The 288,358-nt window shown below is 37.3% G+C and overlaps 1 protein-coding gene and 1 long non-coding RNA gene across 6 annotated transcripts; one reads left to right on the top strand and one right to left on the bottom strand.

The window, feature by feature from the left end:
* Positions 1–102,019: 102,019 nt before the first annotated feature.
* On the bottom strand, positions 102,020–236,314 carry ANOS1 (anosmin 1). 5 transcript variants are annotated; one of them, XM_061366477.1, is made up of 14 exons: positions 235,915–236,313; positions 209,939–209,986; positions 159,984–160,046; positions 156,722–156,944; positions 151,332–151,516; positions 142,958–143,087; positions 132,937–133,139; positions 131,038–131,185; positions 127,699–127,851; positions 110,278–110,372; positions 107,768–107,939; positions 106,317–106,537; positions 103,516–103,657; positions 102,020–102,858 (listed from the first exon to the last, which is right to left on the bottom strand). In XM_061366477.1, exons 1-14 carry the CDS (start codon positions 236,254–236,256, stop codon positions 102,800–102,802), a joined length of 2,184 nt encoding a protein of 727 aa, XP_061222461.1. In that variant the 5' UTR covers positions 236,257–236,313; the 3' UTR covers positions 102,020–102,799. The 5 variants fall into 5 exon arrangements, with proteins under 5 accessions (XP_061222461.1, XP_061222465.1, XP_061222464.1 ...); XM_061366481.1 differs by lacking the exon at positions 235,915–236,313 and adding an exon at positions 230,096–230,152; XM_061366480.1 differs by lacking the exon at positions 235,915–236,313 and adding an exon at positions 230,069–230,128.
* A 2,714-nt stretch (positions 236,315–239,028) lies between these two features.
* Positions 239,029–243,958, top strand: LOC133219319 (uncharacterized). Its single transcript, XR_009727394.1, has 2 exons — positions 239,029–239,231; positions 243,413–243,958. It is a non-coding gene; the product is annotated as an uncharacterized LOC133219319 (long non-coding RNA).
* Positions 243,959–288,358: the final 44,400 nt, after the last annotated feature.

The following is a 288,358-nucleotide window of genomic DNA, read 5'->3' as shown; positions in this document are numbered from 1 at the left end:
CCTTTCTCCTATGATTGTTGTGTAGGCTGCAGTGAAAAAAACAAGATGCTCCCTCTCCTGACAACAGGAGCAAGCACAGTGTTTGACTTTAATTATTACTGTCATCTGAAACTGGTTTCTGGCTAAATGATGAAATGCACTGCACTTTGCTCAGTAGTACTGCAGAAGGCAGAACTGGAAGAAAGAAGTGGGGAGAGCAAAAAGAGGAAAAGAATAATGAAGACAGGTGTAGAAAGGAGAAAAATGTAGATCTGCTGCCTGGAGAGATGAAACTGGAGAAAAAAATTAGAAGAGAAGGAAAAGACTTTCCTAAAATGTGCAGTGCACATTCCCATATAATGAGAATATTCACTTGCTTAGGACATCATGGCTTTCTAGTGAAAAGTGATTCAAAAAGCATAAATTCTTATATAGTTTCTTACCTCACAAAAGCTTCCAGTGAGCAATAATCATAAAGCTAGAGTAAAAAGTGCAATAATAGTTTCATCAACAAGAGAGAACATCAATGTAAGAGAAAGACAAGCCTAAGAGATGTATCACTACCGGTAATAGCTGGAGAGAAAAGTAATCTGCAAGAAAGAAATGTCAGGAAAGAAATAAAAAAAATATTGCCATAATGTGAAAAAAAGAGGTAAGCACAAGTCATTCTGTCTGTCTGAATTATGAGTGATAGAAATAGAAAAGACCCAGTGTATTTGGCCCAAGTGGCATGGCCCTATCATATAGCTCAAATATTTCAGTTCTTTTCCTTTAATTTTCCAGCAACAATTTTAGGAAGTGTCTTTGGAGGCAAACACACAGACTTACTAGTATTAGGTAAGAAGATTTCCTTCATATGGAAATTCTTTTTATATACCTTACAGAATATTTTCTGACTCTTTATTTTCCTTCATTATGTTTACTTAGTCCCTCTTTCTACCAGTCAGTCTCATTCTGATCAATCATTATTACTAGTAAAATTGTTTAGGTATCTTCATATATAAGTCCCTTCTTCCCTTGATTCTTCAGTTGCAGACAAAGTCAGCTCAAGGAAGCTTATCATTAGATGTCTGGTATGAACTGTTCCCATCTTATCTCAGACTTTCTGAACAGGTCTGAGCCTGACAGGTCTAGAAAGGGGCATCTCATTTCATGGTATGGGCTGTCTTGGTGCTACTTTGGGAAGTAGAGCGGTCACAAGAAAAGTCTTCAGGACACTATTTTTTTCTAGGGTTTTCTTGAGTAGTAGTGGATTGTGAGGATCTGCCTCACACTCTGTGGCACTGGTACTTAAATTTCTCAGCATTAGGTAAAAAGGACACCCAATTGCGTGGCATGCATTTTCAGGCTTGATCCTATAAATACAAGACTCAAATAAAAATAAAGGTGTCATCCTGCTTATGATGTCTGCTCTCCTATTTTCAACCTGAGGCAGCTGAAAAGCTGTCATTATGTAGCACCATGCCCGCCATAACTTTAAAATAGGAGTGATGGATGCTGCAAGTAATATATCGAGTACAGATCTCACAGTGCTTCCAAACCTCACTAAAAAACTAGGTAAGGGATCTGACAGCAAATCTTCACAGAACCTCAAGCCGTCCCAGCAAGCTGACATGGCTCTACTTTATCACAGCCTATCCTATGTGTTGTAAGGTGCTGCTCCTCCCCCACTTGATTCCTGCTTCATCAGAGTACTTCTCTTGCTCCAGTCAAGCACATGAGAGTTACAGGTTGTGGGAAACTCATGTCTCAGAAGTGGAAAATTCAAGTGGCTCTCAAGCACACTCAGATATCAAAAGCAGACATTAAAGTACAGATCAGAACAACTAATGAATTTCCACTGAGCCATGGAAATTTATAATCGCATTTAATACAGGGGTTCTATGTTATGACAGCATATCAGCTTTGTCCACATCTCCTTTTTTCTTTTCCTAAGCTAGATGTTAGAAGGAGGCAAAGCACAAAGAAACACCAAAAAAAAAAAAAGTATTTATGTCTGAAATGCAGACAGTTTTGAGTCGAATCTCTGTTTTCATGTGCTTTGCATTCATCGGCTTTCTTTACCTTCAGTGTCCTGAAAGCATAATTTTCTAAAGGATTTGTTTCTCTTTACAGGTCAGATAAGTGGGTGGTCATCAGACAAAGAACATTTGCAGAATAAGCTTTCACATTAATACACTCAAACAACCTGTACATGTGCAGTCAGTTTGTTTTCACATGCAAGGTCAAAGTAAAGTAAGACTACATGAGAAAAGAGAAAGATTTTACATAATTTACATTTAAATATTGCCATTAAAAGCAGAAATTGAGAACAAGATGATTTTGAATGACCACTCTAGAATCTGTTAGTAAATTTAGAAAGTGTAAGAAAGAGGGCAAGGGGACTATATATTCCATGATTGATTTCTCACAACACTAGCAGTGATGAGCATTAGAGTGGACAGAGCTAGAACAGACTGATCTGCAGGAGAAGAGGCAGTTACCAAGATGTAGAGTTACCAAGTTATAAACTAGAAACAAGCTAGCCAGCCTTGAGAGAAATTTTTTGACTAAAGAAAGAACTAAGGAGAGATAAAGATGATACATGTGAGTGAAGTGTAAAGTTTTATATCTGAACATATGAACTGTTCATACACACTTTTACTTGGTAGCTTTCCATCTTAATCAAAATGGTCTTTAAAAGACTGGACCAAGAGGTTTAGAAAAGCATATAAAAACAGCAGAAGCAACAAGAATAATAGAACTTCCACTATCTCTTGGAAATATGTGCATAGGGATTTCTCTTGCACCTCTCTAATAAACTAGTCTAGAAAAACAAAGCAGTAAGGTTTTTTTACATGAAGATGATTATTAGCTTTGAAAACAATCAGAAATAAAGCTGATAGCAAGGTATTGTGCATTCTTAGGAGGATGCATAATAAAAAGGAGAAAGATGAAAAAATTATGAAAAAAAATGTGGGTTTTACCCTGCTTCAGGGAAATCTTTTCCTACATCACAATAACAACCTAATTCACAGAAAGAACATTGCTTCCAATATGCTTTATTAGAGAATATTCTCATTTCATGCAAAAAGAATAATGTAAAATAAAACCAGGAGTATTCCCCTTGGTTTTTTAAACCGATTACATTTTTTTTTTACCTTTTGAAAGCATAAAGACCGTTAGTCTGTACAACTGCACCTCCTACCAAAACTGGGGGGTGGGGGCGGGGTGGAGGGGGGGGGGGTTCTATACCCATAGTGCAGAGTTCTGTGTAAATTAAATCCTTTCTGGCACCATCAAAAACATTTTATGCTTTGTACATTTCCAGTCCTGCTGAAAAACAGTAGGTCCTGACTTTGAGCCAAATCTGAATTTTTTTTACAGCTGGATACCCTTGTGACTAACCACTCAGGAGCGATACTATTGTGGTCAGGGCCAAACTCCTACAACATGCAGATAGACGTGGTTTTTATTTCCTTCACTTTCTGCTAAACTGACATGCATTCCACTCTCCTGACGGAGGCCTTTTCAAGTGGTAATTTCTTTAAAGGCAAAGAAAAATCAATTCAAATTAAGTTAGGAGTGTGAGATCAAAATTTCTCATCATTTATTGCAAGCAGTAAGTCATTAAGAAGTTAATAACCACAAATGTCATGGTATTTTGGTGATCACTGCTGTAGCATTAAATTTTAAAATGTGATTATATAATCTGTAGTCATAGGTTAAACATTCATGTTCTGTCTCCTCCTACTCAGCCTAACTCTGAAACCAGCTGAGATGGCTCCAGCACCAGCTGCCTGCCTCTGTGTCTTCCTGGGCATTGGACAGACCTCACTGGTGAGGTAGGCTTAATCCAGAGCTACATAAAATCTTCAAATTTCCTTTATGTCCAGAATACAGATTGCACAGATACAGGACACGAAGTCTGTCACATAAGCCAACTGTCCTGTTATTTTATGAGCATTTCAGCTATTCTAAAACATAAAGTAAAAGGAGAAATGGATACCAAGTGACAACATCAAATGAAACACAGTGCTAAATGTAAGTTTTAAATTAATCCCCACAGAAATTAAATTCAGAGGACATGAAGTCCACAGATTTTAAATAACCATTCTGTGATATACAAGTAAGTGTTGTGTTCACTGGCCATAGGTCAGGAAGGGTCTGCAAGGGCAGCTGTCAGACATAAACACCAAGAGCCTCTAAACTAACATAGAAAGGACATAGCAAAAGGCCAGCAAGGACTGGCCCTCTAATCTTTCTGGGGGAGTTTCCAGTGTCTGTTTGAGGTGGAAGAATTAGCATTAGCCAAGGCAAAAAAGGCAAGCCATACAACATATAATCAGTTCCAACAACGTAATGTTTCTGATACAAAGTCCCATGTGCCATGCACCTGGTGATTTCTCCAAAACAAATCAAGCAGTGTGTTTATGTAGGTTTCTTTTCCACATGGTAAAACAATAATAAATCTTTCGCTTTAGAAAAAAAATCTGAATAAAGAATTAATGTACAGTGGTGATCAGTAAGGAAAGAAGGCCTTCTCCATTTATCAAATGTATAAATATGACTATAAAGAGCAACTCAGCTGTTGTGGTGGGTTGCGAACAGATGGACACCAAGTCCCCACCAAAGCCACTTCAACACTCACCTTCTTCAACTGGCCAGGGGAAAGAAAATATCAGGAAAAGCTTCTTGGTCAAGATAAGGACTGCCCAATTACCATCTCAGGAAAAACAAACTCAACTTGGGGAAATTATTTTCATTTATTACCAATCAAATCAGAGTAGGATAATGAGAAATAAAACCAAAGCTTAAAACACCTTCCTCTGCCCTGTTTTCTCTACCTCCTCCCATCCATGGGCAGGGGGATGGGGAATGGGAATTGTGGTCAGTTCATCATACTTTGCCTCTGCCACTCCTTCTTTCTTAGACGAGGACACCTCATGCTCTTCTGCTCCAGTGTGGGGTTCCTTTTGCAGGAGACAGCCCTCCACAGAGTTCTCAACATAAGTCCTTCCCACAGGCTGCAGTTTTACTTGAACTGCTCCAGTGTGGGTCCCTTTTGTGGAATGCAGCCCCTTCAGGAACATACTGCTCCACCATGTGTCTCTGCAGGGCCACAGGTTCTGCCAGCAAACCTGTTTCAATGAGGGCTCCTCTTTACACAGGACATAGAACCTGCCAGGAGCCTGCTCCAGCGTAGACTTCCCATGGGATCACAGCCTCCTTCAGGCAACCCCCTGCTCCAGTGTGGGGTCCTCCCTGTGCTGCAGGTGGATATCTGCTCCAGCATGGGCCTCCATGGCCTGCAGGGGCACAGCCTGCCTCATCAAGGTCTGTACCACAGACTGCACAGGGAATCTCTGCTCTGGAGCCTGAAGCACCTTCTTGCCTCCATTGGCATTGACCTGGGTGTCTGCAGGGCTGTTTCTCTCTTGTCTTCTCAGCTGCAGTTGCACAGTCTTTTTTCATCCCCTTCTTCAGAGGCATTACCACCATCACTGATGGACTTCTATCTTGGAGCCGGCTGGTGTTGGCCCTGTCAGACATGGGAGAAGCTTCTGGCAGCTCCTCACAGAAACCACCCCTGTAGCACGCCAGTTACTAAAACCTTGCCACACAAACCCCATACATCTTTATATATAAAATACTAGCTATAATGTACTCTGGTCATGTAATTTCATTTATATAAACCTATGTACAAAAGAAGGCATACCCAAAAAAACTTGGTTGTATAATTCACAACTAAAATAATTTTGGATAATTTTGTTGTTATTACTATTAATAATGATGTAGATTTTTTTATTAATGGATAGATGAAGCACAGGAGAATGATTCAGCTATTAGAAGTCTTCACATCATGCCTTCACAGGTCAAGCTCCAGTATTTAAACCTCTCTAATTGCTGTGGTTTAACTCCAGCCAATAACTCGGCATCATGCAGCCACTCGGTCACTCCCCTCCTCCTCCCCTCCCAGGGGAGGGAGGAGAATTGGAAGAATGTAAAAGCCACAGGTTAAGAGCTTAATAGCTAAAATGTAATGCTGCTGCTACTACTACTACTAATGGAAATAAAACTTAGAGATATATAAATAAAAAAAAAAAAAAAAACCACAACAATAAACACAAGTGATGCCCAATGCAATTGGTCACTACCCACTGACCAGTACCCAGCCTGACCCAAGCAGCAATCAGTCCCTTCTGGGTGATTCCCCTCAGTTCATATATTGAGCATGATGCGTTATGGTCTGGAATACCCCTTTGGTTAGTTTGGGTCATGTGTCCTGTCTCTGCTTCCTCCCAGCTTCCTGTGCCCCTCTTCACTGGCAAAGTGTAAGAAACTGAAAAGTTCTTGATCAGGGTAAGTGCCACTTAGCAATAACTAAAACATCGGTGTGTTAACAGCATTATTCTCAGACTAAAGCCAAAACACATCCCTTCCTCTTCCTTTTCCCCTTTCTGTTGCCCTTCCCCTTCCCTTTCCTTATCCTTTTCCCTTTCCCATTTCTGTTACCTCTTCCATTTGTCTCTCTCCTCACAGACCCATAACAATGAAATATTCTTAGTGCCATACAAGGACCGTATTTCATGTTTTCTGTCATTCCTTTGCTAGAGCTCATTTCAGTTTCTCATCAATAACAGAGCAAAGAACCATCAAAAATCCCTAATTTTAGGCAATGTCCAGGCTAACTATATACACACATTCTGTACAAGCCATTTTCCTTCTCCCATATGCTGCTGCAGGTTTTCTCTGAAGGAGAGTTAACACTCTGAAATTAATCTTCTCATTTTATGCTGTGGTCAACCTCAGAAAGAGTGGTTATTCTAAATGTTTAATTCACAAACATTCTCCATAACTATCAATAACAATATTCAGCTGAGGTTTGGAGCCTGCACACATATATACCCATACTATACATCTCACTTCCACAGGTGATAGCCACATGATATACTTAAAAGAAAAATAATTCTGATAACCCCTTCTCTATAGTATGACTCCATGCTCTGAACTTTCACCTGAGTCCATAATGTTGGAAGCCGCCAATATTTAAAAAAACAATGTTTGTATTTTATCCTAAAATCATTACATATAAATGGAACAACTACTTTTTTTTAATAAAATGTTTAATGGCTTGTTTGGGGTTTTTTTTCCTCAGAAATACAAAATCACTATTAAACTGTATCATTACTAAGAATGATTAATATATTATCAAACTTATTGGCATACTGATTCATGTTTTTGAAGGGGAAAAAAATAAAGATTTTCACAAAATTAGATAGGGACATGGATCCACTAAGCATCTCATAGTAGGCAACCCTCAAGCATGTAGAATTGGTGGGACATAGGTGGAGTTCATTGACTGGTCTGAAGGGAAGTTATTGATGAAAGTATTGCTTTCTAGGAAGTTCAAAAGCTTTCAAGGCCATGTTTGCCACTGTCTATTAATTTAAAATCTCTGAGGCTTTAAGGTAAGATTTATTCTGCTGAGAAATTAAGAAACTTCTAATCTGAAGATAATACATTTCATAGTCTCTTCAAAATGACTATAGGTATTTGGAGTGACCCAAAATTTTGCACATTAGGATAATATTTGGGGGTAAAATTAGTAAATATCATGCAAGAGAAATGCTCAAGGCATACATGGGCTGCAGATTAAGCAATTGTGCTGATTATCACCTGAATGTAAAAAATAGGCATAAGTAATGGGATATCACAGCCATTCAGCTATGTAGTAATTGGGAGATATTCAAGAAACTGGAAAGGTTAGTTTATTTTGCTATGAAACATTTCACCAAAGAGACATATGATCCAAACGCTGCGTGTTTGGCTTCCTTTAACCCGTATGCATTTACACTAACTGAAGATCTGATTCATCAAATTTTACTTCCTGTGGATTCTGGATTTTGGTTTTAATTTAATTGTTCAACCATTGCAATAAAGTAGATGATTTATAGTAAGCCTGTAGACTGTGTAGTTTAAATTTTATTTCATCTAAATAGCGGAAATCTCATATAATGAATTCTCGCTTACCTCCAATAACAACTAAAATCCATTAACTTCATTGAAACTAGTCATGTGCAGGACATTAACCATGTGTATATGATTTTTGCAGAATGGATCCAATTTTATTCTCATTAAGCTATAGCAGTAGGGTTTGGGGTTTTTTTTCTGAGAAAAGTAGGGGAAATTGGGGTAAGTTTTTAAAACATTGTTTATTGTACTTCATCCTAGTAAGCCAGAACAAGCAAGACCTAAGAATGATGACTTTTCCTTTCAAGATTATACAGTTATCTGTCTAGAAGTAGAAGTAGAAAATACAGTAATAAATGATAAAATGTGTTCTATTATTCAATATATTATACTAAGGATAGTATTTTTTAAATATTCCAGGATGTATATATACTTTGCATTACAGAATCTTCACCTTGTTTGGGGCATGCATTTTCTTAGTTTTCTATGCTGAAATAGTAAGACACATTTTTCAATTACCTGAAAATTTTAAAATGTAAAAATAATTAAGATGAAATAAATATTTTTTTTCTTTAGGGTTTTTATGTTGGGTTTTTTTTCTACTACAGAGTTCAGACCTAGCTCCATATCACAAACCCTAAAGTGCTACAGGAATACTCATAAAAAGGGGTTTTGGCTGGGCAGATACAGTGTGAAACCAAGTATTTTGCTATTGAATATATTGGGGCTGGCTTCCATTATCTGCCTGGGAGATTTAATTTTCCATATTATTTCACTTATTTGCTTTCCATATCTCCAGAATCCTAGCAGGGTGTACATAGGCCAGCTCATTTAACAGCGTTCATTAAACATTGTTGAGATCTTGAGCAATATTACACATGAATGTGCTGTTGCACATGAAACTATTCAAGATGTGGCAGCCAAGAAGTGCTCTCTGTGGAGTCATAATCTAGGTGATGAAGTGAAGATATGAGATACAGCTAGCCTGAAAGGAGCCTCAGCTGGGAAAGTGAAAAATTTTTAAAACAAGAGGCACTGGGTTGAAAAAAAAAAAAAAATCAGTTTTCAAGTTAGCAGAAGAAATAACAAATAATTGCTAACCTCTCCACATGTATCAATGCTAAATAAGAAAACATCTTATTCTGTTCAAAGTACTCAAAATGAAATTTGTTGTTCAGAGCGATGCCTAAGGAAGGATGAGGCTCTCTTCGACTCCACCCCATACTGCAGAGCAGCTGGGAAGCACCTTCATTGCCTTGGTGTGCATATCCTGGAAATTACTTCAGCAAGGTAGCTCTATGCTGCTTAATTTAAACTGATCAGGGCACACACTTCAAAAATGCAGCTAGAGTAAGAGTTGATGTTGCAGACAAAGGTTCTTCCTACCACTCATGGGAAAATACAGGGATGCACTAAATTCCCTGCTTATGTTGATTCAAGCTTTTACCTGTTCTGATGCTAGCAGAATGGCATCTCAAGAAAGTTTTCAAGCCTGTAATGTTGTGCAGAGACAACTGAAAGATTCATTGGGTGGATAGAAAAGAAGGTAAAAGCATGTGCAGACTAATGCACGTAGCTATCCAACTTACAAAGCAGTTGTCTTTTTTTATTTCAAAGTATCTGAACTGTGCTGGTAGCTAGGATTAGGACTCAAGGCTACCCTAAATGGATTGCATCAACCACTGCACTGTGAAGTCTGTTGCACTGTGCAAGACCAAAGCACCTGCACTATTTTAACATACAGTGTGTTAAAATTTTAATATATAGCATGTTTAGTATATCTTGCACTTAGTAAACAGGATAGGTGCCTGTGGGTGCCTCAACCAGAAGTCCTCTTGAAATAACAAAAAGGAAACCACAGAATACATCTAAATTAGATGTGAATTCTGAGATGCACTGCTGAGCTGTAGCAGGACTGCTGGTGTGGGCAAAAAGTGTTAAAAAAAAAAAAAGAAGAAAAAATATTCTGTGACTTGGTCCAAATTTGTTGCCAGTGTTTTGGGTGTGAATATTGCTTAGAAAAGACTTAATCTCTCTTGGAAATTACAAAATTTTCAAGTATTTTCCTGACTCTTTGCCCATTGAAACAAAATGCATTCAGAACCAGCTTTAAATTACAGAAATACTACATTTGCTGCAACAAAAATGTACAGTAGCACAGAAAAGAGGAGGGAGGATTTTTTTCCAGTTGCTGATTTGTGCATCACACAAAGGTATGAATAGATTTAAGTTCTGTGTAAAATACCTGTAAAATGTATGTATTTTACAGTTCACATTTGCTACTAAATGGAGGGAGTTAAAATGTCCTTTTATCTGAAATGATATCAGATTGTGTATGAAAATCTAGCCTAGAGGTCAGATAATGCTGAATGATCTTCCCCTGCAACCTCAGTACCGAAAGGTAGCTAGCCTTGATCTTCCATTATTTACTCAAACTGAGAAGGCTTTTTTAGCTCCTTGAAGACAGAGCAGATTTCAGTTAAATTCATGTCAGGGGCCAAAGCTGAGCTTTAACCCCATCTGGGGATTGAACTCCACAACCTTCCAGTGCAAGGATACATTTGACTCCAGGTCACTTGCTCAAGCACTATGTCATGTACAAAGCTGCATGCTGTTATTGCAGCAGACTAGATTTACTTACTCATCTAGTTTAACCATGCTCCTGATTCAATCCCATAGGAACTATAAGGTCCAACCCACTTGGATCTGTCTTCACTTTTACAAGACACTTTCTTGCTCAACAGGATACTGATGTTCTATTTTTAAGAAGTATTTTTTCATAAAAGTTGCCTGTTTTATTTGACAGTGCCCATCATCAGCTGCTCTTCATAAGAGTATCATACTCCATTTGGTTTTAATAATTTAAAAAACAGAGTCCATTTAATTTCCCATTCGCCTTCTGAACTTTTTTCCTCTATAGACCATCTTAAAATTTAGTTACACCAACTCCCACCTTGCTCAAGTCTTGATTCTCCTTGTACAGTCTACAGTCCAGTTGCCATTTCCAATACAGGTCTTTCTGCATCCCAAATATCTCATTCTGTGCTGGTTTTGCCTCCCGTTCCTCTAACAACATAACTCCTGGACTATACAGACTCTGCAGTTGTGCCTGGTCATGGAGAGCTAAACTTTGGACTTTGAGAGGTCAGAACACAGGTTTGAGCACTTAAAACTGCTTAGACCCTGGTTAGTCCCTTCTGAATTCACAGAAACCATTTGGCACACCCTGATACTGCTCTGAGTATTTTTTGACCTAGTGCCAGTTATTCATATTTGTTTTACCCTTTTATTTTCTCACTACCTGCATCTAGGGTATGATAAGTGAGACAGTTTGCTTAGGACATCCTCTTCTGAAAGACCAGAGGCCTTCATTTCACTATACTGCAGCATCTATTAACATACGTATACTTGCAATTTCTGCTTCTGCATTTTACCCCCAAAGCCCTAACATAGAATTATAGAATATCTCAAGTTGGAAAGGACCTATAAGGATCATCTACTCTAAGTCTCTGCTTAAACAAAGTTTAAATTAAACAGAACTTAAATGCAAATCCAATCATAATTTGCCGAGCTGAGAGAAGTTATCCTCATGATTCTCAGTTTAAGTCAGATTCAGAAGAAATAGTTCCAGAAAGGCATTGCTTCTTTCTTTACCACTTGCTCCACTTAGGTATTATCTCCACTTCTATCCTCCTCCTTTACTGAAATTTGACCCCTTTTGGCCTCATTCCTCAATATTCATGCTTCATGGAAACTTCTCCATGAAATCCTGCTGTGTTGCTAAACAATGCCAGTGTCGGTGAATGAAATCTCAGATTTACCAGGATCCACAAGAAGAAAGTTTTGCCCATCAGGATATCGCAACAAGATCCAGAGGAGTTCACGCTGTCACAAGAAGGGATATGGAGCTCAGCCCATCAGCCGTGTACATAGCTGAAAACCACACACACACAAAAAGAGAGAGGGTGGGTATAATTTAGATCATTAGGATTTGGGTTTATAAATCATATCTCTAAGTTGCATTTCAGGGAGCAACTTCAAATGGTTATCACTTAGTGATTAATATTTTTTTATAGAAAACTGTTGAAAAGCTTTAATTTAGATGTTCATAACTTACAGGCTACATTCTGCTAACTACTTATTTGATTCCTGTAATGTAAATTAAGGTTTTACATGATGACAGGACACACTAAAGCTTTAACTTTCCCTTCAGCAAATTGTGCTTGTAAGGAAGAAAAAATAGGAATAGGATAAATCCTTTGATCAGTGTTCATATGCTCTGAAACATCATTAAGTTACAGTGTGAGATCTTGTTTTCATGTGGGAGATATGAATACAAAAAAAAAATTGCACTGATCTTTTTTATTAAAGGGAACTATTCATCCAAGCACTGTGTTGCACAGTGTCTGAGGGCTGCAAAGAGTAACATTCTTCCCTGTTCAACTGCAACTCATAAGCAATGAGAAAAACCTCCAAAGATACACAAAAGATGTTGGTCAGACTGAGTAGGATCATTATACCAGCTCTTACTTGGTTCAACTGGCAAAACAGAATACCAGCCAAGTCCCACAGATGCCAAGAACTGAGAAAGGCGGCTTTTGATGCACAGTCTACTCTTATGATTTTAATTTGTATTTATTTAGGAAGCGTATTACAGACAGCTATATAGAACACTTTCACAATACTGTATTTCATTAGAGCTATGTTCTGAAGCTGATGCAATCTGGGCATGAGCTAAAGAGACCATGAAAAAAAATAATTTAATCAGTACAGCAAAAGGCAAAATGTGCTTATTCAGTGGTTTCTTAAAAGTACAAGCAAACCATATTTTGGTTGGAAGCAGTGTGCAAATTTCACTTATTAAAAGATTTTCCTTTTTTTTTTTTTGTTTTTTTAATCTTAAAAAACGTGGAATGGAATACACTTGTAGTTCCATACATATAGGAAAATACAAATTCATATTTACAGCAGGTGACTCACAGCATGTTGCAGGAAACGCATTGCACATTTTCACACACTTGGAATAGATATTTGCAAATTTTAATATCAAAATAGCTGAGCAATATTTAAGATACTTAAATGTAGCTGTCAGCCACAAAAATGAGACAGCAAGATTTTGTTTGTACATTTTGTAGGAATGGCAAAGTACTCATTGGCACATGATGGAAAACCTACTCTGCATTTCAAACTCCAAATGGCAGCTATATGTCACTCTGTATCAGCACCATATTTTCTGCATCATTCTAAAGCACTCCGGGGCATCCTATAGTGCTCTGAGAAAATAACAAACCCATCACAGAAAGGCAGACCTCTACACTTCAAAATTTCAGGCAAAAATAAATGGTATCTGATAAACATCCCTATGGAAAGTTATGTGAATATGCTGTTTTCCCCTGAAAGGGCAGTGCTGATGATACTCTTTGAATCACCTGAGCTAGTCCTTTCAGAACTTCTTCGCAATGGATGGTGAGAAAAAAAAAAAAAGTTTCAGGACATGATCTGAGACCATGACCCTCTAAAATAACTAATAAAAACCCTCAAAGCTTCAAGAAAACACCAAGGTCAGTTGAATTGTCTCCTGAGACCTTGTCCCTGCTGAAGGTTTCTGCAATGACTCATTCAAATTAGTCTTAGCTTTAGGTGAGATAAATGCCACCTTATGTGGCCCAAAACATCAGGTGCAAGGTCAATGATCAAGAATTATGGTTTTCAAATATGCTTATTCTTCTGCGGAAATTTTCTGAGAAGGATAAAACAAACTTTCACTGAATCAGAACTGATCACAAAGATGCAAATCATCTGGGTCTTCAGCTGCTGTGAAAAACTGGCCTTTACAATACCATCCCACTCTGTTTCTGAGAGTCTAAAGTAACTTTTTCTTTGAGGCCTATTTTTATTCCAATTATTCTTAGTCTGGGACATTTTCAGATAGTTTTCAACTTTCCCAGTCATCTGAAACTCTCACTGGCAGTGCTTGAAGCAGTGCTGTGAACAGAGAGCATAAAGCTCTTACAAATTTTTCTTTGCTATTTTGAACACAAGTAAGAAAATCACACACAGAGGCATTTGTATTATTCTGATGAGTTGGCATTATGTCTTCCTGCTGGAAGGACAGGAGTGGCAGAAATATTTCTTGGTGATCTCTTCTAAAGTGAGCAACTGCAGCTGCATGGCCCATGTGATCTTCACCTCTCTTCCTAAAAAGATACATTAAGCAATAGTTTCTTTGTATGCCGGCTATGCAAAACTGTAAGGGAGCTTTCTTCCTTCTTGGAAGGCTGGTGAGATGGAGGCATTGATGGTTATGGTTACCTCTTTAAATTTCACAGGCGGGGACATATTAAAATGCTTACATAGCGAAAGATCTACTTCTGCAGAAGAATCTGAAGACCACAACCTTGGTCAGAGTCCAAGTTCACTTAAAATGCTGTCCTTGAAAAACAATAAAGTCATAGTCCAGTCAAGGCAGATGTCTTAAGGGAAGTGGTTTACCATAACAACTTGATAGCAGTGTCAAATCAGAAATATTTGGAAAATGTCATTGTGAGATGTCAAAATTGGTTTGTCTAAGGGTGATTCAAACATCACAGTTAGAACAAGAAAGAAGTTAACAAGACTGCTGTCCCATATGTACAGTTTTTACCCATATCCTAAGCTTGATCTGAGTCCATTGGAATCAGAGGCAATATTGCTGTTATTTTCACAGAGGTATCCTTGAGGATTAGAGGCAGGATCTATAGATCCATGTATCTGGGAAAAGTTCCCCCTCTCAATTACCTGTATACCATCCCTTGAAGGGCTGGTTGTCATGGCCAGTATCACTCACCTAGACTCTCTTCACATGGAAGACACTCCACTGCCAATGCTGTGGGATCTTCCTCCGGATCGCATAATTTTTGTTGATCAAAAAACTTCTCTTGAAGAAATTCAATCTTTCATTTTCCTAGGATTTAAGAAGGAAACTGGAAAAATCCTCCCAAAAGTTGTCTACATTTCTGCGAGTTCAGCTCTATTCAATTAGTTTACTCAAAGTCAAGACTGTAGGTATAAGCAGAACATTTATATACCTCACTAAAACATTAAAAAATCTTTAAAATATAGTTTTTAACCTATAAGCTACCAGAAACTTCAAAACAACTTTCAAACCAGAAACATCCCTTATATTCCAGGCACAACATTACCTCAGAAAATGGCTGCAAATGCCAATGTGAGTTTCCTCAAAACATCTCAAGATGGTACACCATTTCATAGGCACTTCTGACAGTTAACTCTACCCCCAAAACTTTTTCATTCAGTTCTTAATCTTCTGAGAGCTTTTCCTGCTTAGTTCTTAATAGCTGGTAATTGAGCTAACTGTGAAAATGCTGATACAACATCAGTGCTGGAGTGCGGTTAAAATGAGAAAGACCCTGACGGCGCGGTGCCACTTGTGTGTATGAATTCTGTCCCTGAGGAACTATATGGTAGCACACAACTGTATATTATATTTAAGGACCCAGAATAGAAATCTCACTTGAGAAACATGGAAAATTCATGTAATAATAAAAATAGGTAAATAAAGTGAACAGTGACTATTATTAGTAGAGAGAAATTCCTTCTTCTCATTGAAAGTAATTTTTTAAATATTAGAGTTAGGAGGAAACAATAACAAAACTGTGTTATTTGCTATCAAAATTCAAAAGAATTCCCATGGTTTGGTATATATTGATCCATCTAGCAATTTTTTTTCAGGGGCATACATATGCATGCAATAATGATTTTGCAGGATAAAGACTAGTACTGATTTATCACCAGAGGTCAGAGAGCACTGGTGTTAATGGAAACGTTTACAAGAATGAGGGTCACAGGCTTTGGTGTTGTGCCAAGAGCAGGAGTCTCTTCCTCAGCAGACTTGCAGCTTTTTATGGTAACATTGCATTGAACTCAGCAGGCCAGATTGTTACCTGTTGTGTGCCTTTGATCTTCCTTCCAGTCAAGTTAGCAGATACATGTGGAAAGGGAGATAGAGCACCAGCTTCTGTCCCTCATGTAACCACTAACCATGGAAATAATGCAGGATCTATGAACAGCCTCATCTCTCTTGGCTCTGCTGTGGCTCTCTTTGTTAGCTGTGTGGAGGGTGAGCTTCAGTCCTTAGCATCACCTAAATTTACCCTGTAAAGTTCACACTACCCGACCTTAAGTCTGAGCCAGTACCATCTTCTTAGAGAGTTTCATTGCCTGGAAAATTAATGATCCAGTGGGAAATGTGGGAAATCAAGAAGTTTAGGCTTAAGCAAGGGGCTATAAAGCTTTGGGACAACATGGCCATGAATTGTTTTGCAATTTGAAGACGAAAGAGCAGATGGGAGAATCTGCGTTAATCTCTTCAACTCTTATAACTGGTAATAAGCATTGAAAACTGTCTTCAGACAGCAGTAAAAGTCTCAGTGGTTTTTCAAATTACTTTCTCAGAGACAGGAAATTCTGCAGCTTAGCCAAGTTCCCTTCCTTCCCTTCCCAGAAGTGACTAGAAAGATCAGACAGCTAAGTTTCTGATAATTAAGGTCAGAAATTTCATCTAGACCTAGAAATTCTGTGTAATAAGCATTAAGTACAAGAATAATATATATAGTCTTATCATTATAAGACAACTTGTGAAAAAGAGAATCAGTAAAAGAAATATGAATGTCTCTATTCTAGCACAACTAATATTACAGTATTTTCAGAAACTGCTACTATTAGAAGTAAATTAAATTCTATAATTAAAAGTAACCAGATAATGACAAATACTTGGTTCTGATGTTTACAGCACTTGAAAGAAAAGTACACAAAAATAAGTCTGCAGTTTATAAAAAATTAGAAAAATGTGATACTGTGGTCACTATATATAATGGCATATTGGTTTGATACACTTTTTTTAATGGCATTTTACTTTCTATCTTTATTTACAGTACAGTGGCTTATTATTTTCTGCTCCTATCTCAAGTCCTTGATATGGTATAGTCTTCTTACTTAATATAAATGGACACCTGGGGAAAAAAGCACACATTATAAGTTATCAAATTGCTTCATTAATTTTATGACCCACACCATCAAACACAGGGTATGATTCCTTTCTGGCATAGAGTAGCCCAGAACTTTAACCATGATTCTCCTACTTCTTCACAACACTGAGTTTTCTAAGAGCATATTTACTGGACATTCAAATATGATGTTTAAACATGTGAAAGGAACAAGGCACATACTTTCATTAAAACACATATTTTTGGTATTGCATGTAATGTACAAGTTATCCTGTTAGTTGCAACATATTAAAAAATATGTTGTGCTCTTCAAAGTACTACAGCAATGTAAACCCACTCTCAGCAGTAAGTTTTAATTAAATTAAACACTTAATAATGTTCAAATGAAGTGTTTTATGACACATGCTCTTCAAACCTTGAAGTTACAAAAAACTCCTTCGGATAAGTCTAAAGAAAATGTCTACGCTATTATATTTGTCAAAAGAGAATAAGTCACAGCTGAAAAGATGGCAATCAGAGTGTCAAAGTATTAAAAAAAATAATTTCAGAGTGAAGGAACGGAAAGAAAATAATATCTTCTATTTTTACAAAGTTAATTTGAAATATGAACATGTCTGAAATATAGACAAAATACTATTCACATTTTCTGAGGTTGAAAATATATTTGTTTAACATTTTTCTCTGTTTACTTTTACTTTTCCTTAAGAATGTTTGTTGAGAAAAATAATACAATCAGTGATATTTGTGTGAATGTGTATTTAGGCACACTGCTTTCATAGATAACTCCTTAGTATCCCAAAAATAAAGCCAAACAATTTTCTGAAATTATCATCCCTCTTTCTCTTACCCAGGTTAGGATAATCTGAATGCACATAATCCATCCTGTGGCAGTCACACTGCTGACAACCTGGGAGTCACATTACAATTTCAGAATTCATATAATCAGACACTGACCAGTGTGTCACTGACACTGTCACAAAAAGTCTTCAAGGCCATCCTCATTAAAAACCTCACTTCACTAACATTCAAGAATAAGCTTCAGGAAAGACTGAGAATATAAAATATTGACACTATTTTTTGTAATGAATAGTTTTCAAATAGCCCATGGTTTGAAAGGTATTTGCAAAAAAAAACATTTGGATTAATGCATTTGTAATTATTTAAGTCTGTTCTTAGTGTGAGAAAATACAGGTTAGTAAATGCATTGCTTTTGTATTCATAGTTCGCTATAAGGCTGGCAAGATTTATGCTTTCATCTTTCTAAAAAATATATGTCTCAGATCTCATTTTCATGAAAAGCAAGCTGGCTGTTGCCTCAAATCTGGTTTTGTTAGATATATTTTCTTAATGGAATTGTATGATATAAAAAATTGGTGTTCATAAAGAATCTAAGAGTTTTATCTCTTCAGGATGCCTTGATGAAAAAAATCTAAGACACAGAAATATTCAAAGATGGACAAATGCAGGTCATTTTTTTAAAGATGAGTGACAGAAAAGGGTAACTATATCTTCCTCCTATATGTTAAAACAACACTATACTAAATATACAAAATATCACAGTATTCACATTGTTGATAGCATTGTCATATATTGGGACACGTGTAACATCCCCATCCCAATGACCTTAAAAATCAATAGCAACTTTGACAAGTGTTTCAACTGATGTCCTGATGTTACTTTAATGTTGAAAAGAATATTTTGTTTAGGTTCAAAACTAGTTTTCTGTAGTTGAAAAAAAATAACAGAAATTGAAATTAAACTACTCATAGAGTTCTTCATTAAAACATACTGAAATGAGGTTATTATCATGGAAGTTACATATATGGAAACAAAACCATGGAAATTTGTCCTAAAATATATCCTTCTACATTGCAGTTAAAATGTGGATGCAAATTTTTACTGGATGATTATTAAACATAAATGACATCAATAAAAAAAGTAGTTATGAAATTTAGCAAGTTCCAATTCAGAAAAACCTCTGAAAAATATGAAGTTTTGTAGTAAAATTAGAAATAATAGACACAAAAATATAATTTCTTTGGGAATCATGAACACAGTCTCATACACTTATGACAGTTCAACTTCAAAAATATATTGTCATTCTTCAATGAGGTCAACATTTGATAAGGAAAAATCAGTTTATATAGCTTACTTGGGTGTCCAAAAGTCATTTTTCAGGCCTTTATTAAGGGTAATTATGTAAACTGAGCATTTAACAAATGAGAATCAAATTTATGCATTGATTCATAGGAGGTGACAGTGGGGTTCTTTATGCATCTTTTCAGTGATACCCGCTACTCTGCTTGTAGTGGATAGGAAGTATAAGTGTGCCAAAAACTGTCTGAGAAAAAGCTTGGTCATAACCATAATAAGGAATAAGCATATAAACACAGAGTACGCATAGCAATACGTACCTTCTCTGAATAGGTTCAAGAAGGGGAAAATGGATGACCCAGGGAATTACAGACCAGTCAGTCTCACCTCTGTGCCTGGCAAAATCTTGGAGCAGATTCTCCTGGAAAGCATGCTAAGGCACATGAAAAAAACCAAGGTGTTTGGTGACAGCCAGCATGGCTTCACTAAGGTGAAATCCTGCCTGACCAATTTGGTGGCCTTTTATAATGGGGCTAAAGAACTGATGGACAGCGGTAAAGCAGTTGATGTCATCTACCTGGACTTGTGTAAAGAGTTCAACACTGTCCCACATGACATCCTTGTCTCTAAATTGGAGAGACATCAATTTGATAGGTGGACCACTCGGTGGATAAAGAACTGGCTGGATGGCCGCACACAAACAGTTGTGGTCAATGGCTCAATGTCCAGCTGGAGACCAGTGAGGAGTGGTGTCCCTCAGGGATCGGTGTTGGGACCAGTCTTGTTCAACATCTTTGTCGCTGACATGGACAGTGGGATTGAGTGCGCCCTCAGCAAGTTTGCCGATGACACCAAGCTGTATGGTTCGGTTGATGCGCTGGAGGGAAGGAATGCCATCCAGAGGGACCTTGACACGCTTGTGAGGTGGGCTGATGCCAACCTCATGAAGTTTACCCATGCCAGGTGCAAGGTCCTACACCTCAGTCGGAGCAATTCCAGGCACAGCTACAGGTTGGGCAGAGAAGAGATTCAGAGCAGCCCTGCGGAGAAGGACTTGGGGGTGCTGGTCAATGAGAAAATGAACATGAGCCGGCTTCTGTGTGCACTCGCAGCCCAGAAAGCCAACTGTATCCTGGGCTGCATCAAAAGGAGTGTGACCAGCAGGTTGAAGGAGGTGATCCTGCCCCTTTATTCTGCTCTCGTGAGACCTGACTTTGAGTATTGTTTGCAGTTCTGGTGTCCTCAACAGAAAAAGGAACAAGTCCAGAGGAGGGCCATGAGACTGATCAGGGGACTGGAGCACCTCCTGTATGAAGACAGGCTGAGAAAGTTGGAGCTGTTCAGTCTGGAGAAGAAAAGGCTGCGTGGAGACCTCATAGAGCCTTCCAGTATCTGAAGGGGGCCTATAGGGATGCTGGGGAGGGACTCTTCATTAGGGACTGTAGTGATAGAACAAGGGGTAACAGGTTAAAACTTAAACAGGAAGTTTAGATTGGATATAAGGAGGAAATTCTTTCCTGTTAGGGTGGTGAGGCACTGGAATGGGTTGCCCAGGGAGGTTGTGAATGCTCCATCCCTAGCAGTGTTCAAGGCTAGGTTGGACGAGGCCTTGGGTGATATGGTTTAGAGCGAGGTGTCCCTGCCCATGGCAGGGGGTTTGGAACTTGATGATCTTAAGGTCCTTTCCACCCCTAACTATTCTATGATTCTATACACATAACACATCATTTTTAACTTTTCATCAGATGGGCTTTTAAACTGCCATTGCTTTTCACAACATTTAACTTGAAACTTATGCAAATAAACCAGGATTACACATCACATAGCTGAAGGAATGAATTTATAGAGATCTTCTTTAAGATGCACAGTTACTATGCTGCTGAGGGACTGGGCATTGATGCTAACAATTCCTTCTGCTAACGTGCTGCAATTGTGTTCAGTTTTATTGTTACCTTCTATGTGCTTTTTTTACTTATTTTTGTATCACACTTCACTTCTAAGTGACCTATTGATTTCACTTGTATTCTTGTCACTAAATATTCCTGCCTGTTCTACAGAGGTTCAATTTTTTTTTTTTCTGTATGTCTTTGACTGAAAAAATAACCCAACTCACAGATTAAGAAGTGTTTTTATTGTAGACACACGTGCCAGAAAGCTCTAATTGACTCCAATGTGCATTGCTTTCTCAATCTCCCGACAACCTGGAAGGCCTAGTAGTGCCGTAGGTGCAAAATGAGAATAGCAGAGCTAATAAAAAGAGCCATTATAATTTTCTGTAGCTGTCCAGTATTAAGGTCACAGTTTCAAGGATATCAGCAGTGGAGAAAAATCTATAGATTCATCTGCAGTCTTCATTTCTGAGTTTTACTTAAGCTTCATATGAAAATACAATACAAATAAGGCTTAACAAAGAATACCAGTAATCCAAATGGGTCTGGAAAAATAGTAAGTGAAAGCAACATATTAATCTTACAGAAGGGATAAAAAAGAGTTTTTGTGAAGTTGAACCACTTGCCCTGACAGTTTGGTTTGATGATAAATAATTTTAGTATTATTGTTTGATTGGACTTTTGGACCTTGTCCTTTTTTTTTTTTTTTTCTGCCTAAACTTATAATCTAAAATAAAGATTTAACTTTACAGACCTCTTGAAGTTGTCATTGTGCCTACAGATATGATTTATATACTGGCACCAACTGACTTTTTGTTTAGATTTCTGTGCTGAAATTCTTACTTCTATTCGGTGTTTTAGTATATGTAGCAAAAGCTGAGTTTTCAAGACAAAAAATGTGATACTTCAGAGGAAATGATTTGGAAACTTTTCTTTTCTTGTTTATTATTCTCCTATTATTCTAGGTCTTTTAACCACTGGAGTTAAACTGCATAAGCTTCTAAGCAGCTTCTTGTTTATTTGGGGAAAACAATATGCCTAGGTTCTCAGATAGACCCCAACACACTCAGTAGCCATCTCATAGTTGACTTCCAGGTCCATAAATTCCACATAAGATTGCTTTTCCTTTGGGATACCTTGGACAGAAATTATTTCTTACAAACCTGATGGACTACAATGTCCTGAACATTTCTTGACACCAAACTGATTTTCCTCTTTATTTGTTCTGCCAAGTTGGATACCATGCTACCGCTCTGGGAAGTGGTTTGCCAAGTGATCTTTTCTTCAGTGGGACAAAATCAGTGTTCTGTCTGCATTTGATGCTCCCTGGTATTCCTATCCAGAGCATTCATAGGCTGTGTTTCTGCCACTCATCTTGAAATGTGCTACATTAGTGCCTATGATATTGATCTTGCTTCCTGCCTTCAGCAGAAGCAGCACACTGAACTGGCAGTACTGCTGACAGCAGAAGTTATGCTGCAGCATCTGAAGGAATTAATCACTTGAATCCTCAGTCAAGTCAATTAGATTCTTATCTGGCAAGTTAATCTTATTAATAAAAATTAATATAAGATTGCTCATATGTTTAAATTTTGATCCTTAACTGAGGTTTCTTACCTGTAATTGGGCCTTAACACCTATTTCATGTGCCACTCAGCATTTTTAAATTCTTACATTTTTAAATACTGACATTCTCAAGAATTAGATCATCATTTACCTAAATTGAGTGAAAATGAGACAGAATTACACAATTCTGATACACTTTTCTCAAATTACCCTACCAGGTTGTTACTATGGCAAAGTGAAGATATCCTCCAACTAGTTCATTTGAAATTTCAAATTAGGAAGCAGTCAAATGGTGCTCAGCCTTAAGTGAAAAATCCACTTCATCAGGGTGAATTATTCACCTTCGAGCAATGTTCTGCTGTGAAAGCTGCAGCTCAGAATCAAGGAGACATGGTGGCATCTCTATGCTTCTTTAATCCCAGGCCTTCCTGCAAGCCTCCAAGATTCAAGAGGTGCCAAGGCGATGTGAGAAACAGAGACCCAAGACAGTCAGATTCTTCTCAATTATGTAGCATGCAGGTTTCCTGCCCTGTTCCTGGTACCGCAGTATGTGCTTTTTCACATATCTGGAATAGGACAAACTGCTGCACATATATTCCAGAGGAGTGTAGAGAAATGCTTGTGAGGGTTTTGCATTTGAAATCATGCTGCAACTCTTGCTGTGCCTGGTCCTTACTCTCTGCATGTAGGCAGGCTATAAACTTTGAAAGTTAGCCGTACAGTACAAGGTTTCCCTATCCTACAGATTAGCAAAACCTTACAGGTATGTATTGCACACATTTGTAATTTTCTTCCATTTCCAGTTTACCAGTAGCTTGTACTCTGCCTTTTCCAGTCTTTGCATATGAGATGGATGAGAATTGCTTTGCTGGACTAATAAAATGTCCTGACGCTCCCCCTTCACTGTGCTGGGTTGCTGCCTGAGCATAGTACTGTACATAGGGTCACAGTAGCATCCTAGAGCACTACAGACACTTGATGTGATACCTCCTCTTGAAGCAATTGCTCTGGACAGGAAGAACTTCTGCTCTGGACTTTTGACACACCTTCCCAACTAGACCCCTGCCTATTGTTGGGACATTTACTGAGCAACATTCACAGCAGTTCCTAAAGTGGACACCTGCCCCACTTTTTCAAAGCTTGCTTCTCTGATGCTCCCTCAATCTGTAAGTCAAACATTTATGTTTTTTTCTGTCTTGTCTTTGATCCTGCAGTAGCAAATGTTTATTTCCTTCTAACATACATAATTGAATTATGTGTCAAGAAGAGAGGAAAAAAAATGCATAGGAGTTTTCATTTCCCTTGCAAATCACACCAAGAGAAACCTTCTCTATATTAAAGTTTTGGGGGACTTTGTGACACCATCTGGGAGCTGATCTGGAACTGCAAAGTATTCTATGTGCTTTTGAACTTAAAAAGTTAATCTGACCTGGGGTTTTTGCTTCAACATTAGATGAGTTTCTCCCATAGCAATGCTTCTAGGAAGTAAATTTGAAGTTCTCCTACTAACTCCTGATGATTTGTAATGTTATACTGGCTGCAAGCATTTGCACAAATATGCTACAGATTACATCAAATGACTTGTTGATCACTGTACTCAAAGCATCTTTTCAGTGCAGTTCCTCCAAGAGAATTTTAGACTCCAAAAAGAGATCTAACTTACACATTTCATAGACACAGCTGCAATTGAACACATTTTTACCTTGTGTGAGTGTGCCAAATAATACTAACATTAAACTTTGCATTTAACTGATAAATGGAATAGACTATAACTATAATGGAATAGAACCTATGCTAATTCTGCCCCAGCTAAAATGTTAATTATGCCTTAGCTTGGTGTAGCATAGAATAGTTTTAAAAATACTATAATACTCTTTTCTATATTTCTTGAATTTTCAAGGAGGTCCTTGAGAAATTTGTGCAAGACCTTGGAATATGTAGCAAGAATGTTGATATAATGTCTTCTATCACTTTTGAGGTCAGGACCATCTCTTGTTATATGCTTGCATATTGCTTCATACAAACAAGCCTTGATTTTAATTACGGTTGCTAGGCACTACTCTAATTACTCATAATGGAATCAGGTAAAACATACACTTTATGAAGTTTCTGTAGGTTTAGTTAATGGTATATATTAAATATTTATATAGCTCCTTTCCATAGCCACATAGGTAACAGGACTATAAATGAATACCATATGACTCACCAAGTCTTTTCAGTAATTACTGTAATATAATACTGCAAACGCTGTCTGTGTTTCCAGGTGAATCTTTGTGCTGAAATACATATGTCACTTTTAAGAATGGAGCACTTGAAGGCTTGGGTGTCTCTGATGGGGAACAGCAATCCCTTCTACTGAACTGGTTGCATATATCTTTAATAGCTTTTAATAGGAACTGGGATCTTCAGTCTTTAGCCCCCAGAAGTATTTAAGGATTTAGTGGAAATTAATCAAAAGTAGTTTAGCTCCTAGCCACATGTGAGAATTCTTTCCATATGAATGAATTGTGAGTGTTCAAGTTATTCCTGAGGACAAGCATTTAAAGCATTTTAAAAAACAAATGAACGTGCTTACTATTGTCTCCTTCACATAAAACGCAGCTTTGGAGAAACATTTACAGAACCATAGAATCATAGAATACTTAGAGTTGGAAAGGGCTGCGCACAGCCTATCGTGCTCTGAAAGACTGTTACGAGAGATGGAGCCTGACATCATGGACCAGATGCACTCAACAGCTTTATAGGGACTGGTCCATGCACTAAGATAGAAGTGCACTGAGATCAGAGTGATGGTATATTGAAAATGTATATTGAAAATGAGCATGATGTGAATGGTATGGAATAAGGGGTGGATAATGTCCTGGGTTCAGCAGTAGCAGTCATGTTTCTCTTTCTTGGTAGCTGGTGCAGTGCTGTGTTTTGACTTTCGGGCTGGGAACAGAGCTGAAAAACAATGATGTTTTGGTTTGGCCAAGGACTTTGTGGGCCTCATGCTCTGCCAGGGAGGAGGGGAGCTGGGAGGAAGCAGAGACAGGACACCTGACCCAAACTGACCAAAGAGGTATTCCATACCACAGCACGTCATGCCCAGGAGGTAACTGGGAGTTAGCCGGAAGGGCAGGTGGACGGCAGGGTTGGAGGAGGTATGGGTCGGTGCTTGGTCGGGCTGGGGGGGCAAGTAATCGGTCGCCTGGTGATGAGGTGTTGTATTCTCTTCCCTTGTTATTTCCTTTATCATTACTATTATTGGTGGTAGCAGCAGTGATTTGTGTTATACCTTAGTTACTAAACTGTTCTTATCTCAACCCGTGGGAGTTGCATTCTTTCTGATTCTCCTCTCCGTCCCTCCGAGAGTAGGGGGAGGGCAAGAAAGGGGGGGGAGTGGGTAATAAGCTGTCTGGTTGGGGTGAAACCACGACAAATAGGAACTGGGATCTTCAGTCTTTAGCCCCCAGAAGTATTTAAGGATTTAGTGGAAATTAATCAAAAGTAGTTTAGCTCCTAGCCACATGTGAGAATTCTTTCCATATGAATGAATTGTGAGTGTTCAAGTTATTCCTGAGGACAAGCATTTAAAGCATTTTAAAAAACAAATGAACGTGCTTACTATTGTCTCCTTCACATAAAACGCAGCTTTGGAGAAACATTTACAGAACCATAGAATCATAGAATACTTAGAGTTGGAAAGGGCCTTAAGATCATCTAGTTATAATCCCTTTATCTGGGCGGGGACACCTCACTCTAGATCATGTCACTCAAGGTTCTGTCCAACCTTGCATGAACACTGCCAGGGATGGAGCATTTACCACTTCTTTGGGCAACCTGTTCCAGTGCCTTGCCACCCTCACAGTAAAGAACTTCTTCCTTATATCTAACCAGATAGATAAAATTTGGGTTTAGGTCCTGTTTCAACCTAAGGATATTCAGATCTCCCACCTCACAGTTCTCTGTTTTTTTTTTCTGAATTAGACATTGTATTAATCAAAAATAACCAACCAACCAACTGAACAACACCACACTGAAAAAAAACAACAACAACAAACCTTCCCCAGCCTTGGCAGCAGGAACTGGACTCAAGAACTCTTGTACCTGAGCTGAACACTAGTTGAGAGAAAACAATTGTACAATGAGGATGGTAAAATACTGGCACCGGTTGCCCAGAGAGGTGGTAGGTGTGCCATCCCTGGAGATATTCAAGGCCAGGCTGGAAGTGGCTCTGAGCAATCTGATTTAGTTGAAGACATACCTGTTCATTACAGGGATTAGATGACCTTTGAAGATCCCTTCCAAACCAAACTATTCTATGATTCTATACAAAGTCATCGATGCTAGATGACCCAGCTCTGTTAAGAGTGCTGTAATTGGTTCAGGCATCATATCCCGTCTTGCATGCTGATCCTCTAACAGCAGCTCATTAGCTTTGTTAATTTATTAGTATTAGCTATGCAATGAAATATATTCCCCTCTATTTCGTAATTTGCCAAGAAGAATTCTTACTTCTGTGAGCTTTCAGTTGCAGGGCATAATGTCACAGATACTGATGGTGTTTCTCAAGTAGACAGACTGACTTTAGGTTACCAGTTTCATTTTAAGTCTAGCCAGATTTAGGTGAATGGTCTGGGGGCCAGGCAGCTCTGATAATGTGTATAGAGTTGAGTTGCAGGTTCAGGGGCATTTCAGTTGAAAGAGGGCTTCCTTCATCAGAGACTTACTTACTCAGAAAGTTTCTTTAGATAATGTTTTTTAATAAAAACCCCTAACACTGTTTTGAATTTGATCATAAGTCTCTAAAATATTATTACCACAGTTATTGTATCAGACTCAGAGGTGCTTTCTGAAGGAAAAAATAATTCTTTTATTTCTCGTCTGGAATGCACATATGATTGCCTTTATTCAGTCTGCTGTCTTCATGCTAGCACAGCATCTTTTTTCTTTCCTATTTACTCCCATATGTTTTGTTAACTAACTTTTCTTCAGAACTTATGAAAAATGTTTTCTATATTTGCTGAGTCTTTTGCTAGCAATGTTCTCTCTTCCTTTGCCAAAGTATACATATCTTAACAAGTCTGAAATAACCAGTTCTTCATGTTAGCATGTGGTGACATATTTGATATGCTTAGTACACAATGTAAAAAGCAATAAAAAAATCAGTTTGAAAGCTGACAGAGATAAATAGATTGTTTCACTAGAAGTCTTCAGCCTTGAGATAAACCTGCTTAATCTGCTTAAGACACTAAGTCATCAAAAGGTAACTTTGTATCTCATTTACATGAACATTTGCTAGAAAGTATTTTTAAAGTCAGATGTAACATAAATATAGTTAAAAGTCTCATTAAAGTGGTACTAAGCCACTTGATCTTTTAGTGTGAACAACTTTGATGTTCTGGATTTTGAAGCCTGTCGGACTTTTAGATGCATCATTTGAACGGAAGCATATACTAATTTACATGTGTTTATCACTGACATTTTACATCCAAAGTTGATAAAGTGTTATGCCCCTTTTGGTCATCTGTTGCAAACAGTCCTATACCGAGAGCATTCTGACATAGAACTGAAAACCTCTTCTCACAAAAGGCGTCTATTTTTCGCAATAAATCTACTGCTATCAAAGAATCACGAACAGAACTTTACTTTTTTTTTTTTTTTTCTACTGGGGCTTTGTACTTCTTTCTTATGTCTTTTTGTCATTTATACCTGGGTGAAATGAATACCAAATGACACTGAATACAAGTGGAAACCTTTCACATTTATTCTGAAGTGGCTACAAAGGGGTACAGACTGAGATTAAGCTTCTGTTTAGCTTGCTTTATAAATTAAAATGAGGTATAACTTTTTGAATTGAGAGAGAAAAAGACATTAAAATAGACTTCAAAAGAAGGAAGGAGTGAAGAAAAGTTAGCTCTCAATTGGAATTTCCGCTATTATAATAGAGCTTTCTTGCAATGAATCACACCGTTAGCATATGTTGCTTAGAATAACCCTGCTGATAGCAATGGAGCTGTAATATTTACACCAGTTTAGGATGTTACCCAGTATTTAAGTGTAGTATATGCTTGCAATTAGCCATGAATTACTTTACATAAACAAAAGCAAACACATATCATTTTAGTTTCCTCCATCAAGCTCTTTCTGCTTGCCTATTAACAGATGCCATGTATTTCCTCTGCCAAAATTGGTGTTATTTTACCAACAGAGCAGTGAATCACACATTCAAATTTTCTTTCACTACTTTAATTAACTCTTGGCCACTCCCATCGGCAAAATGCTACACAAGATGGATCTCAAGCCCTACATTTTTAAATACTTCTCTTTATTTTTCATAATTCACATTTACTGAGGACTGTTGACAATTAATTATTTTTGCAGCACAAAATTACAATTTGTCCAGTATAGCTGCTATTCAGCTAAAAGTCTTTTTACTCTCTTCTAGCTTTCAATGGACACCAGAATAAAACTTAAAGAACACAGTTCCGTGGAAAGAGATCAAACACTCAATACATTCAAAAGGGGAATAAAAAAGAGGATACGCAGTTCTATTCACTTCCAAGATCAAGTAACAAACACCTGGTTATGACACAGAAAAAGAATGTCTCCTGTGATTTTTTTCCTTTACACCAGAAAAACGCTGAGGCCTGTCTCAGGCACACTCTGACACCAGCCAATCTGGCTATTAGCGCAACTGTTAAAGTGAAATCATAAGTCTCTTGTGTTTCCTTCTTTTCCAACCATAAAAAAGGTGAGGCTTGGCTCAAACTTATATCAAATATTACATTTAAATATTGTAGTTTACTTTCTCTTCAGGGAAATCACCCACCAGGATCACCAGGCTAATCACAGTTCACTTTAAATCATTGGAAACAGGGAGAAAGTAGGAGTGAGAGAGGAAAAACAGGCCAATATATTGTTACTGACATTTCCCAGGTTTGTAACTTATTTTCCTCTGAGAGCTCTGTGTGCTTCTTAGAAGCTTAGAAAAGATGATTCGCTGTACCCTGAGCTCCCATCTCCAAATAATTCTGAGACAGAGACTTTCTGAAGATGTTTCACAAATTCTTTTTTCCTTTTTCCCTGTAGATCATTTATTCTGCCTTCCTTTTCTTTCGTTTATTTCAATATGTCTGATTCATAAAAGCCTCCCCTCCTACCTTTTAGAAGTGGGAGCATAACAACTGAGGGAAACTTTATCAATTACCAGTCTGGCTACTAGAGAGATCTTGCTTCTTTCTTCCCAGCTAGCAGGAGTAGGAGTATACCCAAAGAAATTACATCTGACTTGCACTTTGAAGGAGATACGGCAAGATACAAAACTAAGCTAAATAAAATAAAAGCACTGATCAACTGAGACATCATTCCCTTCCAGCATCAGCTATTTATACTGATCCCAGGTATTAAAACAGCCTTGCTCCAAGCTGTTCTGAATTGCTAAGTGGCCTGGTGTCGTGGTTTAACCCACAGCCAGACAGCTTGTTACCCACTCCCCCCCCTTCTTGCCCTCCCCCTACTCCTGGAGGGACGGAGAGGAGAATCAGAAAGAATGCAACTCCCACGGGTTGAGATAAGAACAGTTTAGTAACTAAGGTATAACACAAATCACTACTGCTACCACCAATAATAGTAATGATAAATGAAATAACAAGGGAAGAGAATACAACACCCCATCACCAGACGACCGATAACTTGCTCCCCCAAGCCCGACCAAGCACCGACCGATACCTCCTCCAACCCTGCAGTCCACCCTGTCCTTCCGGCCAACTCCCAGTTACATCCTGGGCATGACGTGCTGTGGTATGGAATACCTCTTTGGTCAGTTTGGGTCAGGTGTCCTGTCTCTGCTTCCTCCCGGCTCCCCTCCTCCCTGGCAGAGCATGAGACTCACAAAGTCCTTGGCCAAACCAAAACATCATTTTTATCAGCTTTGTTCCCAGCTGAAAGTCAAAACACAGCCCTGCACCAGCTACCAAGAAAGAGAAAAATGACTGCCACTGCTAAACCCAGGACACCTGGATAAGAATAAGCTTTCTAAATACACATTTGGTATTTCCATTGTAACCATTGCAATTGCAGTTTTGACTTGTAGAAATGCAAATGTCTCTTAAGTTCAAACTTTTCCAGTCTTGCAAACAATTATCGACCCGATGCTATACCACAGTCCTCGTCCCAGGTCCCACCCAGTCAATATCATTCTGCTGCTGGGAGAACTAGCCAACAACTACTCCTCCTTAGTAGGGTACAACATCACAGTGTCTTGAGGGTGTGAATCAACATCTCATTGTCAAAAAAGACACAACAGCAGTCCACAAACCAAAGCAGAAGATTAATGCTGTTATTTTGAATCATGAGCTTCTCAATAACTGCAGTTGGTTCTAAATACACAATCCATTAAATACACATTCTTTAGCCTAAAGTGCCCTTTGATGTTTAACTGGAAGGGATTTTTATGAATGAGTTGCGACATAAAGCATAAGGGTAAGCTACAAAAATGAAAAATGGCATAAATTTAACAAAGAAAAGAATGTAGGAAATCTGAACCCACTGCAAGTCTGGATTCACTTTTTTTTGCCACTATGCTGTATTTGCAGGATCAGGCTAAGATAAAAACAAAGTCAAAGGAATAAATCATGTAAGAGAGAGCTTTTTCTGAAGAGTAAATCTCTACAGAATCAATCTGTACACAAGTTTAAATTCTTGAAGTCAGACAGCAACAAACTTAATAAATCAGATTACTCTAGAAGAATTCTAAGATGCTACCTACTATCCTGCCTTAGGGTTAGCTTTCTGGTACATTTCTAGCCTTCTGATAACTAACCACATTCCAGACAATGCCTGCACATTTAGGGTTTGTTCTGGATAGCCAACTTAAATGTTTCATGTTTTGTGAGAGATTTTAGATTGCCGGACAAGGACTCTTCATCAGGGACTGTAGCGACAGGACAAGGGGTAATGGGTTTAAACTTCAACAGGGGGGAGTTTAAGTTAGATGTAAGGAAGAAGTTCTTTATTGTAAGAGTGGTGAGGCATCAGAACAGGTTGCCCAAAGAAGTGGTAAATATCCCATCCCTGGCAGTGTTCAAGGCCAGGTTGGACAGAGCTTTGGGTGATGTGGTCTACTGTGAGATGTCCCTACCCGTGGTAGGGAATTTGGAACTAGATGATCCTAAGGTCCTCTCCAAATCTAACCATTCTATGATTTTATGATTCTACATACACACACATGCACACACATGCAAAATCTCAGTATATAATATTCCTCATAAATCTTTCACACCCAGCCTTTTGTCAAGCCTCAACCTTTCAGTAGTGCTTATGATCTCTTGAAAAGTTAGCATTTTATTCAGAATTACAGCTAAATCTCATTAGAGTGATTATGTCTGCTGAAAGCAAAATACTAGAAATAAGAGAACTAGTATAAAGCATATCTTGCCATATTGCATCCTTTACCATGATAGTTTTAGGTAAGATTTACATATACTATCTGTTCTTTTTTTGTTTTGTTTTGTTTTGTTATAGTTTACCCTTATGCATTCTGTATGACCTTTGGCATATACAAGATCAAATAATATTGATCCTTAGCCTGTATCATGAAAAAATCCAACTTTCTTCTACTACTGTTCTAAGCAAAATATAAGCAGCACTTGGTTACTGAAGAATAGCTTCCCAATCATATACATTTTGGTTTAGCATCATGCATCATATTTATCCTTAAGTTAATCTTTGAAAACACTTATTTATTATTTCTTATATTATTCTCTTTATTTCCTTGAGCCCAGGTGGAAAAAAAAACTTCATATAATCAGCTTACTCTAGAAGAATTCTACCACACTACATTTTGCACTGTCTTCAGATTACACAGTATCACACAGTATCACAGTATGCTAGAGATTGGAAGGGACCTCAAAAGATCATCTAGTCCAATCCCCCTGCCGGAGCAGGAACACCTAGATAAGGTTACACAGGAACGTGTCCAGGCAGGTTTTGAATGTCTCCAGAGAAGGAGACTCCACAACCTCCCTGGGCAGCCTGTTCCAGTGTTCTGTCACCCTCACTGAGAAGAAGTTTCTTCTCAAGTTTAAGTGGAACCTCTTGTGTTCCAGTTTGTACCCATTGCCCCTTGTCCTATCATTGTTTGCCACTGAGAAGAGCCTGGCTCCATCCTCGTGACACTCCCCCTTTATATATTTATATACACTAATAAGGTCACCCCTCAATCTCCTCTTCTCCAAACTATAGAGACCCAGCTCTCTCAGTCTTTCCTCATAAGGGAGATGCTCCACTCCCTTAATCATCTTAGTTGCCCTGCGCTGGACTCTCTCCATCAGGTCCCTGTCCTTCTTGAACTGAGGGGCCCAGAACTGGACACAATATTCCAGATGAGGTCTCACCAGGGCTGAGTAGAGAGGAAGGAGGACCTCTCTCAACCTACTAACCACCCCCCTTCTAATACACCCCAGGATGCCATTGGCCTTCTTGGCCACAAGGGCACAGTGTTGGCTCATGGTCACCCTGTCGTCCACCAGGACCCCCAGGTCCCTCTCCCCTACACTGCTCTCTAACAGGTCGTTCCCCAACCTATACTGGAACCTGGGGTTGTTCCTGCCCAGATGCAGGACTCTACACTTTCCCTTGTTATATTTCATCAAGTTATTCCCCGCCCAACTCTCCAGCCTGTCCAGGTCTCGCTGGATGGCAGCACAGCCTTCTGGCGTGTCGGCCACCCCTCCCAGCTTAGTGTCATCAGCAAACTTGCTGATAGTACACTCAATTCCCTCATCTAAGTCACTGATGAATATATTAAATAATACTGGTCCCAGTACTGACCCTTGAGGCACTCTACTAGATACAGGCCTCCAACTAAACTCCGCCCCATAGACTACAACTCTCTGGCTTCTCTCCTTCAGCCAGTTCACAGTCCACCTCACTACCTGATCATCCAGACCACACTTCCTCAATTTAGCTGCAAGGATGCTGTGGGAGACCGTGTCAAACGCTTTGCTGAAGTCAAGGTAGACCACATCCACCGCTCTGCCATCATCCATCCACCATGTTATTTCCTCATAAAAGGCTACGAGATTGGTCAAGCATGACTTCCCCTCAGTGAAGCCATGTTGACTGCCCGTCATAACCCTCTTATCCTTGATATGCCTTAAGATGGCACCAAGGATAAGGTGTTCCATCACTTTCCCAGGGATGGAGGTGAGGCTGACTGGTCTATAGTTACCCAGGTCCTCCTTCTTGCCCTTTTTGAAGACTGGAGTGACATTTGCTTTCCTCCAGTCCTCAGGCACCTCTCCCATTTCCCAAGACTTGGTAAAGATGATGGAGAGTGGTCTAGCAATGACTTTCACCAGTTCCCTCAGCACCCGCGGGTGCATCCCATCTAGACCCATGGATTTATGGATGTCCAGATTGCTCAACTGGTCTCTAACCCATTCCACATAGACTAAGGCAAACCGCTCTGTTGACCTGACTTCATCTGAGGTTACTAATTAACAGTTATCTGTATAAATAAAAAAATGAGTAAAGCTTTTTTTATCCTTATTTTTTTTTTAAAGGTTAGCCTAGCATGACTCACAGTCATGGTTTTCTCTTTTTAAATGTTATTTTGCATCTCTCAGCCTTCTGCGTATGGCTGTCCTTAATACTAATACTTGCTACCTTTGGTAAGTTAGTGAAAACCAAAAAATGTCCTTCTATAGATAATGCTAAGACTGCTGTATGCATAAGGGACAAATTCAAAGGTAATATTTGCATCATTTCTTTTAGATAGACTACATTAACCTGAAAACACTTTCAAATTTTATTTTTTTTAATGGGTAAAGTCTCTTCTTCATAAAGTTTTCTCAAAATCATTTCCTCTTTACAAGTACTCTATAAATGCAAACTGTGTTTTCTGTGATGAACTGAGCAGAGACAACTTTATTGAAATGAATGAAAAGACATTTCACTGGCTCAGTATTCATTCCAGATTTTTGTTGAATTCTGTCCAGGTTTTCCAAGAAAACTTCTATTCCTATTTGTCTACAAAAGTGTATCACATAGCTTCAAATGAGAAAGTAGTACTGAGCTTTTATAGGAATCCGTATTTTTTTCCCAGTTATTTAGCCATGTCTCTGAATCCATCTTGCGAGATCTTTTTCAGTGGCTTGTAATTCACAAGGAAGGCCAGACCTAACGACCTTCTCAGAGCTTTACTCCTGACCTGGATATAGGTTGATGATCCTTCACCAAAAATCCATCAAAAGATTTCAGAGATAGCTACATGGTAAATAGATTGGGCATGTTACTGTGTTACAGAGCTCTGCAGCCAGGAATCAGAAAATTGACTGCATCTGTCAAAATCAGAAGACGAATCACAATATAAATTACTGTTCGTAGTGCTTCTACTAGCATAATTCAGTTTCTCACTTGAAATAATCATAGAATTATAGAATCTAGAACAGTTTGGGTTTGGAGGGACATTTAAAGGTAATTCCTCCACACACACCCCCCTGCAGTGAGTAGATACATCTTTGAATATATTAGGTTTCTCAGAGCATTGCCCAACCTGACATTAAAAGTTTTCAGGCATGGGCATCTACCACCTCTCTGAGGAACCCGTTCCAATGCCTCACCAGATTCATAAAAAATTTTGTCCTTATATATAGTCTGAATGGTTTCTTGGAACCTTTCATAGTGTTCTGTCTCAATACTGATAAATATAAAACAATTCTCTTTAGCGTTTGAGTTCTGCTGAGAAATGAGTAGATAAAGAAAATGCACATAGATCCCTTCAGAGACCAAAAATTTGATTTCTTTTAGTATCTTTGCAAACTCTAAGAACCAGGGGTGTCAGCCCCTTCTTGATAAGAAACACATCTTTTTAAGAATAGTTCCAGCAGCTCATCCAGCAACTGCAAACTGATTAGTAGATGTCCAGGTGATTTGGCTTATTAATAATGACATCTTAGAGTACTGCTGAGACAATATGTCACTTCAGCTCCAGAGAATTCTTGGAATGTTATTTTATTCATGTGAATTTCCCCATATCCTTCCCTAGCTCTGTCATATACAGTCCCAACAATTACTTCCAATTGGTTGACCTCAGAAAGCGAGACCATTTCAGAGGAATGTCATGCACAATTTACTGCTCTATTTTGTCTTTGCACTCATTTTTCCACACATCTGTGGTTGTTTCCCAAGTTGTCCAAGGCCAGCTGGATATACACTTGTTAAATTATATTCATCATTCTATAAGTACTAACAATCACCAAGATCCCAAGACAAAGCAGTATTTCTTCTGCATTGGCCAAATTCAGTTTACAATGGCAAGGATCCAAACTGTAAGGAATGAGATGAGCAGGTAGGAATTACAGAAATCTTTACTTTTGAGTCCTGATTTCAGAATTATAGAGTGCAACAACAGGTGAACATCAGCAAAACAGAAAACAAGGCACAATCAAACAAGCACACATACACATATCCCATGCTTAAATCTAAGACACATTACCCAGTGGGTGTCCAAGTGCAAGTAAGTGTGCACTTGTTTAGAAAGCCTTTCCTTTGTGGAAAGGGTTATTTGCATCACCAATCTTTAGGAAACTGACTGATGGTCTAAACCAGGAGGTCAGTCTTACCAGTATCCATACACAGACACTGAAAAAAGGTATACTATTCCAAATACGTTCCTCCCCTGTATCATTGTATCTGGAGGAAAGCAAGGGAAAGCCAAAGTTAAGTATGCAAAATTAAGCTGTGAGGATTCCTCACAGCAATCAAAAGGAATTTAGACTGAATATGAAAAACAAATGTTGACATTTCTCTTTTTAGAAAAATGAGATGGGGTGAAACTGAAAAAACAAACCCCGTAATCTTGAATAATTTTATGGTTAAAGGTAAGCTTTTGCTCTTCTTAAAATTTGCTGCTGTACCAGATTTCTGGTGAGAAACATAACATCAAACCTTCAAGCCCTCAATCTGTCATGTCTACATTTTCTGTATATTTTGCCATTTGAAAGTAAACTGACAAGTGTTAATACAAAATATGGGAAAAGGCAGAGGAGTGTTAACTACCTACAGAAGAATAGAATTTCTAATAACTGTTTCTTAAACGTTCCCTAGCTCTCCTTTGAGTCTCCTTAGTGAAATAATAAATGTATTTTCATAGGTGTGCAACAACACAAATTATAGAAATTAAAATATTGTCTAAAATGCCATGTCTTGTTCATGAAGAGACCCTTGGTGAAGAAAATCTGTGGATTACGGGAAGCGAAGGGTTGAGAGTCAATAGGGGTTACCTGGAACTTTTTTGTACACTTCCCCTTTTAGATTCCTTTTTGCAGGGGGGAAGATATCAACATTTAATTTATCTTTACACCTGTGTTAATTTCTCTCTCTGCTGATAGTATTTTTAGAGCAGTTTTGGAAACACTGTTGTATCTGAGGTACTTTACCAGCATAAAGCCTGGAGACAGCCAAAGCTCTCTGACATAATGGATAGTAGGAAAAAAGTAAAAAGTGAAATGATTCATTATTATTCCTCACAATAAAAGAAAAATACATCTCTAAATGAAATGACAGGTTTCAAATGGAGCATAATTTAGTTACTAAATTCACTGACCAAGGATACTATGTGGCCTATGTTGTAAATGCTGTCAAAAAGTAAAATCCAAATATAAGCTTCATCACTGGAATCCAAATGGAGTGAGCAGAATGACACTTCTGCTCCAAAAGTTGTAAACTTCTGATAGCCAGAAGATTGGTTGAATGTTTCATTGTGCAGAATCAGCAATTTGGGGTACTGAATTAATGGAGCTTCAGTCTGAACCAAGTAGACAAACTTTATCTTCTTACCTTTCATGCTGTAAAGTAAGCAAGTAGTGTATTCTTCACTTAGCAGAGTCACTGGGCCTAGTACTGATCTCTGGCTAAACAGGTCTGCTTTTACCCCCAAGGATGCTTAATGCCACTATCAAGGAATGTGCAGTGCAGAAGTGCAGCTTGTCACTGGCACTGATTACCTGTATCAGTGTAGTGCTATCAGCTAGCTCACAGTTCCGGACTGCCTTCAGTCTCTCCTGTTGGCAAACTGTGAATACCTTTTACTTTACACAGCCATTAGAAACCAACAGATTTGTCTGTAGGCATCTGTGTCTATTTAGAGCAATTTAGATTTCCTCAGGGTTTTTTGGGTTGTTTTTTTGTTTGGGTTTTTTTTTTTTTTTTTTTGAAACCTCACCTTGTTTCTACATTTATTGCAAAATATCTCTTCTGTAGCTGATTTAAGTTAATGAATCCTCTTCATCTCCCAGTTATATCTTCACTGATTTCTAGGAAGTTTTTCATGCTCTGCTCTGTCACACATTAGTAAGTAAGCATATGTTGTTCTGAGTAGGACATAAAATGCTTCTGCAGTATGATCTCTCCTGTCAATCCACAGCTATAGTAAAAACAATCTCTTATTTTCTAATCTAAAAATCAAGGATCCCTTTTTTTGTTCACAGTATAGCAAGAGAAAAAAAGGGGAAAAAAGAAATAAAAAAGAGGAATATATTTCAAGTGTTTCACTGAATAAGCCATTACCCTGAATAAGGCTTTTGTCATGCCAATGCGCTGTGACTTATGTAATTCAGATGTGAAGCTAATATGCTGTTTGAAAATGTACCTGCTGCTGAGACGATTCCTAAACAGGGAGGCAAAGAAGTGATTATTACATGGGACAAAACATGAGCTGAATTACTGAAATGCACAATAACAGATCTCAGCCTCTACAATTTGCCTGTCAAAAATGAAGCTTTTAATCAATTTAATCAGTGAAACAACATATTAGCTCAGCAGCCTGCAATCTCAGCATGTAATTTTAACTATAAAGAACATTCTACAAACACTATAAAGGCCTAAAGTGCTCTTTAAAAAAATTTCTAAAACATAAACAAGATTTTAATAGTCTGTGTCAGCAGGACTAGAACAAATCAGAAGAATTTAATGAAGAAGCTTTTTCTTTCTTGCTAGATAATCTGACTACACTCCTCATTATTCTGTGAAGGCAAAATTTAACCTTGATTTGTCATCTTCTCTCCAAAATCTCACTATTTTTCATGCCTCATGGAACTATTTATGCTAACCTTCAGTAGTTCTCTCAGGGTGCAAAAATCATCCATTCTTAATTTCAACAATGTTGTGGCATACACACTAAACCACAAAGGAATATCATAAAACAGTATTAAGAACATTAAAAAATTTCACTTTCAAACTGCACTACTAGAATAAATTTTTCACAATATTACTGTGTATTGTCAATAAGTTGAAAGAAAGTGAAATCATCATTTATATTATTTTGTCGCTTTAAAACATTTCGATGAAGGTATTAATGTATCTTTGCCTCATGTTTTCCGTTACAGAATTACTCATTGTGAAAATTGCCTTCCTGAGCCTCCCACATGGACACAAGTCACCACATACTTGAAAATGAAGAAAGCTAAAGGATCAGGCACATATACAAGAGTGTTTGACAAAAAAAAATAGTCATATTTAAACACATTTTTCTGTTTATATATGAATGCTTGTAGCAGTAGTTTAATGCCATATGTTCTGCAAAATGAACTTCAAGGTCACATAATAAATACACAGTTCTCTATGTGCAGGTGACTATATAAACTGTTTTCTGTTCTTCTACCCTTCAATGCACATGGCCTACCCCACAGTTATGGGGAAGGATGGTTGTGGCTTTGACCTGTGGTGCCTTCCTTCTTTGGGAAATTAAGTTAGGGAGCAGTGACTAAACACTGCAGAGGGCTGCAAAAGTGTTCTGCGAATTGCCTTTGCATTTAGCCGAGTGTGATGAAAAGCCTGATGCAAACTAGCCCCTAAAGAAAACAATTGGCATCTTTGTTCTGTAAAAGGCAAAAATTAATTTTTGTCCTCTAGGAAGGAGACAGTATGTGCAAAAGGCCAACAGCTGCACCATCACATCTGAATCTTAAAATTTTATCCAACTGGAGAAACAGATGTGAATTTGGAATAAATTTAAGGACATTTCTCCCTCGGTACACCAGTAAGAGGGACACAGGAGGCAACAGATTAAATCCCAGGATTGACATTTATGCCTAGGTGAAGCATATATGTAAACTACCACATTCAAGAAAACACATTTTACATCCCTGTGAACCAGCCTAATCAGTAATGGGTTTCCCATAAATCAATAGTTTGAAGATTTAATAGAAATGCTCACAATACATGTCCGTTGAGGTAAAGCACGTAGGATCATGTATCAGATTTAATGCATGGGCCACTTTGAAAAAGTGATCTGCATATCTACATGTAGCAACCTGTAAACCTCAGTGGGATCCTGGCATGTTTATTACTACGTATTTGTTGTGCAGGCTGATAAGTTGCTTGAGAGAAATCTCTGATCTTGTGATCCATTTTGAAAAATGGGATTTTCTGGTGTACAGTGAATCCCTGCAGTTTGCTGCTCATTTCAGCTATTAAGGAGCAATCTGGGTTTTATTTTTTAGTTCTTTCTGATGCAGCTTTTATCATATGAGTACATATGAGAGTGTCAACATTGTTGAAAACAGCCAGAGTCAATTTACTTCCATGGTACTTATAAGCCTTTTTTAAATTTTATGTGACTAACAATGCAAATACAGACATGGATATATGTGTATAAAAGAGTGTGCATGTGTTGTCAACAGTATTTTTGAGAATACTAGTGAAATATTTGTATTTATAGCACAGTAACTGCATCAAGTGTTGTAGCTTCACTGGCAACAATCACCTTGCACTCATTTTGATTTCTCTCTTCATTTTAAACATTTTCGTTATTGTCGTGGGTTCAGCAGTAGCAGTCATTTTTTCTTATTCTTAGTACCTGGTGCATTGTTGCATTTTTGACTTTCAGCCTGCGAACAGCACTGATAGCACCAGTGTTTTTAATTGGTGCTCAGTAATGTTTACTCTCACCAAGGACTTTGTGAGTCTCATGTTCTGCCAGGGAGGAGGGGAAGCTGGGAGGAAGCAAAGACAGGACACCTGACCCAAAATAACCAAAGAGGTATTCCATACCACAGCACATCATGCCCAGTATATAAACTGGCGACAGTAACTTGGAAGGGCTTTATAGCTGTGCGGGTCAGGCTGGGTATCAGTCAGTGGGTGGTGAGCAGATGTATTCTTTTCCCTTGTTATTTCCCTTATCTTTATCATTATTGGTGGCAGCAGTAGTGGTTTGTGTTATACTTTAGTTACTGGACTGTTCTTATCTCAACCCATGGGAGTTACATTCTTTCGATTCTCCTTCCCATCCCTCCAGGAGCCGTGGGGGAAGAAGAAAGAGGAGGGAGTGAGCAAGCGTTTGCATGGTTCTGGGTTGCCAGATGAGCTTAAACCATGACAGGTATCCAGTGGGGGAGGAATAATTATTACAAAGTATTCTTTTCTGTTGAAAATAGTTCACTGTTTCTGTTGGAAATTGTTACTGCGTGTTTTAAAGTATATTCATAGCTAAAAGAGCCAATCTTATCATGAACAAATATATAATTGCATGTGGATATTTCATAAATTTTAACGAGGTTAAACATACTGAATAAATCATTCACTTCAAGGAGTCTGCATGGTCTACTCTTGTTTAAGAGCTTTGCATTGCAAAATAATAAATACACAAAGTTCTGCTAGTAGCCATTGTTATACAACTAAAATGAGTAATCAAACCCCGCAAGATATTTCCTATTTACATGTTTTATTAATTTGATTGACCATAAACAATGTGTTAGCCTAGTCAAAATAGACCTCATAGCATCAGACCCACATCTGGTGGGGAATTCTAATATTCTAGGGACTATAACTCTTGTAAAATAATCCTTCTACATCTATCAACAGCTAATTATTTTAAACAGCTAATCAATTCAATTATTAGCCAAATATTTCAAATCCTTGGCTTAGTAAATCTTCATTTACTGTAAAAAAGGGTGCAGTTACACAATATATTCTCTCTGCTGGAAAAGTTAGCTAAAGATGTCCATTCACCCCTCCCTATTTCAATGTTCATTCTTGTGCTAATGCTTCATTTGTCATTCTTAAAGGAATTGCTTATGAAGCCACACTGTAAAACAGGTCACTTAGATTGTTTTAATTTCAATAATAAGCACCATAAAAGCATTTCTGTATTCTTGCTTACAGTGCAGAACAAGAGCGAATCAGACGATTGTGATGGAAGATGGAAAAGTGTTCAGAAAAAAAACACATCTAGATCCTAAACTGCAAGCAGTCTAGAAATATTGAAATACACAGGCTTATTTCCCAGGAGAATGCATGCAAGTAACTGTAAGGAGTCAGATGTCAACCTGGTAAACCACCAGCCAAGGACACAGGACTGGGAGAGGATAGCTGGCACTGACAGATCATCTGTCTGGTAGGACTTTGTGTCCTAAATTTACACAGAATTTTCCACTTTTTTATTCCAGCCACAAAATATAAACAAAACCAAACTTGGCAACAGAGGACTTAAAACACAAGTCTCCTTGTTTAACCCAGTGTCTAATCAAGAAAGTGAAAGAGTTGGGTTTGCATTTGTTTGATCTTTTCTTTCTTCTAGTGCCTCAAAAGTGGCCAAAACAGCAAACATGTCTTTTGATTAATATTCTCTGTCAACAGTAATAGCTCCCTACTCATTAGAGGCTTTTTATACACTATCTGTCTAAGAACTAAATTCTCTTTTCTTTATACGTGGTGATAATGTGTTTTTCAGGAGTAAATTTCTTTACGTTGCTTTGCTAGGATCAGGTGTGTAGCTTTTAGATTCTTTCCTTTTCAAACATTAAAGTTTCTCCTTGGATGTTGCTCAAAGTTCATGCTATACTTTGAAAAGCTTAAGTAGAATGAGTTCTGGAAATCAACAGTATGCCAGACTGACAGTCCTGCAATTCCCTCAATCCTCCTTCTGGCCATTCCTGTAGATGGGCATCACATTTTCTAACCTACAGACAACCGGGACCTTCCCAGTTATCCAGGACTGGTGATTAATGATGGATGGTGGCTTAGTGAGCACTTCCGCCAGCTCCCTCCAGACATCGGGTAGGTACCATCTGGCCCCATAGACTTGTGTGTGTCTAAATATACCACTTTACTCCTCTTTAGCAACTGTGGAGAGATTATAGACAACAAGCTCAAATGCAGAGGTAAACTACATTTTTACCTGGTCAGATGAAACCTACTGTAATACACATAGCTCCTATGCTTTTGTACATTCCTTGTTTTCTTATAATTTCCAACTACTTTTCAACAAGTTAGAATATTTTAGTTCATGACTATTAATTTTTTTAAATTTATGCGGTACAAGCAAATAGAAGAAAGACAATAAATCTATTTTCACCTTCCACTTGACTGGATTCTGCTCTGATCTCCTAATGAGCTTAAATATACCCTATGAGGCCAATTTTAGATCATTACCATATATATATATCTAACAAACTATATGTATATAGACAAATGAGATATGTATTTATATCATATATCCTTAAAATATTAATTTTTGAAATGCAAAAAAAAAAATCCTACATATGAAAAATTATTATTTTTAAGAACATTCAAAATACACTACAGAATTACATTTAGCAGAAAATAACCTGTATTAGGCTGATTTGCTGGCTTGCTTTCAAACAAAACCCAATATCTCATATAGATGCAGGAAAGATTGTTAATCGATATTCTTTTGTCATTCAGCACATCAACATTTATATATTCTAAATATCTTTCTAGCTTTTTTTTCCTGTGTGTATTTGTGGGAAAACTAGTACAAAAAAATCATAAGGCTAAATAGAAGTCTGGTAATTAATTTGCAAATGCTAGACTGAACGGACTTTAATTCTCTAGAAATGACAGCTACAGACAAATATGATGTGACTCACATGTCAGGAGCATCGTGATACAAAGACAAATCTTCAAGTTTCTTGACAGTAATATTCTAAAATCCTGAGACCATTAGTTTTTCCTAGGTACGTATTAATTCCTTTAGAATAGAACTAGAGGCTTTGCTTTCAATCCCCTATATACAAAGCAATCAGATTCTTAGGAAAGTTAAAATTCAGAAGAAAAACCTGGTAATTAGCATGTCTTCTGTAGCCCTGCGTTAAATGCTCTGAGTCTGACTTCTTAAAATCTCATTACAAGACCCATTTATTTCACCTACCATTCTGTTGTGGCATTTGAGCAAAGAGACTGCTCCTCCTTAGAGCAGAGACTGCTGTAAGACAGGACTGAATACCTCACAGGTTTTTTTAAGTGAAACACGCACACCTCTAAAACCAAGGCCAGGCAGCAGCTGATCATGGTATTTCAGTCTGCATGATAAGAATAATGCTCACAGTAAAAGTTTACCACCTAGCCCTTACTTTCAATACAATGATCTGAGTCTGTGCCAAAATGTTAAGTATTTGTTCAAAATCACCAAAGTTCCCTAAATCTCATCACTTTGAAAATAACTTTAAGGATTAAATTAATGGTTTTGATGCAGTGACTAAGCAAGCAGTTTGTACAGTAAAGAATTCAGGTGTTCACAGCAATCTTTAAATCATAGTAAACTCAAAATAAAATGCCTAAAAGACCATCACAGCTCCTTTATATATTCTTGTAGCACATCTATTCCAGTTCAGTTTTTGCTAAAATACCTCTATATTCTTGGTACCCACCTATACAATAAATGACACAATATTTCATCAATAATGATGGCTTTGCTATACATAGTAAATCTTAAACATAAAGAATATATTTTCTTTCTGACACGTATTGTCAAAATTATTTGGCTTTAAATTAAATCAGTAATATAGATATTACTGAACTTTTGAAATCACACACTAAACTTTGTTGAATAATTAAGTTATACTTGCTAGAACAAATAGTGCATTATCCTTTAGAGCCAATATCATTTTATATGAGAAAAATAATAAAACACCCTTTTTTTGTCTTGTCTTTGTATCTCTCACACATGACTGAGGTCTTTAATATTGAAGCAATGATTAAGGTTATATTTGTCCATCCATGTGGTCGAATTTTTAAGTTCCTCTTTCTAACAACCCTAATATTATGGCTTCTTATGTCAGTTATATAAGCCTAACACACAGATTTTGTACAAATAAATCTTTCTATAGACATGCACATGTACACATATACATGCACACTGATGAACCATGTCTCTAAATATAAATATATGTGTATACACACACGTATAAAAAAAAGCATGCACACTGGTGGATGGAATATTTTGTTTCAGGCGTCTTGATGACCAGCTGCTTGGAATCCATCTGAGGAAGCTAAACAGCTGAGGATCAAATGTGTTTTTAAGAAAATAAAACCTACAGGTCAAATAGGCACACTTGAGCACAAAGAAAGTTAAGGGCAAGAACACAGATGAAGAACTGCTTGTGTTCAGTCATATGTCTGTTCACATTAAAACTCCAAAGCTTACCAATCACTGCAGAGTGTGGATATTGGAAGTTATATTTTTATATGTAGATATTGTTCTATCTACCTATGTATTACGCACAAATAGCATATACAGATATAAGTTTCATTAGGGACTAAAGTTACTATCAATTGGCACACTGAATTATATTTGCCAGACATCAAGTAAGACAGAACACTCTAGAAGAGGAAATGACATTCTAAGCATATTCACTGAATATATTGCAGCAATTTTTACTATTAAATCACCAGTTATAACATCAAAACACGTGCCATAATGTTGGTTGAAAGAAATACCATTTTAACAAAATGGTTATTAAGTTTCAAGGGTTTATACATGATCTGACTGTACAGCACTTAGGTATGAAAAATTTGCTTTTATACAGGCTTTTATTTTTATACAGGTTCCTTTAATAGAGGCTCTGGATCAGTTCTAGATCCAGAACACATATATCCTACGGACAAAACTGAAACATGGAACTGAATCTAATTCCTTGGAAAAGCTGAAGTAAAGAGCCCTTGAGCTCTACTCTTTGGAATGATCCCCAAGTATACAGATTTTATACTTTAGAGAGACAATACAGTAGTTGAATATGGATCATGCATAAGATAGACCACAGAACTTACCTTTTAATTTCTTCATTGCACCATTAAAGTTTAGCTATGCTACACTTTCTAGAAAGGAAAAAAAATAGTGCCCTTGCAGTCGATACAAGTTTGTTATAAAAATGGCAGAGGCATATATTAAACTTTTCAGAACTTCTAAAAGTTGAAAATGACAAATGATTTCAAGACACGTATTAATATGATTTTCATAATGTATTCTTTTCTGGGAAAAAAAAAAAAAAAGCCTCCAGTAGTAACTAGAGGTATTTTAAGCGTAGACCATTTCTGAATATTTTGGGAACTTGGGCACCTTTCCAAATTCATCATGTTACAAACTCTGCGTGAACTAAATAAAAATATACAAAATAAATATTGAATAGTATGCCTTTTGATTGTGTGAAACAGCAGTGTAATTTGGAGCACCTACACTCAAAAGAGTATTAGACTGATGTTATATTTCATCAAATTAAAAGCAACATGACATACATTACCAGAAGACAGTTGCTCATATTATAACATAAATATTAAACTATTTATGGCAATAACTTCATCTCTATGATGACTTTTAGAATCAAAGAAAAAACTTTCTAGGTCTTGTGTTTATGTTTTCACATGGATAAGATGATGATTTTTAAGAATGACAAGACACAGTTAAATAATACTGGGTTTGCCATGATAAAAATCAAGCCCTGAATGAACTTCAGAGCTGTATTAAGGCAATTTTACTGATTGCCACTGCGGGAATCGGCTTGACATGCTGGAAGTCCAGGAAATATTTTTAGATTATTTTTTTTCTCTACAAAATCTGGTTTGAGCACAGAAATTCTTCTACCTAACTTAAACTGTTTAAGAGGTAATTCTGTAACCCAGCCCACTTTGGACTATTCAGATAGGTGTTTACTGTAGAACATTGAAATCACCTACTAATGGAGCCTGAAGGGCAAATTAGTGGAAGAAGAAATCTAAAAATCTGTCTTTCAGATAGGCGGAATTGAGATGAGTCAAAATAGGACCTCCAGTTCAAGTCTGTCTCCCATAAAACTGCTAATGAAAGCACTAGTTGGAAACAGGTAATTTCCATCAGTTAATTTCTGGAACAAGTCATTGAAAAGCTACAGATTGTAATGACTTTTAACTACCTATTCATTTAGTTGAGATCTGAATGACTAGTCCTCCATGAAATGAAAATTGCAACATATAAGTTAACCACTTATTTATCACGATGACTTCTCTGATTTTAAAACCAGGGTACAGCTAAAAGTGGTGTATTTCCCACTAAGCAAAAATATGTTGCATCAGTCTGGCCAATTTCTGAAAAAGAAAAATTCATGTCTGGTTGATTGCCCAACTCCCAGCTACTAGTTTGGCAATATTGAAAGAGCTACATTTAATAGAAATATTTTGATAAGTACTATGAGGCAGTCCATGAAATTTCTCCCAAGTTCCTTATCTGGTGCTCACATCTGATCATGAAGAGAGCATTGCATGGAGATAGTTTTGTAAACTCTATTCATCTACATGTAACAGTGTCTGACAGAGGTATAGGTAAAGTTGTGCAGTCACTAAAAACACAGCCCAATTGCAGCAACTGTCTCTGTGAAACTTGTCTCTGTGAAAAAATTTGATCACAGTACAGGGGTAAGTCAGCAGCAGCTTAGAAGGAGGAGCCTGAAAGAGCAGATATTTGATTGCAGCCCAGAAAGCCAATCGTATCCTGGGCCGTATGAAGTGTGGTCAGCAGATTTTGAGAGGTTATTCTGCTTCTCTACTCCATTCTTGTGACACTCCACCTGCAGTGCTGCATCCAACTCTGGGGTCCTCAGCATGGGAAAGACATGGACCTGTTAACAGAGGGTCCAGAGACTTACCCACTCCAAAACCAATCAGAAGGCCGGAGCACCTCTCATCTGAGGAAAGGCTGAAGGAAATGGGATTGTTCAGCCTGGAGAACAGAAGGCTCCAGAGAGACCTTACTGCAACTTTTCAGTACTTGAAGGGGGCTTATATACACCTATCAGTAGATGCAGAACCCTGTATTGGTTACATACTACAATCTCTTATTATAGAATTATAGGTCCTGTCCATATTATTAAATTAAATGGATCTATGAAAAAGCAACTTAAATTATTTCCTTCCCAAACCATTCCCAGGATAAGACAAGAGTTGACATGGGTTAGCACCCGTTCACAACAAGGTCTGGATTCAACCTCCTACTTCTGCTGGACAAGATTGTTTAATGTTGCTAATGTGGTCTGCTCCACATCAGCTGTCCTCAGCACTATAGAAGAGTCCCCAACACATTTAATGTACAAGATACAGACAAATTTTGCAGCAGATACATCTTGCAGCAGAAGATTATGAAAGATTATGATTATAAAAGGAAAACTTCTTTTTATCATGACAATGCTCAAACATCTGCACAGGTTACTCAGAGAAGCTTTGGGGGTCTTCCTCACAGAGGTCATCAAGATTTGATGCAGCTCTGAGCAACCTCATGTGTTTCAAGAGTGTGATAGGATTAAATGACACCCAGAGGTCCCTTCCAACATTGTTCTGTGATTCTGGGATTCACAAATCCGCACAAAGATATGCACACAGATAAGGATAATTTCATCTGTCAAAGCCTATTATTTCTTATATTGGCACCAGGTATCAGATGGAAGTGTTTTCCATTTATTTTATGAGGCTAATTTACATAATTTAAATCCCAAAGAAGACCATTACAGAAAGATGACATAAGCATCATGTTCTGTAAGGTAAACAATAAAACTTTGTGTATTCAGTTAACAGACACATCCAATTAAGATAAGAATCACATCTTCCGAAAGTGTGAGAAAAGACATGAGAAAAACTCAACCAAACCCATTAATTTCAGTAAGCAACATTTCTGAATGCTGAAGAGGATCTGAACAGCCCTCCATAATGGCCAATTCACAACATCTTTGCTACTAGAAAATAAGTGTGCATAGCCAGGGTTTGGGTCATGCATAAAATTTGGTATGTACACTTAATTACTCTTTTGAATTGTGACTTAAATTAGATTGGTGTGGTGTAGTCCTCATTTTCCTGAGTAGTTTTCAAAAGTCCTCAGTTAAATATGACCCATTTTAAAAAGTAACTAACTCATTTAAGAAGTATTTCCCACTAGAATTGAAAATGTCCAATATTTTATGCATTGTCTGTAAAACAACTGTATGTGTGTGTCTCTGTGTATTTTCATACTACCAGATTCATCACAACAAATTTGTACAAAAAGATTTAATATAAATTCCCTTTGATGGTAACGATAATGATTTAGATTGTAAAGATATAAAAACGAACAACCTTTTCAGATTCTTGCAAGATTTGAAGAAATATCATGAAAAGAAGCACAGATGCTTAATATTTCCTGTATTGTATGTCTTGAGTTTTACTTTATGCAGATTTTAATATCTTTTTATGGCATGACATTAAGAGAACCACAGAAACATTTAACTGAAATATTTATATTTTTTAAATTTATTACCACAATTTTCTAGATTCTGATAAAAAATACATCATAAATTGTCTTTACAATGGACAATTGCAATGTAAATGGACCATTTAAAAAGTGTACAAAAGTTATTAAGGATCATATCACTTTGTGCCTACAAAGACCTTACTCACATGGATCGCTAGCAAAATAAACTACGGCAGGAACCATGTCAATGTGTCAACTCCTTAATTTGCAACTCTGCAAATGAACCAACTCTGCAAACTGAAGGCAAGCACAATGTTTTTCAGTACTGGAACTGTCAATGGCTAAGCAAAAAAGTTAATTAATATTGTAGAGAATTGACCTCAATGATTTCCCCTCTAATATAAGGACATTTGAATGTCTTTATAATTCACACATAGGCAATTCAAAAGCTGCATGGCTGAAGAATTATTTCCTGCCCAGTTTGATCTAGGAGCACACAATCAGATAAAGCAGAGACAAAGTACGTAGTCTGGTAGGGGCTGCTCCACTGTGCTGAGGCATTTCAGTCAGTTCTCCCTCATGTCTCTTCTAAGAGTACCTTTAGTATTTCTTCACTTAAGCAGTCCCTTTCTGACCTATTCCGTTCCCCTACTACTTTCTTCATTAATTTGTATACCTTTCTTCTCCTTTCACCTTATTTAAAGACTTAACTAATAATGTCCTACAATTTCCCTTCCTGAAATTATATATATACATATATGTTGTCTGTCACAATAGTAATCTTTCAGTCTGTTTTCTTCTGTTCTTTTTGATCTTTCTTTTCTTGTTTATTTGGACTGCAATGAAGTTAGAGAAGGTATTTTATAGCACCTAATGCATTGTGTCCCAATCCCTGATTGATCACAAGCCATCAGGAATTAATGAGAAAATCTGTGACCCTTAATAAAAATTTACCAAAAGTGTTGTTTTTAAGACTGAGAAATAAAAATCTCCTTTTGAAAGTTCTAGTTTTGTAATATATGCCTACAATCAACTTGCCATAGATAGCACTAGAAAACACAGCCCTTGAGTTGTTGTGTCAGGAGGAAAATGCTGGTAAAAGAAGGTGTTTTGCGGACAAATAAAAAGCCACAGGAAAAAAAAAAAAGAAAATTACTCAATCACCAAATGAAAGTCTTCAATAAATAGTGTCTTTTCTTATATGTAAGACTATGTGCAAAAAAATGCATCTGCTAAATTATGTATGAAACACGTACAGGTCCAAGTTCATGTCTGTATGTTAAACATGCTCATTTTCTTCCCCATCCTTTGATTGTATGTCTTTAGGAAAGTATTATGCTGCCAAAGAGGATTAATATGGGTTTGAGACCCATGACAGTCCTATTATTTCAAGCATTTAAGAGCAGCCTTTTGGTTTTGTTCAGTTTTAGGCAAACTGACAGCCTTCAACTTATCCTTCCTGCTGCAGTACACTGTGTAATGACTGTAGTCTACTTACCTGGGGCTGATGTTGGTTTTTGAAGTTACAAAGACTATGAAAGCTTATGTAAAAAATAGCTTACTCTATCTAGCAATGTTCATCTTGGCCCCAATCCAGCAAAGCCCTTAATGTTTCTTAATATTCCCATTGCAATCAAGAGAAGAACTGAAAATCAAACATATACCTAAGCACAGAGTCAGCTCAAGTCTTTCAACATTATCTGTTTTATAACAGTGAAAACAATATGACCACAGAAAAACATTTTAAATCAAGAAGGGCATAAGAAACATTTCTGAGATTAGGTTAAAATCAAAACAACACACAAATTTCATTTTTATTCTAATTAATGTAATTCGTTAGACCCAGACTTTCAAACAAGAGCTAGTTATATATATGCTGAAAATATTTTTCTTTCATCTGGAGAGTTAGATGGCTCACAGGGGATAAAGACAGGCTAAAGATCTCTCTGGATACCTGTGTACTGTATTACAAAAGGGCCAGAGACTGAGGTCAGTACAGAACCATAGCATACTTACTCCCTAATTGTTAACAGCACTTCCTGGTTCTTTTTTTGGGGATACTGAAGCTTGCTTTCTCCAAGACAAATTTCTTACAGAGGTAGTTAGCCCTAAACACTGTGGACCACAGCCAGCTGGCTGTGGACCACAGCCAGCTCTGCCTTTCAGCAAGACCAATCCCTGGACTCTTATTTAGCAATATAGATGAAACTTCAGCTTCCATGGTTGGGAAATAGCTCAGAAAACTAGGCTCCCCTTGCAAGGTACCTACTAAAGATCACATGCCTCCTTCCTTTACTTTTTCTCTTCATTATCTGTCTTCTATTGAAAAGGTTGTGAAATATTTTCAACTCTATATATGGATTTCTCAGCCTCTGTGTCTTTCTATAGCTAAGAAAATCTATCAGTCCTCTTCCTCTGGTTTGATAAAGCTCATGTAAAATTCGCAGAAAAAAGAACTAGAAAGGACCATTTCAGGTTTTAACTAGTCTTTTTTTTTATTACAGGGAGTTATGTAACCAAAACCTGAATTCAGAAGTTTTATAGTATCAAGTTCAGACGTTGGTTTTATTCTTCCTGTTCTTTTCTTGACTGTCTCCCAAAGTCCTAAATCAGATCATGGCACAGGCAAATGTTTCAGTTCTTTGAATAGTGTGTATGTTGCACTTTATAACCCCAGATTAGTTTTAGCACATGGATAATGACCAACTGAAAGTCGGAATAAGTGTTCGTACTCTCATAGTGATTTGAAACACTTAAAATATAAGTAAACAGGGAGAAGGAAAAGAATTCCAAAATAAGTAGATCAACTTCCTCTGGATGTCCAAATGATATGCAACATGATTTCCTTCTAGGTATTTCCAATAATCATGTATTAGTTATCTCAGTCTGTTAGAAATCCTCAGATGCCTTCTTTTTTTGTGCCTGGCACTGAAAATAAAGCCACTGTCTGTATTTGTGCAGTTATGAAATTTGCGAATAGATTCTGCTGTAATTTTTAATTGAAATCATTTTTGGCCTTGCACAAATAAAAAACATCCTCTTGGTCTGATTATATTTGGAAAGGTAGTTTAAAGATTGATTGAAAAACTGTGAGTATACCAAGGGATACTGATATTCCAAAGAAACAAACAAAACCCAACCAACCAACCAAAACCCAAAAAAAAAGAAAGAAAAAAACACAACAAAAAACACCCTCCACAAAAAAACCATAACAAAAAACCAAACAAACAAAACCTAAACATTGTTTCTCCTCCTCAAAAAAAAAAAACAAACCAAACAAACAAAAAAACAACCCTTGAGCTACTGCTCTCAGAAAAGCAAAAAGGAAGACATGAGAGCAAGGACTTTTCGTGCATGCACTAAATAATATGTATCACTTTGCTAAAAAAGGACTTGAACGCAAGATGGTGCCTTAAAAAACTTGAAAATATCTTAGTAAATGGAGAAGTCAGCTAGAACTTCATTTAACTGATTGGTTTGTAGGCAGAATAACACATTTGTGATACCTTGAAGTGAGTGAAAGAAGACTGAGATAAATTTTTGCCATTCAAAATGACATAAGTGGCTCTGAAAAATGACTAGAGATTATTCTTGAGCAATTGCTGGAGAGAGATACATGTAATTATAGCAGAACAAATAACACAGTTTTCTCTAACACAGAGTGTGGGTTTATGGCTATGATATGTAGGTGATGACATTAATTTTCCTTAGTTCATTGACTTGTATAAAATAACTTGTACATTGGAAGAAATATACCAGTCATAAAACATATAATATTGACTTTAAATAGGTCTATTTAAAATTGTCAAAGACACAATTATTTAATTCAGCTAATCGTAATGATCTTGGTAGTGAAGTGTTACCAAAAAATTGCAGCTAAACAAATCAAGAACTAACTATTCTCTTTGCTATGGATTTTGTATGCCAAGAATCTATTGAAAATAACATTGTATATATATATACTTCAGAAATCGTTCCAATTGTACAACTGTATCCAAAGGAAAGTTTATATCAAGCCAAAGCATTAATCATATCACTGAATGTGTGTTTTTCTTGCCTAAATGATGGACAAGCTGCATCACTGATTTCAGTTTCTGAGAATATGTGGCATTTGGTAAAACTTGGTAGGCTGCTAATAATCCTAGAATATTATATGCAATGTTATTGACAGTAACCTTATCAGAAATGTTTTATTTTTTTCCAAGGCACTAAATCAAAAAGACATGAATATGGCTTATCCACCTTACTGTCTCAAACTGCAAAGGCACAGCATTTTGCTTCAGTCCAGCTGATCAGATGGAAACTATAATTCCTTCTAGAAGGAAGATGATCAGAAAAGTTTAAGGTCAGATATAGTGAGAAAGATAAACTTTCAAAAGAAAACAACAGTTCCCAAGAAATGTAAAGAGATAAAGATGAATCAAGCTGTCTAAATTCAGCACACAAAAAGTAATCATACATATGCTACCTCAAAGTAATGGATACTGAAATGTCTGGTATTTGGTCAAGATCAAACCAGAAAACATATGCAATTGTTAGTAGTCTTGGAACTGTACCAAAGCAGCAAAGGTAAAAAACAAGCTAAAAATGTTCCTTAGGTGAAAGTTTCTATTCTCTATCAAGACAGAATATCGTCTCCATTTCAGCTCAGCATGACAAACTTAACTTTACAGAAAGATCACCTAGGTTTGTTCAGGAGTATCTCTGTTTAGCCAAATAGAGTATCATTGGTTTTTAAAAGCAATCAAGATGACAAAGATTCTGGCAATAGCAGGAAGTGAGGCTGTAGCTCAGTGAGTGGTTGGTCTCAGTCCTTCTGCAGTATGCTCTAACAGTCAAAACCACACATACGCACATTGCATGAGGCCAGTGACATGCAGCTTCTATGTATAAGAAAACGTGACATGTCCAGAAATCCAGAGCTCTCTTTGCTAGAACTCTTTCCAGTTTGTAGATTCTTATTTTACTTGTGGATTTTTAAGAAATCTTTTTAAGCCATAGTGGCACACAACCACTTTAATAAAAGTAAGCTGAACAAGTTTTTCTTTTCCTCTTATATATCATAATGATTCCTGTTGGGGGCAGGGGTGAGGAAGTGGAGGAGATCACAGCTCCCCTATCCATCTCCCTCCAGCTGTCTTTTGCTTTGCTGATCAAATGGTCAGACCACCACAAAACAAGAAAAAAATGAGGCTGAGGGAAGAATGAGAATAGAGCAGAGGAAAATGTATTACTTTTTGAAGAATAAGTTACTAACCTAGGTAAACAGGTTATGATTTCCTGAGCTCATTTTAGCAAAGCAGCTATATCATATAACTGGTGATGCATCTAAATGTTAATGCATTTGCCATATGTATGGATTTTCAGTTGCTGCAGTTTCATATTTTATTCTTGAAGTTACTCTTGACCTGAAATATCAAAATCAGTATATGCAGATCACAGACTGAAACTTCCTGTGGCTGTAAGCATTGAAAAAAAACTTCTTTATCCCATTTCTAGAAAGCCTTTTTTTCTTTTGTGCATTTGACTTTTAACCTAAAGCTTGCTGCAGGAAGACCCCATCACACCCTTTTTGACTTATGAAGCAAACACAAGAAAGATTTCCTTCTTAAGATTCTGCTATACCTCATTCATCTTATCGTTTTCAGTCTGCAGAGATATGTTAAGCTTTTTCCAAGCCCCCAAGGCAGCACAACGGTATTACAATAACATTTGCTGAAAGCTCTCAGAAAGACCCCCTACACTGCAATTCCTAGTTGGCTGGCACACCCATGTCTCAGTTCATTTAAATCATGTGTCTCAGCAGGTTTTACACACATACTCATTCATAACGTATAAGCTTGTTGGGTTTGAGGGCTCACTTTCTTTTATCACAGGTTGACATATTGTTTAAATTAATCATAGGTTACTTTCCCTAATGGCTGCTGCTGGGAAGTTGGGCATGTTGGAAATCCTGTTGTGATTTGGGATAAAATATGAATGTCAGTAACAGCTGCTTTGTGTTATAATGTTTTGTAGAGTTAAATAGCAAGGTAGTTAGTTATACGAGAAGGCTATAGTGGCAAATTGCCATGACATTTGTTATATTGTGATACCTGATGTGGATGAGCCATAACTATTACATCATTTATATTCAAATGCAGGTCTTATTTCCATATAAAGGACTATGGGGTGTTTTTTTTTTACAAGGAACTATCTATGTGTCAATGTTTCTTAAAGTGCCAATGTCCATCAGTATCACCTTTACAGAACTTTATTACAGTAAATCAAACCCAGGCTGTTCTGAACTGCATTCAGATCAAGAACATTTACACTTCATGCTAGATCACTGGACTACTGTGTGAACTAAACTAACAGTTTCCAGTGCATCAAACCTGAATTCTGTCCTTCAGATGCAGAAACCAAACAACTTAGAGGTTCAAGCAGAATTCACCTGGTGGTGATTGTGTTCCTTTATTTCAGTCCAGGTGACTTGCTTAGTTGGTGCTGAAGGCTATCCAATTTTAAAAGAACTTTAAAAGAGGTGATTGGAAGTAAACATAAAATTGTTGTGTCTTTAGGATATTGCTCTCATCAATAGCCTCCTTATGCTATCATTGATTTGAATGAAAATAGATCATGCTGTGAAAGAATTAGGGAATAATTTGTTGCCTGGAAGCTAGGCTAGGAATGGTGGTCAGGCAATATGCGGGAAAAATAAGTAAAACTTTGGCCTGTGGTCCCTGCTTCATATTTGTTTCATGATTTTGCCTTAAAAATTCAGCTGACTGGCTCTGGTAACCCAGTCATCACCTGCAGCTGATCTCAGCTGCTAACAGTTCCTATCAGGTTGTGCCACATAGCTGATCCCTGAGTCCTTCAGGTGTCTGTGGTTTCCTTTTTTCTAAGTTATTATTAAAGTTTTCTTTTGAACCACAACCTTATACCCAGCATCTACAAACCGTAGCAGCTGTTATCAAATCTGACTTCTGCCCATGTAAAAGTATTTCAATTCTTCCCTTAAATCCAGTGAGAAGGCAAATGTGTACTGTTATTAAGCTGGCAGTATGAATCATTTCCCATCTGGGTACTCCTCATAACTCCTCCCACTCTTTGCAGCCTGAAAAGTAAATTCTGGGCCTAGCTGCATGAGAAGATATCTCCACTAAAATTATTCATTCCTTTGGCTGAGTGTGAATTCTGCACCAACACGTAAGTAACTTCATGTGGGCTGGAAATCTATTGTCTATGATAGCAGGATGGAGATTGCCATTTTGTTTCAGGTTATACTTTACAGCTTCATGAGAAGCAGTATGTCTGAGCAGCACAGCTTTGATTAGCTTTGCATGTGCAGTTAGCCAAAAGTCGACCAGTAAATGAAACTTTCTTGTGATATTTTAGAGATAGAAATAACAGGGGCTACCACAGTATATGGGTATTCCCTGGGCATTAAGCAAAGAACTCTGAACTATGCCTGTAAAAAATATTAGAAATTACACATTGATCATAGCATTAGTTCTAGTGATGGTCTAGGATCTGCTTAGCTAGAGAACTTCCAGAGGTAGGAGATGGGGATCTTTAGTGTTCTGCAACCCAGACACAAGAGACTACCTCCTTCTCTCCCACTGTTTGCAGGAGATGCTATATTGCTGAAAACCTGAATCTTATGAGTTATAATGAGTGACATGTGCATGAGAACTTCATTGGCCAGCAGAGAAAGATGGAAAAGACACCAGTCTGTGGCTGCTTTGGCAAAGGTAGCTGGCTGTGACAAATGAAGAGCCTTTGACGCTGACGTCCTAAGCTAGTCAGGACCTGAGCATTAATAAAGACTGGGGTGAGAGTTGGAGCTACAAGTGGAAAGAATTGTACACAGAACTTTGGCCAATGCTCTGCTAAGTAGAATTTTGTCTCACTGGGGAAACTTATCCATATAGACACTTCTTATGTCTGTGCATTTTATTCTTGAACTTAACTTCCAATCTAGCAAAAAAATTTAATAAATATATGAAATCTAGGTGGCAGGCATCTGAGACATAAGCCTTTCTTGTAGACTGTGTCACTGAATAACAGAGATGAGAATGTGGGAATTTTGCATGCAGTTTCAGAGCTGAAGGATCTGCCTGATGAGAGTCTCTAACCCTGACTCTACCCCATCATGGGGGGTTGTTCCATCCACTGGCCAGATACACTTCTCTTGCTACTAGTGGAGTCTGGTACTCACAGTTTAGCATGTCTAGGTTCCTGCTGACCAGCAGTAGATCACGGCAAAGAATGAATAATCTGTCTGTTCAAATGCAATGTCTGGGAAGGTGACTGTAGTTTGTTACATGCCATGGCCTTGACCAGAAAATCTAAGCTGTGACTAGACTTTTATCAGCACCTGACAGGTATTATTCTCTAGTCTCCCTTGCTCAGAGATGACATTATTTCGGGGTGCCAGGAAAAGAAGCAAAAACAGAAGGCCTACATCCAAAGCTTTTTTGTTAAAGAACTGATAACAAATATGATGAGCAAATGAGGCACAAGGTGAGGAACTGTATTGGCACAACACAGGTTCATCCTCCAGGCCTGAGAATGCCCAGATATCAAGAGAACTTTAAAAAGTCACTACTTGTTCAAGATTACTGCCAGAATTAAAGGAGAGATTGTTGACTGGCTGTCCTGGGCATCTTCTGTAATATCTTAAAAGGAAGCGCACACAAATGGGTCTCTCCACATATAGAAATTAATTGTTGGAATGGGATGATCTATATCCGCCTTGCTGTTATTTGCAACATTGAGGAAGAACACTCAGATTTTCATAGCTCTCAGGCAATTTATAGAGAAGCAATTGTGCTCTGAGAAAGAAAACTGAAAATTATCAATCACATTGTCATTCTCAGGACAGCTGAAGACCTGATTCAGCAGAATATGTGACAAAAATCACCTATACTGTATTTTCTGAAAGAGATTATAGTTCAGATTTTTTCTCTGCTCATCGAAAATATCTTTTTTAGTTAAAAAGAATACATTTTCTTTTTTACTTTTCATTTATTTAGCAGGGGAAAAAAAAAAAAAAAAAAGCTCTACTTTAACACCAAATCTTGCCCAGAGGGAAATCTCCCATCCTGTTTAGGAATGTAAATTACTCAAAGACATCTGCAGAAGTTGTGACTAAAACAATACAATAACATTAGGAATATTTTTTATTGTTTCATTGTACAACTGCATTTTCTTCAAAAGCAGGAAGAAATAGCATAGCATAAATGTAATATACTAAACCCCCTGAATGATACTTCTGTATATTAGATAATTAGAAAACCAGAAAGTTTCTTGACGCTTGAAATGCTATGTAGCTCAATTCAAAATAAAATTGCTGAGACATAAAAAATCTTTAAAACATTCAGATTCATACCATCAGTGGTGACAGATTTGTATTAGGATTTCTGTATGTGTGTCCTAAAATGAGACTCAAATTATTGAGCAGCCTGAGCAAAACACACAAGATGGGCAACAGAAAGGGTGTTCCTTAAGACAGATTGTATATGAGGCACAGTAAAACATAAAATGAACATAAGCATCATAGTAACAATAATAAGCAGAGTCTAGCAAGCTTATTAAAAAATTTGTGCTTGCAAATGTGTCCCACGTGTCTAATTTTTAAATTGTGAACACAATTTTAGTGCTTTGCCTTTTAACAAGGATGAGTTAATACCCTAGTTTTTAATACAACTAGTGCAAATCTGTTCTAAGTGTGCATTAGCTGTCTCGCCTTAGTGGCAGAACATTCAGCTGTGTCTCTGTTTTGTCCTGTGTCCTGGGTTCAGCAGTGGCAGTTGTATTTTTCCTTCTTAGTAGTTGGTGCAGCACTGTAAAAGGTCTTGGAGGGGGGGGCTGGGAGAAAGGAGGGGAGTGACTGAAGAGTGGATTAATCAATATGCTTGACTGCTGAACATGTATGAGAAAAGAACATGAGTGTACTTCCTGTACCTTGAAGGGCATTATTAAACATGGAAGCATGCTGCCAACTGTATTCATTCCCCATTCCATAGCCTGTAGTCATGGGTGTCTAGTACAAGTGGGTAGCTTAAGTAATTCGGGAAGAAAAATTTATTTCCTGCTGGAGAGTGAGCTCTTCCTATTACTGACATGAATTTAATTCTCATTTTGGGAAAACAGGGCATGGGATTTCATGTCCATTATTACTGTTTTCAGATTGTAAACCTAAAAAAAATGTTTTTATTCTCTGCTCAGATTCCATATCAGACCGATACGTAACAGAGGATTTAGGGAAACAGGTGGCTGTAATTCCTGGGTTTGGTGGCTGATTTGTCAAAACTGAAACTTGGTACATGCACCACTGTTAATGCAGTGGAGAGAGACATTCACTAGAGGAAGAGTAGAGGAGTGACCAAAACCACTATGACACATGGTCTTTGAAATTACTCAGATAAAGCATCTTGTTTTAAAACCTAACTCAAATTAGGATAATGGTGAAAAGCATGGGTGAGAATCTTTTCAGGCAGAAAAGTTAATAGAATTAGGTTTCCCAAATCTTGGATGAGCGCTACAAACATAGATGCAGTAAAAAACCCAAACTCTTCTTTTTTATTCTTGACAGAAATTTTTAAAACTGCTTTTTGCAAATCACCAAATATTGGTTAATTTCTAAAAACCATCTCAGTCTGGAGAAGGTTTATTGCTAGAAATTCAAAGCAGAAGTTACAGAAAGACATAGGGTTAGCAAACATCCAATTCTTAAGGTTTGCTGTTGGTTTGGTTTAGGTGGCTGCTCACTCAGCATGTCAGTTCATAATCCAATTTTGCACTAATTGCCTTAATATTCTATTTAGAGACAATATTTGTGCAGGATTTTATCCTCCATCAAAGACTTTGTAGATGACATAAAGCAGTGTAAGGGTACTTGTTGCCTCAAAGTAAATATGAGTATAAATTTGACTATAGAAGTCTTGATAACTTTCAACAGTACATTGTATGATATAATGTATAAATGTTTTATCAAAAAACCCTGGATGAAACACTATTCAGTGTTTTTTCTCTATCAAGGCTTAGGGATTGGAAGCAAGTCATAACTTCTGTGAGCAGGATGCAGTTGAAGTGAAGTGAATATTAAGTGTTCTGAAAAGCATAATTCAAATTATATGATGTTTGCTCAATATGATGCTTGTTCAACAAATCTTTTGCTTTTGTTCAAGGTTTTCCAGTCTGTGACACAGGCCTTATTCAGCTCCAATTGAAAATAGCTATCTTGCAACCAGTACTTAACATAAATTTTTGGATGTGACTATGGAGATTAACTATTCATTAAAAAAACAAACAAACAAAAAACAAAACCTGAAAATAGACAAAAATGCTACATCTCTGAAATGAACAGGAAAATTCTTATGCAGTTAGAAGTTTAGAAATATTTCTAATTATGAAATTACATGTTCTGTATCACATTTGTGCTCTCTTAAACCATGAAAAAGATGAATGTTAGGGAACTAAATATAGCTGTTTGTGATACACACAGATTTTTCATAATTAAAAATGATATTTATTTTCCCTCCATATATATTTGATACCTTTATACTGTACATGGTTTACACAACTGTATATAGTGTATAAGGCATATGTAATGCAACGGCATAATAAACTTCTTGTTGTGTCATAACCTGTATCATTATATCACACAAAATTTTCATGAACACTCTGAACATCACACAGGACTGAATGTTCATGTTTCCTACATGGTAGTAGAAATTAATCTATAAGAACAAGTGGTATGAAAACCTTGTCCTCAGAGATTCAAGTAAGTGATGCTATTCTGTATTTGGCCTAATTTTTTATGAACTTTCAGCAGCTATTACTGTTACAGCCCCAACAGTCATTGCTGAAAGCAGCACCATGGCCACATATGTCAGTAGAATTTAAGAAACACAAAGATATATCCATGCCCTTCCACAAGTATATAATTTATAACTGACTAATGTAACATGAACTGACAAAAACTTTGTATTTGCTGGAGGTTATTTCTAGCAGGTTTTTATCCTGTAAACTTATAGTGGTCTTTTCAGTGAGGAAGAGCCTCCAATAAGGGTGGTCTACTTTATACAATTTCCTGCATCTAGAATAATCTATTTTTGATCTTTCAATTTGGGAAGTAACAAAGCTAAAATACAGGTGGCCAGGAAAGACTGGACTAACCTTTTCCAATTATGAACTAGCTGGGTCATTGGGAATGCTTGCTGACGTACATTATATTATATGGGGCAACTGTTTGCTGGGAATACAACACTACTCAAAGTCACTTTTTAAATACATATGGATTTATACAAATCCCTGTGTATGACAAAACCATTCACGTTGTACCAGGACTGTATACTATTGAATCATGAATCCTTCAGGCATCTCTGGTCTTATACTGATCATCTGGAGTCCCTGCATATTCTCAACAGGAACTAAAGAGTAGCATTTTATGTTTCTTCCAACAGCCGCCATGTGTTTTCAATAAGAGCAGCAGTCTGCAGGTGCAGTTATCTTTTGCAGTACATAAATTTTAAGGAGACTGAATTCTTTTTCTCCCCTAACAAAGACCTCTGAGACTTGCCATGCAGTTGAGACCTTGCCATTGAAGTGTAACCTCTGACCTCCAGTGCAGCATGCAGCAGAAGAAAGCAAACTCCCTGGTCTGTACTGAGCACCTGCCTCAAACATCTGCAAGCAGCAGAGTTGGCAATTTAATAAACTGGCCAGCTCACAGCCCTGTGATTACAATAGCTCTACAAAGATTCTTAAGGAGACCAGGACTAAAAGTGTTCAGGATAGTGTAATACTACTAAAATACAGACCTTTTACAGACTTAGTAAGATCAAGCCTCATACTTCAGATATAGCTTGCTAAAAAAACCATCCCTCTTGCTTGTTGCATGTTAATGCTTTATGTGTTAATGGTTTTATTTTCCTTTTTTGGACTTGCACCCACTTGGAATATACAGTGGAGGGAAACCCCACTGTAAAAGCTTGTAAAGAAAACCTTTGTTTTCCTATTTCTCTATTTGTAACAGTAATATTTATATCTGCTTACACAATGATTTCATATCCTTGAATAAAAACATTTTTATCTTGGAGTTTGCACAATCCAGGCCACTATAAGGATGTCATATATAAGGGAGGGGGTGGTTCTTCAAAGGAAAACAGTATCTAATTCCACCCTTTTTGGTTGTTTCAGAAGCATAGTCTGAATGGGAAAGTTTTTCTGCTGTGGGAGCACACAAAGCTCCTTTGACACCCTTGTGGGTCACTTCTCCCTACCTGCCAGGGTCTCTTGGTGTGCATATAATGAAATAAATTGCACTTGTTCTCTTAGCTGTACACCACCTGGGTATGCTTTGTGACAACCTAGTCAGATATGAACCCTTCTTAATTGTATATTAAATAAGCTTAATAAATACGGCAACCATGCCATATTCTGAGCAGTACATCTCCTATTGCAGTTAATAATTGTCACTTTCTAAGGACCTGAAGTCATACTGAAATCACAGAAATATACTGGTAAGCAAAAAAGACTATCCAGGATAAGGGCCAACATGCCCCTGCTATAAACACAGTATAACTCTCCTTCCAGTGCAAAACTTGCAAAAGAATTTTCTGCTGAGCCTTTTCCAAATACAAATCTTAGTTATCTAGAGCATCCTAATTGAATCATTAGATCTTTCCACTTATCTTTGCTAAGCTTATCTTTCCTAATTGGTCACAACTTTTTCTTTGCTTCTTTCTACTGCAAAAAGTGCACAGCATAGTCCAGCACTTTCACTGCAATAAGACTGATAAACCTCTATGGTCCCTAGATTTCTAATGAGGAGATCTTGCCCTTCATTAAACTGGGTGTTTGGAAGCTGGGCTCCTAAATGCCTTTATGTACTGCAAATTGCAACACAACATCAGTTGAGGGCCCATCCTTATTTCCTCAGATAAATTATTTTCTTAAATCTCTTAAAAACTGCAATTTATCCAGTGGTTCTCTATAGCAACACCTGTAATGTTGGTACCCTGGCCATTCCAGGCAAGGGGATCTGCTGAATATACTGAAATTTCCTCTTTCTTTTAGCTCCTAAATCTCATTCTAATTAATCTAATGCACAAGGGTGAGTAGCACAGGTAGGAGACTCAAGAGACAGTTTCATTTGAACATGTTACACGGCCATGGTGTGAGAAAAGATCACTAGGTCTAAGAATTACTTACAGGTGCTCAAGATACCATGTTCAATATAATTTGCAAGTTAAATAAGTTTGTTCCAAGAACTGAACAACTCTTTAATAACATAGAAGGAGAACAATCTGTTGATTTTCTTTAGTTATAGAATCTTCTATGAAAGTTGCTCTCCAGCTCAGTTTTAAATGTCACTATTTTTTTCTTCCTATGCTGTGAGAACAATTTTAACCCAATTAGGAAACTAAGTAGTGCCCACTGACAGGACAAGAGCACAAACATGAATTTGTATCTGAATATCAAGAAACACTTTTTTGCTGTGAGGGTGACTCAGCACTGGAACAGGAGTCTCCATCCCCGGAGATATTCAAAACCTGACTGGACATTGCCCTAAGACCCTGCTTGAACAGGGAAGGTGGACTAGGGAACCCCCAGAGACCAGACAAGCTAACCTCATCTGTTCTGTGTAATTCTGAGTAATCCATCTTTTTTATGTTAAAATTGTATGTCAGTTCTGGGATCCATCTTACAGGTTACATGGGACAGATGGCCAAGGTAGCTCAGTACTGAAAGAATTGACTCTACAGTATTAACAATGTAATTTCTGTCTGTGCATAAACTGGCTACATGAAGCATAGCAGGTCAGATGGAGTCATCTTCTGTGACAAGTTACCACTTTATCCACTCTGCTTCAGAGTGGACTCTGGAGAAATGGGAAAACCAGCATCTATCCTTTAGTTAGTCAAGGGCTTGTATAGGACCCAGAAAAAGTTCTTAGTTCTTTAACCTAATAATTTCAAAAATTGGATAAATGTAGGCTAGCTTCTAGGACACTAACATATGACAAGAGACATAGAACTTTCTGAGTAAACATGATAACATAGCAAAGCTCTTCTTCCTCTCCAAGCAGCTGGGAAGCTAATTGTTTCCTTGAACATAAAACAAGGTGGAATAACTATGTTGGATGTCCAAGATGGTTCTTGCAGTACATGTAAATTTCATATCAGCTACTTGATCCTCAGTCATCAACAAAGTAACCTTTCTTGCATGACAACTGCTTCCTTTTGACTTTATTTTAAAAAGAGAAGTTGTTTTTAAAACTTGAACATATGTTTTAATTATATTTTTTTGTATCCTTTAGAAAATACGCAAGTTAAAAGAGTCACTTTCTGGTGGAAAAAGCTATTTTTCATGAACAGTTACTGTTGTGATAAAACAGTTAAATTCTTTCATAGACTGAATTTCAACAATTTTACCTTTCTCAGCTTGAAGTTTTTCATTTTTTTTTTAATTATAACACATAAGCAGACAGAAATAGTCATTGAAAACTAAAATGATAGGATTTTACTGTAAAAAAAAAAATAAAAATAGAAGACCATACTGTGAAAAGTGCATGAAATAATTAGCACGTTGAGCTGTTCTGAAAGGTGCTGGGACTGCTTAGAGATTAAGTCAGCCTTTGGCACTGCTGTTCATTATTATTTCAGTGTTGTACTTTTCAAGGGGAATTTTAATAAAAGGCTATTGGATTAGTAGTATATAAAAAAAAAAAGGTTTACATTATGAAGCAGATTTATAACAAAAGTCCATGTTGGTGGAAAGGGCAACAAAAGGAATATACCTCTGCTAATGCAAATTGCTAGATATGCTTTATGCTGAGCTTTTACTTGAAAGTACAACTTTGAAAAACATATTTTGATATTGGGAAACAACTGAATCTTTTCATTTACGAAAGAAAGGACAAACCTAAAATGGGTTTAAAATGTAGCTTTGAGAAATTTGGCAATTTTCTTTTAAAAGGGAGTTTCAAAAGAGTGTGTTGATTCCTGGAGTTGTGTCTCAACAGGTTTCCCAGTTTTCCCAGATTTTCTCTTTGTAGCTTGAATAACTGTTGACTTTCTCCTCTCCTGATTGAAACCAGAATTTTTAATTTTGCCACTTGTTAGCTTATATATACATAAAATATTTAGTAATCAGCAAGTTTCTCAAAGCATAAGGTCTGAGTTACCAGGTTTGGGTTTTATCAGAGCAATAACCATTAATATTTATGAAAAAGTTTATGAGGGCAATGTAAGTCAATCACACTCAAAACCAACAACTTTTTGCTTCTGTTTTCTAGGAGTTGTTTTTTTTGTTAACATTTTATGCAGCTGTCTAAGCACAAATAAATATTGAAAAAACAGGTATTGAAATTGAATTCAGCTTGCATAAAGCAGTTTCTGAGTTTAGATGGAATACATTAATTTATGGGAGATATATTGTTGTATACTCACTTCAGATCTAGGGAATACTAGGGAATCCCTACCTTAAGGATAATAAACAATACTAGATCACAAGCAACTAGTGACTAAGCATTAGAAAAGGATGTTTATAATTTCCTCATTCCATCTGGTCAGATTGAAGCAAAAGGTTTTTGAGTATTCGTATTTCCTTTTACAGGAAGTAATACTGCTTCTTATAAGCACAAATGATGACACAACTTAGATTTCAAAAAATGCATTTCTATTTGGACATAGTTAAATGCTGCTCAGCTTCTGCTGTGATCTTCACTGTCATTGACCTATACAGGATTTAAGCAGATCTGAACATAGTGACCTGAATGAAAATGATCTCCAGAGCTTCACTTGCAGAGAAGCTTGTACCTCAGTTTAAGACAAGGTGATACTCTTATTTCAGTATCCACAAATGAAAGCCTACAAAGCCTAAGAGCCATTCAAAATATTTGCAATAACTTCTCTGCTTTTCTTTTTACGCAAGACAGAATGCTTTGGAACAATTTTAGCAATCCTTTCCTTTGAAAACACTTACTGCTATTTAAATATTGTTATCAGAGATACTACTACAAGGGAAGACGATGAGAAGATAAGATAGTTCAACAAGGCAGAAATACATGTTTTTTCTTTCTTGAACGTTTATAGAGATGTTAAAATCATTGAGAATTGTATTGTTTCCAGAATTTTAGAAACCTGTTCTGCTCAAGCACAAAGTAAGTCATGCTTCTCAAAGAAATATTTCTTCAGTTTATTCTTCAGATTCCAATAGAGACCATTTTAATTGTCAGAAATAATGATAGATCTCAATCTCATCTGATCAGATATTGCAAAGGCAATGAAAAACAGTTTCCTTTGGGACAAGAACGTATCTTACGAAGAAATTATTTCCTGGATACAAAATGAAAGATGAAAACAAGTGCTATGTTTTTCCTTAATTTGTTGTGTTGCCCTAGGCAATCTTGGGAACCTTGATAATTTTGTAATATTTCTAAATTACTTTGTTCTTATTCCTTTTATAAGCTGGTGGAAAGTAAAGTAATTTTGATTAATCAGTCATCTTTTATTATCTACTTTATACCATCAGCTCAAAATTAAATCAAAAAGTTAACATTCCTTAGAGAATTTTACTTTTTACTAGGATGAAACTAAGTCTGAAATTTACCATTTTACCAAAAAAAACTGTTTTGTGTTAGAGTAAGTCATCTGTTTTATCTGTGAACATTACATGATAGTAATTTTTAAATGCAAGTAAATGTAAAGAAACACTCCATACATATTTAATCCATAAAAAAATTCATGATAATGTATGAACTTTTCATTAATATGCTAATGTCTTATTAAGTATACATGTTGTACTTTGCAAAAAAAAGTAAAGATCAAACAAAATTAAATGACTCTGTCAAAACCTCGGTCTTTTATAGATACTTTCCGGGTGACTAGTATGCCTGACTCTTAAACAAAGCAGATATGGACCATTTGGAACTACTTGGAAATCCTTTCATCGTTTGCTTAAAAGAAATGTGTCCCAAATAATTCAGCACATCATTCTCTGGAAACCATTTAACTAATTTATAAAAACAAGACCACTGTTGAGAGTGTGGCCTGCATCTACCAGACATAATGATGCTGCCTGATGTTTTGTTCATTCTGGAAACAATCTGTCACACACATGCCAGGCATAATAGTTATTACATGTTCAGAAAGTACCAAAACACCAGAGACATACATATCTCATTGACTAAGTGGGAATATAAATCTAGACCAACAGGCATAATATTCTGATATCCATAAGATATTTTATTTCAGCTGTTGACTGTTTCAGATCACTTTTATATCTGACGCATCATAATTCAAAAATGCCATGGAGACTGTGACTGAGAAAAAGAGAGGCTTTTGGAAACCTTGAAAGTGAAAGCTGCAGAAAAAAGACACAAAGAAGACAATGGAATAGTTTTCTGTGACAAATTTTCAGAACAGTTGTAGATATCAAGCAGACATCAGTGACAAAATATTCCATTTCTACGAATGTATGTACATACAATGAGGTATGCAGTTATTATAAAATAAATTTCACACAGCTCATTAATATCTGTTAGAAATTTAAAGCAGGATGTGTGAGAAGCACAATCTACTTTCCTGGGACTACTCATAGGATTAAATATTCTACAGTTTCAGGAAACTCAAAAGAATCAATTCTATAACAATTATTTTCATAAATAAGTATTGTTGGCAGGAACTTGCTTCCCTAAAACTCCCTAAAAATAATTTCAGGAAACCAGCCACCTATTCCACATTCTTCTAAATCTTTTCCATCCCATTTGTATACATTGCCCTATACAAAGAAAAAAAGAATACTGCAAGCTGTATCAATTGTATCTCATTAGAAAGTTTTCATTAATACCTTGCAATAGTTTACATGTTCCTGTGATTATAAGGTTCCTTTTGTTCTTAAGTTCATTCAGCCTATGAAGAATCTCAGCCCTTGTTGAAACTGGAAGATATTTTGCCTTCATGGGTGATGGACAGCCAAAACACACTAACATTTTTGACAACAGGCTCTTGTCTCTTGTCAAGCTCAGAATGTACTTATGGGGATGTACCCTCTAGTGATGGGACTGGCAGCACAGTCTTCCCTTTATCATTTTGATGGGAGAAAGGATGTCCCTTTGGTTACATAATTTACTTAAATGTAAAATATATGCTCTGAATATGTATGTTCTGTTATTCATATATATATGTTCATATATGTATATATATGTTCACATATATGTATTATGTTCATATGTAAAATGTATGTTCTGAATAAATACTTATGGGCCAGTAGGCTGAAACAGATGTAAATCAGTATGTATGAGTTAGATTTAATAAGTGAGCTAACCAGTAAAATGTACTTTTATACCGAGGCAAGAAACAGAAACAACTGACCTACAATGGGCAACTGACCTGAGATGACCTACTACTGTATAGAAGCCCATGGTTTGCCTTAGCATAAAACCACTGAGGGTTCAGATCTGATCTCACAGGATGAAAGGATTAGTGCATTTGAGAAATGTAAAAGAAAACAAGATTACAAATCATGTGATGCATATAGAACTGAGGGTTAACTATGCACAGGGTCTCTGCTGGGTCAGTTTGCTGGATCCGCTCCTTTTCTCTGAAGGCAGAGTAACTTACTAACAAATCTTCACTGGGAATTCATTATTAACTCTGCTTGCATTATGGTTCCTCTTCAAAGCATTATACATTTCATATTGAGAGCTGCATCTTTAAAGTGTGATTCATACAGAAATAAAGGTAGGTAAACTAATGGAGGACAATACAATGTCACATAGCGTGGGAGTGACTGATCATTTGGGACAATCCTACCACCTGTTTGTGGGACTGGAAGGCAACACCAGACTCCAGGCCTCCCTTCACCCTGCCCAGCGCTCAGGATCTCCTGTCAGCTCCCCAAGGTAACCGCCTCACAACCACACTGTTGAGGGACTGTTATGACACTTCTCCCTGCTTCCTGCGTCATTATTACTACCATGTGGTTTTTGCACTAAACTGGAATGAAGATTGTGCTGTAGTCCTCTTGAGTGGTTTTACTGTAAAATGAAACTGGGGAAAAAGTGACATTGCCTGAGCTGATTCACAAAGGGGCACTAGGATGATCATGGAGGGGGACCTAAATAGTGTGGTTTAAAGGACTACCCTGGTTCTATCCTTTCCACACTGCCTCTGGAGAATAGTACCAAGAGAAACTTACCCAAACTCTGGGCTTTGCCCTGGGCCTCAGTAGTTAGAACAGTCCTATCTATCAAAACCAGAAAACAAACAACAATTAAACAATGTGGCTGGTTAGGCATTTGTACTGGATCTCATGGATGCAACATATGTGCCTTAATTACACAAAGCAACTGAGCATATCCTGCCTTAGTATTTATGATGCTTTACCAGCATCACAGGATGGCTGAGGTTGGAAGGGACCTCTGTAGGTCATCTGGTGCAAACTCACTTCTCAAGTCGGACCTTCTAGACCTGATTGCCCAGACCATGTCCAAACAGTTTTTAAATATCTCCCAAGGATGGAGACTCTATAATCTCCCTGGGCAACCTGTGCCAGTGTTTACTCAACCTAACAGTAAAAAAGTGTTTCCTGAGTTCAGAGGGAACTTCCTGTGTTTTAGTTTGTATTCATTACATCTGGTCCCATTACTGGGCACCACTGAAAGCCTGTCTCTGCGTTCTTTATGCCCACCCTTCAGGTATTTGAATATGCTTATACCTCCCTACCTACCTTTTGGCTTAGGAAAGAAGCAGAGGCAGTGATCTCCTCTGTGATAATTAATTAAAGACATAGTGTGGGGTTCAGGACAAAAACGCTGACTTCTTGTAACTCTAGGAGTAACTTAAACTCTGCTGTTTCCTGATTTTCAAGTACACAACTTCTCAACTTAAATATCATTTAATAGTTTGGAGGATGTAATAGAATACACATTTGTATAACACAGCAAAATGTTTAAAAAGTATCTCAGTTTCTGCACTCACCTAATTTATATACATCAGTCTATAAGTCACATGTTTGTGTAATTAATCATTACCATTACATTAAAAAGGACTTATTTTAATATATATTATAATTTTAAAACCTTGTGTCAGCTAAATCCTGTTTTGAAAAGCACTTGTGATAACATAAGTAACAATAACTTTGCTTTAGTCTCATCTGGAAAATCACACTTCTGTATCATGTTTAAGCTGCAAACTGAAAAGTAATACAGTCTTCACTCTGAAATTTACATAGTTCCTATTTTACTTCAAAAGAAAAATGATGAAAATCAGTGGCACAAATATTTTAATTTCTATTATTTAGTTATTATTCTGCATATGTATACACAACCTTATGATATGCATGCATACACAGAGCTATATATACAAATGCTGTTTCTAGATACAATGAGGTCTTGTTGATAAGTAAAAGTTGTCAGGAAAAACCTCTGACCTGGGTCAAGCTGACGAGGCAAAACTGATAGGTCATGCAGGTCAAGACCTCTTTTAATTAACCCCACACCATGTGAATGGCATTAGGTAATTACTGTTTTAGATGTGCCAAAGAGGATTAATTGTCTGCCTATTAGCATTTAGACATTGAAGTAGTTATGAGTGGAACTTACAGTATACCTCTACAGTCTATTGTCTGTAAGTTGGTAAATACTGATAGTTAAAAATAAGTTTAAATGCAAATTTCAGATTCTAAGAAATAAATTAGCACGCTGGACAATATACTATTGTTAGCCAGACAAACTTCCCTTCAATCTTCAGAATGTGGGGTAAACATGCTACCATTTCATTAAAGGAATAGCTACCGACTCTAATGTAAAGAGCATTGAAGTCAATGAATTACAAGAACGGTAGCTGACGAGAAAGATAAGGGTCATTTCAAAATCATTAACAGACAATAAACTTATAAAAAATACATATTGCTGATATATGGATTTATTCAATCTGGTGCCATAACCAATTTTTATGGATAATCTAACTTTTCACTGCTTATTTTCATCATCTTGATTTTCCTTAAAAGAGTGTATGAATGTTCATAATTCCAAGATTTTAAAATATTTCTGAGCAATCAGACCACAAGGGGGTTTTCACTGAATTAAGGCTCGGAAGATTTATTTTATTCCTTTCTCTACTAGTACCCATTGGTTAGGAAAAAATCATATCTCTCCTATGTAAAAAGGGGAAAACAAACAAGAGACATTAGAGCTGGAAAGGTGGGAATGTTTGGTAAGTGCCCTGGGTTCAGCAGTAGCAGTCATTTTTCTCCTTCTTAGTAGCTGGTGCAGTGCTGTGGTTTTGACTCTCAGCCTGGGAAAAGCGCAGATAACACCAACGGTTTTAGTTGCTGCTCAGTAATGTTTGCTTCAAACAAGGTCTTTCTGAGTCTCATGCTCTGCCAGGGAGGAGGGGAATCTGGGAGGAAGCAGAGACAGGACACCTGACTCAAACTGACCAAAGAGGTATTCCATACCACAGCACGTCATGCCCAGAATGTAAACTGGGGGCAGTTACCCGGAAGGGCTAGATCACTGCTCGGGTTGGGCTGGGTATCGGTCAGCAGATGGTGAGTGGTTGTATTCTCTTCCCTTGTTATTTCCCTTATCTTTATTACTACTAGTGGCAGCAGTAGTGATTTGTTATACCTTAGTTACTGAACTGTTCTTATTTCAACTAGTAGGAGTTACATTCTTTTGATTCTCCTCCCCATCCCTCCGGGAGTAAGGCTGGGGAGGAAGAGGGGGGATTGAGAGAGCGGCTGAGTGGCTGGGCTTAAACCACAACAGAAAGATGTGCTGTTTCTCAAATATCATGTTCTACTTAGGGTAACAGTCTTAGACTGTTAAATTGGCTCTTCATACGGTATTTTCAGACTTCAGGCAAAATGCAGCTGGGCAGACATAGATGTGCAGCTGCCAAGCATTCAAGGGCACAACTTTCATTTCTGACCTAGCTTGATCAGAAAATTACACCCTCTATTAGCACCTACAGTTTAGGCCACAAGGTTATTTGTGTTATCCTGGCTTCAATATTAAGTTATGAAATACCAAAGCTACATAAAAACTGCTACAAAACTCATTAATCTAGATGTTTAGATGAACAGATTGCTACAAGTAATTCACCTTTGTACACTGCTTTCTCTCTGTGTCAAGACGTTATAATCCTTGAACAGCAGTCTCTAATCTCTACAGCTGTCCTTTCCTCTGCTCAGGACCAAGGCAATCTGGAGATCATCTTTCCCAGTGAGTGGGATCCTGGTGTAGGACCTGGCTGCTGGAAACAAGACCAGCTGTGATATGAGACACCACTAAGAAACATGCTTCCTTCTTTGACTGAAGAAAATCCATGAAGAGCCCTGGTTACAAGAAAAAGTACTCTACTGATGGTTGTGTGCTTCAGTAACAGCGAATGTCTTACAGCCTAAGGCCAGGAAAACTAGAAGCGAGAACATTCAGAGCAGGTGAATAGATGGTGCCTCATGTGTTCTGGTGTCCTCAACATAAAAAGGACATGGAATTGTTCGAACAAGTCCAGAGGAGGGCCACGAGAATGATCAGGGGACTGGAGCACCTCCCATATGAAGACTGGCTGAGAAAGTTGGGGCTGTTCAGCCTGGAGAAGAGAAGGCTGCGTGGAGACCTCTTTGCAGCCTTCCAGTATCTGAAGGGGGGCTATAGGGATGCTGGGGAGGGACTCTTCATTAGGGACTGTAGTGACAGGACAAAGGGTAATGGGTTAAAACTTAAAAGAGGAAGTTTAGATTGGATATAATCAAGAAGTTCTTTCCTGTTAGGATGGTGAGGCACTGGAATGAGTTGCGCATGGAAGCTATGAATGCTACACCCCTGGCAGTGTTCAAGGCCAGATTGGATGAAGCGTTGGGTGGCATGGTTTAGTGTGAGGTGTCCCTGACCATGGCAGGGGGGTTAGAAATGGATGGTCTTAAGGTCCTTTCCAACCCTAACTATTCTATGATTCTATGATGTGCAAGAGGAGTAGCTGTGCGGCACCTGGAAGAAATCAGAAATTGAAAGCTCTGGAGCAGTTCTGGCACCAGCCACACTAAAGATTCACAAGATAAAATATTGCTTCTTTGAAAAAAAGAATCTAGTTCTTTATCAGTTTAGTAAAGTGACTGATGTCCATGACATTAACATCGCTTAACAGCTGAGTCCACAAGAAAGAGTATAGCAATGTTTGTAAGAGGGACAGACTATACTTCAACTGAGTCATCCTTTAGGCCTTGAATTTTTATAATACCACAAATTAGATTGATTCATTTTTTTCATAATACAACAAAAATTTTGTGCTTGTCTTAGCTCTCATTCAGTTTCTCATCTATATGCAAACATCTAGCACACAAACAAAACTAAAGCAGAACCATGGAATTCCTGACAAACATCTCCATATCCACCCCATTCTTGATTTTTCTTTTCCTTTCTTCTGTACGTCAGCAAGCCACTCTCTGTGGAAATTTAGATAATGTATTTTAACTAAAAAAGGGCACATTTCCTAACACTTCTTCACCTGAAAATACCAGTTAATCTAAACTAAATTCTTTGCATTAAAAGCTTTGAATATGTACGTATATAGAATAAAAAAGTTTATCAAAATCAGATTACAATTGCTAGTAAGAGGAGGAATAACACAAAGGACTATTTCACAAAGCAGACTTGAAGGTGAGTCTTCACCATTGCAAGGAGATATTTGAACAATAAAATTTTACTTTTTATGGGCTGAATGTCTGATTTTCCATGGTCAGGTTTATTCCCATGCAGAACAAAATATGGATGTTCTCTGAACAATCCTTGCTTTTTTTACACAGAAGATTTGATAAAGAAAGAGACAGGCCTTATGCTCCCTACATATCTTCAGTTTGGATTGCACTTTACTAGCTACACTGAGGTAAAAAATAATCTCCTTCCCAAAGCATCAGGAGAGAGACAAAGTGGCTTGTAGCAGTCCTTGCCGATGTTTTATTGCAAAGACTAATGGAGAAGGATTATTGACCCCTTTTGACCTTCTGACCTTGGTTAACTACATCTTTAAAATATATCATTTGCTCCATGCATTTTTCCCCATGATGGGAGTAATTTTTAACCTTGTGGTATTTGTTCTAAACATAGATGGTGGCATTATGAATTCTGAGATTTATCATTATAAAAGAAGTTTACAGACAGCATTTCCTTTATTTTTTTAACTTTTTTTTTACTTTTTTTTTAACTCTGTTGTTATGAGAAAAAACGTGTTATTTCTCCCTTGAAATCTTCGTGAATTACACACAAATTGCAATATCATTAAATTATGTGAAGAGCTGCCTATATTTTTTCGTTAAACATTTAAAATGAAAACAGTACATATGTCATCATAGGTTGTAGATCTTTAGAAACACTATCTCTTTTGTCATTTGGTGCCCCAGCTTCTTCTTGTAGGTGCTGGTTTCTGTGGTGGAAAGAACAAATATGATGATGGAATGAAAGGCTGAAAGCACTTAATTAATTTTCTTCCTTAAAAAGATTCATATTTCTCTTTGCACATAATGTGTGTGCTTACATTTTAATTGAGACAGAATCAGCACTTCCATGTACTTCTAAACATTAGAACTACTTTGCGAAGACATAATAATCTCAGTTCAAAGCTTCTCCTTTTTCTGTGAGGAGAAGAAAAAGGAAAAGCTGTTTACAAACACTGACTTTATCAGCATTCAATCAGTTATTTTTGCCCCTTTTTTAAAGCCAGAGGAACAGTACTGTACTCCTTCAGTTGTGCTGGTCCTTAAAAAAATTATTTTGTATATCATCATGGTATGATATCCCATTCCTCTTGATCTTAATTTTTCGTATGTAAATATGTTGCTTTTACAGTCTCAGAGCCAGAATTTTGCAAAAGCCAGAATTGATAGAATATGGGCTGAGTTAGTAGAAACATCTCCATTCCAGTCCCATTGATTCGCCGAGTCCTGACTTGGTGAATTATAAGAGATAGTAAGTCTACCAGCTACTAGGTTAATTGCAAGATATTAAGGACATAATCACAAAGATGTTTTGTTCTAAGAGTAGTATTGACACAAGCCTCAGTTGCAATTGTTAATTTCAAGGATGTCAGAAACCATATATTTTCTGCTTTTCTTACAGTGCTGATAAGATCAGAGTTACCACAGTCTGTGAAGTATAATATAGTTAGTATTTAAAGCTCTCTCATCTGTAGGAAATGATGTGCATGGCACTAATGAAGCTTACTGTTTTATGAATGTGCAATAAAAATCCATCAAATATTTTAGTGTGAAATAGACAGTCTCAGGTGTTTCTGAGATTTTATGTCAATTTACCCATTTCTGGATGAAAAGTAAATGCTAGTTACTCCCAAATGGCACTTGTGAGCTAAATATCTATTTAACTGGGGGAAAGAAGTGAAGCAAGGATAATAATGCCACCTTTTCAAGTTTTTCAGGCCAAAAAAAAAAGTAAAATATCTCTTTCATATGTAAAGTAAGATAAAAAATATTGTATATTATACCACTGTAATAACTGATGGACCAAAACATTCTTCAAATCAAATATGCATCTATCTGATAAGAAGGAGACAATTTTGGAAAAGTACTCAGCTCTTCTTTAGACCAAGCTGTTTGTGCTATCTTGGATTAATATTAATTAAATCACTCAATATCTCTTTAATCTTGATTGCTTTTCCAAAAAAGGAAATAAATCACTGTTTTCCATCAACTATAATGCAATATAATTTGGCTAATGTTAACGGATTGCTCTATATTACTATTAATCTATTTTCTTCCAGAAGTATTCCGAAGCACTGTATGTCCAGCCATTGGATTAATAAATAAATATGTAGGAAAAAAGAGGTTTCACTGAAACACCAACAACCAAAGGGTGCAACCTTAATAATTACAAAGTACAATGCAGTAATTACTCTGTGGTGATTAATTCTAATGTACTAGTGTGCTGCTGTTTGAATCCAGAGGTCATGACCTGCAGTGAAGTCCAGCAGATCTCTTTACTACTAATGTCTTTCTTTTGATAGAAATACATAGAAATAAAATTTACAGGATATTTTTTGAAGTTGTATTGTCACATGAACTTTGTTGCTGAGTGTATCACATAGATATCATAATATGACAACTTGGGGGGGTATTGATTTTTTTGTATTTTGGTGCACAGTCCCATTGCCTTATTTTATTAGTCTAAAGTTGGATACTTCCTTTTGCTACTATGAAAAACAACAAACACACTCCTCAAAATAGAACTGAAGCATCAGCAATATCCTTGTTTATTTGTTTCGAGATTAAGTGATCTTGGAGTTAAAAGACCCCTGGAGCCTTTTCAAAGCTCCTTATTATCCTATATCTGATGGAACTGTATTTGGCAATGTGGTCCTTGTAGTGCACAGGGGACTTCATGTATGCCAGAAAGGTTTAGCTTTCACTTCAGGTATGAATTCAAATCCATAAAAATCTTCTGCTAACCCCCTCTTCTATAAGCTGTGTCTTTGTGCTCTTCATACTTGGCCATCCACCTTTAGTGTGATAAAATTTTCATTGGTCTTAGTCATAAATTTAGGATGTTTTCACTAGATATTTAAGACAAGAAACAGGAAGAATGGAGCTAAGCCTAAATCTTTAGAATAAAACAATTTATCTTATCACTTATTTTTTAATTTATTTTTCTAAGTTATGTTAACTAGTGCAGAAATACCAACATTTTATTAGAATTTGCAAGCTCCTTCAGCACCACTCAGAGCATTAAATCCTAACCTCTGTATGGCCCTAGTTTACCACTTTGTGAACTGGAACTAGAAAACTTCATTAGTCTCTCAGCTGAAAATACAAAACTTGAGTGTTCTCAGGTGTGTGAGCCAGGCCTCCAAGTGAAGAGGACTCTTTATGAGTAACCTGGAAACATTCAGGGAGAAAATGTGCCTTGCTCCCAAGTCTTTCAAAAAAATTTCCCTTGCATGATAAAATCCCTGGATTCCACCTAAGGCTGATGCATTTTAGCAGCTGATTCAAGGAATCAGGGGTGAACCATGATTGATTAGTGCTTTCTTGGTTTGTATTCCTTTGTCCCTGTCTTGGGTTATGCAAAACAAGTTGTAGCAGAAACTGGATTAAACTATTCTGGAAATTATCCAGCACATGAAGCATAATAGCTCTGAAGTATCATCATACAGATACACACCCAGAAATAGTTATGTTACATATTTCTTCTGACCTAGTAGTAGCAATTTTCATAAATGTTTCATTATATGAGTGTTATATTGATCCATTATGGAGTGAAAGTCACTGCTCATCTTTAAGTAGTATCCTGTAAAGAGGTTATAAAGTATAGTAATAACATTTAGACATGCTTAATTAATTGTTATCTAGGAACACACTGAAATGCTACTACACCTAATACTATGTCATTCTTAAATGATTTTTTGCTGTTACAGTACTGTTTTGTGAGCAGCGGTAGTGATACTGCTCAAAGACAGCATCCCCAGTTCTGCAAACATCTGTGTGAATTTTTGCAACAATCTGAATACGATTTTTATAATAGCAAGACTGACTTCCAGTCTCCTTAGTTTGACCTAGTCAGTGAGCATTCTTTTGGCATTTTGCACACACCTTTTTCTTAGCTTTTGATGGCTGTACACTTAACAATACAATTTTAACTGCAAAGGGCGGTTTCTCACTTCTACAGTTAATTTCCCCCCTGAAGGCAAGTTTCCTATTAGTTGTGAGGAACACAGCATTTATATTTAGTGACATGTATTTTAAGTAAATTCTGTCATTATTTAGTCCACCAAAATCATTCAGTATGCATGCTTAGAATGTTTTAAGGGAAAGAGGGGTAGTTTCATGTGCCTGGAAGCTTCAGGAGTACTTCAAGGCGCTTACATCAAAGCCCCATTTTTTTTTTTTTTTTCATTACAGACTGCGGAGGTAAGTTTGTCAGATGCAAAGACTTGCATTCAAAGCCAGATGCAAATGTATGTATCTCTAGGCTTGTTCTGCTCATGTTTTCATTAACTGCAAAGAATGTACTGCTTTAGGCTTACTTTATACTGTAGATAACAGAATCACTTCAGCAGATGGAATAATTTTTTTTAAATCACCCACAGAATTAGATACATGCATTGAAGAATTCTGAATACTTCAAATTTCACTTTACCTATCTTTTACAAGAAGAGTCATGCCCTCACGAGTAGAAGAAAGTTTACTTTCATGCTTGGCAACACTAATGGTACTAACTCTCCAAATAGTTCTGAGATGGGTGAAAGAGTTATGGGAAATGGGAGGAGAATGGAGTGAGGATCAAATAATTTATTAAAAAAAGAAGAAAGATATTTTAGCAGTTCTATGCCTTAAGACTACAAGTGACTTTGTCACTACAGTGACTTTGTGGTTAATTTGGTAGGAGGCTTGCCAGGCTGGTCAAGAAAGCTTTAAACTAGATGTGTTGGGGGAGGGGGTCATCATTCCATCCCCACACACCCAGCCAGTTGCCAGCACCTATAATAAATGCTTGGAGCAATGTAGAGATCTTCCAGCCACTCCAGCCAATGAGCCGACTTCATTTGGAGCTTGGCTCAGATGCCTCTGTACAAACAACAGTAGTATGGGGAGCAAACGAGGAATTAGAAATGTGTGCATGTCTGTGGGGGTATGATATAATAGACATCACAGAAACACGGTGGGCCAGATTGGATGAAGCCTTGGGTGACCTCTAGTGTGAGGTGCCCCTGCCCATGGCAGGGGGTTGGAACTAGATGATCTTAAGGTCCCTTCCAACCCTAACTATTCTATGGCTCTATGATTCTAATTCTAAAACTTATGTTTTTGGCCATGACATACCTGCAGCTCCCATCAATAGTAGCAGGCAATCATTGTCTCTATTGGCCCCTCAGCTATGTGTGAGAAAGGACCATAGGAAGAAGGACATTTTAGTTGATGGACTTTGCTGTCTGTAGTAGTGACAAATATAAAATAGCTGAGGAAGTAATCCAGAAAAACAATGAAAAATAAACTATATATACACAGGTAGTAGAACCTGCATGGTAAAAAATAATCTTAATTCCTTTAGAAAGAAAAAATAATGGATTCAGACAGACTTATTTTCATATGCTTCTTATACACCATTTCCAGTCACAGATAGTAAACATCCTAAACATGTGGAACTGTGGTTCTGTTGGGGAGGTAACGCTTGAAAACCAAGAGGTAAGGAATAAGGCAACACTTGTCAAGGTCATCTTGGGTAAGAAGACCTTTGTGTTTGGGGTCCCAGAAGGTCTAGGGTTCAGCTATGGGGAGTCAAGTATCATGAAACGACCTTCCAGAAGAAATTCTTTGAGAGCCCTAGTAGAGAATGGGAAGCTCCTTATCCAACATGTAAGCAGAGTTTATGTGCAATATATGGGATAACAATCCCTCCAGCTGGAATAATATCTAGATGCAGTCACCTTGATATGCCTGGAATACTAAGGTGTTAATTAATATTAATGTAAATACTGATGCGACAATTTTCAATTAAAGTCTGAGGTACACTGAGTCATCTGTGGTTGCAGAAGTTTTGCTCACTCCGTTTTCACAGATTGGTGTGTCTGTAACAATCAATTTAAACATTGTAATAAGCTATATCCCTGCAAAAGGTAGACACTCAGATAGATGCTTTCCTTTCAGCTAGAATGAAAAGATCAGAATGGAGCCAAATTATTTGGCCTTTCCATAAGCTTTGAATTATCACTGGAGTTTCTGAAACTCCAAGACCCCGTTTCCCCTTACTAAAGATTGCTCTATTTCACACATAGAAGCAAAGAACTCTCAAAGGATGAAAGCTCTGCCTGTGCTTGGGGCAGAAAGGATTTTTTTTTTTTTATTTTGTGATGAGTAAAAGCTTAGGTCTGAGTTTTTAAGTACAAAGAATCAAGCTCTCAGTATCACAGTCAACCGCAGAAGGTTACGAGAGGAAAGAAGATGTAACTCAGTAGGATAATGTAAACACATGCTGGGGAAGTAAGGATTCCATTTAAGAAATCAAGGAGTTTATGTTTTGGATTAATGATAATTTTTCTGGAAATTCTTGGGAGGTCTAACTGCCCTGGGAGCTCTTCCATTACTCAGAATTGTAAAACTTCTGAATTCTGCTTCAGACACACACACACTAAACACCTGCCAGTGCTATGCACTATGTAGTTGTGATAGGAAGTGAAGCCCTTTGTAGGAGAAGCTCACCATTTTCTCTGCATTCCAGTGTAGCCAGTGTTGGAACACCACTAAAATCCTGGCATCTGCTTTTTCAGTCTGTGGTTGAATAGAAAAATTTGAGAGGTTCTACCCAAAAGACAGCAGTAGAAACGCAGGGATTATGACTGTCAAAATTGTTCATTTGCTTCACCCATGCGTGCGTGCATACTAACAGTTTAATTTGATTATGTTTTAAGAAGGTGTGCTCATTGCTTCTTTTGTTTAATAATCAAGGATTTAAAAAGCAGAGTTTTTGTACAGTAGGGATTAAATTATCTGCCTTTATGATTGTGTTTCTTTCTGTGCTCTTCCATCTCAATGTCCTATCTACTCCCTGCCGTTTGAAGCCCCCACCTCCCTAGCTCTGCTTTTGGTGATGTTTTGCTCCCATCTTTCACCACATTTTGTTTGTAACATTAAGTGAAAAGCAGTCTTTTCCTTTCACATTACTGCTGTTTTGAACAAGCAAGGTTTCAATTTCTTTGAAGATAAGAGAATGAAAAAATCTATTCTTTGGACACATCTTTGCTATTTTGCTCTATAATGACAATATTGACTCTTGTCTTCATGCTATTAGATCATTTACCTTGAGACCAGGCCAATAAATATGCTTAATTTGTCTGCCACCTAACCTCGGCTTCCATTTTAAAATTACATACATTGTGTGTTATGGGAGAAGACAGTCTCATATATAAAGCATATGCACCATATCCATCTCCATTTCAGATTATCTAAAATGTCTTTGCTTGTGCTACCTATACCCTCTCTTTTCAGAAAGTTATTCCAGAGTTGCTTCCTCTAGTTAATTCCTAACCTGTGGAAGTTTATGTTTTTTGCTTTTAGTTTTGTTTGCTCAGCATTACCTTGATTTGTGTCTTGAACACACCCCATCATCATCCGCCTCAAACTGTTTGCACTGTTAACAGTGCCAGCTCTCTATTTATTGCCCTTTTGCAGCTCTTTTTTCCAACTGTTGCCAAGTGTTTGCTGTTGCCATCTGCTTGCTGCATATTTACATCTCACTTTAAAACCTATGTTTATGCAGGTGGCAGATGGAGAGCTCTTTTTTGGTGTGTTCATAAGTCAATTTACTATCAAAGGAAAAGGAAAAATTATATGAAATGATTAGTTCCTCCCAGCCTTCATTTTGCAGGGTGGGCAATGTAATTTAGTTTCATGTAGAAATGTAAAATCAAGTATGTTGTTGGTGTTAAACAATGTTTGCATATATAGTTAGTAACTGATATGGAAATATATATAGGAGCAATAGCTATAAGATGTTCTCAGATTCTCTTACTTTGCTTTGAATTAGACTTTCATGTTATCAGCTGCAGTATCTGCAACAAAAATTAATGTGTTGCAGCTTTGGGGTAAATGTATAATGCTAAGATTACAGGGAATGCTATTACTATTTGCATACCCCTCAAATCAATTAAATAAATGAAGCCAATAAAACTACAAGCCAATTAAAGCATTATCATCACAGCAGATTTTATTTATTATTATGTACATAGAACTCTGAAATAACACCGTTTAGACTCTGATTTCATCTAATTGCCTTTGAATTTACTCAAAAACTCAAGCTGGAAATTCATTAATTCTCTTTGCAAAGAGACTTCTATAATATATTGACAAATATGTGTGTGGTTTATAATAATTTTATGAATGGAAATGATTTCTACTGCATATTTGTAGATGCCTCAGAATATTAGACAACTTAGAATATATCTTCAACAGCACATATTAGAATTATTAGATTATTAAGTTATACGGAGTATCCAACACTAAGAGTAATTTCTGTAATTACTGATATATTGTAATGTTACATGTATACAACTTTAATATGAAAAATTTGAGCTCTATATAATCATACTTTCACAATAGTATGTTATAAATTAATATACATCTTCAAGTCCAATATTGGGAGTTTTACCTTAATTTGACCTTTCCTGAAATGTTGGTTTGGGTGTTTTTGGCCTTTTTAAGATGAAAATTCAAGTGTTACCTGTTTGAGTCCTACCCAGAGAACCCAGAGAACAATCAGGCTTTGCCAAGAATCTGTAATGTGGAAATAATTCAAACATCTGCAGAAAAATATGTAGAAAAAGTTAATTCCTCTGCACCATATCTACATTGACTATAAGGAAAAACATGGAAATTCTGAATTATTCTTTTTATTCTAATCATTTGTCAGCAATTTCTACTTCTTTTTTTTTTTTTTTTTTTCTTTGACTTACTATGGTGTCTGTATGCTCTAATGAAACTGATCTGCCCTGGGACACTGAGAGAGCTGAATTGAAAGAACAGGAGGTAATAAAAGGTTTTTGTTTAATGAACCTTTATTAACCTCCTTCACATTCCTTCTCATTATGTTGATTTCAGTCTTAGAAAAAAATTCAAAAAGTATATTCAGAGAAACTGCCTTCTGTGGAAAAGATTGGTTTGTGAGGAACGTGGTGGTATGCCAGGTCCTTCAGCATGGAAAGAGAAAAACTAAGAATGCTCATCAGTTAAGGAAATGTAATTCAGCAAGCCAGACCCAACTGCAAAATCGCCCTGCTAAGACTGAAATGATATTACTGCAGCATAACAATGCAATCCTAGTAAGGATCTGAAAGAATGAGTTCCTATCAGACAAGCTTACAATAAAACTAATTTGCAGCTGAAGACCTTCACCAAAGAAAGTAACATCCGGAAACAAAGAACTGCCTCACTTTTTATGGTGTGATTAGATAGCTGTTCTGGGTTCAGCAGTAGCAGTCATTTTTCTCCTTAGTAGCTGGTGCAGTGCTGTGGTTTTGACTCTCAGCCTGGGAACAGCACTGATAACACCAACATTTTTAGTTGCTGCTCAGTAATGTTTAGTCTGACCAAGGACTTTCTGAGTCTCATGCTCTGCCACGGAGGAGGGGAAGCTGGGAGGAAGCAGAGACAGGACACCTGACCCAAACTAGCCAAAGAGGTATTCCATACCACAGCACGTCATGCCCAGAATGTAAACTGGGGGCAGTTACCCGGAAGGGCTAGATCGCTGCTTGGGTTGGGTTGGGTATCGGTCAGCAGATGGTGAGCAGTTGTATTCTCTTCCCTTGTTATTTCCCTTATCTTTATTATTATTGGTGGCAGCAGTAGTGATTTGTGTTATACCTTACTTACTGGACTGTTCTCATCTCAACCCATGGGAGTTGCATTCTTTCAGTTCTCCTCCCCATCCCTCTGGGAGTGAGGGGAGGTAGGTGGGAAGTGAGCGAACTGCTACGTGGGACTAAGTGTATGGCTGGGCTTAAACCACAACAATAGCATAGAATCATAGAATGGTTAGGGTTGGAAAGGACCTTAAGATCATCTAGTTCCAACCCCCCTGCCATGGGCAGGGACACCTCTCACTAAACCATGCCAGCCAAGGCTCTGTCCAACGTGGAGTAAACCAGTAGAGACTAAATAAACCATTATTAAAGTCACTATTGAGCAAGGAGAAAACAGTGTCTTGCAAAAAAAACCACTTTAATTGGTAGCACCTGAAAGTCAAAATAGCTATGTTGAGTAGCTGAGAATTTAGCCTTTTATCTTCAAATAACTCTAATTCAAGGAGCTTTGTATCATATATGACCGAAGTAATATTATTTCCTTCAAGACATTTTCTCAGTATGGGAATGAAGCTACAGGGTGAATTTATTGATTGCATCTTTGATGCTACTGACCAAAAGGAAAACGCACTGTACTTACTCAGATTACAAGCTCAAGTATTTCAACTTCAGTGCTCCTGCCTTGCAGATTGAAAGAGAAACTTGTTAATTTGCTCTTGACCTTAAGAGATAACTGTCATGAAAGACATTGTTCCCCTTAAGATTAATACTTTTCTCACCTTTCTTATTTTTAACAAGAGCACAAACTCTCACTTAACCAGGTCTTGAGAAGAAGGATGTGCCCTTTTCTACCTTTAGCAGTCAGTCTAGCTATAGTTTTATATATTTAGCTCAGGTATACTTGCATTCATCTTTGGTTGAACAGAAACAACCCAGTTGCATGCAAATCCTATATAAAATATAATTCTATTTTTCTAACATTAACATTACTGTAGATGAAAGTAAACACTGAGCATTATAAAAAGAAGGACTTAGTCTATACAAACTCTGAGGCACTGTAGTAGCTGTGAGGAGATAAATAATATTGTCAGCATCCAAGGCTTTGGACTTCTACATGGAACAGCAGAACAGAGTTGCAAATATCTGTGCCATTATGCAAAACTTAGACCAGGTCTCAGGTCAACATTTTGCAGACTAGCCAAATGTCTATTAAAGATCTGAATGAAATATTGCTCTCACTTTTACTTTCTTATTATGCTACATAAAAAGCTAGTTAATCCATCGTCTTCAAACATGCCATGTTCTCTCTATATTGATTTTCTACCTGTTACCTGTTCAGTTCTTCAGCATCTTAGAATTACACTTTTACTCCATGTATTTAAAATTTTCCTACTTCTTTCTCCTCCTGAAGGTATGTAACTAGATAGGAGCATCTGCTGGAGGACACCAGCTGTACTGTATCCATAACAGCAGTATTGGTGAAGGGAAGTTGTAAACGGAGGCAGCAAGAAGAGAGAGAATGGAAGACCAGAATGGAATACTCTATCCTGCTTGTCCTAGCAGAAGATGTTATTTACCTTAATCAAGTAACTAAATTTGTTGTTTTGGTTTGGTTTAGTTTTTTTTATTATTATTTTTATTTTAAATAGCCAACAAAATCAGGAATTCTGGAGTAGAGTATTTTACTTTTGAAATTTCCTGTCTTTACTTATTTTCTACCAAAGAAAAACCTAGAAGTTTGAAGATGTATTTATCTATGCATTATACGATGTTAGATAAAAAATCTCTATTCATAAGAATTTATTAACTAAGTAGATAACCAAGAAATTGCTGTTAGCTATATCTCCCTTGGGCAAAAAATCAGGAAACAGCAAAATTCTGTGATTTGCCAAAGGTTACACAGCAAACTGTGATGCTTTGAATTCAGCCCAATTCTTCTTTCTAGTAGTCCTGAGAAAGAGCCTGGCCTTCCCTGTTGACAGGGTGGGTGTCTGGCACCTTTTCTATTGAGACCTCTGCAATAAGATTGTATTGGACTATGTCAGGACTCAGGCTCCTTTGACTGTATCCTCTTCCATCATTTTACCCTGAAAGGCAATAAAACACACAGCCACTTGGTCATTCCTTTTTCCACACATAGTAAATAGCATTAAGGCAAATGTCATATGCAGAGCTGACAGAAATAAATTCCATGGAAGTGATGAAGCATGGAGAATTGTTTAGTAACAGCGGAAACTTCTAGTCAATACTGACCTTTACGTTCAAGTTGCAATATTTCTAGGTGATGAATAATTGCAGACATACACACAGTGCATATATACCTTTCTGAATCTTTGACTTTTCATGTTTTTTTTTGTCTATCTAGCCAATATTTATTCTTCCTCTACTGTATTTATCTATTAAAAGATATCAAAATGAAAGCAATACTTTTTTTCCCCAAGATTTACTTATTTTATTAGAAATTTCAAGACTTTTTTTACCTAGAGCAAATGTTAATTTATGACCTTCTGCAATGGCAGTTTTACACCCTGAGGTGACAAACAGATTTTAACATCCACCTGGTACCCTTTATCTCTCAGTCGTAAGAGTGCTTCAAAACCAGTGAGAATATACTATGACAAGCTTTGATGACATTCCCGGAAAAGTATGGTATAAGTCAGAGCTGACTAAGGGCAGAAGCTCAGAACTGGCATTTAACCATTTTCTAATTACACAAAAGTTTATTGACAATTTTGGCCACAAGACCAAGTAAATCACATTACATGTTTGAACCAGCTGCATGTGTTTAATGCTGCAGTTTTTATCTCACAAACTAAAAATATTCCCCAAAGTACTGTTGAACTCATGCAGAACTTTGTTGCAGTAAGATGTATAATTGTGTTAAATTAACAGAGAATGCATTGTGTTTACAATCTACGTTTTTGTTCGAATTGAATATTTTCTATAGAAATAGCTAGTTATTTTTCTTGCATTCTACAATGAAATTAGGTAGAAAAGCAGTATTTGTTGTCTTACTCTATGAGCATACCAGTAGGTTGCGCATGAATGGAAAAAAGTGCTTGTGCTGAGGCTGTAGGAGGGGCTACATCCTTGTTTTGTTGGTCCTGCCCTCCAGAATAGAGTCTGAGAACATTTTAACAGCTCTCTGTAGTTCCCCTCTGCTCTGCAGGTCCAGGCTGTTTTCTGTAACCCAAGGCTGTACAGGCAGGAGGAATGACCACAGGTATCTTTAGACTCCAGCCTAAAAGAGCAGTCAAAAAAAAATCCATCAATTTAGACATAAACAAGATGCAATTAGTAGCATGTTTGAAATAATATGAAATTAATCTATTTTGTTGATTTCATTTTTCTTCCCCCTCCACAATACAGATATATACCCTGGAGCAAGAAATCCTATATCGCTAAAATATAAGAAAAATATATATCTTTTTTTTTTCACTTTCAGATGACAATTAACACATCTCTTTTCAACAAGATATAATTGGTTTAACTCCTGAAAGAAGAGCAAATTCTGCAGTTATATTGCTCCAGTTTAGAAATATATATGAGTTATACTTTTTCCAGTGCCAGTTCCAAAGCATTTGGTATTCATCTTAAAAATGGCAATTTTGAGACATTATCTTACACTGTGGTCCAGTTCTGCCCATGTTAAATTCACTATAAAGTTATCATGTTATCACTGTTTTACATTAAATGATTGTTATTACACCAAATTTGAAAAATTGTACATTCCATCCTGCCATTTCCCTATCAGGTCATTTGGGAGCCAATGAGAATAACACCAGTTTCTTGAAGGAAGCACTGTAACATTGCAGAAAAGATATACAAGCATTGATAAGAAGAACTAGGAATCTCCTTTCAAGGCAGGGTGTTAAGCTGTTTTGACTTTCTCTTCTAGGTGAAGTAGATATGTCGATTAAAAAAAGTAACTTGATAAATTTAAAAGGTTGCCACAGAAAAGTAAAAAATTCCAAAAATCTAATAAACATCTGAAAAAATCTAGATTTTTTTTTTTTTTTAAGCTTTGCGCATAGTAACATTACAGGACATTGTACATCAGATAGGAGACTGTCCACATCCCTGATCTTTGCATGAATTCTACCATCACCACTTCAGCAACAAGGTGGGAGGAGGAGACCTTTCTATGGAATCTTGTTCTTCTGCCAGGATAACCGGTGGCAACAAGCACACTTGAGCTCAAAATACCTTGTGGCACTGCTTGGGTATTTTTTCACTGTCCACGCCACTTGTGCCACACCTACTCAGATATCCAGCTTCCCTGAACACAAGTCTTTCTTGTTCAGGATTGAAGAGCCTGGTTCTCACACATTCAAAGCTGGCTGACACCTTTAAGCATCTATGTGCCTGAAAACAAAATGAACTGTGCTTAGGACAGAAGTTTATTTCAATGGTGTTTAAGACCTGGAAACCACATAAAATTTCTTCAGACAATGTTGTCACTAATACAAAGTATTTTCCAAATATTTACATTTGAATCCATTCATCACTCTTCATCCTGATTCTCACAGCAGCACATTTCTACTTAGTTGGAAGTAAGTAACATTTCTTTGCTCTTTCTATTCTCTATGTTACCATATTCTAGAAGTCCTTTATTATTTTACCATGAACCATGTTTTCTGAACTCTAATTATTCTCTTTGCTTTGTAATTTTTCTACATACTTCCTTAAAGTGAGCTTCGTTCTCAGAATAATACTCCCACAGAAGCTGTAGTAATGCCAAATAGAATGATAATTATTTTTTTTTCTAATTTCCAGTGTCACATTTCTGTTTAAATAATTCAGTACAGTTTACCTTATTTTCTTTTGCAACAGTACAGTGTTGTTGGCTTATGGACAAGTTTTCTTTAACCCATGAATTCTTGTCTATAATATGACTACTCAGCTAACTGTTCTCCAACCTGCAGTATCCAGCAGATTATTTTAGCTCCAGCAAAGTACTTTTTGTTTACCCCTATTATAGCTAATGTTTTTAAATAGAGCATACCATAAACTTGGGGTGTCTAATCTTTCTTTGAGATGTACTTCCTTTATCAAGTCTTCAAATTTAATGAGAACTCCCTATTTCATCCTCTAAAATATTGATGAAGACAGTACATAATCCTGGACAGAGCAAGACTTCCCATAGTAGACTGCATTCTTCAAAATCGACACGTGCCATTAGTAATTACTCTTTAAATATTTTTGGAAACAAAATTTGCATATACTGTAACACTTTCATCTGAATAACATTTTTCAAGTTTGATCTTAAGAGTAGAAGACAAAGCCAAAAGCTCTGCTAAAATAAGATATGCAGAAATGCTCTTCTCTTCTACCTTGAAGGCTTGTTATGTTATATGAACAACTATTGCTACTGGTACAGTTTGATCTGTAAAAATACATATTGGTGATTATTTTGTTGCCTAGATATTCTTTTCAGCTTGGGCTGTGGGTTTTTTTGTTGTTTTTTTTTTTTTTAATCCTTTTGTAGGTGAACTTCCTTTATACTTCTGCTTATGTACTTTTTTCCCATTTGCATCTTTATTGAACTGCCAACAGGCAGTATGCTTTCTGATATACGGCATCAATACCATGCAAGTTAGTTAAGTTGCAAGTACAGCTTGGTATTGATTCCCTAACAGTTTCTCTATAACATCCAGTTTCTTTATGACATCCCTCTCTGCAGGATTTTGCCTCCTGGGTCTATTAAGTGTTAACACCACCATGTTCCAGAAACATGTTGGACTGCCTGGAAGGGATTTCTATCATCCTACTTTAGGTGTCATCTGAATAGACATCCATACCTTAGGTTTTCTTTGCAAGCTCTTTTCAAAAGTATAAAAATATAAAGAAGAAGTTTTTAATGCACAGTTACTCAGATCTCAGCATCTTTTAAGTGACAGTATTGACTAGAGAGTAACCCGCACAGATACAGATTTGTGTAGAAGATACAGGAACCAGTACAGATGCAGAGTCCACTCTCTAGAAGTCTACCCTTAGTCAGATGAATTTCTACTTCCATGTCTTGCTGCATTCCTTCCATAGATTATGACTGAGTAGTGACCAGTGACTACACAGTAATTTCAATATTGCTACCAAGTCTTATGCTTGAACTATTCTGATTTGTGTCTTCAGGACTATCACCACAATAGTGTACACCTTATTTCTCCTTTAATTCCAAGCAGTATGAAGAGGGCTCTGAGCACTTGCAGGAAATGTATACTTCTCTGTAATCTGGATCTCAAAGCAGGTGAAATCACCTTTCACATTTAAGAATATTTTCTTGCCTTCTTCATTAGTGGCCAAGAAGGCCAATGGCATCCTGGGGTGTATTAGAAGGGGGGTGGTTAGTAGGTCGAGAGAGGTTCTCCTTCCCCTCTACTCAGCCCTGGTGAGACCTCATCTGGAATATTGTGTCCAGTTCTGGGCCCCTCAGTTTAAGAAGGACAGGGACCTGCTGGAGAGAGTCCAGCGCAGGGCAACTAAGATGATTAAGGGAGTGGAGCATCTCCCTTATGAGGAGAGGCTGAGGGAGCTGGGTCTCTATAGTTTGGAGAAGAGGAGATTGAGGGGTGACCTTATTAGTGTATATAAATATATAAAGGGGGAGTGTCACGAGGATGGAGCCAGGCTCTTCTCAGTGGCAAACAATGAAAGGACAAGGGGAAATGGGTATAAATTGGAACACAAGAGGTTCCACTTAAACCTGAGAAGAAACTTCTTCTCAGTGAGGGTGACGGAACACTGGAACAGGCTGCCCAGGGAGGTTGTGGAATCTCCTTCTTTGGAGACATTCAAAACCCACCTGGACACGTTCCTGTGTAACCTTATCTAGGTGTTCCTGCTCCGGCAGGGGGATTGGACTAGATGATCTTTTGAGGTCCCTTCCAATCTCTAACATACTGTGATACTGTGATACTGTGATTAGTCTCCTGATTGCCTTTTCTGAACAAGCTATATGCTTCAATATAAATGCTGTGATACATGCTGCATCAGGGGAGGTTTTATTAGGAAAAATGTCTTCATTGAAAGGGTGTTGGAACAGGCTTCCCAGGGAAGTGGTAAAATCATCTTCCCTGGAAGTGTCAAAATAAACATGTAGATGAGGCCCTTAGTAACATGGTTTAGTGGTGGACTTGGTATCCTGGGATAGTTTGTACTAGATAATCTTGAAGGTCTTTTCCAACCTAGCTTGCTCTATGATTCTAGGATTCCATGTCATGAATCATCTGACAAGTTTTTAACCAACCAAATGTCATTTACAGCAGAATGTTGGCCATGTAATAAAGCATCCAGTTCCTCCTACTTAATCACTACATTATCTAATATGTTTGGTGGACCAACCCACCATTCTTTTTGTCTCTCCTCTAACCTTATGGCAAATATTTCTTTTCTTGACAATATTTAGTGTTTTGCTAAGGGTAGAATAATTCATACTGATCTGGTGGGTTTTATGAACCTGTCTCAATACATCAGTAAATTGGTGTGGGAGAGGTGTGGTTCTTCCTTGTGCCATAAGGTTTATGGAACACTGCTCCACGGTCAAGGCAGCTGACATTATGCTGGCAGCACCATCTGCTCACTCACATATTTATCTCCATGTTACATCTGTCGCTAAGCTTTGACCTTTGATCAGCAGAATTGACAAAAAAGCCACCTGAGCTCCTGACCCCTTCACCTTCCCATTCCCAGAGCCTTACAGTAGCTTTTAATCTGTGTAAACTTACTCCCAGTAGTGTTAGTAACACCCATGTGGAACACAAGCCTGAGGTGGTGTTCAGAGGGTTGGAAGAGCCTCACCAATGTTTCTGTAACACCAAGGATTTAGGTTCCTCAGTGGCAGCATGTCAAGTCTTGTCAACAGATGGGTCCCACTGTCACCCCCATCACCACTATAATTGCCAAATCTTCTAATCTTGTCAAAAAAAGTGGGGTTACTTGGTTTTTCATTCAACCTAACCTTCATTCAACCTAACCCTTTAAATTCTTCAGGAGAGTTTCACATTCTTCTTTTCCAATTTCTCCTCTTTCGTTATTGTTACTCTTGTAAAATTACAACTTTCATATTTACAGAGAAAAGCTCAAAAATATAAGTCCTGACTGACAAGAAAACAGAATGTAAATTAAAATAAAACCAAATCACATATTTTTTCTCTTTAGAGAAGCCTATGTTTTTTCAAGCATATATGAGTTTTGCAACTCTGGGGGTTATTTTGTCAGCCACAATTAAAAGCACAATAGAACAAAAGAATAGAAAATAATCTGTCCTTAAGGGTAAATGGTTGAAGAGAAGATTAACGTCTTTAGTAAAAACTCTCGCCTTAGCCAAATGTCTTGCATTATTGAAATACTTCCTGAAATATACTTTTGTAAACGGTGCATGTTTACAGTGGAATTTATACTTACAGAATGCAGTGCTGTGGACAGTCATACTTCTGAAACATTTTAAGAGTTACCTAATATAATATAAAATAAATTTTTTAGTGACATAATTATTAGTTGTTGTGAGGATACATCCTTCCCTTTCTTTAAATTTATAACAAGGAAGGAGGCAAGGAAGGATAGGAGAATTTTAGGGAAAATCTCTGAAATGAAGCCAAAAGTGTAAACATTTTATGGTGCAAATAGCACAGGGTGGGAAAAATTCTTATCATTATAAACATTTACTTTTTTCCTCTCATTTTAGATCCTTTATGGCAGAAATAGAATTATTTTGAAAAAGACTAATAAGAAAGCTGAGAAGCTGTAATCTAGGTTTCTAAGGTTTTTTCAGTCATTGAATCACCTGAAAGTACAAGGCATAAAATATTGGGAAAAGGAGACCTCACACAAATCTGTGAAGCACAAGTTTCTCATAACGTATGCAATGAGAAATGCAGAGATGACCTCTGTAAAAAGTGGTGGTGATGATGTTCTTTAAAAAAGTAAGCACATTAAAATGTATATTGTACTCAAATAGGCAAGTCTTTTGCCACAAAATAATGATTAGGATAAGATAAAAACTTTGTGAAGTTGACATATAAACAAGAAGCTTCAGTTTTGAAGGTGAAGAATACATTACAGAGTGGTTAACAATTGGAATTTAAAATAATAAACCCCCCATTTTGCAGTTAATAATTGAATAATAATTGCAGTTAATAATTTCCTCTTAAATCAGTGATGGAGAAGCATCACAGTCCAACTCAGGCAAAATTCAAGATATCAAATGAAAAAGCAGGGGGCTGGTGGTCAAGAAAAAGCAAAGGCAAATTCCCTAGAGAAACAAGGAATTCCACAGAAATGCTTTTTAGAAGAGTATATTTCCTGTGGCAGCATTATGGCTGTTAGGGACAATGGAGAAGACAACAGAAAGGAGAGAGGCTCAGACAACAGAACTATATCAAAGATGTGTAAAGGAAGAGTCAGAAGGATTGTCTGTTAAAAAGAAAGAACTAGAAAAATTACCTGATGAAGTGTAAGTGCTTCATGTAACCTAGGATCTGTTTTCAAAGTCAAACATGATGAGCAGGTTAGGTTTGTTAATCTCAAAACCAGCAGTCCTGCTATTAAATTTGACATGGATTTAGGGGCAGAGGTGACTAATTCGTAAAGTGACTTTACAAGAGATGATCCCTGGAACCAGATGGAGCAGTTGCAGATAGTGCTCGATAACCCTGAGGACATATAAATTGCCTTGTTTAGTGCAAAGTCTACTTTAGCAACACAGAGAAAGCATGCACGTGAGACGAACTCGATATTAATGGGATTCCAAACACTAAAATGCTTAACTAAATCACAGTAACTGAGAAGATTAAAAGCAATTGGAAAAAGCTTGGCCTAAATTTGGCAATAATGGCCTAAAATCAGTGTAGAGTTTACTGAAATAAAAGACCTTATTTCATGCCTTTTGTTTATGCATTTTTGCTGTTCTTGTTGCTCATACAGCTAAAGAACATGGCATAAAAACAAAGTAGCAGTCATTAATAAACCGACAGTGTGGTGTGTCCTTATAGTGCTGAATCTAGTCATTACTTAGCTAAGACATACATATTTTTTTCTAATATCATTAACATGTTTTAAGAGTAATATGATGTTAATAACTAAATAAAGCATTCCAAGATGTCCAGCGTCACTGAAATGTTGCAGCTAAAGGCTTCCCAACACTGGCTTTTTTTTTATTCCTATGATAGATTAGAAGCACATTACACATATTGATGCTGTAGATTTTACAGAAATGCTCTCTTTAGCAGTTTCTGATTTAGTAATATCATTTCTTATATTGTTCTATTTCTAAGAAAAATATTTAAGAGAAAAACAAAGATTTTGAATCATATTTATTAATATTGTTTCATTCTTCACCTCATTAAAATCTTTTTTCTTCTCCTTTATTTTTTTAAATGGTTTTCTTGCCACAGTGTCTTATCAAATTATCTGTTTTTCAAGTCATGGATCTTTTCATTTAAGGGAAAGCAAAGTATTTTCCTACCATGGGAAAGTTTACTAGAATAACGATAGTAGTGTGCCAGAGACCAGAAGATTTTTCTGTTGTTCTTTACAGCATGCTGGTTCCACAGCTATTGAATTTGCTGGCTGACTCACTATACCTGACACTGCTGAGCAGCCAAGATGCACAGCAAAGAGATATTCAGGGAGATCAGTACTCGCATCTGGCCTCCTTTTATTTTGTCACCAAACCTCTGGTGGGCTATACTTGAGATCTTTAGTCTCTCCTTCACAAGTTCCTAAGAAATTCCATAAGTTTTATTTTCTTATTAGCGCCTGTGGGTTTATTTAAAGGGTGACATTTTTACCGAGTCATTATGAACTATCTGAAGAGGAAGAGAAACATTTACTTCATGTATAAGTACTTATTTGATCTATAAGTATTTCAATATTTCTACGTTCAAATTTATTTTAACACATGCTTCACAGTTCCTGGGAATGACTTTCTTTCAGTTGTAATGCAGTAAGTCATGCATTTAGACTTTTGGATATAAAGAAAACTTATTGTTTTCAGAAGTCTAAGCTTCCAAATATTTCGCAGTCATTGTTGCTAAAGCCAGAGCAGTAAGTACGCCTTTCCTTCATCAGAAACCAAATGGTTCAATAGTCAAAACTGGAAACTGATTATGCAGACATGCCTTTCCTGAGTCACAGTTTCCCCACAGTTAGGACAGTTCAGGAACTAGCATGTCTCTAGGTCTCTTCATTGCCTGTGTTCTGAATGCAAATTGCCTTTTGTTTTTAATGTCCGACTATCACTGCTCTGTCTATTGCAGCTTATCCAAGAAAGAAAAACTTTTGCTTGGCACCTACTACCTTGCCAGAAGGACTGAGCATGTAAGGCTCTGGATTTCAACTGTGTGATGAGCCTCCCAGTGAGCTCAAACCCTGCCTTTAGGAGGAAAGTTCTTTCCTTTTGACTAACACCCAGTACAGCTCCTTTTGGCAGCTCAGGACCTCATTACTGTAGGTGTTTTTCTGCTGAAAGTGACTTTTTCAAGGACACATAGTGATAGGATGAGGGGTAATGGCTTTGAACTGAAAGAGGGGATTTAGATTAGATGTAATTTAAAAAACCTTCATTGTGAAGGTGCTAAGACACTGGAACAGACTGCCCAGAGAAGTTGTGGCTGCCCCATCCATGGCAGCGCTCAAGGCCGGATTGGATGGGGCTTTGAGCAACCTGTTCTAGTGGAAGGTGTCCCTGCCTGTGGCAGGGGGTTTGGAACTAGGTGATCTTCAAGGTCCCTTTCAACCCAAACCGTTCTATGATTCTATGATTTTGAGAATGATGTATAGTGAATATTACTTTTAATGACATTTTATGAAATAAAATGATTAATTTGCTGTTATGGGCTGCATGTATTTTATAAAGTTACTTACAAAAGTTACAAATTGCCTACAAAATAAATGTGGGATCATCTTAGGATAGTATTGAATATTATCTATTAGAGATTGGGAAAAAAACATACAGATAATATAAGCTGTGTCAGTTTTGTGCTGCTTGATATTATTCAGGTACAGAAGTTTGTATTTTTCCTGCTACACCTCTCTACATACTTCTGATATTCATCCATACCTCCTTTCTTACAGATGAATTAGGATCAGTTTTTCTCAGTCTAAGTGATGTATTTAGCTAAACTGAACATAATTTGTTTTAGCTGCATTTATCAAGCTGCAAATATGAGAGAGATCTATCAGTTTAATAAGCTTCTTTGTGCTTGCTACAATTTCCTGTGGCTAGCATGGCTGTTGTATAAAAAGACAGTAAGATTTCCTATTCTCCAAAACTGTATTACATACATAATAATTTAAATCAGATACAGCTATAGATATACTTTATATCTAAACCCTAATATTACTTTGTTTAAAAGAAGCTCTTTAATGAAATCACCTCTAAACACATGAGTATATATATATTATCTTAATGGCTTTATTTTTTATTAGAAAGGTATCTTAAAACTAAATCTTTATAGTAATTAGCAGCGAAGAGAAACATGCTTTGAGTGTACCATGTACGACTAAGATTGACAAATGAGATGAGTTCTCACAGTGAACACACAAAAAAGCAATGAACAGTGATCCTTTATAAAACAAAAAACACTGAAGTTCAGGCAAGAAGAGGACACAAATTAATACAATTTTCAGATAAATTAAAAAGCACAAGGTTCATTCACTAATGCATCATTACAGTATTAAGCCACTGTACATCAGCCATGCATGAAGTTCCTTTGGCCAATTAAATGGGATTCTTTGTGATAAGAAGTATTTCACTCAAAGCGAGAAAACTGCATATGGATCTTCTCTGTCTTCAGCATGATTTGATAAACACTAAGCAAAAAGAACAGCTGTCCTTAAGTCCTCTGAGAAACCTATCAGCATCCACCAGATTATTTTTTCTTGTATATTCTTTTTTATGAGTTAGTCTAATTGATTTTGGCTTGGAGGTACATTCACTGAGTCTGAAATATTTCTTTTTCAATTAAGTATTGCAGCAGGCATCAGAAAATAATTCTAAAATAGTATTTTGAATGTTTTCAGAGAACTCCTGATACTGGAAATTGAGTGTGTGCAAAGAAATAAATACATCATGATTAGCTTCTTTTTATACCACCTATGCTCTTCCGTCCCCAATCTGCCCCTCTATCTTTCACCTACATCGAAATGACAGTGCGGAAACTACAGCCTATCACTGTGCATCTACCAATAACTATGCAGTCTAAGCCATTTAAATCAGGCAACATATTCTAAATAAAATTATAAAAATATGAAAAACACCTTGGCTAATCAGTACTCATCAGCAAATCCAGAGTTATTTTTAAATATTGGCAATTCTGACCCTAATGCACATAGATATTACTGGGCAGATTGTGAAAAAAAAAAGACAAGCAAGCTCTGTTTGGTGTACAAGCATATTTGCACAAGAATATAAAGGGATATTTGTGTGTAGCATATTTGACTAGCTGAAAAATGACAACCCACTATTTCCAGAGTTGATCATACACTGAGAAGTAACAGACCTCTGGAATGTAGTTTGTTATTAAGTAACAAGAGTAAACCACCACCACAGGTAAGGAACTGGGTACAGAAAGCATTCATAATTCTTTAGTTTCTGTGCCACATGGCACTGTCCGTAAATGCTTACAACAAGGCATGTATTAAATATTACTCTGTGCTCCGGCTAGCACCTTCAGTACAAGCAGGAAGGCTGTTAAGCATAATCCAAAAGGGACACAGGAATTTGCTTCTGCTGAACTGCATCCCCTTCAAATCAGCAGGAGTCTTACATACTGGCTCTATTTCAAAGATTACATTCTCAGTGCTCTCCCTAGTGACTTCTTTATCCTCACAGGTGCTGCACTGCCACTGACAGGCTAACAGTCAGTGTTCTGGCCCAAGGCCTTCCTCAAGGAGGCTGACATACATCCATACAAGGACAATGCAACACCTGTAATATGAAAACAGTACAGAAATGGGATGTTTTTTGTACCGTAGAAAGCTTTCATTGTATTTATTGCACTCATTTTCTTGGAGATGCACAAAAGCCAAGTTGTACAGAAGCATAAACCATAAAATGGAAAACCAAAATTATCAATACTATTCAGTATTTAGCAAATTTGCTTTATTACATATAATTCACATCATCCAGGCAACATCTCTTTTAATTCAGTGTTGAATAAAACACTTACTTGAAGTCATGGAGAAAAAGAAGAATGGCTATTTTGAATTAAAGTGTGTAGAACATGAACTACATATTTATTATGACAATGTACCTGTCTACAGTGACACATGATTCTTGTCTGGGCTTACAGAATCAAAATGACAAATATAATTAAAAAGTCAAACTCCCACAAAAATTTAACTATATGGGTCTTTCTAAATATTATCCATGTCAAAGGAAAATCAAACCCCAAAATTCAAGCAGTTATTCTAATGAGAAAGCAATATCAGGAAATTGTGAAGTTTATGTTCAAGTTAACAAAAGCTAAATGCTTATTAGGTACGTCAAGAGTAAGTCAAAGTGCATCCCCAAACTATATTGCATCTGAGAATGACAGTACATATCTGACAATTTGAAACAGTTAAATGTTTGCATTAAGACAGATATATATATTTGTTAAAAAATACAGAATTTTAATCATGGGAAACTGTACTTTAAAATAGAAAATACTCCAAATCTGGTGTATACATAGATTTCACCATGAGTTTAAATCATAAAAATCTTGAAATAGCAGGATCAGGCCACTGACACAGACCCAGCAATATCTGAATTATTTTAAGTTATTATTACAAACGGTGAACAAATCTTGACGGTGAACTGTTCTATTAAAACAGAGAATGGGACGGAAAGTTCTTTAGTCTGATTTTCTACTTCAAGGATTGCTTGAAGTAAAACACTCTAATGATACCAAATTTATTTTCAGACTGTTTTGATCTCTTTGTAAAGAAAACAAAATGCTGTAGTAAATGGAAGATAAAATGGTATGACTTCATAAGCAATGAAATACAGATGCAGCAAAGGTACCTGGCGTGACGCTGATTTTCCTTAGATGATTATATGTCTTGAACTTAAGAAAAACAAAACTATATATTCTGTATGAAGGAGATAATGTAGCAAGATTTCAATGTAGGATAGTTTATTACCTAAAGAAGTATGTACAAATTCTAAACATGAAAATAGTAAGTAAAAGAAATCAGACTCTATTTACATTTTTTTTACAAATATTTTTACAAGTGTATTATTTTTTTTTTCTAAATAACAGGACAAACACGTAAGACCAACCTTTCTGTATTACATACATAAATAAATACTGACTTTAACTGAGTACTATAGGATCATAATTTCTACAGCCAATTTGGGTAACAGAGAAGCAGTTCTGTTATCTCTAGTACAATATAACTAAGTGGAAGGAAAAATTTTACATATAGAGCTCTGTTAATTACTTTGTAAATTGTACCTTACTAATATATTCAGTAGAGGTAATACAGTCATTACATTTCATGCCCACAACTGAACAATGAGTTTTGGCATGCAAAACCATATATAATCATCAACATCTGCAGGTATTCATTTACATTTTTTTAAATAAAGGGTTTTCTTAATTATTTTAAACTACATGCAACAGCTTATTAGCATCATATTCCTTGTTACAATGCACAAGTTTGCATAACATTATTTTTAGTAATCGAAGTTCACAGGTGCTGCTCAAAAGGGTAGGAATATACTTGGCACAAAATATGAGAAAATGTATTAATAAATAAGTCAATATCATGACATTTACATATACACAAGACTAAAGTAAAATGTTTCATGGTGTTGTACACAGAATTTAGAACTGTCTGGGTCTCACACTTTGTTCTGTAAGGCCCTGATTTAAGACAGCATTCAAGCAAATTTTGACATTTGTGCTTTATACAAGGCATTGCTAAAGCTCGTTCTTAACTGCACAGGTTTACTTCAATCCCACTGACTTCTTTCATATATATGAAAGTTTCCTCTTCTGCACACCTTCCTAAATCAGGGCATGCTTATCTGAAATTCCCTGGCTCCAGTTGGGCGCATGGAGATGAAAGCACTGGGGAATAAATTGACTTAGTATCAAAGATTCTATGCAGTTCTGCTAATCTGAATGATAAAATTCTCATTCAGATTAGCAATGAGTATTTCTTTATCTGTCTGTGTGACCATGTCAAACATTAATGTCAATGTTAGCATTGCCACATAATGTCCTCGGCTCTTTCTGAAGCCATTAAATCGAGGATGCTCAACATTCCAGAAGTCAGACCTCTTGTTTATTGCCTATGTGCTATATTCTTAATGAATATTCGAGATTACACACAGAAATACACACAGAACAAGCTCTGTCTTATTTGAGTTTCTCTTGCTTCTATAAGCAACTCAAAACTGGTGAAAAAAAAAAAATAAACCATTCTCTTCTTAAAAAAAATCACTGATGAACAAAAGAAAAATCCATTTCAAAAAGCAGGTAGCAAAAATAGCATACTCTTATAAATCTGCTTTAAGAAATAAAGATAAAATGCATCCTTAAGTCAAGAGACATATTAACCAGAATCGTACATAGCAAACAATATATCAGTGTAAAGGTGCAGAGTACCTAGAACCATCCCAATGTCTATATTAACTCTGTATTACACCACATCATTAGAGAAAATAAATCTTCAACTAGTGAATCAAATAGCTCTATTGCCAAATTAAATGTTTAATGACTTAGGCTAGTAAATTAGGACAATACCCTGTAAAATTCAGCAAACAAGGCTTTATGAATTAGTCACTAACAACTTCCAATCTGTACCACTAAATTCAAAGAATAATCAGGAAATCACTGACAGTTGGAAATTTAACATCCAGGCATGAGCTTTGTTGACTGTATTTTTCATTTTTGATTTGGAGGGTGCCTAGAGAACTGAGTTTATATGCTGGCTTGCAAAAGGAAAAAAATAATTTACATCTTAGTGGACCCTCTACATAAATACACTGGTTCAATGCAACTCTATCAACATTTTTTTAAAATTTCCAGATTCTACTTTAAAAGGGAAAACCACACCATGGTCTTCAAAAATATATTGTTATTTTTAGAAGTTGAATGCTTCAAAGAGACTGGCATCAGCAAACAGTAGCTCTTCTCATTCATTTCAGAAGCATGAGTCTTCCCCTCAGCAACCAAGACTAAAGGTATGATCACTCAAGGGTGCTAACTTCCAGTTTATCTCCAAGACAGATCTGGTATCATTGTAATAAAGATGGACATCCGTGTTCTATGCTTTACAATGTCACTATGAATGAAACATAATTTCATTAACCTTAGTCAGGTCACTGTAGATTTGCTCCAGCATAACTAGAATAGACTGTGATTGAAAGCTTTGGACAGAATTTTTCAGAGAAGCCTGAGTTAATTATATTCCCTGATCCCACTGACTCCTGCTCTCAGCAAACATCATGGCGATCATTTCTAGCCTTACCTATGCCCTGTGCAATTTAAATGTCGAAGTGCTGCACATCAGTTCCATTCAAATTGTGTTTTCTTGGTAAAAAATTGTAAAAAACCATTTCCATCCTGTCAAAAAACTCTGAGAATCTGGCTTTCTGTCAAAATTTAAAACAAACCTTTACCACGACAGGTTTTATGAAGAAGAGTTCACCCTTTTATTTCCTAATGTATTTTGGAAAAGGGGAGATGACAGAATGATAGAGGAAGGAATTATAAGTACCATAGCCTTTAACATTTCTAAAACTACTGTTAAAAGCCAAAACCATGTAGCAATACAAAATGTCTGGAACAGTTCTTGGTCACTGCATATCTAAAAATAACCAAAGTAGAAACAGAATGGATGGGGAAAAGAAGCCCTTTAAAGTCAAAGGTAGAAATATAGGAAAACTGGAATAAGCAAAAATTAACTCAGCTTCCTTCACCCCTGTGTTATGAAACTAAAAGCTACAAACTTTAAAAAAAAAAGTATAGGCAAACTATTTGAGTATTTTGTGAACACTCTACTATGACAAATATAACTCTGATCCTCAGTTTCGGGTATTTCTTTTTTTCATATTTGTTTTCCTCAAAACACTACCAAAAGAAGGAAAATATATTTAGCACTAAAGGCTGAGCTTCTCACACTGAATATCTCAGGCAAATATGAAGTATAGGTGAGTCAGTAGCATCTGCTGGTAGAAAAAGTGGCTGGTTGATGTTTTATCCTCATATGATGATATGGGGAGCAATGGAAATGGTGACAAAGAATGCAGGAGCATCTTGAACATCCTGAACATTAGAAGCTGATTATAAGTATCTGCATGAACCTTTATTGGCAGATATTTTTCGTCCTCTCAGTAATAAATCTAAGCAGTTTCTGTTTACTGTTGAGGTATGTCTCTCTGTGTGGCAAATTATCTTAGACAGTTTATATTGCACAATAAGGCAATATGAATTCCCTTATGGTTGAAAAGGGCACCCATCTGTCTAAATTTGAAAAATGCATTCAAATAAACTATAAACTAATGTTTTCCAGATGCCAGAATATTGTCACGTAATTCTTTCTGTAAGCAGAACAGCAGAACCACCCAATACATCCATTCTTCTGTTCAAAAGATCCATGGGGAAAAGAAATATGCACATGAAAAGCCAAAGCCAAAAAGTAGCTCTTCAGCTACTTGAATAATAAACGTGCCTCAGAATTTCAGTTTCTAAAATGTTAATGTTAACCATTCATCTCGAAATAACATATGAAAAAAATATAAATCGGATTTCAAATTAATTGTATTAATCACCATTAATTTTCAACAATTCTATCAATTGCCATTTGTTTTTTTACAATGGTACATCTACCCTGTATATATTTTAGCTATTAACTACATTAACGGAAGATCTACACATCAGAATATTACTATTTCAGATAGATAGGTGATACAAATGTATCGCTATCTGTGATGATACTGCAATTACCAAATACTGACTATTTTAGGGCTTCTGCTACTGTTATTTATTTTACTTATGTCCTTATTTCAGACTAAAGGAGATCTTCTTTAATAGCAAAATACACTAGGACTTAAACTGGTGACAGGCAAAGCTTTAAGTAAAATAGATCATTTAAGTATGCTGATGAGAACATGGCCTCCAGTGTTCAAAAGTATGTATATATCACAGGACAACCTTGAAAATGTTAATGTTGAAGTCACTAAGAGAAAAAGCTGTATATGTTGCACCATTTCAATCTAATTTAAACACAGAAATGCAAAAAAAAAAAAGTTCATTATAATGAACAAACTTCTGATTTTCTCACAGGTGTTGAGTTGTATGCAATCTTCAGTTTGTGGAACAGTGGTGTTAATTAAATGATACTTGCTGTATGCTTTATCCTGGTCTTGGTGCAATTACAATTCTTCATGGCTAAACTACAGAGAAGTAGATACAGATCGTACAGGATGGTAACTTCCATTGGAAAACTGGTGTCATTGCTTCTACAGATGTGCCTTTCCCCAGCCTTCATTTGGGAGCTCAGTTTTTTTCTTTTATTCGTATAATCATCTGAAACAGTCTAATATTTCCCTGGGGGTGGCTTGTAGTGATGTGGATGATGTTGCTTCAGATGAGGTCCTAAAAAAAGAACAGGAAAATATTCATGTATCAAACCCTGAACATGTAATACCAACATTTAACAGTACTAAATAGGCTTTGTGAGGCCTTCAGCTGACAATCCTTTATAAGTGAACAGCTTGTGTTGACAACTATGTGCATGTTCAGTGCAGATAGCTTTAGTGAGACTGTGAAAAGACAAAAGGATTCAAGAATCTTGGACTAGTTCAATGTATTTTTTACTCTGCTTTATCACACTGGGCTGTACTTTTCAGAAATAAATGAAATGCTGAAAGTGAACTGCTTTATAAATATGATCAGGCTTTAGCCATGCTGGACTGAACACACCCAGAAAAATTTAATCTTGAAAGCTGAGGAATCCCAGGCCTAGCTAGTACTTGGAGGACAGACCATCTTTGAACCTCAAGTGCTATAGGCATAAGCCAAACAGCCATGGAGGAATGAATGGCAAACATCAGACCACAGAAACTGAGTGAAAGATTGCATGTGCTTCCATCATTGCTTGGGATAGTGGGGGGAACCCCAAATTTTCACACATCTTCAGTTTAGGGAATGCTGCTGACATCAATAAAGACTCTGAGGCTCAAGCAAAATGTTTACATGTGGAGGACTGAAGTTTTGTAACATACAATCACGTCTAAACGGGGTAGAACTTACTGTGGGGTGAAAATAGAGGAAGGTCGGGTGTTCGAAATGATTTTATTGTAGCTGGCCCTTCCCCACCAGTTGTCAGCACTTGAACTTCCAAGCGGTACAGCATTGATGGCCTCAGATTGGGCACAGTAAGTACATAATGATCCTAAAATAAATAAATTGCATTAATCCTCAAAGCATCTAAGAATACAATGCAGTCATTCTACTCACATAAATCAGTTGTTTAAAACAGGTTCTGTTGCTCTCAGTACTGACAAATCATTTTCTTAGAAATACATTAAAAGGATTTAATATATACATCACTCCATTGAGAGGACTCATTCTGAATTTTTTGCTTGATATTCTCTTTGAGCAGACTTTTTTTACCATAATATTATGGTTGCATGTGTATGAGGTCCAGATTGTTCCTTAGTGTTCTGGAAAGTGGACGCTCATCAGGAAAAAAAAAAAAAGTAACTTCCTAATCATTGTTTTTAACAAACATGTTCATTATATAAATATGTTTTTATGTTGGATCTGCTTGGGAGTTCTACTAATTGGTAAATTAATTAATGGCAGGCCTAGGGCCCTTGCTGCAGCTAGCAAAAGTGTGTGTGATTTCATGTTTGTCCTAATTACACCATAAGAATTTGCCTTCTGTTCTTAATCCCATTTCTGGCATGATGGACTCACTTTTCAGTGCTCCATACCTTTCGTGGTCACATTTGTGCAAAATAAGCACTTTTCAGCTGAAAGAGGGAAGATTCAGATTAGATATTAGGATGAGATTCTCCACTATGAAGATGGTGAGGCAGTGGCACAGGTTCGCCAGAGGAGCTGTGGCTGCCCCATCCCTGGCAGTGTTCAATACCAGGTTGGAAGGGGCTTTGAGCAACCTGGTCTAGTGGAATGTATCTCTACCCATGGCAGGGGGTTTCGAACTGGATGAGCTTTAGGGTCTCTTCCAATCCAAACCATTGTATGATTTTATGAAAATAATTTCAGAGTAAATTTAAAAAAAACCCACTCCTAAATGGGAATACATCTGGCTAAAGACTAACAGGTATTAAGGAATTAAAAGTTCTGATTCATCTTATTCCAAGCTGGAAAGGCTCAGTCCCAGGAAGCAGACAACAGGGCAGTGACGCTGGACAGTGTGAGCAAGGTGTGTTCCTGCAACCATCCAGGCTGGGCTGGCCAGCAAATTGAAAGGCATGTTCTTCTGCTTGGCTATGAGGGGAAATCTAAGTAAACTGTTGGAATAACTGGTAATTTGCTGTTGCTGAATGAGGGGGAAGAGAGAGAAAGAGGAGTGCATACATCACTTTCATACACTCTGCTCGTTCAGGTGCTCCTCTGGCAGTTGGGACATGTGCGTTTCAGCCCTGGTTGTGCAAATACTAAACTTTTATCGATCTTAGGCTATCAAAGAGAATGAGTGAATGATCTTCACCACAAAATACCTATGTCCTGGTGATTTCTGAGAGGTAGGAGATACTGTTTCAACTGAAGTCACTTTTCTGCAAGTTACCCAGTTGCCACAGACAAAGATAGATAGATAGATAGATAGATAGATAAGATAGATAGACAGACAGACGGATAGAGAGATAATTAAATAAAATTAATCTCTAGGCTCTACAATAGTGAAACCAGAGGACAATAAAGATAAAAAATTAAGCAAAACACAATGCAAAGGAGTGTTTTAAATAAAACTTTATACATATTTCAGACCTAACTGGACCAAAAGCTTTAAAAAAAGGAATAGAAATGCTGAATAAAAAATATACCTACTCCTAACAAAAAAGATGAAAACAAATATGTAAATCAAGATCTCATGGTCTTTAACTTTGCTTATTATTTTGTTAAGTGGCTGCAGTGTACCCCACAGTTCTAAGGAATTCGTGGTCAACTTTGTTGCTCTTCTGCAAAACAACAGGCTTTGAAACATGGGTGCCCTATAGCCCTAGGTCAGCCTGCTAGGAATTAAGCCAGAATGATGAGAACCTTGTCTTAGATTTGTGAAAAATGCATTGAATGTAATATGCATCCAACAAAACATTCTGCACATTTTTTGAGGAGACAAATGTGAAAAGATTTTCAGCAAGTTCTGTTCCAGAAACAATTGCCTTGATCCACTTCCCTAAAGTGAATGGAAAGACTCCCAGTGTTATTAGCAGACCTTGGATCAAGGCCAGCTGCTAAATCCTTTTGTTGACTGGTGGATCTGTCAGCAGAGTCTGAATGAAGTGCCCTTCACCTGCCTCTGCCAGAGAAGAACTGAAATAGCAAAGGCCATCTTAAAGCAAATAGGAAAAAGAATTCAAATTATTAATTCTTGCACTTTCAATAAACAGTGACATCTTGTTCTCCTTTAAATTATTTGTCCATTGGACAATGATGCATATTGGCAGAAGGCAAAGTGATTTTTATTTTTCTTAGAGCAATGATACAAAGGAAGAGAAAATTCTTTTATATCCATTGACTTGGACACCAAATAATTAGTAGAAACTGCCAAGTTGAACAGCCTGATCATCAAAAGAAAATAAAAAGCATCTATTGCCACACAGATGATCTTTTCCTCCCTTCAGGCATTTCTCTGACAATCATTGCTAATTTGACAATTGTGCACATTAAAATGTTTGATGTGTCATTAAGATGAGTAGCTCTGCTTTCTAGCTTCAGCAAGTAGGAAAAATTAAGCACTTCCTGCTCTAACTTGCCTGCAGAGCCAGAGAATGCTATGTGTGACATCTGCATCACCACTAACATTAAAAATACACACACACTTATGAAGCCGCCAGCAAAGAAAGTAACAAACAACTTACTGCTGGCAGTATCTGTGACTGTGAAATGATGCTGTTGGGTAAGCTGTTCTGCCGGCTTTCTGTGGTTACTTCTGCCCAAGTAACTTGGAACCCTGTCATGGGCTGGTGAAGGTCTGCCTTGGATATCTTCCAGGAAAAATGGCCAGTGATGTTACCTTCCTGAACAATGAAAGACGCAGATAGATTCTCGGGTTTGGCCAACACTTTGGGTAGAACTGGCACTATAAATTTGGAAAGCAAAAAAGATAAGCTAAACTTTTAGAGGTAATGTTCAAAAAAGTTCATTTAATTCCACAAATCAAGGACAGACGGAGCTCTCTTTCTGGTGTTACCCAGGATCCTGCCAGCTTTCTGGCATCAGACTTTCAGTGTTAACCAAAACCTACCTTTGACACAATCCATTGGCATTTTGGGCCAAATTCAAACTTCAGATCAAATGCTGTCAGCTGCAGGTGACAGAAAGGAAAGCGTGTGGCATGTAAAGATATAAATGCCTCATTCACAGGCAGCCATCCTTCTGCTCCACTGTATTTCAGAATACCTGAGCTCAGATTTTCAGTTTTGGGACCACAAGAAAATCCACAGGATAGCACAGATCTCCATGATGCAGGCAAAAAGTGAAAGTCATGCTCTAAAACTGAAAAAGAAGCTAACAGGGGGACTCTGACTAAGGGAAACATAAGCCTTAACTGCAGTTGCCCAGGAAGGCTGTAGTGCTGGAAACTGTCAAGAGGGGTGGTAAGAAGATGGCAGTGGTGGCCAGCAGGGCTCTGAGGTGACCCACAGAGCATGGGATACCCTTGGGGATACTAGGGACTCAAACTGCAAGGGTCACCCTCTAAATGAAGTGAGAGGTTTTCGGACTTGGCTGCACAAAGCCATGGCTGACTTGACCAAGTGCTGGCAACAATCCTGCTTCAAGTGGGTAGCTGGATTAGCTGACCTCAGAGGTCCTTGCCAATCAGTATCTCCATAATTCTGATTTACATAACCTTCCAGCTGCACCTATCATTGTGGCATCACTGTGAAAGATATGTGCCTGTATTTGTTATTTGAGAGCAGAATTAACCTAAATAAAATAAAACTGTTTTGAAAAAGCAGCTTGCATCAGTAGCAAAACATGCAAAAGATGGGTCATGCCAGTATAATTATGTTTACAGTTATTATCCATCATTATAATACATGTTTCCTTCTTACAAAAATAAAAACTGTCAAATAACAAATGTCATGTTTTTAAACAGTCCACTAAAATTATCACCTAACTGACAAAACAGTAATATACTAGCCAAAATCTATACTGCTCTGTATTTTAGTAGATTTTTCACATAGGCACCGGTCATATTTTTATTCTGAAACTTTCATTTCCAATTTTAGAATAGCTTTAAAGACATTTTTTTTAATTTATTTTATGATTTGAAACTGTTTGGCTAATTCTCCAGATCATGCCTTACCTCCTTCAGCAGGACAATTAATGTGCTTGTGGTTTTTTTCTTTAAATGCAGAGCAAGATGGGGTAACAAAGAAAATACTCTCAGCCTTAAAACGACCTTTAGATGTTGCAGGCAAAACAGTTACTTTATATTTGCATGAAAATGACAGGTCCTTCAGAATCATGTAGTTTTCCTACAACAAAAAAAAAACAAACAAAAAGATCACATGGTGCAAATAGACCTCTAGTAAAAACAAACAAAAAAACCAACAAACAAAAAAACCCATTGGCAGAAGATGAAACATTTTCTCCACTAATTCCTGCTACGCTTAACACATGCCAACGTGGCTTTCAGTCAGAGAACAAAGCAAACATTGCCTACATTATGATTATTTTCAGTAGTATAATATATTAGCACAGTATTTGGATATGTCTTTTAATTCTACACAGTTCCTTTGCCATGTTGCATCAAAGCAACTGGCTTCTAACATTTAGAACAGTCTTTCTGACATGGTAGAGTGGGAGTAGCAATGTGAGGATGTAAATGCTAGTCGGATTAAATAAATGTAAGAAAGCTGAGTTAAGCTGCTGTAAATGACAGGCTTCATCTACATTCAGTTTTTTAAAAGCACATTCAAAGTCCACCACGTCATTAAGGATCCATTTTTTTCTGCTTTACTACATTAACTAGTTCTATCTTCTTGTCAGGAAGAAAAGCTTTACAGCTGAATTACAAAGCACAAGTCTCCATTTAAAGACAATAACCAGAGAAGAAAACTTTACACAAAGCGTAAGTGTCCTGCTAAATTCTTCTTGTTGTCTAAAGTATTTTTGAAAATCAAAGCCTGGAAGCTTTAGGAGAAATCATATATGAGAAAAAAATGTGGGGTTTGTTTTTTGTTCTTTGCTGTTTTGCCTTTTTTCTGGGAAGATGTCCAATAATACCTTACTGTCTAAGGTCAAAAGTCTTCCACTGCCTTTTAGGTCTTTACTTCTCTTCAAAATTACTATTTTCCAGTGTTGTTCTACACAGGCACCTTTTTCTAATGCCAAATTGGATTAGTCTAATGTTCACTTGGAAGGTCATTTTCATTGAGATGGGGCTGAGAATGAACTTGACTCCCCTCCATCTGCCAGAAGAGTGCTCTTACAGGCTTGACACCTCCTTTGGACTATTTTAATTTATTGTGACAGAGCCTAAATGCTCAACACTGGATATGTAAGGCCTTTATTCACCTTGACCTATCATATCCAGTACCAAAGATTTTGTAGCATTCTCTTTCTTCTGTTTGCTTGTAGCTAGATTCTCCTCCTTAAGAAACAGTTCCCCAAAGTAGATTAGACCAACTACCGTAAGATGATTGAGACGAAACAGAATCGTAGAATCATGAAATGATTAGCATTGGAATGGACCTTAAGATCACCTAGTTTCAACCCCCTGCTATGGGCAGGGATGCCTCACCCTAGACCATGTTATCAAAGCCTCTGTCCAATCTGGTCTTGGACACTGCCAGGGATGAAGCATTTACCACTTCTTTGGGCACCAATAATGAACTAATCCTATAATGCATGTAGACAAATTTACAAAGATATTTTCTGACCTCTAGCAGAAATAAACTCCTAAAATATCAAATTTCTCCTATCTTCAATGTGCATAACTTGAAATATGTTAACATATGTCATAATAATTTTTTTAATCCACCTCTAATAATTTGCTTTGCTGACCCCATGAAGCAGTAAATCGTACAAGCTAACAGTCTCCTGCATGAGAAATGATGTCTTTTGACTTACTGTACTTCTACATACCATTAACTCAACTGAATTGATCTCTTAGTATATGTCAGGGTAAGAAGGAAAGGTGAAATGTGATTTCTTCCGTTCTCCATAACCCACTAAATCAATTATGATGCACCAAACACATTACAATGTTGTTCAAATGCTTTACAGAGACAGATGACACTAGATTGCCAACAAATTGAGTATGAAGAAAACTGTCACTGCAATATATATTTGGGCTGACATGTACTTATATAGTGCTTTTCTTCTTATGTGATACCTGCCTGCCTTTCAGATTTAATGTCTAGTATTTTTCACCTATGGTCCTTTTTTCTTATTCTGTTACTGCCCCCAAGGCTGTGAACCCCACCTGCATGTCTAAAAGAAAACCTAGTTTATTAATTACTATTATTACTGTTCAGTTTAGGCACTTTGCTAGACCCCTACAGTACTAATTATAGATAAAGCTCCATGTTCTGTATGTTCTAGAAATGTAGATATACTTAGTAGTTCGTTTGCCACTTTCATTTCCTAACTAAAACTGACAAAACCAAAACCAACAAAAATTACCCTAGTATGGATTAAAAAAACCCTTAACACCACAAAACAACACCCCAACCAAAGAGTCCAGATGCATTAACTTTCGTCAAAGAGGAACATAAAGAAAAAACATCCTTATTTATCTGTGAAACATGGTATAAATCATACTGTTTAGAAGCTATTCAGAGTCAAGCAGAAGGCTGGGTGGACACTTACATAAGTCAGCTCTGTTACTTTCCCACGTCCTTTGGTGTCATTGTGCACACAGGACTCCTGTAACCAGTGGACTTGGAATTGATTCATGCTGGTATCTGAATGATAAAAAAAGAGAGGAAAAAACATAACTATGCTTTCACCATTGCAACTTTTCTGGCTTCTCTGGATAAAAATAGGAGTTTTAAGTATTGCAGAGATGGTAGTTCCTCACTAGAATGGAGAAAATATTAGATACTTACGTAATTTAAAGCTTATGTCAGCTAATGGAGATAAATCTAGAAACAGTGAATTGGCATTTTCTGATATGTAAGCATATACTGCTTACATTTTTTTCTTAAATCAAGCATTTATATTGAACATTAAAAAAATAACCTCAATGCTGCTACTTCTAAGCATCCTGCAAATTATGGGAATGACTTTGTGTCAACTGCCTGTGACTGCTTATATTGTCAGAGCATCACAACCCTGCTGCCTGGCATGGCTTGAGAAATCTGTGCTTGAAAATATGTGAAAATGTCTGCAAATCCCTGAACTTTCTTCTTTCAGAATACATCATAACAAGTATTCAGCTTCTGTCCATATAAAATTCTAGTCTCGACTCTTAGGAATAACACTAAACGCTTGAGTTTGCTCCCATTTAAATCAATGACAAAACTTGCTACAGTATCAATTGTATAAGCCTTCAACCAATTTCCAGCTCTTTTAGCTTCTTGTCTAATACAATATGCTTCCTTTTGCATAAGGAAGCAAAACAAAGGGCAATAAGGAATTAGACAAAAGAAAATCTCATCAGGTAGTGCAAATACATCCTGTCATTTTTCTGGATTTAGTTCTCCTCTATCTTTATACAGGGGATACAAAATTATGTCTCTTATTATTAAATAGCTTGGTATGACAGTCACTAATGCCAAGTCCCTAATTGTGGGTTTCAGGAAGGAAAACAAATATCTTTGATGCCTTAAGGGCTGATCTGACATTAGACTGCTATGAGCAATTTGGATGCAGAATGGAAGGATTGTAAATGAAATAAAAAATAAGTAGTGTCTGAAACTAGCTCAAATGGTCTTGTGGTAAAAAGACTGATTAGAAGCTCCTTGAAATAGTTTTTTTTCAGCAGCTATCATCATAACAACATATGTGCTAATTGTGTAATTTCTCTGGAAACTCAATTTTTTTTTTTCCCAAAAATAAATCTATAAAGAAATAACTGTCCTGTGATTGTTCCCTCTCATCTAAAAATAAAATTGATGTGCTTTCACTTGCCTCTTAGATGCTGAACTTTCCCACCTGATGTGCCTATTGGATGCAGACACAAACTCACAGCGCATTTATAAATAGGTTTCATCTGATTTAATCTCTTTCAGTTCATTCAGTTATTGCCTGTCATCTGCTTGTGTCCCTCTCCTGGGGCAAAAAAACAGAATACCTAGCTTCTTGAGACCTGAAAACTTTGTGCTGCTATATTAATCATGCTATATTAACAACGTACACTCTATGCCAGTTAAGCACAATAAATGTGTTATTGATTGTATATTATCTGATAATCACAATTTATTACTTTCAACTATCTGCACGTAAAGTGGGCTGCTCTCTGTAAAGCTAAAAAGTGGCTATTTTCACTTATAATAACTTTCACTTGCAAGTCATTAAAAAAATCACTCTGTCTTTGGTATACATTATCCAAGCAAATTAAGCCTTGCCATAATCCAGCCATTAAGAACTGGATAAGACACATATCTCAGGTAGGCCACTAAATATCTCTTGATGGGCAAACATTTTAAAATAAGTCTCAAACATCAAGAGGTTACAACAGTTCAGCACCCAGATACACTTGTGCAGAGATTTACTAAGCCTCTGCCTAGAAATGCAGTTAAACAGATTGCAACCCAAGATATTTGGCATTTCCACCTCCTGGCACAGTAGAATTTTGTTGGATTACAATGCAGCTCCACCTCCATTGCTTCTGTGAGCTTCTGCTCTTGGTCACTCTCTTCTTTCCCACTTCTCTCTTGCACTAGCAAACCCTTTGTAACCCATTCATAAACAGCTGTAGTTTCTGATACCTTCTCTATTTGAACTAGAAAATCAGCAAGAAGTTATTATTTGTTATTAATTTCACTTTCTATCAACTTGGACTGTAAATGTAGGATGAAGATTTTCATTTTATAATTTTGCATTTAAGCAAAGTTAACAAATGAATCTTATATCTGATAGTGCTCACATCTGGTATCCTGATAACCTATTTTCAGTGTGCATGTAATTAAGTTATTTCAGAAAGGCTTTTGCATACATATATACAGCCACATCAACTGCTATAAACTGTAATGCATCATGACAGCACCCGCTAAGTCTAACCAAAACTTTCCATTGCAGCATGCTTTTTTGACTTCCCTAAATTATTTTTTTTCAAGACTAAAAATTCTTCAGTTCAAATCTCCGTTTTTGTGACTGCTGTTATCTGAAAGGTTTGAACATAAGCATGCTAATTGCTTTTTGTTAAGAATGCAAAAACACTTGATAACAATAAAAACAATTTTCTCCTTTTAAAAATTCTATACTGTCAGCTATAAAGTCTGCATAATTTGGGTTGCAATACTGAAATATGATAAGGAAGTAGCTCTTAAGATAGAAACTTTAAAAAAATAGAAAATGTGGGACATTCTAGTTAGAAGCACGAAAAGCTCAGTGTATGTGCATGCATGAAGTATGCATATTAAGAAATAAGACTGGTTTAGAAATTAAATTTTTTGAGAGAAAAAGGCGACAAGATGTATGGGATGATTTAAAAAGCCACATAAGAGACTTAAAAAAAAAAAAAAGAATGAAAATATGCATTTGTTTTATAGAGTTGCTCATAAAGCTCATGGCTCTAGAGAGTCACTTTTAGCAAAAGAAAAGCTTCTCTAAGCCTCCCGTTCAGTAACAGCCACTATCCTAGTGAGATCACTACTATAATTGTATTTAGTTTTTGTTTTCAGCTGTCCATTACAAACTCAGTGGTAGGTCCTGGACAAGCTGTCCAAACTGCAGTCTAGCTGAATGCCAGCCACTGCTACCAAAGCTAATGGCTCTGAACAAAGTCCAGCTAAGTTTAATACAGTGCAAGCCACAGCCACATCTTTTCCTGAGAAGTCATTTCAGTAGTTAATATTAACAAAATATCCTGTATCTAATGGGGCTGCTTCTGGCCAATTTATTGGAAAGCATAACACTGAAAAGAAATTACCTTCAGTTTCCTTCAGTCTGATTCCCTGATATCTCAGCTGTGCCTTTTTGTACATAATCAATCTCCTTCGTAATAGTTCAGAGTTTTCTTGAATCTGTACTTCCAATTAGGAATCTTTATAAAGCTTTATAACTTCATTGTTCTCATGGCTAGAAAGTATACTGTTTGACACTAAAAAGACTGGTGCTTGCACAAAGAGCAAGCTTTCCTATTTCCCAGAACTCAAAATATTTGTATAGAAACACTAAACTTGAAGGGCATACTAAGTGCTAGCACTCATTTGAGCACTTTTAAGCTTGTGAAATTAGTCAACAGAATAGTCGCTTAAGTCCTTTAAAGGACTATTATGGCAGACAACTTATTCAAACAATTAAGTAGAAAAAAAAAAAAAAGGGCAAACCAGGAAAATTACTTTAAAAATTTCTTAGTTACTGACAAGGAAATGATCTCCTTCTGCCCAAGCCAAAGGTTTTTAGATCTTTCAGACAGTTGCACAATGCTTATCTTTTCAAATAAACTATCAGCGAATATTAATTATTTTTGCTATGATTTTTAAAGTAAATTTTCTGAAGTATCAAATGATTTCCTAGACTTAAGAAAACATTCCTATACAAACATCACATGAACATATTCTTAAAATTCCATATATGCTTAGCTCTTTTGCTGAACAAGACTATGCAGCTAACTTTGTTGGACAGAAATCTTAAATCTCTAACTAGAAATCTCTTGATTAGGGGATGCTCTAAAGTGTATTGAAAAGATACCTGTTTCGATTTCCTCCCTCATGTTTCACCCAAACCCACCCTTAATTTCACATGAATATCTCCACAAAGCTATCAGTCTATTGATTGTATTTAGGAAGATGTTCTTCACCAGATATTTCTGCTTCCCCTACCCCACTGACCCCAAAATTTTTAGTTTCATTTTAATAAAATTATATAGATATATTTAAGATTTTTCTAGGGGTGAAATGCACATTTATTCTGTAGTTTTAAGATGTAAAAGCAGCTCAAATTCCTATTAATGACAATGACAAATGCATTTTTTACCACTTTGAAAAGTTCAGGTTCATATGCACAATTTAAGCATCTTAGATTGAAAAGTTTTGTTTAAAGTACCACAACATCTCCCAGGCCACAGCTGCATGACGATCAATAGGAATGCCACAGGCCTGCATTCTACATTTGTTAAATCCCATAATCTCCCAACAGAATTGAAGCTCTGAGACCCATTCAGAAAAAATCACCCAACATAATGCCAGGTAACTCTGCAGCTTTTCCTAGCTGGAATTTCTGGTTTCAGTGGTTCTACAGTTTACGGAAAATAAACTAAATTAAAAAGTGGGTTTTTTCCTTATCTTTGTCAGATTTCTGTTCTGAAGTACATTTCCATTACTGTCAACCATGTGAATAACCTCACCTAATGTGGTTTCTTTTTTTTCTACCATGTTACTACAGACAGCTCTTTTCTTTGCCTCAAATATTTTTTTCAGGTTTATTTTACGTTTACTGGTGCAGAAAGGTGCCAATGTGACAATGCTGAGGAACTGGAGTCTCCTTTGTAACTAGAAAACCGGCATGCCATAGGCAGGAACAGAAATTTGTTCATACAATCCAATGCCACCAATATGACAATAACCTACTGTCACTCCAGGAGGCCATGTAAACAGGTTGGAGAGGTATTCCCTGATCCATAGCAAGAAATTGTAGCATACTATTTGGGGAACTGGGGCTAGTTCCTGCGCTAGTCTCCTGGAAGTCTTTAGGCAAGCACTTCACAGTACCTTATTTCTATTCCAAACCTGCTGAGTGGAGACAATGACAAAAGTTTCTGACATAAAAGTATTTCAGCTCTAGATTAGCATGTTATTCTGATGATGGGTCTCTACAATTTGGCATCAAAATAGCAATTAATGCCAACTGTGACACTCTTATTATGCAGGCAACCAAATTACAATAACTTATCAGAAGAAAAAATCAAATTGGATTTGCTAGAAAACAAGATTTCAGAGCAGACATGTTCAACAACAACAGCTCAAATTAAGGTTTATTAGAATAAAAATATCTAGCATCAATAAACACAGTAACTGATTTCTGTATTGTAACAGGATCTGAAGTAATTAAGAACCAGTGTCTGAGAGATTTTCCCATTAGGTTAAAATACAGTAAAAAAAAAAAAAAAAAGATTATAAAACAAGACACACACATATGAAAACCTTTACCTGGCAGCACAAAAATATTAATTTAATATAAATAACAAGCACGTCAAATGAGTATTTCAGTACGAAAGAAAAGGTGTTCTATATTTTTTGTCAAGTTACTCAGCAAACTGACTCCCTCAAAAGTATATACGTATAATTAATATGCTAACTGTATGTCAAAAGGAGCTATCAAAGTTTGGAAGATAATTATCTGTATGTAAGCCTGCTGTCTTCATTGAAACCTAACATTTCTTCAAACAGAATGCCATAAGGGGACTGAAATTTCTGTGAAGCTACTTGGTAAGGAAATGACTGAAAGAATTTGTTCTGCATGTAGCTAAACTTTTGGATTTATTCTCTATTGTTAAATCTGATATTTCATACAGCAAAATGCGATGATTATTTCTGACTGGCCACATGGTTTTTGTTTTTGTTCTTGCACTGAGGGGTTGATCTTACAAGCTTCTAAGCACTCTGGCCCTGATTCAACAAAGCACTTAAAGATATGAACAGTCGTGTTGACTTCAATATTTAAGAGTAGCTAATGGATCGGGCCAGAAAGTTTAGTACCCACCACTTACATGATCAAGACACTAATGATCATAAAAACTATAGCTAAAAGATAGCCTTGAACATGTCTTCAATTGTTTTAGACTAATAGAAAGAAGGAAATAGAGCAAAATAAAGTAACTTCTTTTCTAGATCATGTTTCTTGAAGCATTACTGCTCGAAAAATAGGCTATAACGAGGGGTAAAGATTTTATGCTTAACAGCACAGAACAGGGCAGAATCTGCTCAGGGCATATGAAGTGCATGTTTCAGTATCTACAAGCTTGATTGTTTCTGTGGCAAAGTTAAAGCACGATTTTGTGGAGCACTGTATAAATCCTGTGTCAACACACCACTCAGGACAAAAATTATTTATCTCATTGTATTGAATGGTGAAACTATTCTATAACGAATATAAAAGTAACAATGGTTAAGTGGCGAAATGTATGATATTTTGCATAAAGAAAAATATTTTATAATCTCTGAAGCATCCAAATATGTGTACAAAGGCTTCCTGAAGAAATGTTCCTGCTTTACCTTCTCCCAGTATGCAACCCCTGATACACCTTTACAAATGCATATCTAATACAACACAGCACTACTTCCAACTCTACCATTCTGGCTGGAGGATGAACACCAGCACCTGCTCTGCAGGGTAACCTGCCTGTATTTCCACACCAAGAACTGTTATGCACATAGCTGAAATAGAATACAATGAAGTGGTTTTTTGCTCTCAGACTTGCATTCAGGCCACTACTCTTCCTCATACAAACAGAGTTCTACAGTGTGCAAGTTTCCATAAATGCTTTTTCTGCTAAAACTCAGATGCTGGAGAGGTCCTGAAAAATATACAGGGACAGCTTAAATATAGGCAAAATCCAAGTGAATTAATGAAGCACTGTTATTTACTAATAGTTGCGTCAGTTTTGAAGACACAATTAATATAAAGTGATCCACACTGTACTTATCAGACCATAGTAACAGCATAATTGAAGAACAGGGAAGGAATACTCCAGCTAACTGCAGAGAAGCAAAACATGATCTGTCAGTACTTGATCATAACACATACTGGTTCATGAGCCACTCTATGCCTCTCTGAATCATGGTGTTTCTTGCCAACATTTGCTATCTGAAGCTAATGATAGGACAAGAAATAATGACAGAATAACAACTGTTATTTTACTTATGGCAGTTTAGCAAAATGCAAAGTGAGTTATCAGTGTTAGGATATATAGGTAAACACGATTTACCTTCAAGTAATGACGAAATCCTACACTGATGTGCTAACGCATTGTGAGCTGCTCTGCACTCTTGCCTGTAAAAACTGTGTTGTTGATGTGAATGCTCTCAGGCTTTTTAAGTAAAAAAAACCAAAACAAACAGCTTAGGCTTTTTAACTGCTTGTGCACTGATTCATCCAGAAGGATAGAAAGAAGAAAAGAAATCCAGTGTAAAATGTTTGGTTATTAAATTCATGGTATTCATGACACCTCTGAGAAAAAGAACTTTTTAATAATCATCTATTCAAGCAGTATGATTAAAATAAACACCAAACCCCCCAGCTGACATTTAAACTCCATTCCATAAATGCTTCCTAACAAGGCAAACAATACTGTTTCCTTCTCTTACGTGGATTATAAGCAGTATTGATTAACTCATAAAGATTTTGTTTCTCACATTATGCCATTCAAAATAAACTTTCTTTCTACAGAACACATTCTTTGTATAATACAGTGTTAAGCCTTTCAAAAAATGGTATTAAAAGTTAGTGTGTAACTTGAAGACAGGCCTGAGCCACAATATTTGTGCCCACATCTAGACCTAGGAATTCTCAAGGTTTAAAGATGTTTATATTGAGGGATATAAATTTGGTATCGTTCCTAAATTGGATTACCTTCACCCTCACTCCTTTCTCTCCATACAACATCCTATACAAAGTGAGTTCAACAATATCTCATTCCGGTTTTCTATTACAAGGAAATCTACCTCTTGCAAACTCCATGTCTCACAATAGCTGCTTGTAGCCTGAACAGAAGCTTCCCACATTACTCCTTTACAGCCAGTTTTTCAAAGGTAGCTAAGCATCCAAAACCTGAATTTAATGAAAAAGAAAAAATCCCAAACAAACAAGTCCAAGGCTTGCTATGGTTACACATCTGTTGAAAATGTCATTAGGCACTCTATCATTAACTCTAGCCTTCTGTGTGACTTTGACAAATCTGGATGTTAACTTAGGTAGGGAGCCTATATTGAGAGTAGGTAATCTGCAAGTCCTTCCCAGTTCCGAAGACGAGATACAGACCCATCTTACTCTACCTCCCTTCTCTCTCTTACTCTATGCAAAATCTGTATGGGTGGGTTTGCATGCATGTACAATGCTCCGTGAAGTTCCAAAAGTGGACTTGCAGCATGGTAAGCATTATGGCATGTCATATCAGGATATTGCTTTGCTGAAATGTTATTCATAATGTTAATAGCATTAATATGCAGTTTGTAAATCTGCAGTTTAAGACTATGGCTCTACGAGAAAGAATAGAGCAAAACCAAGTTAAATATCTATAAAATTATGTGTGTACAGATAGGGTGAACAGAGTATGACTGTTTTCTGTGTCTCCAATGCATGAATTAGTATCCAAATAAAGCTAGAAGTGGCTTCAAAACAAATAAAAAGAATGTGGTTCTTCCTAAAGGAACCTTAAAACTCTTAAAACACTGGAACTGCATAACTCTGGAACTCCATAATTCAGAATGTTTCAAATGCCTCAGACTTATGTGACCCTGACAGGACACTAGATATTATCATGAAAGCAAAATGCATCACAAGTGAATAAAAAAAAAAAAAAGAAATCACATTTGGCTCAGGAAATTTCATGAACTAGAAGTTGTCTGAAGCTGGGACAATAATGTGCAGAAGTATCATTACATGTTTGCCCTATTCTTATGCTCCTTTTGATTTGCTTTTGGTCACTGACAAGAACAGAATAGCTGTTGGGATGGATTTTTGGTCTAGACTACTATATATATTTTTATATTCAGCTTATGGCCCCAGGAGTAAAAGCAACTGGTGTTTAAAAACTTATTATTCATCAGCTGCATACATGTGACATCTTTAAATTTAGACTACAATTTCAGTGTCAAATACCCTTTTTTGGTGTCTTTCCCTCCACCTCCAGCTACTCATTCAAATAGACCAATTTCCTTCCCTGTCTGTGGTGTTTGTGGCCACCTTATAAACTATTCTAATTAAATGATACAAGCTAAAAAGAAGCACGTGGAGGAAAACTGACCCTATTTACAAGAGGACACTCATTAGTTTAAACTGCCATCACCATGAAGCATGATGACTCCCTGCTGATAGTTTAACTTCCCTTGGATCATAAGCTAACCATTTTACTTCAGAACTTAGGCAGGCTAAGAGACCACTCATGATCAGTTACTACCCCATACTTGATGAAAGGTATCTTCCTAAACTGCAGCACCTCAGTATGTCCTTACTCACAGTAGGCCTGATAGAATTGTTCCAGGTACGACAGTGTAAACATATAAGACAAAACTTTCACTGAATATGACCTAGTGATATAGTCTGGGAAAAGGAGTGGATGAATTTGATGGTAAAAAGCTTGTCTTTCTCAGTTATTTAGACTGTCTACCAACAGACATTGCCATTGACAATCTTAGCGACTGTATATGTATGTATATATATAAAGTTCTGCATTTTTTGTTAATTAATTGTATGGGTTGTGGTAATACTCAAGAAGTAATTAAGAAAAGTTGAAAATTTTATACTGGGTAGACAGGTATTTTTGAAGGTACATAAAGATACTGATATTGAAAACATTTTTTCCTGAAGAATTACAAATCAGGTAAGATTTTATTTATTAGTTGGACAGTTAATTTTTTTCAGTGCTTTGAAGTGAGGTAAGTCTTGGTAAATGATTTTGCAATGCTATATTGAATGTGTCTCTGCAGTTGGACCACAGGTACTCATCCCACATAAGGATGGTCTACCTTTGAATTGCACTCATGGACCAGGTAACTTGCATTTACACTTCTATTTGATCTTTTAACATAAGTTCGAAAGAAAAAATTAAGCTTAAATTTGTAGTCAGTTATTAAGTTAAAAAATAAAAAGAATACTACATTTAAATGCATATATTAAGTCACATTAAATACACTTTCACAATTACAAAAGGTATTCTGGAGTATGATTCATGTCATACTGAGGGCTTGCGAACAGCATGCTCTATGTAAATTTTACAATGAAGCAGTAAGTGGATCAACCATACAAAGTGTTAGAACCAGTCTGATGCATGTACTGGACCAAACCAGCCCAGTATAGCCACAGTCTGCTTTCAGCAGACATCAGTGGGCGCCTGTTAAGCAAAATCATTCTGTGCTGTCTGAGCTCTGGGATCACAGTAGATAGTTCTGATTTGACTTATGATACTTGATTTCCTGGCACACTTTGAATTTGTTCCAATTACATTCCTGGGACTAATTGTTGGACAGCCTTGCCCCTAAGCCTCTCATACCAAGAGCTTTAATCACCTACCCCAAAAGGTATGGAGGTTTAGAAGCAAGTGAAAGGAAGCCAGTAACAGTTTTCTGTTGTGCCTGTGAAAACATGAAGAAATGCAGTAAACTGTGCCCTTGAAAAGACTCCACAGTATTGTCCCATTTGCAGGGGAGATGCCACTGAGATTGCCTCTACTGTAAATGTGATTTTAAAACTTAATTATTTGTCCCACTAATCAACTGCATACCATTTGAGAAGTTGCATAAAACCTGCTCTGCCAAACTGTTAAATTGTTGATGTTTTTATGTCAGCCACCAGGAACATTTTAAGCATTGTTAGCACTTCACATTTGGACATGAAGCAAATGCAAACCAAACAGTCTGAGTCCTGTAATCAGTTTATAAAGCATAACAAATATAACTGGAGATGGTCAGAAAAAGGTTCCCCTTTTCATTTTCTCCAGGCAGGAAAAGGCAAAGACATTTTTTTTTGGCACTACATTAAGCCTATGTGAGACAAAGTTAGGGAAGAGTAGGAATTACACAGGGATACTTTTGACAGGATATTCTTTTAACTCTGGAATAATTTCTCATGACAGTTAAAGTTGACAGCATTACCTAACTCATGCAGGATGCAGCATTACCTAACCCTACAGGATACAGGCATCTGAGTCAGCTGTAGCACACATGGAAAAGCAAATTATGCAATGTCTACTGGTGAATTTCTGAAGAGGTGATCTAGTCAAAGATTCCTGTGCTGGGGGCCAGCTTTACTAATTAAATCTCTAAATACTGTGCACATTATGCATACCCACACAATCAATCCCTGCTGAGCCAATGTCTCTGTATTCACACGGAAGTACGAGGGCAATACATTGGTGTAGAGTTTGCTGTAATTACCAGTGAGGTCTTCTGGCTGAAAGAACCATCTGGACCAAAGTGATACCTTCAAGTATAAATATTTTCCTAGTTACATATCTACAATTAGAAAATGGCCAGCTGCTCAAACACTGAACTTCCTAGTACAACAGTTAGTATCAAACTAAGTATTACGCTAGCATTAAGTAACTACTGATGAATTCTTTACAATAACAGCTAGAAACTCCAACTGGTACTGAAGGGTTTCACTAGTTTCAATGGCTCTAGTTCCATGAGAAAGAACTATTGGATAACATAGGGAAAGCTTTCAATTATTTTAAAACCTGTCATATGCAATACCTTATTGCAGTCACTTCATTTGTCTCCATGAACTAAGTTAATTTTGTTTTCCTAAGATCTGGTTTTAAAAGCATTCATGGCAGCTTTCTGTTCGCTTTGCCTTGGCTTGCATTTTATTCTTCCCTGTAATTTAATTCATTATTCGTGTTTCGTTGATTTATCAGACAATGGAGGATTCTTTGCCTCTCCCTGCTCCAAGTATTCTTTTTTTTTCTGCTTTAGCATTTACGAGAAACACAAAGAAAGAAGCCTGAAGCCAACTCTTAATGCATTTTAAATATTTGTCCTTTTAAGCAAAACCAAGGGGCATATATATTGATTTTAAATATCCAGAAGTACTTTAAATGTTTAATTTAAACAGGTGGATGTAAATTCACACAGGCTTCATTCAAAGAAAAGGAAACTAAAGCTTTACTTAAGCAGTAACAGGCACTAAGAAAATGGTAATGGAGGCAGAGTAATGGGTCAGAAAATATCATTGTAACTTGTTTTGGAAAGAAATCATTGTTACATCAAATTATATTCTATTATTTTAATGTATTATAATTATTGCAGCAAGTGATGAGAATAGATGAAGTGAGTTCATAAACATTTTTTTTTCTCCTTCTGTCTATGGGAAATACTTTCTTTTCAGACACAAATATGCTGTAACTTGAAGGCTTTTCAGCTGAAGTCTAAAACCTCAGCTCTCTATTTGCCAAACCACTGAGGCACAGAAGAAACAGAATGATCTTTTTATTTTCACACTTTCAGTCTTGATTATTGCACAAGATACTGAGGATCTTAATTATCCTAAGTAGCTAATCTTTTTAAGCAGAGGGTTCAGAGTGCATCCATTCTTGGTAATGGATGGTACTCTGTGACTCCAGCACCAAGGAATTAAAAGTGATTTAAGCTGATTCCACTATGAGACATAAATAGCACATAATTTCTAATCTCATATGGTCAAGATGGCCAAAATATCTGGCCACGAGCAAGTTCTTCTTTTCATTTACAGAAGTGGGAATGTACCGTGTTTCTCTAATCCCAGGTCTAAGTCAGAGGCAGCAAGTGAAAGACATTTTCTTCTTTCACAAAGAAGCTATTGTATTCATATAATTGTGATATGCTTTTGTAATGACTGTCTAGCAAAATTATGTGCATTTGCTAAGCACCTTGTACTGCTTGAAGTGTGGAGTTATTTTTGCTAGCTTACATCCTGAAGTAAAGCCATTATTGCCATCACACCCAAGCATTCAAACCGAAAGATTGTTTCAGAGAGATTTATTTTAATGTAAAGTCCAGATCCTACATTCCATTCATGCTTCACGCTTACTGAAACTAATGGGACTTAAGAAAGAACACCTGAAGAACAGGCCTAGGTAAGTCTTCCTCTACCAAACTGTGGCACATTATGATGTGTACATATGGAAATAGGATCTTCCATCTACTTACTCAGACTTTAACACTCTTTTCAGCTTCTGATTTCTAGTTAGCAATCACTTCTTTAATGTGTAATAAAGCCAGTGCAGTAATAGCTTGCAACCCCCCCTCTGTTGCAGTTATTGCACAAAACAGAGGTCTGATGAATTCGATTCAGAGGAATAATATAGAGACAGGAGCTTCAGCTCTGATGTCATCACTGTGTTCTTTCACTGGCTTCCTAGAGGCACATTTGCAAATGACAATGAGGAACACATCTTCTCATAGTAATGGCAGAACTATCTTAGAATGTTAAGAGATACGACTCTGCTTTCTGGAAATACTAAAGTACATTGCAATCTATTTAGGTAGCCTCTGCAGGCTACTAATCATAAAGGACAAATTCCCTGTCATTCAGAAAACAGTAACAACATCTGTGATAGGGCCTTACAGATAGGACTGAACTTGATTTGACTTCAGAGTTAGCTCTACCTTGAGCAGATGGTTGGAACAGCTGACCTCCAGAAGTCCCTTCCAAACCATTTAAATTATTCTGTGATCCTGATTTATTTTGTCCTTTTTAGACTGAGTAAAACAGTTCAAATTCAATTTCTCAGCTAGCAAAGGGACCAATGAAAATAAAGAAATAACCTAAAACAACCTTAGGAGCATGTTTATGGTTTTTTAAGTGGTATAAAAAATCCACACAGGTCTTTCCTTCTGTTTGTTTCTCTAATCTGTGTGTGCTGTGATGCTACAATGTTGGAAGGCAGTACAAAACTATTCTATAAGGCCATCCTGGTTTGGGATAAAATAAAAAAAAATAAATTAAAATAAAATAAAATAGAATTCTCAGGCCTTCAAAGAATGGCATGAGCACTGAATTCAGGAGCACAACAGAAATTCTGAGCAGTTATTACTATAGAAAATAAATAAAACTATTCTAAGTAAATGAACGACTGCTATTTAAGTAGCCATTAAAGTTTTCATTTCAGTGAAAGAAACTCTCTATCAACATAACATACTGGTTTAAATGTCTTCATCTTAAAAAAAAATTTAAAATCTGTATAAAGTATTTATTTCATCATCAGTGCAACTGTATCTTGTTAGGACCATGAAGTCTATCACCGAAAGTACAAAAAAATCTTGAAAATCAAACCAAACAAAGCAAAGATTGCTACAACCAATTGAAATTTTGCTCAATTTACAAATGTCCAACATGTTCAAGCTCGCAAATTTTATTTCTTCAATTATTTTTCTACGTTACCTCTTACCATTACCAACACACTTATTTCACATGGTTTCATGACCATTCTCTAATCTTTACCTGTTTTAAATCACACATCCTGATTTAGGACTATAGAATATCTGTGTTCCACCACCAAACAAGTGCTGGTTTTAATGGCAAGAAAAAATAACTGGAGCAATCAACAGGGCCTGCTGGTTTCATACATCATGTAGGAGACAAAGTGGACAATTCTCTGTCAGGAAGGATGTGAACTCTGACTGACTATCTGCAATGAAAACAGGCTAGACATCAGGCAATTGATGAAGTTTAATTTTTTCTCATTTTCTATTGCAGTTGCTGCACTCTTAGACTTCTTATAACTCCCTAAACATGAAGAGACAGCACAGTTCATAAAGCAGAAAGATGTGTGGGTACATCTCCCAGCACAGCTGGCTCCAGTAACTACTGTCTTTCATAAAGACAGGACACAGCCAATATGCTTCTTCTGCTGTGTTCCTTGCACGGTGAAACAAGACTTGCTCTGCAGTAAATTGTCACTACTAAATTTACAGTCAGTATCTTATCTATGCACTGCATAACCTCCAAACTCCTGTATGAGCTCATAGAAGCTGCTAGCTTCTCAGGAGCAGGTAACTGGCTATATTTCAGTTCCACATGAGGTAATAGTTCCTGCTGAGTTACTCGGAACATATGCTGTCATTCAGAACTCTATTTCCTTTTAAGAAAAGAAAGGAAAAATGCCTGAGAAACTGCTATATTCTGCTCTCTTCACATACCTTTGCCATCACTGTTCATTTTGTGAGAAAAATGAAGCTGTCTTCTACTGTGTGTCTGGGGCATATACCTAAATACCACAGTGCATGTGACAGCTTGCTCCCAGCACATGATGAAGATGGACCTCTGGGTGTCTCCCTTATATAGCTGGATGTATAGAGATTCACAAAAGATGAGTCAGCTGTACAGTCAGTTACTCAAGAACAAAACTAATCCACCCCTGGCACAAGGTGACAGCATGTAAATCCATGTAATTTCTAGCAGGTCTATGCCGTATCTGTCTTTGAAGATCTCCAATTGTGGAGATTACACCACTTCCAAACACTTTTCTTTCCAAACTAGGAGCCACTATGAGAATGCTGATTACTATGTTTCTTTTATAGGCATCTACAACCTTTAATACAAATATTACCTCCAGGTATGTAACACAGGGTAGTATTCAGCTTCAGATTTATATGTCAATATTTAGGTATCTATGACACAATGTCTACTTATAAGCTCAATATCTAAGTTATCATTATAATTGGTTGACAACTAGCTCAAGGCATCTTCTTTGGAACAGGAATACTGCTGTATTGGTCGTGATTCTTTTCTCCACCAATTTTAGAAAACTATTAATATGGCACATTTCACTAGGGGTGCTGGCATTTTGGTCATAGGACTCACAATGTTTCTTCTGCAAACAGGCTGGAAGGGAAGCAGCTGCAGCTGGATCAATTGTTGTACTGGGCTGAATTTTGCTTGCAGAGTGTGAGTTGTACAACCTTATGCCAGCGGGAGTCGTCACAGTCTCCTCATCTTTAAATCCTTCTCCTAATGTTTTTTAAGCTCAGTCTGCTGAGAATTGAACCTGAGCTCACAGAGAGATGGTTAGGTGTCTCTAAGCCTTCTACAAATGAGTTGTCTAGGCTCCCTTCTGCACTCAGTAAGGAAGAGAAGCCTCTCCAAGGAATGATTCTGCTGCTGAGTGAGATGAATTGCTTCAGAAGTCACCTGCTTTTCCTTTCTGATATAAAACGAGCTTGGACAATGAGTTGTATCCCACTTGCAGGAAGCTGAAGCTTAAGGTGATCAGTTCAAAGCTCAGAATATGCAAATCTCACTTTGGATAATCAAAACTGTATTTTTTAAGTAAGCTTAGTATTCATAATTAAAAATGCCTCAACTTTTATTTAAACTTCAAATTATTCCAGCTTTTCATGAAGTTAGGCAAATATGAGATATAGTGAGGAAAGCTAGAAAAAATGAAAACTAGCACAGCCAAGATGAGGACAAACATTTAAAATGTGTAAGTAGTCAGGCTGAGCCGAAGCTTGCAGATTTTATGGAGGAATAAGAATTTTATGATTCTGTGATTATCCATCTTATAGGCCTTTATTTTAAAGACAAAAATCAAGTGGATTTTATACATGTGCTACTGCTGCACATGGAGATTGCTCCAAGTTAAAACACTAACAGTGTCAGCACATTTTCAGATAACATTTTATGAACCCATCATAGCTAAGGTGGAGCAATGTGTAACAACCTATATGCTCCTAAGAGGCACAAAAGGAAAATCCCTTTTTTATTTCTTATTCTGATTAGACAATTAAAGTTCATGGCATTTTCCTTTAGACTGGAAAACTTAAAACATAAAATTGTTAGATTTTCCTGAAAAACAAGAGGGTGAATGCAGCCTAGCAAAAAAAACAACTTACAAATTTTTCCAGTGGTTGTGGCCAATTATTCATCCTTCTGTAATTCAAGGTGACTGATAAAGTTTAGCATAAAGCCTATCATGGTCCTAACATAAAAAACTATAGGTTTAAATTCTGTGGTTTGAACTGCAGTTTAGTGTCTCAAGTGATACTGTAGTGTCATTAGATGAAATTTTGCCCGAGAACTGTACATGCTTGAGACCCTCCGACCACAGTTCCAGGAGACGACACTCATAGCCCCAAAAGCTGTTTGGAACACTAGACCAAGTTCAGCTTCATATTTAAAATTTTACTGAAGCAATTTCTACTGAAATAAAAATTATCTCAGCTGTGGCAAGATTCAGTGTCCCAACGTGACTGACTGTAATTTTAGGATAGCTAATTCATATTACTTCCTTCTGCGAGACATTTACACAGACAACACAAAGGGAGACCAATGTTTCATTCAGACATGAAGGTGAAAGGATGGAAGTGCTGGTGTAGGATTTAACTTTGAATTATTGTATGAGGTTCATCATATTATGGTAATGTTCTACAACTCTGATGCTGTTGATGAAAGCTCCTCAGAAAAAAAACAGTAAATTTGACAAACCTGTCTTCTTCCAGTATACTTTGACCTGAAGTTGATTGTCCTGATAGAAAGGACTTCCAATTTTAAGAAAACGAGTGGGTTTTCTTCTTTGAAAGGTTGGGTAATGATCTGCCAGTCCCCTCTGGGTTTTCCCAGCAGAAGATGTTCGTTCCTCTGCAATACACAGAACAATCAGGAAATTATTTATGTGCTGCATAATGACTATGTTAACAGTGCTGTAATTCAGAAAATTATACTATCTTTAATCCAAATTATCTTATTTCAGTATCTTACCCAAATGAAATAAACATAAATAACAAGTTGTCCGTAATGGTTGAAAAGCATATCATTTGTTTGAAATTCAGTCAGAAAATATTTTAGACAGAGAGAGAAAAAGAGAAAAATAATTTAGTATGAAAATGCTCTGTAAGTTTTGAAAGGAATCATAAGGAAAGGGAGTATATTTATATCCCCAAGAACTAGAAATGTTAACACACTGACTCTTTAAACAGGCGTAGTATCTGTATAATCATTCATGGCCTTTGCGCAGTGTTTGAATATACACAAAACCCAAGGACAGCATGGAGTGTAACCCACAGAGTGCCACATGTGGTTATTACATCAAAGTAAACACAGTCCTTTGGTATGCTATGTAGGAACACTGTTGTCAGATTAAAGATCTTTCTTGCTCACTTTCCTGTTTCCAACAGTGAACACTGAATGCTTAGGAAAACATTGTAAGAGCAAAATTAACTTTGAGCAATCCCCTTGGTGTTATGTGTCTAGCTTCCAATAAGCAATGGTAATGAGATGTCCTTCATCAAGAATTTCATTTGGCAACGGTTTACCAACATTTAGCAGAGTTGACAATATTTATAGATCTTTCCAGTTGAAAAGGCAGCAATGCTCATTCGAACTGCATTTTCATTGCACACATGCGAATACATCCATTCCAAATCAGAGAACAGTATTTGCATCAGATTTAAAAAAGCTGTATGTAATTTATTATTAGACATAAATGAAAAATGAAGATTTCAACAATAAGGAAGTGGAAAATTATTAATAATTAATTAATTATACTTGAGAGAAAGTAAGATTCAAGTTTCAATAATTATCATGAGTAACATGTAAACTTGAATATTTTGCCCTACATATACCTTTAGCTGAAACCCACTTGTTTTTTTGGCCAAATCTTACTTTCTTAATCCCTTTCTTAATCTGATACAATTTTACATTTTCTTTGTTTGTTTTAAATTAAAGCAAAACTACCAAACTTAACAAAATGATTATATTATTTTTCAAGGTAACCATAATGTTTATACTACCTGAAAGGAAATAAAAGTGATAGAGAATAGACTTAAATTTACTTGGTATACCTCAATTGAAAGGATTTTAATTTTACTAAGTATCTGCTTTTATGTTCTCTGTCTGCTCCACTTCCAGAAAAACCAGGACACAGATTTAGAATATCTTTATATAAAGATCAAGAGAATTAGTCTTGCTACATTTCCCAGAAGCAAAGCTTACAAATATAGTGAGGCAATGCATTTCTGAGTGTGGGGAAATATAATGCCAGAGGGCCAGGGTCAAAGCTCACAGAGGTCTGCAGGACTAAATTACTTCAGTGGGTTACAGACTATTTTTTATTCTGACAATAGGAAAAGACACCGAAAAAACCCAGAGCTTAATTCCACAGACAGCAGAAAACTGACAGAGGGACTTCAACAAAATTGGCATGTTGCTTCTGGAGCTACTTCCCAAAGGCCACCGAAGTCCCCAAATAAAGACCGGCCATGAATGTCATGTCCTAGATAATATGCAGGCAACATTCTCCTTTTTCTTTTTCACATTTCTCCATCTGCTTCTGAGCACTCTCCAAAGTACCTCAAGCAGAACTGGCTCTGCTCCTAACTAACTTCAGTGAGATTCAGAAGATGAATTTGCATCTCCTACAGGAGTAGGGTTTTTTGCTTTTCTATGTAAGCTGTAATTTAGCCTTTTAAAAAAAAAATGTCCAAAGAGGTCTAAATACACTTCTCAACAGAGTGCTCTATCCACTAAAATATGTGACATTAGCACTCAGGCACTAAGAAAATACTGCTCATTAACTAAATGTATGTTCATAACTTGAACATTACAGTCAAATACTTTGAGTATAGGAGAAAATAAAAATATTACTCTTAGTATAGTATTACGTTGGTTTAAAAAACAATACAACAATTAATAAACCTTTTGGTCCAAGAAGGTCACCACAGCAAAATGAAATAAAGCACAAGGCATTGGAAAGTCTATAATGAAAAAAAACACCAAAGGCACGTATGAGGTACAGGGTAAATGAACTCCATTTGGACATTAGGAGATAGCAGACTTTCACAGAAACTGATGATGGACTGTTTTCTGAAGTAAAACAACCAAGGAGAGGGCAAATTATTCAAGCAAAATTGTGGAAGGAATTGAAATCTAGCTGTGACAATGACAGGAAATAGGTGCCACTAGAGTAGACATAAGATGATGAAACCACCAAAGGCACTTATGAGATACACGCTAAATGAACTCCATTTGGTAGAGGATACATCTTTTGTAGAGGGAAAAGTGAAACAAAAATCTTCCTCTCCCAACACAAACCCACTGGTGATACAGACTACAAGAGACAGAACATTAGAGGCCATGGAGAGAGCTGATACTACCAGCAAAAGGGTTTCTCACAGTAAGTGCAGAATGGTATAGAAAAAAATGACACAGTCCAGTATCAGTTACCTTCAGTTTAGAGGGTTTTTGTTATATGTCATGTTTAAATACTATGATGATGAAACCTAATGTCCGGACTAGCAATAAAGACTGACAAACATCAGTTGATTAATTATCCCTGCTGCCAAGTGGGGAAAGTTTGTAAAACTATTCTCAGAGTAAAATGCGAAAGAAGAAGTTCAATAGCTTGCCCAATGTCACTTTGGCTAGGCGTGTATAATGGCACCCAGGATTTCCTCCAAGCCACCAGGACGCAGCCCAGCCTCAGATCCAGGTGAAATCCAAGCACCAGCCTTCTTCTGTGATTGTATGTAAACTCAACTCAGTTGCATGTTCTTTCTCAGAGCTGTGATGTGATATGGTGAAATGACATTCAACATGATTGGACTGAAAACTAAACACCCTGAAATTTAGCACTGAGATCCAGAACTTCACAGAAACTTCTAATCAGAAGAGAAAACAAAACAAAACATGAGAAGGAAGGATGGTAAAAAAAAAAAAAAAAAAGAAAAAGGAAAGGTTTTTTTTTATTTGAGAAATCATTACATAAAACATTCAAATTCCAGATAAAGAATAGATAAAGCATTCAGGTGTTTGAATACAATTACTCACTATTATTCCTGGTGTCCTGAGTTGTACTAAAATGGAGAGAAACCTTAGCACTTTTTAGGCGTATCTGGCCCCAGCGTGTTACTGCCTGCAGTTCTACATTGTAGTTGCTGTTGGGTTGAAGTCCTTCCAGGACCACATAATTTTGGGCCTATAATAGAATAAAAATACAAAGCAGTTATAGTATTACTGAAACAGGCACTTAATAAAAGCAGGCCTGTTATGTTAGGCACACTACTTTTTTGAAATTAAAAAATAAACTCAAGTATGAATTTCAACAGAGAAAAATTTCCTTTCTTTAAAATGTATTTATTAGGCTCTGATTTTCTGCATAATTTTTAAAATACTACTCTTCCTGATGTTTGCATAATTTTGGTAATTCCTTGTCAAATACAGACGCCTATTGTATAGGAAAAAAATAAAGGGTGTTTTTCTACATAACGTTATTGTTTTTCTTCTGCTAAAACTAATCTAGCCAAAGAAATTTACGCTGTTTATTCCCCAGCTTCTGTTTTAGCAAACAAATTGGAAACTTTTTCTAGACAGCCAGTTTGCAGACAGCTAAAATCCAACATTTACTACATTTTTCAACATATTCTATTTATTTCAACCATTCAACTTCATGCTCCAGAAAAAAAATTACAGTCAGACAGGAGTAATAAGAAATATATTCTAAGAGCCTACCTTTTCTCTATATTAAGTCCTGGATCTTCTGGATTTCCCTATAGTCAAGGTCAGAACTTGGTTCCAATTACCGTAATGTTGTGTATTTGATCTATTGTAACATATTTATAAGTAGGATGTATCCTATGCAAAATGCCAATTCAAAATTAAGGACCCAGCTCAATCTTAGAATCCTTTGGGTTTTGTTATTTAAGGACCAGCTTGTGGAGGAAAAGCTCCCCTGTAGCTTTAGGCTGTAGCTTCTGTCATTAAGATCTCCAGCCAATGTCAGCTTTTCAGAGAAACACAAACTTTTCTACATAGCACAGGCCAACCCTACTCCTGTCTTGTCAAAGTGGCATTCTAAGAGTACAACAAAGAACTCTGTTTTCTGTATTTACTCGTACAAGTTCTGCACACAGCCTTCATCACCTTCATTTCTCTGAGGGTTTGGTGACTGAGGGACAGAGGGAACTACAACTTTTCAGCTGTCACTCATCACACTGAAGGTGGGCAGCCATAGCCAAAACACAGATTTAACATAGACCTGGGACCAAATTCCCACAATACACTTATTAAAAACTTTGAGAATTAAGTTTAGGCCTGTAATCCGTAAATTATTTCTATTTCTGTTAATTACTTTAAAACAGTATGAAATATGCTTAGGGATATCACAACAAATAATTTTCCAGTAAAGCAGTATTTGATACATTGTTCAAAAAACTCATAGGAGCTGGCTGCTAAGCAAGTATGTCAGATCTGTGGTACAGAAGCTTATTTGATGAGTTTTCGGTTGTTTTTTTTTTTCCCTTGGACCTATACCGATTATTTAATGGTTACTCTGTATCACAGTGTCACGAGTTTTACATGCATAGTGAAAAGACAATGTGACAGATGATGTTAGCTTTTTAAATAAAACAAAGCACTATATCTTTAAGAAACACTAAAAAATGAGCCTGAATTTAGACGACAAATAGCATTTAGCTTTCTATTCTTTCCTGCAAAATCTTATAGTATTTACCTGCATTTAAAGGTGGAAGTCTACTTCTCTCCCTGAGTTCAGTGAAAGATAGGGCTGGGAGATCAAAATTGTGTATGGGGTTGGTGATATTAAAAATTAACACCACTAGTTTACCAGTTGCTGAAATCATCGCAATTTCTCACATATTTTATACTTACACTCTATTTTGTGCCAGAAAAAAGCCATACTTCTGTCTCATTTACTAATTTCTTTCTTACCCCATTAGTAATCTTCCTTCTCTTTTTTTTGGCTGGGATTACATATTTGCTGTATGTCCAGCTCCAGAAAACTTTGTAGTGGTGCACTGGGATATCAGGCTCTTCTGGAAGATCCCAAGTAATCATTACATTTACACTCCCATCATTGTTTGCACTGATATTGGCAATCCTGATATTAGATGGAGCTGGTGGCGCAGAGGGATCTAGAATTTAAAGCAAATGAAAATATTCTAAAGTAAAGATCATCTTCAGTAAGGTAAAGATCGTCTTCATTTTACGTATTTACCAGGTGTACGTGAGCTGGATTAAACATTCTCAATACACTGAAGAAAATTGAAGCAAAAATTTCCAATAAGTGATATGGCTTCTTACAAAGTCTAGAAATTCAGACTTTACTGAAATAAAAATTATGGGTTAGCATCTGGCTTTTTCATTATTCTGTATAGTTGGTAGTTCACAAACATTATAAAGCTTTACCAAACTGTACTAGACTATCAGTTTTACTTCAGTGATACACTACTTTAAATACATAGTGGGTGTTAAACACTCCTCTCCTGAAAGTGGCTTTGTACAGTCGTCACAGAATTGTATGGTGGAAACACTGAATATTTTTTGGTGTTGCCAAACAATTCTAAGATGAAAAAACTAGATTTGTACTTGCTGAGCCTTTCTTCAAAATTCTAGTATTGATATCTGTGGGACATAAACACTTTCTTAGAATAAATACAATTAAGATGTAATAATTTATTATGCTTTCATACAAGTCAAACACTGGTGACAAAATATAACACAACTGCAAAAACAAAATAATAAAAAAACAGAATAAAGGAAATTCATAATAATTAAGCTGTGTTATGAAGCTGTAGGCAAGAAAAAAAACAATCTGATAAAAAAACACCATTTTCATATAAATTTTTACCCAAATGAGCCACCACTTATTTGCCAGAAATAAAACTGGAGGTGTGCAGAGGGGATACCAGGCATTAATTTACTTCATGGTTCACCTGCACCTTTTTATAATGGTAAATGTGCTGCTAAATACACTTTCCAGGCATACTATGTTCATCAGATAATCCCTGTCACAAGCTGTCTCACTGAAAAATTCCATCATTTAGTTCATGCAAACAGACACATTCAGAATTAATAAAGACAGCATTTCCTTTTTAAAGGTCAGCCGATGTGAAATAATTGCTCGTTCCTGTTATTTAACAAGACTCTTGGTTAAATAACAATGGATGCTATGCTCCTGTTTCCTCACACATGCCATTTTAGTTAAATAGTAATGGATGTCCCTGTTTCCTCACATACAATTCAACCTGACTTTTGGCCATAGAAGGTACAAAGCATACTTGAGTTTAAGAATTGTGGAAATTTAAATTAATTTTCAAAATAAGGAGAATTATTTTTTTAATAATATCAGCTTGCAAGCCAGATCCCTTTATGGGAGTCTTCTCTATAAGTATAAAAGCTATTTATATTGGAAGGGATAAATTTAAGAATTAGCTTAGTTAAATGGTTTATACTGTTCTCTAATACAATTTTCATTTACTTCTACTGGTTGATAAGCAGATATAAAATGAAATTTAGGTATAATAAATATGAGCAAAATAATAATTCACAAATCCAAAACATTTATTAAGTATTCATCTTCACTAATTTAAAATGAAAGGTGTTTTTTATGTTATATGACAATGTATTACAGCAATAAAAGATTTATAACCTGAAGTACAACATGATCATATTACTGTAGGTGAATTATTCAGGTTATCTCCCAGAAGTACTATGCATCATGTATTATTTATAGATAACATATGGGATAGAATTAAAGTGTTTCAGAGAATATGTCTTCACAAACGGTCAGATGTAAGAAAAAAAATTAAACATAAAATATATTTGTCTTCATTCTGTATCTATAAAAGACTGTGAGTCATTAAAAAAACATAAAAGTTGAATGAAATAGCTCTTCCAGAGAAAATTATTAAAAATATTATGAAATTCTATTCACCTGGTTTTCATAGGTCTGACAGCAAATGACCAAATTAATGTTCTGCCTTTTCAAATATTTCTGTCCCCTTAAGACAAGACTGTGTGCAAATTTTCCTTGTAAAAAGTTAACAATTGACCAGAATGGAGCTTTTATGTGTCTCAGAATCACGGGAATTTGTTTGTTTGTTTGTTTCTTTTAAGGTAACCTCAAACACCCCTGTTTCTCCCAGTGACATAAGAAGAAAGAGAAATCTGTAAGGAAGAACTACATGCATAACGAAACCAATAGATCATTCCTTCTGCCTTCTAGAGCACCAGAATTTCACCCTGTACTCTTTATAATTGCTCAGTTCATAGCAAACGTTTCTTTATCAATAGCACTTCACCTGTGTTTGCTAGAAACAGTCCAGTCAGCACACAAAGCAGTGATCCATGTTTAAAGGAAAACACAGTAGTGTTCCTCCTTTGTTACAGGAGAATGTAAGTATTGTATTAAAAAGGCATTAGGTAATTGTAGTTAAGAAAAGAAAGAACATCTTTTTAAAAGGAATACAGATGTGAAATAAAACAGCAATAGCAGAAACATTTTCCTAAATGCCCTCTTTCTTCAAAGTTTCTTTTGCAAGCCTCACAAATGTCATCCTCAAAAATGACTTTGAACAGGAGGAAGAATGGTGGTGTTAGCAGTAGAAGACAGAAAGGAAGGAGATCTGCAGCTGACAGAAATGAAAAGGTGAGACATTTGAAAGTGCCACATTTTCTAAAAGAGCTTTTTTAAAGCTAGCAGACTAATCAGGAGAAAAAAAAATCTAGAAATAAGAAAGATGTCAAAGATGAACAAGACTTAATTTATTACAGTTTTGCATTTAAAACACCACAAAACCAAACTGTAGAGACACAACACTAAAATATTTCTTGGATTTGGAGTGTATTACCTGAAATACAAAGCCACTTAGTGAGCATTTTATTCAGCTAAGGATCCATTCCTTAGCTGTAATTTCAATACCACTATATAATTTATTCATCTATTTCTATATGTTTCTGTGACCCTCATCACTATTACAACTGACAGAACTATCATTTTTGTAAGCCAAAACCCCAAGATCATTAATCTTTCATTTGAAATGAATTGAATTTCACCAGCAAAACAAACAGGTAAGAAGGAATAGCAACGGGACAAAATATTGTGATATTTGTTATTAACAGGAGAAAAACCCAAATGACCTAGACCCCAACCTCAAAAACAAAGAAAAAACCCAAAACAACAAAAAACCACCACAAAAGACCACACCAAAAAAAAAACACCAAACCCCAGAAAAACACAAACCCAGACCTTTCTGAAGCCCCCTCAAAAAACACCCCTCCCTAAAAATCCAAGTTCCAAAAAACTGTTAAGTATAAGAGCATGCTTCTCCACAATGTATGCCTGCCATTTACCAGGTAACAGATATGTTGTTTTCTTCTGCATTACTGAAAAGTCGTGCTTCTACAAGGTGCTCTGCTACGTTTATGCCTATGCAGCCTAAAAGCAGTACACAACTCATGCTGAAATACTTCAAAGTCTAGTAACTGGTACCGGATGATAAAGCTTATATACATAAGGTGTTTGTTAACCTGACTGTGAAGCTCAACTGGCATTCTGCTGACTATAAAGCTAACAGCCATCCTACTGTTAGTCTTCATATATCTGTGATCCTTTTGACTGACTGCCCACATGTATAATTCAGATACATAAACATTAAACTACTGGAATGGAAACTACTGCCAGTTTTTCAAATGTGAAGTTCTGAAATTTTACATAAACAAATTTATCTGAGTGTTAAATTAAATTCTTTGGTTTGCAGAAATAGCGATGCTAGTTGCAGCTTTTCCTTTGCAGTTTATACTACAACTCAAATAAAATAAAAGTCATTTTATATATACCAGAATTTGGCACAGACAGCTGTCCTCAAATATGAAAAAAAAAATAAAAATCAATCTGGTCTCAGCAGCCTGACAAGTAAATCACTTCTCACTGCTACAAATGATAGCTTCATTAGGTCAAGGCTGAAGCTGCTGTTCCAGCACATGGAGTAAGCACTGCATTTGTCTGGATTGTATCTGGCTTGAATACACCCAAAGGGCTAAAATTCTTGTATTTCTGGCTATTCAGCCATCACAAGCAAAATTCTGTCTCCAGCCCTCAAAAGGGAGAATTCCTTGCTGTAAATAAAAGAAGAAAACGCTCACATCATCACCATTTCAAAATACACACCTTCCCACACTTGTATTTGTAAATACAGTGATAGACAGTTTATATTTTACATTTTTGTTTTCAATCAGTAGGATCTGGAAGCAATTTTACAACTTTAACAAAACAGTACGGGCAAGTTGTGTACAAGAATAGCATCACCGTACACTGCTGCAATGTATCCACTTTGGCTTTAAATGTGGCAACTGGGGTGAAAACAGTACATGATTTGGAATATTGTCAGAGAAGGAAAGAACAATATTGGAACCAGAATTCTCATTCTGAGCTGTAAAAATGATAGCAAGTTTGACTCTAATTTAAAGACTTTTTTAACGAACTTTTTTCCTGACTTAAAATGGATTTAACATTGCTATCTTTTAAACATTAGACCTTCCAACTCTAAAAATCTGCTGAAGCTGCTCAACAGACAGTAATGGTTTCCAACCATTAAACAGTTACAAGACATAAGCAGGAAAACTGGCTTTGCCCAATGGAAATGGCACACATAAACCAGCTGTGCAACAGCATAAAAAAATCATTGGTCCCAAAGGAGCAACAGAAAGAATTTTACTGCTGGGAGTGGGTGTCTGTTCTAGTTTTTCTAACACTCAGTAATGTATGCGTGAAATCACATTCAGCATGGCACTTATGTGCTGTGAAAACAATGTTGTCTGCTTCCTTTTGCTTGACAATTTATCCTGTGTATGCTAGCAACTGCCTTCATGTTGAAGATAAAAAACTTCAGGAGACATAGAAGGATCAGATAGTTTGGGCTCACTGTGTTGATCTTACAGCCTCATTCCGTCTCAGAAAATGCACTGTACCTAACTACAGACCAGCAAGATAATATAGAAATGCCTAATACTTATTGCTTTAGGTAACTGCAGTCTCTAAGAGTTCATTCTTATCATAAATCATAAGAAGCTACAAAAAAAGTAGCCTAAAAATTCTTGCAACAAATTAAAATTTGTATTACTAGTGCTGAGCAGCTTCTCACCAGTTCAGTTAGTCTATCCGGCGCTTGCTTAATGGGAGGAAAGCAGAGGTAGCTTTTCATCCAGGGAGACTCATATGTGGATTGTAGGGACAGCTCTCTTCTGCTTCAGAGAAAATGAAACAGTTGCACAGTGCCAGCCAAAATATTGAAAGAAATATATGTGTAACTTCAGGAACCAAAAAAGTTCTCCCAGGCATTCCATTGTCTTTATTTATTGCTGTTATTGCAAAGTATTGCCATTCAGTTGAAGATGAAAAATAAAGCACACACCATTTAAAAACCTTTAAAATAGAACTGCAAACCACTGTCAAAATAGCTGAAAGTTTTGATCAATTTTAGGTGACAGTATCAATCTGAAAATCTATGTGCAGATACCTACTTCTAGGAAAGAATCCACTCTCCTAGATGCAGTATTCACCTTCTAGCAGCTCTGCTCCACAGATAGGCCTAGTCTAACGTGTGTTTCTTGCAATTTTGAAATTGCATTTTGGCAAAATGAAGCATCACTTCATTCCTGTGAAGGTCATGCCGGACAAGCACATACAAATCCTTCATTTCCTTTATTAAAAAGAAATAACATTTAAAAAAACCTCTGCTTAAGCTCTATTTCATCAATTATCTCAGATATATCACTTACTGTTTACAGATTAATGCCATGAACACGAGGCAGTGCAGAACAGTTCATAAACCTTCACCTCCAAAGTTTATAGTATAAGAGCATCAAAAGTTGCAATAGATAAAACCTCAAAACACACCTAGATGCAGAATGGTAAGCTGAAATGCTTGATGAAATACTCTTTCTGGTTTTACCTATTTCATGACTGGGAAATTAAATGAATTTGGTTAGTAAGAAGCTTTATTTAGTGATAGAAAACTTAATGGAAATTACATGCCTCAGTAGACTTCACATTAATTTGAATATACCAAAACCTTTCTTTGCTGAGTCTACTCAGAAATTGTATTTTGTGCATTTGAAAAAAAAAAAAACCCATAAAACAGTATAAAACAGTTTGTGTAACCAGACAAAAAGTTTCCCTCCAAGTAATTACAGGACCAGTGTTTTTGAATATTCCTTTTAACTGCTTAAAATATTTAGGGACAGAGACATCGTGGTGCCATACTCCTCCCTAGATTCAGATTATATATCATGTTTGCCCTACTTTGAAGAAAAAAATAACCCCAGATAATTTGCTATTCATTATAACTTATGAGCAACTGGTAAAAGTTCAGCATCTTGCATGGTAAACCTCCTTAGGAATTGCTGTCATATTTCCTGATCAAAGGATTTGTTCTTAAAGAAAACTTCTGTTAAGTCTGACACAGACAATAATCTCTTGGTCTTGGCACAACAGGGTGAAGTGAAACAGTACAAGAACTGATGTGAATTTCTGTCCACACTTCATACAAATGTAGCGCAGACAGTCAGCAACCTCCCAAAGGTAACCTGCCAAAGTCCACTTTCCTTTTCCAAACTGGAGGTTAGATGTGCCTGTAGGAGCTCAGCAGGGGCCTGTACATGCTGGCACTCAAAAAAACTAGGCACATCTAAACAGCAGTTTGCTGCCTCTCTGCCAGGCAGGGGCTGCCACTTCCCACTGAGCTCCAATGTAGTAATTAAATGTCTATTTGACACTATAACTGTAATCACTATGAGCACCTGCTTGGGGACACGAAGGCTAAGAAATACCAGTTGAAGCATCCCACTATTATTCCCAACAGTCACTACCTAGCAGCATTTTCATGTGAGTCACCTAGTGCATCTACACGTTTATCTGGTGAACATACAGAATCACAGAATAGAATCATAGAATAGTTAGGGTTGGAAAGGAACTTAAGATCATCAAGTTCCAACCCCCCTGCCATGGGCACGGACACCTTACACTAAACCTGGCCTTGAACACTGCCAGGGATGGAGCATTCACAACCTCCCTGGGCAACCCATTCCAGTGCCTCACTACCCTAACAGGAAAGAATTTCCTCCTTATATCCAATCTAAATTTCCCCTGTTTAAGTTTTAACCTGTTACCTCTTGTCCTGTCACTACAGTCCCTAATGAAGAGTCCCTCCCCAGCATCCCTATAGGCCCCCTATAGACACTGGAAGGCTGCTATGAGGTCTCCACGCAGCCTTCTCTTCTCCAGGCTGAACAACCCCAACTTTCTCAGCCTGTCTTCATACAGGAGGTGCACCAGCCCCCCGATCATCCTCGTGGCCCTCCTCTCGACTTCTTCCAGCAGTTCCATGTCCTTTTTGCGTTGAGGATACCAGAACTGCACACAATACTCAAAGTCAGGTCTCATGAGAGCAGAATAAAGGGGCAGGATCACCTCCTTTGACCTGCTGGTCACACTCCTTTTGATGCAGCCCAGGATACGGTTGGCTTTCTGGGCTGCAAGCGCACACTGCTGGCTCATGTTCATTCTCTCATCAACCAGGACCCCCAAGTCCTTCTCCGCAGGGCTGCTCTGAATCTCTTCTTTGCCCAGCCTGTAGCTGTGCCTGTATCTTTATAATAAGCCCTGACAATACCAAAGACTCTAAAACAGTCAAATGTGCTGCCATAGTAGGATGGTTTTGGCTGCAAAGCTGACAGCTAACTGAACTCCCTGCTGTTTTTCTGGCAATTCACAATTCTCTGCCATGAGCTGGAGTTTAGATTTGAAAATTGTCATTTTGAGTTACAGAGGCCTTTTGAACAATGCTGGCTACAAACTTTCTGCAATTATCAAGGCCACATTATTTTGGTTTATTAGGTAAAGCGCATGCAGAGGTAGCACTGGCTCTTACTGTCCTTTGCACGAATGCCTAGATGTGCTCTCCACCAGATAGCCATGAGCAGTACTCAAAAAAAGCAAGTGGTTCAGAGGTAGCTGCAGAGCCCACAATAAAAGAGGACTCTGATATCTAACACACAGTCATTTCAAAGCCACAAGCTCCTGAAACACAAATCACTGCCAGCTGGGAGACTATTCTGTACACATATCCCTATGTGCTTATCCTGCTCTTAAAACTGCTCTCCAGAAACCTACTTTTGGCTGGGGTCAGATACTGAGCTAAAGAGAGCTTCCCTATGACTTACCATGGACATTCATTACCAGTGTAGGAATTTTGAACAATATACTCCTGTGGCTAGCACAATCAGTAGGGGATGAATTTTGGGAAAAGTAATAAAAATTCTGCCTGAAAATGTCATGCTCAAGCCAAAACCTCAGAGTTATCATGATATATACCTTTATGTAACTGCAATTATAGTGGTTCCAAGCAGAGTAGCTGGAAAATCTTTACAAACTCAGTAAAACAACTGACAGTTATCTCAGTCTAAAAGAAAGTTGATGCCAGGTTCAGTAACAAAGTGCTGTATCTGCTGAAGTGCTGCTCATGAAGAAAAGCACAAATAAAAGCTACTGCTGCAGCTGAGTCCTTGCAGTAAGATCAACACAGCTCGAAGGAGTTGTCTTTTTTATTTGACTGAAATGGTATGCTACTTAAGTATAATAAATTCTTAAAATAATACTTCTGTTATACTTCAAAAGCAGTCATGGTCAAAGCAGTAATGGGATGTCTATGCCAGCCAAACTTCCTACTACAAATGTGATTATAGCACCAAAAAAATCATTAAGTCTAATGTATAATTATTCCATAAGTAATTAAACAATCCATACCAGCAAAAGCATTTGCATGTCTCTATAACTGCATCTACAGTAAGATTTTTTTTCTAGGACTATGTCCTAACAGCATGTGAAAAAGCTAGCATGGGAACCTATAGATGGCCACTGCCTGTATTGCAAGATAATTCTGTCTGCAGAACAAGGAGAAAATGCATTCCTCAAAGTATGCATTAAACAAGTATAAAGATTCTGTCACTACTAAAAAAGTCTTTCTCTTAGAAACTTCTATGAGTTAAGAATGCTAAATCTCATTCTTCGGCACTAAAGTCAACTAGCATGGTCTGGCAATGCCCACATTATTAACTGCCTTTAAGAGAGGGTGACCGCATCCATACCATCTGTTCACTGGGAATAGTTTCTGGCCTCTGCCAACTCCGATACTAAGCCCAAGAGTCATCCCGGAAAATGTTGGTTTCTGCAGGTCATAGGCACACAAGGAAAAAAGCTAGCAACTTAACGTAACGGGAGATCTGTTCCTATCTTCCCCATCCCGCAAGTACCATTTACTGGTACAGAAATAATTTTTAAAGTTATCTTATTACCCAAACCTTTGCAAAACCAGAAATGGCAACAAAAAAACCCTATAACACTTTGTGGATTGTCCAGCATGCCTTTCTAATGAACAGAAACATGCTACTTAGCATTTATACTCTTTATTCTTAAGCCCTTACAGCTAGCGCTAGCAAGGGGAAGGCTATATTAAGAGAGCCCACAGTTCCATCAAAACAATGCTGCTACAATTATTTAGATACAAGCAACAAAAAAATTCAGTACTCTGTTAAACATATGGCAGCAACATATTTCTCATAAGTTAAAGGGAAAATAAGAAACCTCTCAGAATAACACACTGAAACCCCAGTTCCTTCATGTTTCATGGTCAGGGTCATGTTTTTCAAGACCAACACTGCAGGAAATGTTTAAAAGAAGGCTTATTCATTGAGACCCCTTACTGATGAAAGAATAATGACATCTTTAATTCTTTTGCTGACTTCAGAAAAATCTCAAACCATTTCTAAAGCTGGCGGCAAAACTACCTGAAAACCCACCTGTTAAAACCTCTGCCACAAAAGTAGGCAGATCAGGTTGCACTCCATGTGAGTGAGAGGAAGGTAAGCACCAGACACAGTGGACAAAACTAACCTTTTGAGGATCGGAAGTGCTTGCTGGGTGCCGTGAAGCCTCTCGTCCCATGCACATTCACAGCTGCCACACGAAACTGGTACCACCTGCTCGCTCGGATGTCCGGCAGCCGAATGCGCTCGTCTGTAGTCTGGAGGGGAAAATCAAGCTTACATCATTGTTCTAACATGGCTAGTTGTGCTGTCCTCTCCCATGAAATACTTCTTAGTCAGAATGAAGACGCACTGGTGTCAGCAAGCTGTATGCAACCACCTTACCTGACTCCAAGCATCATTCTGCACTGCAAAGCATTTACAGCTGTGGAAAAAATCATATAACCACCCCATTTTACAGTGCATTGGAGGTCTCTTCTGGAAAAAGTAACCTTTAGAAAACTGGTGAAGCGTTAAATTCACAAAATTGGTTTTCCAGTTATCACAGCCTTCACCAGTGTATAGGGCCTAGCTCTTCAGGTGTTGACATTTCATGGAACTCTTGCCCCAGGTCACATAACTGATTTCTCCAATTCTCAGAGAATTGGGAGTCCAAAACAGTATCATGAAATCTATGAGTAGCCACCTTTTCTGGTTCATAGGAAACACAAAACCCTCAGGTAATGAATGGAAACCTTCTTCAGATCTTTGGCACTTATTTCAAAAAGACACTCACAGACTTAACTCTTCCCTGCAGACTTTTCTCAGGTCAATGGAGGTGACCTTTTTCTCCAACAACACCCACTAAGACTGCTAGTGTCACAAGTTCAATTTCCAACTTCTGTGGAGAGTGCCTTAGCTGCTGAAATATGGCATAAGCATAGATGCTTTCGGAACCCTTTCAGCAGGAGATGCTTTATGTGCCCTTATTCTGAGCCCTGCTTTCCTCTACTTTTTTTTTTTTTTTTTCCTTTTCAACTTTTTAAAAGCTATCTTCTGCACTGTTTCTTATTTATCCAAAGGTACAAACACTGGAACTGAATACAGCCTCCTGGTAACCACTGAATTACTGCCAAGTGCAGAAGACACAGCACTTCTGTAGAAATCATCCACTTGTTGTGGATTTTACTTTTGCAATTACCTCTCTGCCTAGTGGTCAATTTATTTTAGGATGTCATGTTTACTGCATTTTAATTTAATTCTTTGATCAAAATAACACATGAACCTGAACCAAATGTCCTGTACTTGTCTAAATATACTATACAATGGTTCCTGGTGATCATTACTGTCCAAATATGTGACCTCATTAAAAAAGAAGTGACACCAATTTATTTTTACATATTTTTACAACTTCAAAATCCCACCTTCTCTGTATAGGATTTAATGTTACGTGCAAAGATGCCAAGTAGTTCCCAGAAAAGGCATGGCATAATTTCTTCTTTTTGCTCCCTTTCCAATCTGTATAAGAAAGTAGCAGCTGCTCACCTAACCCAGATAGCCAGAAATTAAGGAAGTTGCTTCAGCTCTCCAGTAATGGTATTTTTAGAGCCCTAAAAAAACCTAAAATTTGTAAGCGTGATCCTGCACTTAGTTTCTTCATTTGGTGACAATCAAAATTTAGGGAAACAGCTCATTTGCGTGTGCATGTAAAGGAAAGAGAGCCTTTCTAAACTGCACTATTAATTGCTCTCAGACTGGTAAGTGCTGCAGACTTTGAACCCCTCACATACTGCTGCTACTCAGGGTCCTTCTCCATTCAGACTGCTGAATTTGTCTTTTTAGTGTCAGCATGGGTAACAGCCCAGACATTTTCATTGTCTGCCTCTTTTTTTCTTTTTTTCAGCTTTTATGTTACCTGTAGAGTGAATTATCTCCTCCAGTCAAGAAGTTCCCCTAGGGAAGGAAAAGCCTACCTGAACCAACTTTTTCTATTATTTTCAATTTATGGAGCACTCAAATGTGCTAGTTTTTTTCTAGCATACTGAGGTACACATTCTCAAAAATTTATAGATAAGACACAAGAGTGAACTAGAGCAATATAAACTATCCCCATATCAACAGAAAAAAAATCAGGGATATATTCAGACTATTGCAACTGAAATCAGTATCAGGACCAGTACTTAATTCTAATTAACTAGCTGGGTTTTTAAATACATATTTGCTAAATTTAGTTACAAAGCAAGTATGATCTGAATAGACTTGACCCCAAATTCCTCAGCTAAGGAATCTTGTTTGACATCTGCATCAGCTCAGCTATTCTGCTAGAACTAATTAAAAGAAAGGATTTCAGTTGTGTCAGATTTCCATGGCAAATAATCTGTCAATATGTATCACCAAAATTATTTTAATTTATGAACATGCCTTGGGCCTATTACTTTCATCATTCACTTTGTTGGCAAAGCTCCTGCTAAACTCAATGGCATGCAAGAGGTGTATCTGTAATTCCTGCATTATACACTACTTTGGCATCTCTAAGCAACTTTTACATAGATCTGATAAATTTCAAGATAGAGCTAAATACTATTGAGATAGCTTATATTACCTTAATTGTAAATTGAACTTTTTAGTTTAATTGATTTAGATTAGTTCTCACTATTTAAGGATGTTTTCAGCTGACTATTAGTGAGAGTCCTTTCACTATTTGTCTCATATAAATGTAAGGCCATACTAAATGGTTTGTTAAGTGGTGTTAAATAACTAATGTTTGAATTTCGTCACATTTCTGCCACATTTCGTCACATTTCTGCCTAAACATGAGAGAAATAATCTTACTGATTTCTTAGACTGGTAGTATATATATATATTTAAGAATCATAAATAAACCCCAAAATTATCATTATGGGATCATAATTAGTACTTATTTTGGGTATGCATTACCTATTTAATTAGAAAAGGAATGTTCTGAATCAAAGCTACAATCTTAATAGGTGTTTCATTTGGAATAAAATAACAAATGAGTCCTCAGATAAAAATCACTGGCCAACATGTCCACCTTTAACACCATCCAAACTTCAATGAAACAAGGGAAAGTTTCCATTAATTACATCAGGATGCAATTATATACATGCTTTTACATATATAATTACAGCAGCATGCAATTATACATCCTGGTTTTTATATAAGAGCAGCATGCAATTGCAATGACATAACCTGGAGAATACGGAGAACAGCTTCACTCTTCTTCCCAAGAGTGCATTTTAGATCCAAGGACAACAGGCCACCTCCAGTGGCCAGAAGGAAGAAAGTGGTTGTGCTTTCCAGTGAGAATTTGGCTAAGATTTGCCCAGACCTGCCCCATTTTGGAAGCAGTGACAATTCTACCCATCTTCCACAGCAGCCCCTACCTGTTCAAGCCTGAGGCCTCCTGTAAATAGAAGCCTCACTCAGTCTTTCAAAAGGGGATTATCTGCTACTCTCTTCAAAATGCCTACAGGAATCTCCCCCTGCTGCTCATACAACTGAATAATTAAAGTGCTCACCCAGAATGTGGATAACCTATGTTCAATCCCTTCCTTTGTCTGAAAGGATGGAAGAAAATATTCTGTAGAATGTTGCATGCTTTTTTGAATTAGACCATGTTCTACATTCATGGGAAAAACTGTTCCTCAGAGGAAGGAAGGCTGAAAGTTGCAATTTCTCCTCAGGAAAAGGGATGGGGTGGAAGAAGAAAGAGAATATAGTATCCAGCATATGATCCAGCAGCACAGGAGTTAGGTCAGACAGATGGGAATCTTGTGTTACCAATCCAAGGATTTTCTTTTTCCTGTCATTCATATATATATATATATATATATGTAAAATTTGGTGCAAGGTCTCTGTAGCAAAGACTGGTGCAAAGAACTCTTCCCTATGCAAGGATTACAGTATTAAATGGACTTTTTCACTGTGTTCATTCCCTTACTTTCATACTGTCAATCCTGACTCCTTTCTGTATTACAAAGGTTTAATAGAAATAGAAGAGGACAGCCTTACCCTGCTGAGTTACTAGCTCTACACTTGCCTTTGAAACAACACACAGCGATAAAAGAATTTGAAGCTCAGAGATCAAAGGGGTACCATCCAGGGTATCAGAACAGCTGAGTTTGTTTCCTCTGATACAGAAGAAACCTGACAGTGCCGCATCTACTACTCTATCAAAGGACAGCAGACCTCCCATCTCATGTGAGTGCAATCCCGCACAAGGTGGGCATGCTCTAAGAAGGCTTACCAAAGCAAGCCCCTCCTGGAAGATGGAGAAAGAAACCTTTAGTTTACAGGACTGGTGGTTAACTCCAGCAGGGATTTCTCACTGCCAAGGACTGAGAAACTTTTTGTGATGCTCAGAACCAGAATTTTAGGTGTCTCAGAAACTTTAAGTTTTAAGAAAAATATTAGCTATGCATAAAGCTTAGACAATTCCAAAGAGAAGCATTAAAGTCTGTCACAATCAAGCTACCAGTAAATACAGGCATTGTTTTGTTTCTTTGTTTTGTTTTTTAATAAAGGAATAAATTAATGGGTAAAACTCATTATTGTCTGCCCATATGCATATATACATATATATGCACACATACATATATATGCACACACATTCTTGACATCCATTCACACAACACACATATTTTGTCTGAAAATAACTGACCTGGCATATTTGAATTAACTTCATTAATTAACTTAATACATTTATATATCTACATTTCAAATGTAAACAATAATACTATTATTTTAGGAAAGCATTAGCACTAAACAGAACTGTAAGTTTGTTAATAAGATATACAGTAAAATTACAGAATCAGCTACGTTGGAAAAGACCTTTAAGAACATGAAGTCCAACCATAACCCCAGGACTGCCAAGATCGCCATTAAACCATGTCACTAAGGGCCTCATCTACACCATTTCTGAATACTACCAGGGATGGTGCCTCCACCACTTCACTGGGCAGCCTGTTCCAATGCCTGACCACCCTTCCAGTGAAGAAATTTTTCCTAACATCCAATCTAAACCTCCCTTGGTGCAGATTGAGGCCATTTTGTCTTGTCCTATTGCTTGTTACTTGGGAGAAGAGACTGAACCCCACCTCGCTACAGCCTCCCTTCACGTAGTTGTAGAGAGTGAAAAGGTCCTCCCTGAGGCTTCTCATCTCTAGACTAAACACCCCCAGTTTTCTCAGCCCTTCCTCACAAGACTTACTCTCCAGACTCTTCACCAGCTTCATTGCCCTCTCTTGTAGGTCTCTCATTGAGGTCTCTCTTGTAGTGAGGAGCCCAGAACTGAAGACAGTATTTAAGATGCATCCCAACCAGTGCCGAGTACAGGGGACGATCACTGTCCTGGCCCTGCTGGCCACATTACTGCTGACACAGCCCAGGTCGCTGTTGGCCTTTTTGCTGCCATTTACCATCACTCTTTGGGCTCTGCCATCCAACCAGTTTCCAAACCAGTGAACACACCTATCCAGGCCATGAGTAGCCAATTTCTCCAAGAGAATACTGTGGGAGACAGTGTCAAATGCTTTACTAAAGTCCAAATCGACAATGTCTACAGCCTTTCCCTCATCAACCAAGTGGGTCACCCTTATCGCAGAACTTGCTTTATGAGCAGCATATGCAGCACTTAGGATCAACTGCTCCATGACCTTCCCTGGCACTGAGGTCAGGCTAACAGGCCTGTATTTTCCAGGTTCTTCCTGCTTGCCATTTTTACAGAGAGGCATCACACTGGCCAACCTCCAATGCTTGGGTACCTGCCCACTAGACCAGGACTGCTGATAAATAATGCAAATAAATAAATAAATAATGGCAAGCTCTTCTGCCAGCTCCTTCAGCAGGTATTCTCATGGGATACAGCAGTAGATCCTGCTCAGCTGGTTAAACCTTGAAAACCAGCAGTGTAGGAAGCTTGCATAACCAATTAGGACACTATACATCACAGCTAAGTAGTATCTTAATTTCCACAGTTTTTATGCTAACCAATGGAAATTAGTCAAATAATTAATTATGTCAAGTTTTCCCAAAAATATGCAGTAAAAACCAAAAGTTAACAAAATCCCTTCTTTCTGAAGAGAATAATAACTGAAATTGTTTTGAATGTGTTTGCTTGCTTTATAGATTTAGACACTTAATGTATTAATAGATTGAACCTTCCTCTTTACGATCTGATGATATTATAAAATACAAAGGAAACAAACTTGTTCAAAATTATTTTTCCAACACCGAATGGCTGAGCTCTTCACAGCCTTTGCCTATAACTAAGGCCTCACACCCCAGTGTTTAGGAATCATACAAGGAAAAATTCTGTCTGAACAAGAAAAGCCCAGAGGCCGTGCATACAGTTGAGTTAGTCAAATTGGATATCCATCTTTCCTGCTTGATATTGCAAAATAAATTCTGTTTCATTCTTTGCACACAAATGTGACTGTCTGGTGGGATGTCTAAAACTACAAACACCATGGGGGTACATTACTCTAAAGAGACAGAAATTCTGAGTACTAGCACGCCCCAAGGGTGCCCAGCCTGTATGTCGCACAAGGTGTACAAAGTTTGCAAAGCCAGTCAAGCGTCCTGAAGACTTGCTCTGAACTGACATCCCCAGTGGGGTCAATCACACAATCAAAACCACATCTCTTGTGATGTAGAAGGGACAGCAAAGTTGTCAGAAAGATGTCAGCTGGAGGAAGCTCCTCCTGCCAGAATGATTAAGTCAGCCACTTCTGCCACCACATAATGGACCTGCAGCAAAGGCAGCTGTCAGGGTTACTGTCACTCTTACACAGGAAGACATTTCTGAAACGTTCTCTCCTGTACACCCAATGCAAGGCAGTAGTCTGTAGTGGAGTAGTGGAGCACATATAGTGCGTGCTTCCAGAAATGTACATGAGGTCTGTTTCACAGCAGTGCTCTTCCTCCAGACCTTTGCAGTCTGGATCCAACAGCCAAAAGAGTTGGGCTTCAACAGTCTAGCATATATACCTGGCATGATAACAGTGAAGATTAATTCAGATATGGCTCATTTTTGCTACATGGTATTTTCCTGATAGCAAAGACAGGAGGTTATTTGCTGAGTATAGACAATGCAGATTTGAGACCTGCACCTCAGCTGAGAGATAATAAATAAGTTACTGAGACTTTATCAGGTTTGGAGATGTGCACGTTCCCTTAGGCTTGCACAAGCAGGGTTTCATGACAGGTTCTGCTGCAGGTGACTTTTTCTGAGCAAGACGCTAGCATAGTAACAGCCCCCTGTAGCACCACACTTAAGCTAAGAACTTCACTTCTGAGTGCTCAGTTTTGCAAGTTTGACATTATTTTACGATAGCTTTTTCCTACACAATCTGAACTGGGAATGAACACAGATTGTCATAGAATTTAAACTCCTATTTTGTAGATAGATCTATTTATTGTTTCTTTCCCTTTTTTCCCAGCTATAAAGATTTTTTTCAGGTCTTTTCAAAACCAGCATTTTACTTTTCTTGTCAGCAGGAATGAGGGTGAAGCAGTTAAGATAAACAATTGGAACTCTGTCATCCAGGTGGACTGTCAGCATGTTAAATAGCAGATTGAAACTGGAAAGGAACTAAGTGAAAATTTATGCTCTGTTGGCTGCTTCTCATCAAGGAACATTTGCTTATGAATCTTATATTTTCAGACTGGATTGCACTGAGTGATAAGACCATGACATCATGGGCTTTTCCAAAGTGGGAGGGTCACATCTGAAAAAAAAACAACTTTACAGAGATTAAAGATTTTATTATTGTTTTCTGGTTGATTTTTTTAAAAATAGTCTTTTCACCAATTATATTTCTTACCTTTTTTATAAGACAGAAGCCATGCTTTCAACACTATGTACCGAGTCCCACGAACCTCAGAAGGACTATCTCTCTTATACGCTTCCTTCAACAGATTTTGGTATTGAATTCTACATTTTTCAAGAAATTAATGACTTTCAGAGACTTTGGAATTCTCATCCAAACAGATCATAAGGATGTGATTACAAGACAGTGTTACTCACTGGTGTTATGCAAATCAAGCCTCCAGCTAGTTCTATACATTTTTATCTATAGTGAGCAAACCTAGAAAATAAACTAATTTTGAAAACCTAAATCTCTGAGCACTTTTTTCTTTTGGGGACAAGGAAAACATTAATTATTTCTCTACTGATATATTCACATATTTTTAATAAAGTCATTTTTAATACCAAAAGCATTTGATGTATCTATAACTGAAAAACTGGAAGTTAAAAAACAGAAGTATTGAGTCAGTTTAGAAACCAATGAACCAGTCCAGTCTGGTTCATTCAGTAGTTTAGTAAGACCCTGGAGATCTGGATTATGTGCGCAGCACTATTGTGACCTGAAGAGAGACTCTATAAAGGGATCCTTCTGCATGAGGTTTCCTAACTGTAAGTAATCTAACTCTAGTCTGAAGAAGACCTTTAGATCAGGATCTGGAAGGCAGGGACCCGAACCACTTTATGAAGAACTTACCTGTGCCACAGTTTGCCAGCTGGTAGCATCATCCTCACTTGGATGGATTCCTTGATTCCACCTCCTCTGAACAACATAGATCACAGGCTCAATGGAAATATTGAATTTTGAAGACCACTTCACCTCTAGGTCTCCAGACTGAAGTTCTATGAATTTTAATTCTTTCCGAGGTTTCAGTGGAACACCTGTAATAGGAACATGCAGACAAAAATACATGAACAATTTAAAGGTATGATTAAACCATATATAGATTAAGCTGTGCAAAAAATAACTAAGGAAAAAAGAAAATTGTGGGTTAGATAGAAGGAAAAAAGGGGGGAATGCAGCATGGGAGTTTCAGAAGGGCTCATAGCTGACCTATCTCTGCCAACAGTAAGATTTATTTTTACAGAAGTCTTCAAAATTATTTATTTAATTTAAAAACTAAAAGATCTAAAAGTTGTAAGCTGAAACTGATCTCACAGAAAATACTTTCCAAATATGCTTTGGTAATCTGGAGAAAGATCCATTTGATATCAAGCAGAATCAGCTATTCCTTTTGTTCAGTTTTTAACATAATTTGTCCTTAGACACATTTAATGACAGATTTTCACAGTGTGACATAGTAATCAATTACACTACTTCTATCCTTACCATTAAAAACCTTTCACACTACCATGTTTAGTTTCCTGCACTTTATAATTGTCCATGATGCTCATGGATTGTGGAGAACATACTCTTTCTTTCATCTATGGAGGAGCGTTTTATGTACCTCAAGACTGTTATCATGCCCCTGAAAGTTTTCTTTTTCAGTCTACTAACCTCAGTGCACTCTATTTTTTTTTAAAATCAGTGTTTCTAGACCTCTGATCATTCTTGCAGCTCTCTTTGGAAACTCTCCCATTGGCACACAGACCTTCTTCAGAGTCAGGCCTAAAACCGGACACAGACTGAAACTCTTACCTTTTCACACATCTTACGATATACTTAAGAAAGCTGTTTGCCTTCTTCATGGCAGCAAGATCTTGCTGACTCATACATAGCTGTATTGTATGATGTGTCACTGTCCACTCTTCCCTAAATATACAGGAAAGGTAATCCCAAGGCATCTTGGAATAGATAGCTCTTATGCATAATGTCCAATTATTACATTTTGAAGACAAAGATGTGTTTCTAAAATTTTACAGTAAGTTCTTATTACACAGTGACACTGAAAGATGGTTCCATTGTTTATAATGCTGGTAACATCCTATTTTTAAAAACATCTGCAGTAGCTTGAAGGAAAAAAACTCTTCAAATTTGGCATCTTTTGATTAAATCAACAAAACCAAGTGTTGGAGACATTTCTCTAAAAAGAATTTAGGAAGTCATATATTTCACTGTACAGCATTTTGTCACTTCAGAATATGTCACAAATAAGATTTCTATGCTGACATATAAACCTTCTTAACAAGTTATCGTACCCACTTCAGTTATTTTGTCATTTCACTGGGTGTCCACAGAAGTACAGCTGTATGTGTTGGTTTGATAAACTGTTTCCCACTCAGTCTGCACAGATGACTGAGTACTAAAATTTCCTTAGGTGAACAAATCACTTTTGTATTTTAAGAGGTCTTCTCCTAAATCTGATTATACAATTAGCTACAAGTAAATAAAAATTGATCCTGTGGCCCTTGAACAAACCTAAAATCAACCCAAGTACTTAAATCTGGTTATAACAGCAGTTTAAAGCCTGGATATCCTCCAACAGCCTGCAGTCTTAGTCTAATATAATGAAAATCGTACATGTCAGCTCAGATTTCCACATTTGAAAATCCTTCTTTAATTATGATGTACAATAATCCTACAATTTGCATGTAAAGAAAACTTCCATCTGCTTTGCATTAGAAGCAGTTGGATTCACTTGATTGCAAGTATATCAGCCTCTCTGGTGTTACGTAATTGCGCACAGATGGGGCGCAGCAGCACAAACAACGACAGCACCGCACAAGTGCACAGCACCATCAATATATTATCCAGATGTGTAGACCAAATTACTCTTCAATGTGCTTTTTATAATGTAAATGGTCAGCCCTTTCATCGTGCTGGAACAAATTAGTCCTCTGGAGTCCACAGCTCTTAACTGAGGAATTCAAACCTGATTGCTGTATGTGTGCAATACCAGAACCCAGGAAAAATGTTTCTAAAGGTGTCTTTCAAACAGCACGTGCATTGCTATACCATGAAAACATAAATGAACATTGGTCCATCATAAGAATCTGGATCTTTAATGTAATCTACAGGAATGCATATGTTTCCATGGAAGGGGTTTGGACTGTAAAGGGTTTATTCCTGGTATCTGTACCATTGTAACACAGTCATTCAAAGACTCAGAGATGTGTACTTTTAAAACTGTACACTATTTTTTAATACAAAACTATCTTTCTTTAAGCATGAAAAGAGCCTTTAAACTATGGGGACCATCTGGCTCTAGCTACCCTATTGTGATGTGTTCATACCATCACACCCTTTAAATGGCGTATCTTCTCATCACAATTTACCTTGCCCAGAACTGCAGTTCAGTCTGCTATTTGGATTGTTCTCTTACACATTTCATACAAAACTAGTTAGCCTGCTTTAGACAGCATAAACCCTAAATCTCTGTTAAAGGTCTTGAAAAGTTCACACAAGTGGTCTTGAAAAGTTCACACAAGTGGTCTTGAAAAGTTCACACAAGTAGGTGTATCATCACATCTGAGAGACCACTAACTTCTGAACAGAAAAAAGATGATGGGTAGTGTTTTCAGCTGTCACCAGCTGTGTGTAGATAAATATAAATGTCCTTGTCCCCTTACTTGGGGAATTCATATGTGCACATTAGACGAAGTGAATGCAATCGCACATTTTTCATCCTTTTCTCTTCATTCCTTTTTTTTCTGCATTTTTAACTGTTATATTTCTGATCAGAGATATTGCTCCCATTTCTATTTCTAAAGTACCAAATCTTCTTCAGGCAACTCATGGTTGTTTATAACATCATTATGTCCATATAGAAAAAAAAAAAAATGATAGGCCATGGAGAAGGGACACTTTCTATAAAGTCCTTCACTAGTTGAAGTGATATAAAGGAGGATGAGGAAGATAACAGAAAAGTAGGACAGAATATTTGATGTCCCCAGTAAAGGGAAATAAAAATGTGAAAACTATGTAACTGATTAGGAATATTCCCAACAAAGATGAAAAAATACGATGACAATGGACAGTTTAAAAATTATAGTGAATGCAAACCAATAAACAATTAAGCTAACAAGTAACCAAACTTGTTATATTAATCTAACAACATTTGCAATATATGACTTTGGTGGCAGTCTACTTACATTAATATTCTTTTAGAATTGGGATTTAGCACTCAGTACTAGAGGACAAATCCAGTTTGTAAACCCAGATGTGTATTTTAAATCTGCTGCTGTTACTACTATGAGCTTGATCAACAGTAAAACTATAGGGACTTCTGTAGACTCTTAGATTCAATCTGTATTTATTTTCCAGCTGTGTTTCAAAATTGTAAGAGTAAATACTAAACCTATTCACTAGACCCTAGACATGCTTTCCGAGTTTGCTCTTCCTCAGTGACTGGAAGGTCATATACCCCTGGAGAAAATGAGCAGCAAGCCTGCTCTGCTTCTATTTGTCCTGTGTTGCAGAAAGACAGGTTGAAGAGCTGAGAAGGCGGCAAGTATTGGGCTTGCCCTTCCCTCTGCAAGACATGTATGTATGCTCTTACAAGCAAGCACCTCCTGCAGACAGGTGATAAGATGTTAGAGATCAGTTCTGTTCCTATATAATCAGGCTGAACAGTAGCAGACTTTCCAGTGTGCAGTTCAATATATCATACCCTGTCATACCCTAAGTCCTCTGCAAAAGCATGCAGTCTCATTTCATTTGGTTGGTTGGTTGTTTTTACCTTTTTGTCAGTTATTACATTTACCGCAATGCTTTGTAGTTTTGGTACGAAGCCTGATCACGGAAATCATTACATATACAATACAAATGCCAGCTTACCACTCATTTGTCTCAAGAAGATGAAAGAAATAACTAAGTGATCAATTTTAATATTTTTCATTTTGAAAGGTGCTGTGTACAAGAGTGTTAATTCCTTACAGTTGTAAAGGGGCTGCTCCGAAGTATCTTAGAAGTAAGAGAATTTCCCTTCTGCCCTGGAAATCTAGATCACAGTATTGCCTGCTGTTCAAAATACTCTGAGTACTATCTTCATCAAACTTATGCTTACTCAACCTCTATGACTTCTACATAAAACTTTCTCTATTCATGTAAGTAAGTAAGATAGTGTTTCATGACAGCCCATTCTGTACACTCAATGACGGGATTCAAAAGTCAAAGCACATCATTTCTGACATACATTCTCATCACTAGGGACATTCAAAAAGATGCATCACCATTTCAATTAAAACAATGAACTTAAAATCACCATCTCCTTCATCTATTTTACTATTTTTCCATCCACAGAAATAAATCCTGGAGCCTGGAGCTTAGTTCAGAGTTCTGCTGATTAGGCTCTCCACAGAGAACCCATACTATCAGAAGAATAACTGATTAATATATGGTTTTGGGTTTTTTCTAAGAAAACATTCCAACTCTGCAGAACAAGACAATGCATTTCATAAATGTTAACTGTTCTGCATTAGAAGCACATTTTCAGAATATCTCGATGTATAAAGCTTTTTTATAATTACAAGAAATTAAAATCTGGAGTTTATCTAAGCAAACAATTTCTTCATATAAAAGTCCTTGCCCATGGATGTCAAGGAAAACCTTTTTTCACAGAATCTCAGGACTCAGATTAAAAATTTTTTAATAATACTGTCTTAGATTTAAATAATAAATCTATATACATATGTGGATATTATAATCTTTCACTTTTTTTTTTAAGTCATTAATAACAGCAATGCCAAATATACCACATTAATTTGTTCTTTTACTAGTTTATCTCATACATCCTATTTGGTAGTCCTACCTGCTTGGCTTATAAACAAAAATATTGTTTGATTAATAAGACTTGGACAATTTATTGGTAAATATTTTCCTGCTGCATTCTCTCTCATCTGCATCAAATTGAGACTTCAAATAAACTGGCAGGTTTGTTCTGCTTAAGATGATTCATAATAGCCACATGTTTACGTTCCACAGATTTCCAGACATGGGCTTCACAAAGAAAAAAAAAATAATCAGAAAGCTGAGCAACATTTTTCTCTGGCTTTCAACTCTTTCAGTGTCCTGCCACATCTCTACAGGCACCTCTCCTTTTTTCCCACCCATACAAACTCATCTGAAATGAAAGACCTGTTTTTTGAGAAGACTTTATTATGGAATGAAGTTATTAGCCAATATGAACACATATTAATAATCTCTACCTTTGTACAGATTTTTTGGAACTTGGCATGTATGCCCACATCCATTGGAACAGCATTTCTTCACTCCTGAACATTCATTATCAGCCTCACAACTTTCAACACAGGCAGCTGCAAAACCACTGGCCTTCTCAGGTGCTGGGCAGTCTCCTTGCTTTACAGACAGGATGTATTTAAGGAATTCACAGCTAGTTAGGCATTCATAATTCTTCTTGGGGAAAAGAGGCTAAAGGGAAAACAAAAGAACATATAAAGTTTTCAACAGGACAAAATCAAATAATTAATTTAAAAAGTGGTACTTTTTCCAAGACCTCCTAAAGAAAAATTCAGATTCTCAGCTTTTGCAAGACTATCCCTGAAGATTTATATATTCGAGCCACTTCTAAAAAATCATTCCAAGTACAGAATGATGAATTCCCTCAAATAAGACCACCATCTTTAATGGAATAAAGTTGTTTTTGTCCTCCAACTTTCCCTTGTTTTGCTCACACTGGCTGGCTACAAAGTTGCTCAATGCCAGATCAAAAACATGTCCATAACAAAAGGGAAGCAATGGTCAGACGGTCTTTTTTTTTTTTTTTCAGACTACCCACATTCCCCATTTGTACTTCATAACACTTTACCCACAATATCTGATGCAATACCACTCTAGATAAATAAGTGTTGCATTATACTGTTTGAACTGAGTTGGCTATGAGAAGATTTTTCAAGCATCTGTATGTAATTGCCAGCATATTAGCAATTGTGTAATTCTTCATGGAACTGGAACTAAATTTCTGATAAAATATTAACAGAAAATACATATTAAAATACGCATTAAATATATTGATTAAAGATCAAAGTAAATGCTACTTTTTTAAGAAATCAAGTCCTAGATATACGAGCAGTTGCTTCAGTGCATAAAAATTTTATAGCATGAGTATTACCCAGTGGTTTGAAAGATTCACTTAAAACTGTATTGAGAAAGGGTATATCACCCTGGTGAGAATGTTGTGTGCTAAATGGGGATTTCATATCCTCTTTTATCTAGTGATTTAGTTAGTTTGGTGCAAAACAACTAAAGTGATTCCCTCAAAGTGATTCATGCAACTGTAAATGGGCAACCCATGCAACTGGGGTTATCTACAGCCTGCCTTTCTATCTCAAGAGTAATCAAAAACCTTCCACTCTGACAGATCTAATTTACAGATTCCTAAGCCTACAAAGGAATTATAACCCAGTCCCCATCCAACTATTCATATAACTTCTGCAACTTCCTTCCATCTTCAAAGGTTTTACTTTCTTACTTTTATTGTTCTCATATTTCTGGCAAAATGAGAAAGACTTCAGTATTATGGAGGCCCAGGTGTTTCACAGATTGTGTGTCAGTTTATTCTCAAAAGTGACTTTTTGGTCCAAGAACAATGTCACTACATTACCTCTCCCATCTTGCCCTACAGAGTGGTCCAGCATTTTTTAATCAGGCTTTTAAAGATGCATTTGGGTGTTATGGCTTAACCAGCTTAAAGGATACCAAAATGAGAAGTCCTTATATCTCCTACTGACAACCATGATCTCTGCACATGCGCTCACGCTGTTCCTGCCATTGGGATGCACTTGATCCCATAGTTAGCCAGTTAAGAAGCTACCAGTAGGAAACTGAATTTATAGGAAGAAAAAAAAAGGATTTAAGTAAACTGTCTTCTTTTCTTTCTCACGCATAAGGTTGCTTTAATATTAGTGCACTCATTCAGTAGATAAGAAGTAACAGATCAAGCAGGGACCTTGAGAAACTGAGAAATGCTGTATTGTTTTGTCCAGATTTTTTGCAGAATACAAAAGGACTGAAAAAACTCCAAAGGAAAACAGCCTTGTTTAATTCAATCAATGTCTATGGATCATAGATGAGTCTGAGAGAAAGGAAAGTGGCCCTGTGCTTTAGTGTGTGTGAAACCAATTTCAAATCGTAAAACATCACAAATTTGCAGCTACTTAATTAAAAACTTTATAGCTCCCTGAGGCATAATACGTCCTCAAGGCTTCTCCTCCTCACCCTATTTCACAGCTCATTTTTCAGTTAGCTGCTAAATGTGCTGCTCTTCATTAAGGGCCTTTGAAGTTCTAAATTTAGCTTCAACCACAAAACACTAATCAAGGAGGGATGGTCACTGTTTTTAACTACAACAGAACAGTGTTCTACAAATGTTTTCCTTTTAAACCAATTTTATACATATTTTCACCCAAATCTGGAAACATTCAGCCTGAGTGAGAAGTGATGTATGAGATCGACATAAATTACATCCACTAAAAATGCTTTATTACACTACCCTAGAGTTTTGTGTATGAGGAAGCAGCAATTAATCTGTGCTAAAAAGCTCATACAAGGATTGGTTTTCATGAAAAAAAAATTACTTTGTCTTGTAAATACATAGATCAGTAATCCCTATTTACACATAAGTTGGTTTTTTTTTAGTTGAAATTACAGCTTTTTCCCAATAATCTTCACGATGCTTAAAGTCATTTAGACATAAAACATGCTCTTGTACTGGAAAAAGAGTGCCCAGAGCGGTGAGGGAGGAGTTGCATCAGTATTAGCAGCTAGATCATTATTTCGATTAAGGTCACTTCTACTTTTTTATAGAAGCTTCGTAAACATACACTTCCATAGACTTGAATAAACTTGTATCTTTATATTGATTTAGTTATAATAAAGCAAAATTCTACTGAGATTATATTTTCATTTTGTGCCTAAAACCACCTCAGAAATGTAACTTGAGTGTAGACTTTCACAAATTCAACAGAGCCATGTTTCAAATCCAGTAAAACCATTTTTTCTTTTCTAGAAATCAGATTGACTTTCACATACAGGAAAGCATCTGTTCTAGTTACCCTGCACAAGGATTTTCACACGATGAAATTTATCTTTTAAACAAAGATGCTCTTACTCTTTCTTTCTATGGCCAGAAAAGATAGAACGGCATGTGGTAGAAATAGCATCTTACTGGAAGAATTTAGCAGCACCTTCTGAGAGAAGCTATAAGTGTGGCTGGATCAAGTCTTAAAACTTCAAGCTGAGATAAATCGTTTGTTCAGAAAAAAAAAAAAAAAAAAAAATCCTTTTTTTTTTTTAACCTCAATATAGCTAAATTGTTATATATGTACCTATTCAAATGCAGGCAAATGCTGTGAAAATCCCGTGTTTGTTAGTTGTCTTCTTGAAGGCAATAGTTTAAATGAAAGAGACAGCTAGAGCAAGGTGAGAAAGAGTGCCCTTGGGCTGACTTACATCACAGAAGCTTTGGCAATGATTTTTCTTCAGGTCCCAGGACTCTTTGCAGGGCTCCAGGCACTAGGAAGAATAAGGAGGAAGAGAAGTGTCAGGAAGAGAAAGAAATAAACAACTACAAATGACTCCATTTCTTCTCCAGTTTTTTGTTTGGCCCATAGGAAGTTAATAATAGGCTTTAAAAATCTACTTCCCCTGAGGATAAGAGTCATTGAGTCATGGTGTCAGAGCAAGGTCATGCCAAGCCATGGTTAGATTGCAAGAAATATTTTCAGTTTTTCTTACTGTACAAAGCAATTGCTTCACTTCATTATATGCCATCCTATTTTCCACATTATTGAACTTAGGTCCCAATACCATTTGACACTGTGTCACTAGATCACACAGACAACGTCAAAAGCACTACTCTCAACTACAGAAAGTTAAATCTTCCCCTTACTGACCAGCCTAAAGATTTGATGGGCACACTGCCTTCCCAAGCGAGAAACTATTTCATAAAGCTATGGAGTAAACTTCATAGCAGAGGTTTAACCACTGTTCCTGCATAAATAGACAATGTTCACTGGTGTGTTAGCAAAACCACTTTATTTCAAGTACCACATCATCATTTCTTCACCTTCAACCTCTACTGCAATGTTTACACAGAGAGCTGATTAAAACTCTGCAAACCAGTCAAGCTTCACAGTTTAGAAAAATCAACTATTAACATCACTTTCTGCAGCTGAAAAATAAATTCAGACTCGCATCCAGAAACTTTTCTCTTCCTTTGTTAAGACATATGATCTTGGAAAATGATGTAATTGTTAGGAATTAATATCACCTACTCCTTCTGGTAATAGTGCATACTATTGCACCAAAAGATACTGCACCAAAAAGAAAGGCTTTTGACATGCAATTCAGCATTTATATAATTTGTTTCTTTTATACATAGTATTAGATTGGATCCATATGCATTTACGCTATTCAAACCCAAGCACAAATACATATAGGCTACCACCTATATCATACATATACTAAAAAAAAATTGTTTTTTTAAAGTTTAGCATTTCTCTTATTAGCGATAATGCCTGAAAAATATAATAAAACCACTAGTCACAGAGATTCGTATTTCAGCAATGACAAATACCACTTAAACATTTCCTATATATATATATATACATATATTGGTATTTTAGACTCAACTTTCTAGCTTTTCAAAATTCACAATATGTATGCTTTATACAAAGTAATTGGAAGGATACATAATAAAATGTCACTGAAATATGTAAGTTTAGTTAATTCCAGAGTGTTGGTTCCTCCTATGGCATAGTTACTGCACATTTAAGGTCAATTCCACTGGCATGCCAATTTTACAGTTCTCCTGTCTGATGGATTTAGCCCTAAATTACAGAGGTACAAAATACTGTAAAGTCAAAATGGGCAACACTGAGACTTTGTCAATGATCCCCAAGGCTCTCAGGATTTTCATATCCATGCTTCACTTCTGCATAGCACAGAGAGCTTATTTATACCAACATATCAATCTTGAGATGACAACTAGGACCAATTTTACGCTGACTAGACCACCTTACTTGCAGGCTCTAGAGCAATACAGCTCGTATTTCTGGAAGGAAAGACCGAGAAGCTGTATGCTTCAGTTTGTTCAAGGCATTTGTACCAAGATATCTCTACCTGCTATATAAGTAGCTTCCAACATTTGATGCCTTGTCTGGCTGCCAGTCTGTCATGATAATCACTCAGGACAGCCCAGACTACTTTCAGCATCCCCTGCCATCAGGGCAGGCAAAGATGATGGTCATCTCAACTCAGACACTTCAAAGAACTGATGGACAAAATGAACCAGGGCTGAGCAGTATCCTGCAATACAACTGCTCTCAGAATACTCCAAGAAAAACTGATGATGTAGCAAGCCATAAATCCTCCATCATAAGCTTTATAGGCTCTGAGTAGAGTACACGCTCTTACCTATATATGAGCAAAAAAAATCTTCCTACCCCTGCTGTATGAGTAGGTCTCAGAGCATTGGAAGTAGCCTAGCACCCTGGGCTACTGCAGAAGCCTAACTTTAGTGGAGCTGCAGCATTCAGTAGGTTGGAGAAAAAACTGCTAGCAGACAGAAATGTTGCCAATAACTGCACCAGAAATTTGGATTATCCTTCTAAAAAGGCAGGATTAAGCTTGCAAGAACAAAGGTGAGAGCACCTCAAAACGACTGCAGTTTGTGCATTTATCCTCTAACATACTCTGTCATGTGGTTCCCCTAAAGCAGGATGTTGAAAAAGCTGGAAGCTTGGATCTAGGTCTTACCTTTGAGTTCCTGACTTAAACTGTAAGTCAGCTGAGACCCTGAGATCCCACAAACTTTGAGCTTTGTCCTCTGAAAGTCAATCACAGGTAGAGAGAGATACCTTCTTTTCCCCATTAAGTCTTTCCTGGTGCTTTTTACATGAAGAGGGAAATGTGTTCCAGATCCAATGTGCTATATACATGCTAGTTCTGAACAAGAGTTATTGTGTAAATAGATTTGCCCTTTTGCAGACAACTCAGCTTTCCAGCAGACTCTATCCTTATAAACTTTAGCCTGCCTGGTTCTGTTAAACTTTTTAACCCCATTTACATTTGTAACTCTGATTTTCATCTTTTCTCTGCAGAAGATTGTGGGTTTTTTTCTCATCTTTGGCATGCTCTGCTATGAACATGCATCAGGATGAGTCTATTGAAGAATATTTTCCAATGTTTTCACAATAAAAGTAAAGCATTTCTCCCTCCATTATGGATCTCTCCCATTATATCAACAGCAAGTGAAGATTTTCTGACAGGTATCATTTCATGCATAATAAAAATTATAATCAAGAAAATGTGAGTCAGACCCAGTTGGCAATAACACCTGTTTGCTTAAATCCAAGTCTTCAGAGAATACACACAAAAAAAAAAAAAAAAGAAAAAAGCATACATTTTACATTTAAAATTTCAGTAATATATTTCTAATAATTTCAAAGCAAATCAGCAGAGGCCTGACCCAAAGTTCCTCCACACCAAAGAGTTATTTCACTGCTCTTTAGTTTAGCCTTGACATCTGGAAGGAAAGCACACAGCATTTCTCACCAATAAGAGGAGTGTCAAGGAAATAACCTAAATCACCCATGAGAAAACTATTCTCACCCAGCAGGTAAACACATCCAGGTTTTTTGGATTAGTGCAAATGTGTCTGCCTGTTAAAAAGTATACTGAAATTCTCTATCCAGGATAAGGAGAAATCTAGGCCAAGCAGCAGCTTGTGAGGGTGACGGAACACTGGAACAGGCTGCCCAGGGAGGTTGTGGAATCTCCTTCTTTGGAGACATTCAAAACCTGCCTGGACACGTTCCTGTGTCACCTTATCTAGGTGTTCCTGCTCCGGCAGGGGGACTGGACTAGATGATCTTTTGAGGTCCCTTCCAATCTCTAACATACTGTGATACTGTGATACTTTATGTAATAAAATATACCTTGCAGACATTACCGCCTGCCCTCAGAAGCTAAATTTATATGCTGATGTATTCCATGTAGGTGGCAGACCATCAGCAGGCAGAAGGGCAGTAGCACGGGAAGCACCTCAGCAGTCCATTCAGCAGATGCCACTTCTCCCTTGGAGCCACCGCTGACTGATGCCCTGGCACCAGCATCGAGGCTGCTCTAATGCTGAGGTGGGAAGAGAGATGAATCACAGTGTTGAACCCATCATTAGTGGCCAGTGTCATTCTTCAGATGATGAGTGTTAATCACACTGGCCTTTCTAAATTGAATCCTCTTAAAGGACCTGTTTTATCAGCTGCTGTGGTTAAATCTGGAAGCTGTAGGCTTGCTTTCTTTATCCAGACTGCTGCAGAATTGTTTTTCAGTACTAAGCAATTGCATCGAAAGCCAAAAGGAGTGCTAATAGAAAGTACCACAGCATTTGTCATCCGGAGGGGGGGGGGGGGGAAGGGGGGGGTGGGGAGGGAGTTTTCATACACACACAGATGTATAAAAGTATATATCAGACAGTACTATAGATCTGTTAATAGTCAGACTGTACAAAATTAGGAACAATAGCAAAGTACTGCTTCATTCAGGGAAGAAGTTGTTTTAAAATATTTTATTTTATATTTAATTAACAAAAATAGGCAGCTAAGGGCTCTGTTAGAGAAGTGTGTTTTGTTCTAATTTTTAAATTCTAAATAAAGCAACTATGAGACTGTTACATGATGGATGCCATTTACATTTGTTAATAAAGGGATTTTCAAAATAGTCTACCAAAAGTTGTGCTTAGGATATGTTGCTTTTGACATGAACGGGAGAGAGTTGCACCAACATAGCAATTTTGAAAGTCTAAAGAATTGTAAAACATCATTGAAGTAATGAAATATTTATTAAAATACTGAATAATTATTCAAATATTATGTTGAAGTTAAATAGTTGAATGTATAATTATTTAAACAGCAAAAAAGTATTTATTTCAGTATAGAGATGTTTATCTGCAATATTTTTGTCTGATAAGGCTTATTCCTTCACCAAAGTGGAACTAAGTCACATGCAAACTCTTGCCAAAAGAATGGACACTAAGTGTTACAGCTGGAATATAATTATTCTTTTCATTATCATTCAACATTCCAGTTGTTCACAACAGCAAGGTCAGAAATTAAAACTGATGTTTGCAACATATATTTAAGTGTTGTGCTCTCCTAAGGTGTTTAGTTAAATGGAACTTAGATGCTTAAAATAGCCACCTTTCAGTGTACAGTCTCCTAAGAATCTGCCACATCCTGAAGACATGGTACCTGAAAAAATGCAGATACTCACTGTCAGGCACTGAACAGAGAAAATTATTGGAGTCAGGAATTTAACCAAAGGAAAATATAGTGTTCATCACTCTTAGAGAGAATAATTTTGTGATGGCTAAACTTAAATATCTGGCTATGATGAAAGGAATTATGACAAAAACAATTTTCAATCTGCAAATCTCAGCACAGTGGCAGCAAACACAATGAAAAATACAAACAGACCGCAAGACAGAAATAACTGCTTTTGAGACTTTTTTCTTTTTAATCTACTTCTGCTATCAGTAGGAATAGGAATTGTTACCTTCTGTATTTCTCAGTGGACTGTGAGTTGTCTGAAGAACACAATTTTTTGCTTTCAGAACAGTAAATGCACAGCTGAATATTTACCCAGTCTAAATTACTTAACAGCTTGGTAGAACAATATCAGATATTACTATATCACATCATACAAAATCTTCTGAGCAGTCTGAACAACTACTTTTCTGCAGGATGCATTACTTATACTATTTTTCATTATAAAACTGAGGCGACACATCAGGAAGATTAATAATTTAAAAATGTTGCCACATCAATTAAAAAAATAAATTTCCTATTAGTTCTGGATTATATTTTCCCAAAAGACCCTTACACACACAAAACAAGCCCCAAACATTCTCTCTCTAAAGAAACAACACATTTATTAATGCCCATAAGAAATATCACTATTTATTTTACTGTTTGGATCAAAGACCAAACTAGATTCTCCAGCTTGACACCAGTCTGATTTGGTACTTCTGCACTCAAGAGGACATGGTGTAATTCTACAAGCTATACTTATAAGTAAATAATTTAGCAGAATAGAGTAATATTAATTACACATAAAAGTAGGTAAGTATCACCACTGGAGCACTAGTCATCAACTTTCTAGAAACTTGGTGTGACAGTTTAGCTCCTAAAATTCAGCTACATTTGATGTAGGCTGGGAGAGGTTTAAATACCTTCAAAGCTTTGAAAATCTAATAGGAACAATGAATTGTGAAATGTATTCTTTATGTAAAATAGCATACTGCCTGGAGTTACTCCTCTGTTCACATTAAATAGATTCTCATGAGAATTACACTAGTAATATATTTCCCTTGTAAATGAATAAACAAATGGGTTAAACGACAGAGAAAGGTTTCCTGTCAGTGTTGCCTGTTTTTTCTCCTGTAGGTCAGCGAGCATCGTGATTTGGTGAAAAGGAGTGATTTTGTATTCGAGGATCAAGTCTTAATTAAATTAGTTACAGCTGGGGTTATTCTGTGACATTATCATGTACACTGGGAACCCAGCTGATACTGTCTGAAAGTATTGCTAATTGTAGAGCTGGTTTTGAATGAAAGCCAGGTCTTAGATTTTAAATGGTCACTAAACAATGTGCTACTTGGTTAGAGTGATCTGGGTCTTTAAAATCCTTTTAGGGAGCACTTCTTGGTTTTCCTTGAAATATATTTTTTATTCTTCTATACTGATGACACCCTGACATATACTGTGATAGGGTAGATGACACGGAACAGGTTGCTAATGTGGAATCTGTTATCATCTGCAAGTACTAATTTATTCTTATGAATAAATATATATATATACATGAAGAAAAATAAAAATTCTCCATTTGTAAATCATTATTGAGATGGTGTACCCTTAAGTTTTAAGACAGACAACAGGCTTGTATTTTTCAGAAGTTAACTGCTCAGAAAAGAGTGACAACAAAATACATGGGGCTGGTACTGAAACGAAGGGAATGGTGTCTCTTTCAGAGATGTAGTTACAGCCACCTTATGTATTCTGAGTCCTCTTCAACTGTAAGGTAAGCCAGTACAGCACAAACCTCCAGGGTCCCAAAGCACCAAGCAGTGGCAGACAGGAACAAAGAACAGACCTGGATGAGGGAACCTAGTGTGCTCTCAGCAGGTTCACTGATGACACTAAACTGGGAGGAATGGCTGACACACCAGAAGGCTGTGTTGCCATTCAGTGAGACCTGGACAGGCTGGAGAGTTGGGCGGGGAGAAATCTGGTGAAATTCAACAAGGGCAAGTGTAGAGTCTTGCATCTGGGGAAGAACAACCCCATGTATCAGTACAGGTTGGGGACTGACCTGCTGGAAAGTAGTGAAAGGGAAAGGGAACTGGGGATCCTGGTGGATAGGAGGATGACCATGAGGCAGCAATGTGCCCTTGTGCCCAAGAAGGCAAATGGCATCCTAGGGTGTATTAGAAAGGGTGTGGTTAGTAGGTCAAGAGAGGTTCTCCTCCCCCTCTATTCTGCCTTGGTTAGGCTGCATCTGGAATATTGCATCCAGTTCTGGGCCCCTCAGTTCAAGAAGGACAGGGAACTGCTTGAATGAGTCCAGCACAGAGCCACAAAGCTGATTAAGGGAGTGGAACACCTCCCTTATGAGGAGAGGCTGAAGGAGCTGGGTCTCTTTAGCTTGGAGAAGAGGAGACTGAGGGGTGACCTCATCAGTGTTTACAAATATGTAACGGGTGGGTGTGAGGATGATGGAGCTAGGCTTTTTTCAGTGATATACAGTGATAGGACAAGGGGCAATGGGTGTAAACTGGAGCATAGAAGGTTCCACGTTAACATCAGGAAGAGCTTCTTTACTGTGAGAGTGACAGAGCACTGGAACAGGTTGCCCAGGGGGGTTGTGGAGTCTCCCACATTGCAGATATTCAAGGCCCGCCTGGACAAGTTCCTGTGTGATGTACTCTAGGTTACCCTGCTCTTGCAGGGGGGTTGGACTAAATGATCTCTTGAGATCCCTTCCAACCCTTGGGATTCTGTGATTCTGTAACAGCAACCACATGGCCACCATCACATTACATTATATCCCATCACATATGGGTATACCTGCAGTGACTGGGATTAATCTTGGGGCTAACACCCTAGCAGACTTCTCTGGTTAATACACATCACCTTATCCAGAGCAATTTAGCATTAAAGTCAAAGTTATGAGAATACAGCATTTTATGTTGAGTTCTAACATCATAAAGTAAGAGAGAATATAAGGCATCCAGCAGTGGTCTTATTTCCTGGAAGCATTTGGTATATCTCTTACGAAAAGACTAACAAAAGCTTTATACAGAGAGCCAAAACATATCATTACATATACAACTGTGATTTATTTTTAATATTTCTTATCTAAGTAACACGATGGTATTTCAACCTGCAGGTGAAATATGGAACTTGAGACACATCCCTTGCTTTAGATAGTTTTCCACGAATTGGGTTCTCTCTCTTTTTCTCACTATTTTATATTTTAAGAAAAAGATGGTAAATTACATCTTCCAAACGTATGTTAAATATTAACCTACAAAGTGAGACCTTCCCTATTTGGCACCTTGAACTGAAGCCTTGAAAGATATGAACAATCCTTATTCACCTCAAAACGGTGTTAAAAAAATATACTTTTTAAAATTGCATTTGAAAACCATCAGTAAAGGATTTTACTTCTGGTTTCACATCAAATCAGTGTACTCTCACTAAACGTAAACTGTTTCTGCAGATGGGACTGTCAGTGTCTCATAACAGACCACTAGAACCTTTACTTCACCAAACCCTGCAGAGCATAGCTACAACATCTTCCAATTACAAATTCTGAAGGATATAAGAAAAAATAAACTATTACTATTCAAAATAATATCCAGACAAATAAGAGAAGGACATGCTGACCTGTATCTTTGAAGTTCTATTTTGCTACTTGGGCAGAGAGGTGGACAAACCCTCGCTTTCAGCTCTGTTTACTCAGCCTCTTACTAGGCTTAGGCATACATCTCCTCAAGCAAAATACAGACATTTCAGGTGCACTGGACTTCTATCTGTTACCAGCTATTTGGAGAGTGCTTTAGTCATTTAAATGGTTATTTCAGAGCAGAATGGAACATTTCTGGGAAACTGTACTGGCTGCAAAATCACAGAGTCATAGTTTAAACTGCTGTAACAAATAGCTGCATTCGATATGTACTATTTGCTTGGGTGTGGAGGGACTAAAAGCACAGAGGCACAGGTATTACTGCTCTTCACAGTTACTCAAACTCACTAATATCTTATCAGGACTTATGGTAAAGGAAATTTTCAGAAGTGCAATTGTTGGATGTCTAAAAAAAATATGAGCTTGAAAAAGTCATTTCCTTTTCTTGTCTGGTTTGTTTCAGCAGACAACATCAGGGGTGCTAATACAACTGAAGGTGCTAGTAATTTGAGTTACAGAATGCCTTCAATACCTGAAGCAAATAAAGGAAGCCTTATGACTTAGGTTCAGTATCAGTATTTCCTGGCACAGAGACAAGTAAAGGGCACACCACAGTGTAACAGCTAAGCCTGTCCTGGCCTTTGTATATAGAGTAGCATTACAAGCTTTGTTCCCAAAATGGAGGTTCTATTTAAAAAAAATTGGATAAAAAAAAAAAAGGCTGTTCTGACTGCATTGATCTGTGAAAATCCACGATTTCAAATCCCCATATGCTCCAACACCCTGCACTAGAACACCAGAAAGATCAAAACCCTTGCCAAGAGCTTCAGGTCAAATTTTCTGGAAGTCCATGTAACCTTTGCTCTAAATTCCCAGAATTAAACACAAAGCGAAAGCTACCAGAACAGCTGGAGATGTACTTAAGGTGAGAATCTCTGAAGGTGCTGAAAAGGAACTGTTTCGGCATAAAATATTTGGAAAGTAAATTACTATTAAAAAAAAAAAAAAAAGAGGAGAAACCATATCATCACACTGTAGCATAACTGCAGTAGTTTCAACTTTAATCCTTTCAGAGTGAAAATAACTTTCAATGCTGAAAGCTTGGTAACTATCTGTATGGCTTAGTTGTCTGGCATGTCAAACTTTGCCAGCAGAGCTCTTTGCTTGAAAGGACAGAACAATTCTAGGAAACTTTTCATGTTACTGTTCTCAGTTACCAAATCAAGATCATGGCCATCGATGTAAACAGAAAATTGGCTCTTAAACATCTAATTCACTCCTGACTAGTTCTTTTCGAAGTTTGTTTACAGGGGTTTGTGCCAGCATAGGAAACTGGGATACATACCTTCTTCCTGCCTCACAGCCTAAAGCTTAACGCAGTCAGCAAAAACATTACAGTTCTTGTTTTTGACTGATTTTGAAACACAGAATTGAACTTAAACCTCCTACATTCAAGATGAATCCCCTAAACAAAGTATTTGATGCAACTTTCTCTTTCATGATGAATCTGTTTCATCTTGTATAAGCAATGAGTTCTTTAGAGGAGAGCCTTAAATGTGAACCTCTCACCTTGCAGGGGCATGCCCTAGCAGTACTCTTTGATCCTCCTGAAGTTCCTTTGAAAGGCTTACAATAGGTACAAATATTTTGGTTATGTCTCAGCATACTAGCTATTCCACCACCACCTCTTTGCTGCAGAGATAATATTCTATTTCACGGTCTCGTTTTTTCACATCTTTGTTTCCTCTACCAACCTACTCTGGCCTTAAAATTGTTGTTCCAAGTATCCCTATTCAAACTGTTGCCTCAAAGATCATTTTCCTGATCTTCTAATGCTGGTCTTTTGTGTGCTGCATCAAGTGGCAATTCTCTTTTTTTCAAAACTCTTCCTGGGCCTTATTCTAAATCTCCACATTCTGAAGTTTCACCTGTCAAGATATAAGGCGTAGCATTGACAAAACGCTATGAAGCAGCAAGTCAAGCCTGGAGCACTAGTGTGCACACAAGATATATACTGTGTCAAAATGCATAAATTATTCTAAATCGAATGAAGAGAGATACAGTCTAAAAAAGGTTAAAAAGCCCTTCTGTAACAGACTTCTTTGTGATAGTGTTAACAGCTTTAACTGCTTAGCACCTTCCTGGTTCTTTCTATGCTATTGCTTACATACGGAATTCTTCCATAGTGTAGCTACCATATTGATTAATAATGACATGAACTACCCGAATTAAAAAAACAGTAGCAGTTTTGCTTCTCTATCTGAACCTTCTTCCTCCAGGCTGCAGTCCTGCAGTGCAGTTTATCAATCAACTGATTTGTCATGTTTGCATCTGTTCCACCAGTCTATCATGGACCAGTCATGCCAACTCCTTCTTTTCTGCTATTAAAGCTTCTCCAAGACTGCATCTATAACCTAAAGAGTAAGCAACATGGCAGAAACTTTCTACTTGTATGTGCCTACTCTTTATAGATGACTGTTCCCTGTCATCCTTTCCCTGTGGATAGGGTCCAAAGATGGTAATGTAGTAAAAATAACAGTAATATTTGCTGCTGACAACATGGGTCTACAACACCTAACAGCTTTTCCTTTTTAGACATTAGAGCTGTAGGTGAGCTTTCACAGTTTGTTTCCAGCATTAGAGATAGTGATCAACTGATGAATAACTTTATGGTTGGACTCAAAGGTCTTTTCCAATCTATCAGATTATAGGAATCTATGAAAAGAATCACATCTCATGTTCTAAAATATCTTTCTCCCAAATCGTCTTTTCATTTCCTAATAGTTAACTGTTTGCTTTAGTAATTACATAAAACTTTTAAACTAAAAGTGAGCATAAATATTTTGACACTGTATATATGGACAGAATTTTCATTGAGAAAACATGATTATTTTAATCTCAGATAAGGGAAAGCCTCTTCAAGATGGCACTTTCCCTTTCCAATCTGTTACAAAGCAGCTTCAGACAACCACAGAGTCTTGTTATAAACACCATCTTGCTATGCAACTTTGTCTGTCAGAGGAGGGCTGCTCTCTCCAAGCAAAGTCAAGCTCTTTGTTGCAGTTTATAAATGAGTTGAACTGGTGAGCTCTTCTGATAACAAATGATTTTCCTTATACATCACCCTGCAAATTCACACATACATTTCTGACTGAAAGAGCCGCAACTAAATATTCTTTTTGCTTGTATCCACCACAGTACTATGGTTTTACAGACCACCTAACAATCTGAGACGATACAAAACAGGGGGGCCCTCTTTGTCTAAATCGTTACTTTGTTCTCTTCCTTGGCTTTCTATTTCCCTCCCAGAACTACCACCACCATCAGAAACGACATATTCCGCATTACTAAACAGCAAGAGGCATAGGGCTTTTCACTTCTAATTTCACGCCGTAATAAAATGCAGTGGTTGTTTCACTGGGGGACCTGAAAAGCCTTCCTTTGTGAGGCTTGTTTGACGGTCAGGTTAAGTATCACACTGTGGCAGTAGGCATCTGTGCATGTCTCTTCATGCAGTTACAGCAAAAGGGGAGGAAAAAGAACAGAAAAATGAAAAGGAGGTTGTCTTGGAAAAATATCCTCTGCTCTGAAGCAAGCAATTCACATTTTATTGTTTGACCTAAGTATTTTAAAATATATCTGTTGTCCACCTCATTGATAGAGCAATCAATCTAATAATAGCAAGTCTAGAAACAGTTTTCACTGTATTCAGATATACTTGTTGCTTTACTCAAGAAATCTACTGACTTAGTAGACTGATGATACAAATCTGTGCAGGAACAACAACAACAACAAAACCAAAACCAACAGATCTAATGAAAATAAATTTTTCATTTTAACTAATTTCAGACTAAACAAATTCACAAAACAAAAACAAAACAAAACCCAACAGTGAAGATGAATGGCAATAACAAACAAGAAATATTGTGCTCCTAAGAAGTATCAGGATCATATGTAACAGAAATATTTCTTCATTCTATAGAAACAGAAGTGAAAATTTCATTAATCCCAAGTACAAGAACCAAAAGCCAACATGTATAAGGAAACTCTGAAGTGTTCTACACTTACCTTAGCTTTTTCCAAATATTCCCACTACACAAAGAATGTTTTTCTGTCGCATGTTTAGAAACCCTATTGTATCCATTGAATCTTTTGTAAAAAGAAATAATGTGATTCCTTTTTACAATAATCTCTTCATGTCCCTTAATGTAGTCTACTGAAACACCAAAATGAGCAAAATTCTATCAGTTTACATAATAATTCATAGAATAAACACTCCTGAGTAATGCTTTTAACAGGTTAGACAGTTTCACATATTAATGTGTAAAAAAAAATAATTTTGATTTAAATAATTAAGTGCCTGGATACCTTAGAAAATCCAAATAAAGTAACCTAATAAAGCTGTCCTGTTTTTTTCAAAGGTTATTAAATAAACACCCTCCCCCCTATTACTTTTCAATGCATGCTACATATGAGCAAGAAAGACCACATTTGCATGATAAATTTCCCAAAAAGTATCTGGATTTGTTACGGTTTTTGGATTATAGTTACATGATGTGTATAAGTGAATCTAAATCCATAATGCCACCAAAAGAGGGGCAATCCTGAACTGGGACTAGCACTCCTTTGGATGTAAATGTGCTGAAACAGGCACACTTGAAAAATTGACCATTTTTTAGCCAAGTAAGCTTCCCCATTCAGCTCGCTCAGCAGCCTCATAAAAACTAGGTACCTGTGTCAGGGACATACACAAAAAGGGAATGAGAAAGGAGTCTGTAAACACCTCTTTAACTGAGAGCCTGCATTTACAACAGCTTAAGGCAACCACAGAACCACAGTCTAAAAAACAACTAATATCCTATTTTTCCTCCAAGGCTGGGCAATAAAGGTTAACGTTATGGCACGAAGAAGTAAGTGGGACAAACTGGTAGCTGAGTTAACAAATAAACAGTTCTGATTAAACTATCATAGAACATAATAAACTGTTAAACCAAATCTCAGCCTTATGCTGGATACATTTTCCCTGGTAATAGTCTGGGCCACTTCTGCTTCCAGAACAGCAGGGAAGGCAACAGGACTGTCCAGACTGTACCCCAGGAACACATCCTGCTTTCAGCATTCATGAATGCAGTAGTTCAGCTCTGCAGCTCAGACAGGCATCACTGCATTATTTCACTATATAAACCTAGATTGTTAATTGAGAAAGCAAAATTCTTCTTAAATACGAAATTCAGTGGGCAGATATAATTCTTAAAAGAACTCTAGGATTGTGGCTGAGTATGTTGCTGCTGGTTTGTTTGGGTTTGTTGTGTTGTTTTGTTGGGTTTTCTTTGAAAGCTGGGTATTTTGATTTAATTATCCACTGATCCATAATATTATTAAAACATACTGATCCTTCCAGTCACAGACTACAATATGTAAAGGGAAAGACTGACAGTACTATACTTCTAGTCATCCTAAAGCAACCTATCAGAGTGTGCAGATGTTAAGATGATGAAGTGATCTTTAACAGTTGGACTCGATGATCTTAAGGGTCATTTCCAACCTAAATGATTCTATGATTCTATGAAATGGAATATAATTGTGATAAGGTGATGCTGTAGCACAGAAAAAAATGTAAAGTGGAAATATGCAATATGTAATGCTTCACCTAGTTTTTTGACATTCACGTTAATGGGACTCTTGAGAAATCTCCCAGAGGAATCAGAAAGTAAGACTATGGCAGCATGTTGGCACTAAACCCCCCAGAGAACAACTGTTTGAAAGGCAGCTCTTTGCATAGCACTCTGTACACTGACGGATGAAATGGATAGCTTGCCTTTTTATGCAAATGCATGCAAGGAAATGCACACTAGTTAATGAAGTATAGCCAAAGGGTCACAACCAGAAGTCATAATTCTAGATTAAATCAGCACAGATTGCAGATCCCACCAACCTCAGGAACTGACTTCCTATGATTGCACCCTAATTCTCATGGTAATGCATGTCCGGGTAAGAGTATCAGAATGCTCGATTCTGTATAGACAGAATGTACCTGTGAGCTGCTCTGTAGATACCATCATTGTGAACTGCAAAACTTGACAGTCCTGAAAAATCTTCACTGAGGGCCCTGGAGTTGCATCAGCTCTAACTGGATGTCATTTTTTTTACCACTCATCTCAACAAACAGGGTTAAATTGGGTAATAGTGGTAAAATGGCACTTTGAATGACTCTGTGCCAAAAGAAGGAGGAAAACAATGGCACTGGATGAGGGTAATAGAAAATGGGGCTATGGGGAAAAACTAGTCCTGCTACTGTGAAGTCATCAGTAAGGACTGCAGTACATCCTTGAGGGTGTATTAATGTCTAATCAAATACTGCAGCTTTTCATTCGGTCAGGATATTTCCAAGTTTTCTGTTTTCTATATAGCTACTTCTTTCAATTAAATGTTTTAGGGATTTCTTTTAAGAGTTACACTATCTTTTTAAAACTAAATGTCAGGAAAGACAGTACATAAGACAGTTGCCCATTCACAGCTACCTGAATCCAATACAATGCACAGTATAGCAACTAGCATCCAGCTGCCTCTCCTGAAAGGCAAGCACCTTTTTCTTAGACAGGAGAGCCTCACATGGAAGCATTCAGGACTCTACAGAAGCTCAAATGGTACTAGGTGCTCATGAGTAAATGAATAATACAGACTTTCTGGGGATTCAGCCTCAGTCATCTAAGCTGCATGTCTACATGTGAGACAGGGACTCAACTCCCCATTAGTTGATAGTGATCTAGTCAATACAATCAATAGCATATGGAGAACCACTCAGTTAACCACATACAGATGTGTCTCCTAGAGGGTAAGATAAAGTAGCACTCTGAAGGTTACTGACTGGACTAACTTGATTCCTATTAACAATAGAGGAAGCCTGGATACCACCATCACATAAATTGCATAGAATCCAAAATGCAGGTGTTGGAATCTCAAGTTAAGTCCACCACTGGTGTAAGTATTGTTAATTTGATTGGCATGGAGGGATTACCATATTGAGTAACCATTTTCTACCCAACAACTGTAATATTCCCGAATATTCCTGGCAATAGAATAATTCTGCAACAAGTATTCCAAGCCAACGTCTATAATCTTGTGGCTATATTCTATTTTTTAAATGCAAGAATTGTACTCTGTCATAAAAGTAGATAGAAGAGTACTCCAGTAGAGAATTCTGAACAAAACTTAAGATATAACTTGGTTTGTTTCACTGCCAGTCACATTTTTTACATGATTTTATTCATCTTATTCCCTCAACCCAATATAGATATTTTCAATTTAGACAATTTCAATTGCTGTAACATTTCAAATATGTTTAGGTCTATGTATGAAACCACCAAGGCACTGTATTTTTTTGCTTATTCAAACAAACTTAGTCATTTTATCCTTTCTATTGTATTTCTTTGGTCAAGTGGCTAGAGATTAATAAATAAGAACCTCAGGGTAACTGTCCTATATTTGTCTGAACATGAAGTAACATAAACCAGACATACAGTCTTTATTGTAAATGACAATTGTTATAAATCAAACAAATCACAATTACACTTTTTGAGTGAACACTGCAAATTTTTTCAATAGTGTTTTTGATACACAACAGAATGAAGAATATTTCAGGATTTCATTATTACAGATATCTTAGTAATGTCTGAGTGTGAAGAAATATAATACCTCTCTCCTGCATTTTACAATTGCTTAATGGAAAGGCTGTAAAAGCCTGCATGCATCTTTCTATTATCCTAAAATTTGCTTATGCATTCATACAGAAATGACCTGGTTTAGGGCTTAACCTCAGTGAATCAGTATCACAGCGCCTATTTTGTGCTTGAATCAACATATGCAATGTTCATTAAAATCAATAGAAGCCACCCAGGCAACCAATGAGACAGAGTTTGGCCCAAAGCATCTTAAGAATAATTTATGTATTTGGCACAAATTCTGGAAGAACATTTAGGCCAAGCCACTTATATAAATAATCTTTCATATTCTTAAAAAAGGCAACAGCATCACCAGCTGTCACAGCTCATTGCCCGAATATATGTTTCTCTTTCTAATTTTAATCTTAGTCTAATGTCTACCTGTATTCTTAAGAAACTAATTTCAATTCATGTCTTTTTTTAGTTCTTCTGTGAATAGAATTTTCCTTCAGACATTAAAAAGTAGCTTAAAATTTATATTCTCATTAATTGTGGCCATTGCAGCTGACTTACTTCTTCCTCAGACCTTTCATGTGTTCTTTTCTTGTTCAGTAACAACTGAAATACTTTCCAGGCCTGAAGATGACCAACAGAGATGATATCAAAATATTTTAGATATCAGAGCCTTTCCAGAAAAGGGCTATCACTGTAAGCAAAGATGGATGTTCATCCATGTTAGAAAATCTACACTTCTTGAGAGTATCTCAGGCTTTACTTTGGATACTAAGACTCATATGTACACAAATCATTCTAATATAGGTAAAGTTTACAGTATCGTATTAATGTGCTCTTAAAGACTCAGCGTATCACTGTTAAGTTGAAATATTCTCAGCCTGTAAAAGCTCTTTTATGACATTATAACTGCATCCCTGTAAGTATTCTGATAGAGGAAGGACTATCAAAAAGTTCTACTACTCAAATCTATCCTGCCAAACTTGCTGCTTATATGTTTTTATATTTCTCTCCTCTCCTGGATCTGACAACAGCATAATAAAGGTATGGTGCTGAGACAATTAAAGTATTTCTTAAACTAGAAGACTACTTCTAGACAAAAATTGTTATAACCCAGTTCTTGAAAAAAATGTCACCATATCTCTCTAGGCACAAATCCAGTCCAAGAACTCAAAGAGAAACATGCCGGTCCCATCTGTAATGCATTTTAAACTAATTTATTGCCACTAACTGTTCTCAAGTAACTGGCTTGCCCTGCAAATACCAAATACTATAAGCTAAAGCTTTTATTAAAAGCTTTATTTTATTTGTTTCATGGATCACTTTGGCACATTTTACCATTTCCCACTGCAAAGTAGAACTAAATTTCATGCACTCTGCAAACCTCCATGTAGTATCGCAGACAAAGAATACTGTGTTATTTGCCATATTAATAATCCAAATTTCTCCAGTTACCCAAAAAGAACAACCAAGCACAACATTTTCTATATGAGCCTCCAGAAGGTATTTCCTCAATCAAAGCATTTTACTGGTTTTTCTAAATGACATACCATCTAATAGATTTGATTTTAAAAAGAAGTGCAAATATAGATTTAAAAGGATCACTTTTGCTGCTATAACACAATATACAGTACAGAAAATAGGGACATTTGATGTTTGAAACAGTGACTTCAAAACATAAGAAAGCAGAAGCAGACTAAACAGTGACATTTATTTTCCAAGTTTACACAAGTAACATTTCATTGGTCTAACACACTCACCATCCTCCTACTACACATAAAAAAATATATAAATCCTTGAGGAGCTATATATCCTAAAGCTTCTCAGGGTGTTCTTTGTTTCATTCCATCACCATTACCACACTGAGTTATGCCAGGCCCTTATAAAACCTTTGTTCAACTTTATGAAGACTTGACATAATGCAAGACCTGTACTGGGCTTTATAGAATTATAGAATTGCTAGGGATGGAAAGGTCCTTAAGATCAACTACTTCCAACCCCCTGCCATGGGCAGGGATACCTCACACTAAACCATGTCACACAAGGCTCTGTCCAACCTGGCCTTGAACACTACCAGGGATGGAGCATTCACAACTTCCCTGGGCAACCCATTCCAGTGCCTCACCACACTTACAGGAAAGAATTTCTTCCTTGCATCCAATCTAAACTTCCCCTGTTTAAGTTTTAACCCATTATCCCTTGTCCTATCACTACAATCCATAAAGAACAGTCCATCCCCTCCATCCCTATAGCGCCCCTTCAGATATTGGAAGGCTGCTAAGAGGTCTCCACGCAGCCTTCTCCAGGCTGCACAGCACCAGCTTTCTCAGCCTGTCTTCATACAGGAGGTATTCCAGCCCCCTGATCATCTTCGTGGCCCTCCTCTGGACTTGTTCCAACAGATCCATGTCCTTTTTCTGTTGAGGACACCAGAACTGCACACAGTACTCAAAGTCAGGTCTCACGAGAGCAGAATAAAGGGGCAGGATCACCTCCTTCAACCTGCTGGTCACACTCCTTTTGATGCAGCCCAGGATACAGTTGGCTTTCTGGGCTGCAAGCGCACACTGAAGCTGGCTCATGTTCATTTTCTCACCGACCAACACCCCCAAGTCCTTCTCTGCAGGGCTGCCCTGAATCTCTTCTCTGCCCAACCTGTAGCTGTGTCTGGGATTGCTCCGACCCAGGTGTAGGACCTTGCACTTGTCATGGTTAAACTGTGTCATGGTTAAACATGGTTAAACATGGCTCTCTTCCAGTGCACTACTTCTTGTAGAGCCATTCAAATCAAGCTATATGAAAATAGAACAATAGTGTTTTCCAACTCATTGGATCCAGTTTGGATATTAGAGATGGTGTCTTTACAAAGCAGTCAGTGAAGGTTAAGTGAGAGCCACACATAAAAATATTGTCAAGATGTAGTGAAGAAATGGCATCCTCCCCCACAGGTATTCAGGTTCAGGAATACAAGTGAGGGGGATACTCAAGTTCCACTGCCTTTTAGGAGAGTGAGCAAGCACTCTGCAGAGATGAGCAGAGGCAAGGATCCATGAGCAGCATAAGCCAAATCAACTATGGGCAGATGTCCTGGCTCTGCTCTCCCACTCTGTCTGGGCTGCCCATTGTATCTGCTCTTCTGCACTTAAACTGAAAAAGTGAACAATTTTAGGTTGGCAATGCTGAAAACTCTCCCTTTGCTCATCTCCTCCACCCTGAGACATGTGACATGACTAACCTTTGTCACTGGAAAGTCAACATAAGGTACTGGGGCAGAACTAGTAGCTGGGGAAAAGGAAGACTGCCCCTTGGCATATCAACCAAATATAAAACAGCCTCATGGAAAATGTATTCTGTTTTGAAAAATTCCTTTTTTCTCATCCTTTAACTAAACTGAAGAATCTTTGAAATTTTAAAGCAACTACAAAAAAAACCACCAAAACCACAAAAAACACAACACCCCACCCACACATACACAAAACCAACAAAAACCAGACAACAACAACAAAATAGAAAAAAAGGAAAAGAAAAGAAGTTTTAATGTTTTTTTTCTTCTACTTCTGTATTTAGATGCAAACTGTTGCCATGATCCTCAAAGAAAGTAGTAGTGCATTCTACAATAATAATGCTTTATTTGCCCTATTTCTGTTCAAGGTCTCATACACAGAGATATAAATTTGAGCAATCTGAGCATTAGAAAATATACTCCCCAAAAAAACAGTTATGTTAGCATACTGCTCCATGACTGGTTCAGTGACCAAATTCTTACACTAAAATTCAAATTTTGTCATTAAGTCATCTTTGATAATTTGCTATAATTCAGGCAAAAAACTTATTGGCAATCTCATATTCTGATCTTCTTTTTTCATTGTCAGACTGGCATAGCTGCTTAGGAGCAGAGTAAAGACAGTAAAGCTTTTTGTGCTCCCCTCCCTCCCTTATCTTGCATGTGCCCCCTGAAAGCAACAGAATATGGGAGCTGAAGAATCTACCAGGTTTCAATTCTGGGCTACCTGCTGTCTGCCACAAGTATTCCCAGATCTTAACAGAGTTTTGTACTGCCCTTGTGCTTCCCCGCTCTAGAATACCTCAGCTTCTACACCAACTACACAGTCTTTGCTCTGGATTTTCACAAGAGTCTTCGGTGCATGCAACTTATTACAGTGCCTATTCTGGGGAAATTATCCTTAAAAAAGTGCAAGGGCTTCTCAAGCGCTTCTCAGCAACATGAAGAATCCAAACTGGAGAGAGAGAGAAATATTTCTTACCTTTCCTGAAACTGACACTGTGATAGATAGTAAAAATATAAATGAACAGACCTTTATTAAACCCTGAGAACCTTAAAATGGAAGACATGAAGATGCAATACTGGCCAAATCAATAGTAATGAAGAATAACCACAGGAAGAGCAAGGAATTGCATTCTGAAAAGTCTATCATTACAAATAAGATTTCTTAAACTGAAAATAATAATCACAAGTAGCCAGTAAGGCTTCAATTCAAAGCTAACTTAAACCAATGACACCTTTGCATTTCCTTCAGCAGGTTTCCAATAGGAATTGGAATTCCTATTGCTTTTCAATTCAATTGCTTTCCTTGAATCTTGAAAAATAACCAGTGATCGTATCATGCACATTACAGTAATAGTTGAAACCTGAGAATATTAATCACAAAAGGCCTTTTTTCCACCACTTGTTTACCATCTCTGTAGCTTGAATGAGCACACCTTTTTGCAAATATTCAAAGTTGCATTTTTTTTCACCATTAACTACCAAACTAAAAGTTTCACAGTGTTAAAATACCTTTGTGTTCTGTTTATTCAAGGTGGGAAACACCTTACATTTCAAAGAAAAGTTGCAATTTTGTCATAGAATTTCCTTCCAGATGAACTATTTTTTCATTTTATCAATGAAAAATTAGCAGACTGTTGTTCCCACAGTTGAGCACATTTTGAATACAATATCAAAACATGAAACATTTAAACCTTTGTATACTGAACTTCAGCAATTTTTTAGAAATAAACATTGCATGCAAATGTGTGCATTGTATTTAGAAATGTCTTACAAAGTGGTGATTTTATTAACCTGTCCTAATAGTTTTCATCACTTTGAAAAACAGCCAAATTATTGCAACAGACTTTCCAGCAAAACTTGTATCTTGAAGCTCTTCGACGAAACAGAAGACGTTAACTTCTAGACAACCTTGCAACTGTACCAGTTTGAGAACTGTTTAGCCGTTTCAAAATATTGTCTAATTACTAACCTTGTCTATTAAACTTGATAGTAACCTTCATTAGCATAGCTCGTAGGTGTTGAAGTCACACATTTATAATAAAGAATTGTTCAAAGAATATGTGTCCAGCTCAAGCTACAGTTCTTAATTGCTAAAGCAGATCCAAATTAGCATTCACAGCCTTGCATTTCCCTAACAACAGCCTTTCAAGCTCAAAATAATTTGTAATTCAAAAAGCATTTTGGTCAATAGCTTCTGAGCATGCAAAACATGTTTGGCACTTAAAAATTCCAAGACCTGTTGAAAACTTAACTTATGAGTTTATATTTTCTTGTTTCCTCTTATTTTTCAGTGAAAAATTATAGAATGGGTGTATGATTCGATAAAAACTGGAATTATTCCCAGACATTCAATTTTGACTAAGTCTATTGCTAATATCTGATGAAATCTTAAACTATATTTACAACAGTCCATTACTTGGACTCCAAATGTTGTAACATCCTCATGGTTTAATAAACAGGAAAACATGTTGAGAAAAACAATCTCTTTTGTAAATTCGAAACACACAAGCCTCCTCTTCCAAATGTTTGTCTGACATATGTATGGATTATAAGTATAGCTGCTTCAGTATGTTTACTCCAATAACAGTTGCAGAAAAAAGTCAGGCTGATTCATTGATTAATTATGTAGTTAAACTGTGTGCAACATGTAATACTCAATGTGCATAAATTACATGCAATTACATTTTTATGAAGATTTATGGTACATAACAAGTCATCAGATTTAAAAAACTGAGCAATACTTTCCTATTACAAAAATAGAAAAGCATAAAACAGTTTATAATATTTTCCCATATTTGGTTGTCTTTGGAAGTCTGAAATGTGTAGACATGGTATGAGGGAAGTAATACATAGTATTTCTGCACTGCTCTGCACTCTTATAAGACTGCTGAAAAAAATTCTGAAACAGTTCTCAAAGGATTTAAAATGTGATTTCCCCTATGAGGTTTGTTCATGATTTGGGCAATACAGGTCTTCCCTCTATTTACACTGAAGAGGCGGAGCAGAGAAGAACAAAATAAAAGACATGTCAAGTCCACTATGACGTAAGAGATGCTTCTGGCCTTCACCTTAAGTCCCCTCTCTCCCTCTTTTCCCTCAAGCTTACCCCTCTAGCTTGATGCCCTCACCTGACACACCTACATACCTATCACCTTCTGCAACTGTATATGGCCAGTTGGAAGAGCTTGCTAATGAGATTTATGGGGTTTAAAGCAACAGATCCATGCTGCAACAAGGAAAATGTATGCCTCGTTACAGACATGTTTATGTATGTCTACAAGGAGACTATATTGTTAGAGAAGAACACCAATTCCACATTGCAAACAAGACGCCAGAAGACTTGAAGAAGATTGCCTTCTGCACAGTTCCCAGCTAAAGTATTTTGCCCTGAAGAGTAGAAGTGTTCCAAATAAGTTCCTGATCATGTTAAAACAGATTCAAGTACTATCTGAGCCATGAGAACGAATTAATGTAACATCTTAGTCTCCCAGGGATTTAGAGCACAGCAAGAACTTCTCCCTTAAATCTTAAAGCTGTAACTAGACTTCATCCCAGCTACAACATTTCTGTGCATGAGGGGGCACACAGGATTCATCTAAATTTTTATTTCATGTTTGTCACTTGCATATTTCTGTTAGGTAGGCCACTGATGCTGACATAATTCAGCTGTTGACTGAAAAATCATGGGAAATAATATAACAGAATTTTTAAGTCTATTTTAGTAAAAATTCTGAGACTGAAACAATAATATTTATACCAAATTCATTTTTTCTGAGCCATACAATATGTTTTGCATATTTTGTCATGATTTGAGGAGACATGCCACTGAGGAAAAAGCAAGATCCACAGATCAAAGACTTGGCAGATAACTTTGCAGATTATTTCTTTATGTAATCAGACTTCTACACTAACCCCTAAAATGAAATTCTGACTACAGATGGCTTCTGATATCAATTCTTTCCTCACTGCAATTGTAAAACAGATTAGAATGTTTGACAGCTTAAAGAATGTCCAGCCAGACCTGTATGTCTTCCAAATAAAATTAGAAGTGTGATCATTATGGGTTTATCCAAAAGCTTCCTCCAACCTCACATATACAAAAAAGTTAGCTGTGATTCTTTCCCACACTCAGCTGACGTGCTAGATGCTTTGGTATGAAATTATTCAATCAGAACACAAAATTAAATTTGTTTCAGACTCACACTGCCACTCTTTTGTCTCTTACTTAGCACTGGCTTCCATTTTCTTATTTAAATAAGAAAATGAAAGCCAGGTTTTTGCTGTAGTTGAAAAAAAAGAATACAGAATAGCAAAATAAAACAGTGTAAGCTTTAGTTTCACAGAATAAGAGAAGGTAAAGCATGTGATTTCTTATAACCTAGATTATTACCTTTTATCTTCTGGGTCACAATATAGAAACAAATACTACACTTTCATCACATTTCACATTGATGTCATCAAACTTCAAACACCATCACTAAAAAGACTCATGATTTACACAGCACTGTGCGACAGCTTTAGCCAAAGAAGGGGAGAGAGAATAAGGGGGTAGAAGAGGGGATAAGACCTGACTTTTTAGTTTTTGTTCTACATATAAACATGAAGAAATGCTGGTGTGATGGATAAACACATTAGCTTGTGTGTTTGTTTGTTTCTGAAGCTTTTTGAGAGGTTCTTTTTGTGGCTATGCTGCTTTGACAGTCATATCATGACTGATGTTGGTTTTGCAGTAGCAAACTGAGAGCTGGTAAGGGATTTGGTTCCTCTATGTCCTGCATCCTAGCGACCTGCTCCTCAGAAAAGACTCCAGAAAAGGACACATGTTAAATCCTCATATTTTTTACTTGAAAATCCCCCACCTTAATATTTACCAGCATTAAAGTTTATGAGTTCTGCTGATTCAGATAGGAAACCAGAATTAATCTCTCCCCTTCTTTCTTCCTGCCTTTGGGACAAAAGTTGAGATGCTGCACTCTAACCCACCTGGGCTATGCTAACACCAGCTCTGAAAGCTCATCAGCATGAAACTGATTATATTAAATTACTAAAGTATAATGGTTACCTGCAAATTTAATTTGCAAATGTATATAACAAGAAATATATATATAAATAAAAGTGTATAACAAAAATTCTGATTTCTGATCAGGGACTGAGAGTAGATTTCATTTCAGTTTTTAAATCCTTCTTAACCTTGCAAATACCTTTTACTACATTTTATAATAGCTCTCCATACAAGAAGTAGGGCCACCTATTTACTCATCATTTTCCTGGTTCATCAGGCTAGTTGTTATCACAAGGTATTACAACAGTACACTTCTAAGAGCTTATTCTCTGTTGCTAGTCACTTAGGAGTTTACCCCAATCAACACAATAAATATTCATGTCAGACCAGTATATGTCAAGAAAGTTAAAATGTTCTATCAACTATTATCGTCTTTAAAGGACACAAATTTAAAATAATCTATTACAGGAGTTTCTGATGTGTAAGAAGAATCAAGCTTTTTATCCATTTATCTATGGAAACAGAGAGCCAAAGTATGGCAGAATTATTTCATATCTATCAGTTCATCATGGTGTCAGTTATCATCCAAAAGAAATGAAAATCAGAACTAATACAGAATGTAAGTCTAGCCAAAGGGAACATATATTACACTATGACACATCAATTATTCCATAAATATCCCAGTAAAGCTTCCACTTTGGCAAAGCAATTTATACTAATACAGTATAATCCTTTTCCTACTTAGCATAAAGAAGTGCAATCAACATATAAGTACAAGAATCTGTGAAAAGGGTTTGTGATTTCCCTAGTAGAGAATATAGAGTATTTTCATCGAGTTATTCACTACTCTGTCGTACTAAGATCAGATGTAATGAAAAATTATTACAGAATTCAGTGTTATTCAAGCAGACACTAGTGACCAGGCACCCTACACACCTGCATGTGTATCCTAAAAATAACTTCCCTATCTTGTTCTTAGTTGAAAAAAAAAAAAAAACAGTATAAAAATAGGACTAACATTTCACAAGAAAGCAATCCTCCCCTCCAGAGTTGCCCCTGGTTGCTATTATATTAATATGTCATGTACTCATATTTCTTTCTTCCCCACCTCTCATCATTGGTTTACAGGAAATCATAACAGATTTGAGTTGGTGCAGACTCTCAGCAAAGACATGGGACAGCAAATGTTTCCTATATTCACTAAAATACTTCATTCTACAAAGACAGCTGTGAGAGAGAAGTAGTGTTTTAATTTCAAACACAATTACAGCTTTCTTCTCAAGAAAAATTTCAGTTCTTAGATAAAGCCATGTATGTAATGCCGAATTTATGGAACAGAATTAGTTTTCAAGTTCAACAGCAGACTTGATCAGCAGTGACATGTATGTACTTTGTAGACCATGAAAAATATTATTTCCAATAAAGTTCCTGAGAGGTAAATACCATCTCATTTTACAGATAGGGAAGTTAGAGAAGAGAGAGGGCACAGACTTTCCCATGTATAGTTAAAGCATATAAGAACATGTGTGTCTCAATTCCAGCTAAATCAAAAGAAACTTTCTCCCACCTCAGTTACAGTCGCTTAAAGGCAACTCACCATTTCAAATAAATTTCTGTCCCTTGATGACAGCATAGATATCACCAAGCCTTAACTACTATGGCTCAGATTTTTCTGTGACTACCCCCATATCCCACATCTGCTTTCTGTTGCACTCCCTTCACAGCAGGAAATACCGCACCCTAAGATTTCCTCAGGCAGGTGAATTTTTTTACTTTTTCCAGTCAAAATGAGAAAAAAAACTGTAACTGTGTTCAGTTTAACTTGTTTTGCCTGAAACAGGTTAGGATGTGCTCACTGGAGTAGCAGAGTGGAGAATCAGTAATCACAGGGGTGATACCATGGAGAGGTAAAAAGTGTTAAACAGCTGGGGACAATAACCTCTTCAGTGGTTACTATAAAAATGAAAAAAAGTGTAGCACACAAACCATAATCTGCAGCCCAGCCTGAAGGAAAGGTATGCATTACGCTAGGCAGAGAATCTACCTAGTTAGCATCACACTAACCTGAACTATAAATGAACATTAAATGAATGTTCACAGTAAGAAAGCCCAACCAACTGAACTTGAGGAATAGTAAGAGCAGAGGTTGAAGGTAAATCACAAGCTCCAAAAGGGAGGAGAAAAAGGGGCTGATTTAATTCTCATCCACTGACTTACAGGAGTCTGATTTCCTCCTCTCACCAGCAATAAAACTGAATGCAAATTAAAAAAAAAATAAAACAAACAAAAACCAAACTAAGAAGCTAGCATAATTATTTACCTATTATCAGAAAGCAGAGTAATTTTTTTCTGTATTCTTATTATAATTGTGAATTATACAAGTACAAGCAGCATCCATCCCCCTTGTGAATAAAGTCTCTGCAATTATACAGTGACCAAGTAACCATCAGTCCTAGCTGCAATACACAGTGATAAAGGCTGCTAAAAATTAGCAGCTTTCTTGTAGATCAAAAGACAGCCTATACAAACCTAAAATTAACACATACCCCTCCTCCAAGGTATTTTATCTGTTCCTTTAAAAAAATTCACATCAACCTGAATATGACTTAAAGGCTGCTTCTCTTCCTCTTTTGAGCAAAATCTGCATTTCAAAGGAAATAGACAATTTTATGTTGGCTAATGCAGATAATGAAGAAGATAAGTATCTGGCAATTCTTCATTTTGTGTTTCATATCTCCCCTTTTCAGTTTTGTATCTTACAACACCTGGTTTGGCTGGTAAGGAATGCACTGTGCAAAGAAGCATGTTTTACTAACAGAGGGTCTAATTTTTTCCTGGTATATTACTTCATGATGATACCTATATCTATATCACAGAATAGTTGAAATTGGAAATGACCTCTGGAGATTATCTAGTCCAACTCCCTCTGCTCAAAGCAGAGTCCACAGAAGCAGGCTGCTCAACACCTATACAGAAAGAACAGCATGCATTTATTACATATTCTTTTATACTTCAGCAGCAGGCCCATGCTCTGGTTACATTAGGATCATATATAACTATTTGCACAAAAGCTCTGTAAAAAAATACTTTGTGGCCTGACAAGTTTCCTATACAAACAAAAATTATTCAACAAACAACTACCCCACAATGTAAAGAATAAAAGTAACTGCAATTACCTATACGCTCAGCCTTCACGGAATACCAATTTCACCATAACCTTCTGAATAGAAGCCACACTAGAGACAAACTGAATGATAATGCCATAACAAGCTACATAATGGCTGCATTTAAGGGCTGGCAAAGCAGCTATGATTTACCATGAATATGCTTGGGCACAGAAACTACTTGAGGATGCACTTTCAGACATGAACTAACTATTGGACAAAGGGATAACTAAAGAAATAGTAGGGGGTTAGTAATTTTTTCTTCTAATTTCAGCCCATCTAGATTTATCAGTCACTAACAGACTTAATCTATTTTATAAAGTGACATGAATTTCAGTATCAGCCCAGCATTTTAGGCAGAAACAGCTTACAGTAGATACATAGACATTTTATCTGGACATTCTTGTAAAGAGCACTCTGTGGGTTCTAGATGCCCAGGCTCTAATCTGTGTAAAGGTTTCTGCACAATCGAAGACAAGCAAATCCTGACGTTGCATGAACTGTGGTATGTAGAGCCCAGTTTTGTTACAGAATTACACTATCTGCAATGATGTTACTCCAAGTTCAATGAACTCCATAGCTGTTCCTTGCCACAATGACACTTTCAGAGAAAATTATACTGACTTCCTTGAGAACTTGGGAACCTGAAAAACGTAACAGAGAAAGCATGTACAAGTGTCTATAAATAGGGACCAAACTGGAGAACTTTATGATGGACAAACACAAATCTCCTTTAACAATTTCTAGCTTTCCACTGAAACATCTCACTGCACACTCTAAAAAAGGAAAAAAAAAAAAAAAGTCTCTCAAAACATCCTCATGGTTGTCATTATTCTGGAAGCCTGGTTACGTTCAACAGCATACATGGCTATTTCGAACATAAGCTTGACTAGCCATACTTTATAAAAATATGTACTCTAAATCAAAAATGAGAACCAGGATGGGGCTCTCAAACTGGATTTCAAACACAAAAGAAGAGTTTTAAAATATTGTGTAATATTAAAGAAACAGCAGACAGAAAGCTCACAGGAACTAAAGTATTCACCAAGCTGAACGACTTCATCTGATGATCTTCACCATTTCAGCTGTGTAAAGAGAGGCAGCAGTCCCAAACACATTTCAGCATCTGTGTCAAGCCAGCTTTCTGTGTAGCATAGCCTATGTTCACTGCTGCTGCAAAAGTAACACCTTGTGGAGAAGCAAAACCAAAGCCAGATGGAATTAAACTTTTAAATCTGCATTTAGATCCAGCAAAGACTTAGAGTTTTCAAATGAAAATTCTTTCCCAGTTCTTCCTTACAGAGGGAAGGATGCATCCACTTATCTGAATGGAATACTGGACCCAAGGAAAGGCATGTTTTTCCAGGGAAGTGATGTTTCAGGATGGAAGCTGAAAGGTAAGGTGAGAGGATGCATAGGACATCTGGAAGCAGAAGATGCCAAATGTTGTGCTTCTTTTCTGCCTTTTCATGGCAACTCCCTAACAATCAAAGGCACATCTCCGAATCATTGTAAATGCTAGCAAAAGTCACAACAAATGTTAAGCTTAATCCAACATATCTTAAGAATCAATAGGCTCTCCAAGCCCATAGTACTTTAAAAAAGAAAGCTTAAGCAAGTGGAATTCAAAAACCAAGAGAAATAAGCATATTTGAGAATTGTGAATTTCTGAATAGGTAGATGCTACTTCATTTAAATAATGCAGCAGAAATAACAACTAAAAATATTATGTCTCTCCCAGGCACCAGTTTCTACTTTATCTTGGTTTTTTAAAAGCCCGGAGATGTGAAAAGGCAACTAGACTTGAAATGTGAATTCTACATAAAACCTGACATTTCTTTACCCAAGGTGCTTGAGTAAAAACCTCCATCATTAACCAAAGAATGAATGTGTGTGGTTTCACAGCTGTCTCCTGCTACTTCCAAATACAAAAATAACTGCAAGTTCTGAGCACAGTTGCAAAATCTTCAACCTGAAGGGAGTTATTGCTGGAAAAAGAAGACTTTGTATCACTGCAGTGTCTTGATTTTCACTGAAATTTTGTGTAGGTATAAAGTAAGGGAAGACTATGCTGGATTTATCCTGTGGGAGGTATGATCAAGTAGAGATCTCTGGATTCAGGTCTCAAAAAAAGCCTCCAGTAACAGGCAATTGAATGTCATTGCTAACATAATTTAATCTGCATCAGAAAGAATAAAATATATTTATTTTCAAATATATAGATATATATATATACTGTATAACCAATCAACAAGAATTATTTTCTCAGAGGTTAAATGATCAGGTTCAGAGCATAGAAACAGTTTAAAACCAAAGAATAGTTTCAGTACTTTCAGTAAAACTTGAAAACTATAGTATCAAACCAGATTCAGATAATTAACATCTTGAAAATATATCACTGTAGCTTATAATATTAAGTTGAAAATTCTTATATCCCAAATAAAGGTTTAATAAGGTTTATTATTATTAAGGGGGTCAGGTCGGATCTCCCATGAAGTTTTACAATTTTCTTTCATAAATATACAATACATTTTTCTATTTTTATCTCTATATAAATCAAGTATCACTGACACACTTGTCATATATTCTGCAGGTAGAATATAACTGCAATAATCATGCTAAAAAACAATCTTTTTTCAGAGATCCAACTGCATGTCAGTGTTTTTTAATAAAGGGCCCAAAAAAAAAAAAGAAAGGAAAGAACCTGTTAAATTTCTCATGTGCCTTAAATTAAAAGAACAGCAAAAGAAAAAAACACAATGTTGACTCTTTGTGTGTTTTTCCTTAAATTAGTGCTAGGGAATGATGGGGGAGGGGGGTTGTTCTCTCCCCCCACACTCTTGGGGTTTTTTTTCCCCTGTGGAAGAATGCTATTATCCAATCAAAATTTCTTTTCAGTAATTTGTCATCTGTGTTGAAATCATTCCTTTCAATATAACCTTTTTGTTAAAATCAGGCAGAAGAAGAGATCTCTTTCTGCAAAAGGTGCAAATTAAATTTCTTTCTTGTACACACTGGGTGGATGAGTTCTACTGACAAATTGCATTATATAAGCATTAATATGTATAATTGGAATATGAAGATATTTGACAAACTTAGATTGTACCTTGTATTGTAAAAATCTGAAGTAGTGCACATTTTCACTTTCATATTCTAAAGCTTAAATTTAGTATCTAAAAATTCTCCTCAAATTTAGTACCTCAAGATTCTCTAAAAAAAGGATTCTGTAATCATTTGAAAAATGTTAAACTTCATAGCTTAACAGAATTATTATTTTGTATACCTATATAAATTAAAGGGGAGAAAGCAAAACATGAATTTTTATATGCATATGTCAACAGGGAACCTAAAATCTTGTTGTCTTTTCACCCATCCTAAAGTCAACTGTAAAGTGGCAGTACTACCATAATCCTTATTTCTGAACAATTTCATATTACTGGAAGTTCTGCATAAATACAGACTGCAAGGTTGGACTTCTGTGACTGCCCTACATATTTCAGTAGGTTTGAAGGAAGTTTACAGACCTACTTCTTTACAGAAAAATGTCGCTTTGCTTTTACTGGTCAGATATTTAAACTACTTCTTGTGTCCTGAAGTGCAGGGACCATGCTGCTAATGCCTACATTTGTGCACATAAATCTCTAATCTGTCAATCCAGTTCTCCATGAATAGTCTATTTAGGTTGGGTTTAAAGCAGTGGGAAGTCGACCTACACGAGAGAGTTCTCTTGTAAAATGAGCAGAGGTCAGTGTTATTATCTCTGTAGGCTACCAGTGGTGCATTTGTTCCACCCTATGTATGAGTCATTCATTTATAATAAGCTCCACTGCACTTCGAAAGCACTGGGAGGGATGGGTACAGAAGCTTATCTTCTGTCAACTGGCTGAAGAGTAAGACAACTCAAAAAAGAGATGTTCTCAGTATTTAACTGTTCAACTAGGAGATTATTAACTTTGTTATAAATGAATTAGAGACCTTATACCCAAATTCCAGTAAAAGCATGCTACAATCACACTTTCTATTCAGATTGCCATTTTGTTATATACTTCCTTCACTTCTGAAGTTCTCAATTGCTTACAAATACCTACTGAAGATGTGCAGTGTTGATAGTAACTTCCTATTAAAAGCAAAAGTACTTACAAAAGCCAGCTTAAGCAATTCGATTGAAGTACAATCACATTATCAAGATGTGCTTTTATCCCCCAGTGTTTCTCTTTCACACATAAAATTTAAATAGTCCAAATAAAACAAACTCAATATTCAATTGAAAGCAAGTTATGTACAGATTTAGGTTCAGATTTTCTCGAGAGCCTACAGGAGTTAGATGTAATGCCCCCATACGGTTTGAACAGAGTGGAACGTTTTTACAGGTTTCTTGAGGGAGTGCGAGAGGAAGATAAAAGGAAAACATTAAAACAAGATGATTAAAAAAAAATATTCCTGAAATCACTAACATTTGTAAAGGGCTATGGAATTCATGCAAAAGCAGTACTGTCCTACTCAACACATCTGTACAACATATTTACACACTAGCCTAATTCATAATTATTCATAAATCATAATACAGAAGCAATATTTAAATGCTTCATACACTCTTTTATGATGCACTTTTGTCAATCTTGGAATCCCTTAGACAATTCAGCTGCTGTTATTTTTTCCTAACATTCCATCTCCCTGAGGCCTCCTCTTAAAAGCCTTTCCACCTGTTCTCTTTATAAGATGTGGCATTTTTAGATGGTAGACCACAGAACTGAAGTTAGCTAAGGCTTTCTTAATACAAGAAGCAAAGGTGTCACGACAGATAAAGTTCTGTGGCTTTGTCTTGAAAAGGTACAGAGCAATACGACTTGTCAGCTTGACAATTCTTCCAAGCTTTGTTTACCGTTCTTGCAACATTCACAGTAAATGAGATACCAATCAGACAAGGTCAGAATATCATGCTTTCCAAACAGTGGATAAAATATAGCACAGAGCATGCAAAGTAAATGCCATACATCATTACAGAGGAACTCAAGATTACTGCAGACATACAGTACCATGCATCAGTAGTACTTGATGCAACATTCACTATTTTGACAGACACTCCCCCACCCCTCCCAAAAAAAAGAATAAAAAAAAATGTATTATTTATTTAAACAATAAAATAACTTTACTTCCTTTAAAAGTACTCTGGAGCCATGAACAGAAAGTGCAATCATATTTTTGAGTGCAACTGTAGCCATTACAAAAACTGGGGTTTTTTTCCACTGCACAATAAAATATTTCTGAAACCTATTCATATCCTTTCCAGGTTATAAGATGTCTGCTTTCAATTCAAGTACCAAATGTGAAGTCATTTGCAAAGCTGAAACAGAATACAAACAAGGGGTAAAAAGGTCAAAATAGGCCTGACATCTTCACAGCCCTGCCTTCCGACTGACAGATTTCCCAAAACACACTGTGCTTCTTGTTAAGCAAGTGTCACAAGTTTCTTTATTGTCTCCTTCCAAGGTGTTAAACAGCTCCATACTGTTTGATAACCTGTCATCACCTATCAAATGTTAGTAATAATGAAAAAACACACTAGCTTTTGCTGACACCACTATCAAATATACTCAAGAGCTTTTCCCCAAATTCACTATTGGATAAAACTACAATAAAAAGTACAACTGTATTGAGGTATCTCAGCCTTTCCCCAGAAAAACAAGCGAAACCCAAACTGTAATGCACTTAAAATGTTACTCTGAATTAACAGAGCAATAAAGTGAGTTTCTATGCAAACACATAACACATTTGCCACCCATGCATCTGTTTGAATTGTACTGATCTACACAGAAAAAATGTGACAACTCGTGGGGGGTGGGGAGAGGGAACCCTTCAAATTATTATGATAAAAGGTCTTCTTTCTCTTTTTAATTCCTTTTTTTGTTTTTTTTTTTTTAATAAAAGGTAAGGTAAAGAAGTAAAACCACAGCTCATTTTTAGCAAGGGAACAACTTTGTAGGCAGATAGCAGAGGTGCAACAAGCCTACACTAGAAGGACCCTGCTGGCAGAACAGGAATGATCCCTGTCATTTACTGGCAAAGATATTGGCATGAGGTCTGCCCACACTACTACACTACAGTGAACTGCCTGTTTACTGCCCCTTCACAACCACACATTCCTCTTACTATTTCTTTTACAGAACACCACCAATGCCTTTAGCGTTTTTAAATGACCTGCTAAAAGTATAAGTTTAAACAGCCATTAAGTGCATCATACACTTCACAAACACTTTTAAATCAGTATTACATCTGACAGTTTTGCTACCACTGAACCAGTGAAATCGGGGAAGAAGAGCTGAATTTCTAATTAAGTCAATCTTCCTGTATTAGTGATTAAAAACATTCATGTATATTAATAGCTTTTGCAAATCTATTTTGCTGCTGTTTGTATTTAAAAAAAAAAAAAAAGTAAAAGGATGTCTTTAAAAAACTGCCTACAAATACAGCCACTTCCTTACAAAAACTACTTTTAAGTATATTATAAAAAGAATTTGCGTAATGTTGGACCCAGGAATAATGAGGACAAGTAAGCCTTTCCCTGAAGATGATCATGACCTACTTATTTGCCATTTAAGGAATTAAATTCTTATTTCTGCAATACTTTCAAACCCTTTGTAAGCTTAGGAAACATGAAAATCACATGATTTCCTTTACAGCCAGATATTACTTTGAATGTAGTACACATTGTGATTTTATGCATTGCTATTATCCTTTAATAAAAATATGTATTTCCACACAATAAAGCTACATTATTTTAGTTGTCCTGGGTTCAGTTTATCTAATGGTAGATGTAGAAATTAAAAGGAAAAAACAAGGCAACAAAGCTACCAACCAAATAGGTTGGGTTTTTTAAACACTAATTTGTTATTCAAATTCATTATGTAACTATAGATTAATTTTAAAATATTCAGCTATGAAACCAAAAGATTTAATTCATCTTCTAAAGAAAATGAGCAATTAAGAGGTGATTATTTTCCATATCATGACCCCACCAGAAGATGAAGGTTACAATTATCACAGGAGTTGTGCATGATGATGCAAAGTGAAAGATTACTTTGGATGAGGAAAGTGTACAGCAGGAGCAGCTGAGCTCTAACAAAACGTATTATTTCCATCATAGTGATACGTTCAGTCATAAAGAATGATAGGAAAATAGAATCCTAAGTAATATGTGAGTAGATCTCTGGTAGAAAGTTGTTAAAGGTTTTCTCTGAGACAGCAGCAGTTCTTTAAAAGAAATATTTGCTGAGCTGACGATCTTCCAAAGGTATCAAAGACAGCTTTGGTAATGTTTTCATTGATTTAAACTTATCAGCTCTCATTGTCTCCATGCTTCTTTTGAGCTACAATTCCCAGCCTCCCAAAAATCTCATTCAGAAACTCCAACTTCTTCCCTTGCTCATAGCTCTTTAGGAGCTTTATACCTGCCACCCAGTGAGTGAATTACGATACCCTCAGACATCACTCAACAATATGGTCCAGATCCAAACAAAAGTTAAATGCAGCCAGACTGATCTCTGCCTGCTGGGTCTGACCATGCCTCCCATGAGCACCCCTGCCACACAGAATCAAGCACAGTTAGTTCTCCTCCTAACAACAGCTGCACAGACCAGGTTGTATTGCATTCTCGGGCCAAACTGTAAGTATTCCAGACATTAAGAGCAGCAACACATCAGAATCTACATGATGCTAAAGCCTGATTCAGGTGAATGTAAATTGAATAAAATGATAAAGCAGCAACTACTGTTTAACCAATATCATCATTATTTACCATGGCTAACGGTACTCATACATGCGTAAAATAAAACTAAGACTGTTTTCCTCCTGAAGGAGTTCAAAATCCACTTTTTTCTTTTACATAACCATAAAACTGGAGATGATTCATTCCTAATATGAAACTGCTTTAAAGACTGATTCTGCATTTCTAATTTTGGAAAATTTCTACTATCTTCAGAGGGTGAAGTTCAAATCCCAAGTGCTGCAACTCAATTTCCTTTCTCTTTTCATGCCCTGATTTATTGTGGATATTGAAATTTAATATATTTTTGGATATAACAACACCAACTCTGTAAGAAAAAAAACATAGGCACCTGTTTTCTTTATCCAAAGTCTGCAAACTCTGACAGTTGTTGAAGCCCACAGTTTTTACCTCTTGAAGAAAGCACAACATTAGATATTCTGGGGTAAAGATCCTCGTTCCTAACACAGTCTCCTGGTTCACACTCCAAAAGAAAAATCCCTTTCCAGAATTAATTATGGCCATCCTTTAATTCCTAAATGCCTAAGCTAAAAACACCTTCCTGATAAAGGAAATCCCTTTTGTGCATATATGCACCAGCACCAAAATGCTGAATGGTTATCCTTTGTCTTCTTTCATTTCAATGTAGTGGAGCCTGCTGGTATTCCTGCATGGGGAGCTCCTTAGGCTGAACATCAACCCAAACTGCCTCTTCACATTTCCCATTGACATTAAATTTGTATGTCAACATTCAAGAAATATGGCCAAGGTTTTCCCCTTCACTTTCACCCCAAGTAACTGTTCACTTATATAAAATGAGGATGAAAATGAGTTTTAAATTAGTGTGCAGGAAGTAGCCAGCCCTGAGTATTTCCTGTCACTATGTCAGTTTGGGGAATTGTATCTATATTGTTCTATGCTGTCCCTGTGCATTAAAACTCTTCAGGCCATTGAAAAAAACAAAAAACATTCGATTTAACTAAAATCTCAATGCATGTCTGTAATCCCTGTGGTAGGTGTGATTATTATGCAAGAACTGTCAAAAGCAGTTACTTTATTGACCCATTAACCTGATACCATACCCCAAATTGACTTTAAGCAGAACCTTCTGAGGAAGCTCAAAGAGATCTGCTTAAAATCCATGGCACAAAACGAGCTTTTTAAACACTGCGTTCCCTTAGAAATATTTTTTTGTCTGTTGTGCCTATTCCAATATGCAGACAGTGATAGAAGGCAATTAATTCCTTAATACCCAATTAAATACCACACCTACAAACACCTACAGAACAAAACCTGTGATTTCTGTTTAAGGACAGACCATGCTTCTGTGTTCAGACAGCTTCCCAGTTCTTTGCAGGCACTTGGAGAAAAGAGCCATAGCACCCAGTTCCAGCTCAGTGCTTTCCTTACAGCTCAATGAGTGTGTGGAGAAAAGGGTGCTTATGCCCTTGTCCATGTGTCTCAAAGACAGTTGCCTTCCTCTCAGCACAGTAACCTCATCTACCTAAGAACATTTTTATATCTCCTTCAATATTATGGTAATGCAGAAACTCCAAGGTAGGTCACTTGAAAAAGCACAATCTTGCCTTATGGGTAGATATAAAGCTTGTTTAAAGTCAATATTCCTTACTTCAGTGGGTTTTGAATAATGCCCTGGGTCTAGTCAAGCAAAACTCCTTTTAAAGTCAAGGCTAAGATACAGGCATGCATGGTTTTCAGGCTCTGTCCCTTTACAGTAGCTTGAATATATTTCATTACTACATTAAAGGTCAATGCAAGTACATTTTGTCTTCATCACTTAACTAGAGCTATGTTTGATCTAACTCTGCAGTTGTCTCTCACAAAAGGGACATATATTTAAACAGACTATCACAGCCTGGTTTGCACAAATAATTAATTAGGTTAATGAAATGTTATTTAATAAGATAAGATTCTGATGTCAACTGCAATTATAAATTTTGTACAGATTCTCTGATTTATGTGAGCTATTAAAATTTCTGAATAGTAATTAATGCAGCTTAGGGAACTAAGATTGTGTTTGTGAAATCAAAATCTCAAATACACTTCCATGTTACATATTTCCCTCTGCATCTAGTGCAAAGTTATTGAAAAATGAGAAAAATATTATGTACAAGGTTTGAGCAAACTGAGCGGTGAGAGACATGGAAAAACTCTAAATTTAGGAGGATAAGTCTGTTGCTTGTTTTCAAGCAGATTTACTGCTAATTTTCACTAGTCTTAGTAGTATTTTGTGTCTTTAGTGTCTGACCAGTATTGCTCCAGTAACGATTTGCCTTCTGCTAAACGTTACTTAATCAACTGCTTTCTAGATGACAAAAATTTACAGTTGATTAGGCTGCATAGCTCTGTTGCTATTTCAAAAGTTTCTAGGAAGGGATTATTTTTGTGCTCAAATACCTCTAAATAAAGGATTCTGCAGTCTGAATATCCCTGGATTCTAAACAGTGTCCACTGAAGCAGATAAAGCTAAGTTAAAGAATCATTTAGTGCTTCAGCGTGCCAGCTCCAATAAATATCTGTCGGGTATGTATATGTGTGTGCGCGCCCATGCACACATTTCTCCCTTTAGCTCTGGTGTATATCTATATATAGTGCAGAGTATGCAGACTTAAGGTCTAAAGCCAGCATTTGCATTTCTGAGACTGGAGTTGAGGCTGCTATGCTATTATCCTCAAAGCCACTGTTGGCACAATTCAGTCATTAATGATGATTTTGTGTCCTTTCTCTGTGAAAGAGAGCTACTTAATCTTTAGCTGGTTATGCTCAGCAATGGCTCAGTTTGCTCAGTATTCAGATTTCAAACAGCACAGTGATCAGACTTGCTTACCTCAATTAACAAGTGGACTAGATAAAACTGGCCAGAAAAGCTCCAAAAGAGGCAACCTTTTCTAAAAACCCACAATGAAGAGCAATGAAAAACTGCAGAATTCTGCATCAACAAAAACATGGTGTACAGGGACAGGCAACCAAATTATCTTTTCCTCCTTAGCCATCGTAAAAGCTCTAGCAGTGGTCATAATCTTTTACCAGAAGAAAAATGAAAATAACTTCATTTTAACCATTCATCCTAGAGATAGAAAGTTATCAGCAGAACCATTCAGAGTGAAGGCCAATCAAAACACATTCCATCAATCCCCAAGGACTGTTCTTCATTCAAGAACATTTAAGTTGAACAAAACAATAAACAGTAAGGTCTGAGAAACCAAAACTGGTGTCTTGAAAAGGACATACCTTTTATGTTTCACAATACCACACAAAAATAAGTAATAGGGCTTAAGTAAGTTTCTTCTAGCAGCAGGTTATTCCAGACCTGCAGGTTTAGTTAGTGATGGATAATCTAGCTGGTAACACAGTATTAGACAGGATGACTCACGTGATTCAACAGGGCAACTGTAAAGAATATGGACTTTCTTCGTTTCCACTTATTACAGTGTCCCACATTCTAATACAACTGTGGGGATTTTTGAAAATTGAAAAATTAAACTTGGTATTTTCAAATAAAGAGCAATACATCAGAGAATTACAAAGTACTGTAAACATTGTTTGGATTTCAACTCTATTTAGTTGTCAGTTCTCAAGGCTCCAACAGAATAAAGGGAATCCTGTCATCACAGCACATTTATAAACTAATGCTTTTGTATATATGTAAACACTGAATCACAAAGCTCTTTCCTCTATTTCCCCAAACACAAATATCCAGAATCCTCAGTCAACCTATTTCTTAGCTAGTTCAGTTCTAGTCATCTAACCACTATGGTTCTCTTAGCCCCTTCTACCTCCTTAGAGGTGAATATTAAAAAATAAAAAAATATAAAAAAAGAATTATCCATAAGAATACAAGCAATTAGTATTACATCTGCTTTCTTATTTCTTATATGCCCTGGATTATTTTATCTATTTAGCATACCCATAATCTGACCAACCTGAGAACTCTGATTCTACTAAATTGCTTTACCTCATCTTTTACTAGATGAAAGAAAAACACTGCCTACCAGATCAAGAAATAAATTTATATTCATTCTAAAATCAAACTAAAAAACAAACCATCCGTTATCTCACCCTCTTGTGGGTGGTACTTAAATCACAATAAATTGACAATACCAAGAACCACTATTTCTCTTAAATTTTACAAAGCTACCCCCTATCCTGCTGTAGCTTTCTTGTGTAAATAACAGTGGCTCAACGCACTTTCCAGCAGAGATGAGTGTTTCCAGGCTAAGAAACCTGGAATGTTCCAGCTACTTCAGTCTAATGATCTTTCCAATGCACACTAATATGTTTGATAAAAGTCTCCCAGCATGTGTGCACAGAATGCTTACCATAAGAATGACAGTACTGTGGGCAGGGCAAATCGCTGACACCATTTCAGACTGAGTTAGATGCTGGAGGCACAAATTAAAACTGTGGCTTTCATTTCAGTGGGCTTTGACAGATGGAAGAGTGCATCAATTCTCTAATTGTTTAAACCATTAACTCATCTTTCCACCTGCATTATCTTTGGGAAGAGCTCAGCTGGAAGCCTGAAACAATTGCTCACAGACTGAATTCAGGAGTGTGTATTACTCTACAAAGAAATTAGAGTCGTCTTTTTTAAATGGTTTATTTGGCTGCAGCATTTGTAAAGTTATTTATCTTTATTTTCACATTTTCCTCTCAGTTTTGAAAACTCAAGAAAAGCCTTTCAGCCTTGCTGCAGAATCAATCTATCAGGGACCACTGCCTTGGCTGCTGGGAAAAATAAAGTTGTATTGCAATTCATCACAGTGCATTATGCATCACAGTGCACTATGATGATCCCCATTTATCTCCAGTCCTTGTAAATGCCACTGCACATGCAGCTCTAAATTATGCCTGCTGGTGTACTGACTTTCAGTTGCTTACAAAAAGAAAAACTTGTGTAAGAAGATGTAAAAAAATAAATAATAAAAAAATATATACCTCTACTTCACAAACTCTCATGAAATGTCTTTCTTAAGTAATTTTGCCCCCTCTTTCCCTGAGGGCTAAAACACATTTTTCACTAAACCAGCATGAATGTAAGGCACTTTTGTCATTTCATGTTACTCTCACTAGCATTCAACTCTTACTGTTTTCATAGGAAACCACCCGTTATGTGCTCGGTACTTCCAAGTACTTGAGAAGAATGGTCTCGGTACTACTGAGCTCACAACATAAAAGCAAACTGGCAAAATGAAGCAGGAACAGCAAATGCTATGCATTTATTTAAGGTTGAGCAAGACCTACTGTTAATATGACAACAGAAGGCAGTGGGATTGCAAGGGCAGGACAGGAGTTTTGTCAATGATGGTAGGCAGGAGTCATTTGGGGCTTAGAAATCATGAGCAGAAAACAAGAAAACAGGGCAATGAATACTATTAAGGGACTGAAGCATCTGCTATACATGGAGAAGCTCACAGAGGTGAGACTGTTCAGCTTCGAGAGAAGGCAGCTCAGGGGTATCTTACCCATGTTTATAAAAGACTGATGGTAAGGTATGCAAAGACTACTAAGAAGGGTTTCTATAGCTATGTCAGCCAGAAAAGGAAAGTCAAAGAAAGCATATCTCCCCAACGAACAGGACTGGAAAACTGGTAACAATGGATGAGAACACTGAGGTACTCAACAACTTATTTTACCTCAGTCTTCACCAGCAGCCTCTCTTCCTGCACCTCTTGAATGGATGGACTGCAAGGCAGGGACTGGAAGAACAAAGTCCTTCCCTCTGTAAGAGAATATCAGGTTCGTGACCACGTGGGGAACCTGAACATACATAACCCTATAATACCAGACAAGATGCATCCCAGAGTCCTAAAGGAACTGGCTGATGTAGTTGCCAAGCCACTCTATCATACTTCAGAAGTCACGGCAGTCAGGTGAAGTCGCTCCTGATCAGAAAAAGGGAAAAGTAGAAAGCAGGATCCTGGCAATTACTGACTTGTCAGTCTCAAATCTGTGCCTAGGAAGAACCTGGAACAGATCCTCCCAGGACACATGGATAACAGGGAGGTGATTCAAGACAGTCAGCACAACTTCCCCAAAGGCAAGTCCTGCCTGACCAACCCAGCTGCCTTTTATGATGGAATTACCACATCAGTGAATGTGGTAAGAGCTACGGATGTCATTTATCTGGACTTCTGTGAGACTTTTGACAGTCTTCTATAACATCCTGGAAAAGTACAGATTTGATGGGTGGACCATTCAGCTGATGAGGAATTGGCTAGGTGTTCAAATCCAGAGGGTAGTGGTCAATGGCTCAATATCCAGATGGAGATGAGTGACAAGTGGTGTCCCTCAGGGTCTGTACTGGACCCAGTACTGTTTAATACCTTCATCAATGACATTGACAGTGGGATCAAGTGCAACCCTGAGGAAGACACTCTGCAGATGATACAAAGCCAAGTGGCACAGCTCACATGGCTGAGGCACGGGATGCTATCCAGAGGGACCTGGAAGTGAGCCCATGTGAATCTCACAAGGTTCAACAAGGGCAAGTGCAAGATCCTGCACCTGGGATGGGACAGCCCCCAGTATCAGTACAGGCTAAGGGATGAAGGGATTGAGAGCAACCCTGCAGAAAAGGACCCAGGGATACTGGCAGATGAAAAGCTGGACATACGCAGTCAGTGGGCTCACTCACATCCCAGAAAGCCAAACCGTTCTTTTTGGCTGCATCAAAAGAAGTGACGCCAACAGGTTGAGGGAGGGGATTCTGCCCCTTTGCTCCACTCTTGTGAGACCCCACATGGAATACTGCATTCAGCTCTTGAGTCCTCAGTAGAGGAAGGATATGGACCTGTCAAAGTGGGTCCAGAGGAAGGCCATCAAAAAGAACAGAGGGATGGAACACCTCTCCTCTGAAGAAAGGATGAGAGAGTTGGGGTTGTTCATCCTACAGAAGAGAAGACACCAGGAAAGCCTCACTGAAGCCTTCCAAAACCTAAAGGGGAGAGGGGGGTTACAAGAGAGATGGGGACAAGCATTTTAGAAGGGCCAGTTGTGACAGGACATGGGGTAATGTTTTTAAACTAAAAGAGGGCAGATTTAGACTAGATACAGGGAAGAAATTTTTTACAGTAAGTATGATGTCAGATCCCTGGAAACTTACAAGGTCACATTGGACAGGGCTCTGAGCAACCTCATCTAGTTGAGGATGTCCCTCCTCATAACAGGGATAGGGAGGTTCAACTGGATGACTTTTAAGCATCACTTTCAACCCAAACTATTCTACAACTCTATGTTGATTGCATAAAGGAGAAGTTACTGGTCAGTGTAAATAACAGGCATTTGAAACATACCCTCCATGTGCAGTCAGTCTATGCATATACTTAATAAGTTAACATGCATTAGGAAAAAATAAACAGTTATAAAAACGGGTGGATGTTTTCTATTTTTCTCCTGAACTTAAGTAAATTGTATTTCATTTTAAGAAGCAATATAATGAAACTACCAGATAACATCTGTACATAGGACAAACCCAAGAATACTATTTTATACCCTTGCGAACACTGGGAATTGCTAGTAAAGATGTGTAAGGTCAGTTCTGGAAAACACAAATCTGGTAACAACCCTATCTGGGCAAAATTCTTCTCTCAACACTGAACACATCTCTCTACTCAGGATTTCTCATTAATGTCAGTGAGAGCCACACCTGCAGAAAGAACCCAAATCCCTACAGATTTCATTATGTAACCTTTATTTTTAAAATGTCTCTTAGAAAAAGGAAAAAAATGCTCTGAGACCTATCGCTTTAACAAATTATAAACAATTTTCTAAGAAGTGTCATAATAGCAGCATTAGACATTCTGGTTTAGACACTACAAATTTCAACCAGTGGTATTTTAAATAGTGATCTAGCCTACTCTTCCCCCCCTGGCAGCTGCCACTACATCAAAAAATTAAAAACACAAAGGTTTTTTTCTGCATGTTTCAATTTTGAGGGAACATAACCATTACTACAAACAAAACGTGTTGAGTTACAAACATGTATCAAAACTGACTACCTGTACTGGAAACAAGTTGAATTCTTTAAACTGAAATAACAGACTATTATATGTTAGATGAGACCAATATATTACAGACACTACACCATGTATATAAGTATGGTACTTTAAAATAATTACTTCTGTAACTCAGAGTATTAGATTAGAAAATATGATGCATCAGAGAGGAAAAGGAGGAATAAGGTGTTTTCATTTGCATATCTACACATGTAACCCATGTCAAAATATTCATCTGTTTTTAAAGACAGCCTACAGAGGATAGGCATGAAAATATTTTTAACTGCAACACAAAACCCAATCATTGTGCTATGCTGCAAGACTTAAGTCCAACTTGCATAAATATACTGGCTCTTCCCCCAGCCAGACAATACAATCTGCAGAGCTTCTAGTCTGAAGGAGTCCAGCTGTTGGCAGCAGGAGCTGGGGTTTTATGTAGTCATGTATGTGGAAGAAGAGAACCAAGTGTGTACTTGTCTGGTTTTCTCCACAGACAAGCTTTTGACCCATGTGATGTTCAGGAATGAGTAGAGATTACTGAGACAAAGATACTGATCCAATGAATGTGTATCAAGAAATACTGAGCCTAACCCAGGCCAGTGCAGTCTGTTTTTTCCCCCAGTCTCTCTGCTTTCTCATGATGTGGTTTATAAGCTCACTTTTGCCTTACTCAGCAAGTATGACAGACTGACAGTAATCTACTGGTAAAGAAAAGATAAATTTTAACTTTCATTGTCTAGACCAAGTTTAAATGGGAACTTGAGAGATACAGCAAGTTCTATACTATGTAGTATCAATCCTAATGAGGGTGGCAATGCCAGAGGGAACATTTTTGCTGCTCCTGGGAATATGGAGAGAGCAAGAGAATATCCAAAATGCCTGTACAGGAACGCATACAGTACCAGAAACAAACAGGATGAACTGAAAGAGTTGGTTAGTTCCTGAAACTATAATACAATTGGTATTAGTGAGACTTGGTGGAATGATTAACAAAGACTGTAGTACTGGGGTGGAGAACAGTAGTTCAGAAGAGATAGGCAAGAAAGGTTTGACTGTACAGGCCTTAATTAGTGACAATGCAGTTGAGAGCTTCGGTGTGAAGATTAGGGAAATGTAAAACAAAGGAGATGGTGCAATGGGTGTATGCTACCAACTAGCCAGAATGTTAGCACTGTTGAGTTACTCTATAGGCAATTAGGAGAAATTTCTGCATCAGTAGCCCTTGTCCTTAGGGAAGATTTCAACTTCCCATACAACAACTGGGAATATCATACTCCTGTGATGAGAAGGTCTTAGGAATTCTTGAAGTTTGTAGGAGATAGCTTCTTGTCATAAGTACTTGGTGAGTCCAACTAGGAAAGATGCCCTCCTAGACTTGCTGCTTATGAATAAAGAAGGACTGATGAAAGATGTGATGGTAGGTGGCTGTCTTGGCTACAGTGGTTATGAAATGGTTGAGTTTAAAATTTTCAGTGTATTAGGAAAAAAAAGGACAGCAGGGTTGTTGTTCTGGGCTTCAGGAGAGCAAACTTCAAGCTATTCAGGGTGCTACATAGCAAAGGACCCTGGGAATCTGCATTTGAGACCTTAGGAGTCCATGAGTGTTGGTCACTTTTTAGGAATATCCTTTAGAAACACAGGCACAGGACCAGGCAACTCCACTGTCTTGTAAATCAAACAAGTGGGGCACAAGACCGACTTGGCTGAACAGGAAATTCCTTGTGGAGCTCAAGTGGAAAAAGAAATTGTATGGATCTCTGGAAGCAAGGTCAGGCTTCACGGGCAGATTACAGAGCTGCGGTTTGTAGATGCAGGGAGAGGACACGAAAGGCCAAGCTCAGAGTTGAAACTGGCCAGTGATGTGCAGAATAACAAGAAGGACTTCTTAAAGCATGTTAATAGCATGAGAAGGTCTAAAGTAAACATTGAACCAATACTTGTTGAAGGTGGTCATCTCACTAATAGTGATGAAGAAATAGCAGAGGCATTCAACACAGATTTTGCTTCAGTCTTTAATAGTACTGGTAGATCTTAGGTTGCCTGGTCTTCTGAGTTGGAGGACCCATAACTGTAGGAACAATTTCCATTTGTGGACACTGAAATTGTAAGGGACCAGGTGTACCAGCTGAATGCTCACAAATCCATGGGGCCTAATGGGATTAATCCCAGAATACTGAAGAAGCTAGTGGATGCTACTGCAAGACCCTTCTTGACTACCTACCAAAGGTCTTGAGAGCCTGGGGAGGTCCCCACTGACTGGAAGCTAACCAGTGTTATTCCAATTTACAAAAAGGATGTGAGGGAAGACCAAGGGAATTACAGACCTGTCAGTCTAACCTCTGCTCTTGGTAAAATCATGGAGAAGATTTTATCGGGTACTATCAAAAGGTATTTAAAGAATAATGCAAGCATCATTGCACAGTCAACATTGGTTCACAAAGGGAAAGTCATGTTTAATTTATTTGACATCCTTCTGTGGTAAGGTCACCTGCCCAGTGAATGAAGGGAAGGTGGTGGATGTAGTTTTCCAGATTTTTGTAAGGCTTTTGATACCGTCCCTCACAGCTTCCTTCTGGACAAGTTGTACAACTACGGGATGAGTGGGTTCATGGTGCGCTTGGTGAAGAACTGGCTGAAGGGCAGCGCTCAGAAGGTTGTAGTGAATGGGGCCAGTAACCAGTAGTGTTCCTCAGGACTCAACTCTAGGGCCAGTTCTGTTCAGTGATCTGAATGCAGGAGTTGAATGCACCATTAGCAAGTTTGATTATGATACTAAGACGGAATGTGCTGCTGATTCTCTTGAGGGACAAGAGGCCTTGCAGAGGGGTCTGGATAGATTAGAACATTGGGCTATGATTAAAGGGATAAAATTTAACAAGTTAACATACTGAATTCTGCGTCTGAGACAAAGTAATGTTGGATACAAGTGTAAACTGGGAAAGGAGTGGCTGGAAAGCAGTCCTGCAGGAATGAGTCTGGCACTGCTGGTGGACAGCAAGGTCAATATGAGTGTGCCAGCAGTGTGCACCCCAGAAGCCAAGAGGGCAAACCTCTTTGCTCTCTGTAGCTTCCTGAGGAAGGGAAGTGGAGAGAAAGATGCTGAGCTCTCCTCCCCCAGATCCAGTGATAGGACACATGAGAATGACTCAAAGCTGCTTCCGGGCAGGTTTATACTGGACATAAGGAAACATTTCTTTACCAAGATGGTAGCACACGAACAGTGGAACAAGCTTCCTAGAGAGGTAATCAGTGTCACAAACCTGTCAATGTTTTAAAGGCATTTGGACACTGCCTTTAATAACACGTTTTAACTTTTGGTCAGGCTGTTGGACTAGATGATCGTTGTAGGTCCCTTCCCTCTGCAATATTCTGTTCTAGTCTCTGAGGAGCAGCTGAGCGAAGTGGGGTTGTTTAGTCTCGAGGGAAGCAGGCTCAGGAGAGACCCTACTGCTCTCTACAAGTACCAAACCAAAACTGGCAATATATTTAATGATCCAGTAGTTGTCCTAAATATAATAGAGCATTTTTAAGATATTGAAATTACCCACTGTGTCCAAACAGGGCCAGCATTCATGAGCTTTTGTGTTTTATCTCATAAAACAGACCTCTGGAGAAATCTTATTAAGTTACATACAAAATAATTGGGGCATATTTTGCTGCTCACATTGCTGCTTTTGTGACTTGCCCCATTAAAATAACAAAAATAAATAGCTGTTTGGGATGTAGGTAACAATCTACAACTGTTCCTGTGAGAGCTTAAACCTTTTTAGTTCATTAGAATTGTACCTCTTTGAGAAATTAGCAGTTCTCAAAGGTATTCATCTTCAAGCTAACATTTGTTGCTTAAGCTTGTATTAAAGGCAATGGTGCAACAGATGGAATTAACTATACTTCACTGACCAAACATGAACAGTACCTTATCAACAGCTATCTTTAACTACTTTAACTTTTAAAGACCACAGGCTTCCATGAGGAAAACAGTAATTTTCTTTGTATGCTAATAGGAAGATATCTTTCCGGTTCTTCTGTGTACAAAACTGTGAGCACAAAATTTCCACAGAATTTTATGCCAGACTGACCTAACTCTCAGAGAATAATGGAGAGATACTTCAGAACAGCTTTTGAGCAATTTAGATTTAGGTAAAGTGAAGCCAAAACAGACACCAAATTTGCAACAAAGAGAACACATGCAAAAGCCCTGTATCTGATGCTTCATGATGCCTTTTTCTTCTCCATAACTCCATCTCCAGTTCAGGATTTCTACTTTTACAGGCTAATGTCTGTTCTTGGAATGAAAAAAAATGCTCTTAAAATTATATTTTTTTTAGAAGTAAGAAGAAGAACTCCATTGTACCTTTTCCATCTTATAAAGTGTTCAATGAAAGAGTAAATAGAAAAGTTACTGAATTAACTACCTAATTTTTTTATTGCTGCATAAGCTGCTGATACTTTGACATACCATCCAAATAAATTTTCTCCCCTATGTATCAGATGCAAATATTGGTGCACACAAAAGGTGTTTCTATGCTCTAAAGTCCCCCCCCACTTACAAAGTAGCTGGATGTTTACTGTCATCTGCGCTTTACATCAAATCACCTCAAAAAGCTGTGTCATTAAACACCACAACCACAAAAGCAGATTCTGAGAGAACCCTTTAGTAAAATGTTATGAGAAATATTTAGCAGAATCATACATATATAAACTTCCTCCACTGAGGTGCTGAGAAGCAGTGAAAGGATTTGCATTTTTAAAAGGTTAATTCAAATCTCCTACATTGCTTTGAAAGTTTCAGTTAGGTAAGGCAATCGTTTGACTTTGCATTGAAAATACAGAAAAACAAAGCTTGCCTGAAACAAGAACACTCTAATGTTCAGCTCTGCTAACAGTTTGATCAAGCTTATTTTTCTTTCTTTTTCTAAATATGACAAAGCTGCTTTTTTTTTAAAGAAAATATATTACCTTCCTAAGAAGGAATGAAAACATAAAGGTAACAACTGTAAAGTACATGTCAAGTAACTTAAAATTTAGACTGTTGCTGCATTCTGTATTATAATATAATATTATTTTATAGAATCTTAAACTGATTTTCAGATATTAATAGAAGCCTAAGGTAAGCCTTAAATTCACAATACCTTATATACACCTTATGTGGATTCTATGAACTTGGAAGTGACTTGGAGAGACAATCCTATAACCTCTGCCCTGATTTAAAAGCTGAGCAACTTGTCTTGTATGATACCTTATTTGTTGAACAGACACAAAGCACTGGAAAACCTTCAGATTCAGACATACCATGGTAGTCTCCATAACCGAATAAAAAAGAAAATTACATCAGGATCACTGTGGCACAAGAATCCCATGCTTTCCTTAAAAGTCAGTTCAGTTATGATAAAACACATTCTTTGCACCTCTGTTTGTTTGGGTGTCTTTAAGAATAATAAGATTTCATTACAACCCTCAGCAGTATGGTACAGCTAATAGAACATGTTCCATTCTCTTCTTATACTGACCTTGTTATACCCTGGTTTTAATACTGACAAAAGCAGTCAAATTAGTTTTATTTTCCTGAGATAAACAGTCAATACCAAATTGGTCCATTTCCAATCCCATTTATTTCAATAGAAACTAGATTAATGAAACAGTAATTTCACTCTTTAAATGTAGAAAATAAATTGTTATGTGTTAAAATCAAGGATTAGCTTTTTTATAGATTATTGAAACAATACAGAACAATGCTACTTGGATTTAATCCCATTTGCAGTAAAACCTTCATAGAATAAGGAATAAATATTGAAGTTAAAAAGCATAAGTTATTGTAAAAACACATTTTCAGGGAGATTAGACAAAAATACCACCTTCAGCATTTTCATGTGAATTTTCAATGGATGCATCTTCCATGACATTTCTGAACAGTTAGCACCAGTGTGTCATTCTACTTTGATCTACCAAGGCTCCCAAACTATTGTTGTTTCTATTCAGGCATCATAGAAAGACTCTTGCACAACAGAATCAGTTGACAGCTCACCTACCCTCTAGGTCTCCAGGCTTAAGGTGCTAAGGCAGGGCAGGGCACCAGTAGTGCCACTAGGATTTGTATCAAGAATATTTTCAAAGAAAATCTGTCAGGTTAAAAAACAAATACCAAAACAAAATGACAGAAGTTGATACACCTTTGTGCTGCTGAAGGAAGATTTTTAAGTGATTGACAGTTTCACTATCTCTGGACCAAAAATACTGAAAGAATATAAATGATACACCAGATTTTAGCCAGGATAAAGTTTGCTGATAACCACAGAATTATGTTGGTTTAACTGTGCTTCATATGTATCCTCAAACATGACTCCTCTGTCCTGAAAGAGTAAATTGTTTGGTTTTTAATTTGGGGTATTTTATTATAGGTTGACATTTCCAAATAAAAATATAAACAAGTGCTTCTGAGAACAGGTTAAGATGAAAAGCGCTTAATTTACAGACAAGAGATTGAAAGCAGCTAGGTAACTTAAATGAGAGGGGGACATGGGAAAAGGACATACCTTTGAACACTGTTTATGATTCTGGCACCAAGCAAGTGACCCATTGTTCTGAAAGACAAAGAAGATTACAGTAATATTAATATTTTTTAAGACTTTTACACATGATCACACTAACAGGCTTAAACAGAATATACCATCCAGTTTTGCTTTGAGAATTATGTGTCACAACACTGGTACCAATCATCCCTCCCTTATGTTAAGGGTAGTGTAAGATGACCAGATAATTTAGGAAAGCATGTCATCAGGCAAGGCTGGTGGAAAACTGACTGAAGTCACCTTTTACTCCATGTTTGTAAACACTATCTAGAATTGTTAGGAAGTAAACAAAAGGTAACACTTGTATTTAAGAAACTGATATGGATTTGTAGCAATTCCTGAACGGAAAGCCCATTAGTTACATTTCAGTATTGCACAATACTTAAATTATCAAGGAAAGATAAAAAAAAAGCATTGACGTAAATGGAAAATTTAATTAAATGCAGTATGATCTTATCAAAAGTCAACTGTGCCAGTCTTATTTTACATTTTTGATAACAAAGTGCATTTCCCATATGGGTACACTACAGCTTTCATTTATCCTGACTGCAGTAAAACAACCACTACAGTATCACATACAAAATAATAATTTAAGCTAAAGGAAAAGAGAACATGATGAGAAAATAATGATAAATATGAAATTGGCACAGGGACAAACAGCAACCTTCTAGTCTACTAGAGGAGCTTCTGAAGGGTATACTTTGGAAAGGTTTCCTGGTTAAAAAAAAACAAAAAACAAAAAACAAACAAACAAAAAAAAACCACAAAAAAAACAGAAAACCCCCCACAGCTCTGGAAAAAGAAGCGTATGTTTCTGGGGTTAAGAGATGAGACAAAATATAGATTCACTTTCTGTATAGTGGAAGATCAAAACAACATCAGAAAGACTTGAGTTACTCTGTGGTCTGAATATGACAAATGGGGTACAAACTGCAATACAGAGTGCATGTTCATGGAAATATGTATGTATTTCTTCCATAATTTATAAGCTCATACTCTGGAAACAGAAGAGATGAAAACCCTGTTAAATTTGTTGCTTAAAATTTGACTATAATGCTGACTCTATATAGGAGTAATAGGACATCCTTTCAAATGAATTACTGAAAGTATTTCAACAGGGATGAATTAATGTGATTGCACTACACCTTCTCCTTTGACATTGACTATAGATTTGGAAATCAATCTCCAAAGAAGAATTGAGGTATGCCAAATCTGAAGGACTAGTAGGACTATACTTTTTCTTGTTTAATTTCTTGTTTACTTGTTTTGTTTTAATAAGGGGAGATGTATCTATTATTCCATTATTTACACACGCTGGTTTTGAATGCAATAGGGTTCAGTTTTTCCATAGTAGTTAGTATGGGACTATGTTTTGGATTTGTGCTGAAAACAGTGTTGATTAACACAGGGATGTGTTAATTTTCACTAAGCAGTGCTTACTCAGAGTAAAGGCCTTTTCTGCTCCTCACACCATTCCTAGAGATGGCTGAACACCTGCCAGTCAATGGGAAGCAATGAAAACTTTCTCTGTTTTGCTTTGGTTATGTGCACAGTTTTGCTTTACCTATTAAACTGTTTATCTCAACTCACAAGTTTTCTCACTTTTACTCTTTTGATTCTCTCCCCCATCTCACCAGCTGGGACCTAGTCGCAAGCTGGGGTTAAAGAACAACAATCCTTAACTTTTATGTATAAAAATCAACAGATAATGCAAAAATTATTCTCTGGACGTGCAACTACGACAAGTCAGAAGCAGAAATAGATACATTAGCACAGACTGTAACCAAGCCAACTAGATCAGTTTCTCAAAACAGCAGTACTATGTTCTGTTCTTAGCAAAGCTCACAAGATTTAATACAGTGACTTCCTACCACAATTGTGAAATCTATCCTTTGAAGCTGGCTCTCTCTTAGCAAACGTTTGAAGAGATCATGTTTGTGCATGTCTTCATATGAGTGTGTAGTCACACCTTCACAAAAGCTCCCAAGATGCAGCTAGCAGGTCAAAGAAAGTGACTGCCCCTTCTACTCTGCTCTCATGTTTCCTACATCCAGCCCTGGGGTCCCCAGTACAAAAAAATCATGGACCTGTTGGAGTGCATCCAGAGGGAGGCAACAAAAACTGTTAGAGAGCTAGAGAACCTAGAGAAAGGCTGAGAGTTGGTTTTTTTCAGCCTGTAGAAGAAAAGGCTCCTGGGAGACCTTACTGCAACCTTTTGGTATATAAAGGGGGCTTATAAAACAGATAGGGAGAGACATTTTTCCAAGGCCCATAGCCACAGAACAAGCAGCAATAATTTTAAGCTTAAAGAGGGTAGATACAGATTTAACATAAGAAAGAAACTGTTTATAGTAAGGATAGTGAGAGAAAGTCAGATTGCACAAGGACTTTGAGCAACATGATCTCATGAAAGAAGTCCATTCCCAGGGAAGTGGCAGAGCAGGGAGCATAATGATTCTGTGATTCTATGACAGTGAAGATTTTTCAAGTCATCCACTCACAGAACGTTGAGGTTGGAAGGGACCTCTGGAGGCCATCTGGTCCAACTCCCCTGCTCAAGTAGGGTCACCTAGAACCAGTTGCCCAGGACCATGTCCAGAAAGGTTTTGAGTATCTTCAGGGATGGAAATTCCACAACATCTCAGGGAAAACTGTCCCAGTGCTCAGTCACACTCACAGTTAAAAAAGTGTTATTTCATGTTCAGAGATAACCTCTCAAATTTCAGTTTGGTAAACTGAATTAAATTGGTCTACAAACTTGTGTGTTTCAGCAACACAAGATACCTCACTACCTTCTTCATTCTGAGCGTTACACACCTTCTGAATCTGATACAGTGCAAAGAGAAGTCAGTAACACAAATTTGGATCAGACACTTCAGGGAAACTCAAGAACCCAAACAAAAATAGTGAACTTGAATACTACTCTTGTACCTTACATCCAAAACTAATGCAAATAATACTTAGGCTTTCACCTAAACTTTCAATCCGAACTTCAGAAACTTTTATATATGCCATTTTTTTCATATGAGCTTTAATGTTAAACATTTCTATTACTGTATTACCTAAGGAGCTCTGGCAATAATAAATGTAAAGACACATTAGCTCCCTTCCACTTATAAGCTTATTTAGAAGCAATTTTAAAAAAAATAGTTCATGCAATTTAATTTCAATATTTTATGAAAATTTATTTTGTCTTACCCGCCCAGCAGATTACAATGTAATCACTATTTGATTTTATAAAACCATTACATCCACTGTTACAGTAGAATCTAGCTAAAACTGAGATTTGCTAACATAAGAAGAGCTAACCATGAGCACCATGTCAGGTCCAACCTCTTAAAAAATCTAGATATATAAACAGAAGAAATAAAAGTTTAGAACAGCCGTAAATAACATATGCTAGTGGGAATACTTTGGTATTACACTCAATGCTGTATAAGGATTTATTATTTCCATTTACAGATCTAGTCAGCAGTAATATTAAAATAATATTTTATGTGCTACTTTCAATTTATCCCCCCTTTCTTCTTCATATAAAATGTGACAGAGGTAGCTGATTGCAATAACAGATTAGTAGCGGCTCGCCACTTGGTTTCAGTTATGCCGCTGCTTTCCACTGAAACAGAAAAAGCACTCCTGCTTTTGAATTACATCTGTTACTTGAGACAATAACCCCATAAATATCCACATGTGTGGCTCCCCTACCTCATAATTTCAATGTCTACAACTGTTTTCATTTTTCTACTGAAAACTACAGCCACTTGACTTAAAAAGTAAGTTTAAAAAAACATTTAAAAGTATTGTTTAGGAACTAACATTATACAAACTAATGATGTAAGTGATCCTTCACTGTACAAGGTGAAAGAGCAAATTCTACAGGCTTCCTTTGAACAACAAAGCAGGAATGCTATATGAATGCTCTCCTCCATTCTGCATCTTAGGAAACAGTTAATTTAAGTTACAAAAGTGTTCAGCTGTGGGTTTGGGGTTTTTTTTTTGCTTTTAATCTATTTTACCTGGCTGAAACTCTAATTTCAGATTATCAGAAATTTGCATTTTATTTGCTCTCATATAACATCCTCAGTTCCCTCACATCTGTTTTTTCTTCAAATCCAGTCCTGACCTGACTTATACCAGAGTTTTGACATGGTCTTCAGCGATGCCTTGACTCTGCTGAGTAGAAATGGCCACAACAAAGAGTTACATGCCACTGTTTCTGCCCATTTGTAAACCTTTTACCAGTGTACGTAGGAGAAAAAAACTGTGCTCAACTCCAAATACTGTATCGCACCTGCACCGACATGTCATATGAAAGATGTCAGGCAGGTGACACTGAAAGGTTCTCCAACCTCACATAGTAGATGAAGACAACAGGAACTCAGGCCACCGCCTAAGCCCCAGATGATTTCAGCCTGCCAGAAAGCAAACCGCAGATAAACAGAATGAGACCTTCAAAAACCAGGACTGTGGCATGAATAAGGCAAGAGTTCAGAAAAGCCTAGTCTTACTAGGCTTCATTTCAGCAAGTGTATGTACACACTTGTTTTCATCTGGTAAACCACAAATATCCTTGGGCCTAAACAATTAAGACAGAAACATCTGTGTTCTGCACCCTCTTATGCCTTAAAAGAAAAGTTTGCAGCATCTCTTGTAGGAAAAAAATGCGTACAGAGAGGCAATGAAGAATCAATCTTCATCTATCTACAGTGTGACCTAGGGGGTGGAAAAAAAAAAAAACAAAACCAAAAGAACCAAAAAAACCCAGACCCTTCACAAGCAAGTAAATTATCAGTTATAGAAGTTTTTCTCCCCTTCCCAATCTTCAATTCACAATTTGAGTGAATCTGCTGTCTCTCAGAACTGGCCTCTCCCAACAACTTCACTGATTCTTTATAAATGCCAAAAAAAAAAAAAGACTAGAAATAAGCCCCTCAAACAACAGTGCCCATCAACATGAAACAGATAATTGGAGTAGACAAAACAACATCTGCTGCAATGATGAATTTAAAGAGACAGGTTCCTAATGCTTTCCTTAACCTTTCAAAAATCTCAACAGCCTGAAATTATACGTAATAGTAAAATGCAGTTTGTGCTGTGCCTGACATACATTTCCTGACTGCATGCTCACTAAGAGACAAACATATAGGGACTTATCTATGGCAGTAATGTGCGCCCCTAGGCCCAACTCTAAAGTGCCAAATTAAGACACAGAATGGAACCAACACACTCAAGCAAGGCTTTCCAGTTCCCAAACACTTCAGTATGTACATAGGAATAAATTTCAGAAAAGCCTATACACTTAGCAGGCAAAGATATCAAATAGAAAACACTAAAGAGAATTTTATTTCTCAAAGCCTTTCTCTTGAAACTGAACATGAACTTATAATAGATGTATGGACAAAGGAACAACAGCATGACTTCTCCTGGGCTCTGTTTAGTTACCCTTTTGCATATAAATAACCAGAACACAGCTTTCTTTGAAAACATAGCAGAAAAATTAAGATAGGATATCCTTTTGTACAACAACTTGAACACTTGTCCCAGAAATATTTCACCAAGCTAGAGTAAATGTAAACCCTTATGTTATGCACTTTGAAATTACTCTTAGCAACAGGCTAAAGTGATGACTGAAACCTGGCCAGCAAATCCGAACCACTCCGTAGAAATTAGCAGGAGATACATGAAGTTATACACTGTAAACAAGCAAGGTCTTAAAGCCCAATGATGAGGCCCACCTCTGGGAACAAGACTGCTCCTTCAAGGACAATTTATACAAACCTATTTTTAGCATCTTCATGTCTATGTGCTTGTGCAATGTATGGCAAGTTTGAAGACCATCCACTGGAGAAGCCACAGATAGAACATGATCAGTATGACATTAAACTACCCATAAAATACAACAGAACCCCAGAAATATTCTGGTTCCTCGGCTTCCATTCAGGAAAGACAGGAAGGATATAGAAAACAGCTTAAATGTGTACATTTTGTTCCTTATAGAAAGTTTTTTTATTTCATTGTAGAGTATGTCTTAAGGAAATAATTAATTCCTTGCTGAGGGATTTCTGTTGCCTTGTAATAGTTCTAAAAAGGAGTGAAATTGAATAAAGCAAGCAGCAACAATTCATAAATTGTGTGTTACTGAGCAAGACCATTTCTGATACTTAGAAAAGCACATATAGCAGCAGTTTCTGTTGTAAATGTCTGATTGGGATATTTCACAATAGAAAATGATCAAACCTTGGTTACCTACACTTTCACCACCTCTAAGCTATGTTAAACCATATGACAACCCTAATTACTACTAGAAAGTAGACAACCTACTGTCCTCTCACCCCTGGAGGCACACACTCATACCCAGCTCCCAGACCACCTCATCTACCCATAAGCTGGCCTGGCTGGCTCTTCACTAGTGCGCACACATTCACCCACAGTCAGCCCAGCCACTGCCACCACAGATGCACAGATCCCTGTGACCCACAGTCCCATGCCAGGGGCTGGCACTTGCTTTCACTCACGCCAGTCCTTCTGGCCACAGAACACAGGCCCTCCGGCACCCAGACTTTTACTCACTCCAGCCACTGGCATGGACACAGGGGCATCTGCTCCAGAGTCTGTCCCTCTGTCACTGACTGATGGCCCTCAAGCCAAGGCTGAGGCCACACCTCCAGCCCTGTCTCCTTTTGAAGTAGGAAAGAACAGAGTAGACTAGACTATTTCAGTGGGAAAGGACCTATAACAATGACCTAGTCCAACTACCTGGCCAATTCAGGCCAAAAACTAAAGCATGTTATTAAGGGCATTGTCCAAATGCCTCTTAAACACTGACAGGCTTGAGGCATTGTTTACCTCTCTAGGAAGCTTGTTCCACTGTTCCTGTATCACCATCTTGGTAAAGAAATGCTTCCTCATGTCCAGTATAAACTTGCCCTGAAGCAGCTTTGAATCATTCCTGCATGTCCTATCACTGGATCCCAGGGAGAAGAGTTCAGCACCTCCCTCTCCACTTCTCCTCCTCAGGAGCTGTAGAGAGCAATGAGGTCACCCCTCAGCCACCTCCTCTCCAGCCCAAAGCCCTCAACCACCCCTCACAGGACACTCCTTCCAACCTTTACAGCACCTCTGTTTCCCTTCTGTGGATGCACTCAAGGACCTTCACAATCTTCTTAAACAGTGGGGCCCAGAACTGCACACAGTACCCAAGACCACACCAATGCGGAATACTGGGGGATAATCACCTCTTTTGAGCAGCTGGCTATGCTATGTATAACGCACCCCAGGGCACAATTTTCTGCCTTGGTTTCCAGGACACACACTCCTGACTCCTATGGAACCTGCTGCCTACCAGCACCTCCAGATCAATTTCTGCAGGGCTGCTCTTCAGCCACTCACCTCCCATTTCATATCTGTGCCTGTCTTTATACCATCCCAGATGCAGAATCCAGCATGTCAACTTGTTAAATTTTAGCCCATTAATCATAGTCCACTACTCCAATCTATCCAGGCCCCTCTGGCAAGGCCTCCTGTCTCTCAAGAGAATGAACAGCACATCCCAGCTTGGTACCATCTTCAAACTTGCTAATGGCACATTCAACTCCTGCATCCAGATAATTTATGAATATATTGAACAGAACTGGCTCTAGAATTAAGTCCCAAGGAACATCACTGTTGACCAGGCACTGAACAGATGCAGCCTCACTCACTACAACCCTCTGAGCTCTGCCCTTCAGCCAGTTCTTCAGTCAGTTCACCATGAACCCACTCACCCCACAGTTGCTCCTGGCTGACCATGTCTCATTACTTGCCAGACCTGGGGCTGGTGTTTACCCTGTTACCAGTGCCCGATTCTGCCCGTCCTGCACAGGCCCTTTGGGGCTGCTCCCCCTGCAGATGCCATAGCCTGCAGTGAGGTAGCCCTCAGTCCCCAGCTCCCAATCCCCTGGGAGCAGCAAGCCCTCACTGACCCTGAAGGCAGTAGACTGTGCTTTGGGGTCTGTAACAACATATTCATTTATTTCTGATTTATAAGAAATATCCTTAGGCTTTGCTTTAGTTAACAAAAGCACAGAGCAAAATTTCAACAACAAAACCAAACAAAGATTACTCAAGCCAGGCAAAACAACACAACATATAAAACCTACCAAAAGGGAAAAAAATAAAAGCACTGCATAGGATTCTAACATGACAAAAAGTAAAAAGCAACCAACAAACAGTACTTAGAGGGTATTAGTCATGTTGCTTAAATGTATTACCATCAGACACTTCAATAACTTTATGATGAGTGGGTTTTATTAAAATTTATGTAGAAATACAGCATTAAGCTTAATATACATTCTGAACAGGAAGCCAAAAGCAAGAATAGATTTGGAACATGTACATGAAGTTGTTCTGTTACTGCAATTAGCCACAGCGGAAACCATTTTTATACCACAGATGTTTAAACTATAGAAAAGTAAATGTTGGTTACTGGTTAATCCAAACAGATTAAGTTAAAGAGGTGACTGAATGTAAGAAACAGTTATAAAACCGATCAGCCTGATAATTCATTCTGGTGACATTAATGCATCTTGTAAATATAAACCAAAATTAAATTATCATGGGTACCAGCTTGACTGACACTGCAGTCTAATTTTAAACATCCAGATTTAACACCAGAAAATATAAATATCATAAATAATTTTTAAAAGTCTTAGTCAGGTTTTCTTTCATATTTACACTAATGCTGCCATCACCTGTAATGTGCTACTCCTATCAGAATGATATGATAAAACCTTCTGTAAACAAATGGATACAAGTCTACTGACCTAAACCTTTCATTGATATCTCATAAACAATTCATGTAATAGCATCTTCAACCTTCATTTCTATACAGAATTTTTCATTATAGTTTACACTGAAATATTTAAATCGATAACTTTACATGCACCAAAATGAAAATAGAAAAAATGTAAGATCAGAATAACTACAAAAGGTAATAAGTAAAATCAGCAACCATCACAAATGATGAGACATAACAGTATTCATTCTCTAGTTCTAGTCATCAAAAGTCATCACCAATGAAAAAGCAAGAGGTCAGTAATTTTGAAGATACAGACTACGTGTTGCTTGGATTAAATTTCTATCTCAAGTATGGAACACTTTTTTGTTTATAGCAGTGTCTTGTCAAATGCACAGAAAAACTAACAGATAAACACAAGCTGTAAAAACAGATGAGCCACAGGAATCCTTTTGTCTCCGCCACACTTGTGAGTTATGACTGCCTTCTTGTGGTTTCACATACTTCACTTTTACCACTTCTAAGACTGATCGCACAGGAGGTCTCATTCTAATTAGCGGATGTTTATATTAATCTGTAAAAGAATCCAGATGAAATAAACTTCACTAAGCAGTAGAAGAAATTAAATACACTGACACTAACTTGAAGATATTAAATATGGAATTTCAACACTAAGGCATATACTTGGGGCCAAATTATGCACACATTTATTGAGGTTAAATAATCCAGTTGAAGTGAACAGAAACTAATCTAATAGCACTAATGTGGGAAGCAAAAAATAGCTTGTCAACTATTTGTTTGTAGGCTCTATTTCAAAACCTCCACCCTTCCAAAACACTAATGTGCCTTTTTTGTCAAGTCATAAAGCAAATTTGCTATATGAAAGAATGAGACAATGAAAGTATTTGCTGGCTCAAAGATCTAAATGTGACATAAATGTAGCCCACTGGGAAATTAACACCAAAAAGAACAATCGCTATTCTAAAAATGTGATGTTTACTTATCCAAAATATAATATAAATGTAGATGTACATGACCTACTTTAACATACTAGAAAAAAAGACAGTTATAATCCAGGTTTCAGAAACATGTGCATGCTGCTTTTAATGCTGACTTGACTTTATAACTGAAAATTATGGTCCATATTATTATTCTGTATCATTATAAGATTATCGGTTAGCTGGGTGACTTCCAGTTTAAAGAGAGGCTGTGCTCACCTACACTGTCTAACAGCTGATCATTCCAGAATCAACTACAAACACCCCAGGGTATCTCCAGATGTTGTGTGAACCACAGGAATACATCTGTTGACTAAAACAACTGGTGTTGATGGATTTGATGTCTGCACTGCCCATATGCCAACTTCACCTTTACCATCAACTAGTTCCAACGTGGTCACTAATGGATGTTAGGCCCCCCAGGATCATCGCTTCCAGTTACATTCACTCAGAAGAAATTTGATGCATGAACTCTCAGAATGGTCCATGATGTGGAACAAAAGATGATCATGATGGTCAGAAGAATCACTCCAAAAACAAACTCTGATCTGCATTAAAACACTAATGTGTAGATGCACCTACAACACTTCTAATCTCACACAAACATGTAAGAAAAGTATTTCAGCGCTTCCTACTAGACAAGATTTTCCTCAGAATCCACACTGTTTCAGGGCCATCCAGAACATCATTCTCTTCCGGACTTGCAAAATGCTTAGGGTTCCAGCATCTCTTGTCCTTAAAAGACTAATCACCATACATTTTCAGATCACCTAAAGTTCCCATTACAAACAGTCTAAATATAAACTGTATGAACACAGGCTACTCCATGCAAGTGGAATTGTCACGGAGTAATATCCGATTATAAAACTGCTGAATGCATTGTACTACACATGGGCCATGTGATGTTTTACTGTGCTTTCTCCTACTTTGTTCCAGTATGTATGGGAGGGACACCATTATATACTACACCTTTATCTTTGGCAAGAGTACTTTTACCTACCTGCCCTTAAAACTTAACAGCTATTCAGTATCCATGTTATTATGACTCAGTACCGGGCACCATCTAACTTTATGCTCACACTTTTGTACTCAACATACTAATCACTTCTAATATAATTGCATGAAATTCACATGATAAATTTCAGGGATGTTTTTCCATTCTCCTTGGCATGTGTTACTAGTTTACAAGATACTAAATATTTCAAGCAGTAGAATTAGCCATATCCACCACAAGCTGATGGTTACATATATTTTCATTTCCCTTTAAAAGAAAAACAAATTAATTTATTCCGTGCAGCACTTTTCTCAACAGAAAATACTTGTAACAAATATCCCCATCTTATTCCAATTGTCCTGATAAAGTACCATAAAATTTCTCCCTCCTCTTTAATATCTGAAAGGCAACAAGCTCAATAATCACCATTGCCAATATAAATACTTTGGTTCAGTATCACAAGTTTTTTTAGTATTGTAAAAACATGTAGAAAACTATCATCTCAACAGTAAAAAACAGCACAAATACAATCCTACAGATGAAGTACGCAGTCTAAAATTTGACTATAATTATACATTTACACAATTTATACAATTATACATTTACTGTTAGGGTGGTGAGGCACTAGAATGGGTTGCCCAGGGAGGCTGTGAATGCTCCACCCCTGGTGGTGTTCAAGGCCAGGTTGGACGAAGCCTTGGGTGACATGGTTTAGTGTGAGGTGTCCCTGCCCATGGCAGGGGGGTTGGAACTAGATGATCTTAAGGTCCTTTCCAACCCTAACTGTTCTATGAGTCTATAATTTAAATTATATTTAAAGACTTCTATATGAAAAATCTATTTTAGAAGAATTATTGAAGTGCATAGCAAAGCTCTCAAAAGTAACAAGTGTCAAAATTAGCACAGTCCTTTGAGCTTTGACAGTTGTTTAGAACAGTCTTTGGGGATTTTTTTTTTTATTTTTTTTTTTTAATTTTTTTTCCATAGAAGACCTAGCTCACCGAGTGAAATGCACCTCACCAGACCTGGTATTTCCTAGAAAATTTTTGCAAAAAGGTTCTGTGGTCATTCAGGAATTGAAGAACTGACCAAATTCAAATGACCCTCAGGCTCATAAACAGAACAGCCTGTCTTCAATCTGAACAAAGCACTAACACAATATTATCAAGCACTAGCACATACACCCAGCAACCATTAATTCAAAAAAAACACATCAGCCACATGAAAAAGGTTTCCACCACAACAGTTAAAGCAGCATTTCAAGAAGTCTTATTTCCCAGACTTATTTTAATTGCTAGTCTTTCCATACATCTGCTTTCATTACAGACACTACAGACAAGATGTAATGGATACAGTTTAATTAGCCCACAACATCATTGTCTCATTTCTAAAGCACAACCCAACAACAAATCACACCATGCAAGTTAACACTTTTCTCCTCCACTGGTCCCATGGGTTTGGCCTTTGGCCTGTCCCTTCCTAACCCAGCTCTCGCTTCTGCAGAAGGCAAATAACCAGGACTGCCACCCTGAGCCAATAGTAAAGACTAATGGATGCCAGTTGCATACTGGTCAGATATCGCACATTATGCACCTAATTAGTGTCCTCCTATTTGTATCATGTAACAAAGAGGAAGTCATGACCCACTTCTGACCAGATCAGTGCTGCTCTCTTTCCCCAGCTCCCAGACCTGTAATCCCTGCAGACCACATTTTTATTCCTATCCTATTTTAAGGAACGGCAACAGCTCCCAGAACAACAAAGCTTGTAATGACATTGTGTTGACAGTGGATGAAAAACAGGCATTAAGTGAATGAGCAACACAGAAAAGTGGGTGAGTTTTTCCCTTTCCACTTGAAATTTAACATGTCTACTAACCCAATCCTAGCTGGGACCCTTTGGTCCTGCAACACCAATAGTATATTCCTGAGAGGAAGACACATCCTTTTAATACAGGTTACAACAGATACAATCAATTTCTTCTAGTTTTCTTAGGACCTTTTCCCAGTTTGTTAACTGCATGCCACAAGAAAGATATATAACAGAGGACGATTGCTAAAGTCCAGTCTTCTAGACCATCCTGCACCCTAAGACTGTGAAAGGACAAATGAGAGGAAGAAGAAATCAGTATGAAATTCTATTATTTGAGAAAGATAAAGAAAAACTTTCTTTCTCAACTGTTATAAAGTTTGAGCTACAGTGATATTAACTGCATCTTTCTACAGTAACAATCTTCAGTGGAAGATTTACGTTACCTCACATATTGTCATAAAACTGTCCACAAGCATAAAAGCTTTTCATGTGCTATCTTTCTAGAATACAGTCTGATAACTAGCTAATGAAGACATAAAAAGAAAATAAATCTCTCCACAAGGCAGGACTAAAGCATTTGTCATTTACACCTTTGGTTACCAAAGATACAGCTGTTATGCACTGCAATCATTTCCTGACAGATCCATCACGTTTCAGACCTTCCTGTCATTAGGTGAAGGAGTTAAACATTAAGACAGGTTAATTTGCATTGAAGTTATTGAAAGGCTTGTAACATGAAAGATGTCAAAGATCAGTCTAAGCCCCTACACAAACCGCAGTATTTTAAAGCCTCCAGTTAATGTAGACAATTGGATGTGGAATTTTTCATAGAATCATAGGATTCCACTGCAAGGATCACACTGACTGAAGCCTAGCATTTTCTTTTATACATTTGATCTATATTAACACCTATAAAAGAAAAATATTTCAATATATATCCTTAAACTCATAAAATGTGGATAAATGAGGTTAATAACAGTTGTGAACATCTTGTATTATTAGTAGGCTTTTATTACCATTTTGTATCTCTTTTTTAAATCACCTATTTTTGCAGAACTGACAGTATTTTAGTTGTTTTATCTTTGGAAAGTCTCAGATACCACTGGCATGCTCCAGGAATTCTATCCCAATTATAATGATTCCTTCTATTTTACCAGCCTTGTCACCTGTGTAAAGCAATTAAGAAAGGCAGTGAAGTGGTTTGCGGTACTACAGATATGTTGATAATATTCAATGTATTTTTTATTGGACTGAGGAGCTATGCTTGATTTGGTTTCTCAGTGGGAAGGTCATGGATGAGAACAACTTGACTGAGGCTCGATCTATACCAGATGGATCTACCAGGTATGAGTAAGCATCTCAGGGGCATGAAAAATTGACATCTGCTCCTATTATTAAAAGGATAAGCCATGCTTATTGAGGAAACTTCGAGGGATGCATTGGAATACCTAAGGGCGCCTGAACACATACACTAACAATTAGTAACTGGACAATACCTATTTTTTCTTACACATTTATTCATTGTCTTTAGTAGTACTCAACTCTGGTTACATAAAAGTTGCTTCTACCTTCCCTTACCATCAACAAGAACCTCCTCTAAACCTTAATTTGAAGTCAAGGTGCTTTACATCTGACAAATTACTCACAATTCAGTTTTACTTTGTCCTAATGGCATAGTATCATTTACTACCGCTTCAATTAGTAAACGATGATGTAAAGATGAGGGAAGATGGTGTTTAACAAGCTCAAGTTAATTTTCCTAAAACAGCACACTCAGAATTTATCTACAAATTCTGAACAGACATTTCTAGTACATTTGCACTGGCCTAAGCTTATTTCCATTAAAACCACTGGATACATTATGATCAACTTTAGGGATAAGAACCAGGCCAGCAATGAAAGCTGCAGAAAACTCCTCTATTAAACTATCAATCATATAAATGGAAGAACTGATAAGTATCAGTCAGAAGTCTGAAAGATCTCCAGCTAAAGAAAACAACAGATTATACTACATTAATGTGTAAAGCTTTTTAGTCTTTAGAACTACCTGTTAGTCATGCTTTCTATCCCAAAAACAAGGACAGTCAGTATATTCTTTAGCAAACCTTCATTCCTTTCTACAATTTGCAAAAGAGCTGAGGTTACATTTAACTTTCAAGGTTAGTCCATATTGCTGCTCTTTTTTCCTACTTAAGAAAAGGAAGGTTTTGGACACAGGAAGGAGGCTTGAAATAACTGTTATTTGCTGTTGCACATTTACTAAAACCGTAATTACAGCTTTGGTGCTGTCCAGTGCTCAAATGTGCATGTGTGCAGTTCTATGATTAAAGTAAATCTTTTATAAGGTGAGCTAATGTGCTGCATGTGGAGTGTCAGATTTCCTTCACTGCCTGGTCAATAAAGATCCATTGAACAGAAAATGCATGAAATTTGCCAAAACACTACTGTCTTTAACACTATTTATTCAACTCTTTAACTCATAGAAGAAAAATCAACAATAAATTGTTAGCTGCAAAAACCTACATCATCTTTCCTTATTTATTCTGACAAACATGTCCCATAGCTGCTACTAAGTACTACATGAAGAGTGGCATTTACCTCATTAATGGAATTCTTTTTACCTCTTTTTGTCAGTTTGTCTAACCCCACATACTCCTTCTGCCTACTGCAAATCCAGACTTACCAACGCTTGGCTAATTCATGATCTCTCCCTTCACAGTTGGATGGAAAGAAATCTCAAAACAGAAGAAAGCCTCAAGCTCTCCTAGTTCCAGTTCCCTTCCCAGAATTGCTAGATGCGAATCAAACGTTATACGTTATACATTATACGCTTTTTGTGAGTAGGAAAAATGGTGGCATGTAACAATGCAATTCATTATTGTGTAGCTGTAGTTACACAGTAATGTGATATCATTGCTTTCAAAGAAAGCATCCTGAATTACTTTCTATATAGAAATGCAAATTCTGGAAAAGAAAAAAAAAAAAACACAAAAAACAGCAGTCACTGTATTAGGACACATTATCACTATTTACTATTATCAGTATTCAATTCCACAGCATTCAACCATTTGCTGCCTTATGTATCTGCTCACAGATGTACTAAACTCCAACAAAACCCAAAGCCTTCCACCAAATGAGGTTAAGAAGTTAATTTACATTGTCTAGGTCCAAAAATGCCCTGAGGCCTAACTGGAATGCTCCAGTAGTATAAAGAAAACATTAACAGTTAAAAAGCATTATCAGTTAACTACAAATTATGTATAGCCCTAGATCTGCGGCCTAAATCAGGAGATGAGAGACCATGACCAGGTATGCAAACTTCTATTACTTGTGGTCTTTTTGTTTCTTTTTTTTTAATTTAGTGCACAGATAACTCCCTTAAAAAGTAATCCAGAAAAAGGAAAACCGGAATGTCATGGTTTAAGCCCATACAGCAACCTAGAACCACACAGCTGCTCGCTCACTCCCCACCCCTTCCCCTGCTCCCAGAGGGATGGGGAGGAGAATCGAAAGACTGTAACTCCCACGGGTTGAGACAAGAACAGCCCAGTAACTAAGGTACAACACAAACCACTACTGCTGCCACCAGTAACAATAATGATAAGGGAAAGAACAAGGGAAGAGGATACAACCACTCACCACCCACCGACCAATACCCAGCCTGACCCGAGCAGTGATCTATCCCTTCTGGGTAACTGTCCCCAGTGGATATACTGGGCATGATGTGCTGTGGTATGGAATACCTCTTTGGCTAGTTTGGGTCAGGTGTCCTACCTCTGTTTCCACCCAGCTTCCCCTCCTCCCTGGCAGAGCATGAGACTCAAAGTCCTTGGTCAGAGTAAACATTACTAAGCAGCAAGTAAAAACATTGGTGTTATCAGCATTGTTCCCAGGTTGAAAGTTAAAAACACAGCACTGCACCAGCTATGAAGACTGAGAAAAATGACTGCTACTGCTGAACCCAGGACAAGTATCTATGGCAGCTGGACTGCAGCCCACAGAGGCAATAAAAACCAATGTCTTCACTACCTTAGCTAGGTTTGCAGTTTGAGTTGTGACCACTTAAGAAATTATAGTGGCAGCAGTTAATCAAACTTCTGACTTGAAAGACAACATCCTAGACAAGTGCCCAACATACTGCCAGGAGAAGCCACTTCACTTTCTTTACTGTATGGGAATAAAGTATGTTCAGTTCTTCTCTCATCACACTACCAAACTTTACTATATATCTTCAATACAGTAAATCCAGCACTTCTGAAAATGCAAAGAACGTATGCATAAGAAGCTTCAAAGCTTTTCCTGAAGAACTGGGATTACTATTTAGTTCAGAATACATGTAAGTAAATCACAGTATTGACTCAAAGGAGCATGCTGCCATCACTAGAACATATTTCTCTTTGAAAACTCCCCAGAAAGTATATTTGTAATGTTTCGAGATCAGGAATTGTTCAGAAATACAAAGTAGCCCATTCCTTTGCCCCTCTTTTCTCACAATCCATTGGTGTTGTTAAAGTCTTCCATAAAGACAGAAATAAGAAGCAAGTTGCCACCACTAGAACACATTCAGCCTATAAATTTCCTTCAGACTCCCAAGTTACTTTTAATAAAGAAATGAATGAAAACAAGCTGAGAAGAAGACAGCCATAGATCAGCAGCATTACCTAGACAGGCTGCATACTTGAGCACCCCTGGTCTAGAACAAATTAGTATTTATTTGCTTGCCTTGGTATACATGGACCACAAATTACCTAGAACTTTGAGGTGAATTTCCTTGGAGGTTTTACCTGTAACTGAACTTCCCAATGAAGACAAAAGGATTTTCAAACCACATTTTTACTAGCCCACAAAAAAGAAAAATTAACCTTTTTAAATCAAGTAAAACTCTGAGAGTAAAAATATTTACAAACAATATTTCCTACACTTATTGTGTCTATTCTCTCTTTACAGCCTTAGCTTCAGTTTATTGTGTAACAGTAAAATCTACAGTCCCCTCTATTCCTAGACAATTTCTCTTCCCAATACTGCGTGTCTGCTGGAGGACCCCTAGCTCAAGCTTTTTCCCTTCTGAGACTCTGTCCCTTTGATCCTCCTGCAAGTTCTGGAGCCATGCCTTTCTCAGGAATCTCAGCGGCTTACCAGGAGAGTCACGCCCTTTGCAAGCTTGACTGCTAAATCACTTGTTTTAAAGGAACATAATGCAACACACAGACTGAGGGGAGAAAAACGTGCAGCGCCCATAAAGGTATAATAAGCCTTGTGAAAGATGCATGTATTTTCCTGTATTTACATTGACTTTGATGTCATACCTTTTTGAAAGTCTACAGACACTTTGTTGAAAACATGGTTCACAAAAGTCAATGGAAATTTGGTTAAAACTTTGGGCTGGAATCATTCCCCAAATATCAAAATATCTGATACTCTTTTCATAGGACAGATATGATTGTGTGATTCTTTATAATCAGAGATGAAAGGAACAGCACTCTACATTCCAGTTTAAAGTGTCCATTTACCCTTCAACACCCCCAGCTCTCCAATTTTGTGTCCTGTGATCTCTTGGACATTAAAAGACTCAAAAAGGGATACAACTAGAGTTGGAATAACAAGTTCACAGCACTCTTTGTTGACAAAGGCTGCATGGACCTAGTGTTAATACATGGACCTGACCCAGCTGAAATCAACAGAAGGCTTTTCATGGACTTCAAAGGTTTTTGAAATATAAGGCTCAGCTATGGGAAAGATCAAAAAATTAAGAACCTTGGTGTAAACTCCTAGGCAAGTACCTTTTAGGTGCAACACATTTGCTAGGTGCTGACTACTAAATATTAATATAGGTCTTTCTTCTGTATCATAATCCTGATATTCAGTCATTAATCATCTTTTCAATCTTTGAAAATATGGATGCCAAATAACAGCAATTCCTTTTTTGGTTTACAAAATTTGGATACATACTCAAAGGGCACAGAAAGCAAAAATTCACATAGAATAGCCAATGGAGATGCAGACCAGCTTATGAATAATAATCCCCATTTGTAGACACACACAAATTCAGCAGTCAGTCTCAAGAAGCTTTGCCTTTCCAAAATGACAAATATTCAGCATGTAGGTCAGTCTGGTTTTCAAGCTGTCTCAGACATGTACTGAGGTGGGGTTTTTTTATAGGACAATTACTAAACCAAACATTTAAATTCAGTTCAGAGGACTAGTTAATCACAGAGACAACCCATATACAGACAATGAATAATATTGTAATAATAATTTTAATACAAACACGACCTAGTATATACCCTTTCACTCTGTAGTATGAGGATATATATAATTGAATGAAAAAAGGATTTACATTTTAGAACTCCCAGGGTTTTTCTTTCAGAAGTTTTCTATGATCTTCAAAAGCAACATCTCCTTCCCTCCCTGACACACACCTGTGACATTAAAACTATGCTTTGCCAATTTTTTCTATACATAAGTATCTGCCTCCAAATGTTTTATCAACATTCTCATTGGGTTTACTGTATCAGGTATCAGGCACATTTACCAACTTAACAGCAATTTTATGAACAAGAGAGCATGAGGAATTTTCTAAATTGTAAGAATCCACAGGTAAAATGCAATAAAAGTATCTTGGCAACTCTTACTGTTCAACACAATTGTTCACCATTCGCTTAGATTTTCATAGACTGCATTTGATTTGTTTTTAAAACTTACAGCTGTGGCACAGCCAACATTCTAGTTTGGGAAAGCAATAATCAAGATTTAGTTCCCAAATTTGAGTAACTGAAACTGCTAGAAAACAAAAAGCAGGCTCTGTAACCCCTTCACTCATATTAACTGTGCAAGCCTTCATTTGTGCAGAAGAGATCTGAGTTTGGTTATAACAAAGCAAACATAACTCCCACTGAAATCAGGGAGGTTCATACCATACCAGAATACATCTGCAAAGACGGTGGCTCAATTCCACTATATGGTGAATAATGCAAGTGTTTTCACTAGACGCAACTATCATCATTCAAAACAAACCTTTTACCTTCAAAGTTTTTACATACCAGGTCTTCGCACCTCTTGCTCACGACAGCAGATCTCAATAATAAGAGCACACCAAATGCCAGAATAATTCAGATCATGTACCATATGAACAATAAAGACACAAGAATGACTGGGAATCTTAACAAATTTTGAGAAAATCGAAGTAATGACAAACGTTTTAAATTTGTCTGTGGCAAGAAATTAACAGCAGTGTGATTTTCAAGACATATGAAAGTCAGAATTATTTAACGCAAAGACTATGTTTGGAAAGGAGATGAGTACTGAAATGGCAACACAAGCAGATGGTGCACACTTCCTAAGTAGTAACATGTAGAAAAGATTGTGAACATGTCCCAGAAGATCTAAGCTAACTCAGATCCTGGACAGCTTATCCATTGGAACTGAAACATTCTGGGAATAACACACCACATATCTACTACATCTCACTACAGAAGTATTACATATCTTTCCCAAAGATTTCATGAAAGGTAATTTACTGTTTCAGAATTACTCACGACAGTTACAATAAATGGTTTCTTCATAATCACCACCTCCTCTAATGCGGAGCACAGAGAGGCACATGCACCCTAGGCTTACAGCCTGGCCTACAACTTTCCCCAGCTGGAATCAATTGCAGATTTGTGCAGGTGCAGTCACTTTGGAGTTACAAGCAGTTTGAAGGCAGATGTGCTGGCATTCAGACAACTAGATGCCTGACTTGTAAGTAAAGTCTGCTGGTATTGTGTATCTAGATGTAACCACTTGAACACTATTTACTTGCAGACCTAAAATCTGAGAACATTTTATTATTTATTTAAAAGCACTGCCTGTTTTCCCTCAAAAACTTCAGTTGCCCTGGCAGGCAACAGTCCACCTATAAGAATGAAAGCAACCACCTACCACCATAAAGTTATCAATCATCTGATAAAACAAGCTTTTAAAGACTCATTGTTCCCTCTTACAGCTACTAAACATACAACGTATAGATCTAGTAGCTGAAAACAGTATTTTCACTTCTTTTCAAAAAAACCAAAAAAAAAAACTGAGTTAGCCTTACTTCATCTAACTCAGTACTAATTCCCAAGTACTAATTTTTACTACATTACAGTGAGATTTATACTAAACCACACTTACAAGGGGAAATCTTTCAGTAATTTCGCTTCATATAACATGAAACTGCCTTACCACTTGAGCTGTACAATGTACCATAAGTTTTGACTGTAACTCATGCAGCTATTGAATAAGTTAGGTTAGGTATGAAAGCACAGAACCCCGAGGTGACCAAGGTCTCACACACACTCTGGCTGGTACTTTTTAAACAGTACACATCTTAACGAGTTTAAACAATCTCTCATGAGCCTACTCAAGCATGAACCCCAGCTCTGGATAGCACTGTATGTCCAATGCACCTGGACTTCCCTCCTAAGAATAAAGAAACAGATTTGCTAAAATTGAATTTACTACTGAAACAAAACAACCAACTAAACAAAAAAAAAGTTAAAACTACAGTGAGATGTGCCAATACCTAAAAATGTGGAAAAAAAAATAAAAATCTGAGTTAGTTTAGCATTAGCATTTTAGTTTTTAGGCACTGACAATCATAAATGGTCATATATAAACTAATGTAAAAAAACATAGATAATGAGAATGAATTTGAAAGGAAGTGCCAATATTTAGCAGGCATTATATTTAAAATGTAACTACTCCTATTCTCTGTTCTACTCACTCCTCCACATCTGGAACACGCGGTCCAGTGCTAGGCTCCCCATTACGCAGAGAGAAATGGATTTAGTGGAGCATGTCCCCAAAGGGATTGCAGCATCTCTCACATGAGAAGATGCTGAAAGAACTGGGATTATTTAGCGTGAAATAGAAAAGGCTCAAGCAGTTCTCATTAATGTTTGTGAATACCTGACTGGAGGGAGTAAAGACAGAGCCAGACTCTTCTAAGTGGTGCCCAGAAACAGGAGAAGAGGCAATGAGCAGTAACTAAAACACAGGAAATTCCACCGGGAAATAAGGAAACAGTTTATCTTCCTCACTGTGAAGGTGGTCTAACAGTAGAACAGGTTGCCAAGAGGTGCTGTCCAGCCTCAACTACTCTGACACTCTGTGAGCATGTGGCTGTGGCCTCTCTCTGTTCCTGTGACTTCGTACCACAAAATGCAGCCTGTCAATTTGGCTGGCAACCACCCCCAAATTCTTTCTGCACCATTTTTTCATGCATTCTTCATTCATGCAGCATGCTGTACCACCCTCTCAGTTTTTGACTCAGTAAATAAGATTGACATCTCCTTTACCCTAGTCAAGTTTCACATACTAAGCAGGAAGACAGTTGAGAGGTTCTTATTTATATCCATACCATTTTCAGCAATACAAAAACTTGTGCAGTAACTGCGACATCGTCATGAGGGTTTTTCGTAGGTTACTATAAAACTAGATTCACAAATAATCTTTGGGTACATCAGATTAGAACTCCTAACTTTCGCCTGTAAATCAGCTAAATCACTGAGAACTGCCTTAGTAGGAAAGTGTTGAGGGGAAGAATGTATTCAATTACATCACTCTTCTTTACAATCTCAGCCCCTAAAACAGCATGCCTTTTTCCACAAGGATTCAGAGTCTTGATGTTTCTTGAGCCAGTCACGTTAGCCCCTCCTTTCATTCCAAACTAGAGGAGGAATCCCCTTCCCATCTTATAAGGGCACCTTATTAACACACAATCATGCTCTGTTAGACAACAGCCAAATAAATGCAACACTGACTGTGATACAGGACTGTCAGGTCCAAATGTACACCTTCTCCACTGTAGGCAAGCCACTTGGCTTGGCTTTTGGTTGCTGGAAGAACACTCTCACCACCATCATCTGTTTCAGTGACTTACAAAGAATTTTGCCCAAAAAAAAGTACAGCAGGAGGAACTCTGCTCATCAATGCAGTCACTGAGGAGCATGGACAGTTTCCAGAGAATGCTCAGATTACTCGGGCATGTTACACAACAGTCTTTGTAAACCCTAGTCTCAACGCCCAAAACAGCTGAAAGTGAGTACCCTAAACATTAGGCCAGATTTCATGTTCTCTTTACCTTACTTTTCCAGGTCACAGCCCTATAAACACTTCATTCAGTGCTGCCCAGTAGCACTGGACAAATTAGACGTTAGGATAAGAATGCTTCCTCTCACTGGCCAAAGTCCAAAGCAAGATAAAGTGCAATGCTGCTACTCCAGGAAGACCGAAGAGATATGTAGGAGTCCCTTCACTCATAGATTAAATATCATTCTCTCCTGTGAATTAGTGTAATTGATGTTATATAAAATAAGAAAACACTATGACCCATTCCTCATTTTTTTTGGTTTTTTTCATGAAAGGATTTTGTGCCAGCATGTTCTGTGTGAAATTTCCCAGCCTGTAGATAGCTCATAGAGAGAAATAAATTGTATCTATTTCATCAGGCTATAAGACCTATGAGGTGCAATAACTCTCATATTGATCCCAAATGTCTTTTGGTGTAACCACTACCTAGATTCTTCAACAATCCCAAAGCTGGGAAACTTCCTTGGTCATGGGAAATTCATAGCAAAAAGCAAGCCTCTTCAACGGGCATTCTGAAGACCACAGACTTTAGATTCAGGTAATTATTTCTCAGTCACACCAATAGCCTACATAGGAAGGAAGGGGAAAGTGACCTATGCATTGGTTAGAACAATTTCCTGGAGAGAATGCACCTTTAAAATAGGCTTGAAATTGCAACCCAAATGCAAGTGGGTTTTTGGGGGGATTTTTTGTCATTGTTGTTGTTTGTTGGGTTTTTTTTAATAAACACTTCTTTTGGCCCTCTTACAAATAAGGATGCTAAAGAAAAAAATGCATGAAAACTCCCCGTGGGAGAAAAGAAATTAAAATATCTTGTCAGCATTTTGCAAATTTGAAAAATATCAATTTGCTTTCAAACAACGGAGCCAGCAGGTACAGAATTAATCCTGATTTCCTGTTCATACTACCTCATGCCCTCTAAAAGTTTACTAGTGGTGCAGTTTTAGTACCATGAACTACATGAAATGAGGTCTCTCTGAAGGGTCAGGAAGGCCACCTCCCATGAAGCCCCCAGCTGCTGTGTCCATGACCCCCACCACTGAGGCTGTATCTCAAGCAGGCCTGGGAAAGGATTGGGTCAATCTTCTTTCAATTCTTGTCCTAACCGGGAGACACTGGAGTTCCTTCGTGCTCTAGTTGGGATGAACTAGTGTTTAGTTCGCTTCAAAGGTTGAATCAGATTACAAGATAAGTGGGCATCTCTGAAATGAAAAGAGCTAAAGAAACTGCTACCAGTTGAAATGAAAATGGGGATGGGAAGGGGGGAAGTTTAGAAACAGGGAGAAGAGAGGGTGGATGAAAGGAACATCATATCCTTTAGCTCTCCTGGGATAACACAGCCCAGACGAACATGTCCAACAGTCTACTGTGTATTATCAGTCTCTGGTGAGAACACAGTACTCTAAAACTCTCCTCCTCTCCCTCATTAAAAGACAATGGGAAGCTTAACTTCTATAAAGGAGAACACTTTATCTTCCAAACATTACAGTCCTTCCATGTCTAGCAGGAGCTTAATCCCTGGTAATTTAGATAAATTACCGTGTGCTTCAGCAGGTTGAGGTTAAAACTCTGAGATTTTCAACTGATTACTAGAAAACAGCCCGTTATCAAGTCCTTACTGAGTAATTTGCAGCTTATTTCACCCTGGCTAATTAAAATGTAATCACTATTGTTTGGCAGTGTGCATTCTGTCAGCAGTTTTACGTTGGAAAAGAAATCTTGCCAAGAAAACACAAAAAGCGCCTTTCACCAGGAGCTGGCTTGATCTAAACTGCCACTTTAGCCACTGAAACTGTAAAACAAGTAAGTTACAACCGCTTGACAACGCAATAAAAAATACTACTCCAAGAGAATGAACTATTTTAATGGGTACCGTCTTTCAACCCAACCAGTGAAGAGGAGGCCACCTAGACAGCGAAAACTCTGCAGCTCCCGCCCCCGGAGGGCAGAGCAGCCCCTTCCCCGCCCGCCTCAGGGTGCACCCCGGGTCTTAGCCCAAACACGGGTAGAGGCACAGAACCCCTCCTACTGCCGTTGAAACAAACGTGTTAAACTTTCCTTTCACACCGACTTCTTGTTTTTAAACCGGGTTATCCGTAAATATCTCTCGAACCTGCCCTTCATGTCAACACCCCTGCCCTGAACACTGCTTTATCCGAAACGTTTGCCCCAGTGGTTCCTGTTTCCAGCCGGCAGAAAAGCACAAGCAACGCGTTCTCTGCTTGGTCCACTGAACGCTGCCGAAAGGTGGGGTCATCCCGTTCCCACCGGGCTGGCCTGCCCTTCCTAAGAAGGGACTTAATGCGGAGGGGGAGGGATGACTGTATAGGAGAGATTACACGGTTTGAATGGAGTCTGCTGCGTTTAATACTTGCACAATGTAGAACAGGTGGGGAAGAGAGATGGAAAAGGTGAGCGCAGAACTGGAAGTCGGGAAAGGACAGCCAGATACCGCTGCTGTTACACCGCCTCCTTCACCGCTTCCAGCGCGATCAATTTAGGGCTTCGCTCCCCCTAACTTCATTTTATACACGGCAAGTCTCCCACCACTTCATTCCCACTTCGCCGCTCCCGGTAGCTAGAGACGCGTCCCTCCGATTCAGAAAATAAAGTTATTCCCACCCTCACCTCCCAGGAGTCGGAACCAAGTATTACCCTTTCCCTATCACCGCTCCTGACAAATAAGGTCAAACTTCCCCGCCAGGCTGGTGAAACGAACCGCCCGCAGGCGGCTGAGCGCGACGACCTGCGCGGCCCGTCGGCAGGCGGAGCCCCGCGGATCGCTCAGCACCGCGCGGGAGCAAACCGCACCCACGGCCGCTCCGCTCCAGGCATCCCCGGAGGCAGCGGCCGAGGCCGTCCCACCGTGCCAGAAGCAGCTGCCGGGAGCGCCAAGCACCTGTAAGGAGCCGGGGCTCAGCGATGCCCGGGACTCAGCCCGCCCGGCGGGCACTGACAGGCGCGTGGCAGGGTGCGGCGTCCCGGGAACCCCTCGATCTTCCGCCCAGCCATGCATAGAGCCCGGCCGGCAACCGCACGCACCGGCGGGTCCTGGAGCTGCCGCGGGGCCGTGCCCACCTGCCCGCCGCCGCCTCCGGCTGCCGGCCCCCAAGTTAACCAAGCAGCGCCCTGGTCCCCACCGTCCTTTCCGTCCTGACCCTCCGCCGGTACCGACACAGAGGCACCCTCAGCCACCCGCCGGGCGGTCCGGGCCGCGGCGATGCGCCCCAGTGTGGCGCCGTGCCCCTACCTGGAAATGCTTGAAGAAGGCGGAGATGCGGGTAATTTGGAGGCTCAGGCACCTGGAGGCGCATCTGGCGGTGGAGAAAGCCTCGTCCTGCCTGCGGGCGGCAGGGCCGGACCCCGGCCCGTCGGGGCTGCCGCAGGCGGCCGTTACCCAGAGGAGCAGGGCGAGGGTCGCGCCGGGCGCCCTCCGCACCATCGCTCCGCGGGAGAGGAGGGCAGCGGGGCGGCCGGGCGCTGCAGGGGGCGGCAGGCACCGGGGTAAGCTCCCGCTCGGCGGGCTCGTGCCGGGCTGCGCTGGGGCCAGACAGCTCCGCGCCGCAGAAACTACACAAGAAAGTTCAATCATTCAACTCTCCTCACCCCCGCCCTCTCCCTCCCGCCCCGGCCCACAGCCCTCCCCCGCCCGCCGGCGGGCGGGCCGAGGCTGACAGCGCCCGCGCCATTGGCTGCGCCTAGCGCCAGTGCCGGGGCGGGCGGGACCAGTGGCCGCGGGCAGGTCGGCCCGGCGGGGTCGCCCCTGGCACACGGGGTCCTGTCCCCCGGCACCACCTGTGGGGCGCCGGGGCGGGCAGCGGCCTGGGAAGCTGTTCCGCCTGTCATCGCACGCACGTGGGTGCGTCGGGGGGGCTCCGCAGCGCCGGACCGGCACCGCGGTGGGTCGGGGTTAAGCAGGGTGCTGGCCTCTGCGCTGCCGGAGTGGAGCTGTTCGGCCCAACCCGACCGTGGCTTTGCGTATCGGCAGGCCGGAGAAAGGGCCGGCCCTTGATGCCTTGTCTGCGGTAGTCACTTTTATTTCTTAAGAAAAGGACAGGAAGGCAAGAACGTACGAAAATTACTTTTTGAAACTCGGTGTTTCTTGCAGAGGAACACCGCGGTGCGCATTTGTCCCAAGGTGAAACCCATAAAGGCTTCTCTGAAGAGTTATTTAAAAATTCAAATCTATAAGTCATTAGTCCGAATACCTCTGGGTAATAGCTACAAAATTAAATCAGAGCCTTGAGCTTTAAAATGGCTCCCATGCGGTGTACATCTTTAGCTCACGTCCTTTCTGTCAGTTGCAGGGCCGGGAGCGCGCACTGCAGTGTGTAGCACAGAGGTTACGTACCACATTCCTCTCTGTGTACGTTCTATGGAATCCTCCTGTTGCAAGTATGTGTGCTACTAGAAAGAGCAAGTGGATCTTTTCTTACTGGAGCATGTGGATTGAGCCTCCCAAACTTAAAAATCCCAAGATCATATGAACTGAAACAAGTTGTCTTCTGATCGGTTCAGGAGTTAATGCTAGATTAGTTAATTACTATAAGTAGTAGTTTAATGTGGTTATCAAACCCTATATTGAATGGACTGCAGGAGCCTCCTTTACTGGGACAAATTTTAGAATAAATTAAGTGCTTAAAATCTCATCAAAGGCCTTCAACTGGTCTGGCTTGTACTAATTATACATGAGTATAATGGGTCTCTCTTTATAGATATCCTGATGTACACAAATCTGAAATAAAGCATATTCCCCAATGTAATTATTCTATATGCATGCACCTTCAAGACACGAATATATATAAGAAAATCAAAGTATGAAAAGGTTTGCTACATCCAAACTACTGAAACAGCTGTAGATTCTAGCTATAATTTTACTGTCTTACCACAAAATTCACAGATTTAAGGGAAGCAACATTGGTAATGTGTAAATATAATAGAAAGCGAGAGAAATTATAGTTTAGATATTCCTCTGAAGCTTACAGTGTCTCTTTAAGCTGTCCAGAAATCTTCACTTGAAAGGAGCCAATAGGCTAGAATCCCTCCTGCAAGTGTGAACAAATTGAGATGACAGTTTACGCCCTTGGATGCTTGAGGGAGCACAGTTGCTAGAAGATGAGGTCACCCGCCATGTCCTGACACACCAGTTCCCTGCTGCTTGCACTGTGTTGCCAGGTTCCTCCGGCTGTTTTGGAAGTGCCCTGGCTAGCCAAGGAAGACTGTATCAGCTACGCCTCCAGAAGTCTTCCTCATCTTTTGAGCTAGAGTGACTACCTGCTTCTTGGAGTGAGCATAGGTCATAAGTGGCTTAGAAATGCTGTTCCCAGTTCTGACTGATTTCTTACTGCTAGAGAACCAGTTATTTCACCTAATCCAGCATCCCTATATTTAAAAAGAAAAATAAAACAAACAACAACAAAAAAAAAAAAAAAAAAACAAAAACACACACACTAAAATATAGAGCAACACAGAAATAAATGCATAGTCCTACCAATATTGTGACAAATAATGATGAGCCCATTCTGTCCTCAGTATTAAGTTCAGGGATTTCCAGTTTCTAGCTGACTAACTTTCAAATAGGTTTTCTTAAGCCTTGACTAAAAATTTCATGACTTTTTGCCTTGAGTCAGGAAAATTGCTTTGCTGATTCATAGTGTTTACAGGTGCACCAGATGCTTTCAACTTTTGCCATATTTTAGCAGATAGTAAAATGTGTAGCTGTTTGTAAATCAGATGCAAATCTAGAGAAGGCAGATGGTTCTGTAGATACATCCCCTCCATGTTAGTACTAATGCAATTTATGTTGTCTATTATGAGCCCCAGCTTTACGTAAAAGGTTACAAATCATGTTTCTTTTGTTTTATAAAGTCTGGTAGCAAAGAGCACAGAGCCCTTAATAATAAAAATGTTTCTGAATACACAATTTACTCAGTTTGCTTTTGTTTGAAATGTAGTGGTTACAGAGATCATCAGCACAGCCTGTGAATTCCTTTTTAGTGAGAGCTGATTTGGTTTGTACACAAAAGACTGGCTGTTCAGTTCCAGTAAAACTGTATTCACAAATGTCCTGTTCCCTTACATGGAGATTAAGAAAAAGGGTCAGCAGCTCAAGACTTTAGTAGGTGATTAAAATTCACTATGGTCTTAATCCGATAGACAAGATACACAAGTTTGTAAATATCCCTATTTTAAAGAAGTTAATAAATTTGTTGTAGGATATGGAATTTTGGAAATAAATAATATGTACGATCCAGTGAATTTTAAAGATAATTGTGTTCCATAACTAGATAAATAGACATATAGATGCATTCGTTATTTTGCTCGCTGATTTTTTTTTTTTTCACTAAATGACATTAAATAATCTTTTAGCATTAGAAGCAGTAGAATTAGTACCAACAAATTCCTGCAAGTTCAGAGTGTTGGTCTTATGATAAAAATACAGTGATTATTTTCCTGCGTGTGCTTCGGAGCAACCTGATAATGTAAAAATGAGCTTTTGTGAAGCCAAGCTTTGCGGAACTCCTGGCTGTTTTTACAGGAGACAGCGCCACATGCTGGTTTTGTGAGGTGAGAGCTTCTGGACTCTGTACTGATCTAGTTCTGTTTAATTACTTTGGTTTAATCGATTTTAAATTAAGATGACTGCATCTTAAGTAATCATTTATTATTCTAAAGGGAACTCCCAACATTAGGTTCTAATTTCAGATAAACAAATAAAGGCGGTATTTTTAATGTTAAAAGTATTTATTGTTTTCATCTAAACTGCTGTGTTCTAGCTCACTGATTTAGTTTATTACATTAAATCATCCTAACGTGACATTCTTTACTCAGTTCTCTTCAGCTTTAATTATTTTATGTCAAAAATTATTATAACTCTGGGCACAACATAATCCCCCAAACCCTTTCCAGCCACTCAACATGCTGGAGTGCCTGCATACTAATGGGGACTAGACATGATAAATCAGAGATCTGTGTGCAACTGCAGGGCTACAATCTTGTCAGGATCATGGAGACATGGTGGGATGGCTCCCATGACTGGAGTGCTGCAATAGAAAAATATAGGCCCTATAAGAAGGACAAGAAAGCAAGGAGGGGGAGTTGCTGTTATGTGAGAAAGCAGCTGGAGCATATGAAACTATTCCTGAGGATGGATGAGCAGCCAAATTAGCACCTAGGGGTAGCAATAAAAATTAGACAGATAAAGGTGACATTATAATGGGTGTCTGCTATAGGCCACCTGACCAGGAAGAACAATGGATAAGTGGGTGAGGCTCTCTACAGACAGATGGGTGCAGCCTCATATTCATAGGCCCTCATCATTATGAGAGACATCAACCACCCCAATATAGATAGAGGGACAACACAGCAGGGCATAAGCAATCTAGGAGTTTCATGGAGTGCATTGTTGATAACTTCCTCCTCTGAGTGATAGAGGAGCCAGCAAGGAGAGGTAATCTGATGGACTTCATACCAGTATGCAAGGCTGTTTGGGATAGGAAAGTCAAAGGCACCCTTGGAAACAGAGAGCATGAGATGGTGGAGTTCAGAATCCTGAGGGCAGGAAGCAGGTAGAACCCAGAATTTTAGGAGAACAGACTTTGCCCTCTTCAAAGATCTGTGTGGAAGAGTCTTGGAGGGAGGAAGAGAAAGCTGGTTAATATTCAAAGGTCGCCTCCTTCAAGCTGAATAGCAGTCCATCTCAATTAATAATAGGAAGTCAGGCAAAAACACCAGAAGGCCTGCGTCGATGAACAAGGAACTCCTAGCATACACAGAAATAAACCATACAGAGTGTGGAAGCACGGACTGATAAACTGGGAGGAGCACAGAAACATTGTCTTGAGCATCCAGGGATGAAGCTAGAAAAAGCTAAAGCTCAAATGCAGTTTAATTTTGCCAGGGACATCAAGGACAAGAAGGGCTTCTGTAAGTACATGGGAGACAAAAAGAATACTAGGGAAAATCTGGACCCATTGCTCAACAAGACAAGGGACTTTGTTAAACAGGGCATGGAAAAGGCTGAGCTACTGAATGCCTTCTTTACCTCGGTCTTTATTAGCATGACCAGCCTTCAGGAATACCAGGTCCCAGAGATCAGAGGGAGGGGTTGGACAAGGAAAGACGTACCCTTAATGGAAGATTACCAGGTCAGGGAATATTTAAAATGAACATGAATAAATGCATGGGCCCTGATGGGATGCACCCATAAATGCTGAGTGAGCTGGCAGATGTCATTGTGAGACTGCTTTTTAAACTTTGATCAGTGATAGCCATTAGGGGAAGTGTCCAAAGACTGGAAGAAAGCAAGTGTGATCCGTATCTTCAGGAAGGGAAAGAAAGAGGACCCAAAGTACTATGGGCCAGCCAGCCTCACCTTCATCCCTGGGAGGGTGATGGAGCAGCTAATCTAGAGATACATTTCCAGGCACATTGAGGACAAACAAGTCATCGGGGGTGGTCATCATGGCTGTGCCAAGGGGAAGCCTGGTTTGGCCAACTTGATAAACTTCACTGATGAAGTAACTGACTTGACAGATGAGGGGAGAACAGTGGATGTTGTCTCTCTGGACTACAGTAAGGCCTTTGACTCTATCTCGTATAAGATCCTTACAGACAAGGTTTTGGTATATGGGCTGCTTGGGGAGATAGTGAGGTGGGTTGAAAACTGGCTGAATGGCTAAGCCAAGAGGGTGGTGACCAGTGGCACAAAGTCTAGGTGGAGACCAGTGACAAGGGATGTATCCCAGAGGTCAGAACTGGGTCCAGTCCTGTTTAACGTCTTCATTACTGACCTGGGTGATGTGGCAGAGTGTATCCTTACAAAGTTTGCTGATGACACTAAACAAGGAGGAGTGGCTGACATGCCAGTGGATCACGCTGCCATCCAGAAGGACCTCAACAGGCTGGAGAAAGGGGTTGACAGGATCCTTATGCAGTTCAACAAGGGGAGGTACGAAGTTCTGCACCTGGGGAGGAACAAACCCATAAATTAATATATATGTTCAGGGCCACCTATCTGGAAAACATCTTGGCAGAAAAGGTCCGGGGGGGCCCTGATGGACACCAAGTTGAACATGAGCCAGTAGTGTTCCCCTGCAGGAGAGAATGCTAATGTTATCCTGGTCTGCATTAGCCAAAGTATTGCAAACAGAACAAGGGAGGTCATCTTTCCCTTCTCCTTAGCAATGAGGCCACAGCTGGAGTCCTGTGTTCAGTTCTAGGGCTACTCAGTACAAGAGAGACGAGGACATGCTGGGGAGAGTCCAGTGAAGGGTCATGAAGATGGCAAAAGGACTGGAAACTTACTTTCTATGAGGAGAGGCTGAGAGAGCTGACAACGTTTAGCATACAGAAGAGAAGACTGAGGGGATCTCCTAACCTTATATATGAAAACCTGAAAGGGAGGGTATAAAGAAGATGGAGCCAGGCTCTTTTCTGTGGTGCCCGGTGACAGAACCAGAGGCAGTGGTCACAAACTGAAGCTCAAGAGGTTCCCTATATATGAGCTATACAATAACTTAGATATAATATTAGATATGTTTTAATCTATTTTAGCTGTTGTCGTGGTTTAGCTGGTGTCGTTGAACCCAGGACAGCTGTATGTATAGACTTAATAAAGGTTTGGGAGATGGCTGGCTTACCTGTGATTTCTTGATTGTGATTTCTTGCTAGAAGTAGTTTACCCAAGAAACTGCAATAACTAGAACTCTGCTAGATACTGGTCTTCTTTAATTTTCTGTCTGAGTTTTGAATCCAGCCTATGTCTGCTGTGGTTTGCTGCTGCTCAAGGCGAGCTGAAAACTTTTACCATGGCAAATGAAGTGATTTTGAGAGATACTTCCACAAAATCATTTCCTTCTGAAAGTAAAACAATGGAAGCCAGAACTGACATGGAAAGAAGAATGAATTTGTGCCAGAAATTATGCAGTTTGTGGACAAACCTTATGACTGTGAACAGGATGATGAAATAGACTTTCTTACGGCTTTGAATGTTCTTTCAAGGACCAAGCACAACTCTGTTCCTGTGGTAAAGGCCCCATAGTACATTTTTTTTCTCCTGGGCTCTTATAGACTCTTACAGCATTCTTTCCACCGCTGTAAAGTTAATGAACTTCTCAAACTCCTTTTCAGAAATAGGGCTTTTCATAGTCCTAACTCAAGCCTGTGAATAAAATCCAGAAATCTGTCTCTGTGTCTCACATAGCCGATATTATTAATTTTAAGATGTAGAAATGCAGTCCTTATATATATACTTTTTTTCCAGGAGCAAATCAATAGGGATCTTCTGAGTCACTCTTTTTATTTGTATAAGAGAAATCAGTAGTAGGTAGTAGGAGTACTAGTAGTACAGTTAACAGTTATAGTAGAAGGCAGTATGAAATAAGGGTTCAAAAATCTCATCATCTGTGTATAAACCAAGAGACAATAGACACCTCTTTCAAATCCAAAGATTGCTGGGGAAGTACAGGAAACAAATTAGGTCATTTTGAACCACATAGTAGGCCTCATTGCATGTGTAAGGAACACAAGAATAGTGAGGTCTGAGGAGGGGTTTGAAGCGAAATGATGGGATGGCTTTAAAGATATTCACTGGGCACTTTTCCCAGCTATAAGAAGCATAACAGAAAGCACAAGGTGCTTATTTTAAAATGTAAGAAATGAAAAATACTGACATCATTGGTTGACTATAAGAATGAATGGATTTTTCACTGTTGAACTCATACTTAGTGTTCTGTGTCTTAATACAGTGTGGAAGAGAAACAGATTCAGAAATACAAAGAGAAAAGATATTGACTAAACCAGAAGGCTGGGAGAGCACCTTTTGCTCTGTTGACAAATGAAAATTTGCTATTATATCAAGAGCATAGAAGTCACAGTGTTTAAGTTGGAAAACATTAGGAGTTTAGCTGCATGAATGAATAGAAAGGATTGAATATTAGAGACATTATGCCAAATAATGCAGATTTAAACAAACTTTGATTTTCAAGATGTGGAGATCATTGTCCGAGACTCAAATGGTGCCCAAAAGATTCTCCACAATGTGGTTTTGTCCACAACGCTGAAGAAAGGAGCTAAAACAAGACAAATCAGGAACATATTACACTTGGGACACCCATAAGGAAAGGTCAGAGGCAAAAATGCTGTTAGCTGAATTAATCTATTTATTTCCTCCCATGGACTCTCATCTTCTTCAAGGTCACATAGAATAGGACAAAGCCAAGGCCTTAATTGCTCCAAATCTGTGTCTTCAGCTAGTTTGCAAAAATAAGTTTTGCAATAAAAATATATCCTACTGGCACGTTCACAGCTGTCTTGTGTAATTTCAGTCATTTGCTCTGATTTCTTGTTTCAAACAGACCATAATTCTGTCTTGTGTTTTGTATATCCCATACTTATGATTGAAATAGAGCGTGTTTTTAAACAGGCACCCACTTGTTAAATTAGAAGATAAAACAATGTAGAAACCAACACAGCTTTGGAGAAGTTTGGGTTTTTTTGTGGTTGTTTTACTGTATATATGTGTACCTTAATTCTAACCAACTGCAGTGTTTATTAATGTTTAGACATTGATCTTTTTTCCACCATTTCCATAGATGAAGACTGTCTTTCATGTTGAAATCCACCTGAAGTTAGAGACAGAATAACAGAATCATAGAATAGATAGAGTTGAAAAGGACCTTAAGATCATCTAGTTCCAACCCCCCTGCCATGGGCAGGGACACCTCACACTTAAACATGTCACCCAAGGCTCTGTCCAACCTGGCCTTCCACAGCGCCAGGGATGGAGCATTCACAACCTCCCTGGGCAACCTATTCCAGTGCCTCACCACCTTTACAGCAAAGAACTTCCTCCTTATATCCAATCTAAACTTTCCCTGTTTAAGTTTTAACCCATTACACCTTGTCCTACAACTACAGTCCCTAATGAAGAGTCCCTCCCCAGCATCCTCATAGGCCCCCTTCAGATACTGGAAGGCTGCTATGAGGTCTCCACACAGCCTTCTCTTCTCCAGGCTGAACAGCCCCAACTTTCTCAGCCTATCTTCATACGGGAGGTGCTCCAGTCCCCTGATCATCCACGTGGCCCTCCTCTGGACTTGTTCCAACAGATCCATGTCCTTTTTCTGTTGAGGACACCAGAACTGCACACAATACTCCAGGTGAGGTCTCACGAGAGCAGAATAAAGGGGCAGGATCACCTCCTTCGACCTGCTGGTCACACTCCTTTTGATGCAGCCCAGGATACGGTTGGCTTTCTGGACTGCCAGAACACACTGAAGCTGGCTCATGTTCATTTGCTCTTTGACCAACACCCCCAAGTCCTTCTCCACAGGGCTGCTCTGAATCTCTTCTCTGCCCAACCTGTAGCTGTGCCTGGGATTGCTCCGACCCAGGTGTAGGACCTTGCACTTGGCATGGTTAAACTTCATGAGGTTGGCATCAGCCCACCTCACAAGCGTGTCAAGGTCCCTCTGGATGGCATTCCTTCCCTCCAGCGTATCAACCGAACCACACAGCTTGGTGTCATCGGCAAACTTGCTGAGAGCGCAGTCAGTCCCACTGTCCATGTCACCAACAAAGACGAAGATGTTGAACAAGACCGGTCCCAACACCGATCCCTGAGGGACACCACTCCTTACTGGTCTCCAGCTGGACATTGAGCCATTGACCACAAGCCTTTGTCTGCGGCCAGTCAGCCAGTTCTTTATCCACCAAGTGGTCCATTCATCAAATGAAGAACTGTACTGCATACAGTTCTCATGTCCCTGATATAAGAAGGACATGGAGCTGTTGGAACAGGTCCAGAAGAGGCCACAAAGATGATCAGAGGGTTGGAGAACCTCTCCTGTGACGACAGACTGAGAGAGTTGGGCTTGTTCAGTCTGGAGAAGGGTCTGAGGAGACCTGATAGCAGCCTTCCAGTACCTACAGGGAGTGTACAAGAAAGGTGAAAATTGACTTTTTGCAAGAGGTACTTCTTTGCAGTGATAGGACAAGGGGCAATGGCCTTAAGCTTATAAGTGGGTAGATTGAGATTATATATTAGGAAGAAGTTCTTTATAGTGAGGGTGGTGAGACACTAGAACAGGTTGCCCAAAATGGTTTAACTCCAGCTGGCATTTAAATCCCACTCACTCTCCCCTCTCCCCATGGTGGGAGCCAGGACTGAAGGCAGTACACCCAAAGGAGTTATGGCTGCTTCATCCCTGGGGGTGTTCAAGTCCAGGTTGGACAGGGCTTTGAGCAATCAAGTCTAGTGGAAGGTCCATGGTAGGGGGTTTGGAACTAGATATCTTAAAGGTCTCTGTCATGTCTTAAGACCAGGCAACATCCCAGAACCACACAACCACTCGCTCACTCCCTCCCCCACCCTGCTTCTCCCCCCACTCTTGGAGGGAAGGGGAGGAGAATGAAAAGAATGTAACTCCCACAGGTTGAGATAAGAACAGTCCAGTAACTAAGGTATAACACAAATCACTACTGCTGCCACCAATAATGATAATGATAAGGGAAATAACAAGGGAAGAGAATACAACTGCTTACCACCTGCCTACTGACACCCAGCCTGACCCAAGCAATGATCTAGCCCTTCTGGGTAACTGCCCCCAGTTTACATCCTGGGCATGACGTACTGTGGTATGGAATACCTCTTTGGCTAGTTTGGGTCAGGTGTCCTGTCTCTGCTTCCTCCCAGCTTCCCCTCCTCCCTGGCAGAGGATGAGTTTCAGAAAGTCCTTGGTCAGAGTAAACATTACTGAGCAACAACTAAAAACATTGGTGTTATCAGCATTGTTCCCAGGCTGAAAGTCAAAACCACAGCACTGCACCAGCTGTTAAGAAGGAGAAAAATGACTGCTACTGCTGAACCCAGGACAGTCCCTTTCAACCCAAACCAGTCTATGAAGATAAATATGGGCTGTAAGGGGAAGTCACTTGCAAGCCACCATTAACTCATTTTCTATATAAACCAGACTCAGGTTTCTTTGTGAAGTTTTGCTGTATTGGAGATTTTGTCAACCTGGGGTTTTTTACAGAAAATTTTCAGCCTTGAGGTGTATACCTTAGGACTGGATATGGTATTCTAGTAAGGGTGTCAATAATACCATACAGATGTAATATGGTACCTGCAGTCTGCCTTATTGGTCTTAACCTTATATAGTCAGTCATTCCATTACACTGGGAGCTCATGTTCAGTTGATTACTTTCATAGGCTTTCATAGATACAGGCTTTCCAAGAAACATTTTTGTGTCCTGTGTGTGTGACATACTTTCTGTGTTCCTACGTGAACAGTCTTGAATTCATTAAAATGCATGACATTTAAAAATTAATTCAGATTACTGAGTGATTGAGATTTCTCTATATATTATTTATCACTTAAGTCAATAATCATGTCATACGGAAACTTAAGAAGTGATTTTATTATATGTTTCTAGATTACCTATACATGAGCTAAATAACACTGAGTCAAGAACAGACATTACCAAACTCACATATTTCTGTTATGATTTCCCATTTACAATTAATTTTGGAGATGGTATAGTTATCACAGGTTTTGGGTTTTTTTTTCCCAATCTGAGTAACACAAACATTTTACATTGATTATTGCTGAAAGACAAATTTTAGTTGGAAAATCACATTGTAATAAGCCAAATTATATGGTTTGACATAGTCTTTGCCAGTCAGATTTGTAATTGCCTCAAAAGACAATGTCAGATTTGCTTTGTGTATGTGTATGAAAAGTATTTTCATTCATTTATTCGTTTAATTTGCAGCCATACTTGCCATTGCTGCTTTTGCCAAGGAGAAGCAGACCTGTCAAGGTGAAGGCCCTCTTGGGCTAGGCTGTACAAAGAGTCAAACAATGCATGTAAGTCTGAATGGAATATGTGACACAGTTGTATTTTATTTTTTTAATTAGCCTCAATTTTAAGCAACTATCCAGTCTGTTACACAACACAGATCAGTCCTTCTCAATTTATGTCACTGCATAATTTTAATGTTATATATCCTTCAAGATTCATTTGTTTATTTGCAAAATATTTAAGAAAACAGCATTCAGGGTGACTGAACTGCAATGTGATTTATTGATCCTTTATGAGGAAATAACTATGAAGTCTTAATATTCCTGTTTGATGTCTACAATAATAACTCTGGTACAGAAAGTAGATACGGGTAAGGCATGGTGTATAAAAATATTCTGTGTACCCTTGAATTAAGCTGAAACATGTTGATGTGCTTGAGAGGTTGCTGTTTGTGCACTGTGTCCTTCAACCTAAAGTAACACCGAAAGTGATAGAATGAAAAATGACTACAGTTAAGAAGAAGCTGAACCTGCAAATTTGCTTTCATGGATTTTCCTGCTCTGTGTTGCCAATGTTAAGATTTAAAATATAGAATAATTCAGACTTCTATTGTTTACAGTTCTCTCTTCAAGGTTAATTATCTTTGAACTAATAGAATGAAAATCTGTAATACCATATTTGTTTTTATCCCCAGTCTTTTATTGATTGCACTAAAAATGATTATATGTACGTGTATTTTTGCATGTGCAGATAGACAGATATGTGATGTCAGTACTAATACCCACTTTCCCATGTTTGTGCCAGTCCATGAGTCCTCAGCATGCATTGGTACCTGTAATTCTTCCTTTTCAGTTGCAATTCTTGTATTTCATAAGGTACCTATTGGCCCCTTCCTCCAGCCTGCCTGGGTCCCTTTGGATGGCAACCCTGCCCTCCAGCATGTTTACTCTTCTTCCCAGTTTGAAGTCATCTGCAAACCTGATGAGAGTGCACTCCATTACCACCTCCAGATCACTGATAAAGATGTTAAATTTTATTTAAAATTCTCTCAGGTAAAAAATGCTTTGAAAAGAAAAAGTGGAGCAGTTTGATACTTCCACCAAAGCATCTCCTGTCTGTGTTTGTAGCAAAGCCTTTTGATAAAGGAAAAAAAAAAAATGAGCAGTGTTCCAAATGCGCTAAAATCAGTTCTTGATATTGATTTTAAGAATAATGAAATATTTCAGTTATTTATTTTTTAAACTGTCACAAGACAGTGGTAGTGCTATAGGTGAATATGCTGATGATGATATGCCATGAACGGATAACTATAAAAATAAAACATTAAAAATTATGCAAATCTACCAAATTAAGAACAACAAAAAATATTCTTATAGTTTGGGTTGGGGAATATTTTATTTTAGTTGAGCAAAAATCACCCAGGTTATACGTTTTCAACTTTTTTTTTTTAGGAGACATTTTGAAGTTTAGTTCCAAATAAGAATGAAACCCTTTTTTGAAGTACTGTATTTTCAATTTGAATTAAAAACCAAGAATTTAGAAGGTTTTTCCTCAGTCTTTTCAAAAGCTGTTAAATAGTTTTAATGTCTAGAAAAAGAGGTGCATATCTCGTATCTTGGTGATTTGGAGCAAGAGATGAAACCTCTGAGAATGTTTGCTTTTCTACTACTTTTTAAACCTCTCTAATTTAATTGTGAAGTTGGACTGATGTTAAACTAGTCTTGATGTTGAACTGTTTTTTTACACGTTTTCTGACTTGTATCAAGTCCATTTCTAGAATCATAGAATGGTTAGGGTTGGAAGTGCCTTTAAAGTTCATCAAGTTCCAAAGCCCCTGCCATGGGCAGGAACACAGTATCACAGTATGTTAGAGATTGGAAGGGACCTCAAAAGATCATCTAGTCCAATCCCCCTGCCGGAGCAGGAACACCTAGATAAGCTTACACAGGAATGTGTCCAGGCGGGTTTTGAATGTCTCCAAACAAGGAGATTCCACAACCTCCCTGGGCAGCCTGTTCCAGTGTTCCGTCACCCTCACTGAGAAGAAGTTTCTTCTCAGTTTAAGTGGAACCTCTTGTGTCCAATTTGTACCCATTCCCCTTGTCCTTCATTGTTTGCCACTGAGAAGAGCCTGGTCCATCCTCGTGACACTCCCCCTTTATATATTTATATACACTAATAAGGTCACCCCTCAATCTCCTCCAAACTATAGAGACCCAGCTCCCTCAGTCTTTCCTCATAAGGGAGATGCTCCACTCCCTTAATCATCTTAGTTGCCCTGCGCTGGACTCTCTCCAGCAGGTCCCTGTCCTTCTTAAACTGAGGGGCCCAGAACTGGACACAATATTCCAGATGAGGTCTCACCAGGGCAGAGTAGAGGGGAAGGAGGACCTCTCTCGACCTACTAACCACCCCCCTTCTAATACAACCCAGGATGCCATTGGCCTTCTTGGCCACAAGGGCACAGTGTCGGCTCATGGTCACCCTGTCGTCCACCAGGACCCCCAGGTCCCTCTCCCCTACACTGCTCTCTAACAGGTGTTCCCCAGCCTATACTGGAACCTGGGGTTGTTCCTGCCCAGATGCAGGACTCTACACTTTCCCTTGTTATATTTCATCAAGTTATTCCCCGCCCAGCTCTCCAGCCTGTCCAGGTCCCTCTGGATGGCAGCACAGCCTTCTGGCGTGTCGCCACCCTCCCAGCTTAGTGTCATCAGCAAACTTGCTGATAGTACACTCAATTCCCTCATCTAAATCGTTGATGAATATATTAAATAATACTGGTCCCAGTACCGACCCTTGAGGCACTCCACTAGATACAGGCCTCCAACTAGACTCCGCCACTAGATCAGGTTGCTCAAAGCTGCATCCAACCTGGTCCTGAACTTCCAGGGATGGGCTAAAATATCTTCCCACCCCTGCAAAAAAAAAAAAAAAAATCACAGTTTTAATCTTTGTCACTGCAATGACAAATTCCTGTGTTGTTTTCTATCATCAAGTTTACAGGAAATGCCATTTCTCTTAACCTCCTCAAGTCCTTGTATAATGCTCAGCCTTGTTTAATAATGCCTGTCTGATCATCTCTGTTGCTGTGAAGTCTTTAAAAGAAGAAAGATAACATGCTTGTCAAATATTTTACCCTACTAAAATTCTATGGTTGTCATGGTAACTGGGAAAAAAATTGTAAGAGGAAGAAGAGAAAGCAGACTGTGATTTTCTTAGAAGATAGTATTCCATGGCTATTAGAAATAAGATAATGAGAAAATACTTTAGTTTCTCTGTTGCTCTGTAAGACAGGGTACAAAAAATAGTACTTAATTTTTACAAATAAAAAAAAATAAGGTCTTCTGTTTATTAGAAATGACATCAAGTCTTGTTTCTCACTTCAGTCCTCCTAGCTTGGTGCATTTCTGAGAAAATAACAAAACTGAATTCAACCTCTGTGTTTTAACAGCAGTAAATCCCTTTATGAACATTCCAGTTTTTGAGAGCTGTTTAATTATGGAGTTTTCCAACCTTCTGTTTTGCCTCATCATCATAAGGGTGAGATTGTTCACCCTCCTAAGATAAAATTCGATGACTTTGAGGAAGCAAAGTCATTTCCTAGTGACAAATGACATTGTGATAAAGTTCTGCATAATGGTTTAGAACACTTTAACCACCGTAAAAGTCCATTGATTTTACTAAAGATTCTTTTCTCAGAACTGAGCAAATTACCCCAGATAACCTAATTCACCTAGTTTTTAGAAATAAACCAAGTCAATGTGAAAGTGAGTGGCAGGATCAGACTATAAAATAAAAGGGTTGATTCTTTTCTTCAATCTGAGGAAAGATTCTTCTTTTAAAGTAATCAAATTGGAGCCATATAGAATAATGCTATATTATTCTATATTACCCAAGTCTTCCTGTCTTAAAAAAATATTGGAAATGAACAGATAGAAAATCTATGCTAAACTGCTAAATAATGGCCCTGGTGTGTCACCATTGAACAAAGTCTTCAAGAGTCACATTCAAAGTATTTGGAATATGCTTTCAATCTGTGATAGAAACTGTAGGGAGATTGTCCTAAATACATGGAAACTTGGCCTGTAATGGTCTGTATGGCCTTTAGTTGCTATAAGAAACATCTACCAGTGTAGCCCAAAACTGCGTGTGAGGCTAGAATTTTGAATGAGATATGTCTACTTTGCTAAATATTGGAATTATGTTTGCATGCTAATTTTGCTCCACCAAACTGTAGATATTTATTTAGTTATAGTTTGAATGTTGCTTCCTGTTGCACCCACGAGGATTCAGTACTGATGTGACAAAGGTATATGCTGCTATGACTAAGCCTGGGAAGTGAACCAGTCTCTTGTAAAACTGTTTCTGCCATTCTAGTCATACATTTCTGTAAAACTTGAGTGAAGAATTCATCTCTTCCAAAACTGGGGTATATATATATATTTCCAATAGAAGACATCTTCATCTTTGTGCTCTTTTTTTTTTTTTTTCACCTGAGGGAGGAGTACTGTGGAAAATACAAGTGAGATTTGATCACATAACTAAATACCTTAACATGATACACATGTGAAATGAGCATAATTAGATGTCAGGGTAATTTAGGTCTTACATTGTAGTTCCTGTTTTGGAATGGAACTTGTGTTTTTAATATCATCAGTTTTAGATGCAGCTTTGTGGCATATGGTGTATTAATATCTAACATAACTTTGCTCAGTAGCTGTCCAATATGGTCCTCAATAACCATTTAATAGAAATTATAAGACATGGATGTAATATGAAATATGTGCCAACACGAGAGTCTCATTATAAAAAGCCTTCTGCAGAAAACCTTGAATCTAATGATCCCTAACTGATCCATTTTAAATGAAATAGTAGGATAAACAAAAGTATGTCTGTAAGTAAGGATATTAATTTTGAAAGGGCAAGCTTTGAGAAATTATGAGAACTAATTAGAGACAATGACTGGATTGAGAGTTTAAAGACTCATATAGAAAAGCCATGCACAGTAATTCAAAAGAAGCAAACTCTACCTGGAATTTGCAGGCTAAGCAAAGAAGAAAATGTTGCAAACAACATTCCAGGACTCAAGAGTAAAGACACCTTCAAAACTACAGTGGATATAAAAAAAGAAGTCGGTAAAAAGAAAGATTTATTTCATTTGGGGCTACAAAGAGAGAAAGAACAATAAGGTAAAATCTTGCAAAAGATACTAAAATATATTAAGCAATATATTTAAACAAAATTATGGAAAGAAAAGACAAATCTCATGATAGAAAGGTGGAGGTAGTAATGAAATGCAAGATTTTGTTAGTGTAGCTCTACAACAAAATGCATGTTTTGCTTCAAATTTCAGTACAGCTGATGATTCAGACCACCAACCCACAGAGCAGCCATGTGGCCTCTGCACACTTACATGCTTCAGGGCCTTCTCTTGCCACACAGTCTGACATGTATAAAACATAATAGAGCAAAGAATTCCTGTGCAGAAAACTTACGTTGAAAAATGAAATAATGTTATTATCTGCAAATCTTTTTAAAATTTCTGTATCATAGAAAAAATCTGCAGAAATGAAACAAAAATGTGAATTTAATCTGCTTTATTTGCTGCTATCCTCAAATTTACTGATATATTTCTTTGAACCCATATTGATTTTACTATTTTACATTTACCAGAGTATTCATCAACCAGAAGTGGGTTTAAGTAAAGATATTTTGGAAATCCATCCTACCTTACTTCAGAAAAAAAGCTTACAAATTAAATTGGTTGGAGTTTAGCCTAGATAACTGAAATGGGTCAGCTCAAGAAAGATTCTATACATTTATTCTTAAGTTCTATACATTTATTCTTAAATTATCTCTTTGGTGCAGAATAATATTCTGCTGTAAATTTGTTCTACCATACAGAAGACAGCAAGTATCCTCATCCACGGAGGACTTCTGCATGATGTTTACCAAAAGTATGCAGTTTTGCTTAGCCCACTTAGAATACATAAAAAAAACCCACATATGTTGTATTAGTAGAACTAAAAGCTGTAATCATTATGTAATGCATTTAAAGACCACATCACAGAGGTTCCATCTGCACTTCACTAAGGGCTTGTACCAGTCTGTGCTAGAGTCCAGGTTTGTCCCCAGAACTACTAACATGATGAAGCTTAATTTAATTTTTCTTGGTCCTCTGCCTTTAGTTTTGTTGAAAAGATTAGTGTTTGCATATATCTGCTTTTCTCGCTAATGTTATTGGTTAAGGTTTTGTAATATGAACAAAATATTGCTGGTAATGGATGTGTTGTTTCAACATATATCAATAAGAAAAAGCACCCTGTGGACTGTAGCCACTTCTTGTCACTGCCAGCATTATCCCTGATCTGGAGTTTACTGTGCTGGATAGTTTAAAAAAGGCTATGCCAATTCTAAATAGAATTTCTAAGAACCTTACAAGTAACATTTTCTAGGTTATTCAGGAATATTCAATAATCTTTCAAATTTGTACTTCATATCTTACGAGATCTTTTCACCTTGCTTATAGTACATAATAAACATTAGACCATCAAAATTACCAGGGGATTTACATTTGATGATCTTTAAAGTCTCTGTATATAGAGAAGTAGGGTGTATTAGCCCATGTTAGATTTATTCCCAATATAAGAATAATGACTTTAATATAAGAGCTGGCTGTATGTAAACATGCTTTTGGAGATAATATCATGGGAACTGGAGAAGCTAGGTCTTTGCTGTGTTTCCCAAAATATTTTTGTGTGTCATAGAGATTCTTCATTGCATGTTTTTTCTATACTGTGGAAAAGTTATTTTCTCTTTTATTTCTTTACTCCATTCTCTTCCCAGCTCTTTAATTCAAGCACTAAATATACATTTCAGACATCAGGTTTTAAAGCTCCAATCCCCATATGAACCAAGAAGGAAATGTTTCTCTCATTCATACACTAAGGGGTTGTTATTCAGCTCAAATGAGACCAGGATTTTATCTGAAATATTTATGGCAAAACTGAAGACATCAAGGCCTATTGAATTTAGTGAAAACTTACAATTGAAAATACTTTCTTGCAGCTTGTTCTTTGGTACTTTCTCTGGTAGGAATGGTACCACTTGCCACATAGCTGAAGATAAACCTGATTTTACCCACACAAATTTGCTTGGCAATACTTCTTGAAAAAAATATTTAAAGCACTAGGCATTTATCAGTTCTAGTATTCCATACTTCTGTTTCTGTTTTTCTAGGCATTCTGAAACAAACAGTTTGATCCATCCTTAGATTGAACTAATGAAAACTCAGATATGTACCTATATATATAATGTAAATATGAATACATACATAGTATTTGAATACAAGTGTGTGTATACATGTATTTTAGCTCTGGAGAATGATTTAGGCATTTTCAAATAAGAAAAAAAAGATATGTTTTTACCATATGGATGCTTGCAAGATCATGCTCATTCTGAAGATTAATATTTTTGCAGATTTGCCATCCTTGTACTGTTTTCTATTATGTAATTCTTGAATGCTTTGAGGCATCATAATTGAAAGAGCAGAGCAATTGCACACAGGGCAGGGGGGGGTCATTTTGTTTCTTTGCTTGCTTGTTTGTTTTGTCTAGCTAAGGAAATTAATGTTTATCTGTCCGGATAAAGTCAAGAGTCACAAGAGTGACTGGCCTGTGACAATGGACTGTCTTAGCAAGACTGCTTTGTTTAAAAAATAAGTTCTTGCTATTTAAACAAACAAAAAAAAAAAAAAAAAGAAAAGAAAATGCACTCGAACAGTCAGAGACATCACAAAGTTAGATTCAGGCATCTCTTGTGTTGAATTTTCTGCTGTAGCCTTGACAAGTCTCAAAACTGTCCTGTGCTTCATTTCCACATCTTCAGAAAGAAGCCAACAGCTCTTCCTATTCCACAGAATCTGTGTGGGGAAAAGTATGTGAATGACTAGGAAATGATAATATACTATATCTATGATATACTAGATATATGATATATAATATACTGCATATATATAATATAATTATAATGTGAAAATCTATCCAAGGAAGTGTGATATTCATTTACTTATCTGTTTAATACAGATATCCAATTTTCAACTGCTCACTTTTTGTTTTCTTCACAGTCACTGGAAATAAATAAGTACTTCCAGTGCACAAATTGTCTCATCCAAAAGGAGACATTGAAAATAAGTCGGATGAACCTTGTGCTGAATGCCTGTTCCTCTCCACTGACTCCAAAGGAAGTCTCACATGTAGATGTGCAAATGCCTATAACTGCAGATATTTGTTCAGATTACGCAAAGAATGCTGAGTTCTTTATAGCAACCGTACAGATAAGTGTGTGGGGCAGATAGTCAGATAAAGGTATAACATCTCCTCAGTGTCAGTTAAGTGCTCAGTGCTAAAGAAGTAAGCTCTACAAAATTCTTATCCTGTAGAGCATATAGAGGACAGACATTATAATGCTGTGGGAAGCAGTGTTGTTTTCCACGCACAGATTCTTCAAAATTCAAATGTTATCTGTAGTCTTGAGAAAATCTAATATCTAAAGTATAGCATGCGATTTTTTTAATCAGAAAAAAAGGTTGTGGATGACATTTTCAGCCAGAATCTCTATCTTTTTATGTATACCTATTTACTTCCAGAAAAACATTGACATCTCTGCAAATGTCTTTTTGAGGAGTACTTTCTTCCTTAAATACCCTTATTAAGTATGAGGGCACTTGTAGACTAAACCATTGCCTACCACAGAATCAGAGACAAAGAGCCTGAAAGAGACCTCAGGAGGTCATCTACTCTATGCTTTTGCCTGCAGGCAAAATCAACTGTACCTGTCACTTCAGATAGATGTTTACCTAACCTGTCCTTAGAGATTTCCAATGACTGAAACTCTAAAAGCTCTTCAGGCAATCCGTTCCCGTGTGTAATGATCCACGTTGTTAGAAAATTTTACTTAATTTCTATCTTAAATCTTCCTATCTGTAATTCAAGCCCATTATTTCCTTTTTCATCCTCTCTAGGCACAGAGAACTGATTATGTCTTTCTTCATTCCAGAAGCATTTTACATACTTGTAGATTATAACAATGCCATCCTCTTTTTATTGCTTTTCCCAAAGCATTCCTAGTAATACACCTTTTCATTCCCTCCTTCCTGAGGTCTTTTTTTTCCTTTTTTTTTTTTTTTTTTTGAGGTCCAATTATTTTCATTGTTCTTTTCTGTTAGAGCAAATGAGAACTCTACCTGGGGAAAAAAAAAAAAAAACCAGATATTTTCCAGTTTCCTGAAGCTTTGAAGATGCCCTTGGTAAGACCAAGATAAACTCGATTTATGTAGGGCATAAAATGAGAAAAAAAAAATAAATTGACAAGCGTTAAAGAGGAAGGAGTGCATGGTCACAGTATTACAAGTGATGTCTGTTACCTGGCATGCAGACCAGATGACATGGAAGTCTGATAATTCCAGTTTGTCAAGGTCTATCTGGATGCCATCCTTTCCCTCAAGCACATCAACTGCACCACTCAGCTTGGTGTCATTCACCACTTCATGAAAACAGATTTGCTATAGACTTGACTGAACCTGCTATAGCCTGGGTTTTGTTTCCATTAGACTGCAGGTGCAGTCTGAGAATTTCTGCATACTGAAGTGGAAGTTTAGGCTTGAAATGAGTGCATATAAGGATTTGGTGTTGGTTTCAAGGCCTTTTTTTCATTTGCTGTGATATTGTGTAACTTTTGCCTGACTGTCACAGGAGAAGAGCATCAAAGAGCATGATATTAAAGTATGCCAAAGGTTAAATTACATAACAAATAATAGTGAAATTCTTAATGGAAGTTTTATGGCAGGATTGTTGGTTTTACCACAGATGAAAAAGCTCTGCTTCTCTGGAATCATTCCAAGCAATCAGAATGTTATCTTGGGGAATTCGCTCTGCAACAAATTATGCCTTCATCCTATACTACTTCAGAGAGCTGTTGTGCTTTCACAGTCTCCACTGAGATTCCACTAACTTCACTCTGTTTCAAAGTCCATAAAGAAATTTAGACCAGATCCTATAAATTCAAGTGTTGTACAGATATAATGGTTGTCCAATGGCTACTGTGCCAATGCTCTCAGTACAGTATAACTTAGGAATATGATTTCAGCCAACAGTTATGTTTTTATGCATTTAGAGTCCCAGGCTGGGAGTTAGTAACCTTGTGCGCTGTTCTCAGGTATGCTTCAGATTTACTGTGCATCCATAATCAGATCTGGTGTTCTGTCTGTGCCTTGGATTGCTGTTTGCACAAGGACAATAATATTTATTTATCCAGGAGAGTCCTTCTGAGAAATACATGAAAAAACTATTAATCTGTTGATTACTTACTTTATTTATTACCTGGAGCATCAAAATAGCATTGCTAATGCAGCCATTGATTCCATTAAGACTCCATGACTCTGAAATGGGCTTCTGCAGTGTTTAGGAATGCCCATGGATTTTGCTTTCAGAAGGACTGATTACCTTTTAATGGAAGCAATATTATATGTTGTAGCTATTGTAGTCACATCATGAGATTCAAACCAGTGTAAAGCATTGTAATTAAAGTCTTGCTTTTTGTACTCCAGGTTTTCTGGTCTAATTATTCATACCCATCAGTGTTTTCTGTATGTCAAGTGAAATTTCCTGTCAAATAGAAAACAAAAGGTTTTGATGTGGCATGGTCCTTTATTCTTTTATTATATCCAACATCTAGCTTTCTAGCTTTTTATACTTCAACATAAAATAACGACATAAGAATTGTCTAACATAATTTTGCTCTTGTTCTGTAAATCTTGTTGCAGGTGCAATGATAATTGATTTCTTCATGTTTCTTTCAGAGCACTCCACCAGATCCTATTTCCTTCTATTTTGTGCCATGTTTTATATTCCTTTCCAGCCAGGTTAATAGATCTGCTCATAATAATCTTCTAAACCTACACATTGTGCCTATATTCAGAACTTACATTTTTCCTTTCCTTTCCTCAAACATACATTGTGTAAGGAAGATGCATATCATTGTTAAATCCTCAAGCACTCTTTTGAATCTGCCTTTTGAATACAATTATAATGTTTTTCACTTTCTTCCTCTAGTGTTATTTTCTCTTCTGCTTTTCCTGTTGTATACATGATTTCCCATTGTTATTGAAATACCCATTAAAAGTCAGAATATGCAATGACTTTTAAGATTCTGCAAAGTTTCCATATGCTGCAAATATAGTGTTAATATTGCTTCTGCCACAATGCTCTGGAGTAAAACCAAACTTTTGAATGGTGATCACTGGTATTTTGTTTTACAGTTTAGACAACTGCATTTCCTATGGTAGCACATTGGAGCCCAAAATTATCTTGCAAATATGCATTGATGCTACCCACTATGTTTTTTCTTCATTATTTTTTATATTTAAGAGCTATGAGATGCACTCAATAGTTTCATGAAATGAGATGGTTTGCTTTCCTGGGCACCTTTCATCTTTTGTTCTAATAAGAAAGTATATTCAGATTCTCTGAGTTACTAAATCAAATTCATCCTCAGTGTGCAGAGAAGGAGGATGTCTAATGCATGTGCTGTGCCACAAATCCTGCCTCTCTCGCAGTTAGTGAGCTTCAGGAAGATGATAGAACAGGAACCTGAGTGCCCAGAGGCAGACTTTCACACACTCTGTACATACAACATTTGCAACTACAACCCTCAGTTTCTCCTTCTGAAGTCATAGAAGTGTCTGGCCTTGGATGCTCATGGACCCTGCAGGAAGGCTTGGAAAGTACCTTATATGGTGTATCTACCTGGACATTTGGGACTGCTGTTGCTGGCACAGTGTTCTCTGGTAAGGCAGAAAAGATATATGAAAGATTACTGAGGTAATGTCCCCTGAAAATACTGTTTTCATTTTACTTCATTGTTTTCATATTGTTTTCATTGTTTCATTTTATCAGCCTCATACTTAAATGCTTCCAGCCATGACATTTGGTCTTCAACTTGAAATTCAGGCAGAGACACAAGACCACAAGAAACAGAGGATAAAAGATGCCTTTTTTTAAATATTTTCTTAATAGTTAAGAAGTTAGATAAAGCATGATTGTCATGCCTTTCATAGGGTAAATGGAGCAAATTCTACAATGCCACAGGCAGTGCAGACTGTCAGAAATGAAATGCCATTCCTACATCGCTGCAGACAATTTTTTATGGTTCAAGTGAAAGCAGAAGGGATACAGTAAGAGCTGGAAGTCTTGCATTTACTGGATAAAAGAGATTCTAGACTAGGAGACTAGATTCCTAATAATGGGGTGAACTCATGGTATTTGAGGAAAAGTGTCATTCTACCCCAGCTAGTTGTTCTGAGTGATGAAAATATAATGTACTTCTAAGTACTGATCAAGTATTATCCAAAAGTCAGGATAAATAATGAAAATAAAATGCTGAATCTATTTGGTATCAGATCATTTGTACAAGGGGCCTGTGACTGTATCTCATACAGTTACTATTAAAATGTGGCCACAAAACTAAATGAAGTAATGTTCAAAGTTAAGTCTGTAACTATTAAAAAAAAAGACACAGCAATAATGGAGGAAAGAATAATCCATTATATGCTCTTCAGTATGAAAGTCATATATTCTTTGCTGTAAAGTGGCTAATGGGTTTCTGTATTGTCTTCTGCATTTCATTAAGGTACTTTTACAGCCGTATCTGAAATCCACCTAGAGCTGATTCCAAAAGGGAGTTCTGACCTTTTGATGGATATTGTTTTGCCTGTAAAGCAAGTTGATAGTTAACTTTATCCCTTGTGGACAAATGTCCATAATGTGAAGCCTAGCAGTGCTCAGGATATCTGGGCCAAATCCTCAACTGGTGCAAATCATCATAGGATCAGCCAGTCACTGTGCAACAGCTGAAATCTATCCTCAATAAAGTCAGGGATGAAATTAATATTGGTGTCATTAGAACTAGGGTTTTCCAATTCAGATTCAGCTAATAGGAAGTCTAGCTTATAACATTATTATAAAATACATTTTTAATTGTAGTATGACAGAGCATACTAGGTGCTTTGATTTGGAAGTCTCCTCTAGCTCCACTGTGTTATGTTGGGGTTCTTGTGCAGAGAACTTTGCATGCTTCCATGCAGTGTATGCTGTCTAAGGTGTGGGCTCAGACCTTATATAAAAGGAGTTCTTGAGTTCCTTCAAGAAAAGGAGTTCTTGAGTTCTTCTCTCCTTATAACAGTTTACGGTGGGGAGGTGTGAGTTTTTAGCGCTGTGCTGCTAACACACAAAACACATCTTCTGGTGATGTGTACAACATCTCATCTCTCTGATTCTTTGGCTGTGATGCATGGACTTGAGAAAACAAAAAAAAAAAACTATATCTGTGCTGCACTTCTGGCTCCTGTAGCAAAGTGCTGATGTCCTGGAAGGTGAATGAGAAAAAGGGCAAGCCCTCTTTTCTCTTCTCTCACTGTCACTGATAACATCTATCCTGTGTTTTAGGTCTTCTCATGTAGTGAAAGTATATGTAGACTCTTCTCCAATATTTATTTCTAAGTTACACCTTATCTCTTTATCTACTGATGATCCACTTCTCCATACTAAACTACATTATGAATTTGTATGTAAATACTTTAACATAAGAACCTTGAAAAGTGGCATGGTGTTGAAGTGCTTGACATTCAGTGCTTTCTTCTGTATTCCTGTTTATCTGTTTTTTGTTTCCATAACAAACACTTGCTTTTTACTTCAAATGTCATTATGCCAAGCATCTTAAGTTATGACCTTTATGAGCTAAATAAACTACCCCATAACAGCAACATTCAGATGTACGTACTTACAAAGCATGACACAGCTGTAGGCCACTTAGAATGAAGCTTATTTATGACCTCTATATATTAACATAGTTCATATTTGATCATATTTGGCCAGTATTAAAATAGCAGTTTTCAATGCTATGATATCCACTGGTTAGAGAACTAAGCTCTTAGAAGTAATTGCTGATAAGGTGGCTCTTTTCTGATCTTTTCAGGAAGTTTCATTCTGCAAATGCAACTCATACCTGTTTAGGGATTTGCATTACCTTTATGTAATAAAGAAGCAGGCATTTCTAAGACAACCATCTATCTAAGGGGGTATGGATATTAAAATGCATTTTGCTGTAAGTATCTCGTAGGTTTTCAAAATAAATAGGTTCTTCAGTATAGGTTCTTCAAAAAGATCTCAACTGAAGAATTAATTTTCTTTCATAGGTCTCTAATTTGTAAAATACTGAAGGCTTCACCAAAATTATATTCTTTGCAGCTCATATATGCAGCTGCTGCATTACTCTACTTGTAAGTAAGGATGATATAAAATCCTGGACAGTTTTGCATTAATAGCTTAAAGTAGTAATGCATAGACTAAAGTTTATTGTCATAAATATATTGAAAAAGAGTATTTTTGGTGGCATATATCCAAGAGCAAACAAATTGTATTAAATATTATAAATGCTTATCTTGCTAATACGTTGAATAGAACAGATTGTGTAAAAAATAAGCAGTAAGAAGAAATTCTAAGTAATTTAGTGTGTAAAGAGTCTTTAATAACTCATTCTCTAGATATGTGCTAAAATGGGTAGCTTAAATTTAAGATTTTAATTTTGTGATGTCATAAATTTCTGTCACTACTAAAGTTAAGTGACCTAGCAGTTAGCAGATCAAGGCCCAGAAAGTATCAAAATATCATTTCAGGGAAATAAATTGATTTCCTATTGTTTCCTTTTCAAAACTTTAAGTTTTACACAGTGGTAAATTTTCCCTCTTTCTCGTATGAAAGGCTGCCATCAGCCTACTTCCACTGAAACAAAATTGAGGCTAATTCATATTTTTTTCTCTGATTTGAGTAATTACATAGATCCAAGCTAATTCCAGGATTATTGTGACAACAGCTTTCAACTAAACTTACAACCTAGAAACTTTTTCATGGAGCTTTAGGGAAGTAAAAAAAAAGAAACTAGTTAATAGGAAAGTTAATTTATAAAAGTGTTTAAATTCTCTTCAGTAGTTTCCCTCAAAGTTTTAAAATAGAACAGTTCCTTATCTTTTTTTAATCACTAAAGAATATTTTTGACCTGTATTCATTTTTTTCTTTGTTGCCTCTGGTTTTAATTAAAAAAGTTTAAAAATTTTAAAAAATCTCTGGAATTAGACATTTTTCTTGTTGAAAAAAAAAGATGAGGTTAACTTTGCTTTTTATAAAAGTTAGAATATTGAGGATACTTTACAATATGATGAAGCAGGAAAAAGGAACAAAAACATGAAGATAAAAGAGCTGACTAAAGTAACATAAATATCAATCAATTTACACTAATAAAAAGGAAGAAGGATGGCATAAATGCTGCAAGGTTAGATTATTTTTTGGCATGAAGAAATAAACCAAGTTCTAGCTAAGAGCAAACAAAAATGAAGATATGTTTAAAAAACTAAAATGACAAATAATAATCAAACAAATTTAAAAAATCTGAATAAAGGTTTCCATGTGTAAATAGTTTTCTTTCTTTCTGTTTTGGGTTTTTTTTTCTAGCTGCATCACAGGTATAATAAAAATTGTTTCCCTCTATACAAATTTTGACTGCAGTGAGATTAATGTTACCTTTATGTAAGAAAAATCAGAACCAACATTTTTTTCAGGGAAAACATATTTTCATTAAAAAAAATAAAGCTATTCTTCATCAGAATTATGAAAGGAAATAACATCTTTCACTAAAATATAAAATGAACTCATAAAAAATTACAATTAAGAATTTAAAAATAATGATTATAGGATTATTTCACAACATGCCAAGCAAGTTACATGTAAGTGCCTAGTACCCATAGAACTGCTTAAGTATAGAGTTCATGAAGTTTATGAGGTCTGTTCTTAGCAGTCAGTTTGTCAGATTTTCTTCTAAGATACTGCTTTTAGAAAGCAAGGATTCAGTTTTCAAAATATTTTCTGCTCATCAACAGCTTCAGCTTTCATCTTCTTGAGTACTGCTAGGAATATATCAGGCTTTTAACACTACTCTAAACAGGATTCTTATGGTTTAATGTATACTTCAGGCCTTTGTGCTCAAGAAGGGTAAATCTTATCTGATCATCATCACATCACAGTTAAGATCTGACTGATGTCCCAATATGTAATTTAATCCATATGTACAGAGTAGCCGAGCCTGCGGTACGTAACTGATAGATAGGACTTAGAAAGCTAGAATCACATATGCTTGAAATAAATGTCAGAAAAGAGAAAAAGTGCAATTTTATATTTTAATGGCAGCACACAAAACCTTAAGAAGCATTTAGCAGTCTATCAGTAATTCATCCATTCAGCCCAGACTTGGTTAGTCTAAAACGTCATAACCATTCTCTCATTGATTCATATGTATATGCCAGTCCCTCCTAATGTCTGATCAGAACATGGTGTTTTTAACATCATTGCCCATTTTACAACAAGAGTGGATGTTAAACACTTGTATGTAAACTGGTACATTCTCTGCTTTTAGAGATGCTTTTTAGGCTGTCACATGTGTCACATCTGATTACATATAGGATATTCCTGCAGGAATAGATAGGTAGATAAATATGTCTATTACAGGGTATACCATATGTACAATATATCATATACGCCGTAGCAGAGGCTGTTATAACGGGCGTTGTTCAAACCTGAATACCCTTGCCATCTTCAGCTATATGTACGACCTAAAGGAGTCTCAGGATAGATTCAATTATGCAGCAGCCACTTTTCTCTCCCCAACATCAGCTCCTAAAGACTTCCTGCCAGCTTAATTTGGGAAAATTTATGAAGACATATAACTTTTTTAGAAGGTTCTGTCTTCTATAAAAACTAGATTAGAAACACCTGAGAATGAAGCGCAAATGATAACACAAAATTGTGAGACACTGAATCTGCTTAAATGAGAAATATTAATAACCAAGCTGGCTGGCTGTGAAAAAATAGACTTTCCAGGTAATTGCAGAATGAAGTAATCCTTCGTTCATAAAAGTCTATGAGGAAAAATTTATTCTGAAGTGAGATTGAACACATAGATATTATCCATTGAATAGATCCTGCCACATGAATTTCAACACTGAGGAATTCACTTATTATCAGAGGTTTTAGATGTACAGACATATTGAAAATAATGAGTGATGTCAGCTTGTTGATAAACATAAACATTCCAAGGGTCTTTGGATTTCAAGATGTTGAACAAACTCTCTCGTTGACATTTGTGGAAAAAGTTTGGCTTGTGTGATGGTATTTTCAGAGAATTTTAGTCTTTCTTAAACTTCCAGGAATCAAGAAGCCTTCTGTGGAATCAAAAAGCCATGGAAACTGAAAAAAAAATAAAAATGTTCCCATACTCCTTTATGTAACACCTTGCAAGTGTCCCTGAGTTTAGAAGCAGTTATTGCCGATAATAATATTGAGATATGAACTGAGTGTTGATATATCATCATATCTATTATCGCCTTCCCTAATTGAACTGTTTTTTGAAAATAAAGGATTCCCCTCAGCCAGAGGAAAAATGGAATTTACTACTACGTAAGTTTCAATGGCATTCTCAGCACCATTTCTTCTCACACATGAGAGAAAAGTCTTGCATTAATTCCCATGCACTCTAGATCCATTTTTTAAGTTATTTTATACTCCAATTATTTCTATAGTCCCAAAACGCCTAATGACATTAAATCAGTTTTTCCCTTGAACTGCAGTAATACTCTGTAGTGAAAATGAAGAACTAGCGTTAAGTTATCTACATGAACAGCATATAAACACCTCAGCAAAGGTAACAGGAGTTAAAGCACTGGTTACAAGTGAAAAGGTTGCACTGCATGAAATAACCTGTCAGGGCAAAATCTTGATAGCAGATAAGAAAGATGGGACTGTTCAATCTGGAGAAGAGAAGGCTGCATGGAGACCTCACAGCAGCCTTCCAATATCTGAAGGGGGCCTACAACGATGCTGGAGAGGGACTCTTCATCAGGGACTGTAGCGACAGGACAATGGGTAATGGGTTCAAACTTAGACAGGGGAAGTTCAGGTTGTATATAAAGAATTTCTTTACTGTGAGGGTGGTGAGGCACTGGAAAAGGTTTGCCCAAAGAAGTGGTAAATGCTGCATCCCTGGCAGTGTTCAAGGCCAGGCTGGACAGAGTCTTGGGTGACATGGTTTAATGTGAGGTGGCCCTGCCCATGGCAGGGGTGTTGAAACTAGATGATTTTAAGGTCTTCTCCAACCCAAACCATTCCATGATTCTATGAGTAATGTACAAAAGTGTTAAACCCTATCTTACTACTACTAATAGGAAAGCAAAAGCAAAATCAAAGTTCTGTAGATATTAATGGCAACAGGGAATGTATCTCACTCTCTGTGAAGATTGCTGGCTTGCAGCAAGGTCTGCCTCAGTGCCTGTTGTAAGCAATGGCACCTAATCTATACAGTCTTTGAGTTACTCAAACCAGTGATGCAAATTTACCAATTCCATTGTTAACTGCCTACTGCATGCAGAATTTAAGCACTTAATTCAGAAGAGTCCATGTCTGACCTATCTTTGGCTTTCTGAGCTGTTTCACTCCCTATGTAGTATTTGACGTATCCAAGCACATATTATGTGGGTTTGTAATCTTCAATGTAAAAAAAAAATTAAGCAAAGCAGTTAAAATATCTGAAGGATGTAGACACTAAAATCCAGTTGGTGTTTTCTCTGCATCATTTTATAATAGGGTAGGCATGGTGTAAAGTTGATGATCCACTCATGATGGGGCATATTTGAATTTGAAGTGGGAACAGCTCCATGTTGTGCAAAGCTTTTATATGCCTTAATGAATTTTTAACAGATCTTTTCTGTAGCTGATTGGAGAGCAATAATACTCAATGACTAATACTAACTGACATCTACTAACTACATAATCTATAGCCTTAGCCCTACTCATTGCTGGGTTTTTTTTCTGTTTTCTTGGGTTTTCAGTTCAGTGTCCTTTGGCTCTGAACTGTTGGCTCCAATATCCCAGGCAAGCTGCAGAATAGGAATTAGTTTAGTATATCCTCTACTGTCACACTGCAGTTTCTCAGCTTGATGTTTTTTAAGAAACTATACTTAGTCCCCACTGTCTATTCCATCTTTTGTTTATTTTAGATATTACCTACAAAAAGACAAAAGAACTTCAGAGTCATTTTGTACCCTAAAGTTAATGTAAAACTAAACGGTTTTCAGTTTTCCACCAATCTGAAACTTCTAGGACATCAAGATTATGGGAAGGCAGCTGTTGTGTTTCTTTTCTCTTATGAAATTCCAATAAGATGGGAGAAAATGGTAGCAGGAGAAAATACTGAAAGTGGATTGCATTATATATTTTCCTTCTGTTTTTTCTATCACAGGGCAGATTAAGAGAAGAGACATTCATATTATTCCTCAGAAGTAGCTCATTATAGCATGATCAATGAAAGAGTGAATGAAAGAGTGAGTAGGAAAAAGCAACCTTAATAGTAGCACAATCCCAAAGGTTAAATGAAGTTTTATTATGTTTTATATTATGAAATTTTATTTTTCTGCAGTTTTTCTGACTGCACATTTAAACTCCAAGATATCTTGTCTTTTAATCCCTCTACTTTCAATTCATATACCCCTTTAGTTCTTAAAACTGCACCATGAGGAAAGTACCTGACTTTCAGCTTCCCTGTAGACAAATACGGTACATAGCTGCATAGCAAAACCATACTGAGACTGAGGTGTTAAGAGCTGTTGTTTTCCTGACTGCATAATTCATACACACTCTCTGGTATCTATATGAGTATGTGCAGATGAACAGATGAAACTAATACTACTTTGCATATTTATCAACTAACATTAGCATTAATGGATTTACAAGTGTGAACAATGTTGTTTACCTGGGCATCTCAGAGCTTCACTGCATGAGCTCAGCATGAACTTTCTTTGTAACAAGGGAGTGCAGTATAGAGTCTTAGGGGCTTATCCTCCCTACTTTCTAAGGCTCTCCAGATGAAAACCTTGTATGATAGGATATGTGAATTTCTGTGTGATACCCCTGGTCAAGTAGATTTTAAATGTCATAAATGATGAACTTTGTGGCTCTGATAGAACTGATGGACTGTAGGTTCAGCATGATACTGGAAGTTACTCTCTTTCAGGAGTTAAAGGAAAACTGATCATGTTTAGCTCAGCTTTATAGCACAATTATGTTGGATTATACCTTAACTGTGGAAGGTAAAAGCACCTCCACATTTTGGTTTTCACAGGAAAAAATGTAAATATGGAATGATATGGAGCACTTCTAATCATATATCTACATAATGATATGGAGCACTTCTAATCATATATCTACATAATCTACATGATCTACTATATATCTACATAATCTACTATATATCTACATAATCTACATAACCTAATCATATATCTACATAATCTACATAACCAGAGGCAAAGATCATAGCACAAACCATGGCAAACACCTTGTATGATATGGATTTGCATCTCTGCTAATACAGTATTAGGGATTCAAAAGTACTGGGAGCTGAAGGATCACCTAGAAAACACAATCAGCTGAGCAGAATGGGATTAAAAAGTAAAGCAAGGGCATAATTGAAAACAGGGAAGGTAAGGTGGTCCTGATGGAGGGTCAGTATGAAAGTTTGCTCACCTAATCATACATGTTTATAGGCAGATTCAATTTATAGGAGTTTCATGATGCTTTCTCCTGTTTAATAATAACTGAAGTTCATAGGTTTTCTTCCAGCATAGTTGGTTCTATGATTCTGTGTGTAAGTTAGGGAGTCATCATTCTGAGAACAAGATAAAATTCTGGTAAAACACAGTCTATCTCCATACCTACTGGGCTTTTGCCATATGCAGGTCTGGTGGGGATTTTTCATGGTGGTCGTGGAGTTCTTTGGTTTTAGTGGAAGAAAAGACAGCTTGTAAATAAGATTATAGGAGAGAACAGAGCAGTATTTTATGTGATTCTGCTTTAGGAAACAGCAATAGTCAAGAGAAATAGATCAGGAGGAACTGGGAGTTGCAAGTACGGATCATGTACAAGTCAAGATTTCCTACACCCTAAGGAGCTACACTGTCTTATGTATTCTAAAACTGAAAAGTGACCATGTTGTTGTACCAAATAAAACAAAACAAAAAAATACCCTAGACTTTTGCAATTAAGAAGAGGAAAGTGACATTTTGTTGTAAAAGTTCTTTGGCTGTGTCTGGGTTTTTTAACTTAATCTCAAATCAGAAGGAGGAAGGTGTTCCTGACAGCATAGATCCAACTGAAAGAAACAACAGGTATTCAAGGTAGGGGGATTGTTTGTATTTTTTTACATAAAGATGAATTGCATTTTCACTCTTAAAGATTCAATCTAACTGTAGTGGAAATTTTCAAATACTGTATACTGCTACTAAGGGGGGGCGAGGGTGATGTTGTACTGTAAAAACAAATGCCAGAGAAAATTAGTCTCTGCAGCTGTTAGCAGAATGAGAATGTAGTTGCATCAGAACTTCAAACAATCCCTTGTGGGTAATGAATAGCAGATCCCAGAAATGGGGAGAATACCTTTCTTTTCTGGGCACACAGCACTGTCCTCTATCAACATACACTCGATTGCTGTCACTACAGCTGACTTAATGGTGACCTTGGGTCCCTTAGCTCATGTATGGGTTTTTTCCACTGACTTCAGTGTTAGCTCAGTCGTTTGACCAGTCTAAGTTTTCTAAAAACACTGATATGCATCATCATTCTCAACAGACAACATAATTTAAAAATTTTAAATTCCTGGATAAAGGCAAGATATTTTTAAATCTCATCTTCTCTTTGCTCTCTCTTGGGTTTTTATAAATAATTTGCAAGCAATTGGATCCTGTAGTCACTTACCCTTTTGGGAGCTGGCTTTGTTAAGCAGGAAAAGTGACATTGCTGCAATTTTTAGCCTGTGGGAAAAGATGACCTTACATAAACTTATAAATGTGAAATTCTGAAAAGAATAGAGACAGCCCTGTAGGATAGTTTGAGTCAACTATATATGTCATTTTAAAGATTCAGACTAAAGCTGCCATCAAAAAAAGTACAGTCAAAAAGACAGGGTTTGTCTATTAGTCATATTACTGGGTAAAGATAACACAGTGCTGTGTTTCAATGTTAGTTGGACATATTAGATCCAGGCTTTCACTTACTGAAAAGGACAAAGGCCTTCTTACTTCTTGGGTTCAAGCACCAGATCTGAAGAGAATTTGTAGATGTCTACTTAATAAAGATGCAAGGTAAAAGATAGCTATTGTGGTGAAACAGAAGTTGAATGTCTTCCTTTATTTTTCCTGTTTTCTTTTGATGATCAGAATTTGCCTCAATTGTGATGACATTCTTTTCAAGTGAGTAGGGGTAGAGAAGAGAAAAGTTTATTCTGTCTGGATATTGAAAGGAAAGGTGAAAAAGTATATGAAAAATTATCACATTTCCATGGACATTCTTATAGCAGACTATTCTATATAAGCTTTTCTATCAAGCTTCTGAAATATTTCTGCTTGTAACAAAAGTTAAATTTCAGGTATTTAATGTAATTAACATAATCTCTGACTTGTTTTAACTCATGTTAGGAAGACCAAGCAACCATAATTACTGATTTTAAATATATTTAATGGATTTTAATTTTTACAATGAAAGACATGAGGTATTAACTTGACATTTTTGAATCTCATAACATAATACAGCTTTGAAGCCCATTTTAAAATACTTTTTATAGTGATAATTTAAAGTTAATTCTAACATTGCTAAAAAGGCAACCTATCACTGCAGATTACTCTTAATAAAATGTTTCAGCATGTTTTATGTCTTAACTATCCAGATGCTGTTGTATATCCTGGAACACTAGCACTGGAAATTGTTAATGGCTTAAGGGTAGATCTAAAGTAACCATTTATCTCTCATCTTTGCTTTTAATTATCTAAACTGAAAATTATCTGAAAGATTTTATATATTTACTGATGACTTTAAGAGACTGTTTAAGATCTCTTTTTGCTGAAACAAAGATGCCACCTATATTACCAGCAGTTTTTCCCACGCTGTTTCCTGACTTGCAGAATTCCTGCTGCTCCAGTGTTCGGCTTTTCTGTAGACCACCGGTTGTGTAAAATTATTCTGTAGCACGTGCCCAAGGAATTATGTTGATTTCAGTGCCTGAAATACATCCTTCTTTGTTGATTTGACTACATGGATCTTCCATCTGATTTTTTTATATGGAACATATATTTTGAAAATATAAGCTTCTAAAATCCTACTTCTAAGAAACTTGTTTGAATAGAGTGTGCTGCAATGCAACTTGATTATAAAACATTTGGCATATGCCTTCCATTGTTTTTGCTAAACCCAGGACAGACAAACGTCATACAATCTACTAAACTTTAGAAAAGTCCCTTGATTAACACAGGTTTACAGATAGCAGATTTTATCCAGACTTTTTTAAAACTGTGTATTTTCACATGGCCAAAAAAAAGAAAATTATGTTATAACGTGTATGCCGCTTACAAGCATACTTTAAATGTTTTGTAATGATCCGATCTCACATCTGAACTTATGTCAGTATAAGACAATAATATTACCACTGATTGTTTTTTCTGTCAATTAATTACATTAAAAAATAAAAAAGATGAACTTTGAAGACAGCAATACCACCAAAAACAAAACCAAACCCCAAACAACATATTTCTTCTTTTAAGAAAACATTAGTATAAAGAACTTCATTAAATTTTCTATGAGGTTATTTAAAGCCTTAAGAGTCTATTTCCAAAATAACTGCTTTTCATTTTCTAGCTCAGCCTATACTTGCTTATAATAAGTTGTCTAGGTTTCCACAGATGTTCTGTATTTATAGTCTAATGGGAAATTTCACTTGTCAGGGATGGCATGACAAATGTATGTCCCATATGTGCATTTTATTCTTAGGTGTATCTTCTTATCAGTCAACAAAATGTCAAGAAATACAGTTTGAAGCCATTTAACTGCACACACACAGAGGCTGTGTTTTTTTCTGTGGCACAGCCCAACTGACAGAGAAATGATCTGTAGTTCTCTTAAAAAAGTGTAAAAGTTTACTGACCTTTGAGGCCTTTGGGAACTCTTTACTACAGCTGTTCCTATTTCAGGAACTCTTGGAGGAGGCAGATGGAAATTGTCCACTTCAGTGTCACAAGGGAGACTTATAATAAATCTTATACATGTCATCAAACAAAAATCTCTATGCACTGTGTTCAAGACAATGTGTGAACTTCTGGTTTCTCCCTGGTCTTTCCTAGGATAAAATGTACACCACATCACAAAGACCTTATGAATGTACTCTAAAACTTCCAAAATTCCCATTGAAGATCTCCAGCCCTATTTTCAGAAGGAAACCTGCACATGACCTGTGTCTCTGGAAAACTGTTGACATAATCTGTGTCCTGAGCTTTGCTCCTAATTTAGGCCAGGCACGGAAATAAGTGAAGACTTGATATCATCCTTGCTATTGGCAGATGCAGGAGGTGAGCCAGCACATTACAGCAGATGTATGATACTGGCAGAGGTTCCTAGAATAAATGGGACCTGGAAAGGATTATTAATGACCCTTCACATCTTTTCATATACATCTTAGCCTATCTAGTCCATAATAATTAGTTCCTATTACATTGTCAAAAGGAAGTCATAATTAAAATGGCAGCTTCATTTTAACCTACCTTAAAGCTGCCAGACAAGTACTAATTACTGAGGCATATATATATATATATATATATTTTATTTTTTTTTACAGGAGAGAGGAATGTGAAGGCTGAATGAATTGGACGTGATTTGTTAAGTCATAATAGAACCAGCTCTGAATTGGCGTATGTCATGACAGTTATAAAAGATAAAAAGCCTGGCAATATCCACAAGAAAGATCAGACTTTGTCGCATAATTTCCTTTTAGCAAAAGTTTTGGGGTAGATCAGTTCTTATTAATAGGGAAGGGAAGAAGTACAATGCACAAGAAAGCTGAGTTGACAAGTAATTATCAGGACCATCAAGGCAAACAAGGTCCAAAACACAAGACTTAAATGTTCAGTAAAACTTCTTTATTATCAAGCATCTAGTGTTGAATTGATTTTTCTGCGCTTGGTTCTCTCTAATGGCTTAACCTCTGGAGGTGTTTATCTTCCATTCTAGTCAATAAAGAAAACCTAAGTAAGAAAGGAGCAGAAGAAAAAGGCTGAAATTAGGTGAGATGAATCTCACTTTAGTATTCAAGAACCTAAGTATTCTCTACCGTCCTTTCTCCTGTGACTGGTACTGGACTACAACATTAAAATGCAATTCCTACAACTATGATGAATATATGAATTTCATTTATACATAGTAGAGAATAAATATCTCTATTTGCAATAGTGGGTAATATTTCTGCTACCTGCTAATGGAATAGCTGGAGTACTATGCTGTTTTAGTAGTTACCATACAGCTAAACAAATGTTAGCACTTAGTACTGAGAAAGGCACTTCCATAAGGAAGTGTTTGGATATGTTTTACCATTCCCTGCCATGTAATATGAATAAATTCAGCCAAATGGCAGTACACTTTTCCAAACAGTATTGCCAAAATAGTCTCTACTTGTTTGAATTATATTGTAAAGAATTTCAGTTCTCTTGGGCTGACTCTGCAATTATTCATTACTAGAGTGAAATAAATAGGGTAATCCTTTTAAGTTTTTGCAGCTTACCTATAGCCGTGTCTGTGCAGTTCATAAGCTCCCCTATATACCACACAAGATTTGCCAGCACAGTTTGGAATTTCCCATTAAAATGTGTTTTTGCTAAAGGCAGTCATATGCAATGCTGGTGGCAGAGTTCCAGAGAACAGTAACTTTGCAAAGCATTTGAGAACATGTCAACAGAAATAGCTAAAAGTGTTTAAAATTTAAGTTACAGCTTACTTAAGTAAGTGGCTAAATGTTTTGCTGGACTGCAGCAGCTGTGATGCAAAAAACCACAAGCTCCATGATCACTCAAGAATTGCTGTATAAATTCATTATGTGAACAATTTCTGTCCAGAAGGAGTCTCCTGTGAGCTGGCACGATCTTCTAGCTCTTTAACAGTATGCCACTTCCTCCACACCGTGGCAGAATCGTGCTCTGTGGATCTGTTTATGGAGATTGAACTCAGATCAAAAGCCAAGCTCACCTCCATTCCATAGATGCCCTAATGTATCTCCTGCTCACCCCTAAGTTTCTCTTCAGTGTAGGACAGAATTTTTCTGAAGGTTGGTGCTCAAGGCCATAACCCTGTTCAGAGTTTCTCCATATCCAGCAGGTCCTTCAAACAAAATCTTCAATAGCCCACAGGGTTCATGTCATTAATCATAATTTCTGCTCTCTTTCATCTCTTCACTAATTCAGTTTCTGCTACTTTTGCTTGAAACCATAGATTTTCAAGAAGGAAAGGAGTAGGTTTCTTGAAGGGTTTTCTTGTGGAACAAGCTCCATGGTATGGTCAAGCTCTGATGGAGCGACAAACACAGGTGATTGTCGGGCTTGACCTTAAATGTAACTCCAGTGATGATCTGTCCTGGCATATTTTTATAATGTTTTTATAGTGCAAGTCATCAGCAAATACTCCCATCTCCCCTAGCAATGTAATTACACTGTTGCAAATGGGGTGCATTTAGAGTGGCAAATGCATTTATCTTCTCTTATCCACTTACCTGACTTGCTAAAGGTTTTTAATAATGCCCAAAGTAATGGGAGCTGAATAATTCATGTGCAAATTAGATATGCATTAATAGTCCTAGTGTAGTTAACTGGAAAAGTAGGATCTGGCTTAGTGCATGCTTAGAGCAATAAAACACTTTGAAGGATACTGTGACTGTACCTGCTGGGCTGAATAAAGCTGAGTCACTAAAAAGAGATGATTTAATCTTTCCTGTTCACCTTCTCTGAAGTACACTGCCTGTGGAATCACTGACATAAAGGAACACTTTAGTTTATATGGCAAAATAGATTTTTGCTATCATTATTTGCAAAATACAGTCATTTAATCATACCTTTTTTCAGTGGAGCTGCTTTTATACATTCTCTCCAATAGATTACTTAACATTCTAAAAATGTGGTAAATTACCTTTATATTAAAATTTATAGGAATTTTGCACAGCTCAACTAAATTTTAAAACATTATCTCAAATTTTTAACACAGTAGCATTCCTGTTGAAATAAGTTAACCATGTTCATATAAGGCTCTTTTTTGAATAAAAACATACAATTTTTTTTTAAACAACAAATATAAGGCTACAGTTGCTATAGCTAATTTACCTAGGGGTGGCAGACCTATGCATGCGTGAAACTGGGTGATCATCTTTCATGCAAAAAGGGAATGTTAAACCTTCATGTTCTTATAGCCAATACTAGGATTAGTCGATGTGCAGTATTTTCTTTGTATTCTAAACCTGTGAACACCTTGTAAGAGCTCAGTGGAGAGGTGAGGGAGCAGGGAGGCTTCTTCCTTAGGCTGTGCCTAGGGCCGTGTGGTGGCAGCTGAGACAGGAGGTGGCACTCTTTCCTCTGTGCTCCAGGCTATCCTGGTAAACCAAAGAAATTAGTATTTCGATTTCTTTGTTAAATTCTATCCATATGTTTACAAGGTATGGAGCTGTAAAAGGGATATATAGTAATTTTTAAAATGTTGTTTAATCTAGTAATATAACACTATTCTTTTTAATCACAGGCCGCCTTTCTGTTTTTTCCCCTTAGCATTGTTGACTTAAATGTGATTTCATATTATGCTTTATATTATGTCTATAAACTCTTGTACAGGAACAAATTTATCCCTCTGTATTGTGTTGTGGATGTACAATCAGTGTGATGAACCTCTTAATTACTGTATTTTCCTGTAACACTTCCATATCCTCCAAACAGACTAATTTATCCCTTTGTTACTATTTCTGTCCCTAAACTTGTGAATGCCTGAGAGTCTATAAACATAATAGGACAAAATATATAGATGACGTAGCTGTGTGCTCCGTTTTGCATATATGCAACCATTTTCATCTTAATGCAGCCCTGATGTTCAACAGAGAACAGTATCTGAATGAAAGAACATAAGATTTGTGTGAGTAGTGCATGGTATAAGCAATGACAGTAAGAAGTAAGCAGAATGCAGTCATCTTTCTTTCAGCCCTTCCTCTCCCTGTAGTTTGCTTTCTGCGCAAAAGCAAGATTCAAGATGTTGACTAGCTACATTGATAAATAGATAAGTAATTTCATTTATCTATGATTATAAAAGAATATAAGCAGAAATTCTTAATCTTCTGAGCTCCTTAACTTCCAGCAGACAGGCAGGCCATTGCTTCAGGGCAGTAGCCTAGATAAGAACATGAGAGGATAACAATAAAGAGGAAAGAGAAAAAAGATACAATAACTTCCTCTTTTAATTTTTATGTTAAAAATATCAGAGTTAGTGATGCTATAGTGTTTCAATCTGAGATAATTATATAATGTAGAGGAAAAAAAATAATATGTAAAACACTAAAGTGAATACCTCTGTAAATTTTACCACAGTAACATAGATATAAGTAAATATATAAATATACATAAATATAAATACAGAATACAGAATAAAATAGTTTGTGAGGAACCTCTGAGGTCATCTGCTACAGAGCAGGGCCAGCTTATATCAGGGTGCTCAGGTTCCTGCACAGTAGGATTTTGATTATCTGCAAGAATTGAAATTTTACATCTTCATTGGGCAACTCACTGCAATGTTTGGCCAATCTCATGTCCTTCTTTGCTACAAGGGCATATGGCTGACCCACATTCATCTCTGTGCACCAAGTCTTCTTTGACAAAGATGCAGGCAAGCAAATAGGGTTGTATGGTTTTAGCATAGGAAATCAGTTCATATTAAGTCACTCTTATTTTTGGATATGTTTTTGTTCAGTTAATGAACTTAAAATTATTGCTAATGTCTTAATTCATATGTGAAGTACTAGAGCACCTCTTGATTGCACAACTGCTTAAGAGTTAAAAACAGAAGTCACTAAAGTACTGAATTTTTCACATTTCAATACTATGACTCGGTGCATTGTGGCAAAAAGATTATAAAAAAGAGCAGTCCTGCAGAAAGGAATAACCCACTGCATCAGTAATTGCTAAATCTGTGTTCTGTTTCTATTTAAAATGTAACCAAGCTTTTCAATGAGATGGAATTTAACTTCCCTCACAGCAAATACGAAGCAATACTCTGCTTGTTTATAGATTTCTAATTAATAGCTTTCCTTCAAAGACACATGAAGATTGAAATACAGAAGAGCACTGTCCCATTTCTAACCTTAGATATGACAGATACAAAAATGCTGGGCAAGAAAATGAAAGCAATGTTTTTACTTATGTTAATAATAAGCAAAATTCTTTTAATGAGTTCCCTTTAAATAGGGAAAAGCATACAAACCAGCTGATGTTTTTAAGTGGAAGTACACACAGACTAAGAAGTAAAGATAGGCTGTGTGTGAAGTCCCCAGTTTTGGACTTTGGCAACATCCTTTTGGCTCTCACCTCTCACCTGACTCTTAATCAATTATTTAAACAGAAATAATGTGCAGACAAACTTTAGAGTGCACAAAGTAAAACCAGTGTCAAAACCAGTTATACAGAATAATGAAAAACTGGTTTAGTACCAAATGTTACGTCTTAATACATGTAAACAAAATTCACTTTCTCTGATCAGTGAGAACTCACAATCCTAAAAAAACTTTCTGGGTCTCATTTGGCACTTTACATTGAAACTGTTAGGGATCAAGTCAAGCATCTAATTTCAATTATGATTTTAAGTTTTGATTGATTTTAAAATAAAAACAGGTATCATGCAAATAGGCTTGATTTTCTTGCATGGTTTTCTGTCAAATCTGTTGGCATTCACCAATGTGAGGACCAAATTTGACCCTTAATTCACCTTGCCATAAAATGGACAAGACTGTCTCTCAAGACATTCTTGTATTACGCTAACCTCTCTGTTCTCCATATCATCTCAACTCATGTTTTTTTAAACATCAAGTATACATTTATACCATCAAATAAAAAAAAAATAACATAATACTAGGAAAAAAGAAAAATCTGCAAACCTTAGTGACTTTTCAATTAAAACTTCTTCAATCACTACAATACATTGATTGAAGCCATTTTTTAAATAGTCCCAAAAACCCAGACATGAATCACTGCAAATCTCTCATGTAAAGGCTGAAACAAACTTTTGTCTCCAGCTGAACTGTGCTGCTCCTGAACTGATAAAGAGCAATCCTGTGAGTTGCAACATGCTATTTAGACTGTTGGACTACTCATAGTAAGACTGATTTCTCATTTTAAGGAATTAGAGCAGCCTGCCCTAATTGCTCCTACCTTGAGCAGAGGTGTGACTCTACCAAACTCTTGTGGTTCTGTGATCAGATTCATTAGTATTGATTACATTTTGTTACTGTTCCAGGTGTCTCCTTTATACATGTGTTGAGGATTACCACCGTACTTAGTAACTTCAGTTGATTGGCATGCTTATCCTCTCCTTAGTCTCTTCAGCTTATAACCTCACATGTTAATGTAAATGACCATGATATATTCTGCAGCTGCTACAGCTGTCTTCCAGCAGTAATCAGAGCTCTTCTTCATTCACCTTTAAATATAAGACCATGAGATTACTGTTGGCCAGGCATTAAACAAATTAAAGTCTCTTCAAGTTCCCCGTACCAATGTCTCATCTTTTCCCTTCCCATGTTCAGTACATGGACTGTAAGAGTTCCTGAACAACCAGTGGCATACTTCAATGTCATCGTTTGTCTCTGATTGTAGAACCATTTTTTTGGCACTGTCTAGACAGCTGAGTAGATTTTCTGCTAAAAGACATTAAGAATTATTCTGTTTTGTAGGACAACAGTCACTGCCTTGGCATCGCAACAGGACTGCCTTGAGACAAATTATATTATAATGGTTTTGCATGGAGTATGGGCATAAGGCATGTATTAAAATCTATGTACTGATTAATGCAGTCAGACAAAATAAGTTTAGGTAAGTCAAAGATGTCTCACTAACACCAGAAAAATAATTAATAAGAAAATATCAGATAAAAATTTAAAGACTGCAGTAGTTTCATTGTTCTTAAGTCAATGGCTGTCAAAAGATATTTATCAAATTGCCTTAGCTACATAAAGCTCTCTGATTTAACACCATGGACACACTTTCCTCACTTTGTATTAATTACATCTTCAACTTGGTCTTATTATAACTTCAAATATTATCTTCAAATGTGAAATAATTGAAGCACCTTACTGCATGTAGTAGTTTAAACCCAGCCAGTAACTCAGAATCATGCAGTTATTTACTCACACCTCTTCCCCCCCCTCCCAAGGCAGGGGAAATAAATCAAAAGAATGTAAACCCCATGGGTTAAGAACAGTTTAATAACTAAAGTAAAATATATTACTACTATTAATAATAATAATAATAATAATAATAAGGGAAATAATGAGGGGAGAGAATATAAAACTAAAAGGGGAAAGGAAAAACAAACAATAAACACAAGTGATGCACCAATAATTGCTCACCACCCACTGACTGATACCCAGCCCAACCTGAGCAGTGATCTGGGCCTTCTGGGTAACTTCCCCCAGTTTATATACTTGGCGTGACGTGCTGTGGTATGGATTACCCCTTTGGCTAGTTTAGGTCAGGTGTCCTGTCTCTGTTTCCTCCCGGCTTCTTGCACTGGCAGAGCATGAGACTGAAAAGTACTTGAGTAAGCATTACAACTAAAACATCAGTGTGTTATCAGCACTGTTCTCAGACTAAAGCTGAAACACAGCACTGCACCAGCTACTAGGAAGAAAAAAAGCCTGCTACAGCTGAACCCAGCACACTGCAACAGATGTGCATGTTATTGGGCACAGACCATGGAGAAAAGTGATTGAGTCATTCAAAGCTGAAATTATGTTAGGCATCTAAGTATGACTTCATTTCCCTGGTTTCCTTTTACTTGTAATAGGCCTGGATTTTTAAAGGTACTTACAAATGGAAAAAAAAACCAACAAAATATTATTCTAATCCAGAATGGCTACTTTTAGCTTTGCATTTCAGAGTGCTTGCTTATGAAGATATGTATCTAGAAATGATAGCTGAATAACATAAATGAAAGGAGAGAATTATTACCAAATGTCATGATGTTTAATTGTCCATAGGAGCATAGGTGGTTATTTACAAAACTGCATAAATAATAAAACATTCAAATGTCTTTCAAAGTTGCCTATTAGTACATATTTGACTACTGAATTAAATAATTAAATTAAATTTTAATTAAATTTAAATTTAAAATTAAATTAAAATAAATCAAATTAAATAGAAAGAAAGGTGAGCATTTACTTCAAAGATATTTTTATCAGTTTATAGTCTACATCTTCAGCAACAGAACTTTTTTTTTTTCCTGGTTAAAAACATTTTGCATTTTCACCATTAAATCTGAGAAAGGCTCAAAATTTAAAGGTGTGTTTTTATTTTCTGCAAGTCTTTTTGGACCTAATACTTGGCTTCAACTAAGTACTCAGTAATAATGAGAAGGTACTTTTAAAGTAGTTTTGGACACTGATAACACTGCACTATGAAATAGTTCTCATATTGAGAAGTGGCTCATATGGCCAGCATGCTTAAAAGCATGAGAACTGTTACCTGGAAACTGCTAGGAACTGACAAATTAGTTCTTTCTTTAGATTGATATTAATTGCCTCATTTTATTAAGTAAAAAACAAACAAACAAAAAAAACCAACAAAACCAAACCAAATACCCCACAAAAAAATCCAAACCAAACCAAAAAAAAACCAACCAACTAAAACCAGTGTTACCATGAATTTAAAAGTAGAGGAAAGAAAGGGTAATCTGAGGAGGAGAAGGAGCAAGAAGTAGGAATAAATCCTGCAGAAGGAAAACTGAACTAGAACAGAACAGTGATTAACAGGAAAAAAAAAAATTAGAACACCTAGAGTACATAAAGAGCACATGAGAGGAGAGGGGAGGGGAGAGGAGGGGAGAGGAGAGTGAGGTTGGGATAACATCCTCTCCTTCAGTATGAATTGCAATGTTTTAAAATGTTGCCCTATTTCTCAAATTACTTTCTGCAGCATTTTTTATGCTGCTTATTGGAGAAGGCCAAAGACCCTATGTGATGAATCCAACAAGCTGTAATTACCTAAGATGATGAACATGGCTAGATCTGTGCCAGCGAAGAATGGTTATCTTGTAGCTCAAACAATTCTTTGTAATTAGCTTACCTGATTACTTGGGTTTAAGGAAAGAAAACAAATGTATGTTACAGTACAGGCACATTAACTTCACCACAATTAGTGTAATTGCAGTATAGTTATAATGCAGTTACAATTTGTTAAAAAAAAATATTGCTGATGTATCTGAATTATGAAGTGTATTTAGAGAGTTGATAGTTTCATTTTCTGTATAACACTAGAGAAATTGCCTGTTCATTGCTTCAGCTGTTAGAAATTTTTGTTGTGGTGGTTTTTTTTCTGGAGCTTCATGAAAAGCCACTGGGCAAAAATCCCTGTAATCCAGCTGCAATAAGAATGTCCAGTCAAATGCATGATCTAGATGTCTGTTCATATGAAGCCAGTGTTGTTGTGAGAAAGGAATTTGGACTGACTTTCTCTTCTGTGACATAGTGTCTTCAAGTTTAGTGAGTCTAGGTTATGTTGACTCCTTAACACAACCTTAGGTGATTCCTGATATGATCAGCAAAGGGACAAGGATGTGCCGGTGCTGAGCACCACACACCTCTTAGGTGTTCAGTTCCAGGGGCCAAAGTTGCAGCTGCAGACAATAGTCTGCCAAAGGAAGGGAGACAGGAGGAGAAGAGGGCATCTCTGGCAGTTTCAAAGAAATTCTAACGTATGCTTTCTCATTTAACCCTAGAGCTAAGTCAGGGATACAGACAGGCACTTATGTGAAATTAGATTTGCCTAAAATGATCTCTGGGATTTAGATGCTGAGCATATCCCTTTCAGTACAATTGGCTTACTCTTTTTCCTGCAGTCTTGTAAGAGAAGTTATTGACACTCTTCTTTAAACAGTGTCTTAACTGATTTGAACTGATCCACAGTGAGCTCAAATGCTCTTTAATTATGTCCCAGGTGAGCATCCTCAGTGCTGCCAAGAGGGAGAATTTCCCTCCTCTCTCCACTGCCCCACCAGGCAGGGCAAGACAGCACCAATGAAGTCTGATCCAGCTGCCCATTGGCAAAGTCATTCTGCTGGGAAGAGGAAGCACTAAAGCCCTCTGACAGGTTTCTGCAGATTGTTTCCCATGACCTTGCAGTGCAAAGTGCCTAAACTGTTGTGAGAGCAAGAGACAGAACTTTATGGATTACATAGCCAGTGCAGCTTGCTAGAGAGAGGTCTGCCTTTTCTTACAGACAGCAAGTGTTGGAGCACTCTCTTGAAAGTTTAAATACTGAAGGTAGGACTATGAAAAATCTGCAGAAACAAATGACCTTCCTAAGTCTCTGTGAGACAGGTGCTGGAATACATCTTGAAAGAGATGAGTTTCTGTTCTCTTCTAAAGCCCGTGACCTCAATGGTATCTTAGTAAAAGAGAACTGCAAGAATGCAGAAGCTGTGGTCTGTCAGTTCTGGTTAGCTCTCTCTATGTGGAATTAAGTTACTAATTGGGGTAGGGAGCAGTGAGAGAAGTCACATGCTCTTTTGCCCTGAAGATCTTGAAATTAAAAATACTTGAAAATCCATTCTTAACATAGAACTGAGAACTAATTGGTAGTGGCCATACACAAAGAAGCATTCATTATTTTCATCTTGTGAAATATCCTTACCCCAGTATTTCAGGATTCTTGCTAGTACACAGATAGAAAAACATCATTAAAAGTAAATAGATTATACAGAGGTGAATTTTTTAACATGAGGTACTCAATCTTTTGCCAGAACTTAATGATGCTTACGACAAGAGAATGTTGACAGCAGAAAAACAAAAACAAAACACAAAAAAAACCTCAAAAAAAAAAAAAAAACAAAACCAAACCAAACAAATATTTTTCAGCTGTAAATACTCTATAATAAGATAGCTGTTGGAGTTGCTACATGGGTGATGTTCATAAGCACCACCCACAGAGCCTAAGTTACTACACTTTTGAGGGAGACCTGAGTTCATTTTGCTGTGGAAAAGTAGATGGTCTAGTAACAGCCTGTGAATTACAGTCTGTGATGACATTAAGTGGATCTCATCCCTATTTGGGCATTCTTTGACTGGCAAAGCTGGAGTAAAAGGCCACATCTTTAAGGAGACTCTTCCGCTCAACTCTATAGGATAGCAACTGCTGTTGAAGAATATTTTGTACATAGCAGCTCTGACTGACTTGGTCCTCCTGAAGGTCCCCAGATATTCCCAGTGACTCAGATGCATTCAGCCTGGAGCAAGGCATTTATAGCATTCTGAGCTGAGGTGGGCACCATTTCCCTTTCTAGTTTCAGTCAGGCAGTAACAAGCCTTTACTGTTAAAGCAGGAAAAACATTAAGGAAAAGGCATTATCCAGACGACTGACAGGGAAGCATGACTCTGAAATGCAGACTTTGTCAGACTCTGTGTAAAGCATATTCTTCTGCATGATTAAGGAAACTCAGTATATGGAAAAATGTTATTATTTAATGAACTCCCATTGTTGTTCTCATTTTAAGTTGCTAATGAGGCTGAAGTCAATATCCTTCATCTGTTCAGTAAAGTGAATTTTTCATCTTGACAGTCTAAGATTGCCAGTGGGTAGACACAGATTTGTGAGAAGAACTAAATGGTGTTTACTGTGGTGTCTGATTATCTCCTGAAGAATCATGTGTTTTTCTCCAACAGTAGAGGATATAATTTAATTAGACTGTTATTTTAAATCTTCTGATTTTTTTAATGCATTAACTTATGGCCTGTGGCTGATAGAAAAGAAATTAGCACTGACTGATTTGAGTGGGGAATGAATTGCAGTTTGCAAAGGGAGAAAATTAATTATAAATGCCTGCTACTTAAGTTTTCCAGATTCAGATGATAAATGAAGCAATTATTACATGTCAAGTGTATAAACAGTAATTCGTCAACATTTCAGCTTATTAATTCTAACATTTGCCATTCCATATAACATATTTATCACATTTTATTGCTTGTTGATGAAAAATCTAGCATAGTTCTCTCAATTAGCTTTACACAGCTGCATAATGAAGCAACAAAGTACGGATGTATATCACAGTCCTGAAAGCCACAAAAGTGCTCTTGTTTGTCTTGACTTCAGCTCAGAATAAAGTACTGAGACCTCAAGCAGGCCCATCTACGGGCATCTGTCATTTCAACTTTCCAATCTTGCTTTCAAGTTGTTGTGCTACTGTGCTTCTGATTGTATTTCAGAGCCAGTTTCTGCTGACTACTGTGTGCCCAAGCCCCATTGACTTGTCCTGCCTGGATGCTCCTTCCTGCTCTTTCTAATACATCTCTGCACCTTTCCTCATGCTCACTCTGTACCTGGAGTGATCTAATAGCTGGACACTGGGAACCTTCCACTGTTTTCAGATTCCTCTCTGAAATCCAGGTGTTCCACTGTGCTCTTCACAAACTCTGTATTGGCATGTGTGATCCATTTCCTTTCAGCCTCTAGGACATAGTTGTCTAATCCAGGATGCTCCAAAGTTTACCTTATACATTGAGAAAAGAGGCTCAAACTCCATCTTTACTAAGACAGACAGCTATGTTTGTTGATGCTCTATTTACATATATCTATGTAAAATCTTCCTGTTCTGCGTTACTGCTTCAGTTTGGAAGCTCTTCCAATACAGGGTGTCAAAATGTGGGAGCATGGCTATGCAATCAGACAGATCACAGGTCAAATGGTCTGGATTTCACAACAACCTCCTGCTGCTGTTTGACATGTGATTAATCACTTTATGTGCCTGGGTGAAATCCTGGACCAAGTTACATCACTGGAAAACAGCCATGACTTCAACTCTTGACATTTTGTTATTCCTTAGCAAGGTTAGCCAAATCAGGGTTTTGATATATCAAGTGTAAGAGAAAGCAAGCTCATATGAATTTCTCAAGGTCATCATCATGTTTTGGGATAAGGGGAGGGCTATAACTGAAAGTTAACAGGGTGCATGAAGCTCAGTGACCATTCAGGGATTACAGTACATCAGTTACTGAGGCCACTTGCAGAGGGCACAGTGAGGCCAGGATTCTGGCAGGTGTGGTAGGAAGGATCTGGATTAAGTTACCTAAATCTAAAAATTAAAGCCTAGAATTTAAAAAAAAAAGGTCCGTTTACATGTTCTCAACAAAAATGAAAAAATATTTTGCAGACTACAAGTTTATTTACATGCTGTACATGTTGCAGAAGAAAGCCATCGCTCAGTTGATTCATCCCCTTACCAGCTTGTGTTCCATTATGCCACCTAGAGCCCTCTGTGCACAACTGTTCCCTAGCCAGCTATTTTTTAGTCTCAGTGCAGATGGTTATTGCAGCTTAAATATGTAATTTTATGTTTATTAAATAGCTTTTATTATTATTATTTTTCCATTTGTCAAGGTTACTCTGAATATTAATTCTGTCTACTGGGCTGCAGATTGTTCCTTCTATTTTGATGCTGTCTGTAAACAGTGTGCACTGCCATCATCTAGTTAACTGATAAAAACTTTCATCCGTTCCAACATAACCTGATTCAATTTAGCTGCTAGTGTGAAATAAAAAAAAATATATATTTGAAGAAAAAATGCTTTGTTAAACATTAAGGACAAACTAGGGTTTCTTGGATGTTGACAATAACAAGGTACCAACATACTCAGAAAAGTGTGCTTCTACCCATTTTCTAGAAGACAAAACCAGAGCCATTTGCATGAAGAAAACGTTACACTTCATTTACAATAATTATTTTGGAATTAAAAAAAATATTGAATTTTCGTATGATTCCATGTGTTAAAATTACCCAGAATCTGCAGTAGAAAAGCCATAAACATATGCCACTTCTAGAAAGTAAAGACTTAGGAAAAGGAAGATTAAAAAAGGAAATTTACAAACCGGTTATTTCAGAGAAGACATGTATGCTGGCAGTTACTCAATGGAGGAACTGGCTATTATCTGTAACTGGTTTTGCTTATGAACTGTAAGTCTTCTAGTCTCAAGGTTGCAACAGCCTCTTAAGCACATGGTACATCTGCATTATGTAATAAGGTAAAAACCTGCATAGAAACATAACTTTCTGATGAGCACTTATGCATGAATAGGTTTTATATTACTCCTTTATTGATGAGACTGAGGCTGAAGCAGACTGTAGATGTCCAGGATGATGAATACAACCACTCCACATTGTGCCATGTCCTAGAATCACACAGAACTCCGTTCTCCTGGGCCATCCACCTCCAGAGCCACATACTTCCCTTTGGGCTTATCAACACCCATTTTAAGTCTTGCCCTTCCTCAAAGTGGCTTCCTGATAACTTTTAATCTTTCTTGTCTGTTTCATCATATAACACATTAGAAACTATGGCACATCATGTAACAGATGTTGCTCTGATGCATTCAGGAGCCAAGCCCTTTCATTTATTTGTATGTGGTATCTTTATATTTATTATGAAACAGTTTGTTTAGAAGAGCTGGCACAATGTTGTCAGCATAAGAAAAGTTGGCACCAGATCCTAATTATGTCATATAAAAGCAACATTTGCATTAGTTACCATAAATGTTGGTCTCAGTGCCCTGATAAGTTAAGCAGGCATATAAAAAAAAAAGAGTTTTAAAGAGAAACTTCAAGAGAAACACCCAAATTTATGAGATTAGCATTTAATTTTAATTTCCAATAGTTTATAAAAAAACCTCCTAATTTGCCCATACAAGACATTAACATTATTATACTTGAGCACAGATGGAACAAATGACAGGCTGATAGTGTTTGTTCAGAAAGATGCACAGGACAGTAATAAAGCCACAGTGGAGGATGTTATAACATCCGACAGCACTCACCCAAAAATAAGCCATGAGCTCATGTATCTGAGCTTACTTATTAGCTGATAATCTCCAGATTGTTCCATACTTCTACCCATGTCTTGGGGTCAAACAAATGTTATCTTTTTAATGATGGTCTCTTCACTCTTCTTGCTTCTGTTATAACATCCGACAGCACTCACCCAAAAATAAGCCATGAGCTCATGTATCTGAGCTTACTTATTAGCTGATAATCTCCAGATTGTTCCATACTTCTACCCATGTCTTGGGGTCAAACAAATGTTATCTTTTTAATGATGGTCTCTTCACTCTTCTTGCTGTGGTTCAAAGAACTATTTGAAGATGTTCAGTATTACTTTCCTGCAAGACAGAGGAAAGTTATTACATTTCTCTTAAGAAAACAGACTATTCTCTACATATGCCTAATATACATATCAGGCTGTGCTGCCTGTGTGCTGTCACTGTGTAAAAAAGAAATAATAGAAGGTATATTTGCATATGAAGCATCATCGTGATACTTTCCATGTTAACAGGAATAAGAAATAAAAGTATTGTGTTTCTCACACTCTTCTACACTCCTAAGAGCATCACACACAGATATGTCTGAGATAATAATCTTGTTCTGAAGAATCAGAATTTGTTTGAATTTCTTCTTCACTATAAAGGTACTTATTTTCACCTTCTAAAGATTTTAATGAAAATTAAAATGTTCTTACTTTCATCTGAAGGGAATCTGAAGCAGTGCCTCAGAGATGTACATGTCCCTACTTAATTTAACTTGCCTTAGCAATGTTTGAGGAATATTTAGGTGTTCTCTGTTGACTTTCTTATGAAGCATGCTAGAAAAGGAGAGGATAGTGTACTCATGCACTACCTCCTTTGGTACCACTAGTGGGTAGCAAGGGACAAAATCAGGTCTTAAACAGTATGTGTTTGCAAAAAGCAAGGCAAAAGTTTAACTGGAAAATGCAAACTAAGGGCTATGACTCATTGTATGGCTAAATCATATTTGGACAGCTGAATACATTGGATTAAGAAAGCTGTTCTAAGGTGGAGCCATACCTGAATTTTCTCACTTTCAAGTGCAGCTTCTATAAGGCAGAGCAGATATCTCTGTCCCATCCATCCAACTGGCAAAATGAGCAGCAAAGTCCAAGATCACTAGACTGGCCCCTGACTTTTCCAGCCCATTTCATGAGCCAGCAAGTGCCCAAGAGCAAACCTGCACTGCCAAGTCCCTCGTAGACAAAGGAATGTGGAGATCATTGAAACACAGAATGGTTTGGGTTGGAAGAGGCCTTAAAGATCACTTAGTTCCAGCCCCCCCACAAGGGACACCTTCCACTAGAGCAGGTTGCTCAAATTTCCAATCAACCTGGCCTTGAACACTTCCAGGGATGGGGCATCCACAGCTTCTCTGGGCAACTTCTGGTGTCTCACCACCTTCACTGTGGCAAGACACTGCTGCTGAAACAGTGATGGTGGTGCAGAGTTAATGCCTGCCACTATGACAGCCGCAGCACCCCACAGCACTATGCCCATGTTTGTAAACCCAGTTCTACCCTGTGACCAACTGCTGTTAACACAGTACTATAGTAATGTAACCATATTGGTTTCTGAAGCCCAGGGAGGACTGATGCTGCTTTGTTTGATTGGTATATCTGTCAGTTAATTTGTAGGCATCTCTGTATGCTCTACTCAGCTGGAGGCTGTAGACACCTCCTAGGAGATGTCATAGGAATATTCTAATGAGTGTGTTCTATTAAAATAATCCTTGCAGCAAATAAATCAGGTTTTTTTTCTTTTGCAATAGATACACTGACATTTACAGAGATAATTATA

Source organism: Neopsephotus bourkii, unplaced genomic scaffold (genome assembly GCF_033783945.1).
Source record: "Neopsephotus bourkii isolate Nb327-2 ecotype Australia unplaced genomic scaffold, CSIRO-AGI_Nbou_v1 NB_1346, whole genome shotgun sequence".
Taxonomy (NCBI): Eukaryota; Metazoa; Chordata; class Aves; order Psittaciformes; family Psittacidae; genus Neopsephotus; species Neopsephotus bourkii.
This window is presented reverse-complemented; position numbering and strand designations above follow the sequence as displayed.

Excerpts from the sequence above, each read along its gene's own strand:
- ANOS1 (XM_061366477.1), bottom strand. The coding sequence starts at position 236,256 with ATGATTGAACTTTCTTGTGTAGTTTCTGCGGCGCGGAGCTGTCTGGCC. Across the intron at positions 209,987-235,914 it reads CCTTCTTCAAGCATTTCCAG|AACAATGGGTCACTTGCTTG; the intron begins GTAGGGGCACGG and ends TTTGTCTTTCAG. Across the intron at positions 110,373-127,698 it reads AGTATACTGGAAGAAGACAG|ATACCAGCATGAATCAATTC; the intron begins GTTTGTCAAATT and ends TTTATCATTCAG.